This window comes from Manacus vitellinus, unplaced genomic scaffold (genome assembly GCF_001715985.3).
Source record: "Manacus vitellinus isolate BGI_N305 unplaced genomic scaffold, ASM171598v3 scaffold_1_pilon, whole genome shotgun sequence".
In the NCBI taxonomy this organism is placed as follows: Eukaryota; Metazoa; Chordata; class Aves; order Passeriformes; family Pipridae; genus Manacus; species Manacus vitellinus.
The window spans coordinates 42,986,478-43,274,835 of NW_021939396.1; the positions used below are offsets into that span (position 1 = coordinate 42,986,478).

At 39.4% G+C, this 288,358-nt stretch overlaps 5 protein-coding genes across 10 annotated transcripts; 3 read left to right on the forward strand and 2 right to left on the reverse strand.

Annotated features, from left to right (window-relative positions):
- The first annotated feature begins 3,826 nt into the window (after positions 1-3,826).
- Positions 3,827-34,404, forward strand: LOC103761199 (ras-related protein Rab-10). The gene is made up of 6 exons (XM_018080605.2): positions 3,827-4,027; positions 10,011-10,071; positions 11,155-11,293; positions 19,283-19,372; positions 24,509-24,610; positions 33,765-34,404. Exons 1-6 carry the CDS (start codon positions 3,922-3,924, stop codon positions 33,837-33,839), a joined length of 573 nt encoding a protein of 190 aa, XP_017936094.2. The 5' UTR covers positions 3,827-3,921; the 3' UTR covers positions 33,840-34,404.
- A 4,719-nt stretch (positions 34,405-39,123) lies between these two features.
- GAREM1 (GRB2 associated regulator of MAPK1 subtype 1) lies at positions 39,124-140,872 on the forward strand. The gene is made up of 9 exons (XM_029959378.1): positions 39,124-39,283; positions 39,340-39,433; positions 41,468-41,873; positions 42,010-42,076; positions 64,704-64,844; positions 116,617-116,747; positions 125,491-126,672; positions 131,742-131,908; positions 135,318-140,872. The coding sequence occupies exons 1-9, from the start codon at positions 39,124-39,126 to the stop codon at positions 136,228-136,230; spliced, it is 3,261 nt and encodes a 1,086-aa protein (XP_029815238.1). The 3' UTR covers positions 136,231-140,872.
- A 19,316-nt stretch (positions 140,873-160,188) lies between these two features.
- On the reverse strand, positions 160,189-188,299 carry MEP1B (meprin A subunit beta). Its single transcript, XM_018076411.1, has 14 exons — positions 188,104-188,299; positions 181,509-181,559; positions 181,362-181,405; positions 180,290-180,362; positions 179,132-179,249; positions 174,775-174,953; positions 173,088-173,306; positions 169,796-169,948; positions 168,829-169,044; positions 165,861-166,328; positions 164,215-164,397; positions 163,558-163,762; positions 161,433-161,634; positions 160,189-160,491 (listed from the first exon to the last, which is right to left on the reverse strand). The coding sequence occupies exons 1-14, from the start codon at positions 188,276-188,278 to the stop codon at positions 160,474-160,476; spliced, it is 2,304 nt and encodes a 767-aa protein (XP_017931900.1). The 5' UTR covers positions 188,279-188,299; the 3' UTR covers positions 160,189-160,473.
- A 6,858-nt stretch (positions 188,300-195,157) lies between these two features.
- RNF138 (ring finger protein 138) lies at positions 195,158-206,858 on the reverse strand. Of its 2 annotated transcripts, none has more exons than XM_018080615.2 (7): positions 206,504-206,858; positions 205,497-205,662; positions 203,860-203,975; positions 200,904-200,972; positions 200,282-200,387; positions 199,423-199,530; positions 195,158-198,015 (listed from the first exon to the last, which is right to left on the reverse strand). In XM_018080615.2, exons 1-7 carry the CDS (start codon positions 206,614-206,616, stop codon positions 197,947-197,949), a joined length of 747 nt encoding a protein of 248 aa, XP_017936104.1. In that variant the 5' UTR covers positions 206,617-206,858; the 3' UTR covers positions 195,158-197,946. The 2 variants fall into 2 exon arrangements, with proteins under 2 accessions (XP_017936104.1, XP_017936111.1); XM_018080622.2 differs by having other exon boundaries at positions 200,904-200,969; positions 206,504-206,689.
- A 29,613-nt stretch (positions 206,859-236,471) lies between these two features.
- On the forward strand, positions 236,472-287,786 carry TRAPPC8 (trafficking protein particle complex 8). Of its 5 annotated transcripts, none has more exons than XM_029959298.1 (31): positions 236,472-236,679; positions 242,205-242,401; positions 244,906-244,989; positions 247,801-247,890; positions 249,188-249,362; positions 249,742-249,895; positions 251,002-251,083; positions 252,543-252,790; positions 254,346-254,461; positions 255,081-255,231; positions 256,508-256,608; positions 258,020-258,125; positions 259,641-259,772; positions 261,738-261,962; positions 263,013-263,121; positions 263,830-264,024; positions 264,225-264,355; positions 265,314-265,388; positions 266,079-266,205; positions 267,236-267,393; positions 268,185-268,627; positions 270,658-270,805; positions 272,042-272,138; positions 272,991-273,059; positions 273,175-273,215; positions 274,755-274,940; positions 275,473-275,574; positions 282,066-282,113; positions 283,417-283,562; positions 285,186-285,275; positions 286,747-287,786. In XM_029959298.1, exons 1-31 carry the CDS (start codon positions 236,525-236,527, stop codon positions 286,979-286,981), a joined length of 4,416 nt encoding a protein of 1,471 aa, XP_029815158.1. In that variant the 5' UTR covers positions 236,472-236,524; the 3' UTR covers positions 286,982-287,786. The 5 variants fall into 5 exon arrangements, with proteins under 5 accessions (XP_029815158.1, XP_029815159.1, XP_029815160.1 ...); XM_018080631.2 differs by having other exon boundaries at positions 236,675-236,736; positions 242,207-242,401; XM_029959299.1 differs by lacking the exon at positions 282,066-282,113.
- Positions 287,787-288,358: the final 572 nt, after the last annotated feature.

Genomic DNA, 288,358 nt, shown 5'->3' on the forward strand with positions numbered 1-288,358 from the left:
GAGTCCTACCTCTTAAATAACTAAAATACTTTTTAGTTGGCCCAGAAATTTCATTTAAGGATTAGTGAACCCTGTTTTGCCTATCATGAGTAATTTACCTCAATTTTGTCCACTCAGAAGTGGTTTTATCTTAACAGAAATGAAAGCAAAGAATTTCACTTTAGTCACTTAAGAGAATCTATTCAGTGAGTAATCTTGGCTCGAGCAGTGACGCAGTACTGAGGATTTTAAATCCAAACTAAGCCCTGCCCTTTCTTCTTATTATCATTTTCAGCTTATACCTTCAGCTCAGGAAAAATTTCATGAATATGCTACTAATATTTGTAATTGCATTAGTATTCTAATATTCCATAATTTCAAATGGAAATACATCGAACCATTTTGCAATATTTTGTAAGCTTTATTTCATTACGTAGGAAGCTTCACTTATTAAGGAGGTTGTGGCACCTGTATCGATGCCATTATGTTTGAGAAACATGTTTCTTCATCCTTGGTTTATATTTATGTTCTTCTCCTTAACTTTTTCTTTTTAAATAATGGTTGCTTGCAAGACTGTGCAAAGCAGGCTTAGTGACAAGATTATGCTGAATGTTTTGCATGAAATATTTTGCTGAAGAATCTCTGATTCCTTCCTGCATTCAGAGCAATTTACAGGAGTTTCTGTAGCTGTGATGAGGAGTGGCTCACTTTTGTGGGGGTTTGGCTATATGAAAAATCAGCTGCTGTATCAACCCTTCAGAAAGGATTGGGGTAATATGCCACACTAATGCAAAGTAGCAGATGCAAAGTGAACCTTTTGAGAATTTAAAAATATGGCATTATCTTCTCTGCCCAAACTACTTCTGTACTCAGAGTAACTGAGCAGTTATTTCTCAACTGAACACTTCAGATAAGAAGCAAAAATGTAAGAATCACATCTATGAGAGAAACCATAACAATTTACAAATATTGAATAAAAATACATGTTATGTTTTAATAACTTAACATTTTATAAAATTAAATTATAATAAATCTAGTAATTTTTCCATGTGAAAATTAAAAAGTCTCCCACTAAAATGCTTTCTAAAATGATGTCATTATTGTTATTAATAACAATAATAATAATAATATTTTTGAAAAGATAGAGTCAAAGAAATGGTAGTGAGCAATCAAAAAAGCTGAATGAGAAGCAAATACATCCTTTTCCAAAAATATTTTAATAAATATCATGGAAACTTTGTTTTGTGCTTTGCACTGATTGTGTTGTAGCCGCAGTCATTCTTTTCAAGTCATTAGTTTCATTAAACTAACTCTACTTAGGATCAGCTCTATAAGTACAGTAACATCATATAGTTTACAAAGATCTGGAACCTTTTTCTAAAGCATGAAACACATATTTAAAAAAAAATTAGTGCATTGAATGGTAGCTTTTCAAGGAGCTAACTTTTAAATGGTTTTAGTCAGTGGTAAGAGATGGAAAGACTGTCCCCTTGTGGATAGGAATATGAGGAAAAGTGATACTGTAACTTGCTGATAGCAGCAGCAGTAACCTCAGGCATTTGGAGTCTTCATTAAGAAATTGGCTAGAATCCTGCCTTGCACATTGTTCATAAATCAACACTCAAAAGTACAAAATGCTATGAAAAGCCTTTTAATTTAAATTGGTTGGCCTGACAAACAGCAGAGGGTACAGACTGAGCTAATGTAGCATCCTTGTTAACACTATCATTCCAGGCTAATACCTAAATCTAACTACTGCAGGCAGCTGCAGTTTGGCCTGCATTTAAGAAAGCTTTTTTGAGAAGAACAGCTTCAGAGCAGACAATGGGAGAAAGCTCCACAATAAAGACAAACCCTTATGGTATATCTATAAACCAGTGTGCTACCCACACACATGCATCTGTCAAAACCTGTGCTACAGCATCCATCTACAGGGCAAAGCACCATTGTCCTCTCTTCTGAGTTGCACTGACAGAGGGACTGGAGGAGGATTGGTTCACGGCCAGTTGAAAACCCTCTCCCCTACCTGCAGATGTTAGATTATCTGTCAGCGCTACAGATTCCCCACACACATTGTCATATCTGACCCACGAGAACTACCAGAACATGCCAGCACCCCATCATCTCTCAGGTCTGGGTTAATCAAGGGCAGCTTCAAATTTCTGCACAGGGAAGCAGAACTTCATGGGGCTTCCGAGAACTTAATTGGGCTGCTGAGATAGTGGGGAATGTTTCTTATAGGAAGTGTTCTGTTTTATGAAGTCTAGTCCTTCCCTAATGCAGGCAGTTACAGCCACCCTAACACGTTATCTTGTTTTGCCTTTATTAAGAATTCTATTCCAATTACTTCAATTGCAAGAATTTTTTCAAATATCATTAGAAACCTCACAAATTTTAGCTTGGCCATATTGACAATCAGTGTATATCTATTCACTATATTATCCTTTTGTTTAATCAGCTTTTTTAACACCCTATAATCCTTGGCAGAGAGTAATCATATTTCCTCTTAGCCTTTGCTTTGTCCAAATAAGCAAGGCACATGACTGCAACTTTATTGTTCAGGCCAGGTTCCCCAAATGCCTTCATAATGTGTTGTGTCACCTGAAAGTGTACTGTGGGCTCAACTTCTTCCACCAGCAGTCACTCAAGAGTGTACTCAGTCTCATCAGTACAAAATCTTACTCTGTTCCTAATGGAAACACTTTGACTGATGTCTCCTTTGCTAATATTGGTTCTTTACACAGTCACATTTCAGAGGTCACTCCTTAAAAGCCTAGCTAACTCAGTAGCTGATTTTATCTGTCATTTCCTACTGATTGTAGCAGAAATTCTCATTCTTCCAGCAATGACTGAGAAACAGGTTGCTGACACCCTTTGAAGACTTTCTACCAAAAAAGTCCTGAAGGTTTGTGGCTAACCAGTACGATACTGGAAAGCTGAGGTGCAGGTTGGTGCACAGGGTGAAGGGAAGATAGGCCTGAAATAATATTTGGCCTTTGATAGGAGAATATTTGTGGAGTCACCATCCCTGGAAGTGTTCAAGAGACATCTGCATCTGGCACTGGGTGATATGGTTTAGGGGTTACAGTGGTAGTGCTGGATTGACAGATTTGGTCTTAAAGGTCTCTTCCAACCTTCATGATTCTAAAATGAATTCTGCTAGGTGGAGCTCACTGAGTCACAAATTGTCCTCCACAAAAAGCGAGTATGTCACATCTACTACTCTGTGACACACGAACAGACCAAGGAGTTACTCAAAAGGTCGAAGATGACAATATAAAAACCCATGGTGAGTAATTGCAGACCTAGATAGAAACAAATATTTGCAAACTTATATTAGCACTTGTCATTCAGATATATCCCATTCATGGCACTGGGTGAGTTCCATGTGCACACTGACAAATGGCCAAGGGCATTATAATTTGGACAATGTGGGATTCTGGTAAAAACATCCAGACATACATGCAGCAAGTCTACACTGTGGGTACAGATTTTTTATTTTTTGGTTTTTTGGATGTTACAGGTCGCTTTGACTGCCAGATGAGAACAAACTAAAAGTGAAAAAGAGGAAATTCTTAAAACCTCTTTCCTCTATCTCTGTCCTTAACGCTAGGAATCAATGAGAAACCAAACTGTTTATTTCTGTACTTCATGGGGGAAGCGTCATGGGGGTTGTGAAAGTTCCCTCTTTCCTTCCCGGTGAAGAAACTTCATGGGGGAAAAAAAAAAAAAAAAAGCTCGTTTTTGCATAATTTCATAACCCTAGTTCGGGGCAGCGGCTGAGGCGCAGCCTCTGGAGCCTCCCTGCCCTCTCCCGCCCCGTCCCGCCCGTCCTGTCCCCCCCGGACGGCACGGCCGGCCGCACTCGGCGCCCGCCATGGGCGGGGCCGAGGAAGGGGCCGGGCGGTGCGGAGGCCGCCGCCGTGCTGGTGAAAAATCGTGATGTGCGGAGAGTCCTGCGTAGGGAAAGACCTCCATCGTGCGGCGGTACACGGAGCCCGATCGCGCCCGCCGGGCACACTCCGCCACCTCTACTTGGCCACGATCGGTGAGTGACCGCCCGTGTGCCGCCGCCGCCACGCTCCCTCGCTGCCTCTCCTCCCCGGGTGCCCGCGGCTCACACACGGCCGGACCGGCGCTGTCAGCGCGGCGCTGCCGGTCTGGGTGGTGTCAGATCTCCCTCTGCTGAGCTCTGCGCGTGTCCAGCCGCGTCCAGCGACTTAAACCTTTACCAGCGTGTCAGGACGTGTGTCACCCGGAGCCACTGCAGAGTGCTGGCCTGTTACACTGGCCTTGCTGTTCATCCGGGCTTTGGGAACCTACTCCCATTTTAAATTTACGAAGACAACTTGTTCTTACTGTTTCTATGGCCCACAGAGGCCCTGCTGCTGTACAGTGGTGTGGGTGCATAGAAAGCCGTACAGAATCACAGAATCAATGAGGTTGGAAAAGGCACTCTGAGATCGTCAAACCCAACCTGTGACTGAACACCGCCATGTCAACTAGTCCATGGCATTAAGTGCCATGTCCAGTCTTCCCTTAAACAGCTCCAGGGATGATGACTCCACCACCTCCCTGAGCAGTCCATTGCAATGTCTAATCACCCTTTCTGTCCAATCTAAACCTTCCCTGGTACAGCTTAAGGCTATATCCTCTTGTCCTGTCACTTGTTGCCTGGGAGAAGAGGCCGACCCTGACCTGGCTACAATCCTCCTTTCAGATACCAACCTCAAAGAAATGTCAGATGCCAGTAAAATGCCCAGTTCCTCAATCTTTCAGGCTAGAAAGGGATTTAACTTTTCACTAATAATTTTAATGGTATAAAGTCAAAATATGTACTACTGTAGGTAGCTGCATGCATGGTGATTAAAGAAGAGTCATTGATATGATGGAACTAATTAGGCCTTGCCAGACCATGTCCATTCTGTGCTGTACCACCACGCTGCCTCCCCCAGCACCACTGCAGATGGGTGATGATGGGGAACTTCCCACTGCCTTGGTGTCCCAGCCCCACAAGCTGACTGTCCACATGCTGAAACCTGTGTCATCAGCAGGCAAACGTGTTATGTGTGTGCAGTGATTTGATTTGCTGTGGAGATTTTCCCAATTTTTGCCTGGGAAATTTTCATTTATAAAAGTGTGTGTGTATGAGGTTTTTGTTTTTTTTTTTTTTTTTATTTTCTTTGCTCTTGAAGAGAAGATTAAAGTATGCCAGGAAATTGTGTATTCCTGCATTTGGAATATGCATGGCTCTTTTAAACATTTTTCAGTCTGGGAGGAGTTGGCTTATCTGAATTAAATAACAGATAGTAGCTGTGGCAGTAGTTGGTCCAGGAAATACTTAATGTACGTGATATGACTTGACCTGCCCTCATGAGAACAGCTGAACTTAAACCACTTTTTATTTTCTTGTCCATTCTTGCAAAACAGTCTCTGAAACCATCATGAACAAGGAGGGAAGAACAGAACTAACAATGAAGTTGGGAAATAGATCCTAATAACAGGCAACTTGTTGCCAGGCTTAGTAAGGAACTCCAAAGAATGGCCATGAAAATAAACATCAGCTTTGTTGATGTGTTTTATACTGGGACAGAGATTCCTGACCATGAGGTTATTATTTTGAGATACAATTTCTTTTACTCCTAATTCAGTTCCCTGCAGACTCAAAACCTTTTCTAAAGTGATGATAATAATATGGTTTCCAAGTTATAACTTAAACTATTTGAAGGAATGGTGAAGATAATATGAGGTTTTGTGACAATTATGGACTGAGATTACCTCTGTTAGTTTTATTACTGACACCTACTATTGAGAGATTTAAAAACTGTTTATGAAAATGAATCATCCAGATGTGGTTTTTGTTACCTGAATATGTGAAGTTATTTGTGAAATACTCTATTTCATTTAATTCCATTTTAACAGGTGTATTAGAGCTTAGACTTTTAAAGCAATTGGGATTGTGAATGATGTCTTCCAAAAGAATGATATTGGAAGTGAAAGTTTCTTTTTTCATGTAGACAGCTACAATGGAGAGGAAGCCCTATAGGTTGTGGCTCCTAATGTTGTAAAGGAAGAAGACACAATACAATGTTTTCTCAGTTCCTGAGGTCTTTTCCTTCATTGTTGACACTGTCAAAACAAGTAATTGTTTTTATCTGGCTGCCTGTTTCATACAAGCTCAGCCAAATGATCCCTTTCTGTTGTGCAGCCTATTAAATGCTCATCTGCTGTTAACTGATTTTTCACCTTACCTGTCCAGGTGAAACGTGATTGGAGTAGAGGGGAGATTATCCCAGCTGTGCAGTGTTGCAGCCTTCTGAGTTCCCTGACAAATTCATGTGCCCCCACCTTCCTTAGTGGCAAAGGGTCATACGCACAGAAGTTAAAAGGTTGTTGAAAGTCTCATTTCTGTGTCATCATTAATCAGAGATTTGTGTTACTAGGAAAAATTCTAGTGTTATTGCAGGGGAAAAAAGCAACCAAACGTTTTATAATAGGACTCAGTAGTAGCGATCTTTTCTAAAATTATGTATTTCATGAGAAAAGGCAAAAAATGCATTCACAGTAAATTTTCATTGAAAAATTTTAATGCATCACTTAAACACTCAAGGCTGGGTGCCCTTCCTCCTCTTCAATTACATAGTTCGGATAAATTATAAGCACTTATAGTTTTCTAATTAAACTTGTATGCATCATAAGGCGGATGCATTGTATTATGAATAGACTATAAAGAATAAATGTTTTTGTTTAAACAATGGCATTGCATATAAAGCCATAGAGAAACTTTATGAACAAAAAAACCCCTTCTCTACCAGTGAACAGAATTGTGATCTCATGGACTGTGAGGTTATTTTGCTGTATTAATGGTTGCTGTGGTCCTGCAGCCCACGTTTTCTTTGAGAAACATTTCTGCAGAGCTCTGAGTCCTCTCAGATCTGTCATAGTTGAAAGTGGTACAACTTCAGCATTAGGATCAAAAAGTCTGTGTAGATGCCCTGATACTTACTTTAGAAGGAAATAAAGTAGAGCTAATCAGCAAAAATGAACCATAGTGAAGGTATGTGTTAACACCATCGGTAGCAATCCACATCTTAATTACTTTTTCTCTTTTTTTTTAACAAAACTGGATTTTTTGTCACTGTTACTTTTCTGTCCAACCATCTTATCCTATGAGTTGCTTTTCTTAGCAAACCAGCAATTATCATTACTTGAGACCACTCAGATACCACACCACTTCAGATGTTTCTTGACATGTACAGGAAAACAGCCTGATACAAGTAGTAGACCAACAACTAATAGGGGTTAAGTATGGGTAGAAGTGACACAGTGGAAATTCAGCCCACAACATCTCACTGGGTGCTTGCCCAGTTTGGGCACAGGAGCTGATAGCAACTGTTTCCCTATTTCTGGAGTTGAAGACAATGTAAGTGGGCATTCACCATCCTCTGCCCATGTTTTTGCTGTTGCATCCTGCTAAGCTGCTCAAACTTGCATTTTCTCTGGATAGACATGTTTTTTGAGCATTTTCTATCAGGAACTCACCAGCTCTGTTGGAGTGAAAAGTGTGTTGTCATTTCTAGGCCAACTGCAAAAGACCTCTTTGAAGAGGACTTTTGCAGATGGCCAAAGCCTATTTTATAGATACTGAGGGAAGAGAGGGGCATTTCACAGCTGAATTACCCTGACTTACTGACTATTTCTGTGCGTTTTGGACCTAATTGTCTATAAGGTGCATCAGTCCTAATATGTGAATATTTGATCTTTGGAATACAAAGAAAAGAAATTAATTTCATGGCTATAAAACTTGGAAATAACAACTAGAATTTGAACTTGCACCCAGCATACCCCCTCTTGGTTTCATTTGACAGCCTAAAAGAACCAAGTACAAGCTGTTGCATTCCAATAACATTTATCGCCAGAGCTGTAATCAATGCTCACTTTGTTATGTTGATCATGTTGTACAACACTTAGGCCTAAAAGCATCTGAAATCTGTGAGCTGTCTTTGGCATTGTGGTTCTCATTTTTCTTTTCTGTCTTTGCAATTTGCTAAGTTTGCTGGAAATTTCATATAAAGACATGAACAATTCATGCATGCAGAACATATTGACTTCTGTTTTTCACTAACATTCATTGACCTTTTAGGTCAATAAATTTTGAAGTTGACTTAAGAAGTCAATACCCCTGATTTTAATTTAGATTAAGTTTTAGTCTGATTCAGCATTCTGCTTCCCTTTTTATAAATAAATAAAAAGAAAGCTTATAGCAATTATTATTAAAATGTATGTCAGCTAAGAACTTTCTCATATAGGTCTGGGAATCCCTGTCTGGTTTACATTTTTTTGCTCTATTCCCAATCCACCATTTGAAAGCGATGTTTCAGCCTCCCAGTGTGTACCCTGTCCCTCTCAACATCAATTGTAGAAAATGATACAGATAATTAAACAAAACCATGTGAATTTCAGGAGCAAATGTTTTCCATCACGTTGGAATTTCACCTTACATGAGCAAATTTGACTTAAATTACATTTCCATCTGACATTATTAATTCCATCAAGGAAGCTTTGTGTAATACTAATTACAGATACCAATTATACTATTTCATCTTTCCTTTCCATTGAAGCTTCAATGAAAATTCATCAAGTGAAGGACATGATTATCATAATAATTTTTTAAATCTACCTCAACTCCCGTATCACATACACACAAAAAATGTTAATGGCATTGGAATCATGCATGTGAGAGTGTACTTGTCAAAATTTTGTGCACAATACATCTGTCAGTACAAAGGAGGGGAACATTTCCTCTGTTGCATTTTTTAGTTTGCTGACATGGATACTTTGCTTTGATAAATTAATTTGGCAGTCAGGTTCTTACAGAAATCAGTACAGGGGTATTAACTTAAAATTTTTGTGATTTTTCAAACTGTCTAGGTCTTTCAAATGACATTACTACAGGTGAAAAGCCACTCTGATGTAATTTTAAGTAGCTGTAGTTTGATCTTATGGAATTTTGACGATACAGTATGGTCACCTGTTGCAATGCCACCTTAACTTCACTTGATATAATTGACAAAAAAACCTTTGTTGTTTTTCAGTGGGGAAAAAAGCTATCAGAGAAATTATCAAATATTATTTCAAACTTCAGCAATAAAGTAATAGGGAAACAATGGTTAACTGAGAAAAGTGCCACTAAGATAGCAGCTGATAGCTGGCTGATTGCAGTATTGAAACTAGAATTTTAGCAGCCCATAAATGCAGGTATAGTCTGCTACATTTGGAGTACTAATTTGATAATATAATGAAGGAAAACACCATAAATTATAAGGAAAATAACTTTGAGGAAAGATCTGTAGTCTATGTAGAGACAACATTCTGCACTGATTTCAGATATTAATGCTTGCTTTTAGAATTCTGGATCTGTGATACACTGTGATTTAGGCTGTAGAGACAATCCTCTTCATATTGAATTTAATCCCATGTAAGTTTTGTGTTTGCGTGTAATTAGTACAGCCAGCTCCTATTCCTGTTCATGTAACTCTGGATACTTTTTTTAGGGATTTAGAAATAAGGACAGAAAAATGGTGTGGCACGTGTAATGGCTTTGTAGGCATGTCTGCCTTCCTATTCATAGCTGCCATGCTGTTGAAAATCACCAAGATATTTGCACAACGTATTATTGTGCATGGGCCGTGAAACTGCTGCCATGTCACTTGCCTATCCATGGAAATACCTACTTGTAGTTTTAGAGCATCTGCACCTTTGCTTTGGCCTGCCCCTTCATTGCTTGGTATTGGCATTGCTTTGTATTGTATTTGTGCAATGTATTGGCACATAGCTGCTTTGATCATTGAATAATTTCCTTCTACAACTTCCATTTTGAATGTATATGGTTGGCTAGTTATTCTTTGTTTGGTATTGTTCCTTTTCACTTTCTGTTCAAAATTGCACCATAACTAGAGCTAAGAAACACTATTCAAAGGGAATCCATGTTAGTATGAGAAATGTTACCGATTTTCCTTTTTTTCTTTTAGGCATTGATTTTAAAGTAAAGCTAGTAATGTTTAATGACACAAGAGTGAAACTTCAAATATGGTAAGTTTTAATTTGTATCACAAATGAAAGCCAACTAAATTGCATTATGACCTGAAAAATCTCATCTGCTTTTGATCATGTGTCTTCCTGACATGCAGGCGTTCCTACTAGGTCATTTTAAAATTTGAGTTTAGCCTAGAGGAGCACATTTTTTGCAAAAACTAATGTAAATTTAAAATAGGGTTATCCCTGGGTTGCTTTAACAGTAAAACTTGCATCATACAAACAGTGCAGATCTATGATCCATATTAAGTATATTTAATTGTATAGGAACATCGAGGGAAGTGACAAAGCAAAAACATTTTACAGTTCATTACCCATCAGATGCATGTTCAAAAGCATCACCAAGAGAAAGCCACTAAGAGGAGTCTGTGAACATACACTATTTTTTGGTTTGGAGGTTTTACTAAAGAGTATATAGGGCTCCTGACAGCTGTCTCTCCAGGCATCCAGTACTGAATGTTATTTATACTTACCGGTATTTAACTTCTCAAGGAATAAATCTGTACATGAATTACCTGACCATTATTAGATCCACAGTTATTCTGCCTCAAGCTTTAATACAAAAGTATTGGAGGCTTGTTTACATCCTTCTTAAGGCATAATTATGTGTAGGAGTCACTGCATCCCTGTATTTTGTAGACTTTTTCCTGAAACCTATCTTCCATCTAAACCAGCTTACTGTTTGTGTCAGAGTTTACATAGGGCTTGTCAGAATATGGGGATGTCACCTGACTCCTGCAATGCTTGTACTACAGATTTTTTTTATCATCTGGGTTGTACTGATCATAATTATTATGTATATAAAGAAGCAGCGGTGGACTTGACATTACACTCAGACTTCAGCCACTGGTTTGGCTTCCTTAGTAGGGCTGTATTATTCAGAATAAATTTCCAGTGTATTTCTTTTAATGCTGTGTCTCTCATCTGTGTCTTTTCTTGTTCCTTTCACATTAGAGTATATAATTCAAAATTTGGACAATACTCCTTAAAATAAAGTTATTTTTCTTGGGGGTTCTGCAATTTGATCATCTTTTGTTTGTTTGTGTGTGTGTGTGTGTGATTTATTGCAATTTCTTTCAGGGATACTGCTGGCCAGGAACGATTCCATACACTTAGTACTAGCTATTTCCGTGGTGCACAAGGCTTTGTTCTTGTATATGACATCACAAATCTGAAGAGTTTTCAGAGTATAACAATGTGGATGCAAGACATATATGAGGTAAATGTATCTGTCAGTGGTTGATCTCCTAATGAAAGTAATTAATGTGTTGTTTTAAATGACTGCATGAGATCTATTCTTGTTTCTGTGTTTATAACCAGAATTTCTTGCATTTAACTAAGCACACAGTATGATAGTAGAATTACTGTCATCTGAAACTGGAACAGAATGTATATTATCCAGGACAAGCCCATGGTGATGCAGGAATGTTTTTTGAAGTACTTGTAAAACATAGCTTCCAATTCAGGTTTGTGCATGCTGAGTTATGATGCTTTTGTCACTGGTGTGGCTACACATAAGTCAATCTCCATGAGCTCATCCTAGGATTTTAATTGGTTTCTGTATGAAAATTCCATATCACAGCCAATTATTTCCCTTTTCTATTTTCGTTACTTTAGTGTAATTACCTCATCCCAAGATCAAAGGAATTAAACATCCTCTTTGTCCTTGCTGGATATTCCTTGAGAGGATGGTTTCAAGAGGGAGGAATTGGGGTGGGAAGCTGTTTGTTTAGCTCAACTGCTTGTATTGCTGCAGCTCGAAACACGTGCTTTCATGTAAAATAGGAAGTGATTCAACAGCACATGGCTGCCAGACAGGGTGTGTTCCCACCTCCCTGCTCCTAAACATTGGCTCCCACTGTGCTGCTTTTGGAGCTTGTCAAGAGTCCTCTGTGGTTCACTCTGACTTTCTAATGCAATAGAAAACTAACAGAGAAAAAAAAGTTGGATGTTTTTTCTGCTCCATCAGTGAGTTTAAGAGGCTAATAGAATGGTCTGACACTTATTGGAGTTGGTGCAAGGTAAATAGGTAGGAGCAGGAAGGCAAAGAGAGAAGAACGTATGGGAACAGTGTGAAGGGAGGAACCAGGGAGGGAGGAGTGGGCAAGCCCTTAGGCATAAGATCGTTCAGCTGCCTATAACCCTGTATTCCAAGTCTTTATTGCTAGGTCTCTCTTGTTGTGTTCTCTGTTAGATGAGGCAGGTCAGTTTTAAAATAGTTCAGCTGTAAGGGACCCTTAGTGACCATCCAGCTACGTGACCACTTCAGGGCTGACCAAAAGTTAAAGCACGTTATTAAGGGCGTTGTCCAAATGCCTCTTTACTTGGCTTGGGGAGTCAACCATCTCCCTAGGAAGCCTGTTCCGATGTTTGACCACTCTCTCAGCAAAGAAATGCTTCCTAATGTCCAGTCTGAATCTCCCAGGCACGACTTTGAGCCATTCCTACATGTCCTGTCTCTCGATGCCAGGGAGGAGAGATCAGCACCATTCCCTTTACTTCCCCTCCTCAGGGGGCTGTAGAGAGCAGTGAGATTGCCCCTAAGCAGTAGCATGGTAGTCTGTAGTTAGCACAACTGTGTAAGTTAGTATGCTTGTGTAAGAAGCCAAGCAAGGTAGTGCTCTTTGTTGATTAAAATCAAGTAGACATTCAGATAGTTTTTTTAATGCTCTTATGATTTGGTGGGAATATGACGTGATGGAGAGTTAATCTTCGGAAAGTGGGCTTGAAGTAAAACCATCAAACGCATCATTTTCTCTCTTCACAGCTTCAGTATACAGCTGAATTAATGGACTACACATGGTCATATATCCAATAATACATACATAGGGTATCTTATACTCTTGGTAAAACATTACATTTACATTATCTCATTATTAACAACATTACCATGGTGACCAAATACATCATTATCCTTGACCTTAGAGCCGTCTTAAAAGTCCTAGTGGCAACAGAGCCTAATGCAGTAATGTGTTACTGAAGGAGATTTGATGACACAATATTCTTGCTGGTTTGTCTGCACACACTTCAAATTAAGACATCTGTTTTATTATTTTGTTAAGAAAAGCACATGCCCTTATGTATTATGGGCAAATAAAAGCCACGCCTATATATGCCACTGGTGGTACAGTTTCATGGTTAACAAAGATTTAACTCAGCACACAGTAGAATAGTATGTTTGCTGTAATCTGAAGCTGAAAATATAGATTATCCATATATATCCATTAATATCTATCTATCTATGCATGTATCTATATATCTGAGCATACAAATTTCTCTATAAAATTCTGGTCTTTATTCACACTGGCTCCGAAGGGGTCATTTTGTCCTGTCATCTTTAATTAGATCAACAGGGTGATTGATTCAGTGGGCTACAATTCACAACCATAAACAGCAAGAAAGTTTCAGGACTGTGTGGCCAGGGTGGAGGGAAGTATGAGACTAGCACCTGTAGCCACCGTGCAGGCTTAGATCTGCTTAAGTCAGTCAGGAAATGACACCTGCAGAAGCCTGCTTTCTGTTTGTGACACTTCAGAGCTTCCGTGTAAATGTAGTCAAGCTATATAGACTGTTTAATCTTAACCCCCGAAGGTCCTTTGTTAGTTTAAAATTTAAAAAATCGAAGAATACTCAATCTAAACCAATTTTTAGGAATGTAAATTGCATGATTGATTGTACCAATCTCAAAACTAGCAATTAGTGTTGTAATAGAGCTAGATAATAATAAAAAATTTAATTTAGTCCTAGTGGGATATCAATTTCTGAAGCGTCTTGGTAGAAATATATGGAGCCATTCATTGCAAAAGAAGTGTTTTTAAGCAATAACTGTTCAAAACCAGGGCATTTCATGAAAATTAATTACTTCCTGGAGGTCGGTGACATTCCCTGCATTTGCTTTGGTCTGTGAATGCAAACCAGTATTTAATTCCCCACAAATGCCCAGAATCAAAGTGGCTGTTGCTACAGCACCCTTTGAAATATGCAAGCATAGAAAAAATAAGTTTTAAAAAGGAAAACAGATAGAATACAGACTTAATGAAATACCTGACTAACAGGTAGTGTAAAGCTTGCACCTGAACCAATCAAACAGGAACTTTTGAGACTGAAGTTATACTCTCATGTTTTAATTCTTTACACATAAAAATTTTAAACAAAGTTTTTTAAAAATCTGTTCAATGTACTAAGCCATTTTTACAACAGTTGAAAATAACAATCTAAGCAATTTAGCATTCTTAAGAAGTCCATTGATTTTATAAAAACTGGCCAGTCAGTACAATTACAATCAGATTGCCAGTAATGTTCTTATTATATTTCAGTTATTTGAAATGTGGAATACAGCAAATTTCCTATTAAAAATGAATTACTGTTCAAGGAAGTTCAAGACAGAAATATGCTGCCATATCTGTATTGCTGTAAAATTTATATTCAGAACTAGAGGAAAGTAAGTAACATGACTGTACTTAAAAATCTTAGTAGAAAAATATACTCACCCACAGATTAATATCTTAGGGCATTATTGGCAAATACAGTACAGGTATATTGGATTTGTAATGCACTCATTAGGACCATGATAATTGCAGAAAAATTACTTTGAATCTGAAACCATTCTTTGTTCATAGGATTGCAGGTTATGTGCAATTTATTAAAGTGTTCCTCTTGTCTTCTGACATGGCTTTTAGCTGTTGTATGTACCTGTTCTGAAAGGCTGATTCTGTTTAGCCTTTAAAAATTAAGTACAAGCAGCTGTGTACCAAATCCATTTGCAGAAAGCATTTCTTTCTAGGAATTTTTGAACAAGATTCCAACTAACATTGGCAAAAACTTCCTCACAGTAGAGTGGTCAAATGCTCAAACAGGTGCCCAAGAGAGGAACTCTTAAAGGACACACTTAAAATGCCCTTCAACAGGGCCTTGAGCAACCTGACCTGACTTTGAAGTTGGCCCATCTTCAAGCAGGGGATTAGACCAAATGACTTCCAGAAGTCCTTGCCAACCTAAATCACTAATGGAATACATTAGCTTTCTATTTTTCCCACCTGAAGAAGTGACCCCTTGACCAGTATATAAACTGTATGGGTGTGTTGTGTTGCTGACATTTTCGCATAGTGCCCTCTTTTGGTTCAGTTTATCTGGTGCATCTGGGAGACTGGACTGTCTTTTGGTGTTTCTGCATCACACTTAAATAAAAGCAGCACAGCAAATTGCTGTACAAATGTAAATTAGGTTGACTTCAAGGTCTTCTGAGTTTTTCTTCCTCAGGAGGGAAAGCTTGATGTCAAAAGATTTAATAGTTCCAGTTTGTAGATGGGATTGTTGTTATGGCTCTGATTAGAACTTAAAATTCTTGTTCTTGTCATTTTACTAAATTAGTTTATCTGTAATCCCAGGTTGGTTTTGGGATAAATTGGTTTATATTTACTGCAGTCTAGGTTTGCTTGTAGGCAAACAAATTTTATTATTTGTTTATTTCCACTGAAGTCCTGGAAACCAGGTATTTGTAACTGAGGTCGTAAGATGACACTTAGAAAAATATATAGAAAGAGACATGTATGGGAATCATAATGTGAACATTGTCCATGTGATACTGTCAAAGAGACTGTGAGGGCAATCTGTTACTGATAAATAGCTCTTCAGTATTACAAAGGGTAAGTTTCTACTGTCATTGTCTAGTGAGTAAGAAGAGGAAACTTCCCAGCTTTAAGACCTTCTCCAGCCCCGCCTTCATCTTGCAGTTTGACCATGTGCATCTTTGTGAGATGTGAAAAATTATATTAATACTACATTTCTTCCTCATATACAAACTAATTGAGTATTCCCATAGTGTATTTATCACGTATGGGTTCTCGGTTTGACTATTTGGACTTACAAACTTCTGTTCCCTTTTCAAACTGTCATCAGTGAGTATCAAAATCATGCAGCCCTTCATGACTACACCCTGGAAGTGTGGTGGAGGGACAAGGTGGTGTTTCTGGAGGATGTATCGCTGGATAGATTGGTTCATACAACAAGGAGTCTGGGTGAGCTTGTAAACATCACGGTCAGTTTGCTGCAGGGGAGGTTGAGGCTGACCATTCATGGTCGGGTCTGTGCTCACCATTTAAGAAGTGAAAGTATTGTTTCTTCCAATAACCTGTAAGTACAGATGTGGTGTAGTTCTCTTACAGTAAGGGTGTCTGCTGCTTTTCATACTCACATAAATTCAGAGCACTTCTGGAAAACAAGAACTGCAGAAAAAAAAGACCTAATATTTGAAAAGAAGAAAAAAGACCCCACCAAACAAATTGCATACAAAGGGGATGAGCAAGATATTTTCCCTTTTGCATTTTTGATTTCTGTTAATAGCCATGTAGTCAGGCAGTGGTTTGTGTATGTGCTTGGTTGAGTGCCCAGGCTGGGTGAACATTAAGCAGGAGGGTGGAGGGCATGGGTGGGTGTCCCCTGTCAGTAGGTCGCTAAAGAGGCCGTGGTGCTGCGGTGCAAATGTCCAGTGTTCCGGACCTGGTACGTGGCAGAGCTGGGTTTGAGGCTCTGCCGCTGCTCCCTCCCGTGGCCACTGCTCGGAGCAGCCTGACTCCTGCTGCCGCCAGATCTAACCGCCTGGGAACCCGGCGAAAGAAAAGCCCTTTTGCCAAAACCTGGTGACTCCAAGCTTTGCCAAACACTTCAGAAAACTTGGTTAGTCTCAATAAATCTCTTGACTCCAATTTTTTTGAGAGAAATATAGTGCTCATGTTTTCCTTTTCAAGATAAAATAGTATAGGTTTTCTACCTATAGTTCAGGTTATTTTATTTTAAGCGTCAATAAAATGTAAACTTTGAAATATTAAAACCTGAGGGAAAACTGAGAGATTGAACCAAAAATCTGGCATTTTTGACATACCAAAGCAAAACTTTTTTTTAATCTTCACCAAAAAAAATTTTTTTTGCCTTGATGAAATGGATGAAATTTTTAATAATACTTCTCCATGATGTGGGGGAAAAAAATATTTCCTGAGTCTATGAGCTTACTCAGTGCTGACTTGCATAGCATTTTAACAACAGTAAAATAACCATCGTCTTTCAGATTTTGCATTTGAAAAGCTTATTCTCTAGCTATAAATAACAGAGTATGAAAATACAATGTAAGCTTTTGGAAGCACTGAAGAGCCATATTTTTGGCCAGTTCAAATCAGTGTACCCTTGCAGTTTTTATGCCAGCTGAGCACATGGTCAAACTTCTGCCTCGTCATATTGACTTAATTTTTTAAGTCTTCATCTACATAATCAGTTTTCAGAATCTAAAATGGACATCAGTTTAGTGTATAATCTTCATTTTTCTAAATACAAGAAACTACAAGGCATCATCTTTAAAAAAGGAGTACTTTGAGTGCTTTGATGGAGGATCCAGACAAAGTGAAAATACATTAATACATTATATTGATATAGATTTAATAGTAATTTGCAGAAATAAATACTGATTGGTAATACTGATAAATACTTACTGAAAGGCCTGGTACCTCTAACTTCTTTTAAATTTTCTTATTGTTTGAAGCCCTTTAGAAAAAACATTCCTACTGCAAAAATTTGTGCTGTTTATACTGAAATAAAGTTGCAGAATGAATTCAGTGGTTTTGTTTGTGCAGTATGCAAGTATTTGCCTTTGACCTTTAGAGTAAAGTTAAATGTCTCTTATAATACGTTCATCAACATCAACAACTTCTTCCAAATGAAAAGTTGATTATGTGATGAGATTAAGTTGTCTATTTACCCTATTTTGGGACTGATATATGTGATTTTATGTAGGAGAGCCATTGACCTTAATGAGTGAATCTCCAGTGCATTCTGAAATAGACAACATTTTGATCTGTTAGCCCAGGTTTGATTGATTCGCAACTTTAGGCCTGTACTTCCTAGTCTTATGTTAAGTTTACTTCATTTTAATACTACATTATCTTGAACATCAAGTCTGGGTATGAAATAAGTTTAGCTTAGGAGAATGGGTTAAAAAAATGGAAGTGTTCCTTAATAATAAATTGTGCCTACTGCTGTACTCTTCAAATGAGGCAACTTAGTTGTAAAAGTACAAATAGACTAAAAATAATGATTCTCTCATCCTTTTCTGAATAGAGGTTTTTCTCTGCATTTCTCTGAAGGGAAGGGCATGCATGCGTATGTGTGTGAGCTCTCAGCAAGATGATTCTGACTGATTCTGCACTATGGCAAAGTTATAGAAATTAAGATGGTGACAGAGATCAGAGAGAGATGTGCAGCCTGAGACCAGGCTTTTTGAGTCATCGAAGAAGCTGTGTGAGCATGTACCTCCAGAATAAAAACCATGGCAATCAGACCACGTTTGCTTCAATTGTCTCTACAGTGAGACCCTCAGCTTCCTCCATTCAAGGACCAAAAGTGGTTTTAAATATGACTTTCACAACAAATGTCAGTTTTCAAATTCCACATTCTGTTGCAGAACTGTTCCCTTTCCTTGTCATTATTCCAGTCATGCATAGTTACAATAGCTTATCTTAAAATAACACTGATGTAAAGAACCCAGTGCTTTTCACAGTCATCATGCAGGTGAGTGGATTAGAGGAATGAAGGATGGAGACAAGGTCAAAAAGGTAGATTTTTCTTCCTTTTGGGATCAATGAGGTTTTTAAATTTTACTTCATTAAAAATCTATTGCCTTCTTCCTAGTATCTTGGAATAATCAGACTTTTATGTTGAGTTTGAACACTTTGAATATAATTTTACTGTCTGTGTGCAAAAGTGAAGTACAGAGAGGTGCTCTTTCAGGTGCAGCAAATTCCTTCCTTTTTACTTGTGAGTGCTGGATGTAGACCGGAGTCATATGCTAATCCATGGATCTATTACTTTAGGGAGGGAAGTGTCTGTGAATTCAGGGCATTTCCACTCACTTTAAAGCCTCAAGATGGAGCACTCATCAGAAGATGGTGCCCATGCACCATATACTTTATATCTTATGAAAGGGGTTGGAAATTATACATGGCACTTCTAAGTAGCTTTTTTCTGCTCTTTGCATTCTTGCTGTTTCATTCCTAATCCCAGTAACTGGTGGAAAATATTTCCACATATGAAGGTCAGGACAGAATTTAGCCTTTACTTTCAAGGAAGTGAAGTGCTGAGAGTTTGTGTGAGCTGAAGGTGAAGGACTTTTGTTGTTTGCTTTTTTCTTACTTGACATTTATTAATGCTGGTTCTCTTTTAGAAAGCAGGTGATGAAGTGGACGTAATACTGTTGGGCAACAAGTGTGATAAGGAGTCAGAACGTGTAGTTCCAAAACAGAAAGGAGAAAAGGTATCATTGATACTTTCTTTGGGCTCTCCTGAGTATCTTAGTATGTCACTGTGAGCTGTTAAACTGGAAATGGTGAAAAGCTCCTGAATCCCAAAAATTCTACTAGGGATTGCTCCAGAAGAACACTTGAGTAGTCCTGGAGTGTTGGGGGCTTTTTTAACATACGAGTAGAAACACATTAAGTAATTCCTAGATGGTCTCTTTAGAATACACTTTTAAAAGTTCGAATGCACTTTAAAAGTTTTAGGTGCTACAATAGAAATCTTTAATATAGAGTTTGCATTTTCAGAATACTGTTGTAATATGAAATACTAAAATGTAATACATTCTGCATAATTTTTCTGGTACCACCCATCAATAATCTTTTTGCTAAAATCTGACTATAAGGAACTATTCTGACAGCCTATGCAAAGTGATCTGCATTCTCTATGAACAGCCCTAAATAAGACTGGACAGGTACTGAACATCCAGCTCCCTAACTGTGTGTGTGTGGTACGGCTGAGACTACAGTATAGTTTATACCTGCTGACCACGGTTAGGGGAAGAACTGTTATTAAGCGGGGAGTGCTGTTTTAAAGGCAGTGACAATTTATTGTCACTGAGAACCAGTGAGGAAATTCAGAAGCCATGCTATGTATGACAGAAGAAATTTTGATAATAACTAAATATTGCAGGAGAGCATGGCCTATATACCAGTTAGTTTTGTTACTGCATACTGTATGCATCTGTTGTCTGGAACTTGGAATTAGCCCTCCTTTTTATGCTTTCAGGCATGGTGAGTCAGGCAGGATGTTCAAAGAAAAACACACTGATGATATCATGCCAATTATATAAGCCCAGATTAGGGAACTTTAAAAAAATAACATCACCTTTTTGACAGCATTACAATCTTGCAAGTTCATTTTTTGTATGGAAGGTGCTTTCAATGTTAATGTACCATAACTGTTTACAAGGAATAAGGTTGCTAAAAAACACATATGTACTCTCATACAAAGAATGTACTGTCAGAAATCTAAAGAATCACTGGATGCGTGTGCACAAGAGGGCAGTAGTAGGGTTTTGCATATGGTATTAAGTGTGACATTTTCTGACTTCTGTGTTCTTAACCATGCAATCAAAATTTCTCTTAATAATGTATTTTTTTCAGAAACAAATCATTACCTCCTCCCCAGTGAGTCTACTTGCTAGATTTCCCCTGTGTTTTTAGGCAAGGCAACTCTTCAGTTATACTATTTCTTCTTTTAATATAATTTACAAGTGCTAAAGCATCTGACTGAACATGCTGGAGAAATAGTCCATTAGCAGAGAGAGAGCTAGTAATTTTCTTCTCACTCCAAAGAAGAAAATATCCTTATTAGGAGGGGAAAACAGTTTGATACTAAGATTGACACATAATAATTCATACTTAGGTATTTCATATTACCGTGAGAGTATGAGTTGTAAGTATTGTTCTGCTCAGTCTCTTGCAGAGAAGACCCTAGGTTCCCTGGGAATCTTGTCATCTATGTTGTATGTCACTTCCTAGACTAATTTAATGCTGCGAATTTTTTAGTTACTCTCTTTTGTAATTATATAATTTCAATCACTCAGAAATTGATGTATTTAATTTTAACATTATCAAGTATAATTTTCTTGTATTAATTGCTTCTTATTCACTTTGACAAAAGTTTTAACTCAAGGTTCTTGGGCTCCTCTGTTCACCCCCTCCCAAATATAATTTTCTTTTTCACTGAAAAATAAAAACGTTGAAGGTTGGTAGAATGTGGCACTAACAGAAAAAGCCAAGTAAAATTTTCTACCCTTTTTTTTTTTGCTTTTGCTGTCTTCATAGCTGAAGCTGATTTATAACTTTGAAGCTGATTTTACATGTACAATACAAATTTTAAAAAAATATTCTGCACAGCTCTAGGAATATTTCAGCCACATCTCTCTGATTCAACACTAAGAAATCATAGCAGCCCTTTGCTGGGAAGTAGTATATTTTGAGTTAAAGGAACAATTGGAATTAATTTTCATCTTGGAAGCGGTATTAGCATTATTTTGTTACTGTAACACTGACTCTCCAAACTGTTCTCAAGGATATTATAAAATAAAATTGCCCAATAGTATAATTCTGATAGGTTTGTAAATGTATTTAGATATTTCATTTATGGATCTACTCAAGATATTCCTAAAGGAGAAAAAAAGTAGTTCTTTGAATGTGCCTTTCCAGTTTCTTTATGAGAGGGAGTAGCCAGATCTGTGTTCATGTTTCCAACTGCTTTAACACTGGACTGGTAGAGTTTTTTCCATCTAGTTACATTTTTAGAAGACTTGCTTGCCACAGAACTTACCGCTATGCAGGGTGAATTGAAATGATGCATACATTAATCTTCTTTGACCAATATTGTGCACATATAGAGAAAAATGCAGGTGCATTGATAGATGTAGTAGACAATGTAGTAATATGATACAGAGAAGACTGAAGTTTTTTGCTTTGATTTGATTTGATTTTTCTTTTGCATTGGTCTTCAGAGATAGAGCTTGCAGGTCTATTTGTGGTCTGTTTGTCTTAGGCCTCTGCAGGTACTGGCATGGTTTGGAAAGGAGCCAGGTCAGCCAGCAGTGGGAAAGCTTTGGATTAGAAACTGCTTGGGAAAGTTGGACGCATCCATAGACATGATGAAGTTTATCCAGTTGTGCCAAAAGACCTGTCAGTCAACTCTGAAAAAACGTGGTGGTTGGAAGAGATCCCTTTTGACTAGAAAGATGCTGGCATGACACGAATCTTTTAAAAAGGACAAGGAAGGGGCTTCAGGGAGCTCTAGTCAGTCAGCCTTGCTTCAGTCATGTGGTTCAACATCTTTATCAGTGATCTTGCTGATGATAGATGGAGATTTGCATGTAGCATTAGATTAAGGGGTGTGATTGGCAGATCAAATGGGAGAACAGCAATTCTGTAGGACCTTGATAAACTTCAGAAGTGGGCCAACAGAAACATCATTAAATTCATGAAGTGCAAAGATTTGCACCTGTGATGGAGTAATCCCAGGCATGATTTACTGCTGCAAAGGACTCAAGTTTCTCTGAACATCAGCTTGAATATAAGTCAGCAGTGCTCCCTTATGGCTTTAAAGCATGCTGGGTGACATTAGAAGGATAGTGGATAGTAGATCTGGGGGGATTATTACCCCCCTTAATTGGTACTGCCAAGGCTACATGGAATATTGTGCCCAGCTTTGGCTCTCCCATCTCAAGAAGGATGTTGAGAAACTGCAGATGGTCCAGCACACAGGTACAAAGGTATTTGGGGCCCAGTAGCAGTAATCCATGAGGAGAACTGGGGGAGGTGGGTAAAGAGGAGGCTAAGGAGCAGGTACTGGTCTACAGCAATTGAAGTGTAGCTAGAGAAATGACAGAAAAGACTCTTCTCAGCAGAGACAGACAATAAACCAAGGAGCAACAGACACAAGACCTGGCTTGGGAGGTTCAGGCTGGAGACGAGGAGAACCAGTTGCGCTAAAAGGGTGATGTAGCTATGGAAGAGGGTCCCATAAAGGTTATAGAATGCCCATCATTGGTGGATTTCAAGACTTGGGTAGGCAAAGCCATGGCTAACCCCATTTCAAGTGAGGTTACCTTTCAAAATGATTTCTGTGATTCCATGACTAAAATGTAGGGGGTTTGTGTTCATCAGAGTTTGTACGTAGGTAACCCTCTAGAAATCTGGTACGTGATACAAGGAAAAGGGAGTATTTAATTAGTTTCTGTGTACTTTAGAAACTGCTAAGCAGTTTACTTTAGTAGCCCAGTATTTTTTACTGCTCGTATTTTTCTTTATGAACCATTATGCATCATTGTTTTGTATTGACACTCATGAATAGCTAAATGATCTTAATTTTCTGTAACAAGTTGCTGCAGTACTGAAAATAGTTCACAGCAGTAAGCTAGAGACTCAGAATCCCTTATGAAGCAGTCTGTCTAAAGAAACAGTCTAGATCTCATCTTTATTTACAGAATTACATTTTCTTGTAGCACTTTATAAAGGAAACCAATTACCTCACTTTTTTTCCTACCTTTAATATAATCTTTGTTATATTTTGACTAAAACTTACAAAGTCTGATTCTTTTATCTGTATCTTCGTGCCTGATTTTGGAATTTTTGTAAAGCACTGATTTGTTATTTCTGGAGCTCATTGAAAGCAAACAGAACTGCCAACATTAGACTTTTTATCCTAATGGAGACCCTTCCAAATAAATCATTAGCTGTTCAGTAATAACAGGATTTTCTATACATTATAAGAAGTAGGGTATTTTCTTTGCCCAATATCATCTTTTCCAGATGTGTACCAAGAAGAGATGCATTACAATGGGAATAAATAGACTCTTCCACTATTTTTGACATATTTATTCCCACTTTGGCCCCCTCCCTTGGGAGGCAATGATGCAACTGTGTTGTCTTTTTGTCCATGTATTTAACTGTATAAATTGGGAAAAGTTTAGGACTCTAAAAAACTATTGTTTTTGTTGTGTTGGGTTTCTTTCTTCATGCCAGCGTAGCTCTAAGCTATCAATAAGGGAAATACACTGGAAATGAGAGAACACAAGTAAATTAAATAGAACCAACTAATATAAAGTCTATGCTACCCTTATAAGTATTTTCTCTTTGCCTATTACCATAATATATTTTTTCCACATGTATCTTTTTTTTACTTGCCTGTTATTTCTGTGCTTCTCTTTGTCTGGCATAAAGGAACATCTCTTTCATATTTCGTCATGTCTCTTTTCCTACAGTTTTTGTCACATTTTTATCTATACCTTTCTGTGGGCACTCCATTCGTTTTCTCTAAATAATTGCCTAGGAGACAGTTTGTTTTCCAAATGTATCAAAACATTGAGAACAGACCCACTGAAGTTTATTGTTGTTATTTACCAGTAGAGATAGGTTAAAAAAGCTGTTTTGAAAATGGAAAAAAATTTAAGAAGAATGAAACATTCTGAGGATGAATATAGAGTACTGAGCTAACGTGTATTTAATCAGTGTTTATATAGCATGTTAGAAGTAGTCAGAACACTTCCATTTCTCTTGATACTAGTATTAGGAAGTGTTTTTTTTCCTGAAGACTGTTCATCCCATTGCCTACCTTTGTTTTTCAGATTGCTTGGGAATATGGAATACCGTTTTTTGAAACCAGTGCTAAAGATAATGTGAACATTGAGCATGCATTCTCACTCTTGACTAAGGAAATACTGGAAAAGGTAGGCTTCTTTTCTAAGTAGAAAGAATGGGAGATTTTTCTTGACAGATTGGGTAAACAAGGTTGTAAATACAGAACAGGTTTGGCAAAGCACAGCTAGTGCTTTTTTTTCTGTGTTATGGAGTTAATATTTCGAAGGGATCCTGTAGTTGCAGGTATACAGTGGAGGAATGTGGGGGAAAAGAATTGTGGGAGAAGAGAAAAACAATAGAGGGGAGCAGGTAAAATACAGTTCAGAGATAAAATGAAAATTCAGGACAACTGCTTTTGTGTCTTTCTTTCCCATGCTTTTCTGTAAGGGAGTGGTTAACAGCTCTAGAGTAGTTCCACTCCTGTGCCAGCATGATTCCCTTTTCCTATAGGTTTCTGCAGAATGTGCACACAGTGAAGATGCTGTATGCTGATGTAATCAGTGGACCTTTTATGTTCAGTAGTCAAATATTTTATACAAGGTTCATAGCTGTTTGTTTGGCTGATTTACACTAGTGCTTTTGAAGTTATGGTGACCAAAAGATTTGAGTTAATTAGTAGTGGAATCAATATTGTAGCTGTCAGAGTCAGCATCTCTAACTAACTCAAGTGCATTGGCTTAAAAGTCCTTATTCCTTGGAGTTGCAATACTTTTGTAGGACTGAATTGTTGTTCATTAGCTCTGAAAATGTTTTGCATTGTAATTTATTTTTAGACAGTAGAATATTATTTTAGACATTAATAGATGTTCTTCATGCAATGCATTATCATCGCCATTCATCACCAATATTAGTTATACAAAACTAACCTTCCATTCTGAATACTGTTGAAGTCATAATAAAGATAAATGAGCAAAATTACTGACAAAGTCACAAGTTGCAGTGTTTTGATTAAGTAGCCATAGGGGATGGTCAGAATAATAGCTCTGGGTTGGACTGCTTCTAAGTCAAGGTCCTGTTGTATTATATAACACAAGCTGCAGTTGGTTATTTTGGGGGAGAAAAAAGAAGAAAAAAAAATCTTTTGATTACTTTAGCATGAAAATGAAGCACAGCAACTTGATGGTCAAATATTGTTTAGAACAGGATAATAATGGCAGGTCCTTGAATAGTTGGACAAAAAGTCTCAAATAAGATAACTCTGATTTTGTTGTAAATTAAAAAGACATTGACTGCTGTAAATGGAGAATATATTGATATGTTAGTATGAAGCCTGAAAATACAAAACAGTAGCTATGATCATAATTACTTCAAAGACAAATATGTGTGAAGTGAGCATTTCTGCACAGTGCATTTGGGTAAGATCTAAGAATTCTCTCAGTGTGCAGAAATGGTGCTTGGTTATTTCTCACATTAAGATTGCCTGCACTTACTGTAGTGTAAGTGGAACTTGAGTATTCCTACTCATCTTCATGAAAATTCATGCAGTTTTTAGTGTGGACATAGCAAACAAATTCAGTCCACGTTGAAAATGTTATACTGCTGCATGGTTTTAATTAGAACTGCTTTGAACAGTTGTGTGCTCTGATTGCATATATGTGTGTTTGGGAATGAGAATTTGTCGAGTTTGTCTGTAGTAACAGTTCACCTTAGCTAGAAATGTTTGGAATCCTGATGGGGCATCACATACGTTACTTTGATGTATAATTTGCCATTTTTAGTGAAATGGATTTGTTGATATAAACAAGGACTCCTTTAGCCCAATTGGTTTTTCCATGGCCTAATAAGAGAGTTCTCAGTAAAAAAAAAAAATCTACCATAGAGTTTCATCATGGTTTTCAGGTTCGACAAAATAATTTGCCTGTTCACAAAACTGTGAAATCTGAATGTAGTACTTGAATTTTAACTTCCTCTAACTGATGAAATTTTGGAGAAGGGAAAATGCAGTGGGAAGTGTGACTAGTAGCTGTGAAAAATGACATGATAGGTGCCAGTCTGAGATCATTTTAATCATATATCCATTCTGTAGTGGTGAAATATGTACTTGCTGATTGTAAAAAGGAGATACAGCTTTGCATAGTGTTTTGGCCCCAGACACCTATATCTGATGGTATCAGGCTTCCCATGGTTCTGCAGTAGGACCACCTCTCCCAGACTGATGAGATGCTTCAGTGGAAGCATGTCATTGCTTTACCAGTCCCACAGAGGAAACTCCTTTTAAGGAACTTCCTAGAAAAGTCTATTATGGCCATGCTTTTGGGAAGTATGTGAAGGTCATTCAGAGGTAAGATAAATGGGCAGGGCTGACAGGCAGCAGACCATTTTCAGATACATTGCAGTAGATTGTATTAATCTGAGGAAATCTAGGATTTTTTTATATACACTCTTGCCTACCATTTACTACAGGCATTTCTTTATTAACCAAATGTACAGAAAACACCTCTGTAGATGGTGAAGATCAATGTCCAGAGTTACAGAGCTCATACAGAAGTACTAAGTGTCTTGATTCTTTTGAAATTTAGAACAAGCTGTTGTTCAGTGGAGGGCTGGGGGGAAAAAAAACCATATTAAAATGTGTCAGACATTTAAACAAAACAAAACAAAAGGCAAGTTTGTATCGTCACTATTTTGTACTGTGTTTTCCTATCTCTTAATTTGTAGTTTTTCTTGTAGTGAGTTTAAGGGAGGGAAAAGACTTCTGTATCCCAGCAATTCAGATAACTAAAGTACTGCTTGACGTTTCAGATACCATCTCAGCCATTCTATGCTTAGGCTCAGTCCTACAACTCTAATTTACATGGGTAGTCTCACTAAAACCATCAGATGTTATTTGAGAGTTTACATTGGTAACAGCTAAGGAGTCATGCCATATTTCTGAGAACTCACAATTTTCAAAGCAATCAGTTAATAATAACTGAATGCAGTAATTTAATTTTAACTTCCTCTGACTGATGAATTTTTGGAGAAGGGCTGATTTGATTGTATTTGAAAGGCTGCAGTGGAAAGAGATGTTAATGACAGATTATTCCAGAATATTGCTTAGACATGTTGACAAATAACAACAGTATTTTATTTATTCACAATTCTTATAAGTCTCAGATATGCCTAAACCTGTTCAGTAATAGATGACAGCTGTTCTTTGACAATGCTTCTGGTTGCCAGTGAACTATTTGTACTTGCGAGTCAGTCCTCAAGAAACAACCAAAACCAAAAAAATACCTCCCAGAATGCATTTAGCATTTGCATTTTTGTGTTGTTTGGTGTCATGGCTGACAAGCAGTACTTTTCTCAACTACCTTTAAAAAGAAATATTACAAACCTTTGTATTTATGTCTTTGTGTGGGTGGTTGTTGGTGTTTTTCTAAAATAGGAGCAAGGAGAGAACTGTATTAAAAAAAAAAAAAGGAAAAAAAGTACGAGGTTTTCACCTTTTTCTGAAGACTGCCATAAGACTTAACCAAAACTTGAGTTCTGCCTATCTCCTAAACTGACTACTAAGATTATTTTAATCATATTAAATAAACATATATCTGCTGAGTAGAGAACAGTGAAAATCCATTTAAGACCTTGCCCTGTGCTGTTGAGAGCAACATTTAATGTTTAACAGCTGGATGTCATTTGAGATGAACATTCTGAAATAGCAGGCCTCAATTCTACCCTTCCTTTGTTTCTTTACCTTTCTTTCCTATGGCAACAGATTTTTGAAATTACACTGTGTGTCCCATGCCTTTGCTCCTAAAGTACCTTTGTAACTGGTTAACTGATTTTAAACAAATTTGACAGGTCAAATTAAAAGATAATTAAGCTCCTGAGGAGTTCTTGAAAATAAGGTGAGAGGGAGAGTACTCTGCAAAAGGAAAGTCTCCAGCATGAGGTCATACAGTGTTGGACAGAGACCACTCTATAGAGAGACTGAAAAATGCTTCAACCAACCATTCCAGCTGGAACTTGCATCATAGATATCAAATTTAATTCACATCAAGACCCAAATCCATAGGAAATCGGATTTCATTATTGCTGAGGTTCATGGAATTGTTAGTTTGTCTAAAAAATCCCTGTGTCTCCAGCAGTGCATACTCAGTGTTTCTTTATTATCCTCAGTCATGCATGGAGCCCCAGGCTTTGTTTGCCCTTTATTTATCTTGTACTGACCACAGAATATTAATTCCTTCGAGAGGGTTTTCATAATGCTTGTAATGCTGTACTTTAGATCTATTTTAGATTTTTATCTCCATAACCTTCTTAGTAACATTAGGTAGTATATTCAGCTTTGCACACTTGGGAACCAAGGTACAGAGATTAAAGCGAAGAGGATAAATGGTGCCAACTCAGTGCTGGTGCAATGTAAGGCATAATTTAAGTACACTATCTTATTTAATTAAAAAAAAAAGTCTGTTCTGGACATTGAATGAGCTAGATATTCTTCTGGAAACAGTAGCATATAATTAGGTTATGTAAATCAAAACTTAATCACAATGTCTGAGTGTACAGGATGAGATTCATCTTGATGTGCAACCTTAGCCAGCTAAAATTTGCATGACTGGTCTGGTTGTCTGGAATCATCTCTACAAAATGGAAAGAGATGAGTCTTTTTAGGATAAAATTTTGTTCTGGAGGTGTCTTTCTTTTTCCCTTGATTATAGGGAGTTCCATATCTCAGCCTATATGGTTTCATGTGATTCAAATTAAATAAATTGAACTCCAGGAGACCAAAAGAATGGTACAGACTTGACTCGCTTCTGGCAGTTACTGCTTCTGCAGGATCTTGGTTTTGAAGACGTACTGCTCTCTTAAATAGGGTTGTTGATGTGCAACTATACTAAACCTTACCTAGATGATTTGTAGGGTTGAGGAACCTTACAGGAGGACCAAGGCTGTCTTCTCAAGTTTGTGAAATAACTAAGTGCAGTATAACATTGTTACAGTCTACCTGGTATTAACAGAAGAGGGAGATAGAGCCCCACACTTTGCCAGTGGGTTGGATGTTTTAGACATGATGGAATAGCAGGTTTTGGGAGCAAGGCCTTCATCAACATTTCTTGAGGAATGTATTCAGCAGCAGTTAGATCCTGGTCCTGTCCCTATTCCCACAGAGATTGCTTTCCCTGTTAATATATCCTTAGCTCTTGCTTAATACTGCTTGTGCCATGTCCTGCCCAGTGCTGTTGTGAGAAGACTGTCTTGCATTTTGAACAAGTAATTTGAATTACAGAATATAGGGAATGCACGGAAAGCATCAGGACTGTTCATAACTGAGCTTCCTCTACTGACAGTTCAGTAACAAAAGTGACGTGGACTTGGTTGCATCAAGTTCTCTGCCATGGTTTGTCAGTCTTTGTCAGCTATCATTGTTAAATATAAACAAAATGATTGCAGTGATTAAGGAGGATCATTCTGTCATTAGAATAAAAATCCTCAAAATTTAAAGAATGTATAAATAATAGGAACCTAATAGTTACAGTTCCTTCTGCTTGTTTCTCCAAAGCTGCTAGTTTTTCAGCAAGCACTCCAAGCCTGACTTCGATTGGGGACTTGATAGAGTAAAATCCTGTCATTCTTCTAAACCCACAGTGAGCCTCACCTCTGAAATAACTAAACCAGCATCAAAATACCAAGAACTGGTGCTTGAGTAGGTGAATCATCTGAGTTTGTATGGCACAGTTGATCTGAGTACTTTTTGCAGCAGGGAATGTTCAGCTGATCTTAACGAAGATTTACTCCATTAGAAGCCTTTCAAAGAGTTCATCTTTTCTTTTTGTTACATTTCCCTTTGTATACCACCTTAGCTTTCTTTCTCTGATTTAAAAAAAAAAAAAAAATGGAATCTTAGCCATCTCATCACAATTCCTGTGTCTAGGTATCTGTTGTATGCCAGTGATACAAACTCTGCTTAGAGCTAGGGAGGAGAGACAGCCGGGAGGGGAGACAGCAGGAAGCGTAAAACTGGCTTGAACAGATGCCTCTTTGTTAGGTGAGACATGTCTGGTGTGCTATTTAACAGGAAAAACTAGTATTTGATAGCAGGAAGTTTCAACATCTTACTAAAATCACTGCAGGGTGGAGCAGCATCTCTGTCTGTGGAGGTATTTTCAAAACCCCACTTTGCTCAAGATGCCGAAGTGGAAACTCAAGCTTCTTGGTACCATTTTGGTTCTTCTCATCTTTTCACATCTCTTTTGCTGTTTGTTGGCTGACTTGTCAGGCAGTGAGTTACAACAGGCTGAGCTGAAATGTGAGCTGGAAGTGTTAGTGTTCATAGAGCCTTGGAGGAGGAATGCTGCCTGCCTTGTTCCCAGAGGTGGGAGAGATTTGCATAACTCCCTGCTGTAATTTCAGGAGAGGGGGTGCCCCACCTCTTCCAAGGCTTGGCTGAAGTTGAGCACTACCTGGGATTGCCCAAATCTGATCGTTGCTTCAGCGCTTTATGCAGGACTCCTCATATCTCTTTAGATTATGAATGTGGACTGTTAAAATCTGTACAGCACATTTGCTTAAATGAATCCCAGGCCCTCATTTGCTTCACAAAGATCCTGTATGGAACAATCTTACCAGTCTTACCAAACTGAAGTGATTAAGAATCCTCAAATTTACATTTTAAAATTTCAAAATGGATTTCAAAATGGCTCTTCTTTATTTGTAGAGTGGTGGTTCTTGTCTTTCTATGCTGGCTTGTCTGTTGATAAACTATCAGATAATGATCTTACAGATTATAAGAACCATTGCATTATCATTATGCTTCACCATTCTTAATTACTTACAGTACTGAGGATCTGTGCTAAGGATACATGAACAGCTTACTTGCCACCCAGAAGTATTATTAAATAGTAAAATATTTGCAAATAAGCATATTCAATGTTTAAGGAACATGTAAGTTTCTCCCCTTTCACTGAAAGCATGAAGTTTGATCCTGAAGTATAGCCTGCAACATCTTGAATTACCTGTTTCCTTTAAAGTTAAGTAAGTGAAATCTGAATTCTGAAAATGTTCAAACAGGGATTTTTCTAGAACTCTTTTAAACTACTTAAACTGATTTTGTTTTCTCAGGAAAAAGCATGAGTGAGACAAAACTTTTTTAGTTTATGTCCACAATAATCAATGCTTAATGTTATTTCTTGTTCTCAAATAAATGAATTTAAACTTCTTACTGTACCATTTTCTTCCAAAGTTTTCCCTTCAGAATCTTATCTGTAAACCAGCATGGTATCTTGTTCCTTGAGATGGCAAGGTTATATTTGTGTACTTTGGATTCTGCCTTGTTCCCTCTTTCAAAAAGGTCTTCATACTTTATATTTACTGTCTATGCTTGCAGACTATCAAATACTGTCTCTGCCTAATGTTAATACAAATGTTAATAGCTAATGCCTTTACTTGAGTACCTTACGCAACTGTGCAAAAAGTTAAAATTTATCAGAAGTTATAAATCAGTGTGTTGGTATTTCTGTGAATTCTCAAGGGTAATAAAAATGTTATGTCTCTTGGTCCTTATCACTCAAAAAATAAAAATAATTTAAAAAACCCAAACAAAAGAACCAAGTAAAAGTGCACATGCTGTGTTTCTTCATTATTTGACTAATGACAAGAAATTCCTAAAATCAGTAAGTCACAGTCTTCTAGTACCCTACAGTCAGAACAATATTTGCTAATAATTTTACTGACGACAGCTTCGGCATCCATCCTGAGGTTTAGACTCTACAATACGTTTTCTGCCCTCAACTCCTGCCTCTGTCCACCACTTCTGATCCCTTCCCAGGTTCATCTTTTCTCCCAGCACCTTGCAAGGTGGAAGCCTCCCTGGTTCTCTGCAGCCCCAGGGAGGATCAAGCTCAGCCGCTCTCTTTGTGGGGACGGCCCTGGCACAGGGCAGCCAGCACTCTGGAAGAGCTGAAACTATGGCTGCAGAAGGAAAAAGGAAACAAATTTCATGCGCCCACTCCAGAATTTTAGGCAGCGATAAATATGCCCAGCCAAAAAGGCATCAGGCTTATTTGTAGCATAGGGGAACTTTTTATTTTGCCCTCATTCTGATTCACCTGAGTAATTTTAGATGAACTCTTCTGGATGTAGTCAATGTTCAACTACCCTGTGACATTGTATGTGTAAGTTTTCAATTCTGAATCGTGATTAGCATTGTTCATGATGACTTTTTTCCCTTTTCCTTTCTTTTTTCTTGTGCTTTGAATTTCATGAATTCCATCTTAGATAGCTGTTGTCTCTGGAAGCTTTTCTTTATTGTCAGAAATTGTTGTTTATGGCTGTTGGGTTTGGGTTGAGATGAATGTGGTGAATCCAGTGGTTGCACTTACTTCTCTGTGTATCATTACATACTTGGTAAACCTTCCAAGACACAGGCAGGAGAATGGCAAGTAGAGAAGTTAGGATTTTTTGTTTCCTTGGCATGTGACAATATTCTCTATGTCTTTGTGCCCTCGTTCAGGGTTCAGTGTTACAGTTTCAGAGTACAGGATTGCGACATGTATTTGTACTGTATTGCACAACTAGGTTTGATTGTTTCTCTGGTCAACACTAATTATCTAGTCTAGTTCATTGCTGAAAGGAAGAGTCCTGGTTTTCATGATCTTTATTTTTGTTATAATCTGCTTTTGCAATCAGTACATAAATGTTTTACAAGGGTGGAGTGCTATTTTGATAGTTTATCATGATAAAAACTGAACTGTTTCCATTTGGAGGTATTGGAGGTTATTAAATAGAGGCCAGAAAACAGAATTTTAGTGAATTTCACAAAACAAGTTAAAGTCCTTTCTAACAGTTAATAGCCTGTGCCTTTTTTGAGTGGGTACTGATACTCTGTATTTTCCTGTTCCTTTCAACTGGGCTTTTGCACCCCATGCTCAATACTTCAAGGATTAATGCACTTAACTGAAACTACTAAAAATTGGTGTAGTCAACAGGAGAATGTGCTCTTATAAACAGTTCATGTGAGAAAAGATTTTCAGGATAGCATGGTTTGTAGTGTCTCCTCAAAAGACACTTTCTATCATCTATCACCTTCTGAGTTAGGAGAGATGTTTGAGGCAGCTAAAGAATGTAAAGATGCCAAACCGGGACTTGCATGGGCTTCAGTTTCCATTTAATTTGTTAGAAAACTGAAATCTTATAATTAAATATTCAAAGACAAATATATCTAGTGACTTTACCAAATATTTTACATTAAAATACGTGAAAAAGCAAGCTTTTCAACTGTTGTGTTCTAGTTATCTTAATTGTTTGCTTATGTTTGTTTTACAGAAATCCTGTGTATTATATGACTTAGATGTTGTGACTCTAAATGAAAGTAAGAAGAGAACCTGCTGTGCATTCTGAAATATTGTTTCATGATCCATTTTCTCTTCAGAAAATATTAAGTGTTGCAAAGGCACACACAAGATTTTAAAAGTGAGCCTGTAATCCCGAAACACAGTGTTCAGGCATCCTTTGTATTACACAGACTTTGTTGCCAAATGTTTTTATATGTTTATATTATATTTTCATATTTTTAATGTGAAGATAAAACAGTTATCTGATATTGGAATGCATCACAGGATGACTGTGTTTGCATTACAAATGTTTGCAGAAATGTAATGTAAGTGTACAAATTTTCTCTTATTAAAAAAAAAATTACCTTGACTTTTTTTTTCTGTGTTATTTATACCAGATTTGTAATGTAATGAACGTTGACATCACCATCACACGGGCAACCTTCTGATATATGAAATCATATAACATCTTTTTAAGCACCTGATATTTACTGCCATCTCCTAAGATAATTCTATGGAAATTTTTGGCTTTTGTTTCTTTTACATCTATTTCAGAAACATATGTGTTACTTCAATAACCTTGAATAGGGAGGCTGCAAAGGTGAGGGCTGAGAAAAAAGAATAAACCATATACAAGACTGGTGTCATAGAATGGTTTGTGTTGAAAGGGAGCTTAAAAATCATCTAGTTCCAACTCCCCTGCCATGAGCAGGGATGCCTTCAACTAGGGTATGTTGCTGAACCTTCCTAAGAAGGCAGAAAACAGAGAACAACACAATCCTGTAATACACATCCTGTAATAATCATCTTTCTCATATGAAGTTGTATAATTCTTTAAAATAATTCGTGCAGGTATTAGCAGCATACCTGTATTTTCAAATGTTCATTTTGTCACAGATGATTGCTATATAAGGGTTTGTTTGATATTGTGACATATTCATGTTATTTTCTTAAACTATAAATAGATTATACTCATACATTGTATATGAGTATAATGATTCTGCTCATTTAATCTGCATTATACTGGTATGTAATAGCTTTAATTTCAGTGGAGGATATTAGATTTAATTTTAAAAAAATTAAATGAGGGCAGAATCATGTTGCTGGTTACTTTTTGTTTAATCAGAGGTAAAGAGAGCACAAATCAAACTTGCAGGACACAAAATGAAAGGACGGATTGGGAAATCTGAAGAATTGTGGTGACTATATTGTCATTTTTGGGGGGGTGGTTTGTGTGAATGAATAACACTATGCAAAATTCTGTCGTGAGCTATCCCAGCGTATCCAAAATAACTAGCTCCACTGGCTTACTGTTCTGGAATGTCACTACGCTCCTGAAATATGCCTGCTTCTTTTTTGGGGGGCTGTTTGCAGATTGTCATAATATCGATTTATTATTAGAGTTGGTATTGAGACAGGGAGCTCTAGTGGAAAATGCTTTCTGAAGCACATGGGACTGAATTTGAGCATACTGCCAGGTTTGTGTGCCACTAGCCCAGTTATGTGCTTGCAGAAAGGGTGCGAAAGGATGGGAAGGGCTACATATTTACAGGTGCTCCTGACTACTCACCATGGGCAGTCACTTAAGCCAGCGTTTATTGCAAAATCTGAAAACAAGGAACAAAGGATTATCCCTGCCTGCGTTACAACCATAGCAGAGGAAGGAAATAGTGCTGGAAGGGATTTTGAGAGGCTGTTTAGATCCTCATCATATCTCAGCCTCTGATCAGCTGCCCCTGCTGTACTGCAGGAACATGGTTAGAGACTTGGAGCGATAGAGATTTCAGAGTGGCTACTGTCCTTACTTAGCTGGCTTGGCAGGCACGAAATCTATTACCTAACCAGTACACAAGGAAAGTAGGTTCTCCCTTTTGTCTTCCCTTCCCAAGCTTTCCCTTCCCAAACCTAACCTTCCCTCCCAAACTTTCCCTTCCCAAACCTTCCCTTCCCTTCCCAAACCTTCCCTTCCTAAACCTTTACAAACCTTCCCTTCCCAAACTTTCCCTTCCCAAACTTTCCCTTCCCAAACTTTCCCTTCCTAAACTTTCCCAAACCTTCCCTTCCCAAACCTTCCCTTCTCTTCTCACTAGAGAACTCCTGTCCCTTCTACCTTCCCAGTCCAGTCTATCAGAAGATCTTTAACTTACCTATGTGTTTTGCAATCTGTTTCTTCATTTTTCTAGCCTAAGCTCTTAGACTTTTGTTGATGGTACTAGTAAGTAAAATCACATTTGCCTTCTAAAATTGAAGACTGAAGTTAAAAAAAGGCATTAAGGATACTGGCATCTCAGTATCACTAGTCCTTAAGTGATGATTAAATAGGTTTCCCCTTCTATGGAATAATAGACCAATTTTTTCCTTGGCCTTCTCGCTATGCATCTTATCAACATCCTTGCTATCTTTTAAATCCAATTTTCTAACATTTTGGGACCTTATCTTTCAGGTTCTGTCTGTACATAGTCTATACATTTATTCATAATTTAGTAATTTGATGAACTTTCTATTTTCCTTCTGGTCAATGAAGATCAGATGATTCAACCAACTTAGTCTTTATTTCACTTCCTCCTCCTCTGTGTAGATCAAATTCTGCAGTTTTGCCTTTTTGCTATGGATCTCTGATGAACTTTTAGCTGTCCTGAACTTGCAGAAATTTAGCTACTAGTTCTCTGAGTTTGTCTCCGTTAAATTCCTCCTCCTTTTCCTAACAATGAAAATAGATAAAAAAGGGCTAGACTGATTTGTAATTTTGATTTCTTCTCTTTGTAACTAATGAGAATTTCAACTACAGGAATTTCTTCTTGCAGTGTTTTCTACTTCTTGTGGCTTAGGCATGATCCAGTTACTGGTGCACCTTACTGAGATGCAAATATTCAGGTTTCTCCTAACACTCCAGGTACCATGAGTGTTCTCCTTTTCGCATCTCCTGGAGCAAAACAACTGCCTTTTTCTAAGCATATGCATTGTGGATTACATTCAGAGGAACACGCAACTGGGGGAAAACCGCCACTCTCACTAGGAGCAGAAAACCTCCTGCCAAACTGGGACATGCTGTGTTTAAAGGCATTCTCAAACTAGAAATAAGGATGTAAGTTGAGAGTATTGTCTTCATTTAGTTCTCTAAAAAGCTGGCTGGATGACAGTGTTGCACAAATTCCCACAGATGGAATTTTTAGCTTCAATAAAGGTTAAATAAGGGATTTGACTGAAAAAAGGAGGACACCTCTTACAGTGAAACGGAAGATAAAAGCTGAATGCTCACACCAGACCCTCAGATATCTTTATAATACCTTGCATGAGTGAAGATTGCCTAGATTTTGCCAGTAATACAGGAATAGTGTTCTTTTTCAAAACATGAGATGTACAGATATTAACTGTGTCAAATGCATTGTTCTCTTTCCCCTTCCCCCTTTGCCTCAGGATCCCCCTGGATCTGTGGACTGATGCCAGTTGTATGAGGCCCAATGAGGAGAAGTGCCAGGTCCTGATCTTTGGTCACAACAACCCCCTGCAGCACTACAGGCTCGGGGGAAGAGTGGCTGAAAAGTGGCCCTTCAGAAAAGGACCTGGCAGTGCTGGCCAACAGCAGCTGAACATGAGCCAGCAGTGTGTCCAGGTGGCCAAGAAGGCCAATGACATCCTGGTCTGTATCGGCAATAGTGTGACCAGAAAGACTCAGACCACCAAGTCACCCTGTACTCGACACTGGTGAGGCCACACCTCAAGTACTGTGTCCAGTTTTGCGCCCCTCACTCCAAGAAAGACATTGAGGTGCTGGAGTACGTCCACAGAACAGAGTTGGTGAAGGGTCTAGAGGGTGCATCCTGTGAGAAGTGGCTGAGGGAGCTGGGGTTCCTTAGCCTGGAGAAAAGGAGGCTCAGGGGTGACCTTATCCCTCTCTACAACAACCTGAAAGGAGATTGTAGCAAAATGGGAGTCAGTCTTTTCTACCAGGCAACTAGCAACAGGAGAACAAGACATGGTCTCAAGCTGTGCCAGGGGAGCTTGAGGTTGGACATCAGGAAGAATTTCTTCATGGAAAGGATTGTTAAGCATTGGAATGGGCTGCCCAGGGAAAGTGGTGGAGTCACTAGCCCGGGAAGTGTTCAAGAAATGATTGGACACGGCACTCTGTGCTGTGGTTTACTTGGCATGGTAGAGTTCAGTCAAAGGCTGACTTGGATGATCTTGGAGGTCTTTCCCAGCCTTAATGATCCTATGATTCAGAGAAAGTTAGAGATTTAGGACCTGCTTCTGAAGTGATCGCTGCATCTTCTGTTATATCCCATTGGACTTGTAAATATTTATGAAAATCAGGCCTATAAAGGCAAATCACATGTAGGAAGAAGGAATGCAAATTCATAGGGTTTTTTTAAAGAAATACGAACTGTTATAGCCTCACATGAAACTTACTGTATAAAGCTCAGTTTTATTTGATGTGTGCATACTGCATTGTAAAGCATGTTCCCAGATACATAACTAAAATCAGTTTGTAGTTCTTTTTCAGATGTTAGCATTGGCAGTGGAATAAATATATACTAGAGATTTTACAGCCTGCTGCATAAATGTGTTGTGAAATCAACATGAAAGTCAATTCAAAATGCATTTAAGAATAATTTCAGGAATTATTGAGTCCCTCTGCCACTGCTTATGGTTTTATGGAATGAATTTGCTGTTGATTCATAAATAGTGTCTCTGAACACCACCTGAAAAGCACTTGCAGAAGAACTGAGGTGTTGTATAACTGAGGCCCTGACCCTAAAGTGGACCTGCTCACAGCGATTCCTCTCCGGGTCTGGTGGCTTTGTTAGCATTTTGCACCAGTAGGAGACTGGTAAGAGATCACACTCAGGGACTAAGGCATTGCTAGACATCAGAGAAATTTTTATCTCTAAAGTGTTAATTACACATAAGGTGCAGTTAAAACAAGAAATCTTCTGAGGCTCATATGTGCTGATGATTTGAATGGCGTGTATGTAATATTAGAATGTATTTCAAGAAGACAGAGCTGTAGTACAGTTAGGACACATAACAAGGTCACTCTAAGAGTAAGAGCAAGATATTTAAATATTAGGAAGCTTTATGATATCTCTGCCGGAAAACAGCTGAATGAAATTCAGATAACATCTAGAAGTTAAATTTTTTTTAAAATGCACCTTGTTCCAGTAAAAAGGCTAAGAGTGGGCTGGATTTCCACTGGTTGGAGAGAACACAAACACTTTTATAGGAAGACAGACTTAAAAGCCATAGGACTTCTAGTACAATCTGAAGAATGAAAAAATCTTTCAAGAAAAATCAGCAGTGACTATTTCTGTGCAAAAGATGCTTTTCTTCCCAGATAGCAGAAGTGCATGATGTCCGAGAGAAGCATATGCTGTGAGATGGTATCGGTATCTACCCTGGAATTAATGGTACCCAAGATAGTGTTTAAGAACAATTCTTGCAAGACTAGTGCTTCAAGTCCTGGTGAATCCCAGTCTGACCTGATCTACTTTGCCTTACGCACTGCACCTGGTAACCTCGTCAAACCTGAACGAGTTAAACCCATGCTTTTGCTTTCCATATTTTAGCAATAGTGCTGTTAGCAATAGTGCTGGAGTTCGCTGGAGGAGGAGTGACCGATACCCCAGAGTGCTGTGCAGCCCTTCTGAAGGACCTTGGCAGGTGGGAGGGAAGGGCAGAGAGGAACTGTCTGAAATTCAGCAAAGGCGAATGGAGGGTCCTGCCCCTGGGGAAGAATAACCCCTTGCACCAGCACAGACTGTGGGCCAACTCGTTGGAAAGCAGCTCTGTGGAGAAGACCTAGAGGTCCTGGTGGACAACAAGCTGTCCGTGAGCCAGCAGAGCCCTTGTGGCCAAGGAGGTGAATGGTATCCTGGGGTGCATTAAGGAGAGCATTGCCAACAGGTTGAGGGAGGTTGATCCCACCCCTCTACTCATCCCTAGTGAGGCCACTTCTGGAGTGCTAAGTTATGGGCTCCTCAGTAAAAGAGAGGCATGGAGCTCCTGGAGCAGTTCCAGCAGAGGGCTTCAAAGATGATTAAGAGACTGGAGCATAAAGACTGAGGGAGCTGAGCCTGTTCAGCCTTGAGAAGAGACAACTGAGAAGGGACCTCATCAATGTATACAAGTATCTGAAGAGAGGGTGTCAAGAAGATGGAGCCAGGCTCTTTTCAGTGTTGCCAAGCAGTAGGGCAAAGAGGCAACAGGCAAAAACTGATGCACAGGAAGTTCCACCTGAGTATAAGGAAGAAATTCTTTACTGTGTGGGGACCAAGCACTGGAACAGGTTGCCCAGAGAGGTTGTGGAGTCTCCCTCACTGATTCAAGAACTGACTGGACACAATCCTGTGCAATGTGCTCTGGGATGACCATGCCTGAACAGGGAGGTTGTACCAGACGACCCCTGTGCTCCCTTCTAACTTTACCCATTCCGTGATTCTGTGCATTACTTTGCACTTCCGTAGCTTAATTCACTGAAGTTTTTGGTGAACTTTGTAAAAGGGAAACTACTTTAAAAAGAAGTGTATTTTCAAAGCTAAATTTTTGAAAATTGTTAAAGCTAACTATTCTGGTAGGTAGGATCTAACAGCAGCATGACTGAGTGTAGAGAATGAAGGTTTTTCATAATGCTGGGAAAACCCAGTGTCCAACTGTATAGCTAAAGCATGGACCCACAGCAGGATGAGGTTCAAACCAACCCAGATCCACTTAAGGCAAGATAACTTGGGTTTTCTGTAATCTTCAGTGCTGACTGGCTACCACAGTCTCTGTTTCATCATGGAGACCATGGATAAATTCCCAGTCTCTGCAGCAGAGCAGAACAAGAGCGTATCTGTCTCAGCCCTCCTTGTGCTGGCAGTGCTGTGGCACAAGCAGTGACAAAGGCACGCAGCAGTGTCTGGCCCTTCGTCCAGGGCCTGAGGAAGGGCAAGTGGCAGGAGGGCTCTTTGTACCACAGTTCTTCCCTGAGCTCTGACATCCCTGATGATCTCAAAGATAGATACTGCAGAAGATGGAGTCTGGAGAGAGATACTGGCTGTGGATGTTGTCAGTCGTTTTACTAATCACTGCAAGGCACTTTTATGTTTCTACTCAACAGTACAGCCTTAAATGTAGCCAAGTTTACTGCAGTAAAATAAACAGTTTTGACACAGAAGTGAACAAAATAAACTTAAACACAGTACAGTTGTAACCACACAGGAGTTAGCTTTTCTGGTTTAATTTCCCAGAGTTTCTGCAGTCTGGAGATCAAAATGCATTAAAAAGGGATAACATTAAATATCTTGTGAAGATCATATAAGCCTTCATCACACAAGCCACTTTGAAGAGAGAACGAGTAGTTGATTACACATTTTCCCATGGTCTGCAGACCTTTGAATACGCAATATATGCAATACTTGCGTGTGCTGTAACAGTGACTTCTGTGCACTGCTCTGTATACATGAATTCACACGGGCGTGCACGATTCGCAGGTGAAAACCAAAGGATGCACAGTGGGAGTGCGGGCTGCACGTCGGGCGAGCGGTCGGAGGGTGGAGTGAGAGGGACAGGCAGTGCGGCTCCGGCGCTCGGTGTCTCCCGCCGGGCGGGCGGGCAGCCCGGCACTTTCCTTTTCGGCGGGGAGGAGCGGCAGCTGCGCAGGCGTTGCTCGCACCCTGTTGATTAGTCAGTGCTGGGATGGCGCTTCCTGGGCAGGCGCGGCGGCGGCGGCGGGCGGCCCCAGCCGCTCCCGGGGGCGGGCGGGAGCAGCAGCAGCAGCCGGCCGGCAGCAGCACCAGCCGCCGCCGGCAGCGGCGCGGGGCCGGCGGGCCTCCCTCTCTGCCTAGCCCCGTGTCCCGGGCGGCTGGCGCTCAGCGAGCCGGGCTCTTCCCTCTCCTCCCTCCCTGCGTTCCTGCTCCGCCGCCTCCCGGCTGGCAAGCCCCCCCCCGGGTGGGAGCACCCGGCCGGCGCTGCCTGTCTGGCTGCTCTCCCTCCCTCCTTCCGGGCGGGGAAGATGGACCCCCCCGCCCTGCGCTCGGAAGAAGAAGTGGCGGTGGCCCCTGGACGGCGGATCAGCACCTACCGCCGCTGCCGATCGCCCGGCTGGACGCGGCGGTGGGGGGCGGGGGGGGCCGGGCGGGCGGCGGGGTCACTGCCGGGGCGGGCTGCCCGACCCCCTCCCGGGGGCACCCCTTCTCCTCCCGCAGCTCCCGGGAGTGCTCCCGTGCGGTCCTTGAACTTGGCATCTGCCGTCACAGCGTCTCGGTGGTGCGAGGCTTCGGCTTGCGTCGGAATCCGTGCGTTGCTTTGCATTAAAATACCTGGGTGATATACCCCCCTCTGTGTGTAGGGGAGCTCGCTGGAGCCTGTGTGCTGTCAGATGCCTGCCCTACTGAGAGAGGTCCTCGCAGTCCCAAATTAAGCGTAGAAGGGCATTTTCAGCACTGGAGACCCCGTGTTGCGATGAAGTGATGCTACAAGGCCAAATAAAAAGGGATATTAAGTAGCCAAGTGGGCTAAATTCCAAGTGTTACACTGCACTGAGAAAGCCACGGACCTGTAGAAAGGGGAGTAACATAAGAAGCCGTTACAGTCTCCAGATAACTTTTTTTGTTACAGTTCACTTGGGTCTCACCTGTGGTTTCCAAGTCTGCGGCTTTTTGTTTATTCCAGGAAATAAAAAACAAGCCTGACAGAACAGCTATGACAGCAGCATTTTACTTTTCCTAGATCCGTGTCTTAGAAAGTAATGTGTCTGCACAGAGAATTAGGGAAAGAGGGGAAAATTTTTATGAAGGCTCAGACAGCTGCTTTGTAATAATGTGTATGTGCATTGCATGGTAGCTCCATGAAAACTATCCAACTCTCTAAAGGAATGCAGAAGATAACTCACAAATTGGGAAAAATTTCCAGGCTTTTTAATTCATTAGCTTGTGAACTCACCATGTACTAATGCAATGTAACAGAGCGGTTCTTGATTTGTCAAGTTTTGTATTGAATTGAAAAGTTAAAAATGAGCACAGGCATCGTCCTCTGTTACTCCCCATATGCAGGTCAAGACTAGGACTGGTTTATTACTTAACTGCAGTGTCCATAATCCAGTGATGATTTTTGACTTTGTCCTTTGATTATGCAGTACCTTTTCCTTTCACTTGTAGTGCTTCCTCAGAGCTGGCACTCTGAGAGCAGGTTAAAGAAAAGCTTTTTGCTTTTTTACCTGCATCTGCCTGTTTTTCATGCTGTCAAAGGTATGTTGTCCTGTGAGAATGGCAAAGCTGGTTTGTTAAGGAGTTCCTCATGGTAATACCTTCTGTCACTAGACACTGCTAAGATGGCCTCCAGTTACTGCACTTAAGGCTGTCAATTTACTTGAGGTTCCTGGCAGTGATTCAGGCTTTAACAGGATGTATATATTGATGACTTATTAATTTCCTTCTCTGTGTCTCATACTTCCCAATCTCCCCATTCCTATTGTCTTGCTTCGTTGGAAGGGACCTGAAAGAGCTTCGTAGGTGGAGAAAGTTTATGGATTTTGAAGCAAGCAATTTTTAAATTTTTTTTTGTGGGGGGGAGGGGTCTTGATTTGGACCTGGTGATGGGAATATTCCATATTGTCGGGGAGATGAAGATGGTGCGGATTTGGGGCAAAAGCTTTTTTTATCCCGTATGCTACACTTCGAGCATATGCACAGGCAAGTGGATGTAGACAGACCTGAGCTCTTTTGTCCGTGCCCTCAGATGGCCAGACAGGAGGCAGATGTTGGTATAGGTGTCCTGCAAGTAGTGGTTCAACCCCACACTAAGCCTTACCAGGAGGCAGGCTCAACTATAGCTCTGTGTGAAGGGCTTTAGCTTGGAGCTGGTTGAGGTCTGGCCAGTTGAGTGGCTCTTGAGTCTTGTTTTACCTACTCATGTAGATGTACTTTTAACTTCTGGGACTGCAGACGGCAGACAAATCAATATTTTATAAAGAACACAGACGCCATGGTCTTGGTGATATGAAGAGAACACTTTTCCTTTTTCCACAGGAGATTGTCTTTCAGTAAGAGAAAGCAACCATGAATCAGTGCATAGTCTTCTCAAGGAGGAAAGTTAGGAATGTTCAATGTTTGTGGAATTGACTGGAGCACGGGCAGTCGATGGATGGTTGCTCTGCATCCCTGTCCTTGTCTTGCAAAGTTAACAAGTGGAGCTCTGTCAGAGAATTTTTTGGTGCAACACTGAAAAAAATAAATGCAGAGTTGAATCCAAATGTGGGTCATCCAATGCTTAGGAACTTTAAGGCTACCTCTGTTAACAAAGTAGCTCTTGTGCCGGTTTTATCAGGGTGCAGCTCTTGTCTCTGGGTCAGGGTTCATTTACACAGGAATGGCCTTGTCTCCTCTTTAGATGCTGAATTTCTCTCCAGATCAGTGGAAACTGCCTGTGTTTTGTGCTGTTGGAAGTCAAACCACCTGTAGATGTCTGTCTTCAGTCACCTTTTGATTCTGTGGTTGGTCTCTGTCTGTAGCAGTAAGTTGTTTCTAGGCTGGTTGTTTCAGTTATGATGAGGTTTTGTGAAAGCCAGAATTTGTTTCTTCTGTTGAATCAGGATGTAGGAGAGGATTGTAGAGCTGGAGTCATATTTTCTTCCGAAGATGCAAGTCTTACTGTGTTGTTTCTACATTTCTTAATGGACTTCAGCACTAGGTGGGTAATGTTCATAGATGATACCCACATAAGATCCCATTTTTCACTGTTGCTTCACCTTGAAGCCTTTCAGTTTGAAGGGGGAGAATGGGTTTGATGAATGCAGTTTTATTCTTTGAACTTGGATGTGAGGCTCCTGGAAAAATGCCCTTAAGTAATTTAGTTTGATTCCTTGACAGGATGAAGTTATGAAATATTTATGTGCACTAAATTTGGTCCTCTGCTAAGAAGGGAGGGTTTTTCTTGATAGTATGAGAGGAAGTAGTCTGTTGTTACATCAAGAAACAGTTGGAAATAGTTGGGCATTGGTGCCTACCTTATCTGTCTAGAAAGGATAAATATGTCAGTGATAAATATGTGCTCTTTTTTTTGGTATTAAAATTTAAGAATGGTGTTTCAGGTTATACTTTTGGATACTTTAATTCATAAATCAAATTTTGCTTGTTTTATTCTGTTCATGTGTTTTAACATTTTGCTGGTGAATATTATTCTATTAATTGAACAAATAGACTGAAAAAACTCAAATCTGTCACTCTTGAGATGAAACAAATGGTTTTTATATGGGTTTTTTTTTCCAACTTCTATAACAAATATTTCTAGACGATAACTGAAATACAGAACTGCTGAACACCATAACAAAAAATGCATGGGCTTTATTTCACACTTGGAATTCACTGAGTGGGCTCTTTCTGATGAAAAGAAGGAAGACTTTAACAGCAAGAGAGGAGTGAACTTTGTGCTGTGTTTTTCTTGTCCTTTACCCCCCTCCCCCCCTTTGCTCCCAGTCCTGCTTTGCATTGTCAGAGCTGAATCCCACCCCAGTGAGAGACTTGTGGGTGGGTGCTTGTGGGGGAAAAGATTTTGCTGTGGGAACCCTCAGCAGAAAGAGATCTTATCAGAGTGTGGTGATTGCAAGAGGGCAAAAGGTGAGCATGGCTGGTCTGTGAGAACCAGGGGTGCACGTGGGGCTTGGCTTGGCTTGGTTCTCCTTAGACCATCAGTAGAAAAAGCTGATGTCAAAGCTGTGACTGTGTCTTGTTGGTAATGTGGAAACGATGTTGTGCATGGTTATCTCAGGGCTTTAAATTTCTGGTAATTATTTTTCTAAGGATAATTTTGGAGGGTGAAAGAGAAATGCTATCAAGGTTAAGATCTGGAAAATACTGCTTTGCATAGAGCTGAGCTTCAGGCCAAGCATTTTTTGTAAGCTCACTGCTCTCTTCAGACTCCCAAGAGTCTGTCATTCTTTTTCTTGGTGGAACTCCCTTTTTCCCAGACAGTCTTGCTGTGTTTCCACAAGCAAAGAGCAATCTTTGCTAGTCGGTAGTAGATATGAACTGGAAAAGTTCACAGAAATTCACAGTTTGTGTACAAAGGCTAAAATTTCCGGGAGTAAGAGGGCACGTGGTCCTCTGATTTATTTTTTTTTTTTTCACAAGGGATAAATGTATTTATGCATGCTCTTAAAAAAAAAAAAGTTTATGTTATGGAACCTGGTGTTCTTGGGATCAAACATAGTGGCACCACTTCTCAAGTCATAGAGAAATTATTGCCTACTTTGCATGGTGGGAAAATCATGCTGAACTTTCCTGGAAGTGAGATCATGGATTTTGATGAGCCACTGAGACTGAAGGAAATTCTTCCCTATGCATTGCAAATGTGCTGTATGATGAAATGACAGAATTAGTGGCTATAAAGAAAGGAAAAATCTGTAAAATGGGTAACAAATTTAAAAAATGGTTTCTTCTTTCTTACCTCGGGACATCTCTTGTGTGTATCAGCAGTGGGTGAATACTGAGTTTGTGCTCCTGTTGCTCCTGGGGACAAAGGGATTTTCTTTATTTATTTTATTTCAATTTCTCTTTTTCATTTCAAAACTTTTTCGTGGTGACCTCTGTCTACCCCAGTCATGTTCGGGGGCCTATTGTTCTGTGCAGCACATTACTGTAGAGCTGATTCTAGTTCCAAATATCTGGAAACCGAGGACCCTCACATCTTATCAAAGAACATCGTACTCAAGAACAGCCTGGCCGTGTACATAATGAAAATTTTGCATTGCGTCACTCCACAAATGCAGGTTATCTGTGAAGTTGAACAGTGCTTCGAAGCTACAGAGGCTTACTCTTCAAAGGTCTGAATGCGGCTGTCTGTGCTTTAATTGTCTTGAATGACCTCCTTCTTTTGAGAAGCTAGTGCAGGGTGTCTCAGTAGTCTGTTACTGAATAAATCTTTAGAAGACATCGTGTGGGGGTAGGGCGAAGCTTTTAGGTGGACCAAGAAAAAGGTTTCAGATATGCTCAGACCCTGGGCAATGGCCATGATCTAATTGCCCACTCTAGGCGTGGCCATCTTGTGTGGTGTGGTAGGTGACAGTTCTCATATATTGGACAGACATACAAGTGTCTCTGATTTGAAGGCAAAAATCCTCAAAAGATATTATATCCACATGGCTTGATTTCTTCCTTAAGTGCTGAGAAGCTTTGAAACACCAGCTGTTTATACTCTGTGTTCTGCCATTTAAGTATAATCTCAGAAGCATCTCCTCCTTGGTTCCTCTTCTTTCTTCCTTTGCTGTGCGGTCTGCTGTTTCCATCCAGACGATTGAATGAAAAAACAATTGTCAGGTTGCCACTAACCACTGATTCTGGTTTTTTGTTTTGGTTGGTTTTGGTTTTTTTCCCTTCTCCCTTGCTGGCAGAGATGTGTTCCAGAAACATTTTAGTGAAAAAGCTTTTAATTCATTTAAAACCTGCAGCTACCGAAGGTTGTCTGTGAAGATTATAGTGCCCTTCTGGAGATGGAGACCAGTGACTTGGCAACACCTATTCCCAGGAGTACCACAGACTTCAGTGAGGTAGATAGAGTTCAGCAGCGTACCCATTTTACCCCTGAAAATCCATGATTTCTTTGAACTGCTTTCATGGTTGGCAATGATTCAATCTGCAGTAGTGTGTATTCTGCGTTCTTTACCCAGCTATTTGACCCTTGATAGTGTGGTAGGGCTGTTAAGATGGAAAATAGTTGCCTTGCTCTTATTTCTTGCTTACTTAATAGATGTTCATACTCTTTTCTGTCATTAGTGGTGTGAAACTACTAGCTCTTTGTTTCAATTTCTGAAGTTTTGTTTCTGTTAGGTGAAACCTTTGTGTGTGTACCTGGACAAACACTTCCTGAATCATTCTGTAGTTTAGGTGTTGGAAGGTGAAACACCATTAGTCTTTTCTTTACTGGAATTCAAATGCTATAACTTTAAATCCATGGGAGTTTTTCTTTCTTCCCTTCCCCTCCATTTCAAATAAGGCACAAGATATACATAAAATCAAAGGTATTAAGGTGCCTTGAACAGTTAGTAAAACCCTTAATCTTAAAACAAATGTGGTGTGATGAATCATATGCTGCTGTTGCAAGGAAAGGTATAAGTCTAGCATAGGAAAGAAGGGTTTTGTTGTTTTCTGCTTTGTCTGTAAGAACTGTTCTGGAACTAGGTGTTCCTGGCTTTGGTGATTACGTGAATTGGCACTCCCTGTAATGCCCCAGCAAAGGCAACTCCAGGGAGTATGCCAAGACAAAGTGCTGGAGGATATTCGACAGCATGGTCTGGTGTTACAGGATTTGATGGAAGTTGTGGGAAGAACTGCAGTGTGTTCCAGTCATTCCAGTGGTGGTTTGTCAGCAGCAAAGGGCATGGGTGTTGCTGTATTTCCTTTTGGCATTAGGAGTAACAAGTTGGTTGAATTAGGGAAGCTTAAGTCTCTCCCCTATAGGAAAATATTATCGTCTTAATGTGGATTGCATATGACTCAAAACCAACCTTCATAAAACTCTGTGAGGCAATATTTCAAGTCTGAAATTTTTTGCTTTTAATGGTGCTTCTCTTTGGAATGAGTTTTATGTAGCATTTGCGGTCTGCAATTTTCATACCATTGGAGTATGAAAAATTTGTGGAGTGAACTTTACTGTGCCTCCACCTGTAAGCCCTGTCTGCTCATCTAAAGGGCTTAGCACAGAAATGTAAAATTGAGGTGTATAAGCAGATTGAAGAGAGTGTCTTTGCTGAGGATCAGGGCCACATCTGCTCTGCAGTCTTGGAGGTGGTGTGCATGTCAGCATAAAACTAATAAATCACAGCTTTGCCAGGGCACCTGCACGCTTGGCTGGGGCTTTGTACCAGCAAGAATAACTGCTCTGTCTCCTGTACTGCTGCTGCGTGGAGTATTTCCCTGCCAGGCTTGGTGCTGCGTGCTGGGGGGGGCAGAAGTGTCTTCCTGGTGGCGGGGAGGGTTTGGAGTCCAGCCTCCTCATCCCTCAGATTGCCTGTTGTGCGGAGGGAGACGGTCCTGAGCCTGTAAAATGCACACCGAGTGGATCAAGCCATGATGAAGATGTGAAGTGCCCAGCAATTGCTGCCAGAGCTGTGGGTTCTGGGGGTGTGAGGAGCCCTGTGCGGGACCGCAGCATCTGCATGTTGGACAAGAGCTGATGTGTTCTCAGCAGAGGAGTGGATGTGATTTTACCAGGAAAAGCAACAAGTCTTGTTGTGGTGGGGAAGGTCACTTGGAGCTTCCTGGAAGTGCAAACCTTCAAGAAATGCAAAATTGCTTGAAAAGTGCCCTTTTTGTTCGTTGGGTTTTTCTTTTTTTGGTGTTATAATCTTATGGTAATCACAGAGAAATTGGATGCACGCATATTTCCCTGGTCTGTGAGAATGTTACTGGGCTCCTAAAGAGAACCAATGGTAAAGATTTAAATATGGTCTCAGAGGCTGGAAGATACCTGAGAGCTCAACCTGATGAAGTTGATGCTGGAATTGCTTCATGCCAGGGCTGAACCTTAGTGACTCAAATGTAAATTTTGTGTAAAACAAAACATGCTGCAATTCTATTTGTGAAATGGGCAGAGAAAACATTGTGGTGGTGACAAGGAAGTTGGGGCATTTCTTCTTACAGTGAGAGGTGGGGGAATGGGAAGAAAAGCTGAGTAAGGGACTGAAAGCCTCCTTTGACAGGCCAACGTGTGTGCCATGTGCTGCTTTCCTTGCTGTCTTGGTGCCTTCATGGCAAAATGTCTACTTGGCATGGGTGAGGACATGGCTCTTCGGGTGACAGGTTTCCAGGGACAGGCTGGGGGGCTGCAGCCACTGGCTGGGGGGAGCACCAACCACTGGCCAGGATGCAATGTTGGGGTATGCATCCTCCAAAGGCAAAGTGCTGGACTTGAACCTGCATAGGAACAGAGTTCTCCTCTGCAAGAAGGGCATGGGCTAGTTGCATGGAGTACAGAGATTATCTATCCTAAACAGACTGAATAAGTCTTCACTCTGTCCTGAATGTACAGACTGTGTGCCCCAGACTGATCCAAGGGCACAAGTGAAGGAAGCTGTGTGTAACCTAAGCAGTTGTTCCAAAATTGTCCCCCTGACTCCACGTTATGCAGCCAGGGCTATTGCTGAGCACTGAATGAGCTGGGCTGCTGGACTGAAGCCTTGCAGCTGGGTTTGTAAGATCATGCAGACTAAATACTCAAGTTACTAACTTCCAGGAACTATTTCAAAGTAACCCACAAATGCTTGGATACCCCCTCTCCTCTGTTTGTTTTGCTGTTCACAGCTTTTTTGTTGTTGCTGTTCCAACTCGCAATTTTGCTTATTTGTCCCACGAAAAATGGGCACTGACTCTTCTTTTTGCTTCCTGGCACCTCACCATTTTGGACATGAAAGAGGGAGGATTAGGGTGGGAAGATGAAGGAAAGTTCTCTAAGGAGGGAGAGGAAAAAGGCACATGAACACAGATCATCTCTTCTTGTCCAGCTTTCCTGTTGTGTCTTTCAGTACGTCTCTTCAGGGCAGGTTGGGTTCAAGGAACCTTTGGCTCCAATCTACCTCATTCATTCCGTCCCCCAGGCTACTGTCCTGGACTTGTGGGCTTCCAGTAGCTGTTGCAAGGTCATCTGTAGTAGCTTCCAAGGTTGCTGTCAGGTAGAACATTCAGTACTGCCTAGCAGTGGCAGAACAGAGCAGTGCAAGGAGTTGCTTCTATTTTTCTGTTATTCTTTTCTGTCTTTAGCTAGGATAGTCCTTCCTTTCACCTCTTCCATCTGTTGTACTGTGTGTCCTCCAGCTTCTTCCAGTTCCTGTGCAAACTCTGCTTCTCCATCCCTCCATACTCTTACCTTTTTGCTCTGTGCCCTCTTCTTTTCCCTTGACTTGGAGGTAAAAGGTGTTCCTTGGACAGAGGCAGATGTTCTGCAGTGTTCTTCACTGCAGAGGGGATGGTTTTTATCAGTGCACATTAACATGGGATCGCTCCCTGTGGAGCCTTACACTTTGATGTTGACATGCTGTTTGGTTTAACCTCAGTGAAGGGAGTTTTGCTGGTAGGAGTCAAATGTGAGTTAGTAGGCTTTGCATGTAATGCTCTCTTGTCTCAGCCAGCACTGACTGCTCGACTTAGAGAATGAGAGCGGGGATGCTGTATATTTGTAATAATAATAATAATCCTTATCCATTTGTTATATGATGTGCTGAGCTGAAAGGAGGATCTTATGTGTATATCCCTGCTGAAAGACTGCTTTCCAAAACATTTAATTATTCCTTCTTCTTTCTTAAGTTTTGTTGAAGCTTCTATTTATCCAAAGGTCAAAATGCCCTGTTTCTTCTAGGAAGGAGCCGTAACCACACGCATAGAGTAATATCTGAGATCTTATCTGAGTTGCATTTGTGTAATTTCATTATGGTCAGACTTTTTTTTCTGTCTTAGTCTCTGAATGTGAAGCAGGAAACTCTTAGCAGGAAAATATAGAAAGCATCAGCACGTGTGTGACTCAGAGTGGTGATAGGGTTCTATATGAAAATACGTGTTACTGCAGCCACTGGACTCAGGATGTGGCTTTAGGCAAGCAGCAAAGCTGCAACAGCACTGCAGCTGAATGTAGGGCAAGCTGGAGGAGATTTTTCTGTTGCATGTCTTATGGGTTGCAATGTCAAATACCATTTGGATTTCTGTCAATATATAACAAAATATCTTGAGACCAAATTGCCTGTGGGCAAAGATAAATGTGCCCTCAAGGGGGAAGTGAGGCATGATGGGCTTTTTTAATTCACTCTATATTCTGCATGTTGCTTACCAGTAGAAGCTTTCCTATTCACAGGAGGAGGTTTTGTTTTGGGTTTTTTTTGTACCTTCTTAAGATCATACAAATATTATCAAAGAGCTGTTAAGAGCTGTTATTCATTTGTCCCTTGTGTTTTATTAAAAACAAAGCCATTCTTTTTATACCTTACAATTTAAGTGTAGATTTCTCTGAAACAATGGAAATAAATTGTGGTTAGAATTAAGACTGTTCTTGATCAGAAAAGATGTAGGGGCAGCTTTGATTGCATTCCTCTTGTTAGTATTCCCATATTACTCAGATAATCTTGCTGTTCCAGGATGTAACCAAACCAAACATGTGCCTAATTAAGAGTTGAGGATCCAAAACTTCTGTCCGTATATGCAGTCAACCCATGTTTGAAGAGGCATTACCCGCCGATTAGCAATATTTGAATTTTTCCAGGTTGAGCAGAAGGGGTAGGTTGGACACAGCTGAAATGCAGAGTCAATGGCAGCTCCAACAAGTGGGTACTGTGTGTGCACAATCCTGCTTGGTCTGTGAGGGCATGGGGAGGTGGGCCAGGCCACTGGGCAAGCAGCCAGGTGGCAACCCCACTTCACAGAAGAGCTGAACTTTTGTTCACTTCCAGCTGGTTTTATTCCATCCTTAACACAAGCTGCAAGAAAAATGAGAGACAAATTAAATTGTAATGCTGAGTTCTCTCAAAGCCAAGGAAAACTATGCTTGAGCAGCTCCTGCATTTGGGCTACTTTATTTTTAATTGGGAGCTTATCCAAAATGCCCCAAGTTCAGACAGGGATCACTGCTGTGCAACACAAAGTGGCATAGTGTCTCTTTAGGACTGGAGATATATAATGAGAGGACAGAGCATGTTTGCTTGGATACTATTTTAAAATATCATCTAATTATAAATAACTGTCAATGGGAGCTCCCCAGATCTCATGCTGTGCCCAGAAAAAGTCTGAATGAATAGGCTGTTTTTCTGTCTGCCAGGGCTATCTAGAATCAAACTCTAGCTCTTAAATCCATGAGGTTAGTAGGTTAAAAATTTTCTCCATTGGCATCCTGAATCTGGGGAGCTTTAGCCAGTCTTCCCTGACCACTACACAGGGTGAGAGATGACTGCAGCAGCTGAGGTGTGAAGCTCTCTCCAGTTTGGTCAACTAAAGCAACCATTCTGTGTCTATGCTTGGAAATAAATAGGAAGTCAGTAACAGCATGCAGTGCAATGCTAAGTGCTGACCTCCCACCTCTTTGAGTATTACGCTTCTCCAGTTAGGCACCTGATGCTAAACAGGCACTTGGAAGTGTATCCTCCAGTGGACCTCACAGTATTTATAGACACGTCTGAGCAGGAGCTCTCTAGCATGAGGAATGCCTGCCTCTAATGAAAGAAAACCTCGGCTCTCTTAATTAAGTATTTAAAGGAGCTGATTTTGGATGGCAGCAGGCTGCTCAGAGGTCTCATTACTGTGGTGTTTTTCTTTTGGTTGGGTAGTGCTGTCGTTCTCTATATCTGTACCTATCAGACTGCTTATGAAAGTTACTCTTCAGATTCCTCATTTCCAGGCCTGGTGCTGTGATTGCAAAGGGCAGATAAATATTTTAATTTTTTTTACCCCCTCAACTTTGGTCATGAGAATTCAAAATGGAAAATAAGCTAAACATGAGATCAACATAATTCCTTTCTCTCCCTCTCTACGGTAACAAGGCTGGAACTTCTGTTGCATGCAATGAAAAGTTACTTAGCTTTCTCTTCAATATTTCTTTTCTGTGACCATTTTAAGTGTACTTAAAGCTGGTCATGACTTGCTATTATTCTTAACCCTTCAGATTTGTGGTTTTAGGTGACTTCAAAACCAGAAAGCTTTCTTCTGTAAGAATCTCAGTTTTTAGTGAGTTGAGTCAATCTAAGATTTTTTTTTCCAATTTTTTTTCTTTCAAATATAAGATACCATGATTAGCATGTTGAATAGTTGGCGCTATTCAGCATGTTGCAGGGTATCAGAATAGCTTAAAGAATTACTGAGATTTTCTAGGTGGTTTGTAAGTAACCATGGTGCATGACTGTTTTGTTGAATCAATCTTAGAACTAAATCTGTCATGAGGATACAGCAAATCTGCAGTTACATCTGATGATGCTCAATATTAATAAGAAGAGTAATTATGATAGCAGCAGAAAGTTACTGTGTTTTGGAATGTGAATGTTATGATGTTGTTGTACCGAGTGGTTTTTTCCCCCCTGTGTGGGAGTGGAGAGCAGTCTGTGTTGAAAGATGTGTTTTGGCTTGTTTCGCTTGAATTCATAAAAAGTAAGGTTTCTCATTCTGGGATGTTTGTTATGAAGGCTTGAAATAAACACAAACAAAGCTCAATGAAATCTGTGTTGTTACTGCTCTTTCTTTTTTTCTCACTAGTTTTCTTATGAACACAAAGAAAGCAAGATGCCAGGGTTCAAACTGTGAGATTGCTAAAGTCAGCAGGGTGTTTACCATTGGTGGCAGTGGCACTGAAATTCCACTTACTGCTTACTTAAAATATTTGTCCTTCTCTTCCCTGCAGTAGGTCAAACAGGTTTTTTTTGAAGACTCACTGAGATGCCATCCATGTATTTGTGGCTAGAGAAAACCTTGTCTTGGAACAAACTGAATTTTTCAGGGGATTAATCTGTCCCATAGCTTTGTAATGAGATTATGGTTTATGCTGATTTGTTGCAACAGTACTGGTATATCCAGTCATTCCAATAGCAAAATGCTAATCCTAAAGAAATAAATCAGTCTTCTTGCTGGCAGGCATTAAAAGAATAGGGGGATGGGAGTCTCTGCTCTCTTGTTAGGTATTAGTGGATGATAACTTAAGTTCAGGATCAGTTGGATTGAAGCAATTTGATTGTATCAGGCTTTTGCAGAGGGATTGGAAATTGCAGAAATAAAGCCTTATTTCCTTTCTACTGATTGTGAAATATTTAATGGTCACCCAGAGCAAAGTTTGATCACAGTAGTGTGAGACTGAAGGATTACATCAATACCTGAAGTACCCCAAGTAGTAATATTAGGCAGTCTGAGGGTGATGCTGTCCTTGTTCCTTCCTTGCTAAGCAGGTAGGGTTGGTGAAGCAAACTAGATGTCCTGTGCAGACAACTGAAAATTGTTGCGGTGTAGCCAACAGCAGTTGCGTTTCATCCAAGGGAAGAGGTGTACAGTGGGAAGAGGCTTCATCTTGGACAAAGCATTTTTGGGTAAGAGCATCTTGCCCAGCTCTTCATGAAGCTACAAGAATATTCAGTGTCTCTCCCTCCACCATCCAAAGCTGAGACAAGTGTAATTGCTGGTGACAGATCTTGCTGCAGATAAGCAGCTTTTGGGCAGCTGCATGTCTCAGTCTGGGCTCGATGGGGTTGGATGATCTCATGGACGTTTCCTGCCTTGTCTCTGCAGCGGAGTAACAGAGACATTGTGTGAAACTCTTGGTGAGTTTGAGGCGCAACCTGAGCTGGCTTCAATGCCTGGGCTCTCCTGTGGCTCAAATAAAAATAATTTTAAAACTTTAAAAAGCACTTTTTACCTGTTTTGTAGTGTAAAAAGCAACTCTAAAGACCACTGGGTTGAATCTTAATTTGAGAGACAGCACCCAAGATTTTCAAGTAATTTTGTCTGATCTTCCCTCCTTTACTAGCAAATTTTTCCCTTTTCTTGCTTTTGGCAAAAGAAGGAAGCATATAACTCATCTTAAAATCAAAATAAGTATGAATCCTTATGCTGTCAAGGGGAACTTGTCATCCACTGGAAGATGTGGAGTCTATGCAGCTGATGGAAGGTTAAGTCAATATTTGGATTTTTTTTTTTCTGAGAGAGGGCTGTTAGGTCACAGTTTGAATCATGACAGAACTACTGGTTTATCCAGACAATAGGAAGCAGCACAAATGAATGTGCTGCAGGAATGGAAGTGTTAAATGGAAGCACATATTGAAAACTGCTTGGGAATTTGTTTGAGAAGGAAGACAGGAAGCTGAAAAGTGAGGCTGATTATCAACCGTCCTAGATATAACTGGAATTTTTATTCCAGATACTTGTGTGGCAAGCTCCAAAGATTCTGTAGCTGGGCACTGAGCCCTCTGCTTTCATCTTTTCCCCTATGCTCAGACACAGTCAGATGAGACCACTGTCAGGCTTTCCTAATGAATCTGCCTACTTTAAATTAAAAATTTAGTACACTATGTTTTATAGCTCTGAGATGTTTAAATTTTAACATGGGGTGGGTTTGTTTTGGCTGTTGTTTTATTTTTTATCTTACTCCTAGAAACTACAACATTTGCTCCTAGAAATTACAATATTTATACCCTTTTAACTCACTGACAGTCTGTATTTAGACTTTGTATGATATACTCCCCTGCAAGTTGTTTTGCTTTTCTTTAAACAAGGAAGTTTGTCTGATCAGCTAGATTTTAATTTTTTTGTATCTGTATGGAATAACAAAGTGAGACTGATAACATGGAGAGGCTTTCAGAGCAGTTTTCTTCAGTAGCAGTGTTTTCTACAATTGCATGCCCTTTTTACTTCTCTCCCATTAGGCATTTTATGCAAGAGTAACTTTTCCAAGCATCTGTTCAGTCATAGTGACCAAAAAAAAAAAACAAAAAGAAAAAAAATTCAATTCATGTAGGTCTGATGTTGCTACAAGTAGGCTTTATCATGTAACAAAATATTTCCGGGGTTTTCTTTCCTTCCTTTGAGGGACATTACAGGGATGTGAATTTTTTCCATACAAATTCCCGTTGCTACTTATGGCTGGAAAATTTGGATGTTGTTCTCTACCTAATGAACTTTTTCCACTGACCTACATATAGACCAGTGCTTTTGCGGAAGAAATAGCACTGGCAGGCTGAACAGCTCATGGAGATTTGACTCAGTAACTAAGTACAGTGCCAAAGCTTAAGCAAGCAAACCACCCTAATTTAATATTTATTAGTCTTTGACATTCATTGAGGTATGTCTCCATTGGTAAATACCCAACAGATACTCTGGAGTATGATGCAGCATGCAGAAAACAAAAGGTTTGACTTCCTCCACCCTCCCTCAGAGTTCAGGTAGAAGTTGTCATGAGGAGGGGTTGCATGACCTGCTAAATAATAATAAAATAAAATGATTTGTCCTAATTTGAATATTCGGGCTTAGAAAGAACTTTTTGTTTCTTCTCCCAAAATGTAAATGCCAAACTTCTCCTTATAAAAGAAGAAAACTTTAAGTATTAGTGAAATGCTCTGTAGGAGAAGAGGCAGCTGTTGTGCCCGTGAGATGTGGTAGCAGTAATAGGACTGAGTGCTGGACGTGGTGAAGGATCATGTGTTGACAGCCATGTGGAAGTCGGATGGAAGCTGTCCTGCTCACTGTTGCAGTTTCAGTCTGCCTAAAACAGCAAGACCATTCTGACTTCAGATGAAGTCCATGTTTCTAATGGAAAAAAGGGCATTTGCTCACTTGTTTCTTTCATCTCCTTGATGACAACTGCCCTCAGATAGTCATGTATGATGGCAATGCAGGTGTTTGGTTAACAAACAGAATATGCTAGGTCTGTCTTCTACTGAGTTGTCACATATTAATTTCTTTTGTTTCTCCTCCATTGCATGTATTAAAACCACAGAGGGTTATTTAGGCATATAGTCTTGTTCCCTAAGTGAAAGAATTCATGCTGCTCTTTTAGTTCAGGCTGCAATGAAAATAGATGCCAAGACTCAAAGAGTTTGGAAAATTGACAACTTGGAGTTCTCTTCCATTGACCTGTTGCCCATGCTAGCAATTTGGGTGGAGCTTTTTGTGTGTGTTTTCCAGAGAACTTGTACTCTTACTACCATGAAAGCAACATACTCAGTGCAGTGCTGCTTGAGCACTAGTGGTGCTTCTGTGTCCCTCTGAATCTAAGGAGTCCAAATTGAAATTAACAGTGAACTCTTCATGATGCAACCTGACATATATCTTGATCTTTTTTGGCTTACTTGTTTTGTGTGGAACAAGAATTTGCTGTCTGTTGTTTTTCTGTGGATCCTTATGCCTTGGTTTTTGTCGTGTTGTATTTCAAGAGATCAGAAGCCCAAACGAATAACTGGCTAAACAAGAACCAAAGTGCTGAGAGCTGTTTGAAGATTATGTAAAGGATGAGTCTGCCAGTGAGACAAAACACAGACTCCCAGATGAGAATGGCTCTGAGTTATGATTGGGGGTTTTTTGTTGTTGGTTTTTGGTTGGGTTTGTTTTGTTTTGTTTTGGGGTTTTTTGTTTGGTTTTGGTTTTGGTTTCATTTGGTTTTGGTGGGTTGATTGGTTGGTTGGGTTTGTTATTTTTCTAAAAAAAGACAAAAGGATGTTGTGGTACCTAGCCTGGTATTAGCACCTGGCCACATTGCAAAGCGTACCTTAGAAAGGCTTGCAAGTACCTGTGATGCTCACAGCCCCTCACTGCCAAGGAGGCTGAAGCTGGTGTGTGCAGTGCCTGCAGTTCATAGGTGCTCGCTGTGCACTGCTGGGTATTTCTGACCTGTGTATGGACTCTTCAGGTGTGCTGTCTCATTGGCACTGGGCCCTGAGCTTCCCATTTTTTATATGAGGGACCCCTGAACTTTTGTGCTGAAAGGAAGCCTTGGCTTTAGCTTTTACCTGCTGTGGATCTTCCAGAATGGTGAAAAGGAATTGAATTCATCTTAAGGTGTTACCATGTGTGTGAGCTATGTGACTAGCTGTCACTTGAGTAGGAACTCAAGTCTGCCTTTCCAAAAACAAGACAGCTTTTATAAGTTTATTAGTGCATGGTGTTGTAGGTTCCTTCTTTTGGCTTGGAAAAGCAGCACTGGCATTTATATTTGTGCTAGCAGTGTGACCTCCCTCTGACCCGAAACATCTCTTTGCACAGTCATGAAGTCTGTCATACTGGTTTTTTGGTTTTTCTTTTTGCCTTTTCTTTTTTAACAATAGATTGTAACTTCATTTCATACTGACTGGGGCTGTCCTTTGTTTTTCGTGATGCAGTAGGATAGTTTTAAGGTGTGTGTTAATGTATGGCTTGTTAGGTCCTCAACCTCCAGTGAAGCTGCATGCCCAGTGGAGCAGATACCGTGTCAGTAGGGCTCCTCGGTGTGGGGACAGCATGATAAATAACAAAGAACCTCACTTGTTTCTTTTTTCCGGCTTCTAATAATTTCATCTCTTAGCTTTCAGTTGTTGCAAAATAAACCTTCTTCCCTTGTAACACTGCCCACATGCTGACAGTTCTGCATAGTTACTGTGCAGCAGACTGCTCACCTGACCAGCCAACCACTTCTTTTTGCAGTTACACCAATTAACCCTTCATTCCTAATAAATGTTAGTGCAAACTTGAGTGGGGATAAAGTTGAAGTTATTCTCTTGTGTGGTTTTGTAGGTACCTGACTGAGCACCCACTGAAATGATTTTAATATTGCTGAGATTTTTCTGTTTAATAATATATAATGTGATTGTGGACCATTAGATGGAATAATTAAACTCACCACCTACTTAGCTGACCAAGACAGTCTGGGTGATGCACTTAATTGTACAGCATCTGTTGCCTTGCATGCAGATGGTGTTTAGGCTTAATGAAAACACATGGCCCTAAGTCTTGCTGAGTTTTCCCTGGGGTTTTGTAGGCTTCTTCTTCACCACTTATTTCACAAAAACCATCTTAAGTTTCTTGTGAGCTCTCTTCTGTCAGCCTTTTTAATCCAGGAAGAGAAAATTCAGCATGCTTGAACTGATGTGCAAGGGACAGCATTAAACTCACTTTTCAGTCTTCTATGATGAATGAGATGAGTGGAATGTCTCCATAACCATCTTCCTGGCAGGAGGAAATGGTATCTAGTTCATCTGGTGTGTGCAAATGGAATCTGTTACGTTACTGGAACCTTGCATGCGACTTCTCTTTCTCTGAATTACCTTGTTACCTACTATTTTAATGTCCCCAGACGCAAAGCTTATGCTTTAAAGCATTGATGCAAACTCTTAGCCATGATGACAGTGTGTGGCATTATAAAGCGTTTATATTCCTGTAGATCAGTGCTTATTTTTAGCAGTGTAGTTTCTGTGAGTGAATGAGTCATATTGGCCTGAACGTTTTGCAGTGACTGGAATGTTAGTTTTTTGATACTAGGAGGAGAACCTTTAAAGTCGTTGTTTTTTGGGATTTTTTTCATTTGTTTGATGAATTTTCTTTAGTGGTTGGTGTTGAAAAGTCACTGTTGTCTTTGGCAAGCATAATATGTGGGACCTGTGTGAATTTTCTTTTATGGACTGTAATGGGATATTAGGAAAAGGCTCTTCACTAAGAGGGTGGTCGGTCACTGGAACAGGCTTTCCACGGAAGTGGTCAAGGCACCAAACCTGTCAGTTCAAGGAGCATCTTGACAATACTCTTAGTCATATGGTTTAGTCTTAGGCAGTCTTGCGAGAAGTAAAGAGTTGAGTTTATGATCCTTGTGGGTCCCTTCCAATTTGAGATATTCTATGACCCAGAAGGAAGCAAAGAGGAGGTGGGAGTGCTCAAACCCTTCAAAAATGGAGTGGTCTCAGTTCTACCCCCGAGGCTTTACCCTAGACATTTGGGAATTGTGAAAGGCTAAAATAAATAAAAGTGTATGTCTTTAGAAAGTAAACAGTGGCAACTACTTGCAGGGAGGTCAGTGCTTGCTTCCTTCTGTGCTGCAGCTTTGACATTTATAAATTCAGTCCCTGCACATAGTTGACCTCTGTTTTCTCACTTGGTTCTTAAAAACTGCAAGTGAAAATAGAAATTCATCTCTGAATTTGTAGATCAAGGTGTCCTGCTCCCAGTCTTGCTACAGTTGTTAGCTGTTAATTTGAAATTGGAGTGTTTACAGTGACAGAGCCAAGATTTGCCAAATATGGATGATCCAGTTTTGGAACTGGAAAGAATTATTAAAGTATTGGTATTTAATGTAGGTGGTATTTAATAAGCAGGCAACTCTTGATTAAGAAACTACCTTTTTTTACAGCTGTATCAACATGCGAACAATTTTCCTTTCCCGGTCAGCATTCCCCCTGTGACTGCCCTTCAACAAGGGTGTTGTTTACAATGTTAGAGGTTTATAGGAATTTTGTGGAAATGGGTCATGTAATTAAAAAATGATAGTGAATCTTGTTTGCAATGAACAATGAACACATGAAGACCTGTTGCAGTGCTGCTTTGGTGGTGCAGGGTGAAGTAGCCCGAATTGTGCTTGTGGGAGGACAGCTTATGACAGAACATACAGGCTAAGTTTTCAGTTCAGAAGTGTGAGGCTTTTAATCTCAGGCAAGGATGGGTGTTGACACTTTATTTAGGGTTTAGGCACTGTTAGCGAATCATGGGTTTCTTAGTCTCAGGCATGATTATGAATAAACTTGACTCATATTTGGAAAGAGGTAGACAACTTGGAGTAGGGTGGGGAGTTGCACGTTGTAGTTCTTTGCTTTTCTGACATTTATTTGGGGGGAAGAAAAACAACACAAATATTTGCCTGTAGATTCTTTGTAGTGGTTTAATTATATTACAGGCATGTGGGGCGGCGAGGAAGAGAGGATGAAAAGATAGAGCTAATCCGTACTGGATCATAAGAGACAAAACTACTACTGAAGATGAGTGGCCTGTGTTCTCTGTTTTCTCATGGCATCTTGTTTTTATGTAAGTAGCGGCGTAGGAGTATGTTGAATAGGTGAGAACCGAGTTGCATAGTTGGTGAATGTGAGGATTGCCGAGTTCTCTCCCACATAGCTGAAATGTGATTAATGGAAGGCTTGCATAACTTGTGTTACTGAGGTGGGGGGGAAATCAGATTGAATGTGTGTGGCTGTTTTGCAAAGTACAGTTGGCCAAGAAGTGTAAAGGGCTAAGTCTGGGCTGGGTTGGGCTGGGAGCCAAGTCGTGTAGCAAGTGTCAGAGGTGTCTCTTACCTGGAAGAAACCACTTTAAAAGCAGCGAGCAAGTCTTATGGGGGAGACAGACTAGAAGAAAAAACAAGAAAGAAGAGAGTATGTGTTGCCATATTCTTTTGTCCTCAGTCACGTTTTCCTCCTGTAGCATGGAGACCATCATTAGCCAGGTGTTTTTGTGAGTCCATTATTTCCTTGGTGGCAAGGAGCCTCTTCCTATAAAGCAACCCCAGGAATCTGTCTCGCCCATGGTTAGGAAAGATCAGGGCTTGGTAAGAACAGACCTTCCTATTGTGAGGGAGCCAGGGGGAATGTCACCTCCCTGTCACATCTGCTCCACCTTCTCTCCTTGGCTCAGTCTCCTGTGGCAAAGCACAAAATTCGTTTCCTGTGTAATTGGTTGCAGCAAATAATTGTTATAATCAGAATTGTGGTTTCCAAGGTTCTGTTTAAAAAATACAGCTACTTCCAGCTGCAGACTCAATTACGTAGTTAGTCTTGGGCCTGCCTTACTAATCTCTTTTTACACTCACCTGTCCCACCCAGTTTTAGTGGAGTAACCACTTTAACAGATCATGGCATGTGAGCCATGACTGGAAGCACCTTTTCATAATGGGTGTCTTTATTTTCCTGAGAATATGTTTCTCATATTTCACACTCTTTGAGAGTGACCCATACTGTAATTACTTCCCTGCAATCCTGGATTTAGAATCCAGCCTTCCTTTAGGTAATGATCTGAAATTATACCTACAGATTGTAAGGCAGAGAAAAAGCATACCAGAGATGCTTTTTATTTTATTCCAAATTTGTTTACTACTGGCAGTGAAACTAGTAAAACACTAATTCTTCCCTTAGGTGTCATTAGTTTGATTTTGTTGTGGGACAAAATAATTACTTGTTGCCATGGATTATAGGAAGCATAAGTGTAACAGTCTGAACTGAAACATGAGTTTCAAGTAACACCATTTATTATTATTATTATTATTGTGCTTTCCCTCAAAATTTCAGCCACTGAAGATAATTTTTATACGTATTAGGAGTTTCCCTATGAGCAGAAAACAGGAGATGCTCAAGGTCTGATAATTTACTAAAATTTAACAGATGCATGACCCCTCCAACAAATATATCTGAATTTCTTTTAAGATATGGTTGGGGCCGAAGAGTTCTCTGGTGCTGTATGGCAGTTTTGCCACTCTTCCCTAGACTTTCCAAGGTCCCTTATGCCAGTGTGGGTGGAGGGGAAGTGCTTCCCAGGGATCAGGAGCTGGTGTTAAGCAGCCTGCCTGTCTGGGTTGCCAAGGCATGTGGTTCAAGGAACACTTGGAAACCAGTTCATGAAACGGCCTGTTTACCTGGAAGCTACCTTCTGTGCTGTGAAAAAGAAGGAAACCTAGAAACTGTACCTTCATGGGAGCAAAAATGACTAGTATTAAGGAACTCTGTATAGCTTTTGATTTTTTTTTAATTTTTTTTGTTCCTCTTCTACAACCCCGTAATAGCAGTTTACACACTGTTGTAAGTTAAAGACCCAAATCTGCAAAACAGGAACTTTTTTAAGGTTTAACAGGCCATGAACAGCAGACTCAGGAAAGTCTATCTATTGGAATCTGCAGGTTGGGCCAGGTCTCTCCTTTGTTTAGCCAAATCCAAGTTTCTGGAGAAAACAAGCAAAATCCTGTGGCCAAAGGGTGTTGGAGCAGATGGTCGTAATGGTCTCTTCTGATTTAAGATCTAACAATTCTCATACACGCCAGTTGCTGTGTTTTGAATCGTGTAGGAGGATGTTTTCTGATAGAATGGGAGCATGAAATCAGGCAGGAATGGGGTGTGTAGTAGCTGTTGCCTACGGTGGAAAAGAGTGCCTGTTGTGGGCAAATAAAAATCTCAGTGGGAAGTAGCTCTCCTCTGCAGGGATTGAATAAGGGAAATGTCTTCTGCCCCAGGCTGAGGAAATTCTCATTCTTCCACTGACTTTTAGGAATATCAGAGGACAGTGAGGAGAAAGTGCAGTTTGTTGTAGTAGCTGAAGGGGATGGGTTTTGTCCAAACTTGATTTCAGGGCTAAACTACTTGCGTTATTTTTGGCTGTAGCTGCAGAGGGCTGGTGGGAGAGAAGGGAAATGAAATTTAAAGCTCCATTATTCTTGGCCCGTGTTTAGAGTCTACTGAGTGTTCTTGAGAGTTCAAATGACTGCTTTAAAGACACCTTGAGAAAGGCTGGGTTTTTTGTATTTAATGCAGAAGCATGGTGGGCAGGACTGCAGGTGTGTAAGAGCAGTCTGCTATGATACATCCTGCTCTGTGAAATTTTTTTGTGTATCGTGCTTGAGATGTATAGCTGGAATTTTGAGTGGTCTGTCTAAAACCAAGCAATGCACTCTAGTCCTGATCTGATGCTGCAAACTGTAGAGAAGGGGAGAATACTCTGCAGAAATGAAGAGGAGTTGGTAGGGACAGGGGAAGAAAGGAGGGCTGTATCTCTGACTGTGTTTGGGATTGATTTGACAGACACCAGAGTATGAGAGAGGGCCTTACAAAGATGAGCTACACATTGTCTGGGGGGGCTTCTGGTAGAATTTCTCTTTGGGAGGGGACTTGGATGTGCATTGAATTTTTACTTATTTATTTCTCCTCATTAAGTGATAGGATTAAGTTTACAGGCCTATGAATGGCTAATTAGGCAGTGACTTGCAAAGGCATAGAATGACAAAGATGATATCTCTGTACCTGCGAGTGTGATATCCAGTTACTTCATAGTAATGAACAAGACTTGGCTTCAGGTGGCTGTAGGATGGTGTGATGCTGATCTTTTAACATATGAATATGTTGGGGTTTTCCCTTTATTTAAAAATTAAAAGACCTCTCAAGCATTTGTATGAAGTGTGATAGGCAGACAGAAATAGAAATATGAAAAGTCTGTTTATGCAGTAAGCTGAAAAAGGAGCCCCAGAGCCACTACTGAGTAATCTGAATTGCGTCTCTATATTATTGTATGCATGCTCTGAGTTGTTCTGCTTTATGTTTGTTTTCTGGATGGTGAAGTGCTTATGCTGCAAAATCAAATACTCTCTAGAATTGAAATCTATTTAATTGGATTTTTAAATATCAAAAGTCTGGAAAAAATAAGGACCAATGAGAATAAAATGCTTGTTGTGAAGTTTTCCTAATTCTTCATGCAATAAGTCTGTTTTTTTTTTAAAAAACCCTACATCTGTTTTGCAGGAGAAACTGTAGAAGGTCTTCGGGAGAGCGATCATCTTCTGATTCATTCATGTCGACAGTGGACAACAATTACAGCTCACAGTCTGGAGGAGGGTCACTACGTCATAGGGCCAAAGATAGAAATCCCTGTACATTATGCAGGTAAAGCTATTGTTGACCTGAAATGCAAATTCAAGAAGAATGAATTGCCTACCACTTACAATGATGACTTCATTTGACAGAGTGAAGCTCAGCCTCTGATGCCACTGTCTGTGACTTAACTTTTTAGTAATGTTGCAGAGCACAAGAGATACTGATTTGCTACTAAATATATGTATTTCATTGAGCAGCATATTAACAGAACATGTAGCTATGTAGAGGAATTGATTTCAATTTGAGCATAATGAGTTGCCAGCACTTCTCATCTGTGAATGTGGAGACACAAGTGCGAAAGCTTGAAAATGCCTTGAAATGTTTGGACAAAGATGGAACGGGTTTTACACTTCGTTGCATACTCAAGCTGGGGGGGGATTTTTTTAGTATTTCCATGTTAAAAGCAAGGGACCCTTTGTAATAATAGCATAGTTTTTAAACTAACACTCCTCAGTAGTTCCTTGTCACTGTCAGCCTTTTTGGATGATGTAGTAAATACTGTTGTTCCAAGTAGCTATGATGCAACTAATCCATATTTATTTTATGATTTCAAATTACTTTTACTTTCCCAGGAAATTATTTTTAATACTGTTCCCTGCTGTTTAATGTCCTTATTCACGAGCTGAATAGAACAATACTATGTGAGTAGGAAATGCTTATCTTATCGCGGTAGATAGAAAACTTTAAAAGCTGGAAAGTGTGAACTGAAAGAGCCATGGCTACAAAGTAAAGGCAGGGGCTTAGTGTTTTACTTGGTCTTCTGTATAAACACTTGTCAATTGAGTAATGTATTCAGCTCTGTTACAGTCTCCTTTAAAACACTGGTGCAGTGAGAGTGTGCTGAGGTGTACAAGACCTGGCTGAAATGCTTTCTGTCAATCTCACCACTGCTGTAACTGCTGTGGTGCACCCTATTTCAGACATGAAACTTGCACCACTTGCCTTCTTATGTACTGTTTGTCCTTGGAGTTTGCTTCTGGAAGGTTAATTTTTTTTTTTTTAAGATGCATGTAAAAACTGGGTCTGATGGCATATAGACGTCATAATAGATGTGGCTTTAAAACTTTCTGAATTTAACTTTCCTAGTATAAACAGCTTTTAGTGCTTATGCTTAGTAACATTGACTTTTTTATTTTACGTGTCCTGGCTGCATAAGATCCAGTGCTGTGGACAGATAAACATTTCTCTTCCTTCAAACTGAATGCCGCATTTTAAAATCCTCACAAGATTCCTGGAAGAAAGAGAACAGAAAATAAAATGGTTATTGGCATGAAAGAAGATTGACTCTTGAAAGGTTTTCTGAAGTTGATCCTTCATTTTTCAAGTTAACAAAGTTCTGCTAAGCAGGGTTTCCCAACTCTCCATATTTCCATTCATTAGTAGCTTAAATTTACACAGACACCAGCAAAATCAAAATCTGTCCCCTAAGATACTACAAAAACGTTAATGAGCTTTTCTTCCTGGCTTGTGTTAATGCAGAAAAAGAGTGTGTGTCTAGTTGGCAGACTACATTTTGCTGTCAATTTCCAGAAAGTTCCCTGCCACAAAACCTTTGTTAATGAGATGAAAATACTTGAAAGTTCAGAAACTGCCACGTACTGAGGGCGCTTACTGAATATGTGATGGACTCTGATGCTGCCAAAGGAATTTCACGAAAATGGTCAGTGCTAACTTGCAGAATCAGAGCATGTCTGATGGGCTTGCCTACATGAAAGGAGAGAGGAATCTAAGCATATGAAGGATTAGTTAGGAAAGCGCTGCAGTCTGGCGCTTGGATGCATTTAGAGATGTCTTCCATACCCTAAAGTTAACTTGTGCTGCTGTGGAGAACTGTACAGAGATCTACAGGCTAACACTGAGTGTGCTTTCAGTGCTGTGCTGTGTACTGCCTTGTGTTCACTGCTCTCAGGATCCAGAACCCTGCACTAAAAAGGCCAAGTTTAAATTGCTGGGCTTGGTGCTGACCTGACAGAGTTATGCAGCTGACTCTGGAGCGAGCTGGGGCTCTGCTCTGCACTGATCTCTGAGAAGGCTGGGAGGTGGCAGGTGCTCCAGAATCATTACCTTTCTGAGAAGGACTTGCAGCTACCAAAAGGTAGTGCCGTCAGATGATGATTGCTGTGTGAGCTGGCTGGCACAGCTCTCTGTTTGCATGTGAGAGCTTTCTGTCTTTGCAGGAAGCACAGCTAGAACAGTTGGCAGAATGTTGATATGGGGCTCAGCCATTAGTTTTTGGTTTTAGAGGAGGGATTTTATGTCCTTATAGGCAAATGTTTGTAAACTGTAATGCTATATAAATTTTGGATTATAGGACTGACTTTTTGCATGCTTAAATTTTAAACTTCTGTCAAGTAAGATGTACCGCTTACCAGAATGACCCTCAGAGAGGGAACATAAGAGCTCAGTACTTTCTAGGTTTGTTTTTACTTTAGTGGAATACCTTTTTTTTTAAGTCACAAATTGCAGCATGATTTTGATTGCAACAGTTGAGCAGGAAGAGAAGTTGAAACTGTTGTTATTCTCCTGAGATTGTGGACTTAAGTACCACAAAGTCATCATTCACATGTAAAAATATGAGCATGAAGTAAATCTTATTTTGCTACGAGCTTAATCAGGTTCTGATACACTTATTAAACAATGCAATACAACAAATACAATAAAACCTTGTTAAAGAAGGAAAACGATGTGTTTCACATTTAAGTGAAATTTCATTAAGAGAAACCAAGTTCTTCAGTCTTGCTGATGGTCCTTTCCTTACTGGGAAACTGCTATCCTGGTCATTTCTGTTGGGGATGGCAAATATGGTTAATTTTTCCATTTGCTGTTAAAGAACAGTCATATATGACAGCTTTTAGTCTAACCATTCCATCTTGAATACTCTCTCCAATCTGCTTCTCTTTAGAGTAAAAATTAATATAGTATTGAGTTCAATTTTTATGTAACTTAAACCAAATGACTAATGTGTTTCTGGCTCCTAAAGCAACAGAAGTTTTCATGTACATATAGAATAGAGAGCATATAAAAATTAATGTCCTGATAGTGCCCTGCCTTGGCATGAAAGAGTGGACTTCACAATAGTCCAAGGTAAACCATTGGAGCAAATGGACATTGCTTTGGTGTCCTTTGCTTTCCTCAGGTACACAATTCATACTTGATACTTATAGGAAGGTCTTATCAGCTCTCTGTCTGAACTAGTTTTGTTTTGTTCCTGGTACTGTGATATCCTTAATACTGAATTTCTGCTCTAAAAGCGAGCATGTATTACCAATACCCTCCAGTTGATGTTAAATGTTACTGTTACTTTTTTCTTAGGCAGCACTGTAATCTTTAACTTGATAAATGAGATGAAAATACTTGAAAGTTCAGAAACTGCCACGTACTGAGGGTTAGCCTCTGGAAAATACTGGTTTATGATCTGAATTTGGAAGATGTTGGTATCTTGCAGAATTATGGTTTGCTCTGCTGCTGCTCACACAGCCTCTCATTCCTCTGCAGAGGTATCTGAGTAGGAAAATGTGTCCCAGAGTGCTGATGACTACATCTCAAATGTATTTTGTGATAACTGAAAGGCATTGAAGACACTGTCTGAGAGTTTTTAATACTCTGCCCCTCAGTTGTTGTCTGACTCTTCTTTCATTACTTTCCAGGGCTCTACAGCTCAAAACTATCAAAAGCTTTTTTGAGGACTCATCAAGGCACAGAGGTGGTCTGCTCTGATTGTAAATGGCTTAGGTTCAGTCCATTTTAAACACCTGTACTACATGGCCACAATTCTTTATGTGCGCAGATTATTGATGTGAAAGTTGATGATCAAGTTGGATGTAGTTGCCTAAAACTTGCTGTATAGGAAAAGCAGCACAGAGAGCAGTGGAGTGTGTGCACACCCCCACCTACACAGACAACCTTTTCTTCCACGGATCGTGCTAGTTTTGGTGAGGGCATGCAATGGAAGAAAAAGTACTTTGGGATGGGTTGGCAGCATCTAGGTTATTCTGCCCCAAATACTCACTCCCACATTTAATCAAATCATAACAAGACTTTTACTGTTGGTTTTTTTAGGGCCTTATCTCTGCTGTTGCAACTGAGGGTTCATTTTCTCTACTGTCTGTTTGAGGTTTTTTTCCGTTCTGAGAGCAAAGCTGTTCCTTTGAGATGATGTTCTAAAAAAGACAAACATACAAACATAAAAGTCCTTTTCTTTTTCTTTAAGCTTCTACTCGGCTTTACCCAGGGTCTGGAGGAGACCTCTTGTGTCTCTGCTGCCGTCTGTGTGGTCACAGGAGGCAACTGATGACGAAAGGTGTTGGAAAGTAACACCCTATTTCAGGGTGTGCCACACTGTGATGCATCCGGAGTGCTGGAAATATTCCTGTCAATTCACACCTCCCCACCACAGAGTGAAGGTGTGCGATTGCTAATACACAGTAATCACTGATGCCCTGTCCAGTTGCATACCTGAGTGTGCTGATAGCTCTCTTAATGTCATTTAAATGAGGAAATATAAAACCCTGTCATGTGAACCTTCCCCAGGTGGGGTGTCGGGTGGGAATGAGTCAGAAGTCCCTTCTCTGGTGTTGGAATTGGTGTACAACAAACTGTTGTACTGAAACCTGTTTCTACAGGTTTGATTTGTTAATCATGGAGTGCTACCTGATGAGCCTGTTCCTCATGGTGTCCTGCTAACGCAGAGGAAGACACTCTCTGCAGGTCTTCTCAGGAGTGAGCTTGCCTTGGCAGTGGTGGAGCAGGGTAGAGCAAAATCCCTGAGATTTTACAATGTGCAGCTGCAGAAGCTTCTCAGGTCCAAAGGCACAGTTTTGCTGTCCCTGCAGGCCTGCTGCTGCCCGCTCTGGGAGAGCTGGCCATTGGGCACTGAGGGAGGAAAGCACTGGAGTGTGGTGTGAGTTAGGCATCTCCTAATTGTCTTGATGATGGCAACAGCTGCTATTTCTTAGTACCCACCCTGAGCCTGATACATCCAAGGTCTGGAAGACCTCTGATTTTTGCTTTGGTGATGCTGAACACTCTTAGATGATTGTAGTATGCTGGATCTTGTGTGAGTGTGCTCTCTTCCCAGCCCTGGATAGAAGAGAAAACATTAGACTGGCACACATCCTTTGCTCATTGGCATTATGGCATTTGCTGCCAACTTGTGCTGACTTTGGGGACAGAGGGGGAACCTCCTTGTCTTACATTCAGTTTAGACTCTCCACTGCCTCAGGTGCAATTTGATGGTGTTTGCTGGTCAAGGAAGGTGATGTCGGACAAAGAGCCCTTTGTCTGGGCTGTTGCCTCCCTGGGAAGAGCAGGTGGTGCCAGGGAGAGCTATGCCTGTTCTTCTGTGGGAGTTGAGCAGTACAGCTCTGATGGGGTAATTTTAAGTTCAAAGAGGTGAGTGAGATCTAAGACAGGGAGGGACACTGTTCTGGAATAGAGAACTTAAGTGAGTCCTTTCTAGCCAACAGGTACACCACTCCCTGATACAAAATGTGTTTTGCATTTTGTGTTTTGCTTTGAACTTAACTTGGCACCCAGCTATCACATAGTTCTCCTGGGGCTTTTGTGCTCTACAACTGAATATCACTTTCTGGAGAACAGGGCCCAAATTCAGTGCTTCTGAGAGAGGCAGGCTGCCATGTGTCTGTGGGCTGGTAAATGATTAATGAATGGGTGTCCTCAGAAGAAAAGCAAGAAAACAATCTACTCATGTGTTTAACCCCCCTGGTACCCAAGTTTTATTTTGTTTTGGTTTGGGTTTTTTTTCTTGAAAAGAGTTGTACAGTCTGAAAAGCAACTGGAGGCTTGAAAGCTTTTCTTCACAGGTACTGCTCCTAAAGGAAAGCATTGCACCAGCATTTAGTCTTTGTGTTTTTAAAAGAGACGTGACTTCTTTAGCTCTGAACACTTGACTGTGTGAAGTTTCCTGAGAACTGCAACCCTTTTATCTCAATAAACATATAGAAGTAAGTCTGTTTGGTATTCATCTAAAAGTCTGATTGTAGAGTAGTGCCTGGGTATTGCAAAAAGAGAGGACATTCATTTTCCTGAACAGTGCTTGCATCTTCAGCTCTAAGCTGGAGATCAGTAGTGTCTGAAACACCTGTAACTCCTTATAAGGCATAATTCCATGCTTTTCTGTCAGGGACATGATTATGCCTTAAAATATATTTATCGACTTGATTTTAGTTTAGTTGCTACCTCATTTTTCCCCACTAAAGACTTAGTTTTTCTATTTCAGGAAATCACAGCTTTGTAGTCTAGAAGCTCTTCTTATTCATGGATTTTTCAAACCTGTCACCTTGAAATAATGGATGAGCTGTTCTGAGCAAATATCCATTTTTTTTTTTTTCAAAGAGTTACCTTCAACAAGTTTAGTTGCTGTCAGACTTTCCCATGGTCCTGTCTGTCTGTTATTTCAGATATTTTCTGTGCCCATTTAAATATTGGAAAACACTTCTCCATTGATCTACAGTGCAATAACAAATCACAGAATCAAAATTAAGTCAATAAAATTGCTGGCAAAAATTGCTTATTCCTTTTGTATTTGTGGGTGCACTTCTTCTTCCTGTTTTTTCATGTCCCCCCACTAGCCAGTCTGGCCAAGTAGCAGCTTTTTACCTAATTTTAATGAAATATTCCCTTTTTGTCGTACCATCTGTGTTAGAGAATCTCTTCTACTTTGCATTTTGTTTTATAACAATTAAGGAATGTGTATGTATGGGGGCTTCTCTTTTATTTTTTTTATTTGTTTGCTTGCAAAGTTACCATCTTCATAAATTAAACTCAGCAGACTGTGAGACTGTTTCTGTCTTTGTGCATATACAGCCTTATGCCTATGAGATTCCTGATATCCCCTACAGAACTTGTAGAATTTGCTTGATGCTCAGTTTGGTGGGTGGATATATCAAAGTTTATATTCAGCTTTTTAGTGAAACCACATTCAACTCTCTTTTATTTCCAAATCTACCTTTCAGATATTTCAGATGGACCAGGCAGCAGAACTGGAACTGCTGTAGCATTTGCAGCTCTCAAAGGCTGCTGCTCTTTGATGTAACAAGAGCAGTAGGGTTAGTTTACAGGGTAGTAGTATTCCAAGTGATAGAGAAAAAGTCTGATTAAGTCCCAGAAGTTCATGGAAAGAAAATACTTGCATTTTCTCTATTTCTAACCTGGATTTAAGAGTCTGTGGTTTGTAGACACCAGTTTGTACTATAAAATGTGTTTGGTTTCATGGGATTTTGCTTAGTGCCTTAAAGGGACCAAAAGCTTGTAACAAGAGATATTTTTCAATACTATTACAGTTGAGGTACTAGGTGGAAAGAGGTGCACGCTTTTAGATACAGCCGTCCTTCTCTCTTCTGGCACAAGTAAAATCTTACCCTTGCTTAAAAAAAAAAAAACAAACACCTAAGAGTTGCCTCAGTGTTGAACTTTTTGTTTTATTTGTGAGAAAAGGAGTAGAAGGAGAGAGTGAAAACTTGAAGCTTTTACAACTGATGATTCCAAGTATAACATGTTCCTCTCAGACTTCCACAGTTCTTGGCTGTTACTCAAAGTCTGCAAACTTGAAACTTGCTGAAATTCAGCTATGACCTTACAAGCATTCACTATAAGGTGGTGGGGTTTTTTTGTTTTGTTTTGTTTTCTTGTTACAGTTCTCTGTGGGCAGCAAAGAAGACGGTTGGAGTCGCATCAATTGGGAAAAAGCTCTGGAGGCTTGTACTAAAGAAATTGACTGGGGAGGATGATATTTTGAAAGATTGCAGTTGAGGGGAGGGTTGAATAGCAGCCAGGAAACTGGTTCCCAGAAGACTGGGAGATGGCCTGAATCACACAGGATTTGCTTGGCATTGCTTGAGTTACTTGGCTGGTACAGTGGAGTGCTGGGCTCACGTGATGCTGGAAAGACTTAAGTGCTTGAGAGAAGGGTCTTAAAAGCTGCCTAACTTAACCACTTGGAAGCTGAAACTAAAAGGCTGGTCCCTACTGGGAATCAGAGGCTGCACTCAAGGTTTCCGTCTGATCCCACATTTCTGACCCCTTGAGGCTACCCTAAGAACTAGTCACAAGGAAATTGGAAATGTGGCTCCTGAGTTCCCAAGAGGCAGCTATTCTCCTCTTTCATGAGGTATAGCTTAAGAATTTAAAAGGGAGGAGGTGGATGAACACAAGCCTACCCAGTTGGTGAGCTCCTGCCAGCAAGGTTTGGAAGGGATGAAGCTCTGTGTTTCTAGGCACTGAAACGAGTAATGAATTAGGTGTGAAACTGCTTCACACCTTTCCTACCCTGAACTAGATGTTCAGGCCCGTAGAAAATCATACAGTTAAAAATTTTTAAGGGTAGTTAAGGAGCTCAAAGAGGGTCTGTTAGCCTATAGTCTGTAATTACAATCTGGAACTTCAGTTTTCATGAAGTAGGAATTTTACAGTTTTAGCACCACCCATCTGGCCTCGAAGTTATCCCTTAATGGAAGAAGAGAATAAAGAGAAGGTAGTTGTAAAGGCTATGCTCACTGTTTAATCAGTTAAAAAAAATATGCTTTTCCTTCTGTGCAAATTTGGAGGAAGAATTTTTATTAAATTCTAAAAAATTTTATGTTTTGAGCTGATCTTTCATATGAATAATGAGACCTTTTGTTAATCTCTTACATAACCCTGCATGAATTTTTCATATAAACAGAGTACCAGGTGCAGAAGAAATCAAGCACATGTGACTGCTAGGAATGGTGCAGTCACCTGTGTAACTGTCGCATGAGTCTTACCTGGATCATAGTGCATGCTGGTAGCAGATGAAGACTCTTGCAAAGAAGTACAATCTTTAATGCTTAAGGAATTTGGTTATGGTCTACTGCATACCTTTTTTTTTTCTTTTTTTTTTCATTTCATCTGGTTGGCTCTTCTACTTTTGGCTTCACTTTGTTTAAGTTCGTCCCCACTTTTTCCTTTGCTGATATTCTGACTTTTTACGTGGACTAAATCTGCATGGGAATTTGCGAGGGAAGAAATTGCCATGAGCTTTCTATAATTAGTCTATGAAATCTCTTTCAGACAGACTGTCCCTTTTGCTTCTGGGGACTGGAGGGGGAACTGTTACAACTGAGCTAACATGGCAAACAAGCAAGGCAAAAATTATTGATGTCTTTCCCTTCTGTAAATACAGAACCCAGCTGGCAGGAATGTAGAGCAGGAGTCTTGATTGGTCATGTGTGTTTGGGGAGGGAGCTTCAGAGAAATCTGTCGTGCGGGATGACATCATCTGTGAATTTTTGGATGCTCAAACAGACTTTTTTTTTTTTTTTCCCTGGAGCCAGTATTTGCTGCTCAAAACAACTGATAGGAAGTGCGGTAGGAATTCTTTGGAGCATCCTCCCCATGGAAACCGGCACACTTCACGTCTGGGAACGAGAGCTGGTCACGTCAGTGCTGCCTGTTAAAGCAACTGACATCACTGATGTCTTAAGCTTTGACTGAACTACTGTACCAATTGGTGCCAATAGGAAAATAAAACCCTGCTATTTAAGTCATGTATAACTGTTTATATGGAGAATGTAATTTGTGTGTTTAATTTAGCCTGTGATCCAAGACAGTAATTCTGCTGTGTCAGGGAAAGGCACTTCTGTGAGCTTTGAAACTTAAAGAAGTGGAAAAACTCGCTTTTTTTATTGTCATGGGCTGTTGTGCAGATATTTTCTGTTCTTGGTTGGCAAAGGTGAACTTGTTTCAGTGTGTGTGGGGGAAGCTATTAACTGTAATAGCAAAGGTGACCATACTCAATAGGAGAAACATGGATATTTAACTTCTCACTCTGAAGGACTTACACGTTAGAGGGATACTGAAAGCATATGTTAACTTCTTCACAGCTTTACATACAGACATGAAACTGTTTCTTGCACTCATTCCCTTTACTGCAGGTGAGACTCAACTCTTCTGTTGAACCAGAGTGTGCAGTTTGATCCCAAAGGCAGACAGAGCAGGGGAAAAGAAGGAAATACACCGTACACTGTATAAGGGCTTTCAGGAGTGTCCTCAAACTAGGAATGTCTGGCTGCTGAGCCACCTATCACAAAATCTACAACACTGACAGATGCTACTGTCATCTTGGATGGTTGATAGCCTATGTAAAGTAAGAAAATCTTTTAAATCAAAATGCCAATAAGGTTATGTTTTTCAGGGGAGGCACCTTCACAGCACACTCTTTAAATATTTGTCACTGGTTTAACCTTTCTGGTTCATCTCACATGAATTCTGTATTGCAGTAGACTGGGAATAGCCAGCCAAGGCTGGCTGGCTGCATTTGAGTGGCTGAAGTAATTCAAACTGGCTGCGTTTTTTCCTTGTTACGTTGTTTCATGGTACTCACCTGACCCGTCTTTTACTGCCTGTGGACCAGCTCATCGTGTGAAAGGTCCCATTTTCATTATGATGGCTGCACCTGTGCACAAAATGAAAGAGGGACTCGTGATTAGGATGCAAGATCACATCTGAAGGTTTCTGAAGGTCTTCCTCAAAATCATGGGAAGTTCATCTGTTGTCTTCTGCCAGAACTGGCTTCGTTTATTTATATTTTGTTTAATTTTTTTTTCACCATTAATAACCTTTAGAACATAGGCAACTGTGAAGTGTGTGTCTATGGAGGAGAAAGAGTGTTCGGCAGGAAGTACTGATTGGGGAAAACTGTCTGATAAAATGCCGTATGAGCCTCTGTGTTTCCAAACTCAAAAAGTAAAAAGTCTGTGTAGGCCAAGTGGGATCACTGTGAAGCTTGATGGGAAAAGAGGAACACTGGTGAGATGGGTGGGCAGGGTGACTTACGTAACCCAGTTCTTTAGCTACTGTGTCCCTGCTAAATTAATTACTAGGGTTTAAAGAATGTGGTGGGAATTAAGACATTTGCTACACAAATGGCATCCCAAAAATAGAAGAAAAACAAAGTAGTGCTGCAATACAGATTCATGGATCTGAGTTGAGGGATTCTTATGAATGTGACTTAGAAACCCGGAGCCAACTGCTGGGAAGGATACATCCCTCAGAGTCAGTATAGGGGAAAGGCTACAGCATATCTTGAGGTATGGGATGAGAAATACTCTGAATAGGAATGGAGTTGCTGTATCATATTAAATCAGCTTTAACTTTCACTAGACCTTGTGGGATGTTGGATGGGGGAAATGGTCAGTACTTCTAATTGTTCATGGTATCAGATTTTTCCTGTGCAGTGCTGTTGAACCCTCCAAGAGAACAGTTGCTATAGTAACATAACACGTGAATTTAGACAAACTTTCTAAATAAAATTAAGCGAGAACCTGAATTTGAATTCATAATGGTAGTACCTTAAAGCAGTATGTAAATAGAAGAGAGACTGATATTTATAAAAAGATCTAGTATGCATATGTTCCTATCTGAAAAACTACTTTATCTGATTCTAAAAAAGAGGCTGAGATACACTTGAAATCCTTTGGGGTTGAGGTTGGTTGGTTGTTTTCCTTTCTTGTCACTTTGATTCCCCTGACTGACTGCTAGTCCACTGCAGGAAACCTGTGGGTGACTGTGGGTTACCTGTGCTTGTGTAGTGGTGTGGTAGTACACATGCTGTTAAAGATACGCCAAGGTGTCAAAGAATCCTATGGATCCAGTGGACGCGAAGGTCTGCAAGAGATATTGTAGGTAGGTGGCTGGGAGCAGATGTGCTTGTGCTGCCTCCCTAAACTGGGAGCACAGTGCAGACTTCTCAATGGCTGACAGGTTTGGCTGATCTTGTCAGCTTATACTCCTGTAGTCATCCTGCTGGGTGTGGGAATGTTAGGGCAGTAGTAGGGAGGGAGAGGAATGAGAGGAAATTGGTGGTGGAGGGAGGAAGCAGGAGACAATAGCAGCAGCCTGGGTGGTGGTGGATGGCAGGAGCAGAAAGAGATGGAGGGACAAAGGCTCCCCACTGGGAGGTCGGGAAATGCTGGCCTTGCAATGATGAGGTGCTCTGCCAACCCTGCTTTGGGATCAGGGCTCCCATGTCAAACCGGGAACTTGCTCTGAGCACCAAGTGGTTCTCAATACTCTGCTTATGAAAATTTCTGGTGCCATTTTAGCAGAAAGTTGCTTTGCTAATCTGCATTTCTGGTTAAAATTCTAATGACTAGAATTAGTCTGTCTAGAAGAAAGAGACATATGGCAAGCAAATGGCCCTTTTTAATGAGCCTCCCACTCAGCAGTTGGCTGCTCATCCAGTTTGTGTGTGGCGCAGTCTTAGAGCAGCATCTTCTTGCCAGGAAAAAAAAGTAAAAATCTTGCAACCTTTTGGTGGGTTTTCTTTCAGGAAGGGGAGCGGAAAACCGATCATAATATAAGTATTGGAGAAAGACAAAACCTTAAAGTAGCTTCTTCAACGATTTGTTACCAAAACTATAAGAAAATGTTCCAGAACCTAGTTTAGAAAGCTGGAAAGCACACAGTTCTTTCCTTTTCAATGGTGGCTGGGTGCCATATGTACTTTTTTACAGCATGTAGAGTTTTCTAATGGTAAATAAAATAAGTAACATAATGTCTGACTTCTGAAAGTCGCGGTAGTCTGAAAGGCCATGATAAGTGATTGTAGCTGGTCTATAAAATCCTATTAAAATTAATTTCATTAAATATTTGATGGAAAATACTGTATTTGGTAGCCAGTAGTGGGTCTGGAGGATTGATAGGACCATTGTTCTTAAACTGTAGGTGCTACCAGTATGGGAGCATAAAATTTATGATGGCCAGTCTCTGCTGTTAGTAGCAGCTGTGTGACTGATCTAAGAGAAATCCATTGCCAAGGTGTAGCTGTGTAAGGATTCATGCAAGTAAAAACTTACTTATTTGTGCCCAGCTTCCTCATTCAGCCTTATGACTTTAGATGAACTTGTAGCAAGGTCAACCTGTCCTTCAACACTTAGCCTTGCCTGCTGAAGAATATTCTGTGCTATGGCAATGACTTTTAATATTGGATCTGATGTTAGCATTTTTTCTCATGTTGGAATTAGTTTGTATATAGGAAATGGAGAATACCTTGCACTCCGTCACCTTGCTATTAACCCCTTCTAAAACTCTGCCTCACCTGATGTGCAATAGTGCTGCTTTTCCTTCTTGCTCATGTTTCTAACACTTCTCCTGGCCACTCAGTGATTGTTTTGAAAGTGCAATGTGCTTTGCATTTGTGTGCATTTGGGACTACCCAGCCCTCAGCTAAAAAGCGAAGGCTGCTGTGTATTCCTCTACCTTGAGCACTGCCACAACATGATGGTTTAGTTGGATCCTCTCTCACTGTAAGAAAGAGGCTGAGTAAGTATTTCTACAAGAAAAAAGAGAGATGTGGTTCAAACCTGTTTCAGCAGGACTGCCTGTGAAAAGAACGGGAGGTACTGGAGTTTCCTAGGGTAGTAGCAGCAGCAGTGTGCACCGAACTCTTCACCTGGTACTATTTACTCTGCCTTTAGTTGCCATGATTAAAATGCTTGTTGCTCTTTCAGAGGAGGAGGGGAAGCTATTTAGCAGCACCGATTGTGCTCATCTAGCTCTTTTGATAAGGTATGAACTAGTAATTGCAACTTAAAATAACTTCTCCCAGTCCATCCCTTAGCTGCACAGTTGTTATCTAAGCAGCCTGGAAACAGAGCTATGCTAGTAACCTCAGGCACTGCCAGGTCTAGTGTCTGACAGACTGGTTTGAAATCTGGGGACAAGATTTTCAGGTGACCAACATAGTCTGGGTGTTGTGGGGTTTTTTTGTAGACTGTTAATCTGCAGTCTTGCAGGCTTTCTTCCAACTGTGTGTGTCTAGCAGGGACTCCTGCAAAGTTCTCCCTCCCCAGGCCTTGTCTGGATGCATGCCAGCTGAGTGCAGATGTACAAACCTTTTCTATGTCAAATTGCTGGTGACCAATTATAGCAGCACAATATGGAGGGGAGGAGAGGGGAGGCATTTGACCCTCTGTATTTGCCAAGTCATATTATCATAGCAAGGTGTGAGTAATAGCTACTCTCCCTCTCCCTTCTTCCCTCTCCTTCTCTCTCTCTTTCCCTTCCTCTTCCTCTCTCTTTCTCTCCCTCCCTCCCTCCCTCCCTCTCTCTCTCTCTTTCTCTCTCTCTCATTCTCTCTTTCTCTCTCTCTCATTCTCTCTCTCTCTCTCCCTATCTCTTTATATATATATATACACAGAAATATTAGAACTCGCTTCAGTTTGATTTCCAAGGTATCTTTCCTCATTCCATTGTGTATGCCAAAAGCAGATTACTCCCAGATACTTTTTCTTTATGTGTGAGCAGTAAAAAACATTCAGTGTGAGGAGCTTGAACTTTTTTTTGGGGGGGAAAGTAAATATGTTTTAAAGAAGGTGTGATCTGGTGGGTAGGTAACTATAAAAGCAATGCAGCAAAATTGCCTAATTTTACCAATGTGACTGGGCTAAAGTGTGTTCTTTGCTGTTGGGATGCACATAGGGGGATTTTTTTTTTAATCTAGTTTTTCTATTGTAAAGCATAAAGGGTGTGTATCTTTTTTAGCATGGTGAATTAAATAGGATCAATCAGGAGCTGGTAGGTCTGCTGACTGGCTATGCAGTACATGATACAAAGTTTTTGCAGTGACTTGTTGTTTCCTATCTGGGAATAAACTAGTAAGGTGTTTGGTTTATTTCCACCACCTTAATTGTCTTAAATTCATCTGAAAAAGGGTAAGGCTTTTGTATTTTCTATCTCTGGTTGCTCAAAAAATAGTGACAAGAATACTTTCATATGGAGTTTTCAACACAATACAGTACATTAAAGTATTTCAGTATTTTGTTTAGTTCCAAGTATCTAATGTCACAAATTTTAAGAACACAGAATAAAGTAAGTTAATGTGTTTGAAGGAGATGGTGAAAGAAGCCTGGGATGCTGTGAAATTCCTGTATGACAAGTTGCCACAGCTTTTATACAACTGAGTGGGTGTGCAAGGAAGTCAATATTTCCATTAGAAAGTTTCTGCAGAAGAAGGTTGCAGCCTATCCTTTCCATTTTGGAAAAGCTCTTAAGGGAACTGGAAAGGGAGGTTGAGTCCTAGAGTTAGAAACCTAGTAAGTGTTTAAGGCCTGTGAAAGTTAAATTTCTCTTCTGCAAGTTTTGAAAACCAAACCACTACCTGAATGCTTCTGAGAGGATTGCTCTGCGCAAATCAATGGCACAAATTATCTGCTGCCTTGCTTAGTTCAAGGTTACTTTTTCAGGATAAGAACATTTTCAGCTTTAAATGCCTGTTGTTCTCATAAGCTGCTGCGATGGATAGGAGCTGTACTGCCTGTAAATAGAGACCCTCACTTTGAAGGGCCTGTATCGTAGGAACCATATGCGTGATTTATGTGCATATTTCTAGAGTTTGCATTGCGTGTGGTGATAGTGGGTATTGATTGTTTTTCATAGTTCATAGTTACTGGTCCAGTCCCAGTGATATTTAGATGCATTTATAAAATAAAGTGGAGGAGAAAAATAAGCATTATTGCCTGGGGCCTCGCCTTGAGCAATAGTAAGCCTTGTTCTTCCAAATCCGAATCAAAAGTTTCAACTGTTGCATTTTGAAAGGCGGCACTTGAGTAATACTTGATCTCTTGTTCGTAGTTTAGTTGGATCAGTTTAAAACATATTCTCTTTGTAAATGCTTAGTTGTTTATAAAGCTCAAAACCTTGTGTGGAAAACTAAATTTGGAAAACTAAAATGTGGGACCTGGTTGATTAGCATATGCCCAAGGCTTCAATATCATTGACTTCAAAAGAAATCAACAATAGAAACAACTTGGGCTGGTTTTGGCGGATGAGACTTTTTTGTTTCTTGCTTTCCTTAGTTAGAGGAATGATCTTGGGAGTGGAGACAGAATACTTTGACTAGCATTGTTATAAATATTAGTTTCTCCTGCAGGAATTCTCTGTACTAAACAAATAAACAAAACTGTTTTAAAAGTTTTGTTCTTTCATGTGAGGAACCATTAAAATGACTACAAACACCATTTTACCTATGTTCTCAGACAGTTTCTCTGAAATGGATTTAAAAATAACTTTGTGTTGTCTTTTTACATTTAGGGTCTGCTTGTGGTATGCAGCCACAACTCCATGTTGTTGCATGTTAAAGCATGTCATATCATGGCTTCTTAGGCCAGATGAGTTTCACAAGTTAATTATGCTTAAAATTAACAAATGCTATAACTCAGAAATTTGTTTTGAGTGATTGGTTTTGTTGTTCTAGGGCTTAGTAGCCCTCATCAGGGAATTCTTCACCAAGTATAGTCTTTATTTGAAATGCTCATCAGTTGTTTCTCTTAGTAATTCCTCACTGGAAGAAAAGATCTTTCTCTGCTGTAGGAAGAGAGTGGTTATGGCATGTGGGTGATATTAGAACTTTTGGGTAATGTTTGGAATAAGTGAAAAGGCAAACAGCATCAGAGACCTCTCTGATAAAACTTAACTGGCCACTCAGGTCAGCGGAAAACTCTGAAAGTGATTTTGCAGAAGTACTTAACATCTCCTGAGTTGAGCCATCGATTTATTGTTTTATTTATTTTTATTCAAGAGAGTGATAAAAGTCCCAGTAATTTCAATGGGAACAGAACTGGATTACTAATAAGGGCCCTTGAGAAGAGCCTACTTCTGATTTTTGAAAATACTTGTATTCTCTCTGGTATTGTAATGATGCTACTGTGTTTCAAACAGTGAGAAATATAAGAAAGCAGTGGGGGTGACTTCTAGTTATTCGTACACAGTGCCCTGGACCTAGGGGTTTGCTTCAGTGAGAGGAGGTGGAGGCTACAGATGGCAAAGTTTTCAACTCTTACTCAGAGACGACTAAGGTTCAAAAGCTTAATCTATTGGCTCTAAAAGTGCCCATCTATATTTGTACAGAAAATAAATGATAGTAAAACCAGTTTAATGCCCAAGGATGGATGGAGGTAATACAGATAGGAGGGTGCATATATTTGTTTACCTGATCTCATATTAAATGTAGTTCAGATGTAATGGCAGCAACAACAAAAATGTGATTCCACTTTAAATTTAGTTTCATTGTAATATCAGCAACAATAACGTGTCCTTACAAACTCAGAGCCTGTAAGTACAATTACTAATTTTAAATGTGCTGAATTAGTCACTCCCAACCACCCACAGCAATGGATTTATGGGTGTTGTGTTTTGGAGCACGTTCTAGGTTCCTTACTCTTGGCTACTGTGGCTCAGAAACATTGTAGGAGTGAAGAACAGTATAAATGTGGTTTTCACTGAAAAGAGCAGGTGCAAGATCATAGACAAAGGACTTGTATTATTTAATAAGAGTACCTCTTCTTGTAAGAGTTGGGCTTCAGAGTCTTTGAACCATATCCAATCAAATATTTGGAAACAGATGCCCTCAACTGTTGTTTCTCCTCTCTTCCCTTCCAGTGGATATAATTGCAAATATTAAAAGTAGCTGATAAAGATTAATTCTGTATGATAACTTTTTAGTTTAAAAAGGCACAACAATGACAAAAAAAAAAACCCCACACCCAAACTGTAGTAGTCAAATCTACTTGTTTTTGTGGCCATGTACATTTATAGGATTTTTCCTCATGAATGGAACATATACCATGGAGAAGTCAGTAACACAGTAAATGTAAAATCCCCTAGTAATGTTTTCATGGATGTCTTTCAGTCTGTTGGTAGATATTTCCTTTCTCCCTTTTTTACATGGGAGTTATCACTTAGGATTTGTGGAGACCTAATAACTTCAATGTTTGACTACTCCAGACAGTCTGACTAATAGAGATGACAAAATTTTGTCTGTGAACAGTTACAGAAGAAAGAGTTCAGACCAACATGAAAATCAAACTTTGTGTGTCGACACCAGTAATTCTTCTAAATAGTGTAAACAACCAGACAGATTATTCTTAGCAATGATTTACAAACCCGCCAGAGATTTGATTGCATCCAGATTATAATGCAACATTTCCCTCTGAGCTGCAAAATCAGTTATTTTGTCAGTAGACGTTGTTAGATTGCCACTGTTTTTTCCTTGCTATCATTTTGAACCTGTGTCTGGTATCACCTTAATATTTTTGACTGCTCAACATTCTCCCAGTAATAAAATCAAAGTAAACATGTGAAGAACAGCTAAGAGATTGCTAAACTTGTGTAGAGATTTGGTAAATTGCCCCAAAAGAAAGCAGGCATTTCTTCTGTGCCTGGCAAATACTTTTATTGGAATTTTTTTTCCCTTCTGTTATCAGACTGATTTCTGTTGGTTTATTTATTTATTTACTTTTTTTTTTTTTTCCCCTGCAGATATACTGGCTTCAGGCATTGGCGAATAACCTGAGTTATATTTGTGGAGTTGATGTCCGTATTGTATTGATTGTGCTATTCCTAAATATAGCAAAGTCACTTTTAGACTGTTCTCTCCCTCTTGTTTTGCAGTCGTTCAGAGATGCATGTTCTTCTGTGAGCTGTTAAGCACCACTATCCTGCAAGTTCAATACCTTAGCATTTAGGTTTTGAGTAAAAGCTTTGTGATCTTGAGATCTGTGAAAAGCAGTAGTGGAAAAAACATCTTTATGCTGTTGATTGACAAGCAGAAGTTTGTAATGATCTTTTTGAATAGTTGTTAACTGTGAGGGTAGATTTTAGGCCATTAAAAAGAAAAAGCCTAAACACTCCCCTCTTTCATTGTGCAGTTAGCAGGACCTCCATATTATTTGGTAAAAGTCATTATTACTTTTCCAAAAAGTTACTGGTATAGGGTCTTAAAGGCTGCTTTGTGTTAGAATAAATCTTACTCAGATCCAGAATGGTAGCACTAGGTTTTCTATGGTTTCTATGGTTCTGTAAAGCCTTCCAGTAAGAGGCTACTCATTGTTGTAGTCTTACAAGGACAAGACAGTGGGGCAATCCCAGTGGTTATTTGTGAGATTAGTTGCATTCTTGACTATAAACATGCTGTTGAAGGTCTTGTTCTGGATGCATTTAGGCCCAGCCAGGAGAAAAGAACTTCCCAGGTGAATCAGGGAGGTGGATGAGACTGAAGTTCCCTAGGCTGGACACAGAGCAAGAAAGAGTCATAACCCATGTCTAGATAAGCCGCTCCTCTAAGATGAGAGACTCTGTATTTTTATTTACCAGATGGTACAGGCTGAGATGATGGAAAATGAAGGGGAATTCCTGGCTCTGGGCTGAAGTATTTGTGTGGGCTTGTGTAATAGAGACCCTGAATTAAGAATAGTAACTGAACTAGCCTGATCCCGACCAGAGACCAGCTTTAAAAGTACTTGGTATCTGGCTAGAGAGGAATATTTGTGAGAACAGTTGTAATTTGGCACGGAGTTGCACTGTATTCATGAACACAGATGCAAAACTAGAAGTTTCATGTAATTCCAATGGAAAATGTCTGTCCAGCCACTGACATCTCAAAAGTAGCAGCAGCAGCTTTTGGTTACATAGTGCTGGAGTCTGGATTGGAGTTCCATTCATGTGCCCCAGCTGTGCCTCAACTCTAGTTGTCCTGTGGGCTGGAACATTGGCTCCACAGAGGTGCCCCACCTCTGGCATGTGGCTGGTGCTGGCAGAGTGGGACACTGCTGCAGCAGAGCACAGTGGGACACCTGCTACAAACTCCTTGCATGCTATTTATGTTTGCTAAACAGAATGTAAAGCACTAGAGAATGTACTAAAGACAATAATTTATAGTCTCTTAAATTCATGATATTATCAGGACGCTTACAAGAGCAGATTTTGTAACCATCTTTCCTGTTTTATTTGTATTACCTTGTATTGCAAAACTCTTCCTATTATCAGAACTGTTTGTAGGTATGTTTATTCCTGGGGCCTGGGACTTCTCTTTCATCCACAAACTGAACTGTTAATGTCTGGTGTATTTACGTTACACCCATTTGCCATTTCTGAGTTGAAAGATTCCTGTCTGTAGTTTAGCATTCTCCACTGACCATATAGTATTAGAACTGTTTCGAATCTGATTTATATGACCTTTTTCTTTCAAAGGAACAACCAATCTGGACAGTCCATTTCCTCTAAAAATGCCTAATTTCAAACACTTTTACAGTTCTTTCTTCATCCTGCTGAAGCTAATTAGTAAAAATCCCTTCATTTGGTCTGTATGTTAACTGTTTGCACATAAATATGTATTTGACAAAGCAGTTAGTTATATCCTGCTTTATGTCTAACATATTGACAAAGGTTTTAAACAGGACTGAAATCCGGCTAGCAAGGGCTTGAATCATACAGCTGAAGGATATGAATGCAAATTGATCAAGTGTTGGCAGCCATAATATCTAAATGGTCCACTAAAAAAAGCAGTTGCTGCTTTCTTGACAAGATTTTCTTCGGGAGTTTTTTGTTTCTATTTCTTTAACAGAGGTGGAAAAGGTGCTTGGGCTGGATTTTCTTTTTTCCCTCATCTTGGAACTTAATACACCCAGAAGTACAAAAGTGTAATTCCAGCAACTTGTCTTCAAAAATGTAGCATTTAGAAAAAATTCTAACCTTGTGCTCAGAACATTGTATACACCCAAAAAACATGCTAATATAACTTCAGAAACCTTTTACTGGAATTGAGCTGTGACTGATCTTAAGCCATATTTCCTGGATACTTCCAAATTAAAATACTACTTGCACAAGATGGGCAGAACATGGAGCCATGAAACCATTTTTTATTTCGTGCCTAGTTCTTGCATGCCGACACAATTGCAAGAAACATACTTCCATGTGTCTGTACATTTGTATATGCACATAGTAATATCCATGATCAGTCATCAGACTACAGCTCATTTTCTTAGATCTAACTCCTTTATAAAGAAAAATGAGTATCTGCATGACATGTTCAATTTCAAACTTGGTTTAACTAGTTAGAGAGCTTGACAATCCTTTATCCTTGTAGAGCAACCATAAGATCTGGAGCACCATGCACATACATAGGCAAATAGTCCTTGTGGTGGGAAATTTTCCTCCTTTTTAAAGGCAAGGAACAGAGGAGAGATGGAGAAGAGGTGGTAACAGAGTATATATAACATTTAGGGTATATGCAGGGTATATGCAGGCAACTCTTTGAACTGCACAGATCTTCGAATGGCCGTATGATTTTTATTTTTTTTTTTTTTAAAAATCTGGCAACCTCTTCGGCAACTGAGTGATGCTTCCTGCCTCTCTTTCTTGGTAGGCAGCCTGCGTGTTCTGCCAGAAAGCAGCTGTCACTTGACACAATCTGTTCTGTGCTCCCACGTAGGCTGGCTGCTCAAAGGGGAGCTCTGTTGATTCTTACACATTAGGAGATTAGAGAGTGACTTCAACCTCCCTTGGTTATTAGGGCTTAAAGACCAGCTGCAGAATGAAATATTTGGAGCCTGTTTCATTAGCTTTCCTCAGTGAAGTGGGTCAGGGTTATGAGAGTGTTGGAGAGGTATGCTATTCCAGCATCTACAAATGCTTTAAGTGTAGATGTTGAAAAGGGGAAATAGGAGGGGAAAAAATTAAGAGTTTATGAGGTGGGATTTTTGGTTTTGTTTGTTTCTTTGCAGAGAATGATAGGTAAGATCCATGTTTTTAAAATTTATATGTCTATATTTATACGTTTATACTCATTTGCTCATGCATATACAAATATATATAGCACACACATCTATCTGTCTATCTATATGAAACTGTGATTGCTGATTACTGCTACCTTTTTTTTAGTGGCTGTTAGCAATTCAGAGCTGTATGATGCTGTTTCTGAAGGCCAAGTCCTTGTTATGAAGAACAGAAGAATAACAGGGTAGTAATACCAAGCTTACTTAACAGTAGTAAGTGAAGGAAAAAATACTTCCGCAGGACAATTAAGCCTGTTTGGAAGGTAATGAGCTCCAGAATCACATGCCAAGGCCTAGTTGCAAGGAGTTTCTGAGTTACAAGAGGCACAACTGTGCGTGATCACACTACGCTGTCATTAATAATTGGCAGTACATTGAATTTCACCATCTACTAAGTCATCTGAGAGTCCTGTATAAAATTTTTCCTCAATACAACTTCGAAAGAGCCAGTATTACCCTATGTAATTATTTTGCCTAATGCTCTGTTTCTGAGATTACTCTCCAGTCTGATATGAAAGTAACACCTTTTGGGGTATATTAACTAAATTTAACTGAAAGGCAGCATAGCTGAAGAATATAAGATCTGATTATCCGTTCGCATTTTTCTTATTCCTAAATCTGAATGAAGAAAGATTAATTTTGTGTAAAATTAAGGCATCCTTACATTTGCAGCATATACAGTCTTAAGAGAATTTGTGACAGACGTATTTTTTTATGCTTAATATTTATGGTTCCATGCAGAGAGAGCACAGTTTAAGTCTACTATCTAAACTACAGTGATTTGAGAAAGTAATGTGAAAACCGAAGCTTTAGTGTATATTTAGGGTTCTGTGGTGATATTATAGGCAAGTAGATTGTATACAATTTGATCCATTTATTGTACTAGAAAAGCTATTATTGACAATGTGTGAATGACTCCCCATCTTGGAAAAAGATGAGAAATTTATCAAAGAATGCAAAAACAAGTTGTCTGTTTAAATACACCCTCATATTTAAATGACAAACTGTGACACTTTCTTGGTTTCTTAAAGAAGTGGTCATTTTCTCCTTCAAGTTGTGAATTTGGAGTTTGTCAGAAAAATTCAGAAAGTTCGTAAGTTCCACAGACATTGCCTGTGAAGTTTTAGCTGTTCAACTTTGTTAGAGATCACAAGATCAAATCCTTCTTGCCTCTCTCTCACCCCTTCCCTCTCTTCTGCCTGTAAAGACTGTTTTGTTTGTATAGTTTCTTGGAACAAAATCCACTGACAGCAGTCTGTGCAGTAGATTTATTAAGCAAATACAGTAGCTCCTTCTGTAGCTTCCTTTCCTGTATCATGCCTGTGACCCCTGGAGCTTTTCCAAGATAATGTCAGTCTTATGCTTCATAGTTGGATACAATAATTATGCTTACGTGGAACTGAGCATCTTAGACTTCATTCATTCATTGCTGCTCTTCATAAATCTTGCCAAGTTAACTGATTTCTAGAGGTGTTTGGTTCCAGCAGAAGGCCTTTAGCTTGTGGTCTGTGGGAGCATAAGTTGGTCTTTGGCGAACTAGCAGAGTGGTGGTGACACTTGGTGGTGCTGCTCCTTGTGTCCAACTTCTGCCTAACAGTTGAAAGTTAAAAATCAGGACTACTCCAGAGGCTGCCTTAGTACAGCAAACTCATGCAGACTTGTGGAGTTGGAGACAGTCATTGTAACTTCAATGAAGATGTTGAACCACTTGCCTGCTGTTGAGTTGTCCAGGGTTCTCCTTTTAATGTTATGCCTTTGACCCATTCAAATATTTTTTTCAGTAAAGATTTTGATATTTCTATGGCCAGTGTAAGCCTAATAACAACAAGAAAAAAAAAAATCCTGCTTTTCACAATTGCATTTAAAATAGTCGGTGAACCATTAAAAGCCATTACTGCAATGGTAACAAACTTGGAAATCTTCCTCTTCACTCAAAAACCTCTTGTATACTGAACTGTGTGTACTCTTAACAGAACTTCTCTAAGCCCCTGTTGGAAAATGTAAGGCAATTGGCAGAAAATTAAATATGAAGCAAAAATCAAGGGTCATGCCTCACTGATTAAACATACTTGAAAAAATTACTTTCTCTTTTAAGTAATATGATCATCAACACATCGTCAAGCCAAGTAAAAGACAGAGGTGTGGTACTTTTCACCCTGTTCTGCTGTTATAGATGAGCTACTTGACGCTACATGGTCCTGTAAATCTTCCCCAAAGGTGTCCATTTGGTACACGTTTCCTGTACCAAAGTGAGTGATGTATCAAAGTAAGAAGTTAAAATAGAGCAGAAATAGTGATGGAAATGGAGCAAGCCTGGCAATACTAAATGCTGACATCTTTCATGTGATGATGAGGATAGGAAGTACAACAGAGTAGGAAGACAGAACCAGATTTTGGTTACCAAATATGTTGATTGCTGTCAATTCTCTGCTAGTCTGATTCTTCCCTAGTGGATGAGTTGGATGTACGGGGCTCGCTGCTCTTTAGGTTATTTTTATATATAAAAACCTCTAGTTCCTGTGCAGGCTGACATGTTCTTGCATCAATCAAAGGTCAAGCTGGTCTAACTCAGATGATGGAACTTCTGTTTATGAGGATTCTTGATTGCATATTGACTCAGTTATGTCTAGCTGACTGAGATGACACTGTACCACATTAAAGTGCATTAATTTGCATATTACCTCTGGACTAATCAAAAGTAACTGTAACTACCAAGTACTTGATTTTGTCACATGATTACTCTGAAACATAAGCTTTCTGTAATGTGTGCGTTACGTTTTACTTAACAAGAACAGAGAAGGGTACATTTCCTAGTTCAGTTGTTTTGGAAACTTGATTTGAATGGAATTTTTGCTTAAGATAGTATTTGGGGCTAGTGAATTTGCCCCGTTATTTTAAAAGTAGTAGAGGACAAATCAGAGTCTGTGGTAGATGTTGATTACTACCAGTAAAAAGAATTTTTGGGGTCCTGCCAAAACATTCAGTTATCTAGCTTTTTCCAGGTGTGTTTTTGTTTGTGAATTCTCCTACTTTACTGAATGCTTCCTAAGGGCTTTCCTGGAGATTCAGATGTTGTCTGTAATCTTATAAAGCAGTTTATAAACACATTTAATTAAAATCTATATGAGGACCTAAGGTTTATGGATAATTATGATTGTCCTGCAGTAAATGAGAAAGATACCTGACAATTTTTTATAGGTGGTTAAATGTAAGTAGACTGGTTAAAGCATCCAATTGAAGCTTAAACTCTGCTTGTCCTCTGTCTGAATTGAAACTAGAGGCTGGAAATCCTGCACAGATGAGCCAAAACAGAGGAATACTCCCCATAGCTAGGAAAACTAGCTTTTGATGGGTGGCCACTATGTCCTTGGAACAGTAGAGCTGTTTTTGATCTTCTGTGATCACAGCAGAGGCAATAGAGACAAATATGACATACCACACATGTGGTAGAAGATGTGTGTGTTAAGATGTCTTACATATAGAGTTGCTTAATACATCTATATAGTGAGAAGTACAGCATTATATCTATGTAAGGAAGGGAATGGTTGACCTTTCTAGATTTCTTTCATTAGTCTTTATTGGGAGTAGCAGGCTTAGTAGTATTTAAGCAGACAGCATCCTGAAAAGTCAGATGAGCCAAGAAGTTCCTAAAGCTACTTGTTGATGGTTAGGAGGTGGAAGGAGCTAATCACTTAATTTTAAAAAATATTGGCTGGACATCTAGAAATATTTCTAGAACTTAAAACATTTTCATATGCTGTTTCTAGACAAGACTATTATTGATATATAGATAGTACTTATCTTGGTAAAAATAACATTACTTCCATAAAAGACTTTGAAATCTTGACTGTAGTTAAGTCCCTTTAATCCTACAGTTGAGAATGGGATCACACCAAGAAAACTGGAAAAATTATGTTTTAATACAAAACTGTTTAGTAAAATGTTAAAAATAAAGTTGAAGAAAAGGCTAAACTGTGTTCATTGACAGAAAATGCAATTTGTGTCTGTTAGTCCCATGTAAATCATTACTGTCTTTCATTATGAATGAGGATGTTTTAATACTATTTACTATGGTTTAAAAGTACATCTTTCTCCTGTCAGATTTGAATGTTGTTGAAAAATGTTGTATCTGGAGCTATTCAATAAAATCTACCTTAAGTAGTGATTCAGAAATCAACCAGGCAGAACTGTTTCTTAAATGATGTTCCCTTCTATCCAGAGGACTAGTGCTATGTAACTGCTAATACTTGAAAGCAGCTTTCAAGATTCAAGTCGGTTTAAGGATGGCCTCTGCACTCAGTGTACAAAGTACAGGAGTTGGCTTGCTTAAACTCCTTCATGCTACTCTGGTTTACAGCAATTGAAAAAAAATCCGAGGAATTTTATTTCTTTCTGGAAGGAGGGATATTGCTAGGCCTACAGCGGCTTCTAGACTGTGTGTGGATATATGAGGCAAGGAAAATATTAATCATTACTTGGGAGGTACCATCAAGATGTCACATTTTGTAGCTCTTAATTTTATGGCTCATTTCTACCTTTTATGGTATTACTTCAGTGGTTATTTCTGTAAATTCTTATGTATTCTTAATGCTTCTTGTGACTATTTTCCTTTGGAGGGAAAAATAAAAAAAAACATGTTTGCCTCACACATTTTAGAAGGAGGATATTCAAGAGAAGCTTCTTCTGGGTTTTTTGTTTGAGGAATTCACAGCCTATGTCAGTAGACCACCTTAGGAGGTTAGGAGTGAAGACATAAATTTAATTGCTTCAAGCAACAGATTGTCATTCACTACCTGTCTGTCCAATAACATTTTAAAAAAATAGGAATCTTTTTTATGAAAATTCAAGACTTCTACAGTTCCTTCATAGTGTTCATTCCTCTCTGTTCATTAGGAACTATTGAAACTTAAGACATTCACACTTAGATCTGCATGATATATCTGCTACCAATTGTTTCGCATATTAAAATGTTTCTTTTGACTCTTCCTCAGCTCACTGCCCATCTCACACTGCCCTCACTGCTCTTGCACATCAGCTTCCCTTTTGGAAAACTATTGTTTGATATAAACATCATCTATTGGGTCATGTTCTAAAGCAGTACAGTTTGTAGTGCATACTATTTACATGTGTTTCTAAAACATAGGAAGTATATCTGAGGTTACAACAGTTGTTTTTATATGTAAGGAACACAACCTCCCTGAACTCAGGAATGTTTTAGAGGGTTGTAGCCAGTGTTCCCTTCCAGGGTTTTTATAGTCTAATTTGCTATTACTACAAGGACAGAAATCTGTGTATGCTACTGAACACTTTGCTTGTTTACCTTAGTGATCATTGCTGGTGCCTCTTTTTCCTAATTGTGATTCAGTTCTCCAAGATGTTCTACCCCACTGAAACTTTAAAGAACAGGGCAAATAAAGAACATGTTTCTTTTCCTGTTCCATGTGGCACTTCAGTTTGGGATTTTTGTAGTACTGTATTTGCCATCAGTAACTCTTTTTCCATGTTCTTTGTTGTTGTTTTGGGAGGTTTTTGGTGGTGTTTTTTGTTTGTTTGTTTGTTTTTCCTTTTTTTTTTTTAAGGACAGATTTTCTTTTTCCTGAAGAAACTAACAGATATTGTCCATGCTGAGTTGATACGTTGGAGGGTGGTTGGGGGTAACCAAAATGAAAGCTTGCCCTTTAACCCACACAGACAATTGAGATTCAAGGAAGTAGTATTTATGGTCTGCATCTACTGCTCTGCTATGCTTTTTTTATTATTTATTAAGAAAGTGGCCTTCTGATATGTCTGAAAATCAACCATCCAAGTTTCCAATTGTTCCAGTTTGAAAATTCTGGACAGCTGGAAAGGGAATCTGCTTTAGAAAGAGGGCATGAAAAAAGGTTAAAGGCAGGCATCGAGCACATTGCTGGCAACAGACATGAAAGATTTTATTTTCAACTGGATATTTAGAGATGGAAAGCAAATTTAGTAATAGTTTACTTCTGTTTATAAATCTGAACATGAGTCAAACGTGTCATGATGTTGCCTCAAGGAAAGAGGAGGGGTGGAGTGTCTGAGATGAGAGTTTGTAGGATGATATTGTTCTGCTCTCTCAGCTGTTGGTAAGGCATGAACTGAGCAGCATGTTCGCTTTTGACACTGAACATCAAGAAAAATGCAGGCAACTGCAAAATCCAGATTGTAGCAGCAAGAATAATCAAGAGCTAGAAAATACAACCTCTGAAGGGAACAGTCCTAGAAAGGGAGGTTTAAATGAGTTATCCCAAGTAACCCAAAAAACTTCTGAATGTAAGGATGCTACATATTGGCATAAAGTGCCTTGACAGTTTGAGACATCCTGTTCCAGAAGCTTTAAGAGCAGGTCACACATTTGTCAGAATTGGTTTAAAGATAACAAATTCTGCATTGGAAGTGAGAGAAGGGAGAGAAGTAGAAACCTTTGGATATCTACTTTTATTTCCTATGGCTTAAGGACAGAGTTATTATAAAGCTCTGTTCATACCCATTCTTTCTCAGATGTGTATGTTTCAGTATTTTTATTAATGAATTAAAGGTCTGGGAAACAAAATGTCAGACAGAAGTAGTAAATGAAGCCAGGTTAGATATTATTCTACATTAAAACAGTGTTTCATTACAGACAAATATAAAAATAATATACATAGGAACAAAGGCATATAAGCTACTTTTACAGGATAATGAAACATTACATTAAGAAGCACCATTTTTGAAAAGACCTTGGTTATCCACTGTGAGATTTTTTTTGTCTGATTTCTGTGGTAAATGGGCCTCATGTAACCAATGGGTACATAAAAGAGGCATATACAAATCTTCTCTCTTTGGGATTGATATGACTGCAGCTAGAATACAATTTATGTCTGGTTTTCACAGTTGAAGAGATACTGGGGGAAAAGCAGGGTTCCTAGAAGAGGCATGTAAACATGATAGGCTGGAAAATAATATTGCTGGCATACTCTGGGGGTTTGAAAGGGAAATTAGTTTTATTCAGCTGTAGTCTTGAAGAGCTTTCCCTTATCAAAGCAGTGAAATTAAACCATGTAATGTTAAAGCGGAAAGAGTCTGCCAGGTCAAGTCACAGCAGAACTGGATTTGAAAGTAAACAAAATGGTAGCAGTCAGCATGAGGAAAGAGATATTAATTTGAGGGTAGAACTTCCTTTCCTGGAAATATATCAATCAAGATTGACAAAGAAATTTTTTTCTTACTTTTTGGAAAAAGCAAAAACCTATAAGCCTTAACTCAATTAATTCATTGCAATCCTCTGGCTTGTGCTATCAAAGAGATAAAGACTTAGATGATTACATTGGCTCCTTCTGGCTTCATAATTTATTTTGCAAAATGAGGGGGGGAGGGAGGAGAAGGAAAATGAGAGATTAGTAACTCTTGTGGGAGTGGAAGGAGGGTTTTCCCGTGACTGGCATTTTGTAATCTCTCTCTAAAAGTGGCTCTTTCAGTCTTTGTTCCTGTTCTTTTTAGGTCATTAGTATTTCTACAAATTTTGATATCAGAGGAGTATCTTTTAGCTTTTATTCTTCTCATAGCCGGGAGGGGAGCATTCACTTACCATCAAGGGAATTCCTCTCAGTTCTTGATTTTAGGGTTGGGGGTTTTTTTACTTCAGTAATTGTTTGATTTGCTTTTTGTCTAACACCACAGTTTCTGTGTGGAGCCAATAATTACTGGTGCAAGTTTCTCTCATTCTTAGTAAAGAAAAGCTGGAAACTACTATACAAATATATCCTGAAAACTGTAAAATCTGAGAAAAAAGTGGAGCCAAGTAGTTGATGGTGTGGATATTTTTCATGTTAAATATATCATTAATTTAATGATATATTAAATCATAGGCTTGGCTTACATTTCCAGTATTTGTTAACCATCTGTAGATAAAATTCTGAAACTGTATTTACTTCATGTTGAGGGAAATGACAGCAACATACTATATAAAAGGAATGTCAAAGAAGGAAGATTGCTGACTTAAGAACAATCTTATTGACAGGTTTATTTATCTGTGAAGAGCTATCTGCAAATTTTAGTGTATCTGGAATTAGTAATCAACAGCAAAAAGTCACTGAGATGGTTGGGGACTGTAGCACATGGTGTATGAGGAAAGCTGGAGGAATTTAGGCTTGTTCAACCTGGAGAAGAGAAATGTGGGGGAGATGACAGTCTCCATGAGTCAAAAGGGGTTTCTAGAAGAGACAAGTGAGACTCTTCTCAGAGGTGCACAATGAAAGAGCAATGTATGCAAGGTCCAATAGGGAAAATTACACTTGGATTCAAGGAGAAGCTTTGTTATCACAATTGTGGTTAAACCTGGGGAAGGGATCACCTAGAGGTACCATAAAGTGTCCATCCTTGGACACTTTCAAACCCTGATGGAACTGGGTGCTGGGATCCACCTTTCAAGTTAGTCTAGCTTTGAGCAAGCGATTGGACTTGACCTCCAGAGGTCCCTGCCAGATTAAATTGTATGGTTCCTGAAGGATATTACAGATTTTTCCTGTAAGGATAGACATACCTTCCCTTTATTTCCTGCTTATTACTAAATGCTGAATCTGTAGTACTGAAACCTTAGCTTAAAATGGACAGTTTTATTCTGATGTTTGTCTTGTTTTATGAGATACTGTTAAGAGTTGGGTAGTAGCAAGATGAGGAAAGGAATGAACCTGTCTTTATCACCTGCAGTACACTGATGAAATTTCTTTCTGTTGGAAAGGAAGTTCTATGATATAGTGGTAAGGGTTATAGGCATCTAATTTCTCATGTTTCTCTGGTTCCCTACTTTCTGAATTATTGCGTGAAATCTGGAGCTGATGTTTTCTCCCTTTCTACTAGGAACTGGGGATGTGTGTGGGAGGTGTTTTGTCCCCCTCCCTTTTCTTCCTTGTATCTCTCCAAAACAGTTCTTTCTAAACTTTACAAATACTGCCAGGAGAAAATTTGGCATGTGCATACCATTTAACTGTTCACTTATTCCTAATTGACAAAAATACGCATTCAGAAGTACTGAGAATGTTTTCACTTTGGAGTTTGCTGTAAGGTTTATTTTGTATCTAATTTGTGACTAATTGGCTATAGCATATGGTAACACTATTTCAAAATAAGACACCTCCATATTTTTTTCCCAATTTAGTTGATTTAAATGAATTTTTCTGCTTAACTGTTGGTATTTTCTGGACACTTCTATTAATATTTGAGCCTAGTGAGGGCAGGTCTTGAGTTCATAGCAGAGGTTCACTTAACAGATGGTCCTCCTTGGCTAACTTGCCAGTTCTCCTCCCCCTCTCTTCCCTTCTCTGGAGAGAGAATGTCTCTCTGCTCATGGCTGTGAACTTGTGAAAACTGGATCCTACTGGTTTAAGCCCAAGTTGAGAACACTCATGCTCATCTGAGCGGTTATGCTGATGCACAGAGTTTTCTTCATTCTTCAGCCTCTTTGTTTTCTTGCTCTCACAAAATCTTCCCCACCCTTCAGGTCACCCCTTTGGCTAATCAGATATATACACACACACACACAAGGTGACCAGCTAGAAGCAGAAATCAAGCTCTGCATTTTAGGAGTTGTTTTGGTTTTTTTTAAGAATAAACAGCCTTTTTCCTGTTTTTCATATCACCTCCCCAAAACTATCTGTGCACTCAAACTGTCTTGCCATCAGATGTAATGACCCCGATATACTTGAACCTCACTGTTTTCTTTTTCATATATGCAGTTCCAGAATTCCCTCTTAACCAGGGCATGAGTTCGTTCCTTGGAAGCTCATCTTTGTGATCTGGTTTGCTGGGGCTTCAGACAGGGATGAAAGGTGAAGGCTTAGCAGTTCTCTGGGATAGATGCCATATAGCTTCCTCTCAATCCTCACTTCACCTCTCTTTTGCCCTCATTTCTTGGGACAGAATAGATAACTGTGACACTGTCACAGAGTATTCTGAGTTGGAAGGGACCCACCAGGATCATTGAGTCCAAGTCTTAAGTGAATGGCCTCTACAGGGATCAACGTACTGCCACTCTACTAACTAGGGTAGAGTTTCATTTTGGTAGCTAAAAGACCATGCTTTCTATGCTTCATAATTTTATAATTTTATGTTGCTTATAGAAGATAAAATTAAATCCCTCTCAATGCAGAATTTCCCACGAGAGTGAATCTTGAAGTCCTGCCCCATGTCTCATAGCTCAGTGTAGGTATCCTTAAAAGGTAGGTTGGTCGTATGTTCTCCTCAGCGGCAGGTGCGTGAAGTACCATTACTCTGTTTGAGCATATTTGGGTTCAGAAACCTAAAGCTGAAAAGCACCACTTTAAGATGACAAATCAGTAAATGAAATCTTAGTTCTGGAGGAGTTCACAGGGTGTGCTTACTTTAGCATGCTTGAACAACTCTTTGCTCCATCACACCTGCTTCTCACACTTGCTTCTCACAACAACATCCAGCTTTGCACCAAATGGCAAAATCTGACATCCTGAATGTTCTTATTGAGCGATGAATTCCGTCCTGTTTAAAGTACAAAGAGAGGTCTCCTGATCATGTTGGGGTTTTTTTACTTGAAATTAAGTTGTTTTTTTCTGTTTATTGTACAATACTTGAAAGCAATATTATTTTAGTGAGCCAGCACTCTTAACTATTTTATCCTTTTCTAGCCTGAAGTGCTCTGAACTATTTAACATTAACCAAACCATTTTACATAAAGTGCTATCCCAAAACAAACTCAAATATAACTTTACCCAGGAAAGCCATGGAAACCCATTTATTTTTTTGTTCTTCATCTGGAAACAAATGTTCTGTTCTCATACCAGGCAAAACTGGAATAGATTCAGTTCAGGCAATACATATTCATTCCTTGAGACTCCTTGACAGTTCTAACTACAGTCATTTCCCTCTCCAGCCCACGCCTTTCAGTTCTAACTATGAGAATGGGAATTCCTTCATCTTTTGGGAATTCTGCTTGCATATCTCTCAGCCTTTATGGATAAAAATCTGTTAAAACTTTATCTACGTGGAACCCTTTTAACATGCGAATTGTGTTCTCGGGTGTTGTGATATAAAAAGATCGGCATTCACCAAAAATGGCTTTTGGCATTTTTTTTTCCTGGATTATTGTGGGCACTTTTATCCTTCTTTCTGTATTACTAAATTTGTTATGGGAAGTATTCATCTGGGTGAGTCATGGTAGATCAGCAAACTAGCCTTGACTATGACCTAAAATGTCACTGATAAAGCCTAAACCCTTTTTCTTACACAAATGAAGTTATCCACTAGTCTGCAGTGGATGCCAATTACTCATGTACAAGCAGCCGCCTTCTGTGATCTTCACCAACTGTCTGACTGAAAATCTGTTCAGCACATCAGCAACTGTCTCACTCTGGAAAGCTGAGAAATACCCATAGGTAATGTTTCTATAAACTACCAGGTGTGGAAAATATTACATAAAAGCTTTTACTAGCCCTTAAGTTGGGATGTGACATTACACCCAAAGGAGACTCAAATCAGTTATTTGCTTTATTCATTTCAGAATTGTCCTTCTTTCGCCTGTGCACGATTTAAGGGTTCAAGTGGCAGTATAAGAATTCAGAAGGCTGTATTGTACTCAACAAAATGAAGGCTGTTCTCCAAAACCCTGTTCCCTGCTACACAGGGTCCATCTATACTGCAGGAAAAAGAATGAGTAACAACAGATTAGTTGTGCAGGGAATGACAAAACACATTGCCTGTGTGGAAGATTCAGGCATCTTCTCAAAACTGAATTCATCTGCAGCTGAAAAGGTCTCCCCTCCCCCACACCATTGCATGAACTAACCCCTTTTTTTTTTTTTTTTGTCCTTTATAATGTCTGTTACAACAGTTTAATGTGCTGGAGGTGGTTGCATATTTTTCTCATTAAATTGTACGTTTTGAATAGTTCCCAGGTCACCAAACTGGCTAAATAAAAACAAGGAGGATTTAGCAGAGCCTGAGCCAGCCATTTACAAATAAATCTCCTGGGGTCTCTAATCACTAGCGAATCTTGCCATCACTTTGATTCGAAGGAGATTAAGGATTACAAATATTTTATAAATCTATTTTTAGCTTTAGTGATGTTACATGAGAGTGAAGGATTCAGTGCTACTTATTCATCCTTTCTTACCTCCAGCAGCAAACTGGAATCATTTATTTGGATAGACTGAAAAATGTTAAGTGTTTATACTCTGTCTATACCCAGTGCATGAAACAGTGGTCAGTGATGTGGCCAGGAATGCATCAGTGCAGAAGTAAGGAAAGTTTGGTATCACAAAATGGGGTGTGAGGGCATGGAAGAGTAGGGGTTGCATGGTCAACTTTTAATTCATACACATCGTGGATGGATATTTTCAACTTTCATGGCTCTTTATCTTAAAACACGTCTGAATGCTTGTGCCCTCGTGCCCCCTGAGGAGAGAGTGGCCTCCATAGGATAATCCAAGTCCTTGACACATCATTCCTGACTTGCACTTGTATCTGATAGGGAAACATCCCTTGCTGTAGTTTGCCATCATCCTCTTAGACACAGGGATTTCAAATGATGATAGAAGTTGCCAGGTGAGTCTGTGTAGGAAGAATTAAGTGTTTGGATAGAAGGTGATGGACTTGCCTTCTCCTCCTGTATGTGTGGTTTGCCTTTTCCAAACTTCTGGGTAAGTGTGAAGCTTTGCAGGAATTCTGTGAAATTCTGTCACAGAGAAGTCCTGTCCTCAGAGCTGCACAGTCAGCATCCTTTAGTTCCTCAGCACATGACACCTTTTCCTCCATTCCCCTCTTTGTCACGTGCACCAGTTGTTTGAACCATTTTGCTCTGCCAGGTAAGTTCAATTCAGCCACAAAGCAGAGTCAGGAGCTGGTGAGGGAAGGCATGATGAGTCCCATTTCTCTGAAATTTTCATAATTTGAGCTTTTTAAATATTAGAAATAAAATCCTGAAATGATACATAAATGTTAATGAATCTTAGCTGAGCTAAAGGCATTGAGATTTGCCTACAAATGCCATCTGGATATCTATCAGCACAATGTTTGTTCCTTTTATTATTCTTTCAACCTGCTGTAAACAATTTCAATGGCTTCTGGATTTCCCCTTGATATACAAATGAATCTTCAGTGCTGATCCTCCCTTTGACTCTCTGTATTAGTTCTGATGCCAAATGGAAACAAAACTGCCTTCTGTGTAATAGCTTAACTGGGTCTGTGGTCCCGTGGGACTAGTCCTGACAGGGAAGGAAAGGCAGTCCCAACCCTCTCTCTACCACCAGCCTACAGGAGAGTTTGACAAGTCAGAAGAGTGCAGGAAGTCAAGGTGGAGACCTGATACTTGAAACCTGTCTCCAAGGCATCAGCTCTGGCACCCCAGGCAAAGGGGAAAAACAAGTCAGAGGGTGAATTGCAGCTTGCCCCTTCCACTGCTTCGTATAAAGCCTTTGAACCCTTGCCCTGAGGGGAGCCAGGGTGCCCCTGCAAGGCAGGGGGCTTCTAACAATGTACTCCTTGTGCTGGCTGGCTTCTCTGAATGCTGCAGCATCTAGGATTATTCCTGTAAGTTACTTGGTGAGAAGGAACCCCCCTCTGGTGTAAGAACAATTTCCTACTCTTGGTGATGGATGAAGCCGAAATAAAGCAGTTTAATTTTTAGAAAACTGTTGACCCTGAAAGTATTGGGCTGCTATTTTAATTAATGTAATGAGCAAATGCTACTTGGAAATCATTAAAGGAACACAGTTCCAGGTCCTGCTGTATGATGTATATTGATGAAACTTTTCTTGAACCAGGGGAATGCAGGTTAATTTTTTTCTGCTAAATTGATAGGAGTGTGGGCAAGACATTTTGCTGTTGCTTTGTATTGCATTTCCGTCACCAGGAAATTTGTAGTCAAATACAGGCTATTAGTGTAAGTGTGGGTGAATCTTGCAAGTGAACATCCATAATGATCTCTTCATAGTGGTGTGAAATTAGAGTTGGCAGAATTAATTTTCAACTATACCATTTTTTCCTGGGAATGCTGAACTGTTCAGACTGTTGTAGGACCATGTTGAGTTCAATCTGAAGATTAGTTTGTGGGGTTTTTTTATTGAAAAGCTTCTCAGGTTCACAATGTAAATAGAAAATTGTACCATACAATAACTGCTGATTTAAAGCTTCTATATGCAACATATAAGGTATGTATGCTCATTCATTTCCTGCCCTGCTGGATTTGAAGCAGTGACTTGAAATTTGCTTCCCACATTCCCAGTTCTTTGACTCTAAGGGTGTATAATCAGCTACTCTGCCCGAAGGACTGTATTTGGAGCAGGTTTTTTTTCTTTTCCTTTTTTTTCTTTTTTATGTATGTAAAGTTCTGACTGTGGCAGAAAGACTGAATTTGTAGCAGGAATGTGAGAAACTGGATTCAAGTTGATAGCTCAAATGAGACAGAAGAGGGTAGAGTGAACTCAATTGGCTCACCCAGATGCAGGGTTGTCCAACCCTAGCTGATGGCACTGAGTGAGCAATGCATGCAGGCATCCTTTCTGTGGGCATCAAAGTGCTGGGAAGGTGTCTCAGAATAATTCTGTTGCAGAAAAGAGAAGTAGCTCTAAAACTTCAGTTCTGTATGAGGGACAGAAAAGTCCAACTGAGTTTCTGAATACAGAACTCTTCTGTACACTCAGTGAAATAAGTTTTCAGAGAAATTTCAAGATCCTTTGGAAAGAGGCTGTTGAAAAAAATGGGAAAGCAAGTTGCTAACATAAGGTAAAATACAGATGGAATATGCAGGCTTGCATTCTTCCTTTAAAAAAGTGCTTTTTATTGGTGTAACAACTTCATAAAATTACACCTACAGCAACCATTTTTGGAGATAAATCGCTACTTACGTGGTTCTCCTTAGTACAGATGTTGTTCAGCTGATAGGAGCTGGAGCACTGAGTGTTGCCCAGATCCTCATGATGGGCAGGTTTCTGAAGGTCACCATGTTTCATGTTGCTCAGTGACAGCAGGTGACAGGTGAGGAAGGTGGCAGATGAGCTGATCCAGCAGAAGCATTATGTCATTTCTTTGTCTTTACACGTACAGTCTTTCTGCAAGGTTTTCTCAAGGAGACAGCCAAAACTATTGAGATAGCACTACATCATGGGAGAAATTGTTTTATGAGGGCTGAGACCCTAGTTAGTTGTAATCCTAAAGGAAGAAAAGGAAGACAATTTAGGATATATTTTTTAGGGAAAAAAATTTGATTATTCTTGCATTTCCCTCTTGCCTTTACCTGTGAAGAAAGAGTTATTGTATTCTAAGATTTTTAGTATTTCAAGGTTGAACTCTCTATGAAAAGGCTAAATCAGATGACCCAACTCTTGTTCTTTTTCCCTCACATCTTTCCATCAACGCTGCTTGAGTTTGGCCATGGAGGTGGAATCGGATTTCATGAGGGAAATAAAAATCTCATTTTCAGACAGATGTTGGATATCAAAAACAGACATGTTAAAACGCTTGATCTGATGAGCTATGCATATGGTTTAATTTTTCAGTAGAAAATGTAATTAAATTGTTTGGTGTTCCTGGATTAGCCAACAGTGCTTAATACTATAATCTTGCACGAAGATCTCAAGTGTGTGGTTTTGATATTTCTGGTATGTGTAAGCTTTTTTTTTTTGTGAAGGATTGGTATCTGGCTCAATATATTTATGAACTAACCTTCCTTTTTCAATAATTGTTAGAATGGTGTGCTATGTGGTCATAGATAAACTCATCCTCTGTTGTTACTCTGGGAAGAATGATTTTTGACTTTCATTTCTATACTAATACTGTGAGACTTTTTTTTAATGGTAGTAGAAAAACACATTTTGTGTAGGATAGATATCTTTACCGTACATTTCATACATTTACTATGAAATTTGGGTCATATTGATTCCTGGATGTGCTCCTTCCTAGAGGAGAATCACAGAAGATAATTTTAAACATACTCTTTTGCTTGCCTTTCCTTTTCTTCTGAGGGAAATAATTGTGGGTGAGGGAGAAGGGAAGCATAGAGGAATTGGCACACATGATGATTGCTTGGGAAAAAGTGAGTAAAATATAAAGGGCCATACTAAGCTTCCGACTCTGCAGAAGATGTGCACAGGCTTCAGGGATCAGCTGCCTGCAAGGCCCAAGACTTTCCCTAGAAAACCTGGAAGTGAGGCATGTAAGGTCTGCCCACATGCCACCATGGATGTGTAAGATCACAACGTGCACTGCCTTGCCTGTTTAACAATAGCAGGGACAGAGCAGCAGATCAGAATGTGACGGCAACCAAGTTCTGTGTGCTGGGAATCCCTGGAAGGCATCCTGTGCTGCTGAGGATGAAACCTGGTGCTGCCATGTCTGCCTTACTGCTGTCAGGCATGCTGGTTCAAGGAAGCAGAAGTGTGTGATGTGACACTTATATGTGTTCATTCTGTTTGTATGTAGGACTCGTCCTCTACTGTGGAAAATGAAAAATAGCCACCTTTTTACTACAGTGCAGATGTTTGTTGCTTCGTGGTATTTGGCTACTTTAGGGTTCGTTTAATGTGGATCAGATGGAAAGCGTGCAGAGTGTTTTTCTGACTCCTGTCCAAGAAAAATCTTGGGTCAGCTGGCATACAGCTTTCTGAGAGCTGGCTCAGCTGAGTCTTCCTAGAGCTGGCAACTGAGCTGCCTGGTCAGCCGTGAGGAGCCTGCAGCAGGCAGGAGTACAACTCTGGGGTGTCGTATGGTGAAAGGTAACACTAGATAAGATGTCAAGTAACTGGTATAGCTATTTAGACTCCCAGTCACTTGGGCAATTCAGACTATAGAGTGGCTGGGGAGGCCAAAATACTACATGCTCAAAGCATAGAGAGTCACAGCAGGAAAGAAAGGTGAATTGCTCACTTTGTTATCCCTCAACCAGAGAGCCCCCCACAGACAAAAAGATGTAGATTGGGTTGTCTCTGGCTTTGCTGTGACTGTTGGCCAGAGTCTTTCCAGTGGTTAAACTGAATGTGTTTTGTACTGATTTATCTGAGCAGGTATTGAAATTGCATGTTGATAAGCCTGGTAGCTGCGTTGCCGTGTGTCTGGACAGAGTAAGCTGTGCCTGTGGCTGCTTTCTGTGAACATAGCACCTGCTGTTGGCCAAGCTTACTGGTGGTCAAGACCTTCACTCTCAGTGGCAGGGCTTTGGCAGGATGGACACTCAGTTCCCTCGAGACAACTCGGCATGGTAGAAGGAGGTGGCAGACTGAAGAGCTAAAAGAAGTGTTGGGGTTCCTGCTTCTCTGGGGTAGGTGACCCTCCTCCAGGTGATCTTCTGCAGCAGGGCGATGACTGTGCCACTGTGTGTCTGTGGAGGTTTGCTGGGTGAGGCCATGTGTGCTGTTGGGTTTTGCTTCTGCTGGGTATGTAGTAATGCAGTTGAAAAAGGAAGAAAAGGACTTTTTTTTAGGAAAATTGTACTTCAAAGGAGCATAATTCATGCCCTTTCAAATGTAGGGTTTTAAACTATGTGTTTCCTCTCTGCTTCCCGTGTTCAGCAATCTCAACTGAAATAGTAGTTCTCCTGAAAGGAGCATTAGGCTATTGGGAAAACTTTTCCAATACTTTGTAATAACTCTAGCAAAGACTGATCTAATGATAGTTTTTGGTTTTCAGTTGCTTTTAGCTTGGGATTGCCCAGTTTTTCTGGTCTCTAAGCACCATCTGTCTCTCTTTCTAAATATCTACAGTAACCAATTCTAATTGTCTGAAACCCTAATATCCTTTTTTCCCACCCATGAGCTCTTCATAACCTTAAGTGTGCTAAGACAAACTACCCAGTATTGATTTAGTTCATTATTCAAGGAATAACTTTTTTTTTTTTTTAACCAAAGTATTAATAATATTTTTCCTAACTCCAGCAGTAGATTTAAGATCACCTTATTTTATGACTAAAGTTCTTCTACGGAGATTTAAAGCACAGAATTCCTCTGGAATATTTGCAGCTGCTAATATTAGCTTGTGTACTTAGAAATCAGTGTATAATAACATATCTCATGATAATCTAGCAGCTGGGGAAGTCCGTGTGCATTCAAAGACAAATAGGCAGCCAGCTACTCTGATAATTACCACTTCACAGCCCTTTCTGTGAAAGGCTACTAAGTGAAATCGGTGCAAAAATGCCTTTCACTGGGAGATGCCCCAAACCAATATTAGTGAGAAGTTTTCACTAGAAACACGTATAGGATAAAATATTCAACAGTACAACTCTTTAACTTATAAATTTTCATTTAGATGGAGAAAACAAAGTCTCGTAAGTGGTGATATAAAAACACTGTTGAAATTAAACCACCCCATGTGTAGTCTGTAGCATTTATTTTCTGTTGAGCTGTTTTAGGCTGTGCTGGCTGCCTCTACAAACTGGTTTCATTTGGCTCTCAGCAAGCTGGCAGGCATCTTACAAGAGGGGAAAATTGGCTGGGCATTCTGTTTCCTTATACCTTTTGGATTCAGCCAAGATAAGTTGAACTGCCAGGGAGATCTTTAGATGGTACCCACCTTATTTAAGGTAGTGAAACAAAATATGTGTGATGGAATGTGTTCAAGAAAACTGAGGCAGATGCATATCTTGCTTAGATCTGCATTTTAGATTTATCATCTCTGTTGCTGTCTTGAGTAGCAGTGAAAATTAAATGAAGTGGCAGTGCTGAAGCAATGTGCTCTTACTCATCATCTCTATTCACCCACCTTTTCAGCTCGTCTCTTTCCTTTTTTTCCTTTTCCTTTTTTTCCTGGTGACACTTCAGCACATGCTGTGAACATATGCCAAAAAGCTCATTCTTAAAAGCCGCCTTCATTCATCTTGAGCTGTTATCGAGAGCTCTGTCTGCTTCGTGGATAAATTGCACAACGCTGAATCAATGTCCTCTTGTACTGGAAACCAGACAGACGATTCTGACAAACTCTGTTGCGTTCATGGAGAGTGAGTGAAGAGATGGCTTACCTCATGCAGAATGCGGGTATCAAAACACCTTCTGCTTCTCAGCTGAGGCGATGGTACAAACGTGACTGCTGATCCTAAACCAAAAAAAATTAAAAATGTTTGCTTGCTGCAAGTTACTTTGTATGCTTGATAGATATTCCAGTTTTATGGATGACAGTTTTTGGAGCATAAGCTACTACGTGTATTTCATCAAGGTGATTTTCATATCGTGTGTTCTTTTGGCTCTATACGTGTTTTAAGATCTCCTTAATGTAATTTTAGCTGTAGCATGAATGTACTTAAAGTTGAATACACTCCTTGACAGGAAATCTCAGATGAATAAACCGTATCTATTGTGTAATTAAGGAGTTTCTTTGGAAATTGGCTTCATTTCAGTTTTAAAAATGTTGTTTAATTTGTTCCAAAAATAAAGTGAACTAGTTCTTCAGAACTTGCTCATCATTGCTGGTGATTAGAGCTATAATAAATTGAATTCCTTCCTAATAAATTGTATTTCTTCCTAATTTAAACACTTTGTAAATCCATAAACTAAGCTACAGTCTGCATTGACAGGCATTTACAATACAAAATGGTAATACCTTTCCAAAGAAAATTGTCTTTTTAATTACATAGAATAACAGCAATTTTCCGTTGCAGATACACAAATGTTGGGAACTATTTGAGCAACAGGTTCTCCAGTAATTTGAGTACAATACTTCAGTAGATTTGTTGAGGGAGACAGAAAAAGGGGAAAAAATGCAGGCTCTGCTAGAAACCACATATATATTCAGCAAGCAAATGGGATACGAGCTTTGAAACAATAAGCTGCTCTATAATACACAGACAGTCTTTCAGGATACCAAGTGCAAGCTCCGAAGTCTCTACACATTGATAAAAATGTCTAACTGAATGAAATAAGTTTATTCTGTCTCATGTAAAGCCCTTTTAAGCTACTGAGAACTGACTGAGCTGCTGACTCAGCCATTGTTCCTGTTTTTTACAACTCCTCCCATTCAGTTAATTAAAAAACCTGTTCCTGAGCAGGAAACAAAAGCACTTTTTATACAGAATTGATCTATGTGCATTTTAAAGATTTCTGCTCCCTGAATGCACTTTTTCTTTAGCTTTGTTTACTGCAGCCCAAGTGCCTGCCAGGGACAGTACTGTGGATGTGACTGTCCTCCTTGGGTGGAGGACACACCGTCCTACACTTAGGCTGGGGCGTGTTGAGCATGGGACGGGGTCAGAACCTGAGAGGCACAAAAGACTGCTCAGTGAGCAAGAAGGCAGTGAATGGTGCTGAAGTCAGGCCATAGAAATCAGGATACTTAGGTGGGTGTAGCAGGAGGAAAAAGATCTCTTAGCAAAAGAGCAGAAAGCATAAAGGGTGGTGGGTTTACGATTGAAGAAAGTGTCATTGCACTGTGGCAGAGACACTAAGAGCCTGAGTTTTGGTGAGTGTGGACTTTGAAGCTTTTGCAAAAAAAAAGGTGTTACTCAGTAAGGCAAAGTTAATGATTAAGCTCAGAGGTTGCTGCTGTTATTTTAGCTTAAGTTTTGATTTGCTAAGAAATAGAAGAATGTGTACGAAGTTGTTTGGAAAAGCTACTTTCATTCTACCAAATTTATTTCTTAAGAGACGGATACAGCTTTTTGGGTTTGGTATCTGAGGTAAATCCACAACTCACTCATGATTAGAAACTCTTTAGTCCATGTTGTGGTCAAAAATGTACTTCTGCGTATCTTAAATTTCTCCCTATAATTGCAATCTCTCCAGTCTTTTAATCAACAAAGTGAAATAATATGATTCAGAGCAGTCCTGGCACAGAGATTGTAACATGCTAGTTTCTAAATTGCAGAAGTTGTCTTTCTTCAATACAATTAAATTTTGGTCCCCTAAAATGATTAGCCCTCTTTCCAAACTCACCTATTCCTCTAAGAACGAAGCCTCTTCCATCTGTCAGTGTAAGACTTTTCTGTTGCCACATTTCCTTTATGAATGCTGTCTGGTTTTATCTTAACCTCAAATAAATATCATTTTACTTGTGTCCACAGGTAATGAGGAGATTAAACTACTCTCTGTAAGTGCGGGTTATGTTTAAAATACTTTTTATCAGAGCAAAAAATCCTCTTCATCTTTTTGAAAAAAATTTAGGCAATGGCATTAGAAGAATCTGTTCCTCTAGAGCTGCACTGAACTCGGGTCCTTAAATATTGCTGTCCTTAGAAAATATTCCAGTTTCTTTCACTGACGCTTCAGTTGCAGAAGCAGGTGAAGTTCACTGTTTAGCAACCAAGGTGGGGAGAGCGAAAGGGAAAAAAGGTTTCGTTCTATGTGGTTTTCCCATGAGGAGGTATCTGCTGAAGCAGGGAAAGGATGGCATTGGGTTTGTGTACTCATTAGGTACTTGGAGTCACGCAGAGTATGGACTACAGCTGCAACGTTGCTGGTGGGGGCATCAGCCCACACGGAACAGATTTGTATTACTGTGTTTTCTTCAAACTATAAGTCACAAGTTTTATTTTGAAACAAAAAAATGGGATTTTGCTCTGTCAACACTGAAGAGGAAATCTTAAACATTCATAATTTCTACTAAAATCAGTGTTAATGAGGTGAGCAACCCATGGTATAAAGGCAGAATATTTGGATGCAGCGGTGATATAAAATCCCAGCACGCTTCGCTAACCTTTAACAGGTATTCTAATGTGTTCTGTTTGAACCTGCTTGGAACTAGTAATATTAATTTCAAATGTTAACCAGGAGTTACTCTGTTACTCTTATCTCGACTTTCTCCTGTGCTTTAATTAAATGTTAATCTATGGTAGACAACAGTGTTCTTTTAACGTATGTATGTATTGGGATGAGTGTATACTGATGATTTGGGAGGAGATCACCTACTTCAGAATAGATCCAAAGGCAGATTAAGTCTGTGTTGCTTCTTATTTTTATAGGCATGTGATGTCTTTCACTGAAATAGGAAAGTCTACTTGGGCTGACACTCCCCAGGAGAGCATGCCATCCTCCTGCATGTCTTTATATTCACAGTCTTCAACAGGAAACTTACAACAGCTTTTGTTAATAGTAATTAGGAAAACCAGATGGTGTGGTAATCATCAGAGTCCTCTGCATGGTCAACTGCATGTGTGAACTAACATGCTGCCTATGGAACATATTCTTCATGTTTGTTGGAAGGACATGGGAAAGGAATAAAATTATGCTAATTACAAGTTAGATTGATGATAACCCAGTAAGTTAAATCTAGTTAACTTACAGTCCAGACACTCAAAACATGTGACCCTGTGAAATGGAACATTTCATTGCGGCAATCTTGTATTTGTGATGATAATAACTTATGAAACAAAGGTTAGAGGTTAGGCTTGTTTACCCTGTCTGTCTTTTTACGTCATCTGTAACCTGAAAGTCCCTCTCATGCAATATCTGTGAGTTAAATCTGCTTTAAGCTATTATCAGTCACCATTTGAACTGATTTTTCTTTGTTATGCCACCAACAGAATCATTTTTTTTTTTGTTATGCTACTTAAAAATCATAAGAGTAAGATAAGAGAAAAGAGAATGCTAGGCTGTACCATCCCCTTTGCTTTGCCAGCATAGGATTAGAGGTTTTGATTAGCAAGCATTGCATTGCTGTGTGGGAAACTTGGCTGGATTCCCTTCGCTGATCTCTGAGTTGATGTCTATGCATACGCACAGGTGATGTGTCAGTGGGCTGATGCTTCAACATGTCTCTCCAGGTTGTGATGCCTGACTCATTCTATCTTGGTTGAATGGGTGTTTGTGCCACAGACACAGTGAGAAATAAAGGCGTTTAAGGCTTCAAAATCTTCATAATACTTCTCAGAAGTAAAACTATTCATTCTGAAGGGCTCCTTCCCCATGAAATGTTGCACAATCTCTACTGACTGAATGTGCCTTTGTGCCTTGCCCTCTGCTTTGCAGCGCCATAAATTTAACTCCAGTACACTTGATTAATTCTGCTTGTATCATGTTTACTTAGGTATGGCTCTAGCTCATATTCCATCTGTTTTTTAACACATTCCCAAAATTTCCAGAAATTTGGATATGAATTGGGACACGGGTCCTCTTCTTCACCCCATTCTCAAGAAAAAAATATTGACAGGCAGGTCTTATAAAACAGTAGGAATATTTCAGTTTCTTTAACAGCTATTTCAAGGTGATTATGCTATAAGAATCAATTGTAGCATTTCTAGTTTGTGGCCCAGTTGTTATCTGTTGGAAGCTGTGTACCAGAGATACACTTGTGTATTTTCCTGTTGTGTTCTCCACCCTTTTATAGTTTCCTGTATGTTTTCAGCAGGCTACAATACGAAAATAAACAAAGAAATTCTTAGGAATAACTCTGAAAAATTTCCCTCTCTGCCCCAAACCGTTTTTTGCATTACTCTCAGATGCTATCAGTGTGGCAGATAAGGATGAACCTGTGCCTCTGGGTTATCTTTTTTTGACTGATGGGATGAACTTAGCATAGCACTGCATCTGTGTTAGTTTAGTGCCGGGTCCCAACCTGAGGTAAAATCGGTATCTCCTTCAATGGAGAACCCAGGGGTGACAGAGCGTGTGATTCTCTTTCCTGTGTTCTCTGTGGGCAGTGAAGCTTGGAACCTGTCTGCACTAGTTCATTTGTGGACTCCTGTCTGCTCCTGCTGTTAAAAACAGCCTTCTGTAATTCCATTTATACTTGCAGTTTCTCTCTGTGATGAGTCTTTCCCCTCTGCAGTGGGGACCCACCCGCTCTGCTGCTCCAGAGGACCTGAGTGTGCCAGTGGTCTTCTCTCCTCTGGAGAGATGTGGACAAATGCTCAGTTTCAACAAGCTGGAAGATGGCAAAAGTGAAACAAGGCATTTATTTCCCAGTCATCATCACTTTAGCATGTCTGCCAAACCATTTCACATTTACTTAGTGATAGAACCCTGAAAGAACTTCAGTATTAATTTTACACCTTGGTTCCAGTTAGTCACGTAATAGCTGTATCAATGATGTGACGGGTTCTTCTTTTGTTCTTCCTTTTCTGAGGTCTAGACAACTACAGCCACTGCTGAGACAACACTTCTTGCTGCAAAATGCTACATGTAGGTTCTATGCAAAGACATAATGGCAAATGTCAGTTTAAATAAAAAGTTGATTTTTTAAAAAAATTGCAGGTATGCTGGAGTGTTGTGATTATGTCCTAATCTATTATTTTAGAGTCTTTGATTTGCCATGCTCATTCATGGCTGCCTTCTCTAAGGATTAGGTAGGGTCGAAATAGTTGATGGGCTGGCAGGTGAGCCCATAAACTGAGTTTCCACTGAGGCAAATTTATGTCTGCATTAGACATTGAAGACAGTTGTGTACACAATCAGATAAAGTGTATATGGGTCCTTGTGAAAACCACTACTTTGCAACTCATGCAGCTGCATCTCCCTGGTATCTTGCAAGCCACTGCTCTGTGCCCTTCATTGTTGTCTTATTTATGCTTTTGGCTTGCACTCTTCAACCCTTCCCATTTATATCAAGTAATTTGCTCTCAGTTTTGTGCACAGGAATGCTGAAAAATGTAGGCAAAGATTGTCTTTTTCCAGAATGGTGTTATTCTGGCAGGTAGAGCCTTTCCTTTTCGAGTCAGCTCTGCTGTTCTTTTAAATACTAAAATGCAGTCAGCAGTCAATAAATATGAAACATAAACCTCTGCAGTACTTTTGGTACCCTGCTGTGCCGTCTGCACATTCTTGGGAAGTGCTGGGCTTTGCATACAGTCTCACATAGAGAGATGTGAGACTTAGTAAATAATCAAAGCTGCTGAAAGACAATAGAGCTCCTGCCTCCTCGGAGAAACGTTTAACAGCTAACGCAATTGAGCAGATGTTTCAGTGACCTTCCATGTTTCCTGCTGAAGACATGCTTTTTTTTTTTTTAATGGAATTTCTTTTTCCAGATTTTCTTTTTGGTACATGAGCATAAACATGCTCTTATCCTTTTATATCAATGAAAACTTGACTGCTTGTTCAGCCTGTGAACCCTTGCCATAGATAAGAACTGCCTGGGCCTAGGCACAGTGCAGACACTACAGAATGAATGTTTCTGTTTTGGAAGCATTCTGGACTGTTGGAAACTGCTGTGCTGTTTGATGGTAAGGGCTAAATCACAGTGAGAACCAGAGCATCTTACATTACAGAAATAACCTGTATAAGAGTTATGAATGTGTGCTAACCTACCAGAACCTGAGCAGTGGAAGCAGCAGAAGCTGGAATAGAAAGAGCTGGTTAATGCCCCTGCTCACAGACATTACAATGCCAGCCTCTGGCAAGAAGGAAGATCTTCGTACTCCTAGTGGGTTTTAATAAATGCCTTCATAAACTGGAGAATAAACCCTGATTTAGGTTCTTCCCTGCCTTTTTAGCTTTCCAGACTCATTTCCAGCAGTAGTGGATTTACTGTCTTTGCTGTAAGTACCTTCACAGAGAAATAAGAATTCATAATCTACAGAGATAATATATACTAGGATGAAACTGTTCCAATACTGTGCCTGCCAGAGGCCAGACAGAAAGATAAAGAGAGAGAAAGCTCGCAGGAGTTTTAATTTCTCCCTTGCATTTGGCTGCAAAGGAAAAACCACACCTGCTCAGTGGACCATGCAGGTATTTGATCTTTCTGAACCTTCACTGATTTGCTACAGAAACATTTCATTATTCTTTTCATGCTAATGAGAGAGAGAGGGCTGAACTTCTATAAAAGTATAGTTTGGGCTTTATATTTTCTTTATTTTTTTGTTAAATTCCTCATTAACACACAATTAAATTGGTCTGTGGTTTGTTTAAGCTTGCTGTCAGTTCTGTAAAATCTCCCAATGAAATCGTACCTCTTGTAAAGTGTCATAAAATTCCACTTCAACTTGCAGTCAAGCCAGACTTATGTCCATTAAACTTGTATTTCAGCTGTGCTGTCTTTTTTCTTTATGGCGACTTGAATAGAGACTGGGGAGAAACATAGTAAGAAATTGTCTCCTTACTCCCCATTAGTTAGTTACTTGACATCTGGCTCAAATGTGTATTGTAGTCTCCTCATAACCCTTCTTTCTCTCCTAATACTTTTACCATGAGGAAATAAATTTTAAAAAACTCTTTATAGGAAATCTCAAGTTATAAACCCGTCTTTTTCAAGGAAGGGGCATTTTAACTTCTACCCCTGACATCTTCCATGCACAGCATACTTCTTGATTTCATAACAGGCAGAGATTAATGCTGCCCTTCTATTATATGCTTTGGGATCTGTGTGTACTCCTCTGTCGTCAACCTCCTCGTGAACTGCTGCTTATTAACAGAGAAGGCACAGACGTCTTTGTGTTTGTGAGGCTCAGCTGAAGGACGGGAAGGATGGCACAGATAGCGACATAGACAGTTCTGAGCATCGCTTTGTACCGAAGCAAAGCTCCAGCTGATGAGTTTTTTCTATTATCTTTTTTTACAGGAACATGTGTAATTGTACAGTAGAGAGCAGACTCTGCTCCCGGTTGCACACAGCCTTAAGTACTTGTTCTGTGCTGAGGAATTTGGGACTTTTTTTGTAGAACTTTGGGTTGCAAGGAGTAACTGGCCTTTTCTTGCCACCAGATTGACTGTTGTTAAATACATAACAGTCACAGAAAAATAGTATTATTATGCTTCTGAACAGAGTAACTAGAGAACCTAGAATTAAAGACCACTGTCTCATTCAAAGGGCTGGATGGATATCATTCATGTCATGTATTACTATTCACTGTGTTGTTTTCCTTCCTTGTTCATGTGAATTTGTGCTTTGTTACTGGGTCCAACTCAGTTCCCACTCTGAAGTGAGAATTCTCAATTTTTTTGTGAACTATTATCACTACACTGTATCACAGTTTCAAAAAAATACGTAGCTTCCATGCAGTGTCATATTCAACTCCATTCTGTACATAGGGGGGGAGTGTTAAATTAGAAGAAATCTCAGTGGGTTTAGGTCTGCTGAGGTGATTTAAAATTACTGTGGTTTGGGCTTTTTTTCTTTGAGGAACTTAAAATGTGGCATGTCGTTATAAATTGTAATCACAGCTTGCTTCGAATAGTAACCACAGCTAGGGATCCTGCAAATCAGACCACTGGATCCCAAACTGGGCAATCAGTTAGGGTTGCATCTCAGTGGCTGTGTTGGTAGTCAAAGAGGATAGCAATTGAGAAGTAGGCAGGAGAGAGCAACAGCCTCAGGTCAGCCCATGGTGAACGAACACTCTGTGACAACTTCTGTTAAATTTAAGAACATCTTGCTCTTAATGACTATCTGTGAAATAGAGTTACTGGCTCTGCACTCTAGAGTAGTGGTTTTTCTGAGCTGTCAAATGCTCCCTGATGCAACTCATAGTCCCTGCTGCTGCATGATGTCCTGGCACGTCCTGACTCCACGTAGGAGGAAGTCTGACTTTACCCAGCTCCCCCCCCATTCCTGAGTTTCCTTTGCAGGAAAGCAGGGTGCCTGCACAGGAAAGGACCTGTACAGCTGGGGAATGCATCTTCCTCTTGGTTAGGCTGTGGCTGACAGGGAAATCTTGAAACGAGGACTTGCATGGTCTGTATGGCAGACTGGGGATTTAAAAGCACAGTTCTCTCTTCAGCTCTCCATGTCCATGCCTTGACATCCGTCACAACACACTTTACAGCATCAGTTATCTGAGCACCTCCCTGCTAATTGTTCAGATTCCCCTAGCCCAGAGGTGTTGGCTGCCTGACCCCTCCATTGCTTTGCACCAAAGAGGCTCAGAGCTGGCAGGCTGAGAAATTCAGCTTTAGTATGCTGGCATGTTTCTTTTGAGTATGTGAAGCATTTTACCAAATGCTTGTCCGCTGTCAGGTTTCCTGTTGCTACTCATAGTGTCTGCCAGGTGTAGCTTTATCACTCCTAAAATTTGTACTCTTAATCCCAGAAGTACTGTAAATTCTGGAAGAAGAGTTTGACAAAATTTGTCAAGGTGAGAGGATATGTCTACAATGAAAGTTTCCTTCAGTAATTAAACTGGCAATTAAACAAATTTACAAGGAAGAAAACCTCTGGAGCTCCTAAGCCCAAAGACACCCCTTCCCTGCTTTAGGCATCCTTGAGCCATGAGTTCCTCCTAGAACTGTGGAGGAGACTCTGGGTGGTATTGCTAATTGTGCTTAAAATCCATCCTCCTTACACAGTTGTCATTTACTCCTGTCTAAGGCAGAATGTTGCACAAGGCAGACCTTTGGTCTGGCCTGGAGGAGCCATTCCTGTAGTCAGCTGCATTGCTGTATTACACTATAGGAAGGGCTTCAGTGGGTCAGACCAAAGGTCCTGCTACTTCTACTCCGGTGTTGGTCTTCAAAGGACATGAATTGTGTGTGAATTGTGAGTGACTGGGCATTGGAATGGGCTGCCCAGGGAGGTGGTGGAGTCACTGTCCCTGGAGGTGTTTAAGACAAGACTGGATGTGGCACTTAGTGCCATGGTCTAGTTGACAAGGTGGTGTTAGGTCAAAGGTTGGACTCAGTGATCTCAGAGGTCTTTTCCAACATAGTTGATTCTGTAATTGTCTTGGTTGAACTTCAAATCAACAATCACGTGTGGTGAAGGTTATTAAAACATTTACAAAATACAGTCTTGCAGTGAGAAGTACTGGTATCTGTAATTACCCTGCTAATAATACTTCCAAGTTACTGTGGTCACTTTAGAAAGACAAAACACATGGAAGGGCATAAAAGGAAGTCTTCTGCCTTACAAGTTGATATTTAGACTTGCAACCACAGTGCTCGAGCGTACCGATTAGAAGGGTGTGCCTCTGGCAGCAGGGTGCTGGGGTTGGGCGCAGGAGCTGAGCCTCTTGCTCTTGCACCTCTCCTGGCGTGTGTGGGTGGGTGCACATGTGTGCACACACCTGGCAGGGTGGCGGAACTCATCTTTCTCATGGGGCGTCAGGGCTCACTGAGTTTGCATTTGTTTCCTCCTCTGCTGTTAGGTGGCCTGAAATAGTTCAGTGTGGGTGAATTCTCTGAACATGTCGCTGAAGTCTCAAGCCTGACGGGATGTAAAGGGGCAGCAGGGTGTTGTGCACAAGAATGCTGAAGGAGTGAGAAAATATTTCTGTAGGTGGCTGACATCCTCATGTATTGGCTGTATTTTAATGAAGCTGAGCATTGTTTGGGAATAATAATCCAGTGGCTGCATGCATTGCTAATTTTAAAATGTGATTTACAGGAACCATGGTAAAATCATAGATTTTACTCTGTCTTTTTCTCATTTTCTGCAGTTGTTTCCTACATCGTCTTGCTGAGACCAGCCTTTAACTTAGTAGTAGTTAACGTTTCTAAATTTGGAAAGATCACTCCACTGATTTTAAGTCACACAAACAGTAAACATGTCTGTCTAAGCTTTTGTTATCTCTGTATTTATAAAATAAAGCTTTTAAACTTTTAGTTCATAGTGCACAGAGGTGATTGATGCACCTGGCTATCCCTAGCAGGGCTGCCCGAGGTGGCTCCCTCCATGTTACTTCTTGCCTTTTACAAGACTTAGAAAATAGCCAAGGTTGTCATGCTGGGGGGAGGTAAAGTCAGTAAGAAACACTTCTTTCTTATGCTCTTCTGAAGGCAACCATCTTCAAAAGGATTTTAAATGTGTATGGCTTAATATCTTATGTTAACTAAAGGTCTCAAAGGGCTTAGTTTATGATTAAGGAAAGTTGGATGATATTCCACTCTTAGGGAAGCCTGGGGGGAAAAGGGTTTTAGCCTAGCATTTTAATAGCTGTTTGATGATGCTAAAAACAACCCCCAAGCCCTTATGTTTGTTGTTTTGGAGGTTTGTACTAATAGGTGTGTTTTCTTTCTGTAAAACTTTTAACATTAAGGGCCAAAAAGTGCTATCTGTGCAGATGCTATGACACTGAATTATGTACACAAACACTAATGCCGCCACAGTTATTTACTATTTCTAGAGAGCATGTGATAAAATGATCTTTTTAAATTTAACTTTGACTGCCACACGTTCTTTTCATTCCAACCTGGTGAAATTGGGTGTCTTTCATGGCAGGTTCAGGAGAATCTCTGCAGTCTTTCGTCTTCTTGTTTGGTTGCTAATAACCGGAAAAACTGACTGAGAGAAACACTGATGAAGTTGAGCCAGCAGTTGCCACAGTGACAGTTGTCCAGTATAAATATCTTACAATTCTTCTGTTTATCATCTGTTTTCAGGGCAGTTTAAGCTGCTGGAACAAGACCGAGATATTAAGGAGCCAGTGCAGTATTTTAACAGTGTGGAGGAGGTGGCTAAAGCATTTCCTGAACGAGTTTACGTCATGGAGGAAATAACATTCAACGTTAAGGTAGTCCCTGAATAAATATTTATCCCTGTCTAAATGATTAACTGTTACAACTTTTATATACATGGCAAGCGAGCAGCGGTGCTGTGTGGGAAGTGTGATTTTTGAGACAAACGAGCCCTTAGTGTTCCACATTCGGTGATGGTGCTCTTTGGGATCATTTATGCAGTCTTAAACCAACATGTCCTCTAAGGGCTCTCCTGCCCCATGGCACTTTGGGGAGCAGTCCTGATGATCCATTCAATAATTCATTTAATTAGGATGCTCCTGCCAGATTTTAAACAAATGTTGTTTGTTGCCCCCTTTCACCTCCCCCTCCAGCAGTCTGAATTTCATTCTCTGCTAAGCAGCAGCTGCTCAAATCCCTGTCCAGAAAGCCTCATTCTCAGAGAGCACACAGGGTGAAATGATGGGGTTGCTTGTCTCAAAATTACTTCAGCTAAATGACATTGTGAATAAAAAAAAACCAAAAAAACAAAACAACAATAAAAAAAGACACACTTGTTCTTTGTGTGCATGTGTGTTTGTTTGCGTGTGCACGCCTATTGGGCTCATCAAAAGGTCACTGATCCCACGAGATGGCTTGCTATCACCAAACACACTGCAGGGGCATGAAACAACAAAGACAGAACTTGTTCTTCCCTGTCCTGCCTATATGTGTGACACTACACAGGGTAGGTCAGCTCTGCCATCAGAACAGAGTGATCTTCAGGCTCGTCTGGTTTGCTCGAGTTGATACATCTCCTCAGACTGGTAGAAGAGCATCCTAGAGCTGGGTTGCACTGGTGTAGATCCACATCGTGTGCCCTACAGGGCACACTGGCTGACACTGCTGGTGCAAAACCAGTACACAGTTTCCTGGTCCCATGTGTAGCAAAATGGGGTTTGTATAAAAACCTTTTAATGGCTTTTTCTCTTTCTCGCACTGTTACAGATGGGGGACACCAGCTAGTTCACAATTTTGATAGGTGTTGAAGACTGCTGTAAGTGCAAGAGCTCATTGTTTAATTTATTTAGTGACACAGACTCACATCTTTCAAGACAGCAGGTTGTTTTCGTTTGTGCTGTCCATTAACCTGAACGTGTAAAAGAGGCTTTCATGAATGAAGGCTACATGAGAAAGTCAGAACACTTTTGTATCTTCAGGCCGTAGTTGGGCAATCGAGGTAACAAGAAAATTTCATTTCTGCCCAGAAAAATCAGTGTGACCTTGGGACTGCTAGCCTTCTCCACTGCTGTGCTGTTATTTCTTGTTTGATCAATGAGCAAATCAAGGGAGTGGCACAGTAAAATGTGCAGCTTTAATTTTCTAGGGAGAAAAGTATTTGTCTACAGACTTGTTTAAATGTAAAATGCCATATCTTGAGTTTAATATGAGTGTTTTTAAAACTCTTTGTCATATTTAGCAAACTGAGAAATAAGCATAGCTTACTGTTAGATACCAAATCCATTTTTAAAAGGTTTTATAGTGATACTCCTTAATGTAAATAACGGTAGTAATAATCCAGGTTTAACCTAGTTACACAGTTATCTTGGCAGTATTCCTCTTGGCAGTTTTTCCAGTTTCATAGAAGTCTATTCCAAGGTTATCATCTTCCAAAAAATAAATGAACTTAGCAGGATTTATTAAAGTGTTTAATAACCCTTTACATGCAAGAGAATTATGTACACTAAAATTTTAATATAGGAGAGATTCTGTCAAGCTGATTAGAGCAAAGGGAGGAATACTAAGTATGGTTGATTTCTGTCCAATGCCGTGTGCCCATTTAAATTCAGAAGAGAGTAGCTAATCCGATAAAAAATAAAAAAAAATGCCTAAAATATCTGATGAAGCAAAGCACTTAAGATGAGAAGAAACTCTGAAGTCTGGGAATTCTTTCTTGTTCCAAGCACTCAAGTCTTTCACGGATAATTTTTGAAGAAAGAGCCTGTGGATTTACACGGTGCCACCAGACAGTCACTGAATGTTATGGATCCACTTAGTGCAAACCTTGTGTGCAAACCTTGCTCCTCTGTGTAAATCCTTTGCTGCTCTGGCAGGACTTTACAACAGTGCTGCCACTCAGCAAACTGCCTTCTCTCTGTGATGATGGCCTGTGAGATCTTCTCCAGGGGAGTTACTTTAATTTTGCTTTGTGTATTCATTTTTAAAGAGAAAAATCGGCCACCCTATCCTGGAGAGGCAGGGGAGCTGGGTCTCCCTTCCTTCCTCGTGGCTTTGCAGCTGGGCAGGCTTACTGGGCAGTGTGCTGAGACAGGGGCTTGGGGACCTGCTGAGTATTTGAAGGATGGCTGTGACACATGCCATCAAGCACAGCCGGGAGGGGAAGGTGGAGTCACTTTTCACAGAACAGCATACAAAAATTTTAGATTAAATAAAACTCTTGTAATGGCTAAATCCTCTTACAGTAACTCCTTTGGGCATCTGTACACATCAGTACTGCACTTGGACACCCATTGGTTGCCTCAGGTACCCAGTGGCCAGCAGCACCTACAGGCACAGCAATTTAGAGTGTTCTGGGGATAAGTGAGTTTCACTCAGTCAATAGGTATTTAATCTGCTCCTGATGGAAAATTGGAGGGATCGTGTCCTTTCTTCCCTGACCAAATAGGTGGGAACCTTTCTTACATTAATATTCAGTGCATAATTGTAAAGAGTTTTGTTTATGTAACAGCATTGTGCTACAAAGATGAGAAATTTTTGATTCTCTACTACTAGGAGCAAAAATATTAAGAAAGTTGAATTACTGCAGGGCTCTAGCTTTTGCCGAAGCAACAGCAATAGATTTCTGCTGTCCACTGCTCTGGTCCTGTACAGGTGGCAGTCTGTACAAACACCCAAGAAACTATTTGCACTAAGACTTAAAAACAAACCCAAGAACAAAACCCCCATGTCATACTGAGCGCAATCCACATAAAGTTCTCTTAAAAAGCAACAGTATTGTCTGATAGATTGAACACTGGACAAGCCATGGATTCCTACACTCTAAAACCCAGCCCACTTAAGTGTTGCAGGACCCTTCATGTTTTCCAGAAAAACATTTTTGTCTTGAAGACATCACTTGCTCTCCCTGGAGAGTCTGTGAAGCTGTTTGCAGGCACCTTCCAGAATGGAGAGATGGGCTAGTGAATTAGCCCTAAATTGATTCTTTTCTTACCTGTCAAAGACATTGTATGACTGGTGTGAACTTTTGATACTGGAATTGTTTATTTTTTAATACAATTTTCTTTCCATAGTGATTTAACTGTACTGGCCCATACAGTGTGCATTTTGCCAGAAATAAATTTGTAGTGAAAACTTTGCTCTTTTTTGTTGTTTTGGGTTTTTTTTGACAAAAGTTAATGCAGTACAGTAAGGTAAAATTGATCTCCTCATTGTAATTCTAATGCCTCTCATCAACTCACTCTGAGTTTCCATAAAGCACATATATAGAAGGTTGTAACCTACAGTAGCATTTTTAAGTGCTGCAATTGTGACTTTGAAATTAGTTGGTGTGTAGGTTTTGGCTCCAAATTTTCTGATGATTCTTAATGCCTCCCCTCAAGAGTTAGTGCTTTCAGTCCCCTCTTTGCCTTGTGGCTTGATGCCAGCCTTATGAGACTGCAAGTCTTGGCTCCAAAAGGGTTTTTTTTTCCTTCTGTTTCCCCTCTGTCTCCAGAACACACAGGCTCGATGCCTTGGTGTCTTTCATTGGCAGTGCACTGCTGTGGCTGCCTCTTTCCTCCAGGATCTGTGAACGGCTTGAGTGAGAGAGAAGCAGAGAAAGCAGACCTGCTGCTGTGTGCCTATGTTGATGTACCTGTGAGAGGGTTTCTGCTCTGAAAGGAGCCTGGATGGTGAGCACCATTGCCTCACAGTGGCTCTCTGAGGTGACTTTCCTTACATCCCATATGAAAAGATGCTTCATGCTAGAGCTCTGCACTATTACCTGCCACATTTTGGGTCATTTTTAGAACGGTTTGATTTATTTGAGACATCTTTAAAGACCACTGAAGCCATCTTCCAGTGTAGCGATCAGGTCAAAGTCCCTCTTAGCCCAGAGGGAAATACATGTATGCTAACATGAAGAGTTGTACTTGCTGATTCTGTCTTGGGTGACAGACATTTAAAAAAGAAAAATGGGATACTGTCTCACTGAATTTAGTCAACTTCCTTGAAAAAGTTCACTCATTCTTTCTGCTAACAGCTCTTCTGAAGACTCTGTTTTACATTTTAAAAATCTTTTTCCATTTTGTGACTTCTAAAAAAAAATTATACTTAGTATATATTATGTATTAAATATACATGTAATGCTATGATTGGTTAGTTGGCTATAATAGTAAAAACCTTATGCTGTAGCTATGAATCAGAGACCTCACAGTTACAAAGAGCTCTACCAAAAAAAATCCTATTTGTGTTTTTAATGTGAATGCAACGCTCACATTACTCTAATAAAACCTAGCAGGTATAACAAGCAATATAAAGTCACAAAAAATTTTACGAGGTGTTCATATGTGTCCAAGTGATTAAAGACTTCTGCTTCAAACTTTAACAAATTAGAACAATTGGAGTCCAAGACAGGATATTGACTCAGGTGTTATCAAGTCTATTATTCTGAGTTAACCTTTCCTTAAGCAAAAGAAACAGTATACTTCCTAAATAATCATTCTCACTTTCCTAATGCCTGTCTTCTGCAGGACATATAGTTGGCTTCTAAAATTGCATGAGTCTAAAAATTCAAAACATTATAGTGACTTAACCCACTGCTGTTTTGCAGTGTGTTTGATAAGATGTCTGTAAGCCTGTAACCTTTCTGGTCAGCATCCTAGCATCAAAAGTGAATGGTTAATATGGATCAACATCTGGTGGTAGGGAGGGGGAGGGCAAGTACAGCAGGGACTAAGTTCTGATTCTGGGGGGTCCTGTGCATTAGGAATTGTCCAGTTTGAATATCTACTAGGGATTTCTAGATGGCTTTGGAGTATAGTGTGGCAAGCACTGCCTCTTTCACAAAGCTGGGAGGACTGATTATTCTCGACTATTACTAGGCAGTGAAAACTGGGAGGGAAGGGCAAAAGAGGGGGGCAGGTGAAGTAAAACTTCAGGAGTCATTCTTGGATTGAATGAAACATTATTGTTTCATATGCATAAAGCCCTCCTGGGTATGTGATGCAGCAGAATTAAGGCTTCTCAGGTGCTTTCTGCCTTCTGTAGTGTTACCTGTTTCTCAGAATTATAATGAGATTTTAACAGTTTGCCACAAAAATATGTGATTATTTCTGCATCAGTCTGTGATCTAGACCACCTTAACTCTGCCACTCTGCACTTCTATCTTCTCTGTCATATACCAGTGATATGCTGTGTCACATGCAGGGGCTGGGAATTGCCTCTAGCAGGTCCAAGTGTATAAAATAGCATAGGTCTCTGCTAGACCCTGCCAGCAATTGCATAGCAGGAAGCAGAGGGTTTCCAGGGAATGCTCTCAGCAGGGCTGTGGAGGAGCATAGGGGGTGCTTGAAGATGCAAACCCTGCTGGGTCAGTGCTGGAAGCTTAGAGGGTAGAAAGAGAAAGAGATGGGTTTGCTGTGGTGTTACCTGTTCTGCCTTCTAGGAATAATTTATGATATGCACTTTCCTGTTGCCTTTAAGTATACTATTTGGCATAGAACCATAGAATCATTTAGGTCAGAAAAGACCTTTGAGATTATCAAGAGTGACCATTAACCCAGCCCTGCTAAGTTCCACCAGTAAACTATATCCCTAAACTCCACGTCTATACATCTTATAAATTCTTTCAGGAATAGTGACTCAACCACTTCCCTGGACAACCTGTTTCAATGTATGACAACCCTTTCAGTAAAGAAATTTCTCCTGGTATCCAATCTAAACCTTGTCTGGTACAACTTGAGGCCATTTCCTCTTGTCCCATCGGTTCTGAGGAACTGCTATGCCTGACTCGTTCCTGGGCTTATGGAGGCCCTGTAAAGTTCACCAAAGGCAGTGTAAAGCCCAGCTAAAGTCCATGGCTCTTTGTTGATGTTTTTGTAAGTTTTATGGCTGTCGATAAAGTGAAATGTTTGAGTGAGCAAGACAGAGCAAATTTGATTTTCATATGTCATTGCTACAAGGACAAAGCTTGTCAAAGATCATTTAGCTATGTAATCTGAGAAACAAAAGCTTAGAGATGTCTGTGCATTGCTGTGTGCATTAAGAGATATATATATTATATATATGGTATATCTCTGTTGCTGATATTCTGGAACATGTATTTACCAACCATGTATGCTTTATAATGTTTATTAGTATGTGGTAATGAATGAATTAACCTAACACAAAAGGAGAGGTGTTAATTTTCTTGACTTTCAGAACCTAAATTTTAAAGTATACTTAGCCTGCTGAGATGTATCAGCATTTCTAACATCACCACAACTAGAATTTAGTGGATGAAGTTGTATGGTCTTAGACTTTTCATTTCACTTTTTTGGGTTTTTATTACAATTTTGGATAGCAACTGATACCTTATATTTTTGTTCAGAAGGAAGAGTGCAGAACAGTATTTTTCTCAGAATGTCAAACTAGAACCATGGCATCATCTTTATTTTGTTCCAGCACAGTAAAATTCAACCTTATTCAACCATTTTTATCCTGTGACTGTATTTTTTAAAAATAAAGAAATTTTTAAAAATAAAGAAAACTTTTTAAAAATAAAGAAGTCTGAAAAACAGACTTCTTTAATTCAGAATAATTTTATCTTTAAACATGCCTGTTGAGTCTAAAAGTCCATTTGCTATTTGGCTGGTTGAAATGGATGCCAGTAATAAGTAGCTGCTTTGCGATACCTTCATTGTGAAGCTTGGCCATTCAGTTGCCTCTGTGGTTTCACATCTGACCCACCATTTCCTTCTGCAGTGGCTTGTTTGTTTGTGAATCCCCAGGGAATCGCAAGTTGACCAAGCAGGAGCTCCCATGGTTGTAGGTTGTGACACCTTCCTCGCTCCAGATGGTGTCCCAGAAGAAGTGAGAAAATGTTGTAATCGTACCGTATTGAGTGAAAACGTCTGACAGTGTAGCTGGCATTGTCAAAGCAGACATTTGTGTGAACTTGTCAATGCTACAAACCAATACCCTTAGAGAACGTGCCCTCTCAGAAAGAGAACAGGGGATCTCACAGTGCATGCACAGAGCCCTGTGCTTCCTCAGCCCTTATCAGGGCTACACAGCTGCAGCTCAAATACAGCCTTCTGTGCAGGGTTTTGAGGAGAAACAAGCAATGAGCATCACACTGGCGTTATCAGCAAAAAAAAAAACTCAAGTGCTTTTCTTTCGTGTTGTGGTGTTTCAAAATGCTGTCAGGCCAGTGGTGCAAACTGTGAATGAGTATTACGTACTATAAATCCTAGTAGTTTCCTGGATTAGACCAATTACTATTTGTTTAGATAATTCAGGGCTTGAATGACTTCCGTTCCGGAAATCCCAAGCCTGAAGTGCTAAGGCAGCACACCTCTCCTGAGCTGCCTGCAATTGTTCTGAGAGGCTTGTGGAAGATAATCACAGTTCTACAAATACTCTCACAAGAGGAAACATTATTCACGTTGCTTGTCACTTATTAACGTACTGGAATTACAGCTTTGATTTCATGCAATGGCTATTGAGTGATGATACCATAGTTTGAAGCCTGAACTTTGAACTTCACACAGGTCCGTGCAGTCTTTAGAAGTTGCAGAGGTGAGGAAAGGATATACAATTTTAGGATATGTTTTCATTTGAAATTTTTTTAGTATGTTCAGTATTCTCAAATATAATGGTCTATAACAGACAAGTAGTTTTTATCTGATGCACCTTCCTTTATGAGTAGGTTGCTGCTGCTGCTACAGAAGAATTGGGTGGGTTCTGTTAGGTCCTTGAAAAGGGCTTTTCATGTTAAACCAGTGAAATATGAAGCAGAGCAATCTTGTCTATAAAGAGTTATTTCAGTCTTAAGGAAATAACTTCAGGAACAAATGAGCCTTGGACATCTGTTTTGTCTTTTTTTTTTTCCCCTGGTGCAATTTCCATACTAGACCAACTCACACATGGCTGTGCATATGTTGTTTAATCTCTTAAATTGCAATTATGATCAAAAAATGAGGAAGGAAGTCTATGACTAGGAGAGCAAAGCAAAGGGGGAGTTAGGCATATGGGATAGACCAATATTCTTCACTTCTCCTTCAGGGAATAGATGTCATCTGTCATTCCCTCTAGCCTGGAAAAGATTATAACAAAAGGATATGCTTCATCTGTAATGATGAGATCACCTTTTCTTCTCCTCAGGGAGCTGAAGATGGTAAAAGAAGTTTGTTTCCCTCAAGAGCCTGGCAAATAAGTTCTAACAAACAACAAAAACAAGGGTGCAGGGAAAAGATACCCAAGGGAATCCAGACATGGTCTGTCATAGCTGTATGACACAAGCGGCTATTTGAATTGCTGGGATATGTGGATTTGTCCTTTCTTTAAAAAGTGGTGGTGGTTGTTCTCATGCCTTCTTTGGCAGTTTCAAGTGGCTATTTCCTCTCAAGTAAGATGCAGGAACGTGCAGAACAATAAAAAAAGGTTATCTAGCTGAGCTTCAGGTTAAACACCTTGCACTTGACCAGTCAGCTGTTCAAATAGAGTTACTTCATTTCTCCCCAGTGCATGGTCTTGTAAGTTCAGTCTCAGTAGATTTGATAAGATTTGAAGTATTGTCTTCAGTGGGGGAAAACCAAGTTTTTTGTTATTATTTTGCAGGTGGCTTCAGGTGAATGCAATGAAGACACTGAAGTTTACAACATTACCCTTAGTACTGGGGATGAGCTTACTTTAATGGGGCAAGCAGAAATCCTTTATGCAAAGTCTTCTAAGGAGAAGTCACGACTTAACACCATCTTCAAAAGAATCGGAAAACTTAATTCAATTAGTAAACTAGGCAGAGGCAAAATGCCCTGCCTCATCTGCATGAACCACAGGACCAATGAGAGCATCAGTCTCCCTTTCCAGTGTAAGGGCAAGTTTAGCACCCGCAGCCCACTGGAGGTGCAGATGCAAGAAGGTGAGCACACAATTCGCAATATAGTGGAAAAGACCAGGCTGCCCGTTAATGTGACTGTGCCTAGTCCTACACCAAGGAACCCTTATGACCTGCATTTTATCCGCGAAGGGCACAGGTACAAGTTTGTCAACATTCAGACCAAGACTGTAGTGGTTTGTTGTGTGCTTCGTGGAAACAAAATTATTCCCATGCATTTTCCTTTGCACTTGACACTTCCGAAGTTTATTCTACCTGACAGTTTGGTGAAGGGGGAGCTGTGGCACGAGTCCCTCATCCAGCACTGGTTTAATATATGCCAGGAACAGTTTGACATAGATGAGTATTCCCGTGCCGTGCGAGATGTGAAAACTGACTGGAACGAAGACTGCAAGAGCCCGAAGAAGAGCCGATGCACAGGGCACAGCCACGTGCCAAACTCCCTCAGCTACGCGCGGGATGAGCTCACACAGTCCTTCCACCGGCTTTCAGTGTGTGTCTATGGAAACAACTTGCATGGGAATAGTGAGGTGAATCTCCATGGCTGCAGGGACTTGTGTAATGAGTGGGCCCTGTTCTCTCATGATGCTCTTCAGTACCAGGAGTCTGGTGACAGTGGCAGCGATTACCTTTTCCCCGAAGTTAGCGAAGAATCAATGTTTCTGCCTACAAAACCAGAACTTCCTTACGAAGAGCTCTGGTTGGACCAAGGGTCTGGAAAGGGTTGTGACCAGCCTCTCTCTTGCTCACTAAGTGAGAAGAACAAATGTGACAACTACAGAGGAGGGTCTTTCCGATCGAAGTGTGGTACTGCGTCTCTTCCTGTGCCTGCAACTGTCGGAGCAACCACAAAGTCTTCAGATGTTTCCCTACCTCCACCTCCAGTGCCTCCCAAATCAGAAGCAGTAAGTCAGGATTATTTACGTTAGTTTGTTTCTTTTTTTAGATGGTGAAGAGTTTGCTTGGAGATATTTTTAGGCAAGACTTGGTAAAGGGGGGAAGGGCACATTCAGGGCAAGGATATGGTGAGACCTTGCAACATGTGCAACTTCAGTGGGCTTCCTACATGTGTAAGTTATGTCTTAAAAATTACCAGAGTATATTTAATATTACTGATCTAGTAGCTTAGCCTGAGACTTTCAGGTGATATTTATTGAGTTTTTTTCCTCACACAAACAAGGTCTAAGAATTGCTGAGTCACTTCCTTCTCTTGCTTTCCACATCATCTCTCCATGTGGTCTCCATGTTTTCTCATGTTTTCTATGGCTAAAGTGTGTGGTCATGACTCCACTCAGAACTGCCTCAGATGACCTTAGTGCGTGCATCTTCAATTAACAGGCCCTGATAATGAGGACAGCTAGAATTTTTATGGATTTGAAGTGTTTGTTAATGAGAGCTTGTCTTCTCTGAGTCTATGTCAGATTTTGAAGACTGTTAAGCGTCATTCTTCTCAAGGGAACTTTATCAAACCAGACCTGAACTATTTGCTCTATACTGCTTATTGAAAGAAAATGTGTTTAAATAGGAACTCTGCAGAATTGATAAACGAGCCTTCTAGAGGACTCAGTCTTAAACAGAGCATGTTTCCTGGCCTAGAGTTTCTAATGAAAACTCATGGGAGAAATCACTTTTCCAAACCTGAAATGTCATGGAGTCTTAAGAGGTGGAAGTACGAATATGTTTTAACAGGAGTTTATGTGGACTGGCTGCAGAATCCACCCATCACGTGGTATCTTGACTTAGTCCTAAAAATTAGGGTTTTTTTTTAAAAAACAAGGAAAAAAATACTCCCCCAGGAAAGGGTGTCTAAGAGTCTTTAGCAAAATGTAAATGATATATACTTATATAACATGAATCCTGTCAGATATCATTATTTCACAAATTCGTTATGCAGGGTTTTTTCTGGAATTAAAAAAAAATATAATTCTACTTGCAAACCCTATGGTAATTTAAAGACCATGACTGTACAGTAAACTAAGACTAATTTGAGACCAAACTGCAGCAAACCGTGGTGATCCCATACCTTTCTGGCCTTTCCATCATGAGTCAGGTGACAATCTGGTTGAAAACTAAGTTGCATTTGTTCATGCTGGGTTAGCCTGCAGCAGATTGCCATCAGGATTCCTCTTGGCCAGGCTCTGCTTCTGCTGGAGAGGTGCAGCAAGGAGAGGGGGGGAGGTCACCATGAAGGCATGAAATACCCAACTGCAACCCTTGCAGTGTGCCACCAAAACTTCCCTGAAAAGCAGATGCAGCCACTTCAGCAGCCAGGAAAGTCAAGACATTGTGTCTTCTTAGCAAAAAGTGTTTACGTGCAGTGTCTAAGTGCAGGGAACCCAAGAGCACTTCCTGGCTTCTGAGGTCAGGTATGCACTGACACTTTGTCCAGACTCTTGGACAAGTTCCCAGCAGCACCATATTGGGACGAGACTCCCTGGCAGCCTACACTGATGTTAACTGGTGTGGGGCTGGTCCCACCCTCCTCCTCCTCTTTTCCCAGCCACATGGTCCTGGCTTCTCTTTTGTGGTGGCTCTGGCACTCCTGTGTTTGGGCAGGCAGCCAGGTCTGGATCTGGAAAATGATTAGTTTCCTGCTAATTTCTGTGAGCTGAACTGCTTCAGCACAGGGTCAAAGGAGTGCTGGAGCCAGCACTGGGGAGTGGGTGGTGGGGGAGGAAGGCAGCCCTTCTGACATGGGGGTGACTGCCTGGATCACCCTGAGGAATGAGTGTCTTGTGTCTTGCCTGAGGCGTGGACAGTGGGGTGCTGGGAGAGCTGTGAAACACCTGCACAGCATTCATGTGGACCCTCATATCTGGGGAATCCTCATGGCATAGTGACTCCCTTTTGGAGGCAGCAGGGTGACATTTGGGATAGATGTGTATGTTGCCTTTTAAAGTTATTTTGGAAAGTGTGCAATTTTGCCATGTGGATCTTACATTACTGAGGTAATGTGTGAATGCTGTCAGCAATTTTAGTATTGCTTTCTAGCCATAGTGGAGAAATAATTTCTGCTAAAGATATTAAGTTGCATTTAGAGGTGGACAGGGGGTGTAACCCCATTAAAAATAAAACAAAATTAAACCCCTACATTTCCATAGATCATAATAATTTAGGCTTACTTTTATGGCTTCCTGGAACACCTTTAGAATGACTATCAGTGACCTACTGAATTCACCCGTGGGCTAGGGCCAAGGAGATGTTTGCATGGTTTCCATGTAGGTATTTATAGAGTAAGTAGATCTTAGGAGCTGCTGATGAACATGTGGTTTAGTCATCACTGCCTCTAGAATGATATTCCATAGTGTTTCTGTGTAAAGGTTGGCTGGCAATTGTATTTTTGCATGCACTAAATTTAAAATGTGTGTCCAGGAGCTGTTTGCAGGAGAGAAAAGGACATCTGGGTATTTCAGAAGCTGTTGTGATTTTCTTCTCTCCAGCAGGATGAAGCATTCTGATATTTCATGTGTATTTTCTAAATACCTTCCAGAAAATCCAAGTAAGGTGAAAGCAGAAGGTAGGAGAGGAGGAAATGACCTCTGAATTAAGGCCTGTAAAATAGTAATTGCTTCAGTCCCCAAACACTAATTTGCATAAAATCAGAGGCTGTTTTCCTGCTTGACATAAAGCACGTCCCCAGTGGAGTGTGCCGGAAGTTCAGGTTCCTGTGGGCAAGGAGCACTGGACTGCTCTGTGTTGCGCTTGCGGTCATGCTGGTGACAGGATGGGTTTTATCCTGCCAGCCTCTGAAGTGGTCACTGAGACAAGTACCTGTGATGCCCAGATTCAGGAGTGACGCCCCAGGGCCCAGGGAGTGCAGGCAGGGCTTGGGCTGACAGCAAAGAAAAGGAGCAGAGATCTTAAAATCAGCATAGAACCTCATGCCATCAGAAAGGGATCACCATTCCCAGGTCACAGGAAGGAGGGTTGAAGCATGGGAAAGCTCAGACTCAGTGTTGAGTAGGTGTCTCAGGTTGTGCAGTGCAAATGTGTTTTATCTGTATCTGACAGCTGTATGGCATCCAGTGCTTCCGGGACAAGGAGCATTCCCTACTAAGAGCAGCAGCCATTGAGGTGATGGTCATGTTGCACCGTGGCTGTTCCACTCATCTCCCACATTTATTTCACTGCTGTTCTCTTGGACCTAGAGAGGATAACTCTTCTCCTAAACTTTCCCTTGCTCTTATCGGTTTCACCTGCGAAATCTCTCCTTTTTATTCCCCTGCTGGGTTTCCTGGGGTTTTTCACAGGCAGCTGCAATTGTGGTCTTGTGACAGGGACCAACTGGGACTGCAAACCAGTATTATTTATGGCCTTGTTCTCATCTGCAATCTAGGTCAGCAGGGGAGTTTGGCATAGTTTGTTATGCCAGCACCTTTGAATGCCAGCAGTCTTCCCAGGAAAGAATCCCTTTAACCCTTTGACCATCTGCTGTGCTCAAAGAGCTCCAGTGAATGGTCTCTCTAGTCCCATGGATATATATTCAATAGCATGCAGTATTAACTTTGCCTAGTTTGACTTGGGTGGGAAAGAAAGTCCTCAGGCATCCTTGGGGCACAGCACTAAAATGGTTGAAGAGTTTTATGTCTGAATTCAATAATAAACATGAATAAAATTGATTCTTCTTTTTTTCTCTTTTCCTTGAAAGAGCAAATAAGAACCCTTAGAACAAGATTTATTTCAGTGTTTTATGCTGTTGGGCATTTCCTGTAATTTTGACTTGTTTTGAATTAGGGAAAAAATGTACTACAGTGTCCTAGTCCCCAATTTTCCATTTCACAAAAGTACTAAAAGGGTTGTCGCATTTTGAAAGCACTGAAATTGATTGCAAAAGGTTCCACATTTATTTTGTTGTTAAATAAATTAAATCACTTTAATTGCTAATTACGTGTTGCAGAACTGCTAAGATAACTTTTAGTTCTGCAGCGTTGTAAAATGTAAAAATAAACTGTAACTTTCAACCACAGAAATAATTTCCCTTTTCTGATGCATCTAAGACTTTTTCAGACAAGGAGAACATAGAGGTCTCTTCATGCCCAGGGGCAGGTGAGTCATCAAAAATCCTACCTGGCAGCCTAATTCCCAGTAGCCCTGCTCACCTCTAGCCCTACTAAATAAAGTTGCTCTCTGAAATATGTCCTGATGAGATTAAGTTCTTAATTCCATAATTTTTTCTGTGGGGATGGATCTTGACATTTTGCTCCTACCTAGGCAGACCAAACTAAATGTCAGGTAAGCAGTGCTACACTTGTGTGTTTTAAGCTGTAAGGTTGTCTGGCTGCACAAAGTAAATGTGTTGGTTGGGGGCATTATTTGAACAGGCTCTTCTGCCTACACTTTTCCACTTCTACATTTTGTACAATCTTATCCTGGACTGCTTTGACAGCCACAGAAGGACTGAAGCTTCAAGTTTGAATCCCAGCAGCTGCTAATATACATGTACTATTCCTGAAGGGGGGAGGCTGGGAATTGTCCTAGAGCTGGGTAGCTGAGTATCACTGGTGAAGTCAGGAAACATTGAAATCTGCTGAGGTCTTTTCATTACATAAGCTTGGTTTATTACATTTTAGTAAATAATACTAATGAAGTTTTGGTCTAATGAATTGCTCCTTACAAAATGTATAATATCAGGAACTGTCTCTCTGATTTGCTATATTACTGGAATGTTCTTTTACATTGTTTCATAGTTGGTACTTTTTAAATGAGTGGATATCAAACTACTGAAATGCACCCTAAAAAAGATTGGTAGTAGCTCTGCTAGTGGCAAAGTGTTCTTTTGGACTTCTTTGACGGGTACATACTGTTGCAATTATAGATGCTTTTTCATTTTTCTCTTCTCCCTTTTTTAATTATTTCCTTTCAAAGAACAAGGCAGAACCACATGTGTTTCGTCTGATTGAGACTGCTGCCTGTTGACTGCTGACTGTTACCCAGATTGTCTTGCTGTTTACTTACAGGTTCTTCTTTTGTACAGGTAAAAGAGGAATGCAGACTCCTGAATGCTCCCCCGGTCCCACCACGGAGTTCAAAGCCGTCCTCCACCAGTCCTTCCATCCCTCCTCGTACAGTCAAACCTGCACGACAGCAGACCCGCTCTCCCAGCCCTACTCTGTCCTACTACTCTTCAGGACTGCACAACATGTATGTGTTAGATCTGTGAGAGCACTGTACTGGCACTTTTTGAGGAAGTTAATTTAGCAGTAGTCTTTTTGAAGGCACTCATTGCTAAGGCACGGTACCGTGTCGGACTCGCCGACTTGTAAAATGGGCTAACCTGTCAAGTTATTTTTAAAAATTCAAAGGGAAACAAAGCTCCAGCAGAAACTATGTTTTACTAGGTAGGACATAGCAATTTATATTAAATACCTGCACATATTGGTATAGATAATATCACTCTTAAGTGACACAGGCTGTCTAAATGGAAAATCCTGCATTGTTCTGTATGGTTCTTGAAAGGCTTGAGTCTTGAAATCAGACCATCTCGAAACTAGTGTTTTGGGTGTGATTTCAGCGCTACATGCATGCAGTGCAGCCAGCTCTGATAAGCAGGGACACAAAAAGAGTGTGGTAATCCAGAAATGTGTTGTGCCAACTATATATGAACCTACAGGGTGGGTGTGATGTAGGACAGAGAGGCCAGCAGACACCAGACACCACTGAGTGCAAAGTGAGGTGTACCAGAAGGGGGCCAGATGACTTCCAGATCAAACACACTTCAGCACTAACCTAACCCACAAACTGGAAAATCCGCTCAGGCTAGTTGAAAGTTGACAGTAAATTCTGAATTATGTGGCTGCATAGCTTTTCCAACAATGCAGTGTTCGTCCTTTGGCTTTAGAAAATGTGTCTAACTTCTGAAGCCTCACCTCCTTTTTGCCTTGGATGTCTTGTTACTATTATTTTTGGTACCACTTCAGTGACAAAATCATCTGAAAAACCACTGAAATCGTTTCAGCCTGGATGCAATTGGTATAATATCTTGTGCTGGAATTAGCTTTCTAAGCCATACTGCACATTTGCAGCTTAGTGTTGTGTATCTGGCAGTGATCACTCTAGATCAAGGCTGCCTGCTTATTTTTATGAAAGCCTATTGGGTAGTTCTGTCAAGGTCTAGTCCACAGGAGGCTCAGTATAAGACCTCCCAGCGTTTGGGGCCCACTAAATGCTGCTTACTCACTTTGTAGCTAAGAATACATCTACCTTCCAAGAAACCAGGAAAAGAGAAGTGAAGTTTCTCAGGAAGACAGGAGGTTGTAGTGAGGTGGGAGTCAGTCTCTTCTCCCACGTAACAAGCAGGAGGACAAGAGGAAACGGCCTCAAGTTGCACCAGGAGAGGTTTATATTCCATATTAGGAAAAATTTCTTCACAGAAAGGTCTGTCAAGCATTAGAATAGGCTGCCTAAGAAAGTGTTGGAGTCACCATCCCCGGAGGTATTTAAAAGACATGCAGATGTGGCACCTCGGGACATGATTTAGTGGTGGAGTTGGCAGTATTGGGTTAATGGTTGGACTCAGTGATCTTAGAGGTCCTTTCTAACCTAACCAATTCTGTGATTCAGTGATTTGCCTTGAACTTCATAGTATTTGCATGGAATCCATCTCCAGATTGGGTCCAGACCAGATGTCTTCATTTTGGTAAAATGGACCTGGTGCTGCAGAGGAAGCTACTAGAAAGTTAGCAATGTGTGGAGTAACCAGATTACTGGTGAAGTTCTTTGCCATTTATATCAACGATCTTATTTTCTGGATTGTGAAGGGTTGCAGCCAATATTTTAAACACAAATAAAGAACAGCATGATTTGTCCTTATCTGTCTATAAAAATGCCTCATATCTGGCTTCAGCTATATTTGGGGTTTCTCTTAAATCCTTTGGCAGTGAGTCCCAGAGAATTAATTGTGGTGACGGACTAATAAGGAAACACTTTGAAAATGTTATTTTGTCAGTTTTCGGTAATTCTGTTAATCTTTTAAGTCATTAAATGTTGCCAGTTCTAATATTGAATTAGACAACAGAAACAGCATCAGTTGATATAATTTGTCTATACAGTTAGTTGTTGACACCACCTCACTGACTGATTCCTCTGAATTGGGCAGCCTGATGGCTTGGTTTGTGAAAAATGATTTCCACTGTGTATGTTACACCATTTGGTCTTTAAGCAGCCAGAAATGATCAGTTGATGGTGTATCCTTGTTGAGGGGAGAAAAAAACCACATCTCTGCTATTGTAAATGTGCAGCTGCTTTACCTGGCAGACTTGTATTAGTGACATAACAGGAAAAAAGCTTGAAAGGCATGGAGTGGAGACGGAGGGATGGTTAGATAGAGGGAAACTGCATCTATTGGGGCTGATATTTTCCAGTGATATAGATTAGAGCTGCTTTTACACATCTGCACTTTGTGTTTGACCTGGGCAAGTCCAGGTTGCCTTCCTCTCTTGACTCACTGTAAGCACACAGGGAAGTAATTTTGTGTCAATTCATTCAAAACTATGCTGGTTTTTTGAAAGCTGCTACAGTTCTCAAGCAGTTTTCACTGAGCTGTCATGGCATGACTATTGAGTTTCTTTCTTGAGTAGTTGGTTTTCAGGAGACAGAGGTGAGTAATTAAAACATTTTTTTTCAACTGTTGGTTTCCATCTGTTGTGTTGAGTAAGGATTTATAAGTCTACTAATTGTTTTTCCAGTGTTCTCGCTTAGTTGGCCAAAATTCCAAAGATCACACAATCTTTCAGACTTTCTTTTAGAAAGTGGCATAAAAGCAGCAAACATTTGCTTTCAAGAACAGGTTGTGTGCTTTTGTTGGCATCTGTGTCTCATGGAAACACCTGGCTATAAACCATCAGTTCCCTCAGACAAGCTGAGCTTAGTTCACCACCTGGAAGTAGGTCAGGGTAACTTTCTTTAGGTGCCTTTGAAGAGCATATATTTCTTGTCAAAGCTTTTTAAAGATATGGACACACAAACAAGTTACTGTAGGGTAAGCTTAAAGCCTGATACTTCAACACATGCAGCTAAGTCTGCCTACCCTTCCAGGTAAAACTCTGCCTTTGGCAGTAAGCATTAACTTACTCTGTGTCTGCGCACTGGTGCACATGGTCTAGTACAATGGTGACCTGCTCTGATATGAGCTTTTGCATACCATGACACATCTGTAGTATAAAAATAAAAAATACTGGATTAGAATGTCTTCTAGTATAGGTGAAGCTGTTTCTTATCCATGGTGATATCCCTCAGGAATTCAACAGTGAAAAACTGAGTATTTGTGAGATGACACAGAGCTGAATTGAGACGTCTACTTTTTAACAAGCTTGAAAAACCAAGACATGAGGCTTTTGGGTATATCAGCATCTCGTCAGGCTTGTAGAAGGGGTAAAAGAACTATCGATGCATTAATTCAGATGTGTTAATTCAAATATGAAAAGCTCTGCCAAAGGAAAGAAGATTCTTTCCTTGTGACAGTCATCCTCTGACTCTGTCAGATGATTTATGAGTTTATTCAAATGCTGCATTTTTTCATACTAACAACATCCTTTCTGCTTTGTTCCTTAAGTAATGTCACAGAGAGCGACCACACCAACCCAACTGAGAGCACACCTGTTTCCTGCTACCCTTGTAACATGATGAAAACTGAATCCAAAGAACCTGAGAGCATGATGCCTTTGGGAAGCCCCTCAGCTGATGCTCTGCCTTCGAGGTTATCTTGGCCAAACCATTTTTCAGGAACTGCTGAAGCCCTGAATAGGAGTGATTTCCTGCTCGATCCAAGCAGGAGCTACAGTTACCCCAGACAGAAGACTCCAGGTACGCCAAAGAGAAACTGTCCAGCACCTTTGACTTTTGATTTCGATGGGTGTGAGCTGCCAGCAGGGTGCTCCCCACTGACTCCAGCAGAGTTCACAAACACCATCTCTAGCTGTCCAAAGTCAGCAAGTTACTCTCTAGACTGCACTGATGAGAAGACTCTGGGAGTCAGCAACACAAAACAGAGCCACTCGTGCCCTGCCTTACCTCCTCGGGCACCGAAGTCAAGTGAAGATAAAACAGTTACAGACATGTGTCCCTTACCACTGAAAATAGATGGTGCCGAGGAGGAGTCAAAAACTGGCTCTCCAGACCTCTTGGAAGATCAGTATCTGGTTAAAAAGGGCATGCAGGATGCGTTCTCTGTGTCTTATCCCTTCTCATCTCCACTCCACCTCCAGTTGGCGCCAAGATCTTGTGGGGATGGCTCTCCCTGGCAGCCACCCACAGACCTTTCTGGACTCTCAATAGAGGAAGTGTCTAAATCGTTGAGGTTCATTGGTCTGTCTGAAGATGTCATATCATTTTTTGTTACAGAGAAGATTGATGGCAATTTACTGGTTCAGCTTACAGAAGAAATCCTATCAGAAGACTTCAAGCTAAGCAAATTGCAGGTTAAGAAAATACTACAGTTCATTAATGGCTGGCGGCCCAAGATGTGATGCTGACTAGTTATTAGTGAAACTGTACGAGGTGTGCTCAATACACTTCAGCTAATACATCACTTCCTGTTTTTTGCACTAAAAATTCTTCCTGTAAATAGTAGTAGACAAATTCTTACTATGCAGATAAACATTTTTGAGTGGTGAATGGATTTTTTTTCCTATGTCAATAATAAAGGTAGAGAATCTGCAGGGGTGTGCCTTGTGCATCCCTCAACATTCAACAGCTGCTAAAAACTGGACACTAAGGGAACTTTTACTCCATAGTCTGTTAAGACTTAGTCGTATTTATTACTGAACAATTTGATGCTGAAAGACACACACCAATCCAGTTTACAGTTTTGTGTTAACTGCAAAAAAAATGTATTTCTTACAGGATTATTTCTGTTCAAATAATATTTGGCAACATGCTGTGACTTTTCTTCTGTTTCTGTTAACAAAAAGCATGTTCAGATATACAAAAACATTGATTTTGACACTACATCTGAAAATGTTAAGAACTGCTGTGAAGTGCCACTAATACACTATTCTTGCAGCATTATTTTTATTAACAATATCTTCCTGACTATCTGTAACATGGATGCATTTTCCATGTTACTTTGAGCAAAAAGAGTTAAATGTTTTTAAAACAAGAGTCAGCTCGTTGCCCAGAGGGGAGGGAGAAGGGGGATTTTCTACTGAGCCACGCTGCCCTGGCCAATTAAAAGTTTATGACCTGTAGATTTCAAAAGTTGCTTTTGTAGTCGGATGACTGGAGTAAATAGCATGACTTCTGGTTGTGCAGCTTTCTCATGGGAAAGGCAGTTCAGTGCACAGATCTTTTCTCAGCAGATCCTGCCTGCAGCAGTAGCCTGCTAGCAGAGCCCTCGCTGTGGTGAAAGGTAGCAACCCCCTATGTTTCCTCTGCTGCTGTTATGATCATGTGAAAACTCACTCAGTCTGCTGTCCTATTGCTGAGGTCGGATCTGTGTGGGAAGGTGATAGTGCTCCTGTAGCATGCCTTTGAACTAAAGCATTAGTGAGGTGGGAGGAGGGATCAGAAACACAGCATGGCTGGAGAATGGGCTAAGTGAAGTTTTGGGCCATGCCACGGGAAATGTTTGTCATGTTGTCAGTTCACCTGTCTGGTTTGCAGTGGGTGTCAAATGGGAGGGACTGTAGTATCAAAGGATGGGCTAATTCAGTTGCCCAGCTGCAAAAACTCACTGCAGTAGATATCACATGGAAGTAGCAGTTTAAAGGGAGCACAGGGATGGTAAGGGGCATTAGTCTGCCCCTGGAAATCTCTCAAATTTAACTGCTCAGAAGGCTAGAAGTAGGATTAGGTTTTGATAGTCCTTTGCAGATTTCTTGTAGTTGGCAGAGCTCTCTGAAATATGTCTAAATAACCCCGAGATCCCCTGCCTTTGTAGACTGGATTCAAGGAATTGTGGAGGTCCTCAGGAAACAATCTGTGCTGTCCCTTCTCAACAACTGTGCGTGTCCAGGATCCTCAGGTGATCAGAGCCAGGGATGCTAGAGCAACTTCACCTTTACTTGCTGCTGAGCAGAGCCCTGGTCAGAGGGATACCATCACTTGCCTTTTTTTTTGATGTACAAGAAAAAGAAAAAAGATCTTTCCATTGTAGGGCACATAGTGCGAGCATCAAGAGAAAATACAGAGCAGGAACAAAAATAGGAGACTAATTTTCCCTGTTTTCTCAACCATGGTGACTCATTAAAAAGAATTTATTTGCAAATAGCGTTTTTTGTAGTTGAGGCAAATTTCATGTCGTATCTCCATGCCAAAGCCAAGATGCATTATTTGTCTTGCAATAATGCAAACCACCAGTTCCCAACCAGGGAACAAAGCCTGATTGTTGTGGGTACTAGAAAGCCAACAAATATCCCAATAGAAAAACCTCAGGAGTTCATAATCCTACTCTTTTTTGTAATGTATTGACTTTTAGCAACAGATCGATAGCTTTCTCTGGATGCTTTTGAATTAGCATCCTAAAATATTCTAGCTGCAAGTAATACTAAATCCAATTAAATACTGTTCAGATATATATGCTTGTTGGTAGACACATGGAAGTTGAAATCAATTGCCTTTTTATCCTCACTGTGTCAAATGAGTGTTCAAATTTAAAAGGGCCAAATCTTAAATGTCAGGTACTTTTCATGTTTTGCTTGGCTTGTTAACTCCAGGTAAAAAAACCTAAAATATCTCAAAGAGAAAAAAAAAAAAAGATTGTAGTCTTGGTAATATTAACATTAAATACTGCAAACACCCCCCAGGATAGTAACATCCCTGAGAAAATAGTGATGTTTGACTATGGATGGACACCTATTCTGTTATCTTTGCTTACCTACTTGGAGTGGTTATTCTTGCCAACAGCCTGGTGGAATTTGCATTCATGACTGTGCTGCATTAACATTGTATATGCATAGACCAAAATGCAACTGGCCACTGAAAGGCCCAGAAATGTGCATTGGTTGCAGAAGCAGAGGCTGTGTGCAGAAGTACAGCTAGAACCTCTAACTGCAAACTTGCTACTGATGTCCTTCCATTTGTCTTGTTCTGGCTTGGCAATGCTTACTTATTGTTATGCATCACGTGTTAGCATTTAAACTTTTCTTTTGCCCTTAGCCACTCATCACCTTAATTTTTCAAGCCCTTTTGGGGGATTTAACTGTTCCTAACCTTTGTGTTCTGTGAATTGTATGACTGCAGTGTCAATGTACCTGCTGTGATGCCCAGGCTGGACTGAAGTATCTGCTCTGGTGAAATCAGTAGAGTGATGAGCAAACTGGGCAGCTGGAGTGTGATGGCTTGACCTTTTGATCCTGCATTATGGAAAGGGGTACCTTTTGATAGGAAGCCAGGCTATGGTAACTCCCAAGCACAGCTCAGAGGTCAGCTAATGTGGAAAAGCAGTCTGGTTTTGGAGGATAATGGAGTTCAACCATGTTGATGGGAGTTGTGTTGATTGTCCTTGGGACCTGACAGAAAGTCTGGCCCATTTTGTCTGCTAACAGAGATGTAGCCATTGAGTTCAGACAACACACGTGTGCCAGAGTGGACCTAAAATCTCATCGTTTTTTGAGGTAGTCTACTAAAATAGGCCAGTCCTAACCTTGAATTTCTCTCCTCGGATTAAATAAATGTAAGGTCTTTGGTGCTTATTTGGTTATCAGTGTCTGAGCTGTATGTTATCCTTGGGGTTTTTGTATGTCTGAGGTTTTGGTAGCAAAAAATCTGACATGTCATTCTGTATGGAGCTGTCTCTTCCTTGCACCAGGGAACACGTCCTTTCTATGCAACAATCATGTGGAGGCACAAGAACTGATGCTGCCTTCAGCGGTGAAAGCTCGATTCTAGCATGGAGGCTTTTCTGGAGGTGGACACAGAATTGGGCAGGGGAGGGATGAAGAGGAAAACTTGAGGGGAAATGCTGGTTTCCTTTAAATACTCATTGTGCCTAGGATTAAGAATCTTTGTATTGCTGCCTGCCTGGCTAACCAAAGCTGTATTGAAAGCAACTCAAAGTGCATATTTGCGTTCTTATTCTTGCTGTATTGTAAAAATCGCCTACAGCTAGAAACTTAGACAGAAAACATTTGGTCCATCCAAATTTAGAAGGTCAATGTATTTTGAAGTGTTCTTTGCAGCTAGAAGCAAGGGTTTGAAGTAACTGTGTATTACACAAGGGTTTTTCTAATACAACAGTTTTACTTGCCACTTTAATGGACTTCACAACAACAGCTTCAAGGGAAACAGCATAAATAGTGAAGCTGTCTCAAAAGGCACTGTGTTTCAAACCTGTCTATAAATAATTGACGTGTTTTCTCCTATGTTTTCGTCTTGAATCAACTCCCTGATTGTCCTCCCAGTAAATAAATTGTGCTGGCCCCAGCTACTTGTGTGCTGCCCAGCGTGGTGCCTCCCTGCAACACAGGTCAGCAAAGTCCTGCCTGCTGGCCAGGTGAGGTGTACACCATGCTACTTAAAAGCCAAACACCAGCCCTGTGTGAGAGGACTAGGGCTTAGCCCAGCTCTCCTGGCTCCTCTTTTTCTCTCTCTGAAGTTGCAAGGTTCCCTTATACAAGCCAGAAGGTACAGATGAAATCTTAATCAGCATGAGGGGATCATCCTTTTTATTTGCTGTATTAGGGATGGCAGGGCAATGGGGAAATGCAGGCCCCTTGTTGAGACCTAGCAATAAATGACTCTTCGTTTTGTTATATTTTAAACTCCTAATAGTCCAGGAGTTGTTCATACTTTACCATTTTTTTGCATAACAACCAAATTTTCAGTGTGAAAATCTGCAGAGTGATTCTCTTGACTTGGACAATCTTCTGAATTATATTAAAAATATGTTAGTTCTTAGCTCTTTAGATTCACTTTGGATATGTCAAAAAAGTAACACTTTGGGAAAAAAAAAGAGAAAGCCCCAAAACTCTGGCTTAGTACATTTCCGTTATAAAACGAGGCATGGTTTTTGTGGAATTCTGTGCTGTTTTGGGCTTTTGTGTAAAAGGCTGAAGGCAAATTATTATTTAAACCAGGTGCAAATAAATATCCCTGTAATGTATATGAACAAATTTAAACCGCGTATTGTAAGTATATAAACTGTATATTAAAGACACTATTTTCATGATATTTTGAATGTGTACAGAATTTGTTGTACTAAGTTTGTTGGGTTGCATGAATTATATAAAAGGGTTGGTTTTCACTTAGTAATTTCACTGACTTATCCTCTTGCTTATCTCAATATAATTTGGAAATAAGCACTTCTTAGACAGTGAATTCACGAAGTAAGATTGGGATAATTGAGAGGAGCAGTCAGGCTTTTCCATTTAACCTCTCCAGACACATTACTTTTCCCTGTCTTGTAATTTCACTTGCTTCCCTTCAGCAAGAGTATTGAGCTGTGTTTCCCTGAAGAGTTTGTTGCCAGACAGCTTGCCTGTCTCTAGCAGACGTTCACCTAAAATATTATTTTCCCAAGCCCTATTATCTCTGTTTTGGAGAAAAGTATTCAATTATAATCTGGATATGCTTTTAAGTGCAGGACCATGCACAAATATTCCTGCTTTGCAGAAAGTCTCTGAGGCATTTTATTGGGTAGGGAGAAAATTGGAGGTAAAAACAACACTGTGCCGTAGGTTACAGGTTGCCTGTTCCCACTTCCTTAGATACTGCAAAAAGAGGGAAATGTCAGCTCTACAACCGTGCACATGTTATGCAGATAAGTTGCTGTTATGCCAAATTCTCTTGGGCTGAAGCTTTGTTTTCTGATACTAGGTCAAAGGAAAGTTTACTACAGCACAACAGTAGTTGTGGAGGGTTTTATGGAAGGACTCATTAATATATGTTTATGAGACATAAAGCAGGGCAGAATCTGACACAGTGGTTGCTGTTAGATTTGAGACAGATGGGGTTTACTTGCCTCCAACCCTCACATCCAGGACAGGGAAGAAGCATGTCTGGAAGTAGGATGTGCATTACTGGGGGCTGGGGGTGAGGAGGGGCAGAGAGAAACAGAATTTTTTCACCAATTAAGAAAAATCTCATTCACCATGAGCGGGTCCGTCTAGGACACATCTCTGCTCCATAATCCTAAGAGGGGAAAGAAAAATATTTAATTTTTGAATGCTCCAATAAGTTGGCTCCAGCCTGAGCAAAAAGGTCTACAGGAGTTGTTCAGACTTTACCATTCACTGTGTGAAGGGGAAGTGAAGGATTATAGCCCATGTAAAACTATGTCCACCTCCCCACTGGGGAAGTGGTGTTCTTAAGCTCTAAAGCAAGTATACGTATTATATATATTTTATATATATATATATATATATACACACACATACATATTATATGTATATTCTAGTAGTCACCAAGCCTGACATAAATCTCCTGTCTGACTAGTCACCATGGCTACCTAAAATTATGAATAAAGAATAGAGGCAGGGGAGGGACCTGAAAACACAGCTCTCCTCTTTGGAAAGTGCAAGCTTAATGCTCTTGGACATGCTGCTCCTCTTGAGGTGACACATTCGCTAATTAGAGCTCTCCTAGATTTCTTAGGTGTGTGTGTATATCCTGTTCTCCCTCTCACTGGGGCTCCTGTCCTTGAGGCGAGTTGCTATGGGATGCAAGGTACTGACAAATCCTGACGTCCTGTCTCGTGTTGCTGGTGACTAATTGCTGAAGTCCTTAGATGCAGCAGACTGTGCCAGCTCAGGTCGTCACTAGCTCAGGGCACTCCACACCACGCTCTGTTGCCCAGGTATAAACACTCGATGCACACGTCACATGTAACCACTTTCTCCTGTGCACAAGAGTGACTTAAAGCTGCAAACCTGGGTGAAGATCTCATGTTCTCCCTTTTTTCTGTGCTGTGAGCAGATAATGGGATTTGCCATTGCAGAATGAACAGGAAATCTGACCTGCTTGGGCAGTTGCCCTTGGTGATTTTTTCCAGGTCCTCAGTGCTGCTGGAACATCTCCCTTCCATGGCAGTATGATTTTTAGGGATTGCCTTGGCACCCCTTGCTAACCAATACCTCTGCCTGTATGGTGCCTGTTGGAATGGCAGCTCCACAAAAACTCACTATTAGTTGTATTCTGTATATAGAATTTTTTTCTCTTTTCTTGCCTGTGATTGCCATGCTGAGTGAAGATCAATTTTTGTTAAAAGCTGACAGTATTTGTATTTTTATTCGGTTGCCTGGACCCAGCATTTCTCTTTTCCCAGGATAAATCATTTATATTCATTTTCACTTGGCATAATGAAGAGCTGCTATGAAGAGTGGCTTTGAGGAGGAGATGTCTTCTCACCATTTTTTCCATCAGATTCCAAAGGTGGAAAGCTAAAGACGGGTAACCAGGCTGCCACAATGGAGGCAGAAAAATACGACTCAAATCTTTATTTGTTGCTCAACTAGACCTCAAAATGCCCTTGGCTCCTGGGTGGGACAAAAGGAATTTCTTGCCAAACACGCTTGGATTAAATGAAAACCATTCCTCTCAGGGAGTCTGGGGTAGGAGGAAGAAGAATAAAAGGGAAGAAAGGGATAAGGAGAAAACATCTCTAAGGTGCCAAGTCTGAGGAGCTGGCAGTGAAGCAGAGGGACGTGTCCTCTGGCTGTGTGTGGCAGTGGCTGCTGTAGTTCTTGTACGTGCCACGCAGTGTCAGACTGGCACACAGCAGCAAAGATGAACCAGCTGTAGGGGCTGCAGAGGGTGATAAATGGGCTCAAGGATCTCATTAGGACTCCCTGCCAACCCTGTAAAAGCTCTGTCATGACAAGGATCTGTTTTAAGTGTGCTGGTGCTATTCCATTATACAGTACCAACAATTATACTTAATGAATATGGGGGTCAATGAGGCAGGTCTCCAGGGCTGGGTTTCCAGTGGATTAGTGCAAACAGAAGGCAGGAGGAAATGCTAATAGGTTGACAATGTAAGACCTGGCATGAAGTCTGGTAGAGCCCTGAAAAACTGCATATATCTTGGCTAATCTTATTTATTTAACTGCAGCTCTGTAAATGGGAGAAACATATGACAGCTAGAAACTATCCTAAATGTTAGTCCTAGGTTGTAGCCCCTGCTCCTGATGAATGAAGCATACGCCATCCTGGTAACCCAGCCCTCCAGTCTCCTCCTGAAGAATATGGGTGTTTCTCAAAGAGCCTGAAAAGTGGCATTGGATTAGTATTGCATAGAACAATAGAATCGTTTAGGTTGAAATGGACCTTTAAAGGTCATCTCATCCAAACCCCTGCCTTCTACTAGACCAGGTTGCTTAAAGGCCCATCCAGTCTGACCTTGAACACTTAAAGAGATGAGGTATCCACAACTTCTCTGGATAACCTGTTCCGGTGTTCCACCACCCCCATCATAAGAAATTTCTTCCTTACCTCCAAGCTGAATCTACCCTCTTTAAGTTTAAAACCACTGCCCATTGTCCTGTCACTACAGACTGTTGTAAAAAGCCTCTCTCCATCTTTCCTGTAAGACCACTTTTTTGTATTAAAAGGCTGCACTGAAGTTGCCCCAGAGCTTGCTCTTTTCCAGGCTAAGCAACCACAACTCTCAGCCTGTCTTAGTAGAGAGGTGTTTCATTTTCATGGCTATGAAATTTGTCCTTTTACTAACAAATCAGTGACACTGCAGTACACATGGCCACAGCACTTTGTCTGCATCCGTCCCACATAGTCTGCAGTTACTCTCGCCTTATTATTGATTTCCGAAACATTTTTCTTTTCTGCTTCCTTTAATAAAAGGCAGTGATATTCAAATTTTTCTTTTACCTATACAGTAAGGTTTCCAATAACCCTTCCTTCCTGATTTAAGGGCACATATTGGTTTCTTTGTCTGATTTTTCTCTGCTATAGCTGGTTTACTGAAAAATGCTACAAATCCAGGTTTCCCAGGCTGACCTACAAACCCAACCCAACATATCCTTTCATTTTGTCACCCTCTTTTGCTACCTTTTGGTCTCCAGAGACTGACTGGGTGCCTCTTCCCATGGGTGATGGTGCGTTTGCAGATGTGGGTGGCTGCCTCTGGTCCCAGATAGAGTCCTCCTGCTATGTCTAGGCAAACCAACCCATCCTCTTCCTGTCCTGCTCCTGCTGTCTGCACCCCTTTTGCTCTGAGATCTTTAACCTCTGAGCTTCCATTGCAAATAAACATGATTTTGGCTTCTGCTGTGCCTGCAAATCCTGAAGGAATCAGGTAGGCTGACTAGTGGATAATATATAAAAGTGGGTAACTAGTGTTTATAAAACACCCCACTGCTTTTGTTCATTGAGTTCATAGAATTGTTTTGAAGACCACAAAACTCGTGGTGGATAGAGTTTCTTTCATTCTTCTTCCCTGATTCTTCACATGTGAAATGAACCCATCCCCAAGCCCAGTGCATGGCCTGATATTTCTGCTACTACTACCCTGAAAGTGGCTGCTTATTTCCCCACTCTAGAGATTACTGAGGCACCTTCAGCTACTCTCTAGCTATATGGAGTTCAGTTTTCTAAACATGTATAACTTCACTTAGATTTGCTAGCAGGCAGCTGGAGTCTGATTTTTTGAGCTTATCCAAATGACTTATGCTCATATTTCCTTCGCCTAGTGTTTTTGCAAGAAAATTGAAAAATCTACTTAGAGTGAAACTAGATAGACGATCCATGAAAATTGGTATCATCTTATTCCTATTAATGGGTTTAAAAAGAAAAAACAGAGAAGGGCAAAACACAAGGTCTTATGTTTAGGCTGCATATTCTTAATCTTAAACTTGAAATCTCAGGGCTGATCATGAATCTTCCCAGCGCCATGAATTTCCATATACAAGATGCAGCTTTGAAACCTTCTTCAAAGTCTTATGTTTGAACTGTGGAAAACCAGAGATGAGAAGGCAGTTTCTGAAGGAGGGAGGAGAGGCCTCTCTGTCGCGCTGCACCTTTCATCTCCAAACACAAAGGACCAATATACAGAAAAAGAGCAAGCATAAGCTACAGTGGCTCAGCCCAAGGTTGCAGCCTGGTATCACCTCCCTCGCAGCAGCCCCGAGCAAAGGGCATGGCAAGGGAAAGGGAACAGGAAGCACCAGGATATTTCTTGTGACTGCTTTCCCCATCGCCAATGATTTACATCTCAGGGGCTTTCAGAGACAGTAGTGGTATTTTGTATTTAAGTCACTGTCTTCACTAATGAGTTTCGAAGTTTCATGCTAAAATGCAAATTTTTACCTGTGGCTCATGTTGGATTTTATTCAGGAGTGCTAAGCAAAAATCCAGGTTATAGGAACAGATGCATTCAAAGACCCCAGTGCCACCACTAAAACAGTATCAGTATGTTGTGTTTGTAAACCATATGTGATTCTGTCTCTGGTATTTCTGTTCTTGCAAGCTTTTCTGAGGTGTTACAACTTTCTGTTGGTACTCACAGAGTTCGAAACTTGTGCAATAATGCACAAAGCACTTTGAATTAGAGGATGCTTGTTTCTGGCTGGGTTAAAAAACCCCTCCCAGTTGTCAAGGGATGCAGTGTGCACTGACTCATTCATGGGGATCTAAAGGATAAGTGCCCAAATAACAAAGAACAAAGAAAATGGACCCCAAACCTCAGTATTTCTCAAGTTCTGTGTGAAACCTTATTGCATGGGTTCCTGCATTTATTTCTCAGACAAAATTTGCCTTGAAATTAAGAAGGACTTTTAGAAGCCCGAGGGGATTCCAGCCAAGAAACTAAGGTAATGTTCATCAGCAAAAATTTGACCCAAGGCATTATTAAGCCTCTTAGGCCTGTGTTCTATATCAGAAAAATTCTTCCCAGAGAGCTGTTCTCCATAACAGCAACTGCTTATTGCTCTCGATTTTGCCATAAGCCAAGATCATAAATGCATTTTTAATTGATGTAATGTAAGACTTGGAACTTTTTTGGGGAAAAAAAGAATTACAATTCCTTCAGTCATGCTGAAATATTTGTGAGATAATTTTAAATAGGTGTTTTCTAGAAAGCTCTTCTATTTCTACATTTTTAATACTTACCATAAACTTATTTCAGACAGGAGCTCTTTAAAAGTCAGGGCATCAATAAAAAGTTGTTAAATGCAAGCTAGCTTCCAGTTAGCTAGAATTTTTGCTGAAGCTGTGCTATAAAACTGAATGCAGATGTGAGTATGCACCTGTGTGTCTGTGTATATATTCATGTAACTAACAAAAAGTACATGAATAAAAAAGTCATCTGCTACTTGTCTGCTGCTTACTATACAGCTTAAGTGCTTCTGCAATACTGAAAACACAAGTTTTTCTAGCATGTGGGAACAAGCAAGTGAACTTGCCTGACTGACAGGAAGTAAAATCTGCTCGTGAAGACAGACTCATTGTTCAAGTAAAGGGAAATGGGAAAAGGGGTAATCCAGGCTCCCTTTTAAGTTTGTTTAATAATAAGGTTTTCTTCTGAGAGAATCAAAGATTACATTCACACAGGCTTTTTAATTTGATTGTTTTAACCGAGTTTCTGTATGCAATTTTCCATTTGATTTAATTCTATTTAGTATGATAAATGCTGATTAATCTGAATTTTTTTTTTCTTTTTCATTTTCATGTATGAAAAACAGAGATGAAAGATTAGCTTCTAGTGACCTGCATCAAAATATAATTTGACTGGAAATGAAATGAATTTGGATTTAGCTGTATCTCTTGGATAGGTTTGCTGCAACAACAAATCTATAAAGTTAAGCTGCCTCTGCTTGAGTGGAAGAGGTTTGTTCAGCTGAGCTGTGAGAAGCTCCTACAGTCTCTGCCCTGTGTCTGACTGGGAGTCAGAGCCATCAGATCCTCAAAATGTAAAGGAATTTAGGATTTTTAAGTAAGATTACTGCAGCAGCTTTTCATGGTTTAATTATTTTATATTAGAGACTGCTGACTGATGCGTTTGGTGAGCTGATTGCTTTTCAGAGAGCATTAAAAGATTTACTTGCTCCCTGTTTCAAACATTTGGAAGTTTTTGCACTGGGATGAAGGGAGCTGTGGAGCAAATCGTGTCTGTCCTCAGGTGCTGGCAGCTCGCTTCCTTGGTAGCTTGGGCTGTGTGGGAGGAATTGTGACAAAACATAATTATTTTGGATTTAAGCTTTGTTGTAACTTGGTCTGCGCTTTGTCTCTCAACTGTATAAAAGGCAATAAGCGCTGTTGGGTTTCCTTAATCGGTAAGTATTAATGGCAAGTATTAATACAGCATTTCCCCCTGCCCTGCTGATGGCACTGGCCTCACTCGGTGCCCACTGCCTGCTCTGGTCCTGGGCTTGCAGCTGCAGTGGGTAGCTGGTGCCCCTCAGGGCAGAGCAAGCAACTCCAGGTGGATGTCCCTTCAGATCCCTGTGTCCTGATTTGCCTCAAGGCATCAGCTGCAGCTCAGGTTGAAGCAGACACTGGAACAAAAATACAGGCAACTTGCATGCCAGGGCATTCTCCTTTCCTCGAGGTACCATTGTGTGACTGTAGCTGCTGGAGTTGCCGTCCATCCTCCACCTCGGTGGGGACATATCCAAATATCGTGTGTCCCAAGGGCAAACAGTTCTGCTTACAATATTACAAATATCACATAAACAGTGTTTGCAGAAAAATTGATTTCTTTTGGATAGTGTGCAGGAGGAATAAGCAGTCATAAAACCCTCCATCCATCAAGGTACCTTTGACTAACAGCCCCAGGGAGGCACTGCCAGCCAGCCCCATGGACGGGCATGGCAGTGAGAGATGCTGCCCATCAGCACTGCCATGAGAGGAACTTGGTGTCAAATGGGAGGGACTGGCATTTACCAAACAGTTAAAAATTTCTTCTCAGCATGACTTCAAGTGCTCTGAATTCTGTTGTAATATTCTTCAGTACTGACTACAAAAGCAGGCAGCAGTTTTTTCCTGAGGATCTGCTCAGAAGGATCCCACTGTTTCAGAGCCAGAGACTGGCCTGGCCTGTGCCCGCCACTGCCTCCTGCCACTCCCTGTGGAGCTGAGAACAACCCTTTCTACCTATCATCATCTCCTCTTTGCCAAATTTCCTCCTGTTACCTGGCCCCAGACACAACTCAGTGACAGCTCAGTGCCCCCCAAGCTGGCTCCATGCTCCTCCATGAGCCCTCTTTGCAGAGGCTGATGCTGGAGCTTCAGTGAATCCTCTTGTAGTGTGGATTTTACTTGCTGAGCTGCAATAAAATGTATAAATGTAAACATTTCTTTGAATTTTATTATTTGTGTGTTGTGTAAAAAGTAGCCCAGTATTTATTTAATAGTTCATCTCTTTAATAGTTAATCTCATTGCATTTCTCTGCATCTGGAGGAAAATACCCTGGACAATAATGCTGCCTAATAATATCAAACTGATGAGCAAAGAAATAGCACCCACATTCTCAACCGATACTGTGGCAAAGATCAAGAAATACTGCAAAACTCAAAATAAAGTAAGTTATAAATTGCACTAATACTGGCTAATGGATAATGAGATTCCATTTAATGTTGGTAATGTGCAATATAAGTGTTGTTTCTTAAATAGGATATCTTTGACCATTTAAGCAAGTCTTTAGCAACAAACATTCATGGCCATGAGTATATTAAAAAAGCCATTTTGTGTATGCTACTGCAGGGTAATGAGAAAGTTCTCAACAATGGGGCGCGCATTAAGGGAGACATCAATATCTTGTTATTAGGTAAGAGCATGTAGAGTTAATAGTGCATTGATAAGTTATTTTATTATCGCCCCTCCTCATCATGCCAGTGTAGTTCTGTTATGCAATATTAGCAAGAAAATAAAAGTCAACCCAGTACAAAGACTCATTTTGCCTCATACAAGAATGTTTGTTAGCGTCTTAGGATCAATTTATTTTATCCTTGGGCACATTTTTACAATTATTTCTGTTTTGTCCCACACTTCCCTATTTACTTGACATCTGTTCCATGTTTCTAACTAGTGCCAGCATGATGTGCAATAGAGTCTAATCCTGCACTGCTCAGTCGGGCGAGACACCCACTGATTCCACGAATGGGCTTCAGTTTATCGCTCAAGTTGATAGAACTATTCTACTTCTATCACTTGTAGTCATGGTAGCTGTTCAGTTGTGACTTCATTTCTAAATGCTTTGTTTTCAGTACCATAATTGAGTTACATTAGCTGCCTACGCTAACCTGCTACATAACAGCTCCTGGCAGAGGTGTCAGCTTCCTCACATAAATCAAGCTCTTTGTTTCTGTACAGAGTTTCAATCAAATATTTGATAGCTTGCTTTAAATATAGATTATCCTAAAACAATAATCCTTTTCAAATCATCCTGTTAGAGTACGTCTCTTCTCTCCTCAGGAGAGCAATTTGAAATGCCTGCTCTACACTGCAACACTGTGGCATTTTAACCACATCAGTACAGGTGGGATCTGCTATCCAAAAACCCCTTGTCAAAAGCATTTGCTCAGCACCTAAACTGCCTTGTTGTGAACCCAAATATAGCACACGTGGAGCCGCAGAAATTCAAAGCAGTTGTATAAAGGCACTCAATGACATGCTAATGGATCTGCTGTGCTTTACAATCCAAAGGACTGTCTATTAAAGTTTTAATAAAGCCAGAAATTGGTCCCTTAAGAAAATGCAAAGCTAGCATGGACATAGGCAAGCTTCTTTGAAATTTGGAATGAGATCTGAAATTAAAAAAAAAAAAAATGAAAAAAAGATTTATTCTGGGAGGATTCTAAAACAAGAACTCTAAAGGAAAGTGTATTGCCAGTGTTTCTATCTCATTTATTGAAATAGAATTTCTGAGGATGTCTTTAGTACCCACCTGTGTTGCAGTATTGTCTAGAGGAGTGTTAGATCTGTAATAATAGTGTAGTAATATAAACTTTTCATTAAGAAAACAGATTTGGTTCTTTTATATATATATATATATATATTTATCTACTTATATTTTTTAACACTCTTGACCTTAGAAATGCCAGCTTCTGTTTCTTTTCTTTCCAGTTTGAGATTGAAATGAACAATTGCAATCCTTCTTACATGCCAATATTGTCGGTGTAACCTTACAACTAGTTAAGCAATTTAGAAGCTACTAGTGGTGTAAGATTTCCAAGTTTGCAAGGACTCAGGAGCATTCTGGATGGTAAATGTTGGAAAAAACAAATTAAAATTCTATAATCAGAACCTGTCACCCTTGGGAACTTTAAGGCTCAAGAACAAGCACATTTTTCTAATGCTTTGTCTTCTTTCAATTGCCTGAACCTTTGCTTTTGGAGATGCTGGTGAAGCATATCAGGCTCCTCTGCCTGGAATAACGAAAGGTGTTTATTTGATTTGTTCACAATTTTCTCCTGTTAAACTAAAGCTGAACATTACACCTTATGACATCTATATGGAAGCTGTGTTTTTGAATAACGTAAAAAATAAAAGGCTGCAAGCTTAGGGGAAAAAATGTATTAAAGATGTTGCAAGGTATTTACAAGGTTTACATGAATGTTTTAAATTTTGAAAGTTTTGATCTTCGTTACTTGAAATCAGGAAAAACTCTTGACACTTCTCAAAATACCTGCAACACTGTCAAAGGTATCTTCCTCTTTTTACAGTGAAGGAGCTTAGAAAACACTCAATAAAAAGTATTTACTACAGAGATCAAGTAGTAGCATATAAAAGCTGGGTGTAAGTGCCCTTCAGCTGCTGGCAAACTGTGATTTTTGATACCACGACCCCAGGCTTCCTTGGATTTAACAAGATCAGGGTTAGCATCCTCTGACCCATCAGTGGAGACTCCTGGTACTCCTGCTTCTACCACCTTCATCCAGCTAATGAGATCTGCCTGCCAACAGTGTTGAGGCCAACAGCTGTTGGAATTTAGGTGCCAGTGAGGTAGAAGCGTCTCGTCAACAACTGTAGCCGCGGCAGAGCAGCACTGGTAGAGGCCCTGGGCTTGCTCTCACCAAGTTGTGTGCCCCTTGTTGTGACAGCTGGACTAAATGACACCATTGGGGCAGCAAAACACCAGACCAGCAAACAAGTGCTGGTGGATTGCCTTTTCTCAGTCTGATTTGACAGCAATTTACTCTGTGCTCTTACTTAAGCCTCCTAATAATCCTTATTTAACTCTTTCCAATAAATGGGGAAAATGATTTCCCATTTCCCAGGAGTATTGGGGCACTTAGTTGTAAAAATACTTTTTAGGAGGTTGGACATTCATCATGTTCAAGTTCATTCCTGCCAGAGCTTAAAAGTACCAGGATTTTGTCCCTATCCCTAACAAGCAGCTCAAAGGTCTGGACCTGCCTCCTGCAGTCCCTGGATCTGAAGGAGGTGACCATGATGCTCCTCTTGCCCATTCTTTTGCACGTCCATGGAGGGCAGTCAGGGCTCTGACTACTGGGACCCACATTTGCCCTTCCATAAAACTTTTGTGCTGCTCACATGTATTTTCATGGGGTTGCTGTGTTGTCAAATATCACTGAAGTGTGAAGTTTAATGACAATCTAGACCCTTAGGAGTCCATGGCTACATCTTACATAGTGACCCTTGAGAGAGAAGTCCAAAAAATATTTTGATTTCACCAGCTGCTGCTTAAATTTCAAATACTTTCAGCACCTCTTGTCACAAAAGCCAAAGTGGAAGAGGACGGAGAGTTTACTGCACTCTTGTTTAATAAACTAAAGGAAATTATGCACTCAGAGATACTGAACCAGTTATTCAGCATAATTTAATCATTCACATATATGCTGAATAAAATGGCAGTAAAGAAAGGTCAGGAATTCTCTACTGCTTATTAGGCTATTTAGTTTTTCCCAGTGTTTCAAAAGCAGTGTGTAAAAGGCTTTGGCCCTACGATTGAAAAATGGCAGAGTGGTCTGCTTTCCCCTTTAAGAGGTGATCTTTGTAATGCAAAATATTCCCTAAACCACTTCCACCTTCAGCAGGGGGTTGCCAGGAAGGCAGTTGACAGCAGCTGTAAATGCTGATTAAGAAACTGATGCTCAGCCTTGCATTTCCAAAGATATCAAACTTTCCATCTTTCGGAGCTCTAAAACCCTCCTGCCGCGCGAAGGGCCCCGCGCCCCCGGCTGCACACTGTGCACCCATGTGTGCATCAGCAAGCACCCATGTACTCGAGCTCCTGCAGCCCAGCCCATCAGGGGGCTGAGTAACAAAGCCTCAAAAATGCTTTCGTTGTCATGTAATAAGAAGTAGGACAGTGTTTTATAGCTGAAGAATATTTGTGGAATGAGAAAAAAGTAATTTTAACCCACCCAGTCATAGTCCTCCAGATCACTGAGATACTGTGGGAAAAAAGTGAGAAAGCAAGTACACAAGTAAGGCTGACCACAGCCAATCTGAGAATGATCTGACGTGCCTGAAAGTGGTTTTGGCAATATGGATATAAATCAAGGCAAGTGGAAGCCAAGATAACTTGCTTTTAGGAAGGCAAGTGGAAGCCAAGATAACTTGCTTTTAGGAAAACAAGTGGCACAACCCAATCTAGGCACTCAGACATGATCATGGCATAAAGAAAAGCATTTTTGTTATTTTCTCAGCACAGAGTGGAGTGGCTTGCTCCTTTGAAGCATAGGGAGAAAAGGTAAATAAACCTCTATTCCTGCTTTCCTCACATTTCACTTCAGAAATGCCTTAGAGGCTGCTGGGACTACATTCAAAATGGATGCAACTGCGGCTATTTGCATTTCTCAGAAACTCAAATTTCTTCCAAAGCTCAAGATTCCCTCTTGGGGGAAGGTGGTTGCCAGCCAGTGCTCTGCAGGTCTTTCATGGACAGGGTGTAGCCAGTGGGGAGGTTTGATGTCAACCACGTTGCTAATGCAGTCACTCCCACCATGTGACCTCGTGGGGACCTGGCCAGGAAAGTCAGTGTGGGGCAGAGTGCCGGGATGGGCCCCGCTCTTCCTGGCAAGCAGGATTGGGTGTGGGATTGAGAGGATAAGGGAGGAGGATAAATATTTATATCTGGTCTTGAGTATCTATGTGAAACAGAGTTGATGTCCACCAGTTTCTCCAGCAAATCCTCCAAGGCAAGAACCACTTTTATTTATTGCTCCTGGCTGCAGCCTATGCAGGGACGAGCTCTCCGTAGGGACACAGGAGATACCAACCCTGGCTTTGTCCTCAGCATTCCCCACCATGGAAGGAGTTATGTTTCCAAGTTTTTCTTCAGTCTTCCAACTCCCAGTGGTGAAGTCTGTTTTGTGTGACACTTGTGCCAGCACAGCCTCCACATTACCCTGGCAGCCAGTTTCCCAGACCTTCTCCCAAGGGAGAGAGCTGCCCAAAGAGGCTCTGCAGCCCTGTGGCTTGGGCAGCTGCAGGTCTCACGGTGCTTGTAAGTGAGAGATGTGGGCAGTGCTATAAGGTAATGGAAATAGGTTTAAAAAGAACACGTAGTGACAATTGGTCTTGCTGTGAGTTGGCAACCTGTGAAAAGCAGAGCAAACAGGAGGGCTGCTAAGTAGGGGAAATCTGCTTGGGAGACATGGCCTATAGTCTGTCATGCAGAGGCCCATAGTAAGTATTTGCTATCTCGATTTAATTTTCTTTTTTTCTCCATAGAACTTTTTTTCCCTTAAGGAAATTCATACTCTTATCCCAGCAGCTTTTCTTTTTCCATTTCTCTTAATCACACCTGTTGAGACTTAAGTATGGTCATTATTCTCTTGGCCAAGGCAAACCTTTAATTTTCTTTTTTTCTCCTTACCTCCAGCCTAACCTGACAAATCTTTCCTGGTGACGAAGGCATGACAACAGCACCCAGAATGAAACCTAATTCTTCTAAGGAGCAACAGAGATTCCTACCACAGCTAATAAACAAATTTTATTAAACAACCTAGTAACTACCAAACTTAATAAGTTAATAGCTTGCTTAACAAACCAAACCGGAGTTGTAATGTTATTTCTGTGTGATTTATAATGCTCTCTTCTGAACAAGCAAATATCATTTACATGAGTGAAAGCTGCCTCCAAGCCCAAGTGTTCACAACGTGATGAGAAGTATTAAAAAACAAGCAATCAGAGATGGAGCGAGAGATGTGCTGTTGGCAAGATTTGATCTGGCTTTTTGAAGCATAGCCTTCATGGATCCAGATGGTGTTAAAATAAAAATATCAAGGGCAAATGCACACACACAGAACTCTAGCAGAAGAAGGTGGCTAGTTCTAGTTACATATTAGCAACTGCTAAGCAGAAAGGCTATAATTAAAAAGTTAATCAAAATGTTCCATCAAATTGTTTAGAGATAAGATTCAAATCTGATAAAGAGCACACAATTCTTTTTTTCCCATGAGTATTGCATTGGAAGAGTGACCATGTTTATGTATTGTAGGAATTAGAATTGCAACCTTGGGAAACAATAAGGTTTGATTTTGCTCTTTTAAGTTCCAGACATTCAAGTTGAGCTTCTTTGATGATATTTTGTTTTCATAGCAGCTGAATTCAAAGGCAGACATCAAGCATGACTTTTTCATCTTGAGTGGAAGGAGTTTAGGAATTTGTGAGCAAAGGAAATGGGAACTTGAATGTAAACCTGTCTGCAACATTTATGATACCAGTTAGAATGTACCTGGTGTAAATAATCTGTATGATTTGTTGTGGTAATTGTTTTTTCTCTGTTCATTCTATTGATGCTCAAAAAGGGGAGAGAGCAGCCACACGGAATCTGTCTGCTGCAAGAAATTCATAATCTTCTTGCACAAAACAAATTATTAAAACTCAACTTTAGAGCTGTATTCTTTAATAAACTCGAATATATGTAGTTGAAGGAAATAAATGATCACCATATGTTTAATTTCTTCATAATTTCATAACACAGAGCAAAATACAGATATTTTGCCATTACTGCATCATATACTAAAAAAGTCTCTAAGCAATAACTCTAGATTTGAAGAACAACAATTGAGTGTTCAGAAAAGGCAATTTAATTAATTCTTGTCCATTTGAGACATGATTATCTGTACTACTGGCACTTGAAAATGTAGTCCAAATAAACAGGAGAATTAAGATCCAATTGGTGCGAATCAAAGGTAAAAAAGGAGAAATACTACTTCTGCCTTCTGACCCACACCTAAAGAAAATGACAAGTCATGACCCCAGCCCTGCACCCTGGAACTGTGTCTGCCTGGCACTGGGGATACGAGATGCCTGACACACTCAGCTGAAATAGGAGAGCTGATGTCTAAGATCAGTTCCTTTTTTGCATTGAGACAATGTAGTGCCAGCTAGATTATTGGACTCAGTTATTTGCTACTTGTGCAAAAGCTAGACTGAGCAAGTTGATCTGTGTGATACAATAGCAGTGAAATTGGTCTAGTTTTCCTATATCAGGAATATGAGGCTGTGCATACTGTTAGCACAGATAGTACATGACTCACCTGAAAAATTTTCTGCAATGCTGAGATTCTTGAAGAAAGATCCAAGAGGAAGACAGAACAGTAGCCCAATATTTTATTTTTTTTTTATTTTTTTGTGTGTGATTAGTATTCCAAACCTGAGTCACACACTTGAATGCTGAGGTTAGTTCAGTTTAGTTTAGTTTAGTTTTAAGTCCATATTGGGACTACTGATAGACTCAGCAGTGGGGAATGAGCCATGAACACAGCTCTAAATACAATGTGCACACACTATGCTGGGTCCAGCTGTACGGCTATTCTGGAGCCCAGAAAAGCCGGAGCAGAGAAGAACATTCACTTAGGCCTGGGTCTTTGCTAGGGGTGAGAGATCTGCATTTGAATGAGGAACAGGAGCAGGGCAGGCAACCCATGGGGTCAATATCCACAGCCCAAGCCCTTGTCCTGAATATTTTGTGGAAACCCAATAACAGGCTTCTTACACGATTCCTGATGTGTAGAATATGAAATGTGTCTGAGCAGGGATGCAGGCAGAGTAAATCCTTGTTGCAAATTTTAACCTGAATCACTACAGTGTGAGAAGGACAGGAAAGATAATTGGAATGGTGCAGATTTAACAGTGGTGGGGTTTATTATCATACGAGTATCTCAGTGGTTTCACAGAAAGATCTTTGTATTCCAAATTTTTAGTAAAATTTTCTGTGAATAAATCTCCTCCAGGAAAGTAAAGTACACACCCAGGCTGCAGGCCCATGTATGGCTCTTTGACTGTCCAACAAAGTATCTGATCTGTGATGAATATCGATATTATCCATAAATGTGTCAAATCTACATCTCCAAAATTAAGCTGTTTCATTAAAAATAATAAATGCAGCCCTAACAACTATGTAGGAAAATCTTGGTAAAGCAGGGGAGTCACCTCCAGAGGAAAGCTGCAGGGCCCAGGCTGTTCAATCTTTGCTGCTGTTTTTACAAGAGGTGACCATTACTGAGGCATTGCAACTTTAACCAGTTAAATTACAAATCCAAGTGAAACATCTACTCCTAAAGAAGAAAACTTAAGTTGAAATGCTTCATTTCCTAAACCACATATGTGCTTGAAACCTCTCACCTCCTTTCTTTTCAGAAAAATACCATCACTCTAAGTCATTTGTGCTACAGTTTTTTAAGAAAAATGTATTTGTTCAGGAGTTTGGGCCAGTTGTATAACTTCTGTGATAAACAATAAAGTGCAATATTGAATCTGATGCTGGACTTCCTGGGTAATTTTTCTGCATTGTAAATTCAAAAAAAATTATTTTCCTCTTGACTATTTTTAGGTCAGTTAATGACATTAATAAAATGTCAGTCTCTTTTAGCTCTATGAAATTTACACATCTCAGAAAAGTGAGTCATTCACACTGACTGGGAGATTAGTTTTAAGTTATACTCTTCACTGATTTCTGTTTGAAATGAAGAAACAGAAGCTTAAGAGGTTTTTTTTGCCATGGAAGTTTAACATTTCAGGATACACCCTATGGAATTTTTATCTTGCACAATGTATTGAAATTGTAATATTGCTCTGTGTATTAAGCTCTCTTCTGATGAAAGCACAGGTAAGCATTTATGTCATCTCATGTAATCTGGATTTCAAAAATATAAATTATCTCTGAGGTCACAAATCTGGTAGTTCACATTTGAAATTGTGAAATGCTCACTGTTTATAATGTTAAGGATTTTAGCCAGGGTTGAATTTATGAACAGTCACATTTTTGTCTTCTTAACTCCATGTAAATCTATGTGCATATCTTAGTTGAAGGCACATTTGGAGGATTATTTGCATGAAATCTGCTGATGAAGATGTGTGGAAATAGGAAAGTTATTTTAAGACAGCTATAGTAGGGTATTTTCCTCTTCAGGATGCTTGTTAGCTCTGACAAATCTTTGTTAATTTTGTCTGGCTGTTTTCATGAATCTTAGGATTCCAACAAAAGCTAATAAAACCAGCTATGAATGCTTTAAATATAACTACATTTCAGAGAATATCAATCAGAGAAGGACTACATATGTGATGTTGATACAGAAGCATACACATTTGTTGCTTTGTGCTGTGCAATAGCATCCAGAGGAAGACTTGCTCCCTCATCAAATTTCCATACATTTGAACTGCTCTTGCCCAGAGTTAAGGTAAATTGCATGACAAATGTTAAGATCACCAATACCTGTTCCAGGGAATCAAAGTAACTGCTGACCTTTGAATGTGAACACATTCATATACCAGTTTACCAGCCATCTGGTGTGACCTGACATTTCTATTACTGGCACTCCGGTCTCTCACAGCTTCCCTCCAAAATACCACAAATGTGATGATTTATGCCCATGGCAACTGCCATTTTTCTCTGCAAAGTGTCCTCAGGGAAGTACACTTTGCTTCCTCTGGACCTTTTATTTCCATGATTACTTTTTTCTCTAAATCCTACTTGTCAGGGTTGTTAAGGAAGCCACCATATCTCTCAGACCCAGGATCCCGTCTCCCCCACCAGCATGCCCAGCCAGAAACATTCTGAGGTGATCTCTACATACCAGTCCCAAGGATACAGCTGCTGCTCCTCTTCCTGCTTGCAGGTCTGGCCAGTAGCAAGGTTTTGTGTGTGTCCAGATACACTGACACACACACAGAGGGGTCCCTAAAGCAGCTGGCTGTACAGACTGCTGCATAGACACAGAGCAGCATGGGTAGCACAGCCCATCTATAATGATACCCAAACTCACACAAGGGCAGACAGCCCTGTCTTCCTGCCTTCAATTCGAATGGAGGTTCTCTGGTGAAAATATGTGTGCCCCCATTCTCCACGTCCATACACACACGCACATTCACAGTCCCCTTGAATGTTAGCATTGCCTCTAAACCTGTTTAGTACCCATGCCTGGGAGACCTTTCAGTGGTATACAAATCACCTTCTACTTGCCAGATAGAGCAATGTGATGCTTGCTAGTGAAACAGATGCATACACTCACAGAATCATCACGTAGGTACTCCTGTGAATATCAGCATGGGCTCTCAGCCTGTCTAATATCCACGCCTGGACCCTGGAGTCCTCCACTCTAACTACTGGCTCTGACCAAGTCCTCCAGATGTGGAAATGTTTCCTCCAAGTCACCAGCTAGTCCAGCTTGAAGTTTGCTAGTGAATCATGCATACACAGAGGATTAAATTCACGAAAGAAATATTAACACACACAGGTGTCTCCAGTTGTCAGCACTTAGACCTCTTACACACCCACCTTACACAACCTGATCCGTCCAGCTGTTGCCACCCACACCTACAGCCCTGGTGCCCATGGCCTCCTCTCCAGTTGCTGACACTTGGACCTTTCAATACACATACAAAAGACACACACCAGCCCCTCCAGTCCTGATCTTTAGACCTACAAGCCCTATGGCTCACAACCCTCCACTTAGTGGCACACAGACCCTTGCACGCCAGTCACTCTATGTGCTAGTACCCAGATTCATGATCCCTAAGACCTGCGGTCTCCTGTGGTCATTGGCACACAGATTTCTTTTGCAGGCAGGTCTCTCCAACTGCTGGCCCCATTTTGCCCCACTTTTTTTTGGATCCTTTGGTCCTTCCTCTAAACATCCCATAGTCATTTTTACATAAGTCCACAAGCCTTTTCAGGTAGCTCCCAAGCAACCCCAATTTTCCAATAATACTCATGTTAATCATGTTTTCCCCTTCCTATCAGTTAACAATTGTTGTTCAGGTTGACATTCTTGAAGGTTCTGCCTAAGAAGTTCCTTTAAAGGACCATCAATCAGGGGATGAAGCATTCTGGATCCTCATAGGTTGTGACTTCCTCATTAATGTTTGTTTGTCTGTGAGGTTCATTTATCACTTTTCTCATTACTTGTTATTTCTTTTATAGTGAGTAGATCACAACCAAATAACTTCATGACCCAAATGCTTCCACACACCAAATACTCTTGCACTACTGACTGACAGCTGTAGCAGGACTCAGAAATGAAGGGTACCCTGTGAATACAGAGTCCAGCTCCCCTTTGTTATAAATATCTGTATAATGATAATATAGCAAACCTAGACTTTGCTGTATTGATTCAAAGTCAGGATGCAGTTTTACACATTTTGTTCATGTTCAGGTAGACTTGAAGGACTGGGCAGACGTGTCACAAAACATAGTTCCTTTTTTCTCCATTGCATGATGATACACGACACTGTCAGACACTTCACTGACTTCAGCACAGTATTTTATCTAGATTATGAATTATTTTCCAGACTTTACAAACCTTTATTGTGATGGTTGAGATAAAAAGAGCAGAAAGAATGATGACGTAGTTGTGGTTTTGCAGTGATGTTCATCTTGTGTCTTTGATGCTTATTTGCATTATCTTCAGAAGGATGTTTTAGTCTAAGTGGGGAAAAAAAACCACCAAACCCACATCTTAAAAGTGTGTAGGGAAGGGAAATATGTGTATAATATAAGAGCATTACTTGTAAACAAACCAAAACTATTTATTGAAAGGTCATGAAGTAACAGTGTCAAGTATCTGACATTGCACAGTGGTACTGCAACTCAATGGGATATCACACAAAGAGTATCAGTGCAAAATTAAAATGGAATTCTACTGTCTGGAAGGCCATTCCTCTTCAATTTGCTTACAAAATTTCTCCTGTGCCCTGTTAGTCCCTCTAAGCTGTGTCACTCTTGCTATTTCCAAGATAAGCCCCTATTTAAACTGAGAGTCCATGCATCTTGGACTGCATGAAATTTCCTGTGAAAATCTGCCCAAACATTGCTGCTATGCACTACAAGGCATTTCTGATCCAGTCATTCAGATAGTTTTAACCTGTTGTCTTCTTTTACTTCTCCCTAAGTCATGATTTCCATGGCTAGTTTGTTCCTTGCATAAAAAATGGCCTTTGAATAAGATAAATTATTTTTAAATTTGCTTTTTATTTTGACATTTTGGGCTGGAATTTTTAGCACTATATCCAGGTGTTTTAAGGGGGATCTTCAGCACAAAAGGCAGTAATAGATGAAATACAATTCTATCAAGCAGAAAATATGGTTTAATCACAAATTGAAAATGAGCCCCTTGACACTCTCCCACTCAAAGTAGGCTGCCATTGGGGCAGTATGGGGGTGCTGAGGGGAGGAAGACAAGATTTGAATTAAGGGTCTTTTTGCTGTAAATTAATAGCACTTAATGGACCTTTTCAATTCCTAAACTGGAGTCCTTAGATTACAAAAATGTTTCATCTTCCCATTTACTTCTTACTGAATTTGATTGTTTGCTTTCTAGTGAATATAGGTATGTGTGTGTTTGTTGAAAGAGGCAAAATACTTACTTCTTCCAGAGTCAAGTTCTCTCTTTTTTCCTTTACTTTTCTGTATTTCTTTTTAAGGCACACTGCAGTTGTGATAGTGACAATAAGCATTACAACAAATACAGCTACGGTTGAAGAAACAGCTATTACAATATTTTCTTGAGCTGAGCCTTTCTTTTCACACTTTTCTCCCGTGTACCACCAGCCATCACCTGCTGGACATCTAGAAAGTAAAAGAACAGACATATGTTATCACCTAAAGATTAAAGGCATGAAAAAGTCTACTTCAGAAAACATCTCTGCATCTCTGATGCAGTTTCTATATCCCAATGCATGATGAAGTTATCTTTGAATGGACTTCTATTCAAAGCTGTCTTGAGTGGCCCATTGTCCTTACACATTTGGATGTGCTTCTTTCAGCTTCCTGCTGTTTCACAGGTCATGCCTTCAAAGAGAGCCTTTGCCAAAAAACCCAAGTGCCTTCCTGATACTCTTGCCTGCTTAATGCTTGACTGCAGCTGATCTATACAGCTGCTGCTACTGAATGGTGGTACTCTCAAGGCTTCTCTGACCAGACAGCAGGTGAGGCAAAACTTAGCTGCAGGGACTTCCCAGTTCAATGCCTGAGCTAGCCAAAGTTGTTCCCACCACATTCCCCTTTCCCTGCTCAGTGCTTCTCCACTGAGATGTGGTACATTCTGCTCAGACCTTCTCATTGCCACGAAGGGCTTATTTTCAAATTTAAAGAACTTTTATGAGCTGCCTCTGCTCTACCCCAAGAAGCAGGTAAAAAAAAGAAATTAACATCCTAGCAGTCATCTGGTTTAAGGACTGAAAACAACCTCCAGGCTTTGATTCCATCACCTTATCCAGCATCACAGTCAGCTCTGAAACATTTTATAGTGAGCACATAAGGGTCCAAATGATCTGACCGAAGAAAAAAATATATGTGCAGTACTACTGAGTCCACACCTGCCCCTATCTTTCTAACCTTGGTTATTCCTTAAGTATTGATTTTCTAGTTCCTGTCTAAGCCATTTATTCAGAACTACCCTCAACCCTGGAAATTAGTCCATTTGCAGTACACTGCAAAGATACCGGCTGCTAGAGGGGCTTCAGGTGATTCACCTTGAACAGACTTCTGTATCACATTCCCACTCATTTCCCAGCAAAAAACTGGAGCGGAGACTGACTGCTGGTCACACACTTCTGTAGGATGGAAAGTAGGTTGCAAAGGCACTAAAGCTTTGAATAGCCTAGAGATGTCATAAAATAAATGTTCTCTTTCCATAATTCTGAAATCAGGCATAACAGTGTATTTTTTTTGTCTTTTTGGAACAGCTTCTTGACATTTACTCATATTTGTGACCTGCTTGTGATGAGTTGCATAAGAATTGTTTTTAAAAGGTTTCTAAATGGGGAGATACAATTCTTAATGAGCCAGCCTAGCTCTTGTGGCTCTTGGCCTTTAGAGGTTTGCCTCACAGCACTCCCCCAGTCTACTTGCCCCAGCACATCATCACATAAGGTCACTATCTTCAGGCTTAGAGTTTGTTTGAGAGCTGGAACAATGCTAATCAGGCAGGTGGGTTACATAAATGCATCCACAGAGAATTTAATAAAAGTTGATATTAATCTTCTTGCAGGGCAAACAATCTTTTAGCCCTCAGACTTCATTGCTGGTTTCAAAGGCAAGCAACTACACTTTGGTAACTTATGGTCATAATTTGCACTGTACAGTATTTCTGAATCAAATTCTAAAATAATGTCTATGCTGCTTCCTACCTGATAAGCATTAAAATTTTTTTCTCTTGATATGAAAGTTCTTTTCTTTCAACTGCATTTACTTAACTTCTACATTTTGCTATAGGGACTTCTAAGAGGACTTGGAATAATACATTACTGAAAATAATAAACACACAGGAATTTACAGGAAGGTCAATTGGAGTACTTCAAAATGGTCAAATGCTGAGGTTAGGGGCTTTGTTGCCCAAATTAGTTGTAAGTTTAGTCTCATAGGAGCAGTCGGAAATACTTGCCTTAATCAGCTACAGTCTGTCTTCCATTAGGAAACAAAGATTTATTTTACTAGAAACTTTCATTACTCATCCTAGAATTGCATTTGGGAATGAATAAAGGCAGTTACCTGCACGCTGGTGCTCTATCTACCATGACACAGACACCATCATTCTCACAATGGTTATTTGGACAGAAAAACGGGCCTACTGGCTCTGGCTCTTCTGTGGTCATGGGCTTAGTGTTGATGCCTGGCTTGGTGATGGGAATAGGGCTGGAGTCAGGTTTGACAGTGGGTGAAACACTCGGCTCAGTTGACAGTAGATGTGATATATCTGCATGATAAACCCACAAGAAATAAGGTCTTTATTTCATGTTATTTTTCTTCTTATTCCAATGACAGTTTCTAATAATAAGGAGCAATGAGCCTGTCCCCAGGTATAACAGATAAACAGTCTTTTTTTACCCTTCAGGAGCATGATGTACTTTGGAAATGTCCTCTAGATTTTTTTCAGAAACAGATAATTTTGTTCAAATTACTCTATTCAAAATAATTTTCACAGGATTTGCATTGGTTTATACACCTTCACATGATATAAAGGAATTACACCGTTCATGTACTTATCCACAAATTTGTTCAAACATATGATTTGGCTTGAGATACAGGCATAATTCAAAAACTGCTCATGTGCAAAGTACATAATGTGTATTTATACCTACAGCACTAGTGACTTAGTGTATGACACTGTTTACTGCATTGTAAAGAATATCAGCTAAGTTAACATACCTTCCATTGTTAAAAGTATATAGACACCATCTTCTTTAATAAAGTTGCGGCTTCTAAGTCTCTCATGAGTTAAAAATGTCTCTGTTCCAAGTCCTGGACCTCTCCAGAATTCAGTTCCATTGGGAAAAGTTGCTAGGGATCCCACTTTATCTGGCCTATCCCAAAAATAATTTGATGAGGAAGCTGGAAAAAAAAAAGAAAAAAAAATAAAGATAAAAAGAATGTGAACGTGAGACCAGTCTGGATTAGTCTCTCAGTAGAAATCACAATTGCCTGAGATTCTGCACTGATAAGATACACAAGACAATGGGGATCTTCAATGCTTAGGTTTAGCTTGATGCATTGAGAAAAGAACCTGTGGGAGAAGAGGATACTGGAGAGCTAGTTGACAACCTGCTGTATTTTATTTTTAGTTCTTTAAAGTGTAGTGGGTAAGAAGCTAAGTAGCACATGAATCATCTGTAAAATGAGTTAATGCAGTGCTTCTCAAAAAAAGAGGATCCCTTGCAGTAGGTGTAAGGCACTTGAACAACGTGAACAATCACAGATCACTGATGCCTGCTCCATCAAACCCTGCTCTAAATCTCAAAGCTGAGCCTAATTGTCTGTGAAAGTATCTGTTAGAGGGGGAAGAAACTGCCTGCTCCAACACCTCTCTGGTCAGAGAAAGGGTACATGTTACAAGGCTTTTCTTGGGAATCTGAAACTATTTGCACTATATGAATAAAACAAGGGAGAAGGAGCAGGGTGCAAATAGACTCCATGTCCACAGAGTCAGGGAAGGAAAAGAACTAAGCACTATGGTCATAACAGCAGAAAGTACAGGGAAAATGTCAAACATTTATGGAGGACCTGGTGTGGTGCATCTTTCATTTACAGGGAGGATATTTAGTCTTTCTAGATTACCCTCTTTGTTTTCACGTAGAGTCAGTGCCATAGAAAAGTGAATGTAAAACGTACCATTTTTAAAATAATACTGTGGACTAGACGGTTTTTGTGTCTTCCTTCCTTCTATAATGTTACAGTCTGAAAGCCCAGGAAACCAATTCAGTGGTGGAGGTGGTTTCTCTTGGCAAAATCTCTCTCTCTCTAGAGATTCCTATCATTTCTCAGAGTTATATTTTACCTCAACTGCGTCCTTTCCAAGTTATTGTGGACAATCGCCCCTTATCTTCTCACACCTTGAACAAGCACAGATTATGTAATATGAATCAGTACTTTGTCCATCTGGACATTTGTGCTGACACCACTGTACCTTTAACAAGGAGGGCGGGGATTTGTTTAATAGCTGCACTTTTATCTGGTATGAACTTTGTGTATTGTTAATTCAGTATTTTTCTTTTCAAGCCTCCTGGAAAACTTCCCTTCTAATTAAAACAGATATGAATGCATCCTCACAGAGTATATGAAAGAAACTTTAGGAATAGATCATCCACCTGTTTCTTATGCAAATCACCTTTGAAATCCAGGGTCCCAGCTTAACTTGTTTGTAAGTTTTTCTTGTCCGTGGATCAATTATATTGTTGTTGCAAACAAATGAAGCATTCCAGAAAAAGCTGCACTAATTTACACAAAGAGAAGATGTGACTTCTTGTCTTTTGGTTGTGTTTTACATGTATTGAGCAGCATGTCTGATTTTAACTAACCTGATAATCTCAGGGGGTCTGTTGTTATACTCCTTTGGTTTGACATCCGTTGACGAATATCAGGATGCTGGTCTAGCAGAATCATGGTACCTTGTTGCCATGCACAGGGCCATTGCAAATGATCATCATTTGCTCCAGAAATCAAGTACAAGTATATTCCTAAATTAAATGGGTTATCAGTGGTACCATTTACATACAAGCTGACCTGGAAAGCATATCCTTTACTAGAGTAAAAAGGTGGACTGTATATTTTTCCTGCTTCCCCTGCTGAACCAGTGTTGAGGAGATGTGTGAAATTTCTGATATGCCAGACATGGTGGGGACACTGAGTTTCTGATAAGTTGATGTCGTCAATAGAGAGGCCTCCATTTGATAAGCCACTTCCTCTCACGCCTTGAAACACAACACGGAATTTACTTGTGACATTCAAAGAAACATGATGGAGCTGCCAGTAAGTCTCAGGTGAACCTGAAAAACAAGGGTAGAGATTTCTGAGTCAGCAGTACAGTTAAACACTGCACATGTCTATGGACCCTATACCAACGCTGTGTAAGAATTTCTCAGTTTTATTGGCACTGATGTGACGGAATATTTCTTCTGTAGATGTTACTTTTTCAGTGCAAGATCATATCTTCTCAATACAATTTTTTAACACATTTAATATGCATAATAGCATTTTAATTTGAGTGAAAACGTTGATGGGTCTTAAAACCACTCTTTCTTTTAAATGTTTCAAGAAAATTTCATTAAATTAGTCCAGATGTTGTAATAATGAAATGCACAAAAATGTCTGTCACCTGTACTATTAAAAAGAAAAAATTCAGAACAAGTTATATTCAAACAACTGAACAACAACATGTCTCAACAAAAAAAAATCTTCAGAGGATTCTGGGAGCCTAGAACTACAATACTGGTTCATTCATTTGTTTTTGTATATTTAAATGGCTTGTTGGAAGCTTGCCTATACAGAAGCACTATTCACCCACTGAATGATTAATGGTACTAAGTTCGAATTAAAGGCAGTCAGTTTCAAAACCTACTTCATGTGATAAAACCCCACTGCAAGTCTGATGCTGCGTCCAAAAGTGCCTGCACTAGCAAATTCCACTTGACTTCAAGAGCAGTGTACACGAAAGCAAAGACCTCCGCACAGGGGCCTTGTGAGGCCAATGAAAGTAGAACACCCTTTGTTAAAAGTATGTGCAGCAAAACAGTTTCTTTTGCTGTCTGGTTTACGTTCATCTGCACAGAAGACAAGACTTCAGGGAATAAGCAGTGCCAGCCCCAGGTAGAGAACTCATGCGTCACTCTCCTAACAATCCTAAACACAACACAATGGATCTCAAATATGAGTCTTAATTTCTTGACATTTTTCATTACCATTATGATTAGGAGGAAAAAAATAAACCCAGAAATAATAAGAAAAGCACCCCACTGTTTTCCATGAAATTGCCTTCTGCATAAACTAAAGGTTTTCTGAACTGCACACATTATATGCGAGACTGGGATTTCTGACTCATGTTCAGTGAGCAGATCAGCTACTGTGCTGCATAATGGCCCACCCCCACAGCCTTCCCTGCTCCTGGTTGAAGGCATCCACAGTTGCCACAGACCACCAGAAAGGGTTCAGGGCTTGTCCCTCAGCCCCCCAAGGGTGGTGATTCAGTGCAAACCCATGAGCAGCTCAGCCAGGGTGTCAGATCATGGCTGGAGGGGGCTGTAGTGTCACTGTCTTTTCCAGGCTGTTGACTGAGTTGGTGAGGGTAACTTCTCACATGAGAGAAGTGAAACAGCTTGAGGGGAAAATGATCTTAAACAATTCCTGAAAGTTTTGCCAGAAACTGTCAAAATAAGGTGCCTGTTTGGACACACATATGAGATAGGAGACTTTAAAGGAAACCATGGACTTGAGAAAGTAGGAATGGGAGATGGGACCTAATATACATGAAAGAGTATTTGTGAGGAAGGATGAAGTGTGGCTTTAAAGTAGGGTTTGAAAGAGTTTGGAGGGTTCATACTGATTTGAAACCTACATCTGCCTCAGCAGCCCTGACTTTATGGAATAAGCAGTGCCAATCCCAGGTACAGAACCCATCCTATTAAGGATGCTGATAGCAAGCACAGAGGGGTGGTGGTGAAACCCTAAGGGTGAAGAAAAGAGTGGAAAAAGGAAAGAAAAACAGGAATCAGCAGCAGCTGAGCCTAAAGGAACAAAAAGAGACTGAAGAGTGGACTTGATACCTACTTAGTAAAAGACCTTGCTCAAACTCTTATGTTACCAAAACACTGAACCAGGTATAGCTGCAATGGAGACCAAGTAATAGTTAAATATTTGAGAAAGTAATTTAATCATAAGGCAACTTTGGCAATTCTAGCTTAAAGAGCTCTTTTCCATTAACTGACCTTAACTGCTCATTCTGTAGGCCATAGGCTCCTAAAGCCCCCAAAATTTAATTTTCTTCAAACTACAACTCAAATCATGATCTGCTGCCCATATATTTCAGTTAGGTAGTGTCAAACCTTGTTTAAAAATAATTTAAATTTTATTTATCTTTCTTAAACTTGCATATTAAGTATTCCAGGGCACTAATGCTTTCCATTTCTTTATCATTACTTTCTTATTAATTGCAATTTACTCTTAATACTCTCATTTCATCTGTTGCTACTGCAATTCTAGAACAGTTAAAATGACTGCTCATGGAATTCTATCTATTTTTGTGAGAAAGCTATATTGATAACGCAAGAGTTCGAAATTTGTGGTAATTTATTATATGATAGGGAAACAGCTGACTGAGGATCCATCAGGTATTATTCCACCAGCAAGAGATCAATTACATAGATAGAAAAAAAGCCAAAGAACAACACTAGGAAATGAGTGACTTTGCTACAATATTTTGCCCCAGTACTTTTAAAAATATTGAATATAGATTAAACAAAACAAAAAAAAAAAGGCAATTTTATTCCATACCTTTTATCTCTTCAATGAATCTCAAAGTGCCATTCGGATGGGCTGAAGTGTACTCCCTGACCAAGACGTGCAACCGGTCGCTTTCATGACCACTGTTATATAAATAGAATTGTAAGCACTGAAAGCCTCTTTTGGGATAAAAAAGTCGGCTCTCCAGGAGAGCTGTGCTTGCTTCTGCTCCAGCACTGGTGTTGAAATGCATGAAGTAGCCAGAATCTGCCAAAAAGTCAATGAGAAATGAATGGTAGAGTTGAGAGAAAACAAAATTTTCCTGGCTCACTGGTTTTCCTGACACCATATTATAAGAACACTAGAAGACATGATCAGGTCAGAGTTAGGTATATCCTGTGCTAATCCTTTGACTGAGGACTGTCACTTGTTCACATTCTCCAAAGGCAGAACCATTCTCCTTGCAACTTTTTTCCTCATGTGGCTGTCTCTAGCAATTTGTACTCAAAACCACGGGCTTTTACTCTTTACCCAGTGCTAGTAATTCATAGTTGACTCTCTGGAAGACTGGTTTAAGCTTCTGAACTCATGAAGCTTTCTGACAAGTTCAGATGCAACTAGATATATTGTCAATTAGTTCTTCATTTCAGCCCTGAAAATATCCATCATTTCAAAATCCTAATCCTTCCCAAGGACTTATTGAGCAATTATTCAGAAAAGCAGCAGTCTTTCTGGTGTGCCTGTACCATAGGTTAGAACTCTATATAGTTCTCTTGTCAGGATGTGACACTAAGGCTAGAAAACAGATTAAAAGAGATAAGGGCATTCGATCTTCTCAAATAAGCAGAAAATCAAACATATCACATGATGTCCCTAAGTATGTAGATTTATGTTGCTTAGTTAAAAAATAAACTGTCATTTGTCAAAAAATTAACAGATAACAAGGTCAAGCTCAAAGTGAACTTGCATAACACTGCAGAAAATGCTTCCCAGAAAGATAAGAACTTTTTTTTCATACCTTTGCATTCTCCCATATTAGTGTGATCAGTATTTGGCCCAGCAGGAACCTGAGGCAAACGTTGCCAATCACTGTTATCGTCTGAACTTTGAATCATGCCACAAATATTTTCAAGTTCAAAACTGCACGTGTCCATGAAACTTAGTGAGGAGGCTATGACATTAAAAAAAAAAAAACAAGTCATGAATCTCTATTGAACAAACATTTTAATTCTGAAGATCCAAAGCCATGAGCAGAGAAAGACTAAATGCAAACACCAAATAATCAGTGGCTTCAAATACTATCAACATTCACATGTATTATGTTCAGGAACACAAAACTTTTGGTGATTAATACTGACATTAATAAGATATTTAATAAGCCATTATCATATCATATCTTTCATTTTAAAAGGAACACTAATACCAAGCCAATCCCTACACACTCATATTATAGTGAAAAGGTCCTGAGACTTCCCATTCATTCCTCTGCTTTCTTTGAGCCAGTCCACACTCGGCCACAGATTTTGATAAAAGGTCACTAAGGTATCAGCTGGAGTACTTATTTTGAAATACAGAAGAGCAGAAGTTATTTCACTGGAATAAGAAAACCTTGATTTTCAAAAAGTTGAATTGAAAGAAAACCCCAAACATCTGGCAAAGGTGCATTTGGGACCATTGGATTTCTCATGTCATACAAATTTTATGAAGTCTTTCATACAACAAGTGAAAAATTAAGCGAAGGAAGACTGTGCAGTTGAATATGAAGGGGAGAACATAATATGAAATGTTTTCTCTGCCTAAAGCAAACTCTGGATGGGTGAGGGAAGGCACAATCCAGGTTTATCCCTGTTCTTAATTTTGTTTCCCATTGTACCATGTCTGAGCTCTGTGTAACACCAGCCATGATTTGAAAAAAAATAGGTTAATAAAATGCTTTTTGAACTATACATAAAATATTGTGGCTTAAAGGTTGAAAAGGTTTCATTGCATCATAATGCAATGAGTGTCACAAAACTCAACCTCAATAACATGCCAAAAGCTTCACTTAAGCAGTAACTTAGGGAAGCACTTAGATATGAACTCCTGCCAAATCAGTTTTACTGCTGAGATATTTTGTGCTGTCCTCATAGAAAGCTAACAACCCTCTAGAGGATGCAAGGTTATCAGAGGTGTTGTATGATTAATATTTTTTAAGATACAATATTGGTACAATGTTGCAAAAACCAAGAAAAGTATTCACAGCAAATGTTATACTGACTGATAAAGAAGGTAAGGAAAAATGGAGGATTATTACATGAAAGAGCTCTTTGAAATCAAAATACAAAACAAAACATGAAATCGATTTGCCCAAACAGGAAAGAAGCAGCCTAACAACCTTAATTAGAAAGTGCTGGCTGAAGTGGTGACCTGAATGACAGGAAGAGAGAAAAGCAAAACCCAGTAGTTTACGATGTATTTCTTAGATTCATTCCTGAAATAGGGGAAGTGGGTACTGCTTGAGGCAGGTTTCGAATTCCATGTGCACCAAAGCCACATACTTTCTTGGGATGTAGTGAAAGACTGGACTTTGAAGAAAATACATGGGGGATGAGTGCCGAGTCCTAACTTCCCGTGCGTGAGGGAAACCTCATGGTCAGTTCTGTTAAGTAGTATGCCAGAAGTGGAAAGCAGACTAAAATCTACTGCTATCATTTGGCCTGAAAGACAGTTTTGAAGTAGAGATAAAAACAGCACTGAACTATCAGTCAGGATTTGTTATGATGAGAGTTGTTTGGTTTTTTTTAATTTAAGAACCCTTTTTTCCATTTTTAACGGAATTTCCTAAACAAACAGGCTTATAGCAGAAATTCAGCTTAAACTTTCCTTTAAATTGTGTTCAGCAACCAAAAGAGTCTTTTGATTTTTCTGAGAGGATATCTAGTACCCAAACCATGTTTGACCTTCTCAGTCTTCCCTCTAACCTGGAAGGATCAGTCCAGCAGCTGGGTGGGCAAGGGCTGGGACCCAGGAAGGACCTGTCCTCTCTGGCACAGGGGTCACTTAGGCAAATGGTGGGTGATCTGACAAACACTTGTGTCTCTGCAAACATTGTGAACACTGTATGAAGCCAAGGGACAGACACTGTATGAACACTGTATGAAGCAGGGAGATCCTGATTGCACTAAAGGTGGTGGTAGTTTTGTCACTGATTTCAACACTCCTGGGAGTAATTTCACTTGGGGAATGTGTCTGTGGGTTAAGAAGAAAGTTAAAATGTCATCAAGTATTTCTGTAATTCATGGGAATGATGGAAACCATATAAGATTAATGGAGAGGAAGAAGGACCCCATTGGAAAATGCATAAGATTAATGGAGAGGAAGAAAGACCCCATCCACTGCTAAAGACATCCTTAGCTGTAAGCACTTTTATAATGCCTAATTGACTGTGTGCCAAGTGCCAGAAGCTAAGGCTTCGTGTGTGTTCAGCTTAGACCTACAGAAATAGAAATATTTTCATCAGAATTGTATGCTCAAAATAATACACTATTTTAATAAAACAGTTTGATAATTGTTCAGGGTATCTGTATAATGAGGCTTAAAACGTAATTGTAAGCCAGTACTCACTACTTGGGATACTGAGGCAGTGAGGTGAAAGTTTTCATCTGAGTGCTAGGGCATGCCTGATGCAGTAACAATTACAGAATTGTATTCCAGTTTGGTAGTTGAATTACATTTATTCTCCTGTCTCTTACTTTCATTCAACTTTCTAAAATAAATCCCACCTGATAAAAATAACTCTTTTGATCCCTTTTGTAAGAGACCAGGTTTGAAACTAAACAAAAAAAAAAATTAAAAAGCTTGAATTTTCCTAATAACAGCATCTGTACCCTCTTTGTATGAACACACACTCTGTCTCACAGATTCCATGAAAGTGGAGTAGGTACGATAGCCTAAGATACTAATTTCTGTGCAGTGTCTGAGCAACGGCTGTGGAATAATACAGGGGAAAAAATGAAAGCATAGATTTGTAGAAGCATACATTTTAAACAGCCACCCAAGGGATGAACAAAAATCAGCTGCTGAGTGAAGCTGGTTTTCAACTAAAGGTCAGATAAAATTGCACAGAAAACTCTGCTACTCAGCAATGTTTCTGCAGGAGGGCTCTTATTTCTAGCTGTAGCATTATTTCTGGTGTTTTTAACAAAATTCACTTTTCCAGATATGTTAGCATCCCTTTCACTTGTGTCTGGATGAGTGCAAGCATGTATGTATCATTCTCATTTCTTTCAAACACCAGAAGCATAAAATATAAAATAGGTGGAGAAACTTACAGCAATTGTACAGCCGGTTCAGTTTCTGGAGATCATAATCACTGAAATCCATTCGCTGCCCTATAACATCGATGAAGTCTGGTATGTTAGTGATGATGGTGGATTCAGTTCCATTCCTGAATGCAGTTTTGCTATAGTGCATCACAGAATTATAGTCGTAGGGAACATTCAGGAAGTCCGATGTTTTATCATCATATTTATTGAAATTATGTTCTCTACCTAAACGGCAAAAATAAAAGGAAAGGTTGTTTGTTGCCCAAGAGAATCAAGTTTTGATGTAAAGTCTTACAGTAAAAAGAATCCATCAGATCCCCAAGTATTTTTTGTAGTCATTTACTTGTACTTATTTTGTAAAATAGTTTTATTTCCAGTTTAGAATTATCTACTTTCCTCTTTCAGCCACTGAAGCATAACATGATGATTAACCAAATTTTTTTGTTACCAGAAAACTTTTTCCTGTGAAACTGCTTGCGATCTTTGATGCGCTTGTGATACACAAAAGTGGAAATAGTGTTTCAGTACTCAAATTACTGCAATTTGCAACTGAAATGCCTCCCTGTTTCTAATCTGTATTCTCCATTGTTTAATTGCTAGTCATTTTAGGTCACAATAAACAAGTTAGAGCTGTCATTGCATAAGCTTCCAGATGTTTTCTGGAGTATGAGCAAAAAAATCATTGCTAACTACCCAATGGAGGGTAAAGATTTAAATTAGTCAAAATACAGTAACTATATTCTAGTTAGTGTAAAAAAGCTGCAGCAGTTTCAGATGGCTAACAACAGTGCAACTTGTCACTAAAGAGTCAGCAAAATACAATGGAAATCAAATAACAGAGTCTAAGTAATTTTCGGCAATATATACTTGCATATGCACCTGACTATTGATCACAACTAAATAAGAATGCATTAGATTTAATCATTATCTACTTTTTCAGTCTTCTGTGTGTACCTGTATTAGGAAAGCATCAAGTTTGTGTATATAACTTTGATTTTGAACTGCCTGAAAGTCACAGAAGACAATGACAAACTAGAGAGGCAGGGACAGAACAGAGTCCTGAGGAATCCTGTGCTACCTCTCAGGCTTGGGTCAAATATGCCAACACCTACATCCACAAGCTGCATTGCTAAGGTAACTGTTAGTTGCAACGCAGACATTGAAAGGGGTCTCTAGAGCTGCTTGCTCACCTCCTCTGCACAGTCTGCTGTCTCAGGTCTGCTGCCCACACCAGATGTAGCAACTGGGCAGAAGGAGAACAACCACTGTTTTCACTGGAGATTTTCTACTGGTTTTGGTCCCACTGGGTTTTTCAGAGTGGGTGGGGGCTTTTTTGGTTATTTTTATTTTGTTAAGGGCTCCCAGAGTAACAGTGCTTTTAAAGTAGTCATTTAAACTAATTAAATTATTCTCTCCTCCTGCACTTCTCCACAACATGTAGCATAACAGGACTCAGATCTCTAGTTAGGGCTTTGGGAACTGCCATGGCAGAAGAAATAACCACAGCAACAACAAATGAGGATTTCTGTCCCAAATACATGTCCCTTGATATTTAATTTTTTGATCTACTGGTTTTGAAAAGGAAATCCAGGTAAGAGGATAGCATGACCACACAAGGGTGGCTGGAGGGGATGTTCCACAGCTAAACCCCCTAGCATCAGGGTGTGAAAGGAAAAGCAAGGGAGTGACTGACCAGACAGAATCCTGTCCCAGACGATGGTCACATAGTCATCCCGGTCAGACCGTGACTGCTCATGCCAGAATCCCAGGGCGTGCAGGAACTCATGTTGGATTGTCCCAATCCTGTCACAGCTGGTTCCAATGGAGAGTTGCTGCAATCCCACTTGCTTGTTTCCCACGTAGGACCAGCAGCTAGCATTGAAATAAAATGAGAGAGAGCTCTGTGAGATACATTCCATCCCCATGCCAAGCAAAGTCCAGAACCAGTCTATGTAACAGGTATTTTTTTAACCTGAGCATTGAAGTCACATTTTGCTACAGTGAGCACTTTTTCATTGATCTGTTCCTTACCATATCCTTTCTTCTTACATTTAGCTCTGTTTTGATGAGCAAGCAGTTACCTGGATCTGGTTCTACTGTTTCTACTGTGTTTTATTCAGCAGAAAAAAGTTGAGCTATTTGTGACAGAAGAAAACTGGTGAGGATTTGGTTGGTACTCTGGAACATCAAAGGTTATGGGCACATGATTTAGAGTAATTAAGTTACTGCAAATTAACAATTTGCAGCTGGATCACAGTACACAACTATGAGCACCGTTTGAACCTGTCCCTATCCTAACAGGAACTAGGTTCACAGACATTCTTGCCTCTGCCATTGCAGCCACTTCTCTCTGCGCTGTTTTGGCCTTTTAGTTTGCACAGGGCTGTGGCTGTCAGGCAAGGTGGGCTTCTGCATGACTGCATTTGCCTTCTGACAGGTTGGTGGATTTGACAGCGCTTTTCGGAAGCTCTTTTTTTTCTGGCTCTCTGTGAGCTGCTGTGCTAGAGCACTTGCTGCTGATACACACTCACAAGGAACAGCAAAACCACAGCTGTACTGGAAGTTCTTGTTAAATGATAAAAAAATTTGGTGTGTTATCTGCACAAGCCAATAAAATGGCACCCCATGTCCACAAAGTAGCAAGCACAGAGAGCTACATTTAAATTGATATTTTATGCAGCAAATAAATCAATACTTGCCCAATGAAGCATATAAAATTAATCGGGCACAAAATATGTCATAGGATTTGCAGTCCTATTGCCTCAGAAATTTTAAAATATAAGCACACTGTGCACTTTTGAACTCTGTAATTTATTAGTGCCACATGTTCCCCAGTGTTTCTTTTTCCACAGAGCAACACAGGCCTTGGCTATTGATTACTCATTAAAATCACAACGTGAGACCTGGGAAGGAGCACATGTAGCATCCATAATTTCAAGGACTTCCCCTGAACAAGGCCTCATAGTGATTATGCAGCTTTTTCTTGTGTTATGCAGAACTATAAGAAATCCATCACAGGTCTGGGTCTACCTTATATCAAAGCCACCTCTGGCTTTACAGCTGCCGCACAGTGCACAGCAGCCTACAGGCACATCCAGGACACCCGGCAAAACTGACATCCAAACAAGGGTGGATGAAGCTTCCCTTTGCCTTCAGGCTGCCAAATGCCCACAACGCCATCATTCTACAGCCACAGAGGGAATAAATATATGGTCTGCATCACCCTGCACTGAGAATAAAACTTAGGCAAGTGGCACAAGGCACTCCAGATCAATGGGCACCTGGAACCCCTTGTTAGCAGCGTCTTCAGGAGGGGAGAAAAAGTGGAGGAAAGTCTCAGCTTCCCCAGGTGTGTGAGAGCTCTATCACCTCTGACTCAATGCCATCTGCACTGCTATCAGAGGCAAGGGGCACAGAGAACTACCTTCTCTGACTAATTCCACCATCCCTCTTTCTGGAAGATGGGCTGTAAGTAGCCACATGCCATCAGTAGCAATGGTACCACTCATTTCAGACACACTTTTATGCTAATGTCCTGCTACTGATTTCCTTCCTGAAGTATCACAGATCACCAGTATCAGCTCACAAACACTTCAACTTACCAGCAGCAAGCGGGCTAGCCAAGGATCTGTCTCAACCCACTTCTGCATGGATTCCCTTTGCTGTGTGCCACAGTGGCAAAGAGCTGAAGTGGCCTCCCAGAAGTGCTCCATGAAAACCTAATTTTCTATGTGGAAATAGTAGAGATGACATCGATCCTCCCTGATCAGCTAACCACTTGACACTTGACTCTATCATACTATGCCAGTTTTCCTGCTGAATGAATCCTTCTCTTCATGAGAAGAGTAAGGAGAAATGGCACATCCATTGCAGGTTCCCAGATTGTTCTGTGAGCTTTGCAGGCACTTGCCACATTTGATGCTCCTGCAATTCTGTAATTCACAAGCATCCCCCGTGTATTTTGCTCAGCATATTGGCTGGAGTCAAGAAAACATCTTTAAATAAATCCTTAGTCTAACCCCTGCTGCAGATGCATAGACCTGGGTAAAGCATGAAGTGGAGGGCTGTGTCCTAGAAAACCCTACACATACCTCTACTCAGTTTTATAACTATATACCTATTAACAGTAGAGGTAGTAGCCAAGGCGTGGGGAATGGTAGGATGAAGAATGTGTACACGGAGAGGGCTTTTTGTACTGAGTGTTGTTACACTGTGTACGTACATAAGAGACTACAAACGTATTTTTACATAGGGCAGTCGACCCAACAAAGTGGCAGCTGGCTTCTTTTGTGGTTGACTTAGTTTGAATTCAAAAGGGTAATTCAGATGAGGACTTTATGACCTACTACAAATCCTTTTGATACAAAGTTCCCCCACATTCCTCTGTTTTATAGATGCAAGCCAAGATCAGAAAGGCAGGGATGATTTATCAACTTTTTCTTGGTGTGGTAAAACTTTATGTTGCCAGGAACCTTGTGTGCCTGTCTGCACTGTACTTCTGGACTGAGGTCTTTAGTCAGCAGTTAGAAGAGTCCTAGCTGATTAAAAAAAAACAAAAAACATTAGGAACAGCAGAGGGGAAATGGTTTGGTTTACCCAGCTTACACCTTGTTCCACTAGATCCAAAGTTAGGAATGGAGTGAAATGAAAGGCAGTTCATGCAGGGTCAGTCTTGATTTCTTTGTACAGCCCAAACTGACTCACTGAAACTGAATGGTTGTTTTCAGGAGACTGCACCATTTAGTTCCAACCTTTTAAAAAGTTCTGCTGCAGATGTGTCAGCTGAGGTGATAGAAACATTTCAGGGCAAGCAGCACACTAGGCAGTGAGGGCAAGAAATGCTATACAACTAGAATGATTTGTCTTCTTCATCACCACGACTCATCTATTTTTAACAGACATATAAATGAAATATTACGCAGAGGCCTCCTACGTGCCATAGGCTAAATATTGTGGTTCTTTTTCAGGTACAATTATTAGCAAATTCAATGCATACTTTATGGGAACAAGGAATAGAAAAATCAGCTACATGAGTTTTCCATTTAGCTCAGAAAGCCGGAGTCATTAGCAGAGACTCCTCGAGTCTCCACTTACACATCTTTGAGAGCTGAGTTTCAATGTCATATGTACAGCATGAATAGAAAAAATATAAAGAGCCAGAGACTGAAGAAATTTTGAGACAATTATCTGCTACAAATATCTCAGAACAAGCCAAAGGGAAAGAGAAACATTTTTATTGTCAGAAAATCTTTTCCCATTTATGAACGCATTCTCATATCAGGAAATGATTTTCTGAAAGTAAATTTCCTCACCAGGCTATCAAGCTCTCCCTGTTCACCTTTTCTAAAGGAGAAATGGTTCAGCATAGAGGGGAGAATATATTTATTCTTGTTTCGCTGTTTTGACAGAAATTGTCTTAGAAGGGAAGAAGCTGGGCCAATTTTGACTTCTTTACTGGAGTCTTGTCTTGCAAAATTTAAGGTGAAATAGCATAACTGTTCATCAAAGGAGGTAAATAAAGTGAAACATCAGTAAAATATGTCATTGTTGTACAGCATTTAAAAATATTGCTCCTATATCTATCTGAATGCTGATGTGACATTGTTCAAACGCAATTCCATTGTTATATTCAAAAAAAATCGTTGCCCCAGAGTTAGAACTATCCTATTTCTTCTGGGATTTTTTTTCCCTAAATACTAAGGTATACTAAGAATAACCATTTGAAAGTGATACTCCATATATCCAGAGATCAGTCAAGATCATAACTGCCTTGTTTCTGATATATTTTACCATGTCCAGAAAATTACCTCTTAAAGGACTTAATTTCCTCTTGTATTTAAAAATAAGTATCAGTAAGTAATTGTTCATTACTGCTAAGGTAATACCTGCGTTGGAAACTACTACAATTTCCAGTTTAAAAAAGACTGGGAAAATGAACACAACAAAAATACAAAATTATAATCAGATATGTGAGTTTTAGAGTGAATACTGGCCATGAAAATAGTCTGAAGGCAAACAGAATTAAAGTTATTTTGAATTACTCCTCTTACCCACTTCCTTTGAACACAGATATGTAATTCTTCTCCCCTTCCCAAGGTTTAAAGTCAATACAGGTTTTCAGTCGATACTGTTCAAATGCCTTGAGGATGAGTCCCTTAGCATTCATTTCTGCAAAGCAAACAGTGTTCTTGTCAATACTGAAACAACAGATTTGTGTTATTATCTGTACAGGGCAAGTCCTAAGAGTGGGTCTTGCTCCAGCTATCTTTGATCAAAATAAGCAGGTTTTTTGCTGGATAAAGGCCCGAGTAGGGACCCAAAAAAACATAAATTAGGCTGTTGTGACACTATATCTTTCTCTTGTTTTGCTCCCATGTAATTTTTCTCAGGTACTTATGTATAAAGTATGACATGATGAGTATACAAAATATGATAGTGTGTAGGTCTTAATTTGTGAATTCTTTCCTTTACTTTTTTTGAGATTTACGTAAGCAAGTATTAAATAAATAGGAAATGAAGACATCGGATTTTACCTAGTGCGGAAGGCAGGCTACAGATCTCTCACAGAATTTCTCCAGGATTTGAACTGCTCACATTATATCTGGGTTATCTCCTCTAAGAAACTTGTATAGTTTCAATCCAGTTTAGATCTGAATTTAAACTGGGGATGACCCCACCCTATGTAATCTCCCTATGTGGTATCAGTAAGAACTTCAGCTTCCCACTCACCGCCCACCTCTGCCATCCAGAGCCACTGGCAGGTGGAGTGAAAGGAATGGAGACAGACTATGATGTGTCCCTGGCCCACATTAGGGGACTCAGCAATGTGCCATTGCACACTGTCTGTCAGAATGCCATTTTGCCTTCAGTGCTGTAGATGCTTCAAAAAGGGCTTCAAAAAGATCTTCCGTGCCCTCTTTTTACTTCTGCTTAGTAGAGTGTCATGCCTCAGACACAAGCTTTCAAAACCAAATTAATCTGCTGGGCCATAGCAATGGCAGAATAAGAATAATTCAAGAAAGGAGGTGAGAGGCAGCACCAATACCAAGATAATATAGCCCATCTGTGCACACTCAGCCCCATTCCTGCTCTGGGAAATGCCTGCTCTAGTCTTAAAAGAGGAAAGGATGCCACAGAAGCTTTATCAACCTGTATTTAACATTTCAATCAACACAACATACAGACATTGTCAAGGGCAAATACTGTACCTAGGCTGTCCTCAAGGACATAGGGAATAACATGGGGCCACCGATAGTTGTCACCAATGATGGAGTTTCGTTCCTGCATCCAAGAAAGAAGAGATGTATGCAGTCCTCAGAAAAAAGTGATTTAGCATCAGGGACTACAACAGTGCTAAAGCAAACCTACAGGTCCATAGTAAAGCATAAAGGAAAACAACAAACTCAATAAAACTCAGAGGTCTCAGGTTACAGTTTGAAATTCCTTCCCTCCCTTCTACCAGTGTCTCCAACTTCCACACCTTTTTCTCCATAGAAATTACCTGAGCTTTTGATGCATGTGCATAGGAGCTTCAGCTCATATGGGAAGCATTAAGATCTAAAGTATTGAAAACTGAACAAGTATTAATAATTTTTTAATTTTTCATAATTCAAGAGTTTGTTTCTGTGTCTTTAGCAAGTGCTGTCTTTGCTTCCACTGACATGCTCAGGCCAAAGCATATCTCCCAAAAGGGAGAGTAAAACACTGTTGCCCTTCAGAGTGCAAGACACTTTTGGGGTTTCCTACTAGCCATTTTTGAGATATAAATGCAATTATTTTTTTTTAATTGATGAGACAAGGATGCTGGCTGGAAGCTTTAAAGTGTGGTATTACAGATCTAATTTTTCCATTGGTTTTAGTCAATCTATATGATGGATGTTTTGCAGCACTGCTCAGTAAATTTAATTGGCTGAAAATAAATACTGTACAGATAAAAGAATATTTTTCTAATATAAATCTGCCTCAGTGATGATCAGTGCTGCTGAATCTCTTAAAAGCTCAAATATAAAAAACGCAGTAAAGGAAACAAGAAGCTAATAATATTGATCTAATGGCTGAACAGATTTCTGCTGGATAATGTTTCTGCAAATGCTCCTGACTCCTTCATTGTCTATGACATTTTGTAGAATTCCACCCCCAACCATCTTCAGTTTATTGTTACATAAACAACATTTATTGTTATTAGGAGTAGGATAAATCTATCATTTCCATGCCAGCAATACTTTACATTATGTAAGTCAATGACACATTCCTGGTTTTATATTTTATATTTGAACTCACCACATGAAGTTTGATGTCTCCCTCAAAAAGATCTAGTTCTAAAGCTAAAGAGAAGAGGATATAAACATTTGGTTATTGTATTGATCTGTGACTAACATAATGAAAATTACCAAAAAGAATTAAAAGAGAAATTGAATTTTGATAAACCTTCATTGATGTCGAAGATGTCTTGTTCAATTCCTCCATCTACGTCTACTTCTGAAAAATAAAAAGACAAGTGAGGTAGGACATTAGCCCTTGCTGTTATCTTTATGAAGTGTGAAAATTAATGCAATAACAATAACAGTAATTATAAATCCGTGTCTGTCCTAGCGATGTTTACGAGCAGCTGGTTTCATTGACTGCCTCCTGTGCATACAAATAGATCTCTGAACAGAACTCACCAGTTGTCTCTGGAGCAGGCTGAAAGGGGGAAGAAAAAAAGATATTATTAGAAAGGCACACGATGAAACGCAGTTCACGTTACTCTCTCAACAATATTAGAGATGCAATTCAAGTTCAACTGACAGCACTTAGCACATGACTTTGTATTGGATTGACTGGACCCACTGCCTCCTCATTTGACTGGAAAACTTCATTTGCTCATGTGTCAGCTTTGTGCACTCCCCACCTCAGGCTGCCCAACAAGTAAGTTTCCCATTACTGCTTCTGTGAGGTTTTCTCTCACAACTCAGGTAGTATTGAATGGTCCTTCACAAATGAGAAAAAAAAAAAGAGCCTATTACTATGGAATCAAGTATTGTTACTAGTCAGTAGCTGTGAAGAATCTATGGAACTTATGCTTAACTTTCCATTGTAAAGCTGAAGATGGGAGAACAGAATTAGTGGTCTGTAATCACACAGCAAGACTTTGAAGGACTGGATACACAGCTCAGGTCACTGCAGCCCCAATTCAGTGCCCTATCTGGACTCCACTTACCTATGCAATAACAACTCACAAACTCTTTCAGCAACATGGAAAATTCACAGACCATAACGAGATATAATGTCATATAATGAGATACACATAGAACATTTTCCTTGCTATAGCATGCCTATAGAATGTAATCTTCATTCTTTTACGGGACTAGACACTTTATTTTGGACTGTTTTGTACATACTTGACATAATATTACACAACTATTTATCACACAGTGAGTAAAATCATGAACAGCCTTTCTAAGTGTCCTAGTTAGAACAGCTGGGACCAGTTCATCATTGTATGGGTATTCTATAGCCTTCCATGCCATTTCCCAGAAACTGTTATCAATAGACCATTTACACCATCTGCCCAGAGCAGCCTGACTCCTCAGGCTATAAACAGGGTGTTAAGAGGCCTGCGAGATAGGAGGATGCTGCTGTCCTTACACCCATTGTGGAACCCCCCGCCCTGAGGGAGGTACTGGGCATTCCTACCTGAACTGGAGGATATATAATCTTGGGGTCTTGGGACTTTTTAACCACTCATGGGATCCAGAGGAAGACTGCAGACCACCACTCTCAACCACACTGCAACCACCACCCTCGACCGGACTGCAATCACCACTCTTGACCAGACTGCAAAAGCACTCTCACCAACAGGTTTTCCCCTCTCCTTTTTGGACTCAGGGGACCCAAAGAACACCACTCTGTTCATGCCCCAGGGTGCTGGGTTATACATTTGGATTTTGTGGGTTAAAACCAATTGTTTGTCTGTATAATCATACTTACTGTATATTTTATTAAATTGTTATTCTGACTTACAATCTCTCTTTTGAGTTGGGTTCATTTCCCCTGCTGGTTTACCTTTAAACCAGCACACTAAGCAATCACTACTGGGTGTTTCGTATTTCTATATTTGAAAAGAAGTTCACAAATTGAAGGTTAAAAAAGCATCTTTATCTTTATACATGCAGTTTTGCAGATAGGACTTATTTTTCCAGTGTGATAAGCATCTGTAACCTTCATTAGAAGCAATGAGCAATACAAGCTCAGAGTGCTGAAAAATGGCAAAAGTCAAGTCCACGCAGTTCCCAGGAATATTAATTGTGGTAATTTCTACCATCTGTATGATGTATAAGATAACAGTATGGTCAGAATATTCAAGCAAGATTCAAATGCACTTGTTCTTCTACCCCTGACTTTTGACACGTAATGATGGGAACAATTTTGAGGGAAACAATTGTGAGCCTTAAAACTGATGGCATTCATACAAAAAGTTTAACCAAACACAGAAAAAAACCCTACCTTCCATAAAATTTCAAGATTCAGAAAGAGAGCTGTGAAATTGTCAGAATGCCCTATTTTAGCTTTGTAATGAAAGATTAATTTTTAATCTCAAATTACTGTCTTGTAAAAACTTCAGAATATGGCAGAAAAAAATATTGTAAATACAAAAGTCTGAAATCCCATTTTATGATTTTGATTCACCTGAACTAAAATTAACTCAAACTGTTCCTTCACAGTTTTCATCTTATTTTAAAAATCTGTTCTCATTGCCTTAGAGGGGAAAACCTTTTTTTGCCAAAATGAAGAAGAGGCTATAGTTTATAGGTTTAAGAGAGATAATTCCTCCTGGTATCAGCTGGCGCAATCAAAACCTTAATATCTAACTGTAATAGGTTAAGGTAAAGTACAGGTAAAGTTTTTAATTCAAATTCTTAGTTTTTTTAATCGAAACTACCACCCACATATATTCTTGCTCAGTCTAAAGGCAGGATTTTGACCTTGAAGTGTTGGTTACAGAAAACTTGGAGTAGAATCTTTTTCCTGGCTGAATTTCTCCTGAAACAGCCCTGTTTCTGCAGTCTGCATTTTTGAGTGGTTTTAAAATTTGGTAGATTTTAAGATAGTTGACTCTTAAAAACCCAGTATCATTGTGGAAAAGTGATCAAGTCCATTGAAAAACTGGTTCCAGAGTTCTGCAGATGAAAATGCTGAAGGATTGATTTTGATCTCATATTTCAGAGTTAACTGCAATCATTCAGGTTTACACTGATACATGAGAAATAACAATAGAGACTTCAGAAAAAAAAAAAAAGCATATAACTGTATACAGATATAGTTTAATAACCCCAGATATCTTTTTCAGAGAAATCATCCATATATTTGAGATGTCAATCAGAAACCCCCTACATTTTGAACTTTTATTGCACATTTATCTTATCATTACATTTCGTTATCACTGTATAAGATAATTTGTTATCACTGTGTGACAATATCCACATACTCAAGTTTTAAAATGAAAGTGCAGCTTGTAAAACAAGCTGAAAGTACATGGGCAGAGTATGTAATACACATTTTGAATTGTAACCATTAACAGGGAGTAACATGCTTCTACAGTATCAATAACTATAAACTACAACGCACCCATATTTACTAATAAGAAAGTACAACTGTGTCAAAGGTACAAACTAGCTAACTCCTGCAAAAGTTCCTCTAGCAGCAGCAAACTGAAATCAATGTAGCTAAGTACAGTGGTACTTTGGTGCATAAATCAAAAAGTGAGTCCATGACTGAACAATGCCAAATTCAGCAACTCAGCGAAATCCAGGCTGGTCCTCAGTGTCTGAGAACTGCCACTGAATGTTTTACACTGAAGGAATCCCTTCCATCACTTTTTCTCACTTCATTCCCAACAAAACTAGGTCTTTAGTCCTGTGAATCTCAACACCAAAACAGTCCGTTTCAAAAGGAGTATCTCTGCATACAAGTATTATTTGTTTCGGTGGCAATGACTTTGGTCTGAATGCCAGCCTGACAAACTATATGATGCAGTCTGTGGAAGTACTGTAAATGCACAACAGATTCAAAGTTCACAGTCACATACAGAGGAAGGTTGTGCTAGCTGAAGTGTACCAAACAGGAATATAGTTTATTCACACACACAAATTTCTGAACAATTTTAATATCAGTCCCTAACTTTGGACATGGACAAAGTGGTTTATGTGAATTAAGATACAGTAATGGTTGGTCAAACCCTGGCTTGTAAGCATATTTACCTGCAAATAATTCAACTGCATCTTGGACAGGTGAGAAACATCTCACCTATTGAAGTCATGCAAAAGTTAGGTAAGTAGACTCACTCAGCAATCAGTGGAGAAACAAATGGGTAATCCTTATGTCCCTAGAGTACCTATGGCATCACCATGATGCCCTGGTATCTCCATAAGTTGATCCACTTCGCTTTGCTTGGAAATCTATTCAAGTATGTGACGAACCATTTGATGAAAACTTCCCTGTCTTACCATAAACCTCAGATGGAATATACTCAACCACTTTGGATGAGAAACCCTAACTTAGCACTGTTTTCTTCAGGTTATATAATTTTAGTATTGGCATCCAGAAACATGAAATAAGCTCTTCCTGGCCATAGGACATATGGAAATTTAATAATTAGCCCTAGTGATCAGAAGCCCCTCTCACAAAAGACCTGGTTATTAGGAATCAGTTTGATGTCAGATAACTTGTAGATGTTAGTAGCATCCTGCATCGCCTACTATGGGCTTTAACACAGCCTGCAGTGGAATCTAAACAAGGTTGAGATTTGAGTTTCCAAAAGGTTGAGGAAGAGGAACAGGTAATGGAAATAGAAGTATGAGATTGGGGTAGTAGGGGATACAGGAGGACTATGGGAAAGTTAGGAGTGTGAGGTTGAGCTCTTGACTTAGGGAGATATATGAGTATGTGTTAGTGGAGAGGAAGAAGACAAGGCTGCCACAGTGAGATACAGGAGATGGATTCACAGAAACAAATAGTTAAGTTGCATAACTCAGGTAATGTTATTGCTCTTACATCATGTCACAGAAAGTAGTGCCCTACACTGTAGCTTACGCTGACACTACGATCAGCTGGAACAAACTTTCAACAACCTATTGGTTTTTGTTCTCCAAATTATATTGTGCATCACCAAAAATTCCCGACCTCTACAACAAAGCATCCCAACATGAACAAAATGCTATATTTCACTACAAAAGACAGAAAATACAAAAATCTCAGCTGTTACTTTTTGACCTTAAATATTTCAGCTGGATTGGAGGAACGGGAAGCAGTCATTTCCAAGTATATCCAGTGGCTAAAAAGGCATCACTTTCAATATCAAATATATTGTGTTAGAGAAAAAAAAAATCCATTTAAGCAAGGAGTAGTGAAATGCATTTCAATACTTATTTTATTTCTAACTCCAGACTTGTTATTCTGGTAATGGCACTTTGAATACTAGTGGACATCTTGCTTAGATGGGGAACACAAGATAAGCTCTTTCTATGTATAGCCAGGTCTATGAAAAAGAGCAACACTTTCCCCCAGGAAAAAGAAATCTTCTCTCTCTCTAATGCAGATGATAACAGAATTCTTATATTACAAAATCAACATACTTAATAGTTTTCTTCTCAAACTCATCTTAAGCTACATTACTTACTCAATCATATAAAGAATATATATTCTTTGTTTTCTTACCAGACTCCAGACCATCTGAAGAAGAAGCCAAGTTAGAAGCACAGACACAGAAAACAAGCTCATGTTCTCTAGTCAGCAGTTGCATGGACAGAATTTTAGATCAACTTGGTATTTAAGGCAGTAAGTACCATAAATCAAAACCTTTGTCCTCCCAACAACGATTAACTTTACTACCTTTCTCTTGTCAAGTAAGTGAAGTCCAGCTTAACTATATTACTGCTGAGAGAAAAAGGATTGGACACAACCTGAAATACAGGATGAAATGGAAACAAGAAAATGGAAATACAGAGGAAATGGGCACATTTTAGGAAATACAGGAAATTCCATTTAAATCTAAGAACTTTTAAGAAATAATTTGTTTTTTATTCCAGGGGGTTTTAAGCACTGGAACAAGTTGCCCAGAGAAGTTGTGGAGTCTCCATCCTTGAGACAGTCTAAACCCAATCAAACACAGATCTGAGCAATGCACGTGACCCTGCAGGGGTGCTGCAGGGGAATTGGACTAGGCAATCTCCAGAGGTGCCTTCCCACCTCAGTCATCCTGTGATTCAATGAATAAACCTGGCACTAAAACCTTTCGAACAACAGAAAGCTAGCAAGACTCTTGGCAAGTAAGCCACTAATACATAAATAACTATGCATTTTTTTGAAAGTGAAAATGAGAAATTTGTCTACATATAAAAAAAATCTGTCAGAAACATAATTTCAGTATCCTGCTTTTGGAAAATGCAATTTTATTTCTACTGTTGATAGATGTGAGACACTGTATTTGTCACTACCTCAAAGAATGGTATCCTTCTGGATCATTTAAAGATTCCATACAAATTAATATTTAAAATGTCATTACCACCGTACTATCACCACTCAACACTGTCTGTGACTCTTGGGTGTTTCTTCCAACTCCAGACATCTCTTCTACTTCCTACCTGTCAGTGAGTGCTGAAATTGCCATAGTTTCTTCTTATGTTTAACTTGCACCTAATTGCAGTAATTGTATGATCAGGCTTTGTTAACATTTTATTTTCCCAGACCAACTACGTGGATAGACTATCATAAAACTTAAATTTAGATTTTGTATTTAAACACAGACTCACAAATTATTATATCAAAATTAATAACATTTGGCACACTATTTTAATTATCAGAGCTAATAAAAAAGAAAGAAAGATCCTAAGTAATGAGGACACCTAAGCCATTTTTAGCTACTCAGATCCATACTTACTTCATTGTTGATGCATTGAGAAGTAGCAGTTGCAGAAATTGTTGTTCTTATAATGTTAGGGTCTTCTTCTACCTAAGTAGCTAAATATTGTAATCCTCTACTCACCAGTATTGATGGTGTCAACTGCTCTCAAATCAGTGATGTTTGGTAGGTTGAATGGCTCTTTTGTCCACAAGATTTCTTCCACAAGTTTGGTGGTCCTTGAATTCTGCATGCTGTCATCACCAGCTGCTGAGAGATGATGGTAGTTCTTCTTCTGGAGGCTGTCTAGATTGGTCATGTCCACACTACCAAGTATTTCGAACCAACTGGAACAGATTCATAGATTGAAACACCTGGTGGTAAGAACCTGGCATCTATGCTGCACACATCTCAAAGGGCTCTACTTTGGTCTGGCTCTGATTTGATCCCAAGGACCTGACATCAGTGGGGACAACTGGACTGCATTAGGCAGGGATCTACAGAACATATTCTGGCTTATTTTCAAAACAAAGAAATTCAATTTGGACACCCCAAAACTGCTCTGTGATGTAAACTAAAGCATGGTAGGGTAACCACGAAAAAAACATGCTGATAACACTTGCTTAAAAAATACAGTCTTGATCAAAATTAAAATATTAGTGCAGCTGCATCCAGTATTCCTTGATTATAGTACCTTACAAGGGTTTTCCTGAGATGACGAACTCCAAAGAAATGGAACAATTTTGGCCTTGCTACTTGGTGTTGAAAGAAAGTCTAAAACTCTGCTTTTCTACTTCTTTGGTCCTCTTTAGACAAAAGTAATCAATACAATTGTTCTCTGTTCCCTCATCCCCACTTCTAAGATGCATCAACCACTATTGAGACCTCACACCAACCTCTTGTCAATAGTAGATATAGGGATGAAGGGCTGTATGAACTACTGTGTCATGACCACTGCCACTCTCAGGACTGGCTAAAAAGTGAGTTACCTGAAGAAAACAGGTGTTGGTGTTGGAATTGGCATATAGTGACAATGAACAAAGTACAAAAGTTATATGCCAACCCTGCATTGTAAAATACATCCATATACCCATTTTCCTCCAACTCACACCTCTGAGTTAAATAAACTCAGAGTTTTGACACCTCAACCAGTCATCTGGTTGGTATAATAAAACAAGATGCAATGGAAAAATGAACAATATGTTAACAACAGGACATTAGGACTTTTAAGATAGAAGCTCTTGGCAGAAGTTTCAGTGAAGCAGCTAAATGGTTTTTTTTATTACATGTTGATGAGAAAGTAATAAATAGATGTGTAGTCTTCAGGAAGTTTTATTTCTATCCAATCATGGAAGATCTTTTCGACAGACCTTATATACTTTTGTGATCATGTTCTCTATAATGACAAACATTTTGCTTTATCACTGACTGGCTGTCTGTGTTCAGGCAATATTCCTACCCCTTATTTTCCTTAGGGGTTTTCCTACATGACTCCTTGCATTTTTCTTAGAAGATGAAAATAGCTATGTCATACTTCTAAGACTGAGGCCCACAGTCAGAAATAACTGAGTATTACTGTAGATGAATTAAAAAAGGGTAGTGCAAGTTATTTGATAGATGGTGTTAATTTTCAGATGAACAAAAAGAATGATGGTCTTAGATTATGTCTTTATTGCTGAGGGCATATATATTGAGGAACACATCTGGCCCAGGTAGCTCAGCTTGCAAGCTGCAGACTGAAATGCATATTGAAATGCAGATTGACTGCCAGAGCATCTCACGAATGGTCAGACTGGGAAATTTCCTTAACATATAACTTTCCTTAACATATAGCCAAAAGTAATGCATGTCCTTTCTTGATACAGTCAGGGACTTGGGGAATTCAAGGATGTTATTTGCATTAACATTTTGATCTGCAGGTAGACTCCAACAGTATCCTAATTGCAAGCCCTGAGTTTGAAGAAAAATAAAAACATTAAATGCAAATGAGAAGAAGCAGGTCTTTAACTGGTCGATTGCTTTTTCCTTTCTTGCAATTCTTTGCCTTAAACATATTTCACATTTTTTATGGGTGCTAAACTATCTAATGAGCCCTGAGTAACCATAAGAGACACCTGCAAAATCTGAGCTTTTGACAGTCAATTACATTTCTTTCTCCATAGGCTCACATGCTGCTAGTAGAAACAATGAAAAGGAAAGACATCAGAACGTGCTGTGGAGCTTGCTGCAGATCCACTGCAGTGACCGCTTGGATCTCCTGCTGAGTTCACTTTGCGAGCACCAGACAGATGGAGAGCACCACAGAGCTGACTGCACATTCCCCTGGACAGGCACCATCTCTTCATCCCTTCCTAGTAGCACTGTTGCCTGTGGGTACTACCACAGCACAGGTAATAAAGATACTGCAGTACTTTCCCCCTGCCTTGCTGCAGAAGAAGGAACATTAATCAGGCATCATCCAGTAGAACTGGCAAACATCACTTGTTTTACTCTTCTTTGTAAAGCTACATCTGTGGGTAATAATCTGGGAAGAGATGGTAATGAGTGCAGAGAGACTGGGAAAAACGAGCAAAGTATAGAAGGGCAAGAACGCTCTTTTAAAAAAGCCAAAAGAATGTAATTTCAAAACACAGTACTAGTTAACTACATGGTATCATAAACCCAAGTAAAATTAGTTCTATACATACAGTGATTTTCTAGAATTTTTGGTAGGTATTTTCATATTTGAATAGTTTTATTAATGTTCTGTAAGTCAGCACAAATGCTTTGGTAATTGTATTATCTGTATACTGCTCAGCAAACAAAGGTGATTCATGGTTGCTCGTTGACATTTAGGTGGATCCTGTCTGATTATAAATTTCAGTGTCAGCTTCAAGTGATATGAATTCATTACATAATATGAAAAGCGCTGTTTTGGAGAACATTACGTATTCCACTCAGAACTACATATAGACCAAATGTGAAAGAGTAGGAGGATATTCAGACGGTCTAGCACTCTCAGATAGTGGATTGTCCTTGCCCTGTCTCAAGCTTTCTGCATTATCTTACACAAATTAGTTTCACTTTTTCAGTTATCTCCCAAACCAAGATAACACTGTAATAGTATCTCTTTGGCTGATGAGGCAAAAGCACCAATGAAGATAAGAGTTGTTAGATATATCTGCAAGATAAGAGACCCTTAACCAAATCCAAAGTGCTTCAAGTTGAACACCTGAATATTTCAAGTTAGAAAACTCCAATGTTTACAAACCTAGTAAGTGTCATGTGGGAGGTGTAAGAAAGTGAAAATTACACCAGATATCAAATACAAGTGTTCCATCTACTTGCAGAGGAGCAAATAAGACAGGTTTGCTTTGATTGAGAGTTTATTTAAAAAAAATGAAGCAGACCTTCAGTTTTTTCACATTGCTTAACTACAGCTAAATTAAAAAGCAAGGTTGAAAAGCAAACAGCAGAAGCTTGGGTATAACATTGCATACCATTCTGCCCACTGCCACTTCAGACATACTTTAATCATTATTTTGTGTGTGTGCGTGAGAAAACAATATCTCATAAATTAAATAACTAGTCATACGGGATTACACCTCTCTCCCTCTCACAGGGATCTGAATCACGTCTGACATGTTTTTACACAAACATATTAAACAGTAAATATGAATCAGATTACAGCGTGAAACAAGCTGCCACTGACAGGCAGCTACTAAAGTGGCTGTAGCTGGCCACTAAACATCATGCCACTGCAGAAACGTACTCTAGGGATACTTAGCTCTTTGTCAGATCACAGAGATAAGCCTTAGCTATTAGAATTCCTCCCTTCATACCCGAGAACTGTAGCAACCCCGAACTATCGTGAATAGATAAGGACGCACACCTGTACTGGGCAGCGGGCGGACCTCAGCACCGCAGCAGAGGGAATTGGCGAGGGCGATGACGTGTGCAGTTTCAGAAAGCCAGAACTCAAAAATCAGCACTACCCCCGTTGTAGCTCTCACAGAATCCATCAGTCCTCAGCTGCCCCCCTGTGACTCCCGTCTGCACTACAGCGCCTTAGCTTTAAAGACCACTGGAGAACGCCCTTGGGGAAGGAAAGGTCTAGCAACCAAATGCACGAACGTGTAACATTTTACGTTCACTCGTGAACTGGGGAGCACTCCGTTATTCCCAGCGTGGAGTTCTGGGGGAACACTGTTTAGTTGCCACAGATCATAAAGCACAGAAGTAAATATGTAAGTCTGACGTTCTAAAGTTAGAAATATTCTCTTTCTCTAGATTGGAATGAGCCCAGCCAGACTCTTAACCCAAAAAATACCATAAAAGATTTATTGAACATCTGGATAGAAACCCCATATCTAATAGTGTCTCGGAGTACAACTACTTAGTGAATTATCACCCTTACATACTTATTTAGAGTTCCCAAGAATATTCAGTGCCCTCTTGTGGTTTGAATTATGAAAGAAGGAAAATTCATGAAAGAAAATACTCAGGTTTGATCAGTCTCACAACCGAGGTGGCACCTGAATCTCACCCTCTATAGCACTAGGGCCACCACAGTTATGCTGGAGAAAAACCATCCCACGCTCTTCAGTCTGTACCTGCAAAAACAGAGAACCTAATGAAAGGTTTTCTGAAAAGAAAGTGCTGTTACCATTAAAGAACTGGTCTTTGTGAGATGTTTTTAATTTTAAATCATCCTAATCTCTTCAATCCAAAACCAGATCCTCCTCCTAAAGAAAACAACGAAGTAAATGCTTTAAAATGCATTTAAAAGCAGTAAGATCTGTCTGGTAAGACTTCCAGATTCTTTCCAAGTGCAAACACATTCTGAGAAATATAAACTCCTCCAGCCATAGAAGTAAACATGTCTGGAGAACTCTGGAAATTACTGGTGCTAAGCTTCTTAGTTACTGTATTTACCCCCGAGGCCCACACCAGCCCCATATTAAGGGCACAGCCGGAGGAGCTTATAAAACATACAGAATATGAAACAATAATTAGTAGCCAAGTAATATAATCGTACTGATTTAATTGCTGACTGCTTTAAAAGACAGAAAAGAGAGTGGGAGGGTAACACACAGTGTAAATTTAGGAGAACTGCTGTAGGGAAATGCACAGAGAGGAAAACAGCTGGTGAGACACTGGAACAAGTTGCCCAGTGCAACTGTGGATGCCCCATCCCTGGAAGTGTTCAAGGCCAAGCTGGATGCAGCTCTGAGCAACCTGGTCTAGTGGAAGGTGTCCCTGCCCACGGCAAGGGGTTGGAATTGGATGATCCTTTCCAACACGAGCCATTCTATGAAAAAAAGAGACAGAAACACAACAGTAGAGAAAGAATGTAAAGTAATAGAGAGGAGCACTTTCCCCAGTGACTAGGCATCCCCATAAAAACAGTATTCTTAGCCCTGGGAAATAACCTACAGTTCCACAGAGCTGAAGAATGAATCCTAAATGTATACGGAGTACTTAAGGCACAGATTTAAAACAGAATTAGATGCTTTCCATAGAATGTATGTGGCAGTGATGACTTCCCCAGTGCCATTTCCTAACAGTTTGCGGAATGGTGGGGGAATAAACATAAAATTCACTTTCCTAGCTCTTTCCTTGTCATGTCCATAAAAATAGAGATACATGACTGGGGGAAAAAAGTGTTACAGATAGAATAAGGCTGGTTAGAGCTAGAAAATGAAGAGGTGAAAACTGGTCCTTCCCAAAGCAGACCTAGAGTTTGAGAAATATAAGAAACGGTACAGACCTACTTTATTCATGAAAGAAGAAAGTCCATGCTTTGCTCTGGTAATTCACTGCGAAGGGGCAGTATTAACATTATTGAAAAGCCTTCTCATTGCAGGCACCCTGAATCCTGACCCCTATGTGTTTTCAAACACAGCCACAACACACACAAAAGAAACCTGATCTCTAAAGCAAATGTACACTGTACAGATCAAGTAGTTCTTGTGCCCTTTCATTGCGTTTCTCCAATTCTAGAAGAAACTTGAAGATGCTTTTATCAAATATTCTTGTAGCTCTCCTTGCCTGCAATAAACCAACCTTGGTTGCCAGGTACCGCAGTCATTTCACAAATGGCACAGTGTTTACCAGACGTGGCAAAGTGCACATCTCTCTCTTAACAGTGTCCATGAATTGGTGTCTGTTTCTGGATAAAATAAAGGATATAAAAAATACACTACCCAGACTCTTTCACAGCAGAGTCCTCACGGACACTTGTATGCAAATCTCACTAGACTGAAAAGCTAAATTTAAAAAGGAGGACCCAGGAATGCTTCCCAAATACAGAAAACCTTCTAGCCCTGACTACCTGTCAGAAGATGATCTGGGTGCACAAAAGTCCCACTCTTTTCCTGGGAATAAAGCCCTGGCTTCAGACTGGAGCAGGACAAAGGACAGTTTTACAGAGCTCAAGTATCCTATAACTCAGATATTGCCAATGAGAACTAAACACATGGAGTGTATTCTCTCTAAGTAATGAAACATGAATTGCTGTAGTAAAATAAAATAAAATCTCTAACAAAGGGCTTATAAAGAGATTTAGGGGATAGAGTGGTTTACTTAGAGATCACGAAATTAGATTCTATGGGGAAAGAATAAACTAACAAAAAGGAAGTTTATGCAACTTTGTTAAACTTCTGTCATTCAAAATAACACATTAAATCAATTTCATAACTGTAGTATCATCTGTATGTCCTTAGAATGTAAAAGCACAAGAAGTAACCAAAGGGTTTTTCAGCTCAAAAACACAGGGCAGAAGGATAAATCATCTAGCTGCCATCTTGCAACCAGTCCAAACTTACTGACAATTCTTTCCTCAGAAAAGCATTAACTCTTCTCAGTAAATCTACCTTTAAATAACAAGGTTTGCTAATGGCCCCAAGTGCTACATACCTCTCTCCCTCTCCTTTTGTTATTTCTCATTATTTCTCTATTAACATGACATGGGACAGCAACATACAAACATGGAAGGGAGAAAAGAAGCAAAAAGTAAATTTTGGCCAACTTATCTTTTTTTCTGCTTTCTGGAAATACCTAAGATATGATATAAGGTAACTTGTCAGCTCACAGGTGGATGATGAGTCACAGCTCATCAGTTCCAGGGGACACATGTCATTCCAATAATTCACATTGTGAAGGCATACAACTGACCACATATTGAAGTTTGAGAAAGCAACTGAAAAGGAAGAAGTAGCACCAAGGGAACTGATCATCTTTATTATGCAACAAAAAGACAAACAGAAAATAAAATACTTTAATAGGAGAAAAACAGAAGGTACAACTCAAACATAATAACATATTGAAACCATACATAATGCAACATGAACATGAAAACATTGTTTAACAGCAATCTTCTAGTAAAGATCGCATGTTCTGAGCATCACCCATCACATATACACAGCTTTTTGTGCATGTCTGAGTTTCAGTGAGAAAGATCATGACCAGTAGGAACATATTTAAATAGTTTAATTTTCATTAAACGCTTACCTAGTGAATGTATTGGATGCAATCTCTTCATATTAAAAGTACAAAATCCTAAGCAAGGCCGCGCCTGCCAATACAGATTTTAAATAAAGAGGATAAACATTTTGCAAGGGTTTTTCTTTATATTGCTTTAATACACATTTGTTGCTTTAAAATGTGTATTTAAGTCTCTCAACATTTAAACATGACTAAAATGCTCAGCAACTACTCATCAAGTGACAACTAATTATTGCTATAAAAAATTGCTTCCCAGAGTTTTAAAACAGATGTAATTTAATTTGCAATTCTCAAGATATATTCAAGTAATAAAAATAAACTAGTTCCAGTGTCCATGAGGCATTCAGAATCTGTATTGGCTGTAGGCATTTATTGCCAGATCATATAAATATTTTATCGAAACTAAAAACATTAACTAAACTTATATGTAACTGTTAAAACTCCTTAGGAAATGTATGCAGTAATAAATCACCACAGTATGTATTTTTACTTCAAAAAGGTAAAACTTTAGCATCAGGCTACATTGAACTTCATTTCTGTCTCACAGGCACTGTCTCATAGTTGGCTTTACAGAGCAAAAGTAAAAACCTAAATAATCTTTCCTGTTGGATCAGCGAGCCACTTCAAGTGGTCACACAAGCACTAGAGCTGACAGACAAGTGAGAATACACAGACAAGAGTATGGTGGCAAATAGGAAGTTGGAATACAACATCAAAGTGTGGTGTGCTGTCAAAATACTGCAGTAAGATGGTAACAAAATGCAAGAACTTTTGGGCTGTTATAAAAAGGATATAACATTCAGCCATTTCTGAAATGGACAACTTTCTCTGTACTTCGGCCAGCAATGCCTTCAGGAATGTTTTACACTTAAAAATGTAAGCTAGAAAAGTCAAGTTACAACGTATTCTGGTTTAGTTCCAACACTCAATAAAGTAGAACTTAGATTCAGTTCTGAAACCCAGTACATTGCAGAATGAGGCATTTCAACATTACCAGTTTTGGAATATGAAATATCCCAGCATTTAAAGAATAATCAAAACCTCTGTTTGGAGCCCAAATGGGAGGCAGGGCATAAGAAACAGATTGTACTTTGGCTGCACAATTGATTACTACACATAAATCACCAACTAGACTAAGAAAATTACTGGGGATGTTTTCCACTACATATGCAACACTCAATAAGAACAATAGCTTGACAATGGGTGATGGCAACACAGGATAAAGAGTCCTATACCTAAATGGTATTATGTTCAGAACAGTCTCTGTTTAAACCTCCATAATGTATGTTGTGCAACCTTCTTTCCTCTCCTCCCCTTTAGTATTAAATAAAAGATCTTAGAACTCTTTTACAAATGGATTTTTCATTTAAAGTCAAAATTGCATTATTGCTCTATTTTCTCCGATTTTAACAATGGTCTTGCTGGGAATGTGGAAATCTAAAATAGGAGCTCTTAAACTGTGTTGGTAACTATTTTAGAGCAAGTCTTTTCTTCTGAACTGTTTTCTCAAGCCTTCAGATGCAGGAGATGTACAAGTTTTAAACAGCTTTGTCAAAATAAACAACTTTGTTTCTGAGTGTTGGTAGGTGTGAAGTCAATTAGTTATTTAGCTCCACAACCTTCCATGAAAGACAGGACAGAGCAAAAATTCAGTTCCAAATGCAACAACAGGAGTTCTCAAAAAGCTCCAACAAAATGAAAAACTATCTGATCACAGTCAGAGGCCAAAAGAGTATAACTTTTGCATGTCATCTTTGCTCAGAAATTATGTCATCAAAATCGCTCAGAAAATATGTCATCTTCCTTAGCAGTTGGGAGTATTAGGAATACTCCACACTCATCACATTAGTAAGCAAGCATTCTATTTCAGTTATGCTCCAGAAGCGGAAAAAATAGATGTAATTATTCATAGGCAATGGCATCATTCTTTCTCAATGAAAGGTGAAAGAAGCCCTGCTCTGCATTGTTAATCTGTAGAAAAGAAATATATTAATTTTTTAAGCTGTTGTTATTTTCAGTCACATAGCAACAGTAAAAAATTAATCACAACATCAAATAAAATTTGTCCTTGGCAGGAAAAGAAAAAAAATAAATTATTATCTCATAGATACCTTAGAAGACAGCTGAACTTAAACAAACTCAACAGTGCAACAGAGCATCCTTGATATCTTTCTAAAGATACTTTCAAAGTTGTTTTTGGTGAATTAAAATATCCTACATTAATCATAGAAACTATGTAATTAACAGAGTAGTAAAGGTTAGAGAAAATCAAGACAAGAGTGAGAAGTTCCAAAAAGGTCCCTAATTCCACAGGGACAGATCTCGGTAAAGATGTCAAGCTTGAGTTTCAGCAAAATCATTTATCAAAAGTCCTTGTGAGTGCGAAAAAAAGTTTAGCCTGAAAAGTAGTTACTGAATACCATTTTTATTAATATACACTTCAGATCACCAACAGAAGTAATTTTTCTCGCAGATGATCAGTAAGATGGAAGGGGCTCTGCCTTAAAAGTTCACATGACAGGATTCCTGAACTGCATTTTGGTATTGGGCTTCTTCATCAAGCTGAAGATTCTAAACAAAATGAAAACATCATAAAAATGGACAAATACTCAAGATGTACCACAATCATTAGTTTAATTATTCCTCTTCCACATTTTTATATAGGAATTGGTACCTAGATGAAGACTCTTCATCTTTATGTGTACTAGATGACTGTTTCTGTTGCACAGTATCTTTTATTGAACCAAATACCAAGAGACACTTGAGACAGGAGAAGAATCAGATGAGTGGGACAAGGCTCATTAAGCAGAAGGGTCCATCTTCTCTCCCTGGCTCAACTCCATTATGGAACAGCCAGCTCAGGAAAGCTGACTGTGTCATGCAATTCTTATAGCAGAGCTTCTAACCAGCCATAACATTCTCCATTAATGAAAACAAAATGTGATCCCCAGACAACAGTAACCATAGATTGTTGAGAATATACTGCTTAAAATGAGAAAGCAAACACACATCACAAAAGACGTGTGTTTAATCCTGCTACTTTTCCAAAGCTATCTTCCAGGTTGCTACTTTGCCAGAGTAATACATCTTTTTAGTGCAATTCTGGCAGTTTCCCCAAATCAGAATTCCTTTCACCAGTTTTACGTCATCAAACATGCAAGATGGACTCACAGTGAAGAGCCTAATTGCCTGTATTAAACTCATGCCTTTATCACAGATCACTGAACTCAGAGAATAATATATATCATCTTTGCCATCTTGAACCATTGAGGTTGCTTATGCCTCAAATACTATGCCTGTCCCACACAAAGCTTAACGAGCATACCCCAAGGCCTGTCAAACTCTACAGAAACTACAACTCAAACTCTCCAGCTTTCTGAACCCACAAGCCAACAGGTTGACTTGACTTAGGAACCAACCACTGACTATATCTGTGTATGTAGTTCTGCATCTACTCCAAGGTCATTTACTCAAAGACAGCCTGAAAGGAGACAACCTGAACACCAACTTAATGACACATCTCTTTTCAGTCTCTCTCACAACATACTGGAAGAGAGGTTGTAGCAGCAATACCAGTTAGTCAAGCTGCACTTTGAGTCCTGAGATTATGATTTAGCAATTTCTGCCATAAAGGGTCAATAATGTCAATAAAACAGAGTAGCATCTATTTTACTTTCCCTAGAAGCAGCAGTAATAAACTGTTCTAATAAACACAGTAAAAGTAATAAATTGTCCACATTGAGAATACTAAGATAAAGGTTTAAGTCAGTTTGGGGCAATTTAACTATTCCCAGTAGCACTTCATGTTGAGAGTAGAAAGTTTAAGAACAGACAGGTCTACTTCTGAGTTTCATACAAAGCAGGAACATAGCATGTCCAGAGCACAAGTCTGGTACAAATTTTTTATTCAGCATTTTTATTTATAGAAAAAAAAAGTTACCATTTATTCCTCTACACATCAAAGAAGAAAAAGCTTACCACAAATTCTCCATAATCAAACCGGTGTCTTAGATTTAGATGGCCAACAAGATTTCTAGTAACCTGGTTAGTATCTGCCCAAGGAAGAGACACACAAATAGGACAGATCTGTATTGGGAGGGGGAGGAGAAAGAGAGAATAAAAAACAAAAAGGGTTATTGGTAATACAGAATGCATTAAAGACATGCTCTACAAGAATAACTAGTTTATTACTCATCCACTACCAAAATAGAGATGTTAACATCAAATCATAATTCTCAAGAGTGTTTTTCCTCAACTGTGTAACATTCAAAACGTATATTTCAACTTGCTGGATTTCTAAAGTGTTTCTCTTAGGGATGGTAGATTATCATGTCCATCCAACATTCAGTCAGTTTAGAAAAGAAAGTGATTACTGCATCCTACTTATTCTTTGGGAGAATTTTCATACAATTGAGCTGATCAAGCAGAAAACCAAACACATTTTTCTCCTTCAGACCCTTTGATTACATCTTAGATTACTTTCCAAGTAACTGCAGGTTTCCCATGAAACAACAGTTACGTTAAATATGGGATTCTATAGCAACAGATCTGAAATACCAAAATAAAAAGAGTTAAGTGTCAGGTTCAAAAACTGAGCTTGTTTCACATCAAGATAAATGAGACAGCTGAGTCAGAAATGCCTTAGGACCACCAGGCTGGACATGAAATGTTTTCATGTGAAAGTTACTCCTCAAGACAAATGCACTGCATGAAGTATATTGTCTTTCTCAGACCACAGTGATTGTTACAGATATAGAGTAGCTACTGCACATTTAAAATTGTCCACATAATTATAACGAAAATAGCTTAAGAAACATACATAAGCAACTCCACTTACCACGGGAACCATCTGATAAAGATGTCTATTATTACAGTGATCCAGCAAGCGCTGTCTGGTAAAATTGGCTTCCTGACACAGGGGGCATTTGAAGGTTGGGTGTCCACTGTAAACAGAAATACACAGTATTAAAAAGAAAAGAGAGTTTTAGAAGCAGTGTTACAGAGAGCTTAATTCATCTGTTATCTCCTAATTGTCTTCCCTTGTTTTGATAAAAACAAACAAAAAAAAAACCCTCATCCTCACTGACACAGCAGCAGATCTAATGCAGCTCCACTGCTACTTCCAAATTGCAATTTTAAGGTACATTTATAATTTGTATGTCTAAGTGCATTCTTCTTAGAACTGGGCTTCTTTTGTTCCAAAATTCTTTTGTTCCAATTGCAGCTACATGCTGTTCTTACTTTCTGATAACATCTTTTAATGCAAATCCTTCCAGAAAGTACTAAAAAACCCAATTTCTCATGTATACATGCAAATGTAGAAGAAACTACAGCATTTTTTTAAAACAACTTCTTGAAGGTGTTTCTAGAGGGGTTTTTTGTTTTTAAGTCAGTAGAAGCTTGAACTGTGACTATCTGGATCTACTTTTGTAACAGCTATAGGGAAATAAGCAGCCTACCTTGTTTCTCCTTGAAGTATTTGACTATTAGCCATCTCGCCATTATCAGATATTGCATCACTCCTGCTACTTTAAATAAAGAAAAAAAAACAGCAATGAAAATTGAGAGTATTTTACTCCACTATAAAAATTTTTTAAAGTTTAACTTTAACGGGGGAGGGAGAGGAAAAAAATCCATCAAGTCCCATAAACGTCAAATCAACATACAGTGCACATATTTTAACTGTCACAACTTTTCCTTTAGATCAAGATACGTCCAGAATATATTTACAGAATCACAGAATCATCAAGGTGGGAAGAGACCTTCAAGATTATCTAGTCCAGCTGTCAACTCAGCACCACCATAATCAACCCTAAACCATATCCCCACATGACGCATATTCAGACACCTCTCGAACACTTTCGGAAACGCAAACTCCACCACCTCCTGGGCAAATTATTCCCATGCCTAGCCACTCCTCAGTGGAAAAAAAATTTTCTAGTATCTGATCTGAACTTTCCCTGATACAACTTAAGGCCACTTCCTCTTGTCCTTTCACTTGCGATGTGGCAGAAGAGGCCAATCCCCATCTCACTGCAACCTCCTCTTGGGTAATTCTGGAGAGCAATGAGGTCCCACTTGAGCCTGCTTTTCTACAGGATAAACAACCCCAGCTCCCTCAGCCACTCCTCATAGGACTTGTGCTCCAGACCCTTCACCAGCTTCATTGCTCTTCTCTGGACACCCTCCAGCACCTCAATGTCCTTCTTGTAGTGAGGGGACCAAAACTGAACACAGGATTCCAGGTGCGGCCTCACAAGTGCTGAGCACAGTGGGAAAATCACTTCCCTAGTCCTGCTGGCCACACTATTGCTGATGCACATCAGGATGCCACTGGCCTTCCTGGCCACCTGGGCACACTGCTGGCTCATGTTCAGTTGGCTGTTGACCAGCACCTGAGTCCCCTTCCTCCAGGTATCTTTACACACACTCTTCCCCACACCTGTAGCAGTGGCCAGGGCTGTTGTGACTCAACTGCAGCACCTGGCACGTCATCCTGTTGAACTTTATGCAGTTTGTCCTCCGCCCATCAATCCAATCTGTCAAGGTCTCTCTGCAAGGTCTTTCTACCCTCCAGCAGACCAACACTCCCACCCAACTCGGTGTCATCTGCAAATTGACTGAGGGTGCACTCGATCCCCTCATCCAAATCATCAATAAAGATATTAACCAGGACTGGCCCCAAAACTGATCCCTGAGGAACACCACTAGTGACCAGCTGCCAACTGGATGTAAGTCCACTCACCACTACACTCTGGGCCCAGCCATCCAGGCAGTCTTTTTTTACCCAGAGGACAGTGCACCTGTCCAAGCCATAGGCTGCCAGCTTCTCCAGGAGAGTACTGTGGGAGACAGTGTCAAATGCTTTACTGAAGCCTAGACAGAAAACATCCACAGCCTTTCCCTCATCCACTAAGGGTCACTTTGACACAGAAGGAGATCAGGTTGCTCAAGCTGGACCTGACTTTCGTAAACCCATGTTGGCTGGGTCTGATCCCCTGGCTGTCCTGCACGTGCCACGTGATGGCACTCAGGATGATCTGCTTCATGACCTTCCCCAGCACCGAGGTCAGTCTGACAGGCCTGTAGCTCCCTGGATCGTTCTTCTGATCCTTCTTGTAGACTGGTATCACATTTGCATGGATAATTTAGTTACCATGGTGATCCTCAGTGGACTATCACGCAGCTTTACAGGAAAATGGTATCTAATACAACAAACATTTAGTCAGCAAGAATGGTAATGGAGATGACAGCCAAGTAACTCAAAAACCATTATGAACTACATGAATGTAAGACAGGTAGCACTTTCTAAGTTTTTTGACTTAGGATTTAACTGCCATGTGTTTACAGAAATTATTTACAACTTTCAACTACAACAAGGAAAGTTTTCTTATGCTGAGCACAAAACAAACTTATTTTCTAAAGTAAAAGCAACAGAGAGGAACATTTTAGAAAGTAAATTTGACTGTATATGCACCTCTAGCTAAGCCAGAAGAAACTGTCCAAACATGCTGATCCTACTAAGGATATCAATATTTACAGTTACAGATAAGGTCATGGTAAATTTTTTTATATATCTGTGATATTCTAAGCATGGGTATTCTACTGTTGCATACTCAATAAAAAGTGATATAATAATATCCACACACTTTGGCGAAACATTGCTGCAGCTAATTCTGGGAAGAGCTTCGACTTCCAATATACTGATGGGTTAAAAGCCAAACAGAGAAGTTCAGACTGCTAAAAATAGAAAATTGATGGCAAAATAAAGTAAATAAAGGACAGGATATATATTAAAAAGCTCTGTAAAACTAGCATGTAAAAAAAGTTCTTCAAAAATAACCCAAAATCCCCAACCTCATCCATCAGTGAGAATGTATGAAAAAAAAAGTTCTTTAGCTTTACTGCCTGAAAACAAGTGGTGTCATTTGATTTTATGGTGTGTAACATACTGAAGTTCCTTACACATTTCATAAGAGATCTATTCAAAATAAATTCAATCAGAAAGCAAAAGCTTGCACAGTAATATTTTGAAACAGGATAGCCACTAAAACAAACTTAGGAAGGGGAGGGGGAATAAAAATAGACAGGAACTTCCCCGGAGGTAAATATTATGAAAGATGTTACAAAGAGTAAGCTGCTCAAATGCTGTCAAGGCAAGGAAAGCAAGCTACAAATACCAAATACTTTTTAGGAGAGTCTCTACAAGACATTCCAAAGCCATCATGCAGAAAGGTTTTCTTCTGTATGCTAAGAGTAAAGAAAAAGACCTGGAAAAACTCATACTTGAAACATAAAAATATGGACAATAATTACTGCAAAAAGAAGGAATTCCCTGGAAAAAATTAATTTCCATGGGCAGAGGGGGTGGGGAAAGAAGAAGATGAACTGTTATGTACAGAACACCCTGATTACCTGTTCCCTGTTGAATCTTGGGAAATCTGTAAGTTTGGAATAATTGAAGAAACACCATATTCATCCTGATACTTCTTACAGGTTTTATAATGCTGTCTCATCCACGAAAATCTAACCTGAAAATGAAATGCCAAATTACTGAAATCATACTGAACAATCCAAGGATAGAAGGAAGAGGTAATTCTGCCAACAGAAAGCAAGGTATGCAGGAATTTTGTAGATATCATATGCAGCAGAAACCAGAACTTGTGTCTCCCCTCTGAGCATGAACACTTTCTTCACCAACAGGACATCTTTGATTCCTCTTTGCTTAGAGCCTCTGTCACTCTGTGAGACTGGAGAACACTGCCGCTCTCCACTCCCCACTCCGCCAGGCATTTGAGGGCTCTCTCAGGGGTGAAAGATGTGAATAAATGCCATTTAACTGAAACAAAGTCACTGAAACTACACCTCCCAGGTCCAGGATCAATAACTGATGAGCTACAACGAGAGGGGCCATGAGGATGGGATAAGAACCACTGCTCCTTCATCTTTCTCTGGCCTGCTGTTACCTCATGCAGAGGAACTTTTATTTACTTTTTTTTTTGCATTAGGTGCGTTCCTATTTTCTTTTAGAGGGGAGGGAAAAAACAGGTGAATGAACACCAACTTAATGCTGCTTATCCACCTTTAATTCAAGGTAAGACAACAAGTTGCTTAGATTTGTCAGAAGACAGCTGGGTTGGACATGCCCTAAATCAGAATTTCAGGTCCAACAGCACTGTCAGAAGGTGCTCACAGGTTTAGAGGCTGAACAAGATCATATCTCACATGCCTGTGCCTGAATTCCATTAAAATTCTTGCTTGGTTCTTGCTTCCAGTTTACTAACTTCCTATCAGTTTCTTTCTCCCCGCTTTTCATCCCAATGAATCACATGGAACGAAGCAAGCAAATGAGGTTTCCACTAGTACTAATCTTCGCATTGGCAGAAGTAAGTCCCAAGTGAAACGAAACAAACATGAAGACTACCTGGGTTCGATGCAATCTGTTATAAACAAAATGCGTGGCTGAAATTCTGCATTCATTTATACCAGAAGAAAGATTATTCTTGGACTGAGTGTGGGGGGGTCAAGATTTCACCTAATGTTCTGAAAGTAATGGCCCCTTGACAAGAGAAACAAAGGGAATGTAAAAAGACTGATGGGGAAGGAGGAAGTTAGGTATGATTGTATGTGCACTGAAAGTAATCAAGCCACTTTTTCCATTTGTTTTAAATTAAATTTTATAGAGGCTCTAAGCACTTTCATCTCCATATTGAAAGTTTCTGAGGTTTTCCACATATCTGCAACTTTCATGTTCATCTCCCTAACTCTTCTTTTGCCAGTTTTATAGCTATATCCAGTTTTCCCATTTCTTTTTAAGAAAAACTGGCACTCCACTAAAAATGCCTTTACTGACAACTCAAGATCCTCTTTGAGTTTACATCTGTTGGGTATAGCTAGGCACTGCATGCCTAGCATATGCACAAGCCATACAAAGCTAAGTTCAAAATGCTACAGGCTCTTTAGCCCCAAGACAAGAATGGCACACACTAAAAGTGTGTCTGGACAAACATATGAAAAATTTATTCAACTTTTTTTTTAAAGTTTTACTCTACCTGCTTCTCACAGCATCTACAGCCCCCAGAAGCTTTCTTCATACTGTTTTCAACATCTAGAGCCCTTTTGGGATACGTTCTTTCTTTTTTAGTCACGCTCCCCCGGCAGAGAGGACAATGCGTTCCACTTTCTCTTATAGCTGTCAAGAAGCACTTCCTGCAAAACCTAAATTAAAAAGTTACCACAAACAAAGGTTAGCAAAATGAACAGATACTTTGTCCTTGAAGAGAGCTAGGAGATTGTTAGGAAAAAAAAGATATATCAGAGTAATGATCTACTGAATACAAATCTTTATAAGGAAAATGAAACAATGGTGCTTATGAAGAAGAATATGGAAATTAGGGGAACTTGGCAATGCACTTTAGGTAAAGTTCTTATTATTTATTGACTAGTATGGCTGCACACCAGACTGATCATTAATTAGATATTAAATGGTGCAGCAAGCACGTGATATTGGACAATCTTATCAGAGGAATTCCTGTTTATTGTCCTTAAGCAGAACCAGAAACACTGCAAAGCTTCATTCAGCACGGGTTTCCAGAGACCTCAGTCCACCAGCTTTTGCAGCCCTCTCTTTCCTCACGCACCAGCTGCCAAAAGTATTTTGCTTTTCTACGAAGTAGCACGTTGTAATCAAGCGTCCCTCTGGAAAAAAAAATGCTGAATAGACGAGCTGAAAAGAAAGAACAACTCATACTACAGTCCTTGTTCGAAAAGGAACGAGGAAAACCATGAAGTGAAAAAAAACGCGAGTTAGGTTAGAGGGTGCAGTGAAACTCCCTCGCCACCGACCAGACCGCCGCGGGGGCTTTTCCTCAGTGACCGGTCCTCGTCGGCTACAAAGGAAAGAGGCGAAGGGAGGCTGGGGCAGCACTGGGCTCGTCATCCTCACAGCCAGAGGCTCCAGGCCGAGGGTCCGAGTGGGGGGGAGCAGAGGAGCACAGGGCGGAGAGCCGGAGGAGGCGAGGAAAAGGCTTGGGAAGGGGCGAGGGGCCGGGATACCCACACGTGCTGGCAGTTGGCGGTCCTCACGGGCGTTTTGAACACCTCCTGGCACACCGGGCAGTAAAAATCATCCTCGCTGAAGCACGCCGGGGCCGCCGCGGCCCCCTCGGCCATGGCAACACGTCAGGGCCTCTCCGGCAGGAGCGGGGACGAGGGACAAGCCCCGCCCCGGCGGACTGAGGCGAGCCCGCTCCGCTCCCGGGGGCCGTCCGCGGGGGCCAGGGGCGGAATCGCTGGGGGCAACCCGGCAACCGGGTGGGATCCCGGGTTGGGATCTGCCGGCCGGGCTGCGGCGGGCGGCGGCGGAGCGGAAGCGAGCCCGGCCTGCCTTCTCGCCGGCCGCCCCTCGCCCTCGCTCCGGCGCGCCCGCGGGGGAGCCGCCCGCGCCCCGCGCTCTACTGGCGCCGCTCGTTGGCAGGAGGGACGCGGCAGCTCCGGCCGCTCTCCCCGGCGGCAACGCCCGGGGGGCAGGGGCGGGGCCGGCGGTTTCCAATGGCGATCGCCTCCCGGCCCGGCGGCGGGCCGGGCTCCGACACGGGCGCGGCACGCGCCCTGCTTCCGCCCGGCCCGGGAGGACTTCCCCGCTCCGACCGCCCCGCGCCGCGCCCGCCCACCGCCGCCGCGCCGGGGCCTGCCGAGGGCTGCTGGGGAGTGACGAAACGGCGGCGTTCGCAGCCGTCTTCTGCACAGAGAAAACGTGCCTGCCCTGTGTTTCGTTTGTTTCTAGATCGACATGTCCAGATAACAGCTGGTGGAGGGGCTGGAGCACGAGTCCTCTGAGGAGCGGCTGAGGGAGCTGGGGTTGTTTAGCCTGGAGAAAAGGAAACTCGGGGGAGATCTTATCACTCTACAGCTACTTGAACGAGGGTTGTAGCCGGGTGGGGTTCGGTATCTTCTCCTAGGCAACAAGCGACGGGATGAGAGGAAATGGCCTCAAACTCGGCCAGGAGAGGTTCAGGTTGGACAACAGGAAGAATTTCTTCCCAGGAAGGGTGATTAGACATTGTAGTGGTCTGTCCCAGGGGGTGGTGGAGTCACCATCCCTGGAGGTGTTTAAGGAAAGACTGACTGGATGGGGCACTTAGCGTGATGGTCTAGCTGACAAGGTGGTGTTCGGTCGTGGGTTGGACTCGATGATCTCACAGGTCTTTTCCAACCTAATTAATTCTGTGACTGGTACTAGCAGTGATTTTATGCAGTAGTTTTAGTAGTATTATTGATATTTGGGGCAAGATTTCCACCTCCTGAATGATCCTGACCAAAAAAAAAAAAAAAAAAAGAAAAGAAAATATCTGACTGTGCGCTTTTCTTCCAGAATAAGGAATTTTAAGAATCTCGATCTAGCAGTATAGTTTCTACTTAGATTTCTCCAGGTGGAAGAGACTTTGGACCTGTTAAGCACATCTAGCACTGACCTCATTTGGACGTAACTCTTGGCATATGAACAACAAACAAAATGTTGGAAATACTTTAAGAAGAAATGGATTTGTAGAAAGTATATCAATTATATTAATTAGTGAAGGTTGTAATTATAATAAATCTAAGCTTCAGGCTAGGCCTGATCTCTTGCACTGTATCAAAGATCATAGAATCATAGAATGGTTTGGGTTAGAGGGGACCTTAAAGATCATCTAGTTCCAACCCCCTTGCCATGGGCTGAGACACCTTTCACTAGGCCTTGAACACTTCCAGGGATGAGGCATCCACAACTTCTCTTCCAATGTTAGGGCTGAAAGAAATGGATGTTCACTTTGGCTTCACCTGTTTCCTTGAGACTGCAGCTCTCTGTACCAAAGCTGTTCAGAGAACTCTAGCTGGGGAGATCCTCCACTCTCTCTAGCCTGAAGTTTGAGTTTTGTGGAAGAGAGAGTGCAAAACACTAATACCTGTGGATCACATGGGCATTCAGCCTCCAGCATTTCAAAACTGAGAGTCTAAAAGCTTCAGACATCCGCGATCGGCAGCAAGAGGCAATGCCCACAACACATCTGGGATTGTGGTTCGGAGGGGAGAGAAGGAACTGCAGGGAGTGAAGCTGAAGCTAAGTTCTCTTCAGATAAGTATGAGAGGTTAACCATCCTCTGATTCTGCAAAGGATGCTGCCTCTGTTTTTGTTCAGTATCAGTCACAATTACTATTAGCTACTAATGCTAGTATCTTCCTAAGGAAAAGCAGAGACAGCAGAACAAAAGGCAGTGACTGCCCTAAATACCTTCTTTTTAGACCATGTGGAGACAAAATTGCATGCTTTTAGGTACCTGGAGATGTGAAACACTGAAGGGAAGCACATTCAAAACCTTGTGCCTGAAGTGAGTTAGGTCGCCTGGGCTGGGATATTTGCTGCCCATGCTTCAAGTCAGGAGAAAATTCTGTGGAAAAGACAGAACTTCCTGGTCAAGAGAGGACAGGCCTAGGATTTGAGGTGTTGTGCAAAGATGTCCTCTGGTAACTATGGCTGTGCTAGCTCAGGAGGTTACTGCTCCCCTGCACTCATCACTGCTGCTGAGAGTTTGCTGAGCTGTTCATAGGCTGGCAAAATACCCCTACTATTTAAAGTGATTGAATATCTTCTTCCCTGAAATGAAGCAGGAAGCCAGACTGGTAGATATGAGTAGGCTTGATGAGTAATGAGTGGCAGTTGGTGGCAGTAGCCTCATCAACACACAGCCAGAAGAAACAGAACTACACCTTAAGCAGTAAACAGCCTGCAGAATGTTTCTTGTATGTGTTTGTGTCAGCTAGGACCACACCACAACTGTATATCAGCTTCAGGTGCACCCCAGCCGTACCGTGCCAATACATTAAAAGCAACAATTACTGAACCCTCAGTTCAGATGCTACACAGCACCTTGTGTTACTCTTTGGGAGAGAGGCAGCATGGCCTTCAGCTTCAGCACACAAGAGGCTAGCAGAGATAAGCTTCTGAGTCTTTTCAGTCTTCTTGTATGACTTCAGCAAAGTATGTCCTTATGCCGCAGTTTCTCAATCTGTAAAAAGGGAGCAGGTTTTAATCACCAAATAAGGCTGTTATAAAGTTAAATTAATTATTACAGGTAAAGAGGATTATGTCTTTTGAAGGCAGGTGTTAAAAAAAAGCAAAGATTTATTACTAAGGCAGTAGGATAGATCCATTTGAACTTTGTTTGGGAGACCTCAGTATTTATTGATTAGTAGCTTTGGCAGGGGGAGAAATTGTGCAGATGACCTCAGGGAAGTAAACTATAGGAAGGTGTCTGTGAAGGCATTCATGCTCTTGTTAACATTATTGTAAATCTTAATCCTTTAATAAAGCTGTGACCTTGGAGTTGACAACTAGTGCGCCATGGAGCAATACAGAGCATGGCACCAGCCTTGTAAATCTTGTGTAGTTTATGCCATTCACATAAACAACATGTAAAGAGAAATCAGGCAGCTGAAGTTTATTAAATTCATTTCTTGGAAGGAAAGCATTTTAAATCAGACTTTTTAGATTAAATGAAACCAGTGGCCCTGCCAGCTTTTTATTCCTCATGATAAAATGTGTTTGTGAAATGAAATCTCAACAACGAAAACTTTTAGAACTGCTCATAAACTTCTGCTGTTTGCAGAGAGCAACTCTCACTCAAGAGGTACGTTCTTCATCACCTTTGCACAGCTATGGTACAGTTTTGTACAACTGCGTTTTGTACAACTGTTAATTTGTTTGCTTTCTTGACAATGTTGCTGCTGCAAGAACAGCACATCTCCTTGCCAATATGAAAAGGGCAGGGATTTGTTCTGTGGGAGCAGTCAAGGATGGATGTGAGGAGAAGGGGAGAGAGGAAGCTGTGTAACTGCAGGCAGATCTGAAGGTGCCATGAGCAAGAGGAAGGATATCTTTTTTGCTCTTTTCAGGTGTATCTCTGTGAACAAAGCCACAGACAAAACTTAGGACAGCACTCCTACAGTGGTTGCTTATATCATACATGTAAAAAGTTCTCAATACATCTTTTAGATGTGCAGGAAGTCATAAGTTCAATAACTTTTCCCCTATAGTTTTGGCTAGTTTACTCTGGAAGACTAGATTTGTTTTTTCAGTTACTCAAATGTTCCTACATATCACACCCTTTGGAGCATCATTGTCCATCTTTCTGACTGTGCAAGTTTTCTTTCCCAAAGGCAGTTTTAAAAGAGAAAGGAAAACAACTTTCCCAGGCACGTGACACACTGAATCTTTCTCCTCCAAAAAAGAGCCACTTTCTGATTCCAAGACCTAGAGTCTACTGGGGAGTTTCCTTGTTACCATGTGAGTAAAGCTGCTTTAATAGCCGCTGTATACGCTTCAATGCATGAATTTTCTTACAGATCAAGTGCATCTTTGAAAGATACTGTGTTATGCTGTACATGTGAAAAAGCATCCTTTTCTTTAACTTACATAGCAAGAATATAGGTTAGGTAAAAGATCCTGTTCTGTTGAACAGGGTTCTATTTTTTCTTATCATAAACAGAATATTCACTTCTTGCTATCCTTTCTAGATAGCTTTCACTTAACCAACTTTACTTACTTTGAGTCTCATCTTGCACTGTAAATGTAAACTTATGTGCAGCCCTTGGCAGTAGGTAGTATTCCCGAGACTATTTTGAGGGGCCATTTGTCCCAATTTGCTTGATCCCGTAGCATCTGAAATGCTGTTGTTTGTCATCTACCTCCGCCATTGCATTATCATCATCAATATACATGATTACCCTGCTCCTGGAATGGAGCTGCAAATAAACAGGAGAGGATGCTGTCAAAGCAAGTGTATCTGTGTGTTGGACCAGGAGTGATTTCAAGACCACTGTGTTTTAGCTAGAGAAACTGACAATATTTTCTTTCATCCTTATAAAAAATGCCCCTCACTTTGGGGCATTTTAAATTAAATGAAAATTTAATTTAAAAAATAATTTAAAACCAAAACAACACTTAAGGAAGGAAAAAAAGGAGGTCCATGCAGGTTACTAACACTCCATTAATTGCAAAAGGCTAAATTTTAGTGATCATATTTATCTAGAGAACACTCTTCTGCAGTAGTCCTCTTTGGATGAATCACATGAACAAATTGTAAGAATGACCGTTCTAAAACTCTTTCAACAGGAATTTCTTCAACAGTATATATGTCCTGAAAGTTAAAAAAAAATTAATAAATAACTAGAAAGTAATTAATATATTAGCAGGTTTAATTTTGAATGCTTGACTTACCAGTTAACAAAATACTGGTTTCAGTGGGTTTACATCTGTGTTTAGAGTTTGCTGCCTAACTTTCCACTTTTTAGTGGTAAACACTGCAACATAAAACAAGAGAAATCATTGTGAAACTTGAAATAAATAAGAATGTCACATGGAGAAACAGATTAATTCAATCTGTTGCACAAAATCTAACAATGCTAATGCTCTTTATTAAAGAATCCAATTTGGTGACACGTTATATTTTCGTGTTTAGAAATAAATACTGAAGTTTTAGCTAAAAGTGTGAAGCTATATATGTGTGAGCTGTCATTGCAGTGCTGTCATACATAAGTCTGTTTCTGCCACGTGCAGAAATTATAGGTTAAAATTATTAAGATGGTTCTTCACTGCTCTCTATAAGGACATATTTCTTCAGTGCTTTTGCACCATTTGAAAAAAATGGTTTTTATCTTTCTTTGGCATTTGGTCTGGACGAGTATAAAAGGTAAATATAGAAAAGCACTGACTAACGTTCTTGAGAAATTCTATCAGCATGTTAATGTTCGTGCTGCATTTTCCGTTTTACAGCTCACTCAGCAAACAGCTGCAGCACCTTTTAGAAGTACAACTGTGTCATCTTAGATTTTTATAGAATAAAAATGGATTGTTCAAACAACTTTCCTTTAAAGTATGTAAGTTCTCATTTGAGGATCTTCAAGTCATTTACAGACATGAGTCAGATCCATAACACCTGTTAAGAAATGGGGTAACAGAGTACTTTTCCCTTCTCCCACCCCAGTGCAACAGCACTGAGGACAGAATCCCTAAGCTGGCATCTGAGTACCAGATGATGCTGTTTCTGCACACCTTGGCCATGTTTTGTGACTTCATGGAGCAGTTATTGACTCCTTCTTTTCAGGACTTTTTGATTGTAAAAAGTGTGGAAGAAGATACACATAAAGAAATCACGTCTAGTATTTTGCAAATACCAGTACTGATTATGTAGTCTTCATAATGGAGTGTATGTCTGATTTGAAGATGACTTGTAAAATTTCTGCTGAGATAGCTTTGATCCCTTCCAGGTGTTAAACAACAAATTGGATAACACTGTAAACAGATGGAAGGAAATATTCAATATTCATTTTGGAGGTCTTACAGAAGAAATATTATCGGTGTTTAAAAAAATAGAAATGTGAAATACAGAGATATGTTACAGTCAAATGGCATTCTTTGAGCAAGACGAATTCTGCTAGTCACAGTGCACTTTCAGATCAACTGTCAATTACTCTAATCCTTGCTGTGTAATTCATGTCTGCAGACATCCCAAGGACTGTCAGCCTATATAGATGTGGTGATTAATGTATGCCGTCCTACTAGCTACAAGAGAACAGTCATGCAAAAGCTTTCCTTTTATCTAATACAAAATTAGATGTGCCTAAAACACTTCTTCAGAAAAAAAGCTGAATTACTTCCTGTGGATTCTCTGTAATATAAAAGTTTTATTTCTTCAAGCAATATCATGACATCGCTGTGTGCTTGCTAAAAAGATGATTATCACAGAATACACAATAACTGAGTAGACTAAAAACAGATTTCTGACATGTTAAAGTAATGAACACTATGATACCACCCACAAAAATATTGCATGCCTTTCTTAGTACAGTGTGTATATTCTAGGTTTGAAATAAAAAGGTGGAAGCAGCTATGCCAGATCCTTTTTTGCAAATCCTGAAACAAGTACTCCAAAGGTATTTCAGAACTAAAGGTAAAGGTCAGTGTGACAGCATAATTCTGCCCTCCAGCTTCACAATACAGCTATTTATGAATTTGCCCTGAGAGGAAAAAGAGCTTACGGACTGATAGGTGAGATTAAAGTTACTGACAATTATTTCAGTTGACCAAAGTAAATACAGAGTCTAATCTGAAAAATACAACATTTGGCAAAATGCTATGCATTAAAGCTTTAACTCAGATAAAGGGGAAAACAGTATACACTCTGAATGAATGCTTCCTTTAATTTACTTGGCATTGTGTCTCAATGATAACTTATTAATATGGTCACAGTTAAAGTGGTGAAAACTAACCTTCAAGGGAATGGAGCAGGTTCCCCCCATCCCACCTGCTATGGGAAACAGGAGCATTGGTTGATTTGTCTATGAATCCTTCAGTCTGTAACCTCTCTAAAGCATCTCTTCTGTGATATGTGGAATCAAAGTCTAAAATGCCATGGCAAATAATGATCAGAGAAGTAAATTACATTTGTCGAGATCCGAGACTGCACATTATGGACCTCAGACCTACAAACAGAGTCACAGTAAGACCTTGTAGCCTCCATGGACCTTTGGAATGAAGCCATTTATATGAAGTTATCACAACTTAAAAAAAAAAATTACCACCCCCCCTTACATAAGACGACATAAGCAGTTCTCCAATTATAACCTGAAAACCCAGACAAGAATACACAGCAAATGCTACACATAAATCTGAGTTAGGGTAGTAGAAATAGCACATGTGGGATTCAAAATCAGGCAAGTCACTGAGCCTAATCACACTCGCTGCCTTGGTTATAAGTAACTGTTTGTTGTATCCATCATAAGACTTCTTACACATTTTCAGTGGTCTGATAGGCACTCACAATGATACAAATGCTAGTATTTTAAATATTATGTGCATACACACTTGTCTGTGAGACATGGAGAGGGGGAATAAATATAGGTACATTTCTCTGCTGTCAAAACCAATTAAACATTTAATGTATTTTCTCTTAGTCTGTTATTTCCTATCAGCAACAGTTGCTAGAATTAATCAGTTTAGCATGCAAAGTCAGTAAAATAATATACTTATGTACATTACCAACACTCTTCCTTCTGATCTGTGGTACATGAGATAATGGTTTGTTAGTTCACCCTCGTCATCTTCACACTGGCAATAAGGACAGGTGGATTTGAGAATCAGAAGTAGTGTTAGTGGATGCAGATGTAACTGATCTGGTTTTGGTACTACAAGCCATATAAGAAGGATTTAGATTTCTTTGGCCAGATATCATAAGGGGCTTCTTTTGCCATGCCAAAATGCAGCATGGGGGTATGACACGCACCTGATGTATGCTTTGCTGACAAAAGGTCAGCCTTTCTAATGGATACGGTGAGCACTGCACAGAACTGTGTCAACATGTCAGGGTATTGATCCAGGAAAACACTCTTAACATAACCATGACCTTAGAGAAGAACAAGTTAAAATACTGAACACTACCACTACAGGCATTTTCTAAAAGCATCGTTTAATTGCTACGATATGCTTGGAGCACACATGACCAAACTGCCAATTTTCAGGAGCCCTCATTAAGTATTGACATCTCTTTGCAGAGGATTCCTACTTACTTTTCAGTAGAGAGCATAGTCTTGTTGCATGGGCGAGACATTTTCAGGTCTGTGCAGTTTTCAAATGTGTGTGGATAAATGTTCAGGTTTTTCTGAGCATCAGAATAGTAACTGATAAAGAAATAGGTCTACTGAGCAAGCATCCTGAATAATGTGTCATTTAGGAATTCAAATAGTAAAGACTATAGGGGCTTTAAATTAATAAATAAAAAGCATTTTAATAATGATATCAAATTTATTCCTAGTAATTAATGGAAAAAAACAAAACATTGAACTCCAAGACCTCAGTCATTCTAGCATGGCTACACACCTAAATGATTGCTCTAACAAGTCCTGCCCTGAAAGAGAATGAAAGGAACAAAGGATTTGAACTTTTGATGAAAAACCCACACATATTTTGTAAATATTTATATTCTTTCTATATGCTATAAGTATATAAATAGTCTTCTTAATTTAAAACTATTTGTGAACGACAAATTATTAGGAGAGAGACAATTACATTTAGATTGCCATTAGACTCATTCATTCTGGAAATAACTAACATTTTCAATGAGTTCTATTTGAAAGCATATATAATTCTCCCCCAGTAAAAAATAGTAAAACCTGCTGACTTGTGAAAATATGTCAAAATATGATTGTTTCTACAAAACATGTCACATAGAACTAAATTCTATCAAAATGCTAAATTAAAGTAAAAGGTATTATTTTATAGTTATAAAAAATAATTAGTGTCCATTTTAATTAGTATTTAAGTATTATAATTTAAAAATATTAGTACAGGATTAATGTTGAATTATAAGAAACAGAAACATGTCCGATTAAACCAAACTATAACAAAACCAGCAAAAAATTCTACCAAATTGACTTTACTGTGTTGGGATAAAGAACTCAAAAGTGCTTTTACAATGTCATCACCACTGTTAAAGGTCTATCTTGTTAGAGCATCTCCAAGCTCCTGTATAGGTCCATATTTTTCTATGTATTTTTCACAAGTTCTTAAAGGAGCTCTCATTTCACTCAGACAAACCTAACCAATTAGAAGCAGTGGCTTGTTATGTTTAACACAATGACACAATCATACTAATACATCATTCTGAATATTTGCTAGTTCAAAGCCTGATTACAATATTGTGGCTATACCTAGGGAAGAATCTCCTTTGCCTGCTGGCTCAGTTCCTTATTTTATTACTTGTTCAGTATTGCACTAATACATTACATAATAATAACATTCCGCTTATGAGAGTAAAGTCGAGTGAAGTAATTATTAGTTTGTGGTGATTTTATTTGTCCCTTATGTTGGCTTTTAATAATTTGGAATTAAATTTGGAAGACAAAAGAGAAACATTTCTAGTTTGGGGAGGGAAACCCTCCCAGTTCACATCTTGCTGTTTTTAATGGTGAAAATCTAGACCAACTTTGTTAAAACCAAAAAATATTCCAACATGAGGATCTGATTCTGACCTCAGTGAAACCTTCAGCAAAACTTTTTTATAGATTCATTAAGGATAAGATTTGGGTACGATATTGCTTCTGCTACTGGCTGTTTGATTTCCTTTAATGCAGAACCTCTATATAACAAATGTGATGAGGCACAATCATGAGGAATTTTCTATGTCCTTTCTGTAGCTAAAACCAATGTAGAGAGTCAAGAAAATTCAGATCCCATAAGTTTGAGCTTAATATTTGCAATGGCACTGTCAGAGTGTTTTACAGCTCATTTAGATGTGAACTTGATAAATTACAAAAAGTTATTCTTCTGTCATCATGCTGGTGGAATATTTGTTTATACATGCCTTTAAAAAAGGGATCTTAATAGTGTTAGCTCTCATGCATGGCTACATCTCTGGAATTATTTAGTAGTTAGTGTTCAAGGCTGCAGACCCGTGTTTTGCAGTCTGTGCCATTTCGGTATGTGCTCTCAATCTTCTTGGCAGTATCGGTGGCTGGAATTCCTTCAAAAGGAAGATAAGTGCAGCAGTAAGGGCATGTCCACACGTTATTCTTTAAACTTGCAGAATCTGTACACAGAAAAAAATGCCAAACCAAATGCTTCAAAACAGGCTTCAAATAAGGCAGGGTATATAAAAAAGAATCAAAATTTTGCACCACATGACATCCCTGGTGTAGCACTGCAGGATATTTGTTCTTAGGAGAAACTGTATAAATTGTGCATGTTGTTCCTGCAGCCCTGCTTGCGTCAAGCAGAACACTGAAAACAGACAAGCTGAGCCTCCTAGTAGCACCAAAATGCACGTGATTGTGAGGACTCAGAGCAGAAAGGAGGAACCCATCCCCCATGGATCAGGCAAAGCCTGCAGTCCATGATTTCAAAATCTGTCATCACAGCAAAGATTATTGCTCCATTTTTGTAATGTTGCTGCTGTACAATGTCCAAATATGCACATCTACAGTTTATTGAAAGTCTTCCTGAGCCCATAAATAGAAGAATACTCCATGCTGCTCCTGTGAGGGACAACCATTTTGTGCTTGTGCTGTGCAGAGTCAGCAGTTGGACTACATGATCCTTCTGGGTCCCTTCCAACTCAGGGTATTCTGTGATTCTATGAACCATCCAGGTTGTTAAGATGAGTGAATTTCTCCAACACATGATGAAGTCAGGAGCGGGAGAATTACACTTGGAGATTTTAGGCAGCAGTTGCAGGGGAAGTGTTAGGCTGTTGTCTCTGATCTAGCCATCTCAGGGGGCTGGCTTGGGTAGAGGCATACCTTCCTCTTGGAGTGTCTTAGCCACTTCTCTGCTCTTAGTAATAAAAGCAGATTGGATTAGTGGTCACTGCAGCTGCTTTTGAAAGCTTTTTGTTAGCTTTTGTCAAATTTGTCAGATATGACAGATTTGGTGAATTTTCCTGTAGAGATGTAAAACATTGCAGTCCTTCATTGAGCACCATTGAGAAATTCTGGTTCTAATGGGACAGGAGCGGGCCTTACTTTGCATCAGATTATGGCTCCTCATCATGTCAAGGTAGGGATCTGAAGGGTAAAATGACAGCCTGGGGCTGCATGGAAGGACAAAAGAAAGGATGCACAGTGACTCACTGACTGACTGACTGACTGACTGACTGACTGACTGACTGACTCATAGCCCCTCTAGCTTTGGAGGAGCTAGAAAAAGCTGTTGTACCAGACTATAACCTTCAGTGAGCACATTCAGTGAGCATGGGTGAGTGTGCAGTTAGCAGATGCATAAGGGCAAGGAGATGATAAAAGTCCTTGCACCTCTATGATAAATGTGCACTTGTGCCCCTCTGCTACATCTCCCCTCCCTGCTACAGAAGTGTCAGGAGAAAACTTGTATCTGCAACCCTGCTGTGTGAATGCAAAATTCCACAACATATCAGTGCTGACTTTGCACTGAAATGGGTAATAAAGGGGAACACACTCTGTTTTGCCAGTTCTGCCTGTAGATTTAAGTGCAGTCACTTCCAGAAGTGGAAGAGAGGCACCTGGGTCCATAAATCACTGGCCCAAACAGTTAGTAGTGCTGCGCCCATTTAGGATGTTGCCACTCACAGCCACCCACACCCTCCTGTGCTGCCCCTCCGTTGAGGGAGGCTGCCCTTCCTTCTGCTTTCTCTCCCAACTCTCCAGCCCAGCAAAAGGTATCATGGGCTTTTCTCTCAGGTCATAGAATCACAGAATATGCTCAGTTGGAAGAGACCCACAAGGATCCTTGAGTCCAACTCCTAGCCCTGTACAGGATCGTTCCCAAGAGTTACATCACGTGCCTGAGAGATACGTCTGCTCACTTGGGCATTTTAGTGCAAATCCACCTGTTTTCCCAGTTGCTAAAATGCTAACTTTTGCACAGGAGCTGTTAAGTCAGGAGTCCACATTGCCGCCACCAGCTCTGCTATGTAAATAGCAACTGTGGCAGGGAGTGGGGTTGGAGTCTGAGGCAAAGCCTTCTCAAAGCATTGTAAAGCAACCTGCCAAGCTTCCCAGAGCACTCCACAACAGCATTTCTAAGACACTTAATCGCTTGTGATCAATCTATAGGAGAATTTTGGATGTAATCTCTTCTTTGGAAGCCTTCTTCACCTATAGCTCCATGGAGCCATATAAAATAAAATCAAAGCCTAAGTCAGACAAAGGTGGTATTTTGCAGTTACTTCACAGGCGTATAAATGATTACAACACATTCAAAGAGAGTACAGCCTAGACCCAATATGCTCCCTGCCCAAGGATAAACTCTGAATTGTTACACATGGTTTGCCCTCAGGCAGGTTTTAACTTGGATCATTCCTGTCCTTTAGACAGGGTTGAAAAGGTTTCTTTGTTTCCCTGAGGAACAGATGAATCTTCTATAAATAACCCTGAACAAGGTTCACACATGCTGTCTGAGAGCTTACCCCTTTTAATGTAACAGAATATAAAATCAGATAACCCTCTGCCAGTTTGTTCACCCTCCCTCTAAAACTGTCAGTAGCAGGAAAAAGAGTTGATATAAAGGATACAAGGTTAGTCAGTGATTTGTTCACTTGACTATAAAAACAATTTGCAAAACTTTCAGGTTCAACAAAAAAAATACCACCTCCACCCTTAAACCGATTTATCACTCTGCTTTATTTCCTTAGGCCATACCTAAACAGGCAAAACAAATAAACAAACAAAACTTAACAGAGTGCAGGTAGATTAAATACAACCTAGGCATTTCAGGATATTGACTCTGAACACTGCTGAAGCCCTACTTTTTTTCCCCTTTGCATTTAGCCTTCAAACAATTGTCATGACTCTTGAGTCAGAGTCTGCCTAACTCTTCTCAAATCCAACAAAAGCTAATACATTAGTTCTTGAAGAGACTGAGGCTGCTCTAAACAGTTGCATTTTTATGCATACATATATGTCTATGTCTCAGCTAAGAAGCACATAATTTTCCATGATCAGTGACCTGGAATAAATAAAAAAAACAAGCCCCGCCAGGTGAATTGGAGAAAAGGTGCAACTGCTTAGCTGGATCACTATTGGGAAGGAACACTGCAAGGTTGACTACAAGCTTTTGAGGCCAATGAGTGATCCTGGCAACAAAGGCACTCAGAAACATTCAAGGAAGCCTTTACACTTTTTTTCCTTTTACTTTTTCCCCTAAATTATTCCTGAGCACCAGCTTAAGCGATATTTGTGCCTGCCGTTATCAGTATTAGGATACCTGTGCCAAGTGCCATGCTTGTGAAGGGAGGCACTAGCAGATGGCTCATGTTTTTTCTCTCATTTTACAGCTTCATTGTTCTGTGCTGATTCTAGATGGCATCTTTATGCTGTGCTTGCATCTGAACAAGAATCAGATTAGGGTAATACTTCAATTATGGGTCATATTAAATTTGTGATAAAGACAACTACTAGAAATACTCACTTGGAATCTGAACCAGAAACACACACTCATTCTAGAACAGCTGGTTTTATGCATTGATTTTTTTAAGTGATCCAGAACAACTGGCTTTTTACTAAAGCAGCTATACCAAAACTGATTTTCTGGCATATCATACCCTTAAGCAGATTTAGCTGTGATGAATCTAGACATATTTCTAGGTATTCCCTGTGAGTCAGCCACCACCAACCCAACACAGAGAGGGAACCCCCCAGCACCTCTGCCTATCCCATCCTGCCTCACTGCTGGAACTGCGGCCTCAGGAAGTGTCCCCCTATTTCATGGGGACAGTGGCAGAGGGAGGGAAGGAATGAAGGAGGGAGGGAACCTGCTTTGTTCAGAGTGACACCCCCTGGGTGCTATGGGTGAAGAGGGGATAGAGGTCATGAAATACATCCAGGAGGTAGGCGCAACCTTGGGGTTTTTTAAAGCCTAAAGGGTGCCATACCAAACAGCAGCAGTGTATTTGTTGTAACTCCCTGTAACGCTACTTACAAAATACTAATATTTTTCAGAGAAGATAGAAAGCTGTCGTGGTGCTGTTTTACCTACCAAGGCACATGCCTGTTGAGCACAGATGTAACTGATAAGGCACTTAAAATAGTGGTAGACAACTCTAAGTTATCATGAAGCTGATAATTCAGTCAATGATTACTTTTAAAAACAAATTTCCATTACAACTGGAGATGGTATTTTCTCAGGCCTGGACAGCAGTGGCTCACATTCATGATGGACTGTCAACTACCACTGTCAAAGGAGATGGGGAAAGACTTTAATGGCTAAAATTTATAAACAATGACAACAGATATTTGTGAGAAATTTATTTTGGTCTCTCTATTTATGCAGGTTATGAAAGACCTTGATTCTCTGTTTTATCTGTTTTCAGCCTGTTATTTCTTCACCCAGTATTCTGATGATAGCTGTGATGGGGATGTCTGTAGAAAATAACAATATGGGGCAACAGAATTCATGAGACATGTCCTTGTGTTGTCAGTGGACACAAATATAGGTTAATTTTAGTGGAAGTTAAGGTGCTCGAGGAGTGCTCAGCTGTGGAAACAAAGTTGTGTTTTTTCTTGTCATATTCCCTCATGTCATGTATCCCTGTGCATGGAGCTTCTCTACCTGCAGTGTAAATGACTGCTGAAGTCAAGGGAAAATCCTGAAAGGAGTTGAACATGTACAAACATCACATGGTGACCTTAATGCTGCTGTCAAAGCAATCTACCAAAGCAACTGTTGGTTATTTTTGCCTGTGATGAATAAAAAGAAAAGCAGATTCCTTCTAGGTGTCCCCATGTACATGAACACCTGAAGAATAAAGATAGTGTTCCCACTTATTTCTACAAGTACTGGAAAATATATGATACATTTAGTAATGCATATAAGTGAATTGGGATACGTCTAGGTCTTTTTCATTTGGTTAAAAGTTGCACCTGTTCTATTAAGTACAGTTGGCATAGGTTTCAATATCTTTTGGGCAGTGTATTTTTAATTATGACAGAATATTATTTCTTTCCTTATTATTGAGGAAATTTGGATATAGAATCATAGAAAACTAATATCTGGCAGATTATGTATATATTTTCCAATATCTGATGTATTTTCTGCAGCTTGATATTTTTACAGAAGCAAAGTCAAGTATGACCCACTTTTGAGTAAGCAATAAAATGGGAAATGCAGTAGATTTGGTACCTCCAAGATGAAAGCATAAACATGTTCTGTGTCTTTCAGTTTGCATCTGGCCTGCAGTAAAACTAGTAATCTCCTGTCCAAGTGATTTTCTTGGAAATTTCCATTACAGATAAAGTTTTGGAGGAGTTATCAGCATTTTCTGGACCCAAACGCTGCAGTGATTATTATCTCATATAAACAGCTTTTGCAGTCATGTTATTAACTTGCCAAATCAAACATGTAATGATAACGGAAGGACAGCAATATTTCCTGTGCTTACTATTTACTCCTATGCTACCCACTGATGAATAATAAAAGCAGATCTGAGAAGAATTATATCTCATCTTAGGTAAAACTCACAAAAATCAGAATAGCAGCATACATTGTTATAGAAACTGCAACAGATTATGTTCTAACATATATGAAATCTTGTCAATCAGAATCAAATCAATGGATCCTCTGTCAGTTACTGGTTTTCTATAGTATCCAATCAACCATGAGGAAAATAGTAATACCATGCCACTGGCTGAACTCTAATTTTGTCTATTACTGCATTACATTTGGTGTCACTTCATTAAGATTTAGATCTGATTTATACTCAAACTTAATTTTTTTTGCATATGATTGCATTAATAACATAATGTGATAAAAGGTCATTAGCCACTGTAAGGTAATTAAGTGCAAGGATTATTAAAAAAGATCAATCAGACTAAATCTGTAGGTTTGTTTTTTTTTCCCAGTAAATCACATACTCACTGAAAGTCTGACTTAATGGAAGTATGAATAATATATGGAAAACATTAAATTATAAAGGATAAAAGTAAAATGTTGTAAAAAACCTCCAAACATTAAAAGCCCCAACAAATAAACCATTAAGTATGTGTCAATAATATGTGAAAACAGAAATGGCATTGTCATTGTTGACATGGAGAATGGAAGCCTCATGAAGACAGAGGTAAAAGTGTATTAGAGATTTTAGGAATTACCAACCATAATTTTCCAGTACTCAATAGATGGCACACACGCAGACCTGACTGTGGTGGGAAGGGCTGGAATGATCACAAGGCTAGAAGCTTGTGGTGGCCTGAAGATACAGTGCTCACAACCAATTACATCAAATGAGTTCACACAGAGACCAGATTCAGTCAAGTTCTGTTACATGAGCATGTGTTTATGGCTGAGTAGGCATTTACAGATGTGTATGCATTTACTGAGATATACACATACAAATAAATTGTCTACATATGCCTGATTAGTTTCCTAGAAAAAAAATTAGTTAAGAAATAAAAAAACCTGAGAACCTATTGGATGAGAAGCTTAACAGCATGAATGAAAACTAGAGTGTGTTTCAGAAGACTTCATTACAAGATAAGTGTTGTGCAATATTTTAATTATTATAATGAACAATTTTATTAAAACTCCTTTCTGGAAAAAGAAAGAAAGACAATAGTGAGAAGTAGATAGCAATCATAAATATGTCAATAAAAATTACCAAATGAAGCTAAGGAAAATTCAAGCGTAGTAAAATGAGGGACAACAGAAGGAAATCTAAAGCAGAAAAAAAAGAAGGTAAAACAGCAGGTAAAATTTGGTGCCAGATTGATAGGAGAGGGCTAATGGTGCAAAGAAGTGTTCAACAGTTAGTAACAGTATTTGGTAAGGAGCAAAAGGATGTATTTACATCTGATCAGGGTACCGGATAATTTGCCAGGCCGTAATGGAAATGTAAGTATTAAAAACCATGTTAATAGATATTCTAAAAATAAATAAATATTCTAAAAGGAAGACAGAGAGAACTTTCATGCAATAATCCTAGAAGATGTGGCTGAAGAGTTTTCCATCTTGCTGTTAATCATGGTTAATAATTCTGATCATGCAGTGGAAGTCCTCCAATGCTGGACTTAAAGAATGTGGTTGACCTCATCAGTTATAAAATGTAAAAGATGAAGGACAGTCAATAGAAATATATTGATGCTCACTAATTTGGTTTTAGAAACAGGACTTGGCAAGCTGAATTCAGGGTGTACTCTGACAAACTTCAGTTATAATTGGGTTTTTTTATTGTGCTGATGTAATACACTTCTGTAGGGTATTTAACTTAGTCTTTCATGGCCTTCAAACTATTATAAATTAACATTATATAATATGAATGAGATACTCAGGAAATAAGAAATGTTGTATGACTGATCTTACAAAGTAGCATCAAAAACACACATACCTGATCTTAGGTAATATTTTTATGAACAATCTGGAAACTGATATAAAACCATCAAGCAACTGTATTTGCAGATGCAAGAAGCACAGACGAAGCAATAAATCACGATGGCAACATACATCACACAGTGTCATCTGGATTCCAGGATAAATTGGACCCATTCAGAGAAAGTGGATCCTAAAATGTCAAGTGCAATCTCATATATCTGGGAGGAAAAAATGGGTACTATACTTCCAGAAGAACAACTAGTGGCTGAACACAACCTGGCAGCAGGGTGGAGAAGCAGCATGCATTTCCCTGATAGCATTGCTATCAATGAAGGCAAATGACTTCTGATGGGAATAGTGATAGTAAAAGCTGAAAAATAGGATATTTATTGCATTAGATTTGCTGCTCTAAGTGCAGAACGTGTGAAGGAACTTCTGCTCAGTGCAACTTGCCTAAAATTCTTTTTCTTAATCAAGAGATAGAATTAACCCCTTTAACTTAGTTGTCTACTGAGTGCTGTGCACTTTTTACTCAGTTTTGAAAGAAATAGCTGCAGTGCACCACTTTTCAAGTAGGGCAAATTTGGACATTTATTGTTTCAAATACTCAGTACTTGGTACTCAGACATAAAATTTCAGTATTTTTCAGTTCTTTATTTTCTTATTTTTGAGGAGTTTGAGCATCATTAAACTAAGTATTCTGGCAAGCCACAAAATTTTAAGGGGCTTGTTAGCTCTGGACTGACATTCACGAGTTTTTAGACTGATTCTCCAAAGAAGTTAAATAATCATCATCTTCTCTGTATCTGAAAATCTCTGGTGGCACCTACCCTTACCAGAGCCTGCACTCAATGACAAAGCTGCTCCATTGAGACTTGAGTCTTCTCCAGTTTCTCACTCAAAACTGGTCCTAGCCCTGCTGCCACTACTGAGCTGCTGCAGCCACTCCAAACACCAGTGTCTCCACAGCACCCACTGTCAAGGCAGCCTGGGGGCTTGGGGACCAGGGGTCCTCACCCAGTACTCCCCATGGGGAGGGTGTCTTTAGGCTGGTTGTTGGGACAAGGAACAAAGGAAGAGAGAGAAATATAGCATGAGAAGGCTCTAGTAGGCTGAGCTTGGCCTGCCATCTGGTTTTATTAGCTTTGTTGACAACAGCAAGGGATACTGAAACCGTGATGTTTACAGAACACAGACTCCATTGAAGGGATACAAGCATAACCTTGAGAGAGAAGAGCTGGGAACATCATAACATGATAAAACATGTAACAGTTTTCTCTCTTGGACCCTTGATTTGCCTTCCCTGTCTCTTCAATCAAGGCATAGCATACATTGGGTAACCTGTGCCCACAGACAATCTGCATAAGTAGAAGAGGATAACTGAAGGGAATGAGAAACAGAGCAATGGTTCCCAAGCAGAGGCTCTGGAGTACATTCTTTTGGTGTAACCTCAGCGTGCATATAATGAACACTGCTGCTGAACCACAGGGCATTTTCCCACCCACGCATAAGCTGTGGTTTTACAATTGAGGATACATGTTGAAGCACAACAAGGGATGTTTGTTGATTGACCTAAAAGGAACACACCAAGCTGCTTTTCCTCTTTGTTCCCTTGTCCTAGTTGAAAATGCTATGATTGTAAAGGATTTCCATGTATGAGTTTCCTGTCATTTATGCAAGTTAGAAAGAGGCAAGTATTTCCTACTCCCAAAAGGGAGACACTTGAGCGTGCACGTATGTCAGGCAGCAGTGCTGTTGCCTTGAAATGTGAATTTTAATTTCAGTGAGGTTCCTTACATCATGACCTTTCATCTACTTTCCTGATTTTAATGACACTATTATATGAGAAAATAATCTCTGACAATTATATTATTTGGGGTAACTTTCTAAAACCTTAACATCTTAACCTTTGTTAGAGTGAGTCATAAAATTAACTGGGTAAGGTCAGCTGAAGTAGATACATGGTGCCTGGTGAAAGCCGGTTTTATAAAATCATGGTGTAATTTCTAACTTCTGCTTGTACCTTGAGAAACTATAGTTCCCCCAGAGAAAACCCTTGTGAATTTAACTAAAAAGATAAGCCATATAAGTAGGATATCTTTAATGGTTAGCATTTGAAGAGAAGGTTTAATATTCTTTTGTTAATTCATGAAATGATTTCTTTCATGGAAAATTGGCAGTAAAAAAATACAGTGCCTGAAATTTATTTTTTGTTATCAACATATAGGAAAACTTTGAAACTTCCTTTGGTATTTTGATTTCCCGCTTCCTCATATTTGCCTCCAGCTCTGATCCTATCTGTAGCAGTGGCTTCCACACAAATTCACTGACCTTACCACTGCAGTCACAAAGACCTTCCATCCTGCCCATTCTTTACTTACCCCCAGACTACTGCTCTGTCATCTTCCTCTGAGATTTGAGTCCAATGCTTTTTCCTTGCAGTATTGTCCTTTCAAGTCCTGCTTGGTTCATTGGTGAGAGTTTTTTCCCTACCCATGTTTCTTGGCAAGTCAGTAACCCATGTCTGCTGGCTTAGCTTCCTAGATTGGTCTGTCTTTTCATGTAGTATTGCCTGACCCGTAGCACTTACTGCTTTCCAGATCAATTTGAAGTAGAAATTATTTGTAATGAGTAAATTATTTTTTTCTATTAGAGAATGTATGCTTGTGTGAATGTTCAATTTTCTCTGTACCTACGCTGCATTTCCCCCTGAAGAAACTTCTCCTGGAAAGGAAGCAGCAGTCCTGAGTTCGTGGCTAGCTGAGGGATCTAGACAGCTTGATTGATCCATCAGGCTGGGCTTTTGGAAAGTGGATCAGAGCAAAAAGGGGCCCCAGGGATACAGTGAGTAGGAGGGAAAGGAGAAGTGAGCTATCACAAAAACTTTAAATTGCTTTACAAGAATGTAGCCACAGAGATCACACTCAAATTAGAGGCAATACACCCCTTTACCAGTCTCCACTCAGGAGCATATGATGACTTTGATGCAGTGTAGTAGGTGTATAACTAACAGGTATTTTTTGTTCCTCAAGAAATTACCTCATTAATGTTTTCCCCCTCAAACTGGAACAAAAGTTAAAATTTTGACATCTCCTACCAAGTGGCATTTTGGGGAGAGAAAAAGTCAACTGCAATGTGAAATACCTTTCTGACTTAAATAGGATTACTAAATGCAAAAATTTAAGCAGGCTGTTTAGAACTGGTTGGAAAGTTTGCACTTTACCTTGCCATGTCTGGTATGGGACACAACACACAGAGGAAAAAGAGATTATATCCTGTGGTCAGAGCTTTCCCGTTTGGGAGCCAGCCCTGTCATACTCAGTCTATCATACTCCTTTCCTTCCTCCATTTCCCTTCTTTCCCAAACAAGCAAAAATATAATTATCTTTTCAATTCTAATTTCTAGTAGGGAGGATAGTTCTTTCATGTGTTGGCACTGTGCTGTCTGGAAGCTGCTGAAGTGGAGAGTTCTGATTCTGTCTTCCCTTTGACCCCAATCTCTTCCCAAGCTGAGGACTATATCCCTACAAAAAATATAGGAACAATCATGTCTTGCCCACTAAATCTGGTGACTCCTGGTATAATTTAGATCAGAATTAATTCCTTTATGCTTCAAATGATAATGCAGCAATTCAGAAGTTGAATAATATTGTAGACTAAAAGTAGTATTTCTTACATTGAGCCAGAAGACTTAATGCAGAATAATAGATCTCGATAAACAAAATTACATGTTCTTTGTTTCCCTGTTGTCAGCCCTTTTCCTTACCATTACTGAGGAAGCAGCTCTGGTGCTTTCAATGCAGACACTAGCAGATGATTGAAGTTACCCCTGCAATGGAGCTGAGAGAAGGTAACATGTGGCTATGTCTACATTAGCAGGTAGTGTGCCCTGAAAGGACCTTATTTTGTAGACTGGGACAGCTGATGCTTTTCATCTTGTGGACTGGACACCCATAAGCAGTTTGAGTGCAGCAGCTGTGTCCATGCAAAGCATTTTCTCTTTCAGTTACGTCTAAACCCATCCCTTCATATGAACACAAAGTGCAGTGAGCAAAGCCGGCTTCTCATCCAAACCAAAACAGCACCAAAGTTATATCCCATGTATTGCCTCTGCAGATCCGGTTCACGCTGTCTAAGGAATGTTTCATCACCTCCAGGGTGTTTTGCAGACAGCTGAGGTCACTCACAGCCCAGGCTTCTTCTGAAAGGACTGATGTCATCTCCTGCCATGGCCCCTTTCTCCTGTTTGTGCAGCTTTGGCCAAGCAAACTGGACCACTTTTTCAAAATAGGGTTAATTTTCAGCTGTGTTAGTTCTTTGCTCCAGGTTATTATGTAACCACTTGGGAAAGACTTATGAAGGTACCAAGTGAAGAGCAATTGAGGAGGGTGGAACTGCTTGCCTTTTTTTTTTTTGGTCAGTAAATGAGACTTAAGTTGTCTTCAATTTCTTGTGAAACTATTCCCTAAGTAGACATCCACATGATGGCTCCTAAGATAAACAGAAACACCCAGTAGTTATTTTTATTGCTGATTTTATTCAGAGAGCACTAAGGTTGAAAGATTTATTAGACAGAGTAAACCTCATAGATTTTACATGCTTTTTGGACAGTTTCATCTTTCCCTAAACTCTACTGGCACACAATAAAAGAAATATGTAACTTGAACCTTTCCCAAGAGAATTTTTGATTGTGCCAATAGTAAAAAAATAATAATAATAAAAAAAATCTCTTGAGTAGGATTTCTCTTTTGCTTTTCTCCTGCTCTTCAATTTTATTTTTTTTGGCCAAAAGTGGTAATTTACAGTCACAGAGAGTCTAAACAAGGCACTTTCTAGGAATACAGTGAAATCTATTAATTAGAACCCAAATAACAAATTGTTCGTTTGGAAACATTGCTTCTCACACTTTAAGCATACAATAAAGGCAGTTGAAAAAATTTCTTCCTATTCAATCAGCCTGTGGTGTGATAGATTAATCTCATCTGCTCGACTATTGCAACTTTTAAATTCTAGCAAGCTCAAAATCACCTTTTCACGGCTACTTAGTTGTTTCTAATGCATTGAAATACCTTTTGCAGTGAAAATCTGAACTGGTGGTTCAAAGACTAAATTTCTTTAAATGACAAAGAAAAGTTTATTTGTTTGCTCTCTTAAATATGGTAAAAGAAGTATGTTTGTGGAAAGACAGAGAGGCAATTCTAATCATAGGAAAGACAGGAAATCTCAAATTGATTTTATTCCCTGGAGTAATATCTGGTGAACAATGGAAAACTCTGATGTTATCATCTCAAGGCATTTTATTATTATTGTATGACCTTGTTCTATGTAGCACTTTATTTACATAACTAAAAACCTCGGAAAAAATACTCTCTGTGAGCCAGGAAAACACTGATTTCTAAGTGAAAAATCTACTGTTTGGCTCATTTTCATATTCTCCTTCTATGTCCTAATTACTTAAATATGTTGAAAAGCAAAAGAGAAAATCCAGTTGAATACAGCAATAATGTGCCATGACTCCCTTTTAAGGAAAAAGACAAGAAAAATTCAGTATTAAGATGTCTTAGCAAGTCTCTCTGCATTAAGTGCATTGCTATTTGACTTTAAAAAAAAAAAAAGAAATATATATAAATGAATGGCAACAAATTGAAAATTCAGTATCTCAGATTTTTTAACAACACGGCTTGCACAGGTAATGTAAAATGTAAAAATTTGTAGCTTCTCTGGGGAGATGAGTAACAAAGATCCAAACGTCAGAAATACTGCCTCCACAGCAAAACCCCACTGCGTTAAAAGTAACTCGAGGACACGACAGTATCTCAGTTCTGCTCTGCTGCTGCCCATGCCAGTGGAGGCCTAGGGTGGTGGGGGGCATCTGTCCCAACTGGCAGTGGCAGCTTTCACAGGCAACAGGAGATGGCTGAGCCCCTCTCCTGCCCCATTGTCATGCTGCTGCTGCTGCTGCTGAAGCACGCCCAAAAATTGCCATACAATGCCTTGTAGGAAGGCTGGTTTTCATACATGGCATGGTATGGTCAAATTTACTGTAAATTTGCTTTCAAAGTAAACTAAAAAGGTAGCTTAGGGTCAGGATTTATTTAGTGTTTTAATATAACATGGTATAAAAAAGAGAGCTTTATGATAGACAGAAAATAGTGTATTTTCAGGACATAGCAAGAAAAAGTGGGGGTTTTTTCCCCCATTACTTTAGAGACTTTTTGTGTGAATTCACCTCAGGTGAACAGTTGTAGAATGTTCATGGTTACCTCATGAAAAGTTCTGAAATCACATATTCCTTTGACAATGCATTTTTACATCTCCAGTTGTCTCTACATTTCTCTAATTATTGCTCCGATGATTTTTTTTTTCTTTATATTGCTTAAATTTAACAACACTGTGACAGCTAAGCTCAGTGAAATCAGGGTGAAATCTAAGGAACTGGATTTAATTAATCAGATGTAATTTGTACTTTCAGTTATTTGTCTACATTTCTGCATATGTATACTGTAACCAATGCTTGCCTCCCATCCACCTGAGACATACCAACTTGCTTTTGATCACCTACAAATCAAAGCTGTGTACTATATACACATACTAAGTCATAAATACTCCAGTATACACCTTGATATAGGGCCACGTTATGTGACAAAGTCTGCAAAAATGAAACTAGTTTGGGGACAGTAGTTCAAATTTTGCTTAGGCATGAAGTTTGTTAGGCAGTCCTTTGTTAATTTAGTGACGCAGTTTCAGCAATGGGGGGGGGGACATCCCCAGGAATTTCCCTGACAAAGGGTCACCCAGAATCAGGAAGATTATCCAACTACAGTTTAAAAGAAATGGGCAGCAGGGATGATTTATTTAAGGTAGAAGTCTCTCAGATTAGTAGGAAAAGGGAAGTATGAGAGTGAGTGTGTGTGAGAGAGTGAGTACAAGAACTTAATTTTTCTTACAAGGTTACCGGGAAGATTTATATGTGTCCCAAAGTTTTGTGGTGAATGGAGCCAAAGTCTGTGTTTCTGAGTTTGGAATCCACTTGCTTTCCTTAATTTCTTCTTTTTTTTTTTCTACTTTTCTCTCTCTTTTGTTATGTACAAGCCCCATAATTATATGAAAAACACTGATTCTTATGGAGTTTTCTTAGATTTACATCTATTAATAAAAAGAGGCTGGTGATTTAAAAGCCTTGGGGCAATACCGCCAAAGAATAGAAGATTGCTGTTAATCCTGGATTGGGTCAGGGGAGTGGCAGATGGCTGGTTCTAAGGGGAACAAAAGAGAGGTTATAGAGAACAACTACCTCAGAAATCCCAGCCAGAGCAGGATCGTCAGGAGCTATGAGTTCCTCCTAGCTCTCTCTAGATACCAGGAGTTGTTCACTGGAAGAGCTGCATTATCATCCCTGGAAGAAGAACTGCATGACCACCCATTCTCATTCCACATCTATCAAGGGCGTTGGGATCCAGAGTTGTCAAGGAGAGTGTACCATCAATTCATAAGAGCTGGAGATTGACCCCCTGCTGCCACCACTCCTCTCTATGACCCACCCTGAGGCACGGCTGGGAAAACCTTTCCATTTAACCCTTGCAGCTTCAGATCTGACCTTCTGCTTCAGCCAGTGTGTCTGTGAGTCAGAGGGACTGGACCGTGTTCCAGGCACCGTGGCCTTGGTACATATGGGCTTGGTGTACACTTGAGGCCCCTGGAACAGTTCTTACTGCCTTGCTGTCTAAAATTTTCCTTCAGAATGGTTATTTTTCCTTGTCTTCTGGGAAAACGTGTTGATTCAGCTCTTGATGAGTTGCTCTTTCTTCTGTCCTTGTGTGTTGTTTTTCTTAGTCTTGCAAGCTGCAGAGGGGCATTTAAAGAGCTTTTCCTGATCTATGGAATGCAGTGAAACTCATGCAGGGCAGACTGCAGGGACCAAAGCCTCAGACACCACAGCCTCACTCTGGAAGCAATTCATCTTCTATACCAGTGCCACTGGTGCAGAACTGCTGACACAGACAACCACATTGTCCAGAAGGCTTGTGAAGGCCATAAGCAAATCAAAAAGTTGAGAAATCAGGGACCCAGATTAAGCTTGAGGAGTTACCACATAACAGCTAACTGGCTGTAAATCTACATGGATATTTAAATTGGAACTATTTGTCTATTGCTGCACTTTATTAAAAAAAACCTCAAACAACAATCTCCACCTCTCAATATGTAGCTTCTTGGGTGATTTTAGCCTAATCTGAAACTCTCATTTCAAGTTATGCTGCAGTGAATTGCTGTGAAAAACATCACTTCTGTAACACTACAAAAATCTGAACTGAGCATAAACTCAAATGTACACTTGAAGTTTGCAAGGAGCTGGGAGTTCATGATGTAAACTTTCAAGGATGTAGTTTAACCTGTAACTACCACAGGGAAACAAACACATTCCATATTCAAATAACTGCAAAGCAAGGCACTGAATTCAATTCAGCTTGCAGTGCTTGCAATTCTATATTATTTTTCCTGGTTTAAACCTACACAGTAATACAAATATTATTTTATTAACAGATGAAAAAACTAGTTGCAACTAAACTTCCTCAACAGTAGCTGCATTCAGCGGAAATATCTATGTAAAGGAATCAATCACAAAAACTTAAAAGTTCAGGAAGCTTCTAGCCCAAGGGAGTAAAAAAGCACTACTGGCAGCAGCAAGGAATTAGCAAAGGGTAGAGGCTGAGAAGTTACAACTCATAATTTTACAGTAATGTTCTGGGGTTTTTTACAATTGAAACAGTGGATGTATTTTTCTGTCTCAGTGATGTTTATATGTTCTGATTTATTCATGACACTTTCTTACTATTTGTTCTCTTTTTGTGTTCAGTCAGACTGGGTCTCCCCTACCCTGTCTCATTCTACACACACTCACTTCTGTTCACCTACTGTTTCCTTTGATCTGTAGCTTTCTCTGTAATAAGAAGCATTTTCAGTTAAGTAATTCGGATGGTTAAAGCATGGATTCATGATACTGTATTATTCCTTTGTACTTCTGTCCACTATCTATCCTATCTATTTGTACACTGTCAGAATGTGGAAGCAAAATTTTGTGCCCAAATTGCCAGACTTAGGGCACTACAAGTCATTAGCAATGATATATTATATTCCTTCTAATGTGCCTTCTGCCTTGTAAATAAAGATAATATTATTTGAATCCTAATTGACTGCACCATTTTTTACAAACAGATCTAGGACACAACAGAGTTCCTGTGTGCATTGAAGATGAGGTTGTTCATCCCTCCTTAGTACACCAGGCGAGTCCGAGGCTGCATCAAAAGTTCTCAGTCACAATCCCAGGAGGTGTTCAAGAAACGACTGGACGTGGCACTTAGTGCTGTCGTGGGGCTGACATGGTGGTGTTCTGTCAAGGGTTGGACTCGATGAACTCAGAGGTCTTTTCCAACCTAAATGATTCTGTGATTCTGTGATTTTATGCCCTTGTCTTAGGAGAGGAGCCCATGAGACGGCAGAGCTGCATGAAACGAGTGTGACAGAGCCAGTCCTTTGGACAGTGTCAAACTGGGAGAGATTGCCATGAGAGAAAGAATTCTAAGCACAAAATTCCTAATACTGGATAAAAAGAAAATGTGTACATATTTTTGTATACAGAGAATAAATTTTAAATGCAAATGTAGGTTTTGAACGCAGAGCTGCTCTAACAAAATAACCCAAACACAATCACACAAAAAAAAAAAAGAATTACTTGTCATTCTGTAATGGCTATTGAAGATTGATAATAGCCACATTAAATTTGAGACTCTGCTGGAAATTTGAATCAAAAATTGAATCTCTGTCAGAAGGACATGATGATGGTCAGAATTTTAAAATAATTTTTAATTTCAGTCGTGTGTGAACAGGATCGGACTTCTGATCCACTTCAGTCTACCAGATGTAACTCTGAAGTAATGGATTAAGAGAAATGGGGGAGAAGCACAATTTTTCCAAAACGCCCGTGTGGAGGTCCTACTTTAAAGTATCCTTGAAAACATTATTTTGGAATAGCTCTGGGGAATTTCCAAATGTGGATAAGCCATAAATATTTGTGAAATGATGGCCTTCACTTTGTTCTAATTATCTATCAAAGCCAAAGTATTTTTTCCTGCAATATTTAGTAGCTTTCAGATAACATTTCCAGGACGCAATAATGAAAAACATCAACTTGCATGGCTTATTATTTTTTTTCTTACTGTCTACATAACAACTAATTTTTCATTCAGAAAGGAAGCTGCTGACCCAATTGATGTAGATGAATAAGTTAACACTCATTACCAAATTACTGACTTTGTAAGGGAAGACAATTAGATATTATTTTCCCCCAAGTTTTATTTGGCTTTCAATCAGGATCTATTAATTCTGTGATATCAACTTGGAAAAAAGCCCTCATCTTTCTTTTGCTTTTTTTTAAAAAGGTTCTTATACATGAAGATTTACCATAGAAATTGGTTGTACATAAAGAGTACCTCTGGCATTTGGAGAAATAATGAGCCTTGGCTTCTTATGCCTTTGTAAATTGTGCATCTGAAAAATAATGTGTTATGGTAGTGGAGTCACCGCTCCTGCAGGTGTTTAAGGAAAGACTGAATGTGGCACTTAGTGCCATGGTCTAGCTGACATGGTGTGTTCAGTCATAGGTTGGACTCGATGATCTCAGAGTGTCTTTTCCAACCTAATTGATTCTGTGATTCTGTGATCTTCCATTGAATCTAAGCTGTAATAATATCCCTGCCCCTGACATTTGCACTTTGGGAGGAGTGATCTCATGTTTTAAGTTTTCCCTCAGCATTAGCTCTCCCCTGGACTTACCTGGCTCACTTCAGCAATTCATAAAAACTTCCTGCTTGTTGACAGGCCTGCCAAATACTCAGAAATTGGCTAATGATTTCCAAACCTTACTGTTGAAATCATGCTCTATTAAAGTCTTGTTTTCCAAAGACACAAGGGCTTTTTTGTGATGTTTACAAGCCCTGTCGCAAGGATTGTTCCCGGTAGGGTGTTAAAACCAGCCCTACTATGATACTCCGCATTCGTAAAGAACACGTTCAAAATTCCTTACTTCATACTGATCCTCGTTGTCGCCTTCCTTCCATGTCACTTCCCTAAGCAATAAATGCAAAAGGACTTTGTATGATATCATGTCTTAGTGGGCTGATCTCAAAAAATGAAGCTATTTTGCCCCATTTGAATGTCATGCATACAACTGAGCACTGACAGATCTGCCAGAGAACACCCAAACAACTCTACTTTTTAACAGAATCAGTGGGTCACAGAATTGTGAGTTGGAAGGCACCCCTGGAGATCATCCAGTCCAACCCCTCTGCCAAGGCACCATCTCCTTGAGCAGGTGACACAGGGATGCATCCAAGTGGGTTTTGAATGTCTCCAGAGAGGGAGACTCCATGACCTCCCTGGGCAGCTGCTTCCAGTGCTCTGCTACCCTCAATGGAAAGAAGTTCTTCCTCATGTTGAGGTGAAATTCCTTGTGTTTTAGTTTATAGCTAACCATCCAGGGGGTTTAGGGGTGTGGTTTTATTTGTGTGGGGTTGTTGGGTTTTTTTCTTTTGTTTTAGGGTTATTTGGGTGCTTTTTTATAACTGCTTTGGTTTTGTGGGTTTTTTTTGTTTTTTTGTTTTTTTTTAATTTTGATCTCATTTTTTGGCGCTTTTTTTCGTTTTGGTTTTGTTTTGTTTTTGTTTTGGGGTGATTTCTTTGGCGCTTTTGTTGTTCGTTTTGGAGGTTTTTTGTTTTGGGCTTTTTTTTTTTTTTTAATAAAACCGACAGAACTTTTTTTTATGAGGGGAAGTTCGGGGGTGCCAAACCAGCTTCCCGGCTCCAGGGATACCCCCGGGACATCATCCCAGGCCCCTCGCCCGCCCCGCACCTCCCCACCTCGGACGCACAAGTCTTGGCGCGGGGGGAGAGGGAGATCACCCCCTACTCCCCCCCCAGCTCGGCCACGTCGCCTCCCGGCTCGGCCCGCCCGCCTTCAGCAATCACATGAGCGGCCGCGGGGGCGCCGGAGCGGGCGGCTCCCCGAGGAGGGCTGCAGAGCACAACATGGCGGCGCTCGCGGGCGCTGAGCGGGGCGGGGCGGACCGCGACAGGCACAGCGCGCGGGAAGCGGGGGAGGGCAGCCGGAGAAACGAGCAGAAAAGGTGGCGGGGCCGTCTCGGGCGGCCCTGGGCGGCGGCGATGGCCCAGTGCGTGCAGTCGGTGCAGGAGTTCATCCAGGACTCGTTCGTGCCCTTGGTGGCCGCGCTGTGCAGCGAGGAGGCAGAGCGGCTCACCCGCAGGAACAACCTCAGCTTCGCCGAGCTGGTGAGGCCCTTCTGCCGCCTCACCTCGCAGGAACAACCTCAGCTTCGCCGAGCTGGTGAGGCCCTTCTGCCGCCTCACCTCGGAAGGTCGGTGCCGGGAGCGGAGCGGGTTGTTTACACGGGGCGGGGGAGGCGGCGCCTCTCCCTTCCTCCCTTCCGCCCGCGGCCTCCGGGGGGTCCCGCCGGGGCTGTCCCCGCCGGGGCGAGATCCCCCTTCCCCGGGGAGTGAGACACCCCTTCCCCGGGGGGAGACACCCCTTCCCGGGGCCCCTGGCGGCGGCCGGCCGGCCGGGGGCGGCCGGCCGGCCGGGTGTCACCTGGAGCTGGGACAGGCTTTGCGTTTGCCGGGGTTGCCACAGGTGACAGCTCTTAAGACCGCTTAGTTTCATTCAGTCTGCGCAGCCTGGGAAGTTGGGCTTCTGGAGGCATCAGACGGCGGAAGAGGAAAGTGTCTGTAAATCCAGCTCTTCCAGACGATTTTTTGTCTTTCATTGAAACCACTTTGCTGTTACCTGGCTGGTATTTGTACACGACTCTTACTATGGATCTTACTGGGTTTCACACTTCTGATACCTAGTTGTTGAAAGTGTGGTCAGTCGTTCAGAAACGTTGTCATTTCAGTCTTTCTCTCACCTGTAGATTTATCCTATATACTTTTTTTTGGGTGACGTTTCTCTGAGTACGACCTGTGCAAAGAGAAGGTGGGAGTTGAGCTGGTCATGTGGCAGCCTTGAAATGACCACGTGAAGTCTGGCAGAACTGGAAATTGGCCACTGGAGGGAAACCGTAGTGTGCTCTAATGCTTTAACTTACTATCTGGAATTGTTTGTTTTATTTTTTTTAATTTAACTTACCTATGTGTTTCAAGCTGTTGCTCATCAAAATAGTATGCAGGACAGCAATTTGAATAGAACTCTTTGTCAGGATAGTAATGCAGTGACATTTGTCAGATTTAGTATCTCAGACCTCAGGCCTCTGCATGTCATGTGCTGAAGAAACTGCAAGAAAATGGAACTTGTATTGTCTCTTGAGTTAGATTTTTGCATTTCTCTTTAAAAAAAATGACATCAACTTAAAAGCTACTCTGTGTTAAAAATCTGTTAATTCTGTGGTAAGTCTTAGTAACCTATTAAGATTTGTTTATAAATGTTTTTCATTTTTTTAGCAACACTCATGAGCTATGTGAGAATGCAGCAGAGATAAAAATAATAAATGCAGACGCTTGCATCCTTAGAGTTCTCAACTTAATTATCTCTTTAGATTCTTTGGTGAAAGGCTCTCAAAATGCATCTAGCAAACCAAACCAGGCAGACTACTGAAAATGAAGCATTCACCTTGAAAAACACTTCATTCTTGTGTTGCTTAGTTGCAACTGTTTTTGTTCCAATTGTTTTGACAGTTAAGGAGCTGGAAAACCTCAGTCATCCTCAGTTTACCTGGGTAAAGCTTGGGACAGAGGGTTTTGTTGCTGCACTACTTTGTGTATTTGAATTGAACAGGCCACAGGCCTGACTCCAGTTCTTCTTCTTTGTGACTTCCTCTTCTGGCTTCATGAAAAACATATTCCTGCATGCTGTCTGTAACTTGTTGTGGTGGAAGCCAGCATGCATGAGGGTAAGGAAAGCTGTAGTAGGTATTTTCTTCAGGCAGAAGAGTAGTTTGGTGGAATAAAATTCCTAATGAGTTTGTGCAATGGTAAGTGATTTCTCAAGCTCCAGAATTGGTGGAAGTCTATGACAGGGGAACATGCTTGTTGGAATCTGCACAAACACTGTTGCATAGTGACGCTGTTAACTGTACCAAGTGCACAATACTGAAAACATAGGATAAGTTTTTAAATTTCTCTACTTTAATAGGTTTGACCAAAATCAGCGGTAAAATTTTTCCATAGTGGTTTTCATGTCAAATTCAGAGGAAGAGAGGCATGATTAATGATCTGCTCATGGTTCAGCAGAATGTGTGTACGTGCCATGCCTCCACAACTGTGTGTTTCATTGCATATGATTGTTATTATCATCATCATATATGATTGTGATATTATTTTGATAACTATTCTGTGAAGAGTGGTAGCCATAAACTAAAACACAAGAAGTTCCACCTCAGCATGAGGAAGAACTTCTTTACATTGAGGGTGGCAGAACACTGGAAGTGGCTGCCCAGGGAGGTCATGGAATCTACCTCTCTGGAGACATTCAAAACCTATCTGGATGTGTTCCTGTGTCACCTGCTCCAGGTGACCCTGCCTTGGCAGGGGGGCGGGACAGGATGATCTCCAGGGTTCCCTTCCAACCCTAACTGTTCTGTGATTCTGTTTTGGCATCTTAATTTGTAAGCATTTCTGTGTTTTCCTAAGGGAGTGTGAAATGCTGTCCTTTTTAAAGTAATACTCTCATCTTTACTTAGAAGCTATTTCATTGAGTTTGTAACATAAAATTGGGTTTATTAGCATTTCTTCTCTTTTGGCATTAAGCTGTCCCTTGTATTTGTGCAAAACTTTAAAGTACATGCATTGCTTCCTGAACTCTTCTATAATTTGATAAGCTCAGCCACGGGTTTGCTACTGCATTTTTAGAGTCCTGTCATAATAGATATTTTTGTCTGAAATTTAGGATTTACATGGTTTATGAACCTGTTGAAGGCTGCATGCTCATCAGAGTTCTTGCTTATGCAGTTATGAAATTAATCTCCTGATTTATGTGCAGAACAGTTTTGATACACAGGAACTAAGCTGATCTGTCTACTCTGCATATATCAGTCATCCTACATGTGTTAACAGAGATGGGAAGGCCAAAAATGCTGCTTTATTCTTCAAGTAGTGTAAAACTGCACACTGCTCGAGGTTGCTCAATCCAATGAGGCCAGATTATATCTAATTTCAAGTAGAACCCCACATAGTGTAGATCTAGGGGGCTGCCCCCTGCACTAATCATTATTTAATCTACTCATCAACTTTGGCCTGTCAGTGACTTGCTAATGTTGGTGTAGCTGAAAATACCCTTGCAATATAGCAAATTGGGATGGTAGGAAATGCTGAGCACAGATTCGGAATGGTCTGTCCTATAATTTTTACCTTCTTGACTTCTATAGGTAAGTTGCTTTTTGTTATTGAAATGGTTAAAAAAGTGAGAGGAACAGCTTTACAGTTCTGGTGAGTTTTGACTTTAGAGGAAAGTGAAACCAAAACCCTCCCCAAACTTTCAATTTCTTTTGATAAAGGAAATAAAAGTATATTGAGGATTTTATACCTACATATTTATTCTCAAAGTGGCAGTCTTTCTTAACTATTGCATTTGTTATAACAATTGATGCCTAATTTAATGAATATATATATTGTATAGGTAGGTTTTCTTTAGAAGAGCATCCTGTTTTTAAGAGTCTTTAAAAATACTATATGAACTAATGCTGTCTTGGTGGGAGGGAGAATTACAGTGTACACTTCAACTAGCAAGTGATGAAGGAGATTTAATGGGTATGCTGTGTTTTTTTGAGCTTAGTTTGATGTTAGGAGTTCCTTGTTTGTGAGTATTTTAGTCAGCATCTGGCGATTTTCAACTTCTGTTGAGAAAGATACTGTTCTAATATTATATGTGACTACTTGCACTTCTGGTAAAGTACTTTCTGAAATGTTCTCCTAAACACTTGAAAGAAATGTATAACACTAGAAATTTTTTTTTTTTGTGCATTAAGAAAAGTGCTTTATGGGGTTCCAGCTATGTCTGTTATTTCAGTCCTTAGCATTGTACGTATGCCAGAAATGTCATCTGTGTTCTGTATGGAAATGTGTTTACAGTAATCATGTGTATTTTCAGTAATCATGTGGCAGAAGGGTTGATAATTTACCTATGTGATAAGATGAAAAAAACCCAACCCAAAACAACTCTTTCAGCTTTCTGTTAGGAATGCTGAACTGGACAAATTAAGTTTAGACAGCACAATTGCCCTCCCCTGTGTTGATGTGTAGCCTGAAACTTAGAGCTGAAAAAAACCACAAATTATTAGGTTTCTTGGGTAGGACCAATTTTCTAAACTGCTTTACTGTGTTTTCCCATGAGTTTCAGTGCTGAGTAAAGGTTGGGAGTGTGTATGTGATTGGGGAGGGTAGAACTATGCTAGTTAAGATTTCAACTGCGCTAGAAATCTGCTTTAACACTTACGATGGATTGTAAACACATGTTGTGTGATTTGGCTTGGGCTGCTTAGATTTTACTTTTGAAAATGCTTGTGTAAATGGTGTGATATACTCTCCAGGCTGGAGGGGATTGAAGACTCAATTTCAGATTTTCATGGTATGAATTGTATGATCAGTTGAAAGATGAGAAGTATGAGAATTTTCCCTTTATGTGCACTACCTTTTATATACTGTACAGGGATTTGTGAAAATAAAATACAGAAGAGTTGGTTGAGGGCTGTACTGTGGGGCATGTGGTAGCACCAGTTGGCTTAGGCAACCATAGTCAGTGTGTCCTGCCTGAACTTAAAAAACTGGCTTGATTGGTGGTGGTTGTGGTTTGAAATAGGGGAAAATTACATGAGAAATCAGAGCAGGCCCAGAATTGTAATGAGTGTTGAAAATGTCATGAATACTTTTTTAAAAACAGATGGCTTGAAGGAGCAAGTTTCATAAAGAATCTAAAAAGGAAGTTGTAGTATTAAAAATCATAGAGTGGTTTAAAGGAACCTTAAAGAACATCTAATTCCAAACCCCCTGCAATGGGCCAACCCCTCTGCCACAGACAGAGACTCTAGACCAGATTGCTCAAAGCCCTACGCAGCCTGGCCTTGAACACTTCAGGGATGTGGCTTTGACAGCTTCTCTGGGCAACCTGTTCCAGTGCCTCACCACCCTCAGAGTAAAGAATTTCTTCCCAATATCTGATCTAAACCAACCCTCTTGCAGTTTTAAGCTATTCCCCTTTGTCTTGTCACTAAATGCTTGCTTACCTCTCCAGCTCTCTTGCCAGTTGCATTTAGGAACTGTAAAGCTTCTATGAGGTCTCCCTGGAGCCTCTTCTTCTCCAGGAGGAACAATCCCAACTCTCTCAGCCTGTCTTCATAGGATATGTTCATTTTGGATGAAAGAATGTATGCTATCCCTGTCAGGTTTCTTAAATGCTATTTATTGTGTACTGGGGTTTTCTTGGAAACTGGTGATTCCTCAAAACGTGAGATGTGTGAAATCCATATGTGGTTCCTATAAGTTTTCTGTGGAAATTCAGTATGTTCCACGTAGAAGGGCATACAGCAGTGTAGGGTGTGCACTTTGAGTGCTTTGTTAGTTCTAGTGGATATTCTTACAAGCTAAAATCCTATGCTATGTTTTAATCAGTTTGCCTAGAGAAGCCTAATGTTGAACATGAACTAATTTGCTGTTACTACCTTCCCCCACTTCATTTTTGATAGTCATGTATTATGGATTGATCTAAAATTGGTGATGGAGAAGTTTAGTGAAGTAATCTTTAAGGGAAAACTGTGTTGTAAAAAGACTAATGCATGACAACTATTTTAACTGTCTGTTGTGTTATACTTCTCAACAAAGCGTTTTCTTTTTCTTTTTTAGTTCACATGAGAGATCCTAATAATCAGCTTCACATAATCAAAAATTTGAAGATTACTGTCAACAACATCGTTACTCACCCACCTCAGCCTGGTGCCATTCGGAAACTTCTGAATGATGTTGTGTCTGTCAGTCAGCCTGCTGAAGGACTGGTAGCTAATGTGATCACAGCTGGAGATTATGATCTCAACATTAGTGGTATGTAATGATATTGTATTTTTCGTGACGTGAACTGGAATTTGCTGTAAGGTTTCTAACCTTGATTTCAGCTTCACGACACGTATTGAAATTACTCAGAGATGCTCAGGTGTGAGTCATTGTTCTTACTGTAACTTTAGATTTATCAAATAGTTTTGGGTTTATATGATGCTAAAAGAGTGGTTGAACTTACTTAATAACTTTAGTATTTCCTAGTGTTGTAATTCTTCTGAACTTGTGTTAAATCATTATTTTCAAGTAGAAATTAGTCATGCTTTGGTTGTCTTATTTTCTTGTTACAAAATGGATTGTAACAAGACTTGTTACACTCGGCTGAATAAATATCAGTACTTATTTATAATGTTGGTACTAATTTACATCTTTATGGCTTCTTCTATTTTTGTTTTTACTTATTACATGGAGTTCATAAAGTTGTCATAAAAAGATTTTGAGGAAGGGTGTATGATTCCTTGTCTTGCGTTTTTTCTCCCCATGAAACTCAGTGCTTCATATTTCACTGTCAAAATGACTAGAATATTCTAAAAATGTTTTTTTTTCGGATCTCCAAGTGATGAGGTATTGTGAATAATACTAAATGAGACCTGATCTTGGGAGCTGAGAAGATTAAACTCCTCCCAATTAAGACCCTAATCCGTTAAAGCCTTTGAGTACAGACTTAGTTCAAAGCATGTATGCATTGCCCTATTTAAACATCCATAATTTATTGTATTGAAAGTTCAGCCTGCAGTGAAGAATTTGTCTCTGCTATAGCAAGAGACTGATAACAACCTCATGAGGATTAGTAACTGATGTTGTTGTAGTACACTGATGTATGAGGTTTTTTTTTTTCCTTCTGTTGAGGATGGAAAAATGGCACACTTGTTTCAGTTTCTGTGCCCTTGTTTATCTGTCAAATAGTGAACTGACTTTTTTTGTGAAGTTTTTTTGATGAAAAGTTTGCTTCAGTTCTAGAGATTTGAAGACCCAAAGAAAGCAGAATGATTTCAGTGAATAGACTTTTCCATACGATTTCTAATGATCTCAGTTTAGAAGTGAGGTACTGGAAAAAGGAGAAAAAAATAGTGGCTATATTGAGCTATGCTTTGTAGTTTATTTTTCATGTTTGCTCCTGGAGAGTCAGATGTACAAATGGTCATATTTGACTATCTTCTGTCTCAGTGATTAGGTTCTCATTTCCATTCAGACTGACTATATGCTTATTTGACAGGAGGAGAGATGTATAAGATGTTTAAGATCATACAGAAGGACAAAATCACGTAACAGCTTTGTAGAATCCCATTTTAGGAGTTTAGCACAAAGCACTGGCAGCGTTCTTGGTGAAGAAACTTGTGTCCCATTATATTGCAGGAGAATGTGAGGAACTTGGCAACCCTTGCTTGCCAAGTAGGGTTCTGTTTCTGCTTAGAAAACTAAAAGTATTTACTAAGGAACTTTTTTCTTTTTCGAACTTTCTTGGAGCATTTTGTTGAAACCAATGGAAGCAGTCATTCCTGAAACCAAAACGTAGTTATTTGGCATGAAATGTGAAATAGTCTAATCAGTTCTTTAATTTGTTCTTTTTTTTCCTTGGCAGTTGTGGGGTGATGTGTGGGCATTAGTTTTCTAGGATAGCAATATTAAATATTTCCTCAATCTTTAAAATTATGATCAAGTGCAGTTTGCTTTGAAGAAAGACACAAATGTTTAAGAAGCTGAGGTATGAGTGTTTCTGGCACTGGGATTGTGATCCTGCTTTCTTCAGAAAAGTTCTGGAACTACTGTGGTTGATTTAATTGTTTGTAATCCTTCTTTGTTAGAATTGTTGTTTAATAGTCTCATAGTTCCATAATCTTGTACTGATAGACTTGGTTGAATGCTGAAAGGTTACTTATGTTCAGCCACCCCTGCTTCTCCCACGTACTTGTGCATGTAGAAAGTGAGGAAAACGATTCCACTAAAGACTTAAAATATGTCAGAGAAGAAAACATTTTTTTCAGCTGGATCAGTTCCCTGGCTATGTTTTTTCAGGACTGCATGATGTTAATGCTGGCATGAAGCAATGTAGGAATATGATGGAGAGGAGGGAAAATGCTGGGGCAACCACTTTCAGCAGCTAATGTATTCAGTTACTTCTACGAGTACTACAGGCTGAGAAATCTCAGAAGTTAATGCCTTAGGTTTAGAGTATCTTCCAACTAGAAAAATAGAAATAATATCAAGATAAAACTTAGATCTTCGCTACACTATAGAATTTGCATTTTTGTTCAAGCCTCAAATTGGGGCTGAACTAGAAATTAATATTAATTTCCATGAAAGTACACTGTCAAATGTTGAGGAGCCTGAAATACTCAAGATTAAGGTTAGCTGGAATCAAATGTCTTCAGTGCCCCTGATGGGCCCGCATGCTATCGATTTTTCTACTTCACGCTACCAGAGTGTAAAAGCCAATAGTGTGTTTGCACCTGACCCTTTTTAGTATAATAATATCATGTTTTTTCTATCAGATCGCTCAGTTAAAGCTAGTGTTCCTTGGTACAGTAATTGGAAAGAGACACTGATGGAACTGAACACATCCACGTTTTATTCAGGTATTTTTTGTGGTTGGTGCCGATTTGCCAGATTGCCCTTTACTCCTTTTCCATGTGCCCCATCCACCTTTCCTTACCATCTGCTATAACTGTTTAGCACTTTTCTTGGCGTAGACGTGTGTTCCTCCATTTTTCCCCCTAAATGAAAAATTTCTGGTGATGGTTGTTTTAATTTTCTTTTAGTCACATTTCTGCTCTTGTTAATCAAAATCATTTGGTCTTTCCTTGCAGTCGGTAACAGTGGTGGTGGGAAATTTACCTCATGCTGTAAAAGTACTGGATTGTTTGATCCCATGGAACTGTATACTGTTATTGTGCTGTATTTCAAATGTACTTTCTGCTTCTCTACAGAACTTCCTTCTCAGAGGAAAGTAACACTTTTTGAATTGGAACTCAAGTGCTGTCTGTACTTAGAGCACATATGCCTCTGCTATATTGACATCCTTTCTGGAGTATGACTCTTAAAACAAAAAAAGCTTTCTAATAAGTTTTCACCTAGTTTATAAGACTTATTGCTACCAAACCATTTGATTACTGGCCTCTCAGCTCACAGTGAGGCTGTTGTGGTCTTTAAGAGCCAGATTTTTATGTTTTTCAGTATTAGATTTTAACAAAGTTTATGCTTTTGGTTAGTAATAGCTATCCTTTCAATAGTGTTTGTTCAGATGCTGCTAAGTGCCTAAAGAGTACAAAACTTCATGAAGTAGACTTCTCATTCTTAAGCTGTTATGTACAAACGTTACTTACCACTTTTTTTTCTTAACAACTTCTGAACATGTTAGCAAGTTTGCATAAACTTCAGTTCTACTTGTGTAGCATACTGGAAAATATATTACTGGAAAAATGCCAAACATAGATCTGGATACCTAAATGACACAGTGTTGGTATGCACTGCTGTAGTGTCTTATGAAATTTTTTTCAAATACTGCCTTTGTTTTGAATATGGTGTGTGTTTATTATTTTAAGTATCTATTATAAATTATTATAGCCCTGTAAATGTTTGAGTGAATCCTGTTAACGTATGTTGTGGTTGTGTAGAGGGAATCCAGTTGCCTTTGAGGTCACTTCCTAAGTTCTTAATAGGCCTAAGGCGAAAGGGGGGTGAGGGGGAACCTCACAAAACAAAGTTGTACTTCCCTATTTGTAACTGTTGTCAGATTTTTTTAAAGAGCTGTGATTCAGCAGCAAAACAGAAGTGAAAATTTGAAAACAGCACTTGAAACTACAGTGAGGTTGAAGATCCTGCCTTAAGTTGTTTAACGTTGTTTGCCATGAACCTGAGTTAGTGCAAGCCTTTTTATACTTGTGAAATATATGTATATGAATCACCTTCTCATGGTTTGTTTTTAATAACAAGCTGTGTTTTCCTTAATTTAAATAGTTGGCATATTTACATGTAGGATTAAGTAAAGCCAAGAGCTTTTTATACTCTAGGTGAGTACTCAGAGAGCAGCTTCTAGAAAGGCTGTAATCAAAAGCTAGAAGTTTGTCTCCTATTGGTCTTCTTTATGTGAGATGTGCTGACTGCTAGACTGAAGTTCAGTTATGAAGCATGACTGTCTGACTTCTGTGTGGATGCAGCTGATCTAAGATGGCTTGACAATGTAGGATTAAACAAAATGCATTAACTTAGTGCACTAGAAGATAATTCCAACATAAAAATGAACCTGCTTCCTAAAGTCAGTTTAAGAAATCAAGGTGGTAGTTTGTTTATTTTCTTTTTTCCCTGCAGGGGGTGCATGAGAGGTTTACAAAACATTAGAAATTCTTGTGGGAGTTAAATAAGGCAATGTGGTTTTTTGGGGCCATATACAGGAAATAAATACCTTCAGGATTTCTTGTTAATGCTTTTTTCCTCCTGTACTAGTTACTGTTTTCTAGTTTGCTAGTTGCTATCACTCTGGGTTACTTGACACTGGATTCCAGTTACTTCAGTGTGAAATTAGGTTATTGGAAGTGAATTGATTTTCCTCTGGGATCCACCTAAGGGAAGGAGTTGGAGAATTGAAATGGCCTAAAACAGGCTTGAAAGAAGAAATAATAATTCATTGCTTGACTGATAGTTGGAGTGGGAAGAAATGGACAAGGTTCATGTGTTTTTGGATATCCCACACATCCTTGGTTTCCCTTGATTTGCTACTCTTAGGAAAATGAAATCCCTATTGTAAAAGGGCATTTGAACATGACAGGTTAAAATTATGAGGCATTAATGGCACAACTCAGGTCCAAAGTTTCATCTTCTTGGGTCTTTGCTTTGCCAGCTGACAGCTGAGCTGTTTATTTTAGCAAAGCATAGGGAGGGACCCGCTGTCAAGCCAAGTCCCAACACTTAACAAAGGCTTCAGACAAACAGGCAGGATAGAATTTTGGTAATCTTTAGCTCCTCAAAAATGTGGTTAATTCTTGCATCCCTAGCCCAGCAAATTCAGTGACTGTTAGAGCAATTTTTTGTTTTCTTTTTTTCCCAAATGTGTGTGTGTGTGTGTGTGTGTGTTTGTTTAAAGGGGTGGTAAAGAGTAGGTAGTTTAACAACTGAATAGAGGTGAACCTACAGTGTTGAGGAATTCGGTACTTACCATGCTATTCAGTTTCACAGGATTTGATTTAAAGTGTTACTGTTTCTCCTACTTGTGTGTATTTTAGATGCTTTCTCCTTGGACTGTTCCCCCTTCTTTCCCCTGCCATGCAAACCTTGTCAAGAGTTTGCAAGCTTCACTTTTAGGTGTAGTCTTTCATATTTCCTTTTCATAAGTGAGTATGCAGAAGTTTCACTGAATAGTCTAATTTGTCCTGTTTTGTTGTGTATTGCAGCTACTACTCCTTGGTTTGAGTCTTACAGAGAGTGCTTTCTTCAGTCCATGCCTGCATCAGATCACGAATTCTTAAACCACTATGTTGCATGTATCCTTTGAGTGTTACAGGCTGCTCCAGTGGAGGCTGTTACAAGGTGTAATGTAGGAGACACTGAAGTTTTGCAGTAACTCTTTTGCAATTATGTTTTGAATCCCATATCTTTTTTCAATATGTCCAACTACATAAGCTAGTTTCATAAGGGTGTCAGGTTTTTCTTTGCGGTTATTATTTGGCCGGAGGGTTTTTTATGCTGTTTGTATTGTTTGTTTGTTTCCCCCCTTCTCCACACACTTTTTTGTGTCAAAGTGAACTCTTAAACCAGTAACCTGTAAACTGAACTTTGTCACTCTAAAACATTTTCTGCTGTCACCGTTTAGGAATCTGTTGACTGTCTCTTATCCACAACAGAGGTTTGTGTATTTGGGATGCACCTACTGCTTTTTATAGCTTTTTTTTAAAGCAGATGGAGAGGATGTTTTGGAAAATTGGTGAACTGTGAGCTATTTTGGAAAAGAAGTATAGAAAGATGCCTGAATGCTTTGATTTTTTTTTTTACCAAAACTTAGGCCTGATTTGCTTTTCTACAGGGAAAATAAAAATACTCACTGTTTCATGGTGTAGCCATTGATCAGCTTTACAATAATTATAATGCTGCAGGCTTCATAATACCTACTCTGTTTACTGTACATTATCATTTTAGTATGGTAGAAAGGTATGACCGTTAGCTATTTGAGTAGAATTAACTTCACAAAATATTGATTCTGGCCTTTGACTTCTGAATTCTAGTAGCATTTAAAATACAACTTTGCTTTCTGGCTTCTCTGAATTAATGTCTTTTGATTTGGTGAATAGATGTAGCAGAGCAGGATGTTCCTTATTAATGATTGTGTAGTTGCAGTGAGGTAAAAATCTGAACACTTCTGCTTTTTACTCAGAATATGTTGCTGTGTCTATGAATAGTGGTCGTTGCTGTTGCTCAGGTAGTAACTTAAAGTCCCAGCTCTCTGTGGAAGTTGAAAGCTAAAGTCCAGTGGGGATGAATTTCAGTTATATGTTTCCTATATGAACATTTGGTCTCTATCTCAAATCTTAGATAAGTGTTATGTATCACCTTAAACTTGGATTCAGTGTCAGAATTGGAGCACATTCCTCTTGCATTGTGTTACAGCTGTTAGTTAACTGATTGTTTAAATGCTGTTTTTTACTGAGTCTGAGGCCAAATTCTAGTTGCATGTACTTCTGTGATAGTGTTTTACTCATGTATTTTCTTTTATATCCTTCCTGTTTTGTTATGATCAGTGGTTGTCCCTGTGTTCCCTTGGTATGTCCTTAATGATGAATTTAGGTATGCTCGTAGTTTCCTCGAGTGAACCAGAGCCTGTGGAGCAGTTTCTGAAGCTGTCTCAAGAGCAACATCGGATTCAGCATAGTAGTGAATACTCATATCCCAAGTGGTTTATACCAAACACGCTCAAATACTATGTGTTACTGCATGATGTAAGCACAGGAGAAGAACAAAGGTGGGTCTTCTGCCTTCAGTGAATTTACAGATGAGCTCTTTGACTGAAATTTTTGTGTTGATAAATTCTGTTGAGATCATACAGTAGGATGCCTTTACCAGTATGCTGTTATCAAGGCAGATTTCCTTAAGTATTATTTTTAGGTCTACTTCTTGTGTTTACATTACATGAAAAGAATCAGCTTTTGAGGTAGATGCTTTCTTTGCTAGCTTGCTGAACTAATTCTCAAAATATTCTCAATTTTACTTTTGCATAAAGGACTACTTTAAAAATGGGAGAATTTTTCTTTTAATTACTATGGATAATAGTCTAAAATAGCTTGTTGCAGTAAATGAAGTTAGTTTGATATCAACACAGAGTAAATGTTTTACTTTTTCAGAGCTGACTCCATTTATGAAGAGATGAAGCAGAGGTATGGAACTCAGGGTTGCTATTTGCTGAAAATAAATTCTCGGGTGTCTAATAGAGGAACAGATGAACAGATACCAGATCCTTGGAGTCAGTACCTTCAGAAAAATACTATCCAGAACCAGGTACTATAGTATTCTAAAAACAGTTTATTAAGTGCATATGAAAGCCTATTTTAGTTGGGTTAAAGTTTTAACTTAGTCTTATGTATGTGTTTCTACAGAATGGACTTCTGACATAGCTGTGACTTTTTGTGAGGGCATAAGATGAGTCCTCTCTAAGAACTATACTCTGTGCTCTGTCAGTAGGACAGTTGACAGTAAGGAACACTGAAATACTAGACTGTCTGAAATAGACTGACAAGAGCCCTGAAATAAGACTTTGTGCTTTATACACTGACAAGAGGAAGTAACCTCAGAAATGTCCTATTCATAGTAACTCTACTTTCTACTTACTTACATCTTCTTCACTCTTTGCTTTTTATTTTCTGGGTCTTCTGTACTTTGTTAAATAGTGTGGGTGTGTTGCTTTGTGGGACTATGTGTGGTTTTTCTTTCGGTCCAATCTGGTCTGTCATCTGCTAAGATTGCAAGTGCTAGTGTGTTCTTGAGTTCAGTTTGCCATAAATGCCTGTATTTTTGGCTTTAGGACCAAAAATATTCCTTCTCAAGTTTGCTTTTGATTGAGCTGCAGTTATAACTACAGCTGATTAAAAGGTTGGTTTGTGAAAGCATAGCTCTTCCCCAAATCTAAGTGGCACTGGAAAGTCAAAGCATTTCATATTCTATGAGCTAAAAGAACCAGTAAGTCATGTTCCATCATAGACTGATTAGATCTTTTTTCTGTCCCCTATCAACTGTGCAACATAGATTTTTAACATGGATTTTTTTTTTTAATTAACATGTGAGAACTTGTTCAGGAACTGCTTTAGGGAGTATATTTTTGCTGCTGTAGGCATTGCTATGTAAGAGCTGGAGTTGCTTGCTTTGGCTGACAGGGATGCTAATTGAGCAAGTGAGAAGGTACTTGCTTAATTTGGTGAATATAACTTTTCATCTTTAGGACAGTTTCTTAAAGCCTCAGAAACTACTTACAGAAATTAATATATATGAACACACATGTTTTTGTAATAATTCAGTTAGCTGTTATTGAAGCTGACAAGTACTGTTTACTGACTTTTGTATGTAATCTAGTAGTCTTAAAATTCTACCTTTTTTCTCTTTTCTGGCAGGATTGCTATGAAGATTATACTGCTGTTTCAAGCAAGAATACTGATCACTTGATATCAGATGGCTTAGACAGTGAAATTAAAGGTATTTTTATAACTTTATCAGAACACTGATGTTACAGAATTTACACAACTGTCTCATGTGTTAGATGTTAATCACTTAGGTGATTTGTTAGGGAATTCAAAGGAATAGTTTTCTAAATGCTTTAAGTGTCCACCAAATAAAATGCTGTGGTACTGAGCTACTGGATAGATGGCAATTGGTAGATATATCCTTAATGAGGTGGCTAATGATGTATTGGGCTCATATTTTGTAAGATAAAGTATATTCTCTGCAAACTCTGGCAGCTAGTAAAAAGTAAGATAGGATTAAATGGTTAATTTTCATAATAATAAGTTTTGGTTTGTGTGCTCTGGTATAACTTGAAACCTGAGCTTCTGGAGGGTTTTTTGTCTTTGTTTTTGGCATTTAGTCTGTAAATGTCAGAGTAGTGACTTAGTTTGTGAGTTGTTTGGAAGCACTTGCCTTGCAACTCAGTTTGTGGATGGGGGAGAGGACAGTAGATGAAATGGAGTGCAAATTTAATGCATGACCTTTTTCAAAGAAATTTTTAAGGTAGCTGTGTAGGATTCAAATGAGGAGCATCATGAAATAGGGAAGAAGTGAGGCACCCTGCATTGTCTGGCCTGCCTCCCAGATCCTTCATACCTGACTTGAGAGGCATGCTGAGACCTCTGTATGTAGGAGAACCTGCAGTTGCCTATAAAAGTATCTTTCTAGGGCCTGCAGCCCAGATGTCGTCTTGAGCTGCTGACTGAACTTTGCATACCCAGCTTTATATTTCATGAGTAAAATCCATTAAAGATTTGCTTTCACAGCTCAGCTTTGCTCAGTGTCAGATAGGACAAGTTGATTTTCCTATAGAGAAGAGAAATAATGAATGTGACAACTGTTTAAGTCTCAGAGTGAAGCTGTGTCTCAGCCTGGTTTGGGTAGCTAAATGCAATAATGGTGAGCAGCCCTTCTCACTGAACTGGGAGGACTTTGTAGGAGATTGTTTTATGTCATGATTGCTTGGAAAATGAGATTGGTTTTTTTTTTTACCATAAAACGTAAGCAGAAGAAAGCGAATGGACCCAATGGCACTATTGTAGTAATTGCTGCATTTCTAACTTTTCTTGAATGTTTTACTTTGATTTTAATGTTTTTTGTAGTTTTCCTTTAATGTTGATATTAGTCAGCGTACTTGAGGATTTTTTGCACTGTGGTTGAGAGTCAAAACCATACATACTTAGCCATGTTTTAGTTCTTGAGATTCCCTGAACTTTCTGAAGAATCTGAGGAGTGATGCAATACTTGGGTAGCACTCTGCTGCTATCTGCTCAGCATTGATCTGTAGTGCAGAATAATTGGTGAATAGCTTTCCTTAACAGAGTTCTGAGTAAGGAAGGCTTTGAAGGCGATTAATAAAAATGACCTTTAAAACCCAAAATGTTTAAGTAACTTCATACTTATGGGGGTTTTGGTTTCAATCTTTCAATAGATGGCCTGTCAAATAACTTTAAGACTCACCCCCTTCAACTGGATCATCCCAGTGGCAGCTTGGATAGTGCAGATTACACGAAGGCTGCTGCATCGTTGCAGGACTCGAAGAAGTCAAATTCTGGAACGCCTCGTGGTGCTTGTTTAACACTCACAGATCACGATCGAATTAGGCAGTTCATACAGGAATTCACATTCCGGGGACTTCTGCCACACATAGAGAAGACAATTCGGCAACTAAATGATCAGGTCAGTTTACCCTTAAAAACACTTGGTGCCATAATAAGGAAAAACGGTTGGGCATAACCCAGGTATCCAGAAATCTGTTTTGACAGTATTACTTCCTTTGGTGTCTAATAATTCAGTGGTCTGTCTGAAAATGAAGAAAATTTAAGAAAAATAGCTGAAGTTATAATTTTTGCTTTATTTGTCTTTTTTAAAAAAAACAAAACTAGTTTGTATCAACAGCTTCAGTGCAAGGTGGCTTCTTGGTAAAAACCTGTCTGAACTGTTATCAGGGAAATTGTCCTTGCCCCTAAAATCTTTATGTTCTATGCTTTTGAAGGATTCTGGCACAGGGAACAAAATGGACTTTTTGTGTTTTAGCAGCAGAATACACAACTAAATTTAAGAAATGTATTTTATCAATAATCATCTGCAAAGAAAGCTGCATGCTTCAGTTGCTATTGACAGAGGAGAAATGCATGGGCACCCTGAATCATGCAGCTGTGTTGATCTCAGCATTTTTTGCAGCTGAATATACTTCCCTCAAACTTGGACTTTTTGGAAGTGCGGTAGTTAATATCATGCCCCTGTTTAATCAAGCACATACAATAAAGTTATTTTGATCCCAGTGAAGTCCTTTGTTTTACAAGTGTTTCACTTTCATATACTCTTAAATAGCTGCAGAGATGGATTGACTTACCTTAGTATAATCAAATTACTGTATTTAGCATTAAGACTTGGATCCAAATATCAGTCTGTTACCTGAGCAGTGTATTTTGATTGAATTGTCTATTCAAGTTATAGTTTTAAGTATGAGGGATTTTGATACTAAGTATCATGTCCAGTAAGGAACATTCACTCTCTGAATTGACTTTTGGGGGTTTGTGTGTGCAGACCATGTTTACACTTGAAAAGTTTTACGAAGAAGCATTTAAAAAAGTGCAAAAGTAAAGTGTAGCAAACAGCCTTGCCTTTAGGAATGCAGTGATAGATTCCTAATCATGCTAAGAAGAGTGAGTTGTTACAATTTTTAAAATTATTTTTCAAAAGATATATAGTTTGCCTGAGATCATGGGAATGGTAATTTCCTTTGGAAATTTCCTTGTTAGTGGAAATTACCTAAAAGAAAAAAAGTTGTGTAACCTTGCTCTTGCACATATGACTTGTACCCTTGACACTTGAAATTGATGTTCACAATGTGCTAATGCTTCATGTGGATGGTGATGGGGAGAAGATTCTCTCTTAATATGCATTTAGTCTAGATTTTAGGTTGGACTAACACTCAAAATTAGATATTCCGTTAGATTTCAAATAGATACATTGAATGTTTCAGTTCTTAAGATGATGTCTGCAGTTTACAGCAAGTATAATGAACCTCAGCTGTCTGAAATAAATATATGAATTGCGACTTCTATCTCGGTGTCAGTGATTAATTGTATAGGAGCATGCTCCTAGTGATTTTACTATTTTTATTTATTTCTGTTTTATTAGAAACAATTTAGGAAGCTTGGTTTTTTTGTATTAGCTTAACTTAATTACGTCTTGCAATGTAGTGCTCTAATTCAGTGGTTTTTTGCAGTTAATATCTAGGAAAGGCTTGAGTAGATCACTGTTTTCTGCTACTAAAAAATGGTTTAGCGGCAGCAAGGTTCCAGAGAAAAGTATAAACGAACTGAAGAACACTTCTGGTTTGCTGTGAGTAACCTGAGTCCTTATTTTTAGATCTAAAGTGGAAATGGATCTTTCTTCTGGGGGGAAGGGAAAACCTGTGTTTATTTGATGGTGTTCTGCAAAGTGAACTAAATCAGCAATATGGGAAAGACTTTAATTGGAGAAATGAAAAGTACTATACCTTGTGCAGTTTTTTGCCTTAAAGCATAGTTTTTTAGTGGATTTATTTCTTTCAAGAGAAATGGGGAGAAATAACAGGTTGTAGCCAGGTGAGCAAGTTTTTTCCTTCTCATACCGCTCTGCTAAGCTCAATTAGTTAATCTGAGTGAGCAATTTCAGTGATAGTTACATACTTCATTCAGTATGTTTTACTTCTTGGCTAAGAGGAGTGCTTGCTTTGCTTGTGGATCTTTTGGAACAGTGGATCTTGTTAATCGGAAAGTAGGGTGTAAAACCAAAGTACATGTAGCAGAAAGGAAGCAGCTTCGCTTTTCTTAGCTGTTTTTTGGGTAAGGCTGAAGCAATGCGGTTTTTATTCCTACTTTGTGAATAGATATTAAGATGAGAAAGGATGGCTTTATAGAGCATGTCTTGCTCTGTTGATTGAAATGAGGACTTTGAATTTAAATATTTGTATTTATAGATATCCACCAGAAGCACCAGAGCTTCAGATCCGGAAAATGGCAGACTTGTGCTTTTTGGTGCAACACTATGAACTTGCATATAGCTGTTACCATACAGCAAAGAAAGACTTCTTGAATGATCAGGCAATGCTTTATGCAGCTGGAGCACTGGTTGGTATTTCACATAACATAAACATTCTGTGAACCTTTTCTAATAATTTCTAATATTTGTCTGAAGGTAACAAAATGTAATCTCTCCCCTCTCCCTCCAAATTTATAAGGATCTTCCCAAATTTACTGCGTATATTTAGCAAATTCTAAAGTATTTTAAAATCTTATTTTCTACTGTTATGTGAAGGGAATAAAGTTGTGAATAAAAACTGAAGTTAATTCTTAAAATGTGAAATATGGAAAGGAGGAAACCTGGAACACAACCTCCAGAAAAATGAATCTTTAAACTGATAACTCAAAGCCAGATGTAATATAGTTTTATAGAATCTCTTTTAGACTTTGGCCAAATAGTTATTTGCCATAAAGTCAAAGACTAGGTCACTATGAATATGGTATTGTACCTATTTTAGGGGGACTTAAAACTTGAGGGGTGTTGTTTGAGTGTGTCACTACTGAATTTCACTGTAAACACATATTATTTCCTCCTGAGATTAAAGAAATTGAATTGATAAAATAATTTTCAACAAGATAAATGTGACTACTGGGAAAAAATAAGAAGCTCATTTTAACAGTTTTCAGAAGCTATGTTTTGTAGACCTTTAGTCTGGTTAACTTGATAAAATTTGAAACTGTACTTCGTAGAGCTATGGAAGCATTCTTGTGCACTGTCCCATCTTGATGTAATACTTTTACATAATTGTATGTTTTTATACTACACAGTTGCTTTGCATTTGAATAATCCAAAAAGTTATTTTAACTTCCTGATGAATTTTTTGCAACCTACTAGTCTTAGTCCTTGCTTTCTGCAGAAGAACTTTGCTATCATATCTTCACCCCATGAGGAAAGAAGTAAAATTTCAGAGTGCATGTTTACTAGAGCTTCCTTGGAAGCTGATAATGTGATTTCATTTAAGCAAAAGTTGGAAAAGAGTACTCATCTTAAATACACAGCAGTGCTACTTTATCAGAAAGATTGTTCCTGCAATAGGAAATTATCTTTGGATTTGTACTGACTCAATGCTTCTGCATAATTTTGGGGGTACTGCCAACTGCAGACACTTCTGTATGTAACTCCTGCTGCTGTCTGGCTAATTACAAGGAGAGCCATAAAGAGACTATTGTATTAAACCTTTCATCAGGTACAGTGTGTTGAATACACTTCTGTGTGCCAGTAGTTGATTAGATGATCTCGAACTAGTAGCTGTTGAAACGTGTTCTTTTGATGTTTACAATTTGTTGAAAAAACTGCAGTGACAGTGTTGAATTTCTGTTGTAGGAAATGGCAGCAGTATCAGCTTTTCTTCAGCCGGGGGCTCCTAGGCCATATCCTGCTCATTATATGGAAACAGCAATTCAGACCTATCGAGATATCTGCAAGTATGTGGGTAACTTTTGTACTGATCCAATGAAAGTTGAAAGACCTGGTGGCTTAACTTTCTTCCCCTGCACAGTCATAGTGCCAGATGACATCACAGAATGATGGTAACTTTTCAAAGTGTACGGTATGTTAGGTAATATAGGATGACATGAAAGGAGATCTGTGCTGTTCTTGACAGAGGGCTTTATTAAACTTATATATTGAATTCACATGGTAGACTTTGGTAGTGGGGTGGCTGCAGGGAAGGTTGCTGTGAAAAAACAACTGAAGCTGCCCTTGTGTCAGTCACTTTTCACTCAGCTCCAAAAGAGAACTGCTGCTGCCCAAAGCTGAGCCTGTTGGCAATACTGGTGTTGCCTCTGAAATATTTAGGAAAGGGTAAAAATAGCTGTGCAGCAGCTGTGAGAAAGGAGTGAGAAAATGAGAGAAACAGTCCTGCAGAAATCAAGGGCTCTTGAGAGGAAGGTGGTGCTTCCCTGCAGTCTGTGGTGAAGACCATGATGAAGCAGATTTTCCACCTGCAGCCCATGGAGGTCCCAATGCCAGAGCAGGTGTATGAACCCTGAAGGTGGCTGTAGTCTGTACAGAGCCTAAGCCACAGCAGATTTCTGGCAGGAACTGTGGCCTATGGGGAAACAACAGTGGAACAGTCAGTTCCTGAAGGACTGTACACTGCTGAAAGGATTCATGCTGGAGCAATTCTTGAACTGTATCTGTGGGAGGGACCCCACTCTGTAGCAGGGGAAGAAGATGTGGAGGAAGAAACAGCAGGGGAGAAATGTTATGAAGTGACCATAACTTCTTTTCTCTGTCCCTCTGCTTTATTTGGGGGAGGAGGAGGTAGAAGAGCTGGGAGTGAAGTTGAACTTGGAAAAGGAGTTGTCAGGGAATAGTGTTTTAGTTCTCTTTTTATTTATCAATATCCTATTCTGACAGTAAATTAACTTAATCTTCCTCCAAACCAAGTCTGGTTTGCCTATGACAGGGACAGAGAGATCACTCACCAGTTACAATCTCAGCACATGAGGTTTTTAACCTAATCTCCCTGTTTTTTGCTGAGCTGGGGGTGTGATAGAAAAGCTTGGTGGGCACCTGGTACCTACCAAAGTCAACCCAGTACAACGTGGCTCTAGCTGTTGAACTTCTTGTTTATCAGATCACTTTGGTTGGTATTTTTATAAACACATTACTGTCCTCGAAAATGCTCTCTAGCTTTGACTTTCAGAAAGTTCCTGTTATGGTAGGGTATGACACTTATTGTGCAGGGAATGAACTTTCAGATATTTTACTGAAAGAAGGATGGGCAACAGAACCTCAATCTGTCTATGGAGAAAATTAGTAACATTTGAAGTGAAAAGTTTTCTATGGTTTATTTTGATAAATATTAATACATGTATGTTTTTACTTTAGGAACATGGTTCTGGCTGAGCGCTGTGTACTGCTTAGTGCTGAAATCTTAAAAAGTCAAAGTAAATATTCAGAGGCAGCTGCTCTTCTGATTCGTTTAACCAGTGAGGTAAAACTTGGTATATTTTTGCACTCCTGCCCTCTCCCTATTTGTTTTCTTACCCAAGCACTTCTAGGTTACGTTCTGATTCTTGTCCTACAATATTTTCTAGACAAAGGTAGCAAATGAGCAGGTATAGAGCATGAAGTGAAGAAAACTGTTTACACTGTAAGTGAAGGAACTAGTACAGTTATTCTTTTTCTTTCTAGTCAAGTAACTTGTTTGACTTCTTTAACCATGCTAAATGTGTTATCTTTGGCTTTATAACTAATTTTCTTTGACATCTGCTTAGCTCTTGGATAGTGTATTTCCAGTTTAAGAACTCGTGTGTTAAAAGTATTAGCATGACTTCCCAGAGCCATAATGGATACTCTTCTATATATAATCAAAAGTTCTTTATAGTTTAAGTAAGGCATAGCTCAGCTGTTTTGAACCATTAGGATCTTATTGCATAAGTGGAAGCTGTGATATTAATTGGTGGAAATTAAGCATGGAATTAGCTTCTAACCTAGAAATTGTCTTGCTTGAAAAAGAGCAAAACAAAATGTAATGCCAGTAATAGTATGGCATTTCCTTTGTAGCTTAGAGGAAAGTCTAACTGGCAGTTAGTTCTGACTTTGTGGCTAGCTGCACCATGTGTGATGCCTCTGAGACTTTTCTGGGATAGATTGAGCATGGAATAAATGTTCTGTAGCTTCATTCTTGTCCTTTCAATTTAAGTTTGCTACCAACATTTATGAGAGCAGAATATTTAAGCAAAGAATTTTAGTACTATTGGCTCTACACAATCATTTTACAACTTAAAAGTACATGTAGTATGCCTGTGGTGCCTTTTTGTAGTTGCAAGGAAAATCTTCATAGGATACTATATAGGTGTCCCAGAGTATATTTGTAGTCCAGACACATACTTGAACTCAGTGCTATCAGTGATGGCCAACTGTGTTAAAATCAAATAGATCTGTTCTGAGGAGTTAAAACAATATAGCTGTATCTTGACAGGAGAAGAGAATGGGGAAATAATAAGAAATTATACTTTATTAAGAAATGATCCAGGTTCTTGTGATACAAATTCACCAAATTCCATTGCTCCCTTTATTTTTCCTTCATCCTTTTAGAGGTCTTACTTTTTATTTCTAGCCTTAATATCTGCAGGGGGAGGGAAGGGAAAGAGTAGCAGAGTGCTTCAGAGGTAATGGTAGGTGTTAGAAACTGTAGCCTGAGTAACTGCAAAAGCAGAAAATAGTTCTTTTGTCACTCATACTGAAACAGGCTTGTATATAAATCTCTCCATTTGAAAAAAATAGAAACATGATGATATTGAACATTAGACATATATGAGTGAAAAATAGTTCTAGTCTTATTTTTTTTTATGCTCACCTGTGCATATAATGGTTTTATATAAAAGAATCTTCAACCTCACAGTACTATTGCACTTACTGTCCGCCTTACCATTAAAACAAGGCCACTGTTATTTTTGCTTGTATTCAACTCTGAGGTCTAATTCTTCTTTTTCTTTTTCAATAGGATTCAGATCTTCGCAGTGCACTCCTGTTGGAGCAGGCAGCCCATTGTTTTATAAACATGAAAAGTCCCATGGTTAGAAAGTTTGCATTTCATATGATATTGGCTGGCCACAGGTTTAGTAAAGCAGGCCAGGTAAGTATTATCTTTCCACATGGACAATATGGCCAGTATTTGATACTTGAAAAACATGTTGAGTATAAATCTGGAAAAAGATGCTTGGTTTCTTTAGTGGCAGCAGTATTTAGCTCTTTGATCCTCTGAAAATGACTTCTGCATTGGTCAGCTTAGCCTTTTACTTCTGTATTTGAAGTAATGCTGAAGATCACGGACTTGAAACTTAAGTGATGTGTCATTTCTGGGTCTCATTTTGTACACAGTAAAATACAAGACTTTTTATTTGAGCAAAAGAGTATTTTTACTCTTGAGATAAGAGTGAATTGCAGGAGTTAAGTATTTGTTAAACTTTATTTATTAGAATAATAGCAAAATTTAGATATCTGTTTTTCCCGGTGCCTTAAATATACGTGAGTTTTATTTGAGAGGCAGATATGTGAGCATATACAAGACAAACTTAAGTGTCTCTTTGTGGCTGCCTAGGCTTTAGCAGTAATTAAACCAATACACATCAAATTGTTTTTACCTCCATTCGCTTTCCTTTGCAGGCAGCTCTCTCTAGCTACGGTAAATAAACTGATAGTCTGTTGGACAGAACATGTGTACTTTGTTTCTGCCTCAGTTGTGGGACGCACTTTCTAAAGATAGCTTGTGCTTGATTCCTGCTGAGGTTGTTATTGCAAAAGAATACAGGAGAACACAGGCATCAAAATTCTGTTTGAAACAAAGACTTATGGCCTTGGATTTTTTTTCTCCCACTCTGCTCAATCTCAGTTTCATTGTCCTGGTAAGGACCAAAGAAAGTATTGTTGTATACTTGGCTTCTATGATGTGAAGAATAGTAGGAATTCTTCCTCCCTTTCTTGGTTTTCTTCATGTAGTAGTTTCCCTGTCTTGTTATGACAGTACAGTACAGTACTGACAGCTATTGATCAGAGTTTTTTGCCTGGAAAAGTGCATGCATTTTTGTAAGTTTTGACTTCGTGTGACAGCTCTCTTGTTGTTTATCTCTGATGTTTGTAGAAACTCTGGTTTCCAAGAAATACTTTTTCAGTGTCACAGGAAATGTAGGTTGTTTTTTTCTTTTTCATATCCTTAGAGGCACCAAAATATAAAATACTACTGAAGAGAAGTCAGCCAGGCTGCTTGACTGCATACTATAATAACTTATTTTAAAGTGTCATTAGTATGTGCTGATGTTAAGGATTTACTGTTCGTACTTTGCTGTCATCATCATACCAATTTGAACATATCTTAGATTTTTTTTTCCCACTACTGCTGTAAATATGGGACTGCTGTTCCCATTTTTCAGAAGCTGAGACTTATCTATACAGTGAATGTCTGTGCAGCTGTTCAATACCTAGATTTGGGACTGAGTGCTCAGGTCCTGATGTATGTGCAGGAAAGGAACTGTGGAGCTGATTGGGAATGGAACATCTATCTCCCAATGGCTCATATGATGGGTAACTTTTCTTATATGTTCTGTAGGGCTGTGTTTTGTTGGTTTGCTTGGCATGGATTTTGTCCCAGATATGTCTGCTGAGCAACAGTTGACTTAGAGTGTCACACTGAAAGTTCAGTTACAGAGTGGAATGAGAAGTGTTAAATCTAGCTTATGTCCTGAGGCTTGGCAGTAGAGCTCTGTCAGCTTTAGCAGTCAGTACTAGAGCAACACAGCACTGTTTTTGAAAGCAGTCTTTTCTTGTTATTTGCTTTTTAATCTTGCTGCCTGTTACCCTAGTCTTTAAAAACATGAACTTAATCTGGAGGCTAGGCTCCATACTGTAAGAATGAACGCTTCTGTGCTTCCATTAGCATCGACCAGGTGCTACAAGGTCTAGTTCTGCAAACATTACACTTAGCAGCGGGGGTGGTAAAAACTACAGTAACTTTTCTGACTTACTGTTCAATCTTCATAATGTTATAATTACAATCAGTGGATAATGGGATTATTTGAGAAATTAACTAGTTTTTTTCTTGCAGAAAAAACACGCCTTACGTTGCTACTGTCAAGCCATGCAGGTTTACAAGGGGAAAGGCTGGTCTCTTGCAGAAGACCATATTAACTTCACTATTGGCCGTCAGTCCTTTACGCTTCGTCAGCTGGACAATGCTGTCTCTGCCTTCAGGCATATTTTGATCAATGACAGTAAACAACCTCCAGCTCAGCAAGGAGCTTTTTTAAGAGAATATCTTTATGTTTATAAGGTAAATGACTACATTGTCTTCGTTCCTTGAGTAATCAGTAATTTTATTAGCACTGGTTTTCTACTAAGTCATTAAATGATTTTCTGTCTTACCTGCTGTGTCCCAGGGTTGTTTTTTATCTAGTTGATGTGTTAATTTTTTATGTCAGGCTTCAAAAAACCCATATACACTGCATCTCATATATGTAGTAAGTGCACTTTCACTGATTGGTGTTGGTGTCTGTTATTACAACAGTGTATGTTGTAATGTATGTATTTTTATTAAAATGAAGTCTTCTTTTTAAGGTCACAGCTGAATTCCAGGTTATGATAGTTCAGTAGCTTTTTAGAGGAAGTGGATCTGTTTTGTTCAATTTATAATTTTTGAGGCTTTTGATAGTAAATACGTCATAAAGACTAGGTAGCTCTGTCACCCTCCATGTTACAGTGAATTTTATTCTTTAATATGTGTATTTATAGATCGAGTGACTCACTGAGTTGGCTGTAAGTTCATGAGTGATTCTGGATTGCAATATATACCCTATACATTATGGGGTGTTCACTGCTGTTATCACCATGCCAGTTGCTACCATGTAGATACCTACTGTATTTTAAAGCTTATAAACAGAATTTCTGTGGTGTTTGCTAAGTTATGGTAGACCTTACAAAAGACTGGTGTTTGAGTCTTTTGTCTCAGCTGTGGTGAGAATCTTGTTTGGTGGTGGTGGGGTAGTTAGTGCAGTTTATCAAATTCTGAGTTAGAGTCAAGCTTTGCATCAAATAACGCTTGTAATGCAACCACAACAGGGATTAGAGCGATGGATTAAAATAATTATTCTCCTTTTTCCATAAAGATTTCACAAACTGTTAATTCTTATTGAATGAAAAAAATTCTCCTTCAGACTGTCAAAATAGTTAACGGAAATTATACCATTTTAAAAGTGCTCCCTGTTCAAACATTGAGTGCTTTTAACTTGGCTTCCTTATCGTTCAGCCATTGCTAATGTACAGCGTGGAGATCCATGTATTTGCCTAATGGCATGATGCTGTTTTTTTTCCTCCTTTGCTCCAGAATGCAACCCAGCTATCACCTGATGGTCCCTTGCCACAGCTTCCTTTACCATATATTAACAGCTCAGCAACCCGTGTTTTCTTCGGGCATGATCGAAGACCAGCAGAAGGTTAGAAAATCTTATGTGAACAGATTGAAGTCCCTTATTTGGGGAACCAAAATATATGCAACACTTGATGTTATTTAAAAAAATTCTGTCATTATGTAAAACTAATGTGACGGGGTAACTTCTTAAAAAATATTTTGAAAGAAAAGCTTATACTTGCTAGATGTTTCCAGACTTCCTGTGTAAACACGAAATCCATGTATGTGGTTGTGCTGACTACCACTGTTTTTCATACCTGGAAAGCTTCAATGCAAGTCTGTAATGAACTTCATGAAAGGGATTATTAATGCTTTAGCAAATGCTAGGTGCTAGTGGCAGTGCTAGAAATTAGCAGTTAACTTGCTCTTGGATTAAACGTTTGAAACACTTTGATTCCTGAATGTAAAGAAATTATTACATAAACCATGGCTGTACTGTGGGGCTCTAGTCCATCCTAAAGTAAAAATTATCTGTAACCTGAGTATACCATGTAGCATGCTATAATCTGGGAAGTCCACAATTTCCAAATACAACTATACTCAAATTATTCTCAGTATTGTCTTCCATTGTGTATTTCAAGTTGCCTTGCAATTCACTGTCTTAAATCAATTGTAACATAAAAATGGTAGTGACCTCTAGAACTTGAAATATTTTAAGAATACTTACCAAACCGCCAGAGGAGCCCTGTGTTGCAGCTTTTCTTGTCTTCTAAAACTGCCGTACTCCTACCAGGTGAAAAGCAGGCAGCTACGCACATAAGTCTGGATCAGGAGTATGACTCAGAATCATCACAACAGTGGAAGGAGCTTGAAGAGCAGGTTGTGTCTGTGGTAAATAAAGGAACAATACCTTCAAACTTTCAACCAACACAGTTCTGTTTAAATCGCTACTCGGATAACTCCAAATTTCCGCTTGCTGTGATAGAAGGTAAAGTCAAGATTTTTACGCTTCACTAATAAAGAAATAAAGTGAGTTAGGTAAATTTGTACAGTATTTCCTGTCTTACTGTAGACTTGAACCAACGTTCTTGTGCAAGTTGTTTGCACGTGAATGCTGTGAGATAAGTGAACCTTCAGATTGTGAGGGGGAAGGCCTGTTGTCATTATTTTCTTGCACTTTCTTAATAGAACCAATAACTGTAGAAGTGTCCTTCCGAAACCCTCTCAAAGTTCCACTTCTTTTGACTGACCTTTCATTGCTGTGGAAGTTTCAACCTAAAGACTTCAATGCAAAGCACGATGGAGAAACAAAAGAGCAGGTAAGGAAAGCTTCATTCTTTTTCAACCCAAACCAAATAGCTACAGTTATGGAGTACATATTAAGTATTCAAAATTCTGTAATATGAAAACATTTAAGTGTAAGAATTAAACATTATGCTTTAAGTGTAAATTAAAAAAAAATTACTTACAAGATTTCATTGCATGTGTACTACGTCTGTTTTGAGTCTCGCTAGCCTTGACCAGCAAAAATGAATTGCAGTGTCAATAGATAAATTATCAAATACCTTTTTCTTATTTGAACTAGTGTGCATAGTGAAATGTGTGTTCTGAAAAACCGCTCATATGACATAGGAACATCTTGGTATCTCAATTAGAAGAAAAATGAAAATGTATTAAAAATGTATGTTTTGAACACTCTAGATGGATAATTTTACTACTGTTTAACTTAATGTTTCAACTAATGCTGCCAAAACCTCTGAGGGAATGTTGTTACATTGTTTTAAGGGTTTTAATATGTTCTAATACTGAATATTACAGTAAATTCCTAAATATCTTGGTTTTCTGGCCAAAAGCATTTGGAACATAGTGGTCTCTAAAGGTGCTGTAAGTGCTTACAGAGTTATAAACATGGTTTCATATAACGAGTCTCAAGGCTTACAATACACTTTCCTTTCTGTTCTGTTCTGAACTGCTGCTTTAATGATATGATAAATGCTTCTGTGAATATCAGTGAAACTGACTGGGAATGGTTCCAATTTATAGTGCTAAATCTTAAATTTCTTCTTAAAAATGTTTACTGAGCTCTCAAGCTGCTTTTTTAATTCAGAAATCCTGAGAAGCTGGGCATGCAGCACATGCTTGTCCTAACTGTCTGCAGTTTGAAATTTCTATGCTTTTTTTCTCCTGAACACTTTAGGAAAGGTGTTAGAGGTATCATTTATGGCACTTTCTCTGCTTGGGAGTAATACAATCTAAAAAACTGTTTCTTCTTTTCAGGGAATGTGTGATGAAGATATGGTAGGGACTGAAGCAATAGCAGAGTTTTTAATTAATAGTGAGGAGACAAAAGTGGTAAGTACTGTACCTTGTTTTAAAAATGATCTTTTCAGTGTTGAACCCTAGAGTGGAATTCAGACTTGTTATGATATGAACTTAATGCTAAACTTACAGAAGGCATGACTGATTCAGAAGTTCCATTACTTCATGTATCTCATCAATGTGTATAAATATCTGAAGGAGGATGTGACAGGACTAGAGGCAGTGGGTACAAGAGGCACCACCTGAACATCAGAAAACACTTATTTTATTTTTTTAACTGTGATGGTGCGTGAGCACTTGGCACAGGCTGCCCAGAGAGATTGTGAAGTCTCCATCTTTGGAGATGTTAAAAGCCATTTGGCTGAGGTCCTGGGCAGCTGATTCTAGGTTGCCCTGCTTGAGCAGGGAAGTTGGACAAAATAACCTCCAAAGGTCTATTCTACTTAAACCATTTTATGACTCTGCCTCTGTTAAGCACAATAAAAATTAACTTTTAGGATTTTTTTCCTAATGTAATGAGCATTTCTCAGCTGTGACCTGATTTGGTAAATACTGTGTATGAAATTTTGAATCCAGTAAGTGATATGTAGTTATTGATGCAGTTACATCTGACACACTTGTAAGGTAAATGTAGCTGTGAGTGTGTTTAGCAACTGGACATTTAAATGTAATAATACTTCTTTCTAGTAGCAACAACAACAAAAATTTAACATATCTCCACAGGCAAGACTAAAGCTCTTTCCCCATCAAACAGGGGAGCTACATATTCTGGGAGTCGTTTATAATCTTGGCACTGTTCAAGGTGCTGTGACATTAGATGGAATAGATCCTTCTATTGGATTACAGTCAGGTAAGTGTGTCACTACCTTAAGTTGTGTGTCTCTGGAAGGGCGAGGCATGGCTTCTGCAGTAGAACTAAATTCTAGTGTTTGACTATCATGATGCAAGGCCTTCCATCAAGTAGGGGTGTAGAAATAAGGGAAACAACTGAAATGTGAAAAGAGTGGATTGGCACCTCTAGGAATCCCATGAGGAGGGATGCCAGACCCATATGCTATTACTCTTTTTAAATCTGTGGAAATTCTGAAACCAGTAAAAAATCTAAATTTAAATATTCCGTCTCTGCCATGTTGACTCTATAACAACTTTCATTGACACTCTTGGCATTCAATTTTCTTCTGCATCTTTTTGCTTTGTTAACTTTCAACTTCTGTCTAAATTTTACACTGAAGTTCTTTTCATACATTCCCAAATTTAAATTTGGCTGATGTAATTTTATTTTTAGCATCTTGACTTGACTTCTCTTTCCGTTATACTAACATATAAATGGCTTATTAATTGCATGTTACTTGATCTGGTTTTTTGAGTCATTCATCTGAAACTGTCTCTTGCAGGGAAAACTTAGTTTTTAGATGAAATGGGGATTAAAACACATTGGAAATTGTCTGAAAGAAATAATGAAGCTTGTTTATCTACAGACTGTAAACCTTTTCAGTAAAAAACATTTGGAGAGGTGGCTGTCTGAAGGAAATAATCCTTTAGGTGACTTCCAGCTTGGTGGAAACTGGGAAAGGATATAAATGCACCATGTCTGCTGCTCCCTGCCCTAGTTGTAGTCAAACTATTGAAGGGCAGAATTAGTCCACAACAGTGGGTGACTGGCTGTTTGAATTTGCAGTAGCCATGTCTGATGTGTGACAGTAAGCTTTGAATAGTTCTTTGTCAGTGATGCTGCTTAAACAATGAGCACCGCATGTGCCAAATAATAGAAAAATCAAAATTACTTTTGAGATTGGGTAGGGAGCTTTGGATCACTTCTCAGAAGAAAAGCTGAGTTACAAAAAAAGAAAAAAAATCAAATGTTTTAAATTTTTTTTCAGGAAAGTTTGTTTCCAATGGGTTATCTGTACGAGGAAGACAAGATTTAGAAATCCAAGGGCCTCGACTTAATAACACAAAAGAGGAAAAAACATCAATTAAATATGGACCCGATCGACGTTTAGATCCCATTATCACAGAGGAAATGCCTTTGTTGGAGGTGTGTAGCTACTTTCTATTGACAGTTTTGAGAAAATAGCTGAATACAGAGTTTATAAATGTAATTCTAACAGTGAAGTCTTGGACTTAATTAATGCCTAAATCTTTCCAGGTAATTTTTGAGCTGTCAGTGATGAACTTGTGTGGGCTTTTCCCAAGTGAAACTTGAAGCCTCAAAGTTAACATCCTTCTGAAACTGCAATATTCTGTTTAGAATTTTAGTTGGCAACAGCTTTTGTAGCCAGATTTCGAGGTGGGGGGGGAATGGGCAAAGAAGCTTTTTTTCTGTTTGCTTGCCATTCATCTAGAATATTTATTCCAGTTGGTTAATTAAAACACAGTGCATTTCCTTACTGGGGTTATGAAAGTGATCTAAGTGGTTAATGACAACACCTTACGGAGTTGGATAGTTCAGCTAGCCAGAACCTACAGTGATCATCTAGTCCAGCTGCCTGACCAAGTTACACTGTGTTAAGGGCATTGTCCAAACTGACAGGCTTGGGGCATTGACTACCTCTCTCAGAAGCCTGTTCCAGTGTTTGACCACCCTCTTGGTAAAGAAATGCATCGTAAAGTCCAGTTTGAATGTCCCCTGGTGCAGCTTTGAGCCATTCCCATGTGTCCTGTCACTGGATTTCAAGGAGAAGAGATCCGTGCCTCCCTCTCCACCTCCCCTCTTCGGGAAACTCTAGGCAGTAGTATAGTTTGAATGTGTTGGTGGTTGTTTCTTGGGGTACTCATAACTTGACTCAGTGTTCAGGCTTTTATTTTCTCCTTTTCTCTCCCATACAGGTATTCTTTATAAATTTTCCTACAGGGCTTCTCTGTGGAGAAATCAGAAAAGCATATGTAGAATTTGTGAACGTAAGCAAGTGTCCTCTTACTGCGCTGAAGGTTGTGTCCAAGCACCCAGAATTTTTCACTTTTGGTGGAAATACTGCTGTTCTAACGCCACTCAGTCCTTCAGCTTCTGAGAACTGCAGTGCTTACAAGACTGTTGTGACAGATCCTACCTCTGTGCGAACAGCACTGCTGTCTTCAGCTTCTTCTGCAGACTTTGGGGTTGGCACAGGAGGTTCACCTGAAGTAATACAGGTTCCACTTCCTGATGCTGTTCTTCTTCCTGGGGCTTCAGTGCAGCTGCCAATGTGGTTACGGGGACCAGATGAAGAAGGTGTTCATGAAATTAACTTCTTGTTTTACTATGAAAGTATTAAAAGACACTCAAAAATGTGGTAAGTTTTTTTTTAACCTACCTTTTTTGTCATACTTATTAGACACATTATAAACATTGTAACCATAGAAGTAAAACTTCATGAATTCTCACCATTGTTGCAATGATGTAAAAATGGCCAGTTATCTGCTATTCTAAGCAATGTTTTTCCTACTCTGTGGTCTAATATCCATATGAAATTATGTGGCCTACACTGCTTCCATTGAAGTAGTAATTATTAAAATATAATAGAAGGAAGGGTTAATGGAATTCTGTTAATACAAACCTTGTTTGTATTTAGTTTCTCTGCAAGCACATCTTTCTGAGGCATAGGGTGAAAAATCACGACTTAAATTGTTTCTGCATGTTATGAAACAAAATCTTGTCTACTTTGAATAAAAGATTTCGTTCTTAGTTAAAATGTGGTTAGTAATTGTATTGTGATGAAAGTTATTCTCTTTGGAGGTGTTAAATACCAAGTTTGACATGTATAGTCTTCATCTTGACAGAGTGGACAGTCAAGTTTGACACCACAAGCTAACAATTAGTGCTTTTTTTGAAATGTACTTGAAAAGGTAGCAAGTTGAGTTTTTATGTCCTACCTGTGTCTGAGGCTAAGGAGGTAGCTTTTTAGAGAAACATGTTCTTCAAAGGCCTTTGAAGAAGTAGTGCAGGCTATGAGGAGTGAACCTGGTGGTGTGGTTTAACTCCAGTTGCTCTTTCACTTCACCCCCCAGTGGGATGGGGGAGAGAATTGGAGGAGTAAAAGTAAGAAAACTTGTGAGTTGAGATAAAGACAGTTCAATAACTAAAGCAAAAGCTGTGCATGCAGTCAAAATAAAACAATTCACTACTTCCCATGGGCAGGCAGGTTTCCAGGAAAGCAGGGCTCCATCATGCATAATGGTTACTTGGAAAGACATATGCTGTTAGGCCAAACTTGTCCCTGAATAGGGAATTCATTCCTGTACAATGTTGAACTAATTTCTCCTCATAGTATTCAGAAATGGAGGTGTTTGAGAGATGGAAGATGGTTGTTTGGGGAATGTACATGTTCTCTACTGCACTGAAGTTTTGAGGGGATCTTAAGCAAAGTGCTCTGGTTTAAGAGTGCTCTTGTAGACTGAGCAGAGTTTTTAAATGTTCAAAAATTACTTAATTTGTGCCACCTGAAAGCTATATAGACATCTTTGTATCTGGTTATTAACTGCAAAACTGTTTATTTTGTAGATTGTGACATATGAAGTAGAATTTAGGAAGTCACTCTTTTCTTTTTTTTTTTCCCCCCTCTCAAAACAAGTGTCACATGATGATTCAACATATTTAGTAGGTAATGCATATCAAATTTTTCCATGCCTCTAAAATGTTTCCACATGGAAGTTACGGTAACCTAGAAGCTTCTACATGGGGAAAAACTCGTGTGTTTTGGTGATATCCAAGGATGGAACTTTACTCATCTCATAAAAAACAGGAAGATAACTTTTACAAAGGGCCTGCTGTCCTGAAGGTTGAGCATGCCTGGAAACAGGCGGAGTAGCAATGGTTTCATTCTAGAAGATTCCCTGTTCAGCAGAACTTGTTGAATGCAGTGGTATTCTAAGTGCTTTTTAGGAAATGCTTATGCAAGAGATGTGGCTAACTAATGAGCCTTCTATGACTTATTTACTCAAAAACTATTTTCCAAAGCATTTGGTGGCATTAATTAACTTAATGATATCCCTGTGCCAGTTGTCTTACACCTGGAATATTTCTGATGTATTTTCATGGTAACAGGTGAGCCTTTTTTTACAGTGTTTCATACTGGCTAAGAGGCTATGTTTGAACAGCACCTACTCATGAAGCATGGTTTTAAAAAATAGTATAGTTTTGATGTGGAGCTAAAAAAAAAAGTGTGTCTTTGGTTGAGATTAATAAATTGTCTAATGACCTTAGTATTGACAAACATATAAGCTAAATTTCTTGATGTGTTGTTCTAGGCAGAAGTCCTGGTTATTTAGAATGTTGTCTTTTTTTTTTTCTTTCCTTCCCTTCCCCTTCCCCCTCTTTTCCTAGTCATAGAGTATTAAGGCACACTGCGGTTATTTGTACCAGCCGGTCTCTGCACATTCGAGCTACTGTCTGCAGAAGTAATGCACTTGGAGATGAAGAAGGCAGAGGGGACAACATGCTGGTGTTTGTCGATGTAGAAAATATCAATACTGTAAGTTATTTTTAGTAATAATAATAACTGTTCTAAAGCTCAGCAGATGTGTCACACTTGGAACCAAGGCTCAAGTAAAAGGTTCTCCTACAGCAACTTTGCAAACACTAAATAAACTTGCATATTTGACCATTTCAATTACTGTTGGAAAAGTATTAACATTGTTACATCTCAACTCTCTGGAAGTCTGCCGTCCTAATCAAATTTCAGAACTATGGTTTGAAGTCTTTTTTAGGGGAGATTTATTCCAAATTGATGAATATTCTTGATGATTGCAACTTCCAAAATAGTTTTGAATGAGACAATGCCCTCTTCCACCTTTCAGTGGAAACACTGGTAAATTCAATGGTAATCTCAAAGACAAAAGTTAAACTCCAGCTTGAAGGAAGTTTGTGTTTGCATTTATAATCAAACTCTAAAGACATTTTTGCTAATATAATCCAAATACAGATCTGTCTGTTGTGATCTATTGACTTAGTAAAGCAGATGAAAATATTTCATTTTTCATACCACACTAATTTAAATCTTGTTTTTTTGGTAAAGCTGCTCTCATTTTTTCAATCGCAAAGCAAGGTAGTTGAATCCTCTGTTCACAGAGTTTTTAGACACTTAGTTGATAGTGGATTCACTGAGATGATTTGTCATTTTCTTTTAAAGGTGTGCACGTTCTTGTTCTTTTTTCAATTACTACAGTTAGTATTGTCCACTCCTCATTTAAGGAGGAAGGAATGTTTTTACAAAGTACTTACCACATTAACAATGTGAGGCTTACTTTTCCATTACCACCTCACTCTTTACGAGAAAGGAAACCAATTCTGAAAGCTACTTTTCATTGTGTATATATGTAAAAGCAAAATAAATCTTGAATTTCTAGGATTTGTGACCTAGCAATGTTCCTAAAGTAATCTTAGGAACTAAGTGGCCTTGTGGACAGTGTTCTGCATTGGAGTTAAACAAGCCTAGGTTTTGTTAAAGTTGTCTTGAACTAAAGCACAAACTTGTAGGTATTTTTCTGGGGGATATTTATTTTCTCTTTCTGTGGCTTTATTTACTGGAATCAGAAGTTACTGCGAGGTGGGACTGTTGTTTTACATTACAGTGAGTTTTAAATCTCTCCTTGTCTCTTAGTACTGCGTTATGGATGGTGTAAATAATGAGTTAAGATTCTAACAGTGCCACCTTGCACATCACAATTGTGATTGGTCTTATTTGACATTGCTTTTGTCTCTTCCTTAGAGTGAGACAGGCGTTAAGGAATTTCATATAGTGCAAGTTTCAAGTAATAGCAAGCACTGGAAGCTTCAAAAATCTGTTAACATCTCTGGAGACAAAGGTGTGTATCACCAAAATGATGGCAAGTCTAGGTCCTGCCTGATAAGAAGAGTTAAAAGAATCTTATGAGGAGCTGAATTTGGCTTTCAGAATAATTAGTTTCCAGAAGCTGAAGCCTTTCTTTTACTAGTGTTTCAAGAAAAGCATATTGTCAGATAACTTTTTCAGACTTCATTAATTTTAAAAATTAACTTAATTACAGGTAAATTATTTCTATGATGTTGTGCTCCTTGTCTGGGGTGGATGATAACTTGGCTTATAAGAAATGTGTTTCAGCATCCCTTACCTTTTAATGAATTATGTCAGTGTTGAATTTAACTGATTGACATATTTGGCAAGTGCTTTAAATATTCAGGTATTAGTAATATACCAAAATTGCTAGTGCTATATCCTACCTTAGCTAATGCAAGCTGCTAGTTGTTGACAAGGCTGACTGTCCCAGACAAAAAAAAGTTCTGTTATTGTATCTAAAGAATGTTACCTTTACTTGTATGCTGACATTTTACGTACCTAAAAATTAGTATAGACATATATTCTTCTTGTATGAATGTTGAGGGTGAACCAGTCAGATGATAAGCTGAATCTTTTGTCTTCCATTCCTTCGTTCTTTCTCTGCATCTCCTTTATGTATTATGGCTCACTTCCTCCTCTAGAAGGAGATGGAAGGGGTCAGCAGAAGATGGATCTTCTTTCTACCATCTTCTTTCTACCATGGCATGGCTCTGCCTGATTAGTTATGCTTGTTGGGTGTCATCAGTGTATTTCCTATTTGTGAATGTTCAAGGCTTACTTTTGTCTGAGGGACTCTGATTATGCTGAGGGTGAAAAAAATCTTGCAACCTTTTTCTTTCAGATACTAAACTTGCTAGCAGAGAGAGAGCAAAGTTATGTTTTAAAGCGGTCAGATGCAAAAACTCGGAAGGTAGGTTCTTTCCTGAATGTAGTAACCTTTTGAAGAAAATACTCTTTGGATACTGAATTCTGAAGTTATGACTTCTCATGATGCTAAAACAATGCCTTCTCTTTTTATCCCTTAGAAAATTACACATTTGCAGACATTGTCTTTGGAAATGAACAGGTAGGTGAATGGGTACAACTGTGTATTTTGTCCTGTGCAAGGTATCCTTCTCATGCGAAAGTATCCCAGTGAAAGCCTTTTTTAAAATTTAAAAATGGGAACAGTGCTTTCATATTTGGAAAGTTGAGTTTTGCGTATCAAAAACTTTTTGTCTCCTAGGTCAGCTCTCTTTGTTCAAAGAGAAGGTAAGGTAACAAGCTAGTGTATAGCCAGGTATTTTAAGATCCCAGCTCCACAGTCGAACTACTTTGGGATCATATTGCAGTGCTAGCTTTTTTGCTAATGCTTTTGCTTCCTTTTCAGCTCTTTGGAACAATTATTTCCAATACATCTCATCCCTCTAGTTTTCTAGTAGAGGTCTGTGGATGTCAAGATTCTTGTTCCTAATTGTATTTTTACTAAGACAAGTTAAAAATTGTAATTACAACTTATTCTTGTCTTGAAGAATCCTTTTAGCGAATGATCTTGGTATGGCAAATGCTTTTCCAAAACCTGAGGAACATAGGCCACCTGTATCAGATCAGAAATCTGCGTAGTGGATTTATGTAGCTGGATGTGAGATTGCTTATTTTATGCAGAACAGATATTTTTCCTATATGTATTCAGCTTGTAAAAGCCAAAGAAAACCAGTTTGCTGCCATTTCATTTCATAGGCATATAAATTAAAGTTAGAACTGAAAATCTGAGGTAGATGATCTCTCCTTACGTTTAAAAAGTTGGAATCTGAGCTGCATGAACTTTAGCTTTCCTAGAGAATATTTTATTACAACAGGGGGATGGGGAGGGAGCCCTCCCTCCTGGGCAGTTACTCCAAAAACAGGTTTTCTCCCTGGGTATTGGTATTCTGCTAATGCAATAATTAGCAGCTCTGCAACACCATATTCTGGAAGAGGTCACGGTTTTGAAAGGGAGGGGTTGGGAAGCTAAAGTTTTTTTGTTTATCCTGTTGTTTCCAGCAGGAGACAGTATCATTGCTGTCACTCTTAAAAACCAGTTTCCTTATCAGACTTTTGGTGTTGGAAGAGCTTGGCACAAATGGTGACAAACTTCTGTTTGTGCCACTTACACATGGGGGATATGGTATGCAATCTATTATCTGTGCTATTGATAGCAAAATTTATGTTTCTAACTTAGATATATAATTCTATCTAACCTGAGGAAAATACTAATAAGCAAAAATGACTTGCACGTGAGTTAGTTGGATGCTTCAGCTCTGTCTGCTGTACTTCATATATATCACAGTAGTCTGCTTTGTGGTAATAGTCAAACCCCTTGTTTCCAAGTTTGGTATTTGTAGTTTTAAATCAGTAAGTTATACCTGTTTCCCTATGTTGCCTTAAACAGCCCTTTAGATAGGGCTGAACTCTTAACAGGTCAAGCATGGAAACCAAGATGTCTGGCATCCAGTAGGTTTGCAAAGGGAAGCAAAGTGAGATGAGATAATGGAACTGAAATAGTACAGTGATGAGCTCTGTTAGAGCAACTTGTGTAAGCTTGCATCCTGTTCTGAACACTTCCTTGCTTTTTTTTCTCTTGTAGATAATAAGTTCTGCCAGTCCTTGTGCAGACTTTTTTTTCCAAAGTTTATCCTCTGAATTGAAAAGAACACATGTGCAATCTCATCCTCATGCGTCTCAAAGGGCAGCAAAACAATCATTTGATGAGACAGTCAGATTGATACAAAGATGCAGTGAAGTCGATTTGAACATTGTAGTACTGTGGAAGGTATGTATGGTTGTGGTCTTTGTGGTAATTTGGACATGAAACATTACTGTTAGAAAATAATTTAGTATGGCATCCTGAACTTTCAAGCATATGTATATGAAATTTATGGGTGAGGGTTTTTCTGAAAATAGGCAAATGAACTAAAATGGTGCAAGAAGCAAAGAGAGTCTTAATATCTATTATTGTGATAAGTATCCTTAAATGGTTTTACATTGCTCTGGATGCACTCAGTTATTATAAATTCTCTTTTAAAAGAGAAATTTACGAAATCTTAAACTAAGAGGTTTGTTAATGCTTGCTCTTACTGTAAGAGTGACCCAGTCGGCTTTGAAGAAAAGGATCTCATTTACCAGAATGCAAATATTAAGTAGTAGAAATTGGCATAAATATGTCATGCTAACCTCTAGGTTTTGAACAGTACAGCTGGTTCTACTTAAGTTGGGGGAAGTCAGTAATTCTGTACTGAAACTTATAATAGTTTCTGATCTGCAAAATATTTGTTTTGTATTTGTCTTTATATTATGTTCTGTAGGCATATGTTGTGGAAGACAACAAGCAGCTTATTTTGGAGGGCCAGCATCATGTTGCCCTTAACACAGTTGGGAAGGAGGCTTTTTCATTTCCTCAGAAGCAGGTGAAGTTTTTCTTTAGAGTTGATTCTTTCTCAACATTGACTTGATGAATTCTCTTGTATATAAGTTGAAGCCTTTGTAGAATCTAACATCAGATACATGTTATTACTAAATAATTCAGACTGACTTCAAATTTGATTAGTCACCTGTACTGAAATAGGTAAGCTTAGTTTAAAGATGAGAAAAGCAATATACAAGTAAGTATATTGCTGTGCAGTTGTTGGAGTAAATTGTTCTGTGGTATTTCTGAGTAGAACTAGAAGCTTGTTAATATTAAAGGTAATAATTATTTCATAACAAAGTTAATAGTAAAATGGTGAAATTTCATAGCCATTTTGATTGATGAAAGAAAACAGCATCTATAAGAAACTGGTGGATGTCTTTTGGTACATGAATCACTAACAACTATGGAAGCTATAGATAAGTTTCTGTAAAAACATCGATGTTAAATTCAGTTCATGTGGGTGAAGACTAATGTGCAAAATAAAAAAGAAATAAGTCTTAAACGATAATACTTGTTCAGTCTTTGGCTGAGCAGTACCTTGCTGTTCCTTCTTGTTTTGGTGCCATTCCCCATATGTTTTTACCAATATTGCAAATATAATGTATAGCTTTAGTGAACACTTACTTAAAGTCGCAGCAAATAGTACAATATGTTATTTTTGTCAAGAAAACAGTACAGGACAAATGTGTCTATAAATATCATGCTATAGTGCAAGTAGTGAATTATTCTGAAGCTGTGCACTTGGCTTTGGTTCATAAGTCTTTAAGTATTTGTGCATTAAGGTAATTTTTTCCATTTAGTTCTTTGTTTTATGAAATAAATGGGAATTTGTGCACATGGGCTCAAGCTGTGCTGACCAATACAAGTCTAATGGCAACTGCCCCTTCTGGTATTACTTTTCCTGTTTTAAGATGCATGGGGAACAGTAGATCACACTGTTGACATCTAAAGTTAGGAGAGAAAATACTGTGAACTTCTATTTCTTATCTCATTGAGGTCTGGTTCTCACAAATGGGTGGGAAGAGAAAATAGAAACAAATCACATCTGCAGCCTAAAATAAATGACTGAACATGCTATGGGTAAAAATTTACATTTCTTGTTATCTGCACTGAAACCTATTTTTCTGCATCAGATTCAGTTTCAAATTAAAAGAACTTAATCCTGCCACCACCACCAAGGACGATCCATATATACCCTCAATTTTTTTTTTGAGGAATACATGTTACTGTATTAGCATTGTCTGTCTATAATCTGTTTCTCATCAATTTTTATTACAACTACATTCAAATAGATTCCACATTCACTTTCTTTAGCATAAGGAGCATACTGCCTTGGAAGCATTCTGTACCTTGGTTGGAAGCAAAAAGCATCTGCATTGTGATGGAGTTGAAATCTGGTATAAGAGTAGTGGTAGTTGTTTTTAATAAACATGCAAATTCTGTGTCCTCACGGTAACCAAAGCCCAGATTTAGCTTGAATTTTAAGAACCTGTAGTCTGAGGACTGCTAAGAATTGAGAAATTTCATATGCTCATGTACTACATTTTTTTTTCTAATTGAGACTTTATATTGTGAGGAGGGTAGATAAACAGCTCTGAAGTAGGAGGTGAGATATAACAAAGGAACTAATTTGAGACTTTGCTGGAGTTTGCTTCATTCAGTCCACATTTCAGAATTAAAAAAATGCTCAAAATAGGATTAAATTAGGGTAGGTAGAGAAAATAATATACTTAATCTCTTAAGAATTGCATATTTACTTCGAATTATCTTGCTCTTGCATTGAAGTAGCACAGACATTGAAAAGCTAGAGAGGACGGGTGGTAGAAAATCCCAAATGCAAACTTTGCTTCTGATTTAACATTTTCAGTATATATAGTTTTGTCTCGTAAATCTGTATTTATTCTCCTAAGTCACGAATAGGGTTGGAAACTCTGTTCTAGACTGTTCCTGAATTCCTTTTGCTGACACTGTAGAAGTTCGTTGTTTTCTGAGGACTCGACAGCAGAGGGAGATGGAGATGCATGCTTTTTGCCAGCACATGTTGGTTACCAGTTTGTAGATGATAGAGGGCTGCTCAGATCTGAAAACAAGAAGTTTATTTGTAGATTCTGAACAGGGTGTCACCTGGGATGCTAGGATCCACTCTCTGCATGTCTTGCTGAGTTCTGTTTCTTGCTCCTCTACAGTAGCTTTCTTCTTGATTTAAACATCTTCTGTTTCATGCTGTTGTATCCAGCCAAAGGAATTTTTGTCTGTCTCAAACACAGACACAATTATCCCCAACCAAGAACCGTCTCACAATGGGCATGGAAGAACACAAACAAGATTTCTCTCTGCACTCCCTTTATTTCTTTTAGTGCTCGGAGAAATTACTCAAATCTTAGATGAATTAATCAAATAACTACATTGAACAAGGTGAGATATCTTGCTTTATATTTTGATTAAATTCTCTGTACTGGTTAGCTTCTGCTGTGATGTCAATTCTAGTGTATCTCATGAATTTTTTGCCAGCTTCTGAAGGTGTAGTTTAGATTTATAAAAGCTTCTACTGCTATTCAGGGAAACAAAGTTGCAGTAAAGCACTGTAGTGAAGACTGGGAGATTGATGTTCTTTGGCACTGTTATGTTTAAGTTGTTCCAGCAGTTTCTGGTGTATTGACAGTGGGGTGCACTGGTATAAAGTTATCTGTATTATGTGTTTAGGCTAAGGTGTTAGTTAGACTGCTGACTGAGACGCAAGGATGTGTTCTTACCTCTGCTTAGTTCGTTGTGGGACATGAAATGTGTACAACAGGGATGCGGAACAGACAACACAATGCAATTTTTCCTGTATTGCAGTAGCATAACTTGCTGTAGTACTTGATAAAATCAAAATAAAACCTCTGGTTATAGTGGTGCTTGAGTGGTGCTTTCTGTGTAAAATTTCCGCACATAAAAAGAAAGTAAGTAGCAGTAAAATTCCATACAAGTTCTTGGATGCTCAAATGCATGAGCTTCCTTTTTTTCCCATGTCTATTCAAAGCAGAATTATGAATTCTAATACTTTTTCCATTCTAACCAAGACAATAACTATAACTTCAGGGCTTTTTTTGTTTAGCTAAATAGCACTGCTTTTGAGCATAGCAGGCACAGTGGACTTACTGGGTGATGCAATGGACTACTTACATCTTTGTTTGCAAAGTTTGCAATAAGGTAGCATGCTGAAGGACCACTTAACTGCTTAACAGAAGTAATATTCTTTATTTGTTTCATATAGAAAGCTCTCTGAATAATATGGAAAACATTTATCTTCTCATCCTTTCTCTTATTTGCATTTTTGAAAAAAAATGTTGTTTTTCTAAAGGTGGGGGGAAAAATGCTAACTCTCATCTGTTGCTTTGAATCAGAAACACCACAAAGCGATACGTGTGATAGTCACAGGCAACGATATGTGAAGAATAAATCACATAAGGTGGAAGTTATGTGAATAGTTCTGAATAGATGCATTTCAGTCCAAGTAATAAAAGCATCTGTAATAAAAATGAGCTGGGTATTTGTAACTCGTGGCTGGGTTTTGGTTGTTTTCTTTTTTTTTGTTTGGTTGGAGTTTTTTGTTTTTGTTTGTGAGGGTTTTTTGTTTGTTTTTTTGACAGTGATACTGCTATGGGTTCTGTTTCTCTTCTGAAATTTGTTTTTAGAAATGAGGTAGTTTGAACTGAAGGTCAACTTACTATTGCATCCAAAATACAGCTCTTCTGACTCTTATTCTTGACCTCTACTTTAACTTAGTGAAGGGACAAAAACTTCAAATGCATTGAACATCCAGTCACAGCAGGGCTGTTGATCGATATTATTTCTTATTGCTAGGCTTTTCCTGTTTTTCTAATCTGGTGAATTCAATCAAAAATATATCAAAGGAAAAGTGCAGTGTGATACAGTGGGATAAAAGTAATAGTGTGATACTGGGGCATTTGCCACGCTTCTGATTTGTAGCAACTTCACACTGATGGAAGGTGAGAAGCAGTCTAGAGGCTTGTCATTTGAGTGTCAGCATGTTGGAAATAGCATCTATCCCTCTGAAACAGATTAGCATGTGAGTGTAAATTTAGTTTTAACTGAGGTCTAGATAAGATGAAGTGTCTATGAGTGTGTTTTAGATCATTTGTTTTTTTGAAGGTACTGTTCTTTTTTCAGTCCTCTGTTTTTATTGTGAAGCCATCTTGTAATGCAGAAAGTGGATATCTTCCAGGCAGAATTAATCCAGATGCATCTGAGCTACTCATTCAGTCCTGTGGATTAGACCAGTGCTAGCTGGCTCAAAGTAATATCCATAAAATGCATACAGATGCAGGCTTTTTGGCAGTATTCCACTTCAGAGAGGATAATTTTTGGTAACACTGCTTCTTAAAATAGATGCAGTTTAGTGAGTCAGCAACAGTTTGGTTGGAAGTAGTAATTTTTGAAATGTAGGAGAGGGTAGGGTTTAAACAACTATTTTTCCTAACAGTGAATTACTGGAAGTGACATCTTGTGCTAGTTCAGGGTTTTGGTTTTTTTTACAGAATACTTGGGAAGGGATGCTTTGCTTGAATCAAATACAGATTGTTGGAATGCATTTAAGATTTTTTTTTTTTAAACCAGCTTGGTGGAGAGAAAGCTAAGTTCTTAAGGGTAAATAAACATCAAGAGCTGAAATATAAGTTTTTGCTCTGTTATATCAGTTAACGAAGCAGATACTGTACCACTGGGTGAGGACTGGCTTATATTATTGTCATGAGTGAAATTTTCCAAGTAGCTGAAACATTTGATCTGCTGTTTTACACATTGATGGACTGCAGAGCTGATGGTATTTGTTTTCAAATGTATTATTACTGGTGTCAGTAAAATACTGTTCCTGGAGTTGTCATTTCTATACTTATCTAGAAGGAATGGATGAGTCACATATTGAAGGAAGCAACTTAAAACTGAGGTTTTTAAATGGAAGTTCTCAGATCTAAAATGGGGAAAGGAGACACATCACTCAGGATCTCACTTTGTCTCGCTCTTATTGTGTCGATTTTTTTATACTCTGATTTTACTTATACTTAGCATCATTCAGGAGTTTCCTGTTAAGGTCTTTCTCCTCTACTGTGCATATTGGCCCCTCATACTTGACCAAACATGTTAATTATCCTTTTGGCTATGTGTGACTTGTGATTTATGGGGCAAATATGCTGATTTTTCTATACAACTTGGAAATCAAATTGTGGTATTTGTCTTGTTCTGGTGTTTTTAAGAGCATATCAACCCAGTCTATGAGAATATTGTTTTTGAAACTGAAAACTTGAAAGTTGTCTAATATTACCTAGAAAATTTTTTAAAAGGACTGCATGTACCATCACTTTCATCCATCTGAGGAAAAGGAAGAACTTTTCAATTTGAAAGTGCATTCTGAGAGATATAAGGAATGTATTACGGGTAGATCTGTTTATTACATCTATCAGAAGATGCTATGAATGGTTTAAATGTTACCTTTTCAACTTTTAGCTTAGTATAGCTGCAGGAGAGATCTGAAACCAGTGTGAAGGACTAAAATGCAATTTCAGAAGGATACATAGGGGGGATGATACATAAGTATTTCAAAGTAGGAAAACATCAGACTCTGAAAGTGTCCTGGCTTTTTTTAACTACCAAATAAATGAGGATGCTGAGATTATTCTACTTGAAACAGCAAGCTTCGGTCTAGGTTTAAGTGTATTTGTTTGAAGCTGGCCTTTGTAAATGGCTTTGGGCAACAAGAAGCTTTCTAAAAATAGAAACAATTTTTCTAGCACCAGTTATGCAGTTTGTAACTTTTGAAAGGTAACTGAGGAGCAGCGTGGTCCTGGTGCTAATGCCTGTTGCGTGATATTCTAGGAGTTCAGCAACCTGTTTAATTCTTTGGGTGTTTTTGCTTTGTTCCTAAGTTTAAAAAAACAAAAGTCTTGAGGCTGTTACTGCTTGGTGTATATTGTTGAAGAGAGGGTACAGATGCCCAAGTAGGTTTTTTTGTAGCCTTGATCTAATTTCACAAGAGTAGAGTGGGAGTTTAATTCATCCTTAAACTTAGCATTTATTAGCTGTCTCTAATAAATGCTCCCTGATCTCTATGCACATCTTCTTGGTTGCCATTCGGAAGTGCTCAATTCTTTCCTGAACCATTAGGTAAGAGAATCATGTACTAAATGTCATATCTTAGCCTTTGTTCTAGGTACACAATCAGAAAAAAAACTAGACTTTGAGCAGCTGAACTTGGAGAGCCAGACATCTTTTGTGACTCTGACACCCAGAAGCTGGCTGGAATTAAGTTTTACCTCTGATGGTAAATGGTTGATCTTGCTGCTTTCCAGTCCTTTGCCAGAGGTGTAAGATTAGAACTAAAGGTTTGAAACATTAACAGCTCTCTGCACTTTCTCCAGTAAATGTTCCTGCTGCATTTCACGATGTTCTTGTCTATTTGTAGAGATAAATATTCGTATTTGTCTTTTGTAGGGTTTTAAAAAAATACTCGGGAATTCTGATTGGGAGGACTTGGAACAGGTAATTGACTCTAGGGCAAACTATACTCTGTAGGATATTGATATGTGGTTGAAGACAGCCTTGAGTAATTGGACAGACTGTAATTTAAAGGGAAAGATTAGTTTAAATTAAAACCTATAATCTCTTCTGGGTTTCATGCTGTCAGGTTTCATTGTTAGGTACCCATAGGATAGGGTGGAAACATCAAATTCATTCAATCCTTAAAATATATTTTATTGTTACTGTGAAATACCTTTTTTCTTCTGAAATTTCGTTTTAAGAAAATTACTTTTCCTTTTGAAGGAAGGAATTGCAAGCCTGAGAAAACATTGGGTGTTTTCCTGCTGTTACCAGCACAAACAGTGACTAAGGTGTTGATACACTGCAGAATGCCCAATGTGTTTGATTTTAAGTCAGGTTTTATTGCCTGTAGCGTTCGTTTTCTACTTAGAAGGTACAATCCGTCACCCTTTAATGAAAAGTGTTACTTTATGACACTGTAGTGAACTTTAAAAGATTAAAAAATCTTTTTGTTTCATTCACTTTTAGGAGGCAGTCACATTTACTGCTGCAAATTCTGTTTTTCTTTTAAAGGTGGACTTTTTGTAGAATAGATTCATAAGGGAATACTAAAAGGCAGCTCCTTTCTGAATAAATCCTGCTCACAAAACAGCTTAGATGATGTTGGACAGGAGCACTGCACCAAATGCAGCTTGGTTGCCTCATTTGGTGTTGGAGCTTTCTGTGAATCCTAAGCAGTGTGTCAGTGCTTGTCTTGGGCTTTTATCTGGGGACAAAGGTAACTTCTGTATCTGCAAGTGCTTGTTGTGCTATTTTTAAGATACTCTGTATTACTAAATTCTTTCTGTTTTCTTTACTTTGGATCTGTTCTGGGAAACTTGTGCATTGCCTTTCCTGTTGTGAACTTCCGGGGGCAGGTGATGAATTTTTTTGTTGTTGTTAGGTACAGCTGCTGAATAGGGAACTGTGTAAACTTTTTTTCTTTCTTCTTAGAAACAAGCCAAACCCAAACACTAACAAACCACTGCAACAGTAGTGTGCTTTTGTGAACCTTGCACAGATAGTGTTTTCACAAGCAGCTGTGAAATCTGTCTGAAAAGAAAGTAATAAATAAATCATAGCAGTTCCTCATCCAATATGCTTAAATACAAAACACCTTGGAAAAAAAAAAGTAAACTTTGTGATGCTGCAGACTTGTTTCCCATATGAGCTATAGTTCATAATGGAACATTGTAGCATCTGTGACTGGATTTCTTGTACCTTATGTCACTATTTTGAATGTTCTTCTGAATTTGTGTTTCAGGAACTACCAGAAACAGTTCTCCTAAAGTTTTTTCGACCAGAAAACACACCAGTACCTGCACGACCAACACCAGAGCAGCTTTCTAGTCTTATTAAGACAAGTCTTCATTATCCAGAGTCTTTCAATCATTCTTTTCATCAAAAAAGGTTAGTGAAACATTTTCTTTAGAGACTTTAGAAATATTGTTAATTGGGCATAAATCCTTTTGAGATGCTATGTGGATTATGATACAAAAGATAAAAGTCTGGTATGCAAGGGTGAAATCTTGCTCAATTTTTAAACTCACAGCTTCAGAGTTTTATAGATAAAATGGAAGTTTTGTGTAAAAAAAACAAAAACAAAAACAAAAACAAGAAAAAACAAAACAAAGAAAACCTCAGCAGCAAAACAAACCAACCAAACAAAAAGGCTGTAATACCACAAGTCGCAGTTTCAATGTTAACAAGTAATGCTATCAAACTTACTGAAAGAGAAATGGTGTGCTCCCTTTGTGTTTATTTTTGTTGTCAGAGTATAACAGTGTGATTTTTGTTTTTTTGAGAAGCCAGACAGAAAGTAAAGAGGTACTTTTAGGTCAAAAGAACTGTTATGTCTACAGCATCTGACTTGGCAAGATTAGCTGCACATGGTTCTGATTTATGTCACAAGGAAAGGTGGTAACAGTTCAGATCACCAGGGCTTGTCTCCTGGAAGAATATCAGAATTAACATCTGCCAAAAGCATACTGCTGGAGTGAATTAGTTGGGACCTGTGAAACCCATGGACCTTTCAAAATTAGAATGACATGAACAAAGCCCCCCCGGTTTAATTTCCAAACATTAAATTGTACTTGAAGCATGAAGATACCTATTTAGGTTTGAGTTTTATCTGAAAACTCTCTTATAGTTTTTTCAGTTAGTATAAGTTGCCAAAAGAAAGGGATTTCTTTCTTTTTTAAATCTAACATTTAAATGTTTTATAAGGTATCATATTTTAACGACAGTTACAAAGCATGCTTCATTCCCGTAAGACATTCACCTCTTATTGGTTATACTTGCTAATTGTTCTTTTCTTGTAAGTCAAGTTTAGTATATTTAAACTGTTAAGCAATGGGAAGGAATTCCAGTGACACAAATCACTTACTGAATAGAACTGTTTCAGTTGCAGTAGTTTGTGTTCCTGCCTGTCGGCATCTTGGGGTCTTTCTTGCTGCAACATTTTTTATAAAATCAATAATACTAATTATGAAGAAGTAGAATATCAATTAACTCTGTGTTCTGTTGAGGATAAAGGCTTACATTAACACCGAATGTGCAGGTGCTGTCTGTTCTGTTTGGGCACTGTTCAGGCTACAACTTCGGGCACGATGCCAGCAATTCCTCTACAGGAGGCAGTGCAGAAGAAAAGGATCCAGTCAAAATGTGCCAACCACTGGTTCAGAGACTAGTGTGCTGGACCATGTTATCCCATTCTGAGATGTCTCTTGTCATAAAAGTAGATTTCCTGTAAACTGAGGTGGTATTTATCCTTTTGCTATCCTTTCTCAGCTGGATGATGGGAGATGGTAACTTCATTTGGCTCAAATGCTGTTTGCCTTGACAGCATTTATTTTGAATAGTTCTAGTCAATGTAAGTGATTATATTGTTACATACACTGTCTGACTGTTGCATAATTGACAACTACATGTTAATTCTGTGTTACTGGAAATTAATTTTAACTATTTGAGTATAATTAAGACTGTCCAAAGTAAAACTTCTTTCCTTTACTGTGGAACTGTTTCTCTTTGCAGCCTCTGTCTGGTACCTGTCACTCTCCTACTTTCCAATTGTTCTCAGGCTGTTGTAGATGTGCTGATTGACTTGCGGCATAAAACAACAAGGTAATGTGTAAATGTTAATAAAACAGTATTTTTTAAGAACACTTCCTTGTAGTGTTTCAACTATATTGAATATCTAGAATAGGGTTTTTCAACAGTGGCTTCTTTGAAAGAAGGGAAGTTGATAAAGGGTCTTCAATCGGTGCTCTGTTTTACTTTGCTAAGACAGGACCTTGAATTGTGACTCTTGAATTGTTAAAACTCTTTTCTAGTAAAGTGGAAATACTTTTTGACTAGTGAAATAGGAAGTTCAGCAATTTTACTTTATTAAACATATGTTGTTGGATTTTAATTTTTAAAATGCCAAGTAATTTGTAGAAAACAACTTTGGAAGTTTAAACAAGTACTTCCTTCTTAGTATAAAATTAGTATAAAATTGTACTTCTTAGTGTAAAATTTCATAGAGCCTTGGATATTTTTAAGACTTCCTCCAGGTTTAGCAGCAGACTTCCTGCTTCCTTATGACTTCCTTTTTGCCTAGAAGTGTAGTATTATGTGTGAAAACTTCAGCATTGAGGAAATTTTTGTGAATTGTTTCTAAAAAATTTGTTAAAGGTTTTTGTGGGAGAGAGAATTCGTTACCATAATATACCATTGTAATATGCAATACACCACTGTAATTCTGCCACTTCTGTTAAAGCAAGGCAACTTTGACCTGTGTAATTCAGGTGACAGCCTCCCTTCCTCCCTTTTGCCCCCTTAGACATAATACTACCTGGTCTGCTTCCTGCCAAGGGGGTGAGAAAGATTGTGAAGACATTGAGGTGGGCTTAGTCATGGGGGAACATTGGCTTCTTGCCCACAATCCATGCAGGCAAGTAAGAAATGAAAAGCCCAGAACCTGATACACAGGTTCAGAAATGCAGAACAGAAGACTTATGTGTGGTTTACTTTTCAGATACGATTAGGAACCTATTCACTGATCTGTTGTTTTTTTGCAAGATGGTCATGTTTTGTAACATTGTGAGACGTGTCACTGGAAGGATTGTGTACTCGTGAACCTTGAAACTTCTTAAAAATAAAAAATCCAATGCCCCCCCTCCCTATTTATTAATGCAATGTCTCTAAAGCAGTGTATATCATCCATGTTGACTATTCCTGTGTGACAGTCTGATTTAACTCTAGGTCATGGGACAGGTCTAAGAATGCCTTAAGCAGGAATTCCCTAAACTGCGACAGTTTGGGTCTTGGTACTGCCATCTATTGTTAGTGTTACGTGCTGGTTACGTAGAAAGCGGAGAAAACACAGGAATCCATCACTATACTTATATGTATAATTAGTATTGTATATAGTGTACAGCATATTAGGAAAAGAAGTTTTCAGAAAGTATAAATAAGCATTTCTTTGTAAGGGGCTGGTGATGGACACAGTGCGTCCTGAAATCTTGGGAAAAACTTGAGGTTGGAGGGAATCATGTAAATTGGTAATATACGCTTCAGATTCAGAGGGTAACATTTTTACTTTCTTTTTCAGCTCTGAAGCACTAGAAATACATGGATCTTTTACATGGCTTGGGCAAACACAGTACAAGCTTCAACTTAAAGGCCAAGAGGTCTATAGCTTGCAGCTGAAGGCTTGCTTCGTTCATACAGGTGTCTATAATCTTGGAACCCCCAGAGTATTTGCCAAGCTAGTGGACCAAGTTACTTTGTTTGAAACAAGTCAGCAGAACTCCATGCCTGCACTGATTATTATCAATAATATCTGACCACTTCCTGAGAAAAAACGCACTAAAAGATAAAATAAATGGGATTCTTTTCTTATATTGCTGGTTGACATTTTGCTGCAGTTTTTTTGAAATAGCACCTCAAACATCTAACTTGTTACTAAAAATCGTGTAGAAAAGAAAATAGCAAAATATTCAGATGACTTGTCAATTTGTTTCTCGATGCAATGCACGTTGGACTGAAAATACGTTTATCCTTTTATAATGTATTTCTTCTCTGGTAATTAAGATATTCATAACATGAAATACTCTAACTCCAGATCTGAACATACTTGTATGTCCAATGCCCTGTCAAAAATGCAGCTTGACTGCTGTTACAACTTCCAGCATGGTGTGTTTAATATTTGTGGCTGTATTAGGATATGGTTCAGGAAGAAAACCTCACTGGCTTTTTCCTGTCTGAAGCCATTAGTCATGATAAATCCCAACCTTACTGTGAAGTTCAATAAGGTCTCTCAAATCCATTTCTGATTCTCGGTTCTTTAGTTTAAAATTTTGTTTTCATATTTATGGAAACTGGTGACCTTTCAAGGTTTACATAAAAGTCCCACCTAAGGTGTTTAAAAAAATAATTTCTTGAACCAGTTTGAGTATTTTCTCATTCATCTCAACACAGAATGCACTATTTCACAACCATGAGATTGTCATTTAAATTGTCACTTACTTTATTATGTAACTATAACAACTGATCTGTTTTAAAAAAATCTACTCAAGATTTTCAAGAAATGTATTATATTTATAACAAATGTACTGTAAATAGAATAAAGCATACACCATATTCACTGTATGGACTAGTGGCCTTTTTGTTTTCCCTTGTATACAGCTATAACAATCCATGGGAACTGATACCGTGTGTGTATGTATATATTGTGTACTGTCTTTGTTGTGGCACCCTCTGCTCAGGTGAAATTCCCATCCTGTTGCCATGTGTAGCCTTGGTGTGTACCTTGAAGTGTCTTTGAAGTGTACACTGAAGTCATTGTAGTGACTTCTTTTTCTCATTTGAATTCTTATCCAGTGTTCCCAGGTACAACACAGAATTCAGCTCTCTGGGAAATCTCAATTACTTGCTCTGGGGAGGCAGATTTTTAATCTGGGTAACAGCTGCTGAGGGTAGGGAAGGCTGTGTGAGACAGTCAAGAGCAGCAAACCCAGCTATGAGTTAGGAGTTAATGTTAGTGATGGGTTAGCTGAGTACAGGGAAAATGGATCACCTAATGACTTCTGATAGTCTGCTCTTTCTGTTGACTGAAGGAAATTTCACAGGGCGACACTGGTGTATGAAGCAGTACATCTACCTTCTGATGCATTTTATTCTTTTTAGCCAAGGCTTCCAATTTTACTCAGTTTTGGTACTTC

Excerpts from the sequence above, each read along its gene's own strand:
- LOC103761199 (XM_018080605.2), top strand. The coding sequence starts at position 3,922 with ATGTGCGGAGAGTCCTGCGTAGGGAAAGACCTCCATCGTGCGGCGGTA. Across the intron at positions 10,072-11,154 it reads AGAGTGAAACTTCAAATATG|GGATACTGCTGGCCAGGAAC; the intron begins GTAAGTTTTAAT and ends AATTTCTTTCAG. Across the intron at positions 24,611-33,764 it reads CTAAGGAAATACTGGAAAAG|AAATCCTGTGTATTATATGA; the intron begins GTAGGCTTCTTT and ends TTTGTTTTACAG.
- GAREM1 (XM_029959378.1), top strand. The coding sequence starts at position 39,124 with ATGTCCGAGAGAAGCATATGCTGTGAGATGGTATCGGTATCTACCCTG. Across the intron at positions 64,845-116,616 it reads AATCCCTGTACATTATGCAG|GGCAGTTTAAGCTGCTGGAA; the intron begins GTAAAGCTATTG and ends ATCTGTTTTCAG. Across the intron at positions 126,673-131,741 it reads TGCCTCCCAAATCAGAAGCA|GTAAAAGAGGAATGCAGACT; the intron begins GTAAGTCAGGAT and ends TCTTTTGTACAG.
- MEP1B (XM_018076411.1), bottom strand. The coding sequence starts at position 188,278 with ATGACCAATCTAGACAGCCTCCAGAAGAAGAACTACCATCATCTCTCA. Across the intron at positions 180,363-181,361 it reads GAGACATCAAACTTCATGTG|GAACGAAACTCCATCATTGG; the intron begins GTGAGTTCAAAT and ends TCTTGGATGCAG. Across the intron at positions 166,329-168,828 it reads ATTCATTGAAGAGATAAAAG|GTTCACCTGAGACTTACTGG; the intron begins GTATGGAATAAA and ends CTTGTTTTTCAG.
- RNF138 (XM_018080615.2), bottom strand. The coding sequence starts at position 206,616 with ATGGCCGAGGGGGCCGCGGCGGCCCCGGCGTGCTTCAGCGAGGATGAT. Across the intron at positions 205,663-206,503 it reads ACCGCCAACTGCCAGCACGT|GTTTTGCAGGAAGTGCTTCT; the intron begins GTGGGTATCCCG and ends TTTTTAATTTAG. Across the intron at positions 198,016-199,422 it reads TTGATTATGGAGAATTTGTG|AATCTTCAGCTTGATGAAGA; the intron begins GTAAGCTTTTTC and ends CATTTTGTTTAG.
- TRAPPC8 (XM_029959298.1), top strand. The coding sequence starts at position 236,525 with ATGGCCCAGTGCGTGCAGTCGGTGCAGGAGTTCATCCAGGACTCGTTC. Across the intron at positions 252,791-254,345 it reads TTCGGCAACTAAATGATCAG|TTAATATCTAGGAAAGGCTT; the intron begins GTCAGTTTACCC and ends GGTTTTTTGCAG. Across the intron at positions 270,806-272,041 it reads ATGTAGAAAATATCAATACT|AGTGAGACAGGCGTTAAGGA; the intron begins GTAAGTTATTTT and ends TCTCTTCCTTAG.